The following is a 229,605-nucleotide window of genomic DNA, read 5'->3' on the forward strand; positions in this document are numbered from 1 at the left end:
AAACCAATTTCTGCTTCAGACCTGATGTTGAAGAAAGACTCATGATAACGGAGGGGAAAAAAAAAACCCAGAAGTGTAAGTGGTGCAAGAAATACCCAAAATTACTCCTAGCTGTTCATGCAACAGGCAGAAGGCAGCCACAGCTGACTTGCAAGGAAGAAAGGTGCCTAAGAGATAAGCAGGACAAGCCCCGGCAAGGTCATGGAGCAGATCCTCCTGGAAACCACGCTAAGGCACATGGAAAATAAGAAGGTGATTGGTGACAGCCAAAATGGCTTCACTAAGGGCGAATTATGCCTGACAAATTTGGTGGCCTTCTACAACAGCGTTACAGCATTGGTGGGTGAGGGAAGAGCAACTGACGTCATCTACCTGGACTCATGCAAAGCATTTGACACTGTCCTGCATGACATCCTTGCCTCTAAATGGGAGAGACACGGATTCAATAGATGCAGCACTTGGTGGATAAGGAATTGGCTGGATGGATGCACTCGAGAGAGTTGCAGTCAACAGCTCTATGTCCAAGTGGAGACCAGTGACGAGTGGTGTTCCTCACTGGGACCAGCGCTAACGTCTTCGTCAGAGACACGGACAGTGGGACTGAGCAGCAAGTTGGCAGACAACACCAAGCCGTGTGGTGCGGCCAGCGTGCTGGAGGGAAGGGACGCCATCCAGAGGGGCCTTGACAGGCTTGAGAGGTAGGCCCATGTGGACCTCATGAAGTTCAACGAGGCCAAGTGCAAGGTCCTGCACATGGGTCAGGGCAATCCCAAGCACAAATACAGGCTGGGCGGAACATGGATTAAGAGCAGCCCTGAGAGGGAAGACTTAGGGGTGTTTGACGAGAAACTTAACATGTCTCAGCAATGTGCACTTGCTGCCCAGAAAGTCAACTGTATCCTGGGCTGCATCAAAAGAAGCATGGCCAGCAGGTCGAGGGAGGTGATTCTGCTGCTCTTCTCTGCGCTCATGAGACCCCACCTGGAATACCGCGTTCAGCGCTGCAGCCCCCAACATACAAAGTACATGGACTTGTTGGAGTGAGTCCAGAGGAGGGCCACGAAGATGATCTGAGGGCTGGAGCACCTCTCCTATGAGGACAGGCTGAGAGAGTTGGGTTTGTTCAGCCTGGAGAAGAGAAGGCTGCGGGGAGACCTTATTGCAGCCTTCCAGTGCCTGAAGGGGGCCTACAGGAAAGCTGGAGAGGGACTTTTTACAAGGGCATGTAGCAACAGGACATGGGGTAACAGCTTTAAACTGAAAGAGGGTAGCTTCAGCTTAGATATAAAGAAGAAATTCTTCACTCTGAGGGTGGTGAGGCACTGGTGCAGGTTGCCCAGAGAAGTTGTGGATGCCCCATCCCTAGAAGTGTTCAAGGCCAGGTTAGATGGGGCTTTGAGCAACCTGGTCTAGTGGGAGGTGTCCCTGCCCATGGCAGGGGGTTGGAACTAGGCGATCTTTAATGTCCCTTCCAACCCAAACCATTCTATGATTCCATGACCAATGAGTGAAACCTGAGGCCACACAAAATCAAACTGGGGGAGGGGGAAAAAAAATGCATACTATCTTAACCCTGAGAGAATTGACTGGAACATACTGCAAAGGGAAATGTGGACTCAGTGTCTGCTGACATGTTCAGACCACTTTCTAGGGAATCCGTTTTATAGAGCAAATCACAAGCTCAGTAGAGAAATAACTGGGATCCTCGAGAGTCTACAGAGCTTGTTACTTGGAAGATGTTTCAAGCTGAGAATTGCAATTTACTTTTCTTTGGTAACTTTTGGGAATAAGGAGCTCTTATATTCCTGTGCTACAGTTTTCAGGAGTACACAGTGTGCGATAAGGAACATAGACCTTCAAACTACTTCCTCTGCCTATAATGGCTCAAATCCAGTCCACCTCATGTTAGGCACTTTCTGTACCACTGAAGTTAAGAACATACTTATAATTGCCAGTCTCAGGAAAAGAAAGTAGTTTCTAAATAACAGCTCAATTCTTAAAGGCATCTTAGCACATCTCTCTTCTCCAGCTGTTAAGGAGAGTTTCTGTGATGACTACATTATTAACTTAGATCCCTCAAGAACTGGTCCAGGGAACTAAAAGGGTGCTTCACCATGCCCCAGGCCACTGGGCCATGCCTGAGCCAGGCTGGTGACCTCACTAAGATTTTTGTAGCTGCAACTTTCTTCTAAACCCTTTTTTATCTGAAGTCAAATACTTCCGTTTCATTTTTAATCCTTGTGTAACAAGATTTTTTCCTCCATACTGCACCCCTCTGCATTATTAATTTCAACAAAAGACAGCGTCTGCTATTAAAAATTTCATAATAAATATTATTGCCAAGTGCTGATGAGCAGATGTTAAGCAGCATTTAAAGATTACAGGACCAAGGTAGGTCAAGTTATTTTAGTTCTCTCTGGAATCTAGAAAGCTCTTTTAAGCTGATTTTATGACGAGCCCGATTGCCTGCTTTCATTACTAGAAATTTGGCATATCTAATCCCCTTGTTTCATATAGCAGAGCGTGCTGAGGGACATGAGTGTTTCTCTTCATTCAGTTTAATCAACCAGCTGCAGTTGCATTCAATCACCTTTACTGGAGAATGAGCCTTCACTCACTATGGCTTCATCTAGAGAATAAATTGGTATGCACAAGGAGATCAGGACTGCCGGCAATTGTACCGCAATGTCGATTCAGACCTATAATAATAGTCTGTTTGCATCAGTGACCCAGTATACATGTAAACAGTCTGTGTAAGTCCAAAAATAATGGGCAACAATGCAAACTAATTCAGCTTGAAGCTGAATGGAGCAGTACACTATCTGAATGCCATTTTTTTTTGGTGGAGCATCTGATTAAAGCTAGTAAGAATTCCCTTCAGCTTTACGAGCCTGTTTCTCCCGTCAATAGTCAGCAGGCAGAGAGGGGACACCCTCTAAAGGATGACTGAGCAAAGCAGCCAGCAAACTCTGGACACAGCTCTCTGGAGGATGCCCAAAACAGACATCCATCCTGTTTGGAAGTCAACATTTGTGACATGCGCCAAAAATCTCAAGTTTCCGGGTGGACTACATGTCCTGCTCAAGGACCCTTGTTGACTTCATGCTTCCTACCATTAGTGTGTGTGTAGCTTCCTCCTAGCTCAAGTTCTTACCACCTGCTGTGGTTAAAGACTGTAATGACCCAACTAGCTTAAATAGGGAGGGAAGGACAAAGCAGCAACAGGCACCACTGTCATGACTTTTGTACCAGTAGAAAGTGTTGGGGTAACAGAGTCTTCTGGAGGCATAAAACCTTTGGACAGACAAATCCAAAGCAGCTGTTACACTGAGATTTGGAAACCTCACCCACTTGCTCTAACAGAAGCAATCAATAGCCACAATGAAGTTTCCTTTCTCCCATCCTCTGTGTGTTTTAGAGGAAGGTAAACATCAAACCCAAATTGTGCGCATTAAACGATTTGTGTGCAACAATTATGACAGAAAAATATGGAGCAAACGAAAATACTTGAATAGAGCCATTAAGCTTATCTCTTAAGGGGCAGTTTCAGAAACACAGCTGAACTCAGAGGCATGGGCTTTGATTTATTTCCCCCACCCTTCCAATTCAGAAAACAATTTAAATTCCAAGAGTGCTAAGATGACCTTGCATTCTCCTCTGCTTGCCTGCTAATTAGAGTTTAACAAGTGGTGCTTCCAGCCCTTCATAGCACATCTAGAACAGAAAGTGATGCAAATGTGAACTGATAGGATCAGAGAGCTTTACCCTACCATCAATTTCTACATAAATCCAGATGGGACATCAACAGGAATTTTGTAGACAGGAGATGGCCCAAAGCCAAGAAGAAACAGCACTAATAAATCTTACTGTGGTCATGTTGTTCTGTTACACTTCCATCCTTTTTGAGGTTTAAAATATTGCAGCAATTCCCATCTGGGGCAAGGCCCAGAATGTAATTTTATTCTCTTCTAATGCTTTCAGCTGATAAGGCTGTCAACAGGCAAGTTTCAGTCAGTGAAACCAACATAGCTTCAGTGAGCCAGGAACATTTACATCTTGAGAGATAAACTATGTGTTTGCAAATACAATATACCTTAGCATAGCTCTTAATTACATCAACTTGCAGTTTTCACTTAGGCATTGATAATGCAACATATTACAGTGATTTTTCTAGGAAGAAAGCAAGGTCTCTAAGAATCCCCCACCAGTCTTGATTTTCTGCTCCAGCTAGATTTTCAAAGTCATATTTGGAATTCACCCACCTATTATACAATACCCATATAGACTGTTCTTACAGGTGTAATTTGATTAAACAAAAGATTTATGGAATTTTGTTTTGAATCTGTATTTTTCAAGGCCAAAAAGCATGCAGAAATGTTTTAATAATGTCTGAAATGCTGCTCTGAATACAGTTAAATAACAAAGAGCTCATGTAACTAGATTTGTGCCATGCACTATTATAACAGCATTGCTAATCCAAGAAGATGCAGAGGTATCAAAGGGATGCTGAGGAAGCACCATAGCAATGCTTCAGAATCAAGTAGAGTCTGTCAGCCCTTCAAGACACACAATTTTTATACAATTGCCACCAACAGCCTTTTATACTTAGAAAGGAAAGGAGAAGGTGGTGCTTTAGAAGTTTTCTGGGAGTTTTTCCCTCCATATCAACAAGCCCTTATGGGAAGTTATAAAAAAACTGGGATGCAATATGTTGCATATTGTTTAGACTCCAAGCAACAGGGGTCCCATATCCAAAGTCCACTAAAGCTGATGGATGGTTCCCAAAGCTTTAGCAGACTCCTGATCAGCCCGTCATATAGTCAATTCCCTGTCTTTCCAAACTGTAGCATACACCTTCTGCTAGTTCCAGCTGGTTTTTTAGTAGTGAAGAATCATTTCTCAATACCACTAAAAAAATAGAAATAGCTGAAGAGCCTTTATTGCTAACATAGCCCCAGAAGTGCACAAGAACCACTTGCAAGACTGACATGGGTTTCTACAGCAACCTGTTTCCACCTTGGTGTTTAATTCAGACTGCTCTAGAGCACTCCTGTCTGCATCTGGAAAAATAAATTATTGTATTTCTGGTAATGAAAAGGGATTTGATACTCACACACCCCACAGGAGTGCAGGCTGAAAATGAGCATATCTGAAGCCAGTTGATGCAGTCCAGCCTCCCAAAATACAAACTTGACTTTTAAGCAAGGACCGAGGGGAAGATGGTTCTTTCCATAGAATGCCCTGAGCTGGAAGGGACCCACAAGGATTGTCGAGTCCAACTCCCGTCCCTGCACAGGACAACCCCAAATTCACACCGTATCTCTCTGAGGGCGTTGTCCAAGTGCCTTTTGAATATCACCAGGCTGGTGCTGTGATGCCTCCCTGGGGAGCCTGTTCCAGGGCTCCACCACCCTCTGGGGGAAGAACCTTTTCCTAATATCCATCATTTTTCCTTCATATCCACAATAATCACAACAGACAAACATTACTCCCAACTTCTGCTGCTGGATTCAGAGACAACTTTTCCCTTACCACACATATTGCAATGGTCACAGTTTCCTTCCACTTCTCTTCTCAGGTGATTTATGCTTTTCCACCCTCCTCCCTGTCCTCCTTTAAGTGAATTGCAAGAAGTCTGCTACAATGAACAGGGAAAAATAAAAACATAATGAGAACTGCCACTTCTTAGCTCAATGAATGCCACTGAAATTTGCATCCTTCAACCGGAAAACAAGTATATAAATGTCCAGCCTTTGAATTCAAGCACTGAATGAAAAACCAGGGCCCAATCCAAGAGACATTAGTAAGATTCTGCTATTACTTATTATGATGAAGCTAGACTATTTTTACTTTTAGTCCCCACCCTCAGCTGCAGAGAACTTGCCCTCAAGGACTGGTGCAGGGGGGAGAGAATGAGGAGACAAAGAAACCCTCGACACAACTCACCCACCAGGAGGTTGCCCCGAGATTTACCAAGCAAACACCAAGCATCCTCCAGTTTCCCACAGAAACAATGAAGGAAGGAATCAAAGTAAATATTTTAACTGAAACCATAAATCAACCACCTTTTCTTGTTTTCTGAAATGGCTTGATATAAATCCTCATTTGCAATATTTTTGCCATATCAGAAGAGAGAGCTGCTCGTCTGGCAGGGATATTTATTGTGCTCAGCAAATGCTAGCACATTACCCCCTTTAACACATGTAACTCATCTCTAAAGGCTCATCTTCTCACTGTGTCCTCAAAATTACTGAGCGGAAATAAAAAAAAAAAAAAAAAAAACCAAAATAAAATAAGGACTTAACAAACTCCAGTGATTCAGAGTAACCTACTCCAGCTTGTGTTTTTAAAAACAGCTTTAAAGTCACACCAGATTTTTTTGTTACTTTTTTACCAGCATGCTCAGATTTGTCTCCGTTTCTTGTTGTTCTCCCATTCAAGACTATGGAAATTTCGCCTACAGTGTAATCAGAAGAGGAAATTCAGTCATATTCATTTCTCCAGGGTAAAGTAACCAGAAAGGCATTAAAGGGCATAGCCTAGTGCAGGCATCACTACACACATCTGTAAGGTCACTTCACAATGATCCTTTTTCAAACTCTGCCCATGGTGCAGGACGGAACAGACCTCACTAAATTTCTGGGACCTAAACAATACCATGTGCCAATTGAGCTCACGGATTTGCTCAGGATCAGAAGATTAAAATCATGGCTACAGCCCCCAACAGGCCATCCTTGCAGCATCCTGTATCTTCATCACTCCAAGAATCCCACCCCAGTCTCCAGAAGTGAGCTGCTATCATCTTACCCCTGAACCCTCTGATAGCAACCTGAGGTCTAAGAATCAAGTATCGGTCCCTTCCACTTCCCAAAGGTTGTAAAAGTGGGCCCTTGAATGTTTGCACAGGTGTCCTGCTGCGGTGGAGATCTGGAGTCAGCCCCACTAACATCAGCGGAGCTATGCTTGATTTGCACTGACGCAGCTGAGGAAGCCTGTACTCTTCAATAGATTGCTCTGTTTCATACATCCTACTTCCACTTGTGCGCACAAAGCCCTGCCGGCCTTCAGGCGATTCCCAGAACAAATAGGCTGGTTTCTATTTTCAGCAGGAGCCAATGTCATTGCTTGGACTCACGTCAAGGCAATATTTTTCTTATGTTTTTTCCAAATCCCAAGCGTAGGGAAAAAAGAAAGACATTATCCTCTGTGTAACTTGTTCAAACTGATCTGCCAGGTCTTAAATTAACAAGTGAGAGCTGCATTCTGTCCCAAATACTTTGTTTAAGGCTCTTCCAAGCTGACCTGTGCAGTCCGTGGTGCCTGAGTAACCATAGCAGCATATCTGAACAATGCCAAATACTTGTGAACAGACACGCAAAAATTCAAGAGGTGGAATGCACAAAGCGTGGATCTCGGTTAAAAGCAGAACAGCCACTAGAAAAAGCACCGGAGCTGCTGATGAACATGAGAGCAGAGTTAGATCTACTGTTTACCACAACCAAAATGAGAATCACAATGGGTGAATGAGAGTGCTAGTACAGCCTCAGAATTAAGATGACAGCACAGATATATACAAGTTAAACTGGCGACCAAACCAGCTCTGGAGGCCCCCCTGAATCGCCTGGATATCTGTGGCCACCGTAATTACCCAACTAGCTAGTTCTGATCACTTCCTTGCAAAAGCCTTGTAGGTGCTGGTTTTCCACTTGACAAGAGCCCCCAACAGGCCAGAAGTCCGAAGCACATATTGACAGTTGTTTTCCCGTTTCATTAAATTATACTTGATGCAGGGAGGTATTTACCTACTGCAGTTATCCACGGAGCTGGAAGTAGCTCCAAGACTTTAGAAGCCTTGAAAAAGCTAATTAACACACTGCCATAAATAATTTGATCTCTTAGGAGGATATGTACTCTCTACACAGTAAGTAACAGCTTTCTTTAATGAAAAAAAAAATATGATTTGCCAATGCAGATCTGTATTTTATTATAGATGTTTATCAACCTTTTATAATTTGCCATAAAGAAAACAGAAAAGGAAAAAAGAGAAACCTTAGCCTAAAACACAACACATTCCTGAGAGCTACACCATCCCTGGAAAGCAAATCTGGCTCTGTCATGTTTTGTCAGACACAAATATCTCCCACAGGGGACTCTCACATCAAACGAAGACTTGGTGCGGATCGTTTCTCCCAGACCCTTTTGCAGTTGCAGAGATAGAAGGAGGCTGCACAGGACAATGTCTTCCCAGAAAGGAAGCAACTGCCTGCTTTGTGCTCTCTGAAATGGGAGGAAAACTAGTTGCTTCCTGTTGCAGAAAAAAAAAGCTGTCTGGGACCACACAGCATGATGGCAAGGCAGGCTTCCCACTGCAAATCAGCAGCAAACGCCAAGTATAATAAAAAAAGGAAAGTTATAAATCACCTGCTTAGACAGTGTTGTTATCCATGAGGTTTTAGCATATTCTTTTTAACACATGAGTTTGCCCTTTAAATAGGTTTCCTTTTGTCTGGTGAGGTCAGAAGGGCAATCTCTTGTTGTGGAGATAAGCCTAGGTGACCAACTCTGTTGCAGTAGCATAAGGATTTTAGGTTTCTCATAAGCCGGTTTAAGTGCTTGGAAAGATACAAAGTAAAAGAGCATCTAGTACTTTAAAAACCACCTAAACCCTCCTAAGAAATTAGTCATTTGGTTATATTTCCGAATCCTTATTCTTAATAAGCACTCCAGAAACGCTGGTGGGAACAGCTTAGTGACCTAAAAAACAGGGCAGAACTCTTGCAAACATCTTTTAATACAGAAGAAAAGCACGCACCATGCCACAGACGCTCAAGACCACCCTTTGCAAGGTAAGCTCTGCTCCCTGTGATCCAGTACAAGCCAACCGGTAGCAAGGGAACAAGAGGGTAACACAAAGACGACTGCTTGGCATCCTTCGCGTGGCAGGAGCGCCTGGGAACAGCACCGCTAGGAGCTAAACTGCTTGGACAAACGTGTGCTGGGATCCACCTTGGGTGAAACACCAAAGTATCTTTAATAAATAAAACAATTTCTCTCAGTGGCAAGCCATCAGGGAGCTTCTGTACTCGAAGCTTTGCCAAAACATCAGCCCAGCCCTCCTGTGGGGAAAGAAACAGACCTTTGAACTCCTTGTGCAAATTTATACTTTCCTAAGTGCAGCCTTTTAGGAACCACTGTAGCCAGGGGTGCAATTAATTCAATTCCTTCCAGAGGATTTTCAGCTCTGTAAAACTCATGTATTATTTAAGCCTCACAGCTAAACCACAAACAATATCAAGGTCCAGCTCTTTCTCGGGGCCGGGGGGGCGGGAACACGTTTTGGTGAAAGATCTCTGGAAAATATTCTGCAACACCTTCACAACCCCCAGATTCCCTGGCAACCAATAGAAAGCTTTCATTTCTGAAGCAAGTTTGATGGTACCTGACTCCCTCCATCAGATCTATTTCACCAGGCTCCTTGCTGTGCCTAGCCTCAGATTCCTACAGCAGCAGCAAGGGAACATCATCTGTGGTAAAAGCCTCAGCCAGGCCATTCTCTCCTGCATCTGTGCTCCTAGCAAGATTCAGGTCCCCCCAAGGATGATGCAGTAGAAGAAAATTGATCTTCCCTCCCAACCTAAATAACTGAAATCAGCTGGATGAAGAATCCTTATACATGGAGATAGGTGCCACCAGCAAACAAGAAATAAGTCTACTCAGTAGTTATATAAACATTTTTAAAGAACATTATCCCGATTGAGAAAGTGCCAGCTTTAAACACCTAATACAAAGCACCAGCTTTGCTACTGACCTGCGTTTTGCCTTTAGGAGAGGCCTGAGGGAAACCAGCTCTCTGGAGCAAAACAGAATTAGCTTCTACCTGGCAGTCTCACATATTTGAACACTGGGCAAAATGTATGTAAAAATGTGGGTAGAGTTTCATTGGCAAGAATTTCTGTAGTCTTCCTTGTGTTTCTGAGACCTAAACTAACAGTTTAATGAGCAAGTGCTGTCCAGCAGAAAGACACCTGCATGAGGGGGTCGGTCTCCCATGCACAGCAGGATCCCAGAGGCACAGAGGTGGTCCTCCTCCGCCCCCTCCCAGTAAGATTCAGCTCTAGTTAGACAATAAGTACATAGCTAAAGCCTTCAAGCAAATACCAAACATATGATATGATTTACATCTTCTAATGGCCAGATAGGTAGTCAAGAAACCTTAACTGTCTCTGAAAAAAATATAACCTGGATTTAAACATACCAAATGCTGGACACTTTGCTGCTCAATAGCCATTAAATGCATCAAGTACATACAGACAGGAGAGTGCAATACGGACACTGACCAAACAGCATTCACACTTGAGAATTCATCCGGAGACCTAGCCAGTTCACAGCTCCCAAGAGGCTGACTTGTTAGGATCGCCAGCACTGCTTTTAGGAGTCCTTGCTCTGCCTGTTTTTAAATAAAAGCAGATTTTCTAGAAATCTGCATTACTGCATGTTCCAAGCACTGTAGCTGTCAGTCAGCCTTCCATAAGTTATTACTTCTGTGTATTCAGAGCAGTTTGGGAACTGAAAGTTGTCTTGTCACTTCCACACTCCATAAACAGTATAGATGCTGGAATATGGTAATATTTACTCCTGTTTTGCCATCTGCTTATATATGCACATAAAACATGTGACTCCCAGAATGTAGAGCGGCAGAACAGCCGTAGCTTTTCATCACAAGATAAAGGTACAAAAATCAATACATATATTTTCTTTTTAATGAAAAAGATACTGATGCACAAAAGAAAGAATATATATAGTAAAGAAGAAAAAAAACCCCTCTTTTCAATGGAAAATATACCCCTTAGCTTTAGCTTTTACTAAAGACTCAGTGCCAAAAGAAAACCCACCCAAAACCCTCCCCCCCAAGTCCCTACCATCTTGGTTATGTAATCAGTAAAAAACAAACAAACTGAAAAACAAAGGACTAAAGTTGTTTATCTTTAGAGGAAACGGTCCATCCCAGCTCTAGGTCAGTTTGCAACAGACAAGGGTCCCCAAGCACCCTCTTACCTAAGCATCTTGACATACCTCATAAAAAAGCCAACTTTTAATCTTGATTTCCACTCCGAAGAGTTGTTCTGTAACACTCCTCCTTCACACAGCCTGAGCAGAAGCTGAGGAAGAAAGAAGCCAGCCACTCGCTAGCACCAGCCTAACAACAGCCCCCAGACCAGGTGTTCTCACTGTGCACAAAACATGGCAATTACAGCCCCCACCCACAAACACCTCCCCATGCAGGTGGGGCTTCCCACTCAGGTGCTTATTGTTAAAGTCAGCACTTTAACACTCTCACAATAAAGATCAATATGGTCAATTGATGTGTAAAGACCCTCTGCTTCCGTCAGCCGACAACTGAATCCAAACACTGAACTAGTATTTAAAATTATAGACCATGCCCGCACGCAGGCTCCTAGCCACACAGGAAAGCCTCTAACACAATTTCACCATTGCACCTTTCAAGAACAGGGTGAAAATATGCAAAAGCTATTGCCTGAAAGGGCAGACCTCAGCACAGGTAACTCCAGACTTCAGTTCCTTCTGTTTATTTTGAAAAAAAAGCTGATAAAGAAAGGTGGATTGACTGGAGGGCTGATGCCTCTGCTGGTCTCCAGCCCACAAGTGGACTCACTTCATGGATAGTGGAATTTTCAAGAAGAGTTGTGCACTTTCCCTGATCTTAGGACACAGATTTTTGGTTGTTTTGTTTTTTTTCCCTTAGGGCAGGGAAAGTACTGTTGTGGGTTGCAGGGGAAGAGATTGAATGTTTTAAGGCCAATAAGAATTAGAACATGTGAAATGGAGCTGTGTGACATTTCACAGAAACCTCCAATTCTCCATAGCCAGAGAAGGATGTCAGAGCTGGATAAACATTTCTGCCTCAGCTGGTTGTTCTCTTCCAGAGAGCACCATCAACTTCTTAGCTTACCAGCAGAGCATTTGGTTTACTGCCAGACCCCATGTACACTGTGCTTTACTACTTGCACGGGTGTAGTGCCTCTGCTGTCACATTTCAGCAAGTCATCTCATTGTTGAGCAGTTCTTTTCACACTGGTTTGGAACACTTAAGTTGCCTACAACTAGTACTTTCACCCAGAAGGGGTCGTAGCTTCAATTTCTCATGACTGTGAAAAATAAATATGAACATATGTTCTGTGTGTCATCCCACTCCAATGAAACTGCTGTATCCCAGGCCATGGTGTAGAGTAGTGCCTAAGAGAGCACCGTGGTAGGAGACAGCTCCCAGCCTGAGCTTCAGACACCCCACCACATCCCAGTGTGGAGAGCCTCTCCCCAGTCAAGGTTAGATGCACACACCTAGGACCCTTTTGGTTGAAAACTGATTTAAAAGCTCTAGGGAAAAAGGATAACTTCTTACAGGACAGTACTTCTATCAGTCTAGAGAGAGTAGGTGAACTCGGAGCAGCTACATAAGAGAACGTTCAGTGGCGTGTGTGACTATAAAGGAATTAAAAGACTCATTTTTACAGTGCATTTTAATTAAAAGTTCATTATAAGAATTTTCTTTTAAGAACAGCATACTACATATTAATGGAAATATGTAACTTTATCCTACAAATGGGACTGTCACCATATTATTCTTACAATTCAAACATATGAAAAATAAAATATGATATTTAGCTTTATAAATTCCCCCTCCCCCCCTTTAAATAATTTTTCTTTTAAATAACAAAAGTATTAACTCTTTCCCAGTACAGTGCATTTGCTATCTGCGAGCCACAAACCAAGTAGTCACATCAATGCCAAGGAAACAGCAACATTGTTTGCAAAATATTGAGAGAAAATGATTTAAAAAAATATAGTCAGCCCAGTGCTTACAGAAGAGACAGTCAACAAGAATTGAAAAAACAGCACATTTTCATATTACACAGGACCATTATAATAACATAGAAAACAGTGCAGAAGACTTATGCTGGAAAAATACATAGCAATTCTCAGCAAGCAGAAACTGAACTTTGGCACTTGCTCATAAAAAGGCCTTTCAAAGCAAAACAAAATGAAATTCTCTTAATCACAGCTCGTATATTTAAAAAAAAAAAGACATTGACTAAAGCAAGAGAAACAATAAAGTTTACAAGCCAGGTCACTATGAATCCAGTACATTCAGCCTACAGAAAATAAAAATGCCATCTTTCATCCATCCATCTACGCTGGGATCCTGGCTAGCGAAAGACAGGCTTTGGGACAGAACCTTACCTGAAGCATCTCTGTTTCAATGGAGCTATGCTGATTACACAGCCCATTCTTCAAACGGAAGAGAATAGCATGTCTCATACATTGCCTCCTTATCATAAAATAAGGATTCCTAACCTGCAAATTAAAAAGCAAGACCTTGCACTCAGACAGTGGCTTTTCTGCTCTACCCATAGTTGCACCATGACCACTGTAGTGTAAGGATTAAGTAGTTTCTTTAAAAAGGGCTAAAAAAGAATGGCTTCGATTCAAAGGGGAAACGATAGACTGGGAGGAAGGATTCACATTTAGTCTGTTAATCTTGGCGCTTTGCCAGCACTGCACATTATCCAAAGGAGGATGATAATTAACCTGTGCATGGCTGTTCCTCCTCCCTGCCAGAAGAACTGATGTACTAAAGCCAGGCCTAATCAAAAGGCTGATGAAGGCCAAAGCATATTTTTGGATCAGGCCATGGCAAGCAAGGGCTGCTCTAGCCAAGAAAAGCTTCTTTCGTTGTCAGGCTCAATGCCCCAGACTAGCAGCTATCTTTGCACTGAGGCAGTTCACTCAATTTTTTTATTTTTCTGAGGCGTTAAGATTGGGGAAGGGCAGAGAGAAAAATAAGTGCTTTAGATTGCACAGAAGATTGTCCTACTAAAAGGGGGCACTTGAATGGAAAACAATTGCAGCTATAAATCTAGCAGACGCTCTTCACATGTCTCCACAGGCCATTTAGTAGCACCTCCAAACACATCAACGTTGTTATCAACCCAGGGTATGATGTTGCCAGGCATGTTGGTAGAGCAGTTAGCAATATTCATGATGTCTTCAGCTTTTAAGACCCTGTCCCATATATTGAATTGGCTCATCTCCCCAACGAAGGCTTGAGTTGCATCAAATCTTCCTCCTACTGTGTCCTTTAGGCAGACAAGAGTTAGGATTAGGTGAGACTATTTCAGCATTTTCTTTCTCCAGCTTGAAGACCCTCCCCCCCACCCAGCCACGCTGCTAGAAGGAGGTGCAGCACTAGGTCACAAAGAAGAATAACTTCAAGTTTCTGGAAGGGCTACTTTGAACAAGACATTCTATGGAACAGTTAAAAGCTCCAATCTGAAATGCATCAAAAAAATTCAAAGCAAACAGTAGTTTGCTATACAAGGGCTATACATAACTAACCCTGCCCCCAAGCAGTACAGCATGAAAACAGCTTTAAATGTTGAGAGTAATTTAGGAGCTATTTTGCAAGCTTGGCATAGGACAGCTTCAGCAAGAACTGCATAGATGTATAAGATTATTCTAGGAGCTTCATGGCTATAGATTAAACTGTAACTGCAGCCCTTGACCAATTGTCTGCAGGGCCTAAGATGCCATCTTTGGATCTAAATACACAGGCTTCTTATGGTTTTACCAAATGACTAACTCAAACTGCTATGCATAAGCCTGAAAGTGTTTGCTTGCTCCATCCACTACTCAAGGACAGAAATCACACATTTTGTGTGATCACAGTAACATGAAATTGATAGCACAGAATAGAACCAAGCATAGTACAGGCAAATGGCACGCGAGAGTTACGAAAAGCTGCCAGCCACTTAGTGAACTGGAGCATCTGCTATGCAGAGTGTATTAGGATTCTGAATTTATCATTCTGTCATGGGTAAGTATCTACTAAAATCAATATCAAGACAAAACTAATTTTTCATTGCCCTGTTGTGAACCTGGGAATCCTGGGGAAAGGCTATTTCCTGCTACTCATTACAATAGGTTTTTTTTTTTAGTAGATGTATAATCATACAACAAACAGGTAGGGGAAAAAAAAAATTGTGAAGAGCCACACAACTCATAGGCAATAGCTTAATGACATGTTACCTAGAAGAGAAAGATTCAAAATCCTTTGGGTTTTTTTTTTCCAATATTCAAAAAGGACTTAGCATTAACCTCATGAATGTTTTCTGTTGGCAGCTTTATTAGCATCTGCATTAAGAGTTATTTACCTACATCTTTAATGAGAAACCAAATGTCTGATATAGAATTTGTCACTTAGACTTCAGACTCATCTTTAAAGTAGACATCAAATTCTGAAAGAGTGAGGCTCCACTATTCAAAACACAACATTACACACCTGAAAATCTGCAGAATTTGGTCTGCAGCAAGTTCTCCATAGCAGGCCAAATTATAAGAGATCCTGATATACCCACAAGCACTCCAGTGCCCACAGTAGTTGGTCCCCTCACCCCCATACACACACTTTCCTTGGTTTATTCCAGGGCTCAAGGACTACCATTCTTACTATTCTTGGGATGAAGAGGAAAGAAGGGGGGCAAAACCAGTAAATTGCTAAGAGGGACAGTCAATTTTGCTGCAATTAAAAAAAATTTAAAACAAATTGAAGCAATTATACTTGGTCTGCTTTCAGCAAGCTTCGTTTTGACTGCTCATACAACGGTGCTAGCCAATTCTGTCCTTTCCTGTAACTGCACTGGCCACATTGCTAGTTACCAGCAATCTAGCTCAAAGGATTTAATTTAAGGTATTATTCAGATCACTGACAAAATCGCGCACTGGAGCGTTAAGAGTGGGAATAGGAATAACTGCAACATGAGTATTCTGAATGTTTCATAAATGAAACAAAATATACCAATGTGTGATTGCATTAGGTATTTGTTGCTTTGTTTTAATCTTTCTGATACTGTGTATACAACAGGAGCATGTGTTTAACAATGAAATTTTCTTACAGCTGCTGGGAGTTTTGGTTTGGGTTTTGTTTCGTTTTTAAAAAAAAAACGAACGCTGGCACACACTCATTCACTCACCTGTTCCTGACCCAGGATCAAGACACCTCCAGGTTTAATTGGGTGCCAAGGAGCAAGATTCTCCCCAGTGCCAAGCTTCTCTCCGTCCTGAAAAGCCTCCCACATTCCATCTCTGGTTGTCCATGTTATACAGATATGATGCCATTTTCCATCACTAATGAAGAGAGGGAGCTGGGCAACCTACAAAAAACAAAGAATAATACATGTTGCAAACCAAGTCTACCAGTTCAAGCACAACATTTAGAAAGGAACAGTATTCTGTCCTCAGAATTTTTTCAAATAGAATTTGCTTCTGTCCTCAGAAGCAAACAACCTCAAAGGCAGAAGTTAGTCCACATCTTTCTACTTTGTCCCAGCTCTGTCTTCAGGAATACAGCCATGCTTTTTACTATAAATATGAGCCTTGATTTCATCTAGAATCAAGTGACACAAGTACCAGAGTCTAAGCTGCTATCAAAACCACTGATCCTGCATATTAATCTGTAGCATCTGTTGTTTAAGTCTCAGTGCTTAGTCCTAACTTTCCATCCAATGCTCACAATAAGTCTCTTAAAATCTGGGGTTTGCTTGCACCACTTGCAGTAACAACTCTGACAAATGCATCTGCCTGCTTCCAGCAAAACTTGTGGGAACTGTTACCAAGGGCTCCAAATAAGGAGGAATTACGCCCCTGTAGGAATTTGATCTGAAAACTTGATCAAGTAAACATAAAGATACAAATGCAGCAGCTATGGAACAGCTGTGATGTGGGAGAAAGAAAAGCCTCACAGAACATTAGTAGTGCTAACATAATATTGACGAGAAAAAAAGTTATTGCTAAGGATAAGCAGACTCAAGTTTCCTTCTCTTCCACAAATCATTAACAATAATTGGCTTTTCACTTTTATTTATTTGGCAGGATGATAAGGATTTTTAGCAGTCCTAACTAGGCACGTGACTGAACCACCTGTGTTGTAGATCTGTAAACACCTGATCCCTCAGAGAGCAGCAAGTTACTAGGAAACCTAACAGGCCAAAGAAAACAAGGGATGGTGCCTGAAGGCAAGTTAGGCTACATTGCAGCCTGGCCAAGTTAAGAATCTAGTTTTGCTCACATTGATTCAAATCAAGTCACTTAGCTATGAAGTGTAAATAGGTGATGGTAGCTAGCCCAAACTGAAGGCAGGGAGAAAGGAATTATTCATAATCAGTTTTAATGGGACCCGTTTTCCTCAAGCTTCATTCTGGAGGTGTCAGAAACTACCAGTGGTATGAAGTAGTGAGAGACAATTGTTGCCTTTTGTATCTAAAGTCTGAAAAACTGTATTTAAACTGATGTTCAGTACTTAAACAGAATAAAACCAGACAATTACATGCTTTTTGTTCTGTCTTCTGCCAAATTAATTTTAACACACCTGAACTTCTAGGATTAAAAAGATAGAAACACTGCAGCTGGCTTAGATCTCACAGGCTTTGCAGTAGTGTGGCTTCAAGTATTGCTTCCTTTTCATAAAGGAAGCAAGAAGCCAAGATCTGCTTGTACATTCAGAGGACAAGCATAAATGTGTGCACACCCAGATGTCATGCTGCTTTGTCTCAACATGCAAATAGATGTACCATTTGACTGTGTTTCAAGTACTTTTATGAACTTGCAACGGACAGATGGACCACAGCAGACAAGCAGAGCTGTCTTCTCTCAGAGACAATGAAAGAGTTGTTAGAGAGGTACCAAGGGTTTGGGCCTCATTCTATTAATGTAGACAGTGAACAAGAGTTAGTCAATTCTCACCTTATCATTAATTAGAAGTTCAATTGGATTATTCCCCCATTCTATGAGGACAATTTCATTAGCTTGGCCAGGAACAGCATAGGAGAATGGAGTGCCAATTCCAGGAGAAGCACTTGATCTCAGCCACAAGCATACAGTAAAAGCATACAGCTCTGGCAGAGTCTTCTTGATCTTCCCATATAAGTAGTTTGTGCGAAGAGGAAGGGAGACTTTGAATTCATCAGGTGACTTAAATGCACTGTTACCTACAATTACATTGAGGAAGAAAAACCTTTAGAAATATATTGTTTTGTTTAGTGTTAATTCAGGTTAAGAAACAATATATTTGATATTGAGAATCTTTGGAATTCTAATCACTTTGGAGAGGTACAGAAAAAATATATTTTAGTATTACTGAATGTTGATTTTGCAGCACAGAAAAATACAACTAGATTTCATATATATCATACTAATCACTTATTTTTCCTGTTCATTTAGAGCAAAAGAATAGATGGCAGATGACTAATGAGAGGCTATTAAATATTTTCTTTCTTCATTGCTTAGTTCATGGCTGGAGGCCTGCCTATTTCAAATAATTCAAACCGTTTTAAAAGATATTTACTATTACTAAACATGGATTCTCTGGTATGTTCATTATTAAAGCATCACAGTGCTTCAAAAACAGTATTTTTTTTCTTACTACTGCTACCCAGGGAACTAGCAGCAGCACCCCCATTTCACAGATAGCAGGCTGAGAAACAGGTTGATGCTCTCATTTTGGGTGGCTAGTCTGAAGTAAACTGACATATTCCAGAAAGCAGAGTTAAACTTAGTAGAACCAATTTCTGTCCTGTAGACAAATCAGGAGGAGATCTGAACAAAAATATAAAGCTGAAGTTCAAAGTGACCTGAAGAAAAATACAATATGAAGTTATGAACTACAAAAACATTAGACATTTGTTTTACTATAAAAGCAGAAATTATTATGTAGCTTTTTCTAAAAGGTAAAAACCAGTGTGATATTCCAGAGATGTTTATTAAATTGAGAACTCTTAAGACCAAAGCTTTCTAAAGGTGGAATACTCTGTATTATATAGTTTGTATATACTTCTGATGTAGTTGCTTATGAGTAATTTTCCAGAATTAAATATTAAGAAGAGAGAAATTCCACATTGTGCCACAAAATAACACCCCACAGTTCTGTAGTAGTGTTACCCTCAACCTTTTAGCAACCCATTCTGAATGCCACTCATTCCCTTTACTTACATATCTGAAAAAAGTTCAATCCCCTTGCCAAAATTCACACTGCAATCCAAATGAAGAGCTATTGCACAAAAGGTTGACACAATTTTCATATGTAATTTTTAAACCATTGGCATTCTCTCAGTTCCCATTCTCAGAAGCAACTGAAGTGTTTTGACTGCATTTTTCACAGAACAAGGGGGTGGAAGAAAAAAGCTTGTTCTTGAGGAATTTACAGACCAAAAACTGAAATATGTTAAACTTGAAGCAAAAAACCCTCCAGGGTCTTAGGGCTAATGTTGAGCAACCTGCTCTAGGCTGGTACAACCAATCCCATGTATAAAAAACCCAACACACTCCATTAAGAGAATTAGTCACCCTGAAAGAGCTTAGCAAAGCAATAACGGGTTGGAAAAGAACAAACAATATTAATCTTATTAATATTTTTCGGTTTCTTTTCATGACTTGAAAACATCCACAACTCCAAATGATAACAAGATCCTCCTGTTCTGGCCAATGGGGCACATGCACAGGATAAGGCAATCCTTTCCTAAAGGATCTGAATTATTTTTGGACAAGGCAGGGAAGAAATACTGTTATTCCCTTTTAGAGATGGAGAAAATAGATTTAGACATAGCAAGTGACCTGTTCATGTCTTCAGCAAAGCTAGGAATCACATTTAAGTCCAGGCACTATTAGTTGCAGGATTATTGCTCCACCCAGTCCTGCTTTTTAATGCATCACCTACTGCTGTCAATGGTGACAACCAGTGAAGGAATTACCAGAAGACTTTGGAAATTACAACAGTTGTATAAACTTCAAACTCCTCTGTCCCACTGGTAACTAAAGACAGCTGTCACAATAAATAAAAAAAATTCCAAAGTTCATAGTGTCACCTTAAGGTTAGTTTTTCCTCCATTTATTTAGTCTCAGGACAATGAAGAGCTTATCACACTCTAGTTTGTTGTCAGGAAGAGATGCTAAACAATATGGCATTTAAAATAAAAATCACACTAGAAATACTATTTTCAAAAGAGGTCAGACCACTTCAAATATTGTCTGCATTTAACGTACAAAATCATTAAGTTCTTAGATCATTATTACCCTCACTTTAATTTGACAGAAGAACCAAAGGCATAGAACAGCTAAGCTGCACTGTTATAGAAAGCAAATTACACAACTAAAAGAAAGCCTGTGTCTTGGTTCCTGGCCCAGTTTCTTCACTTCCGTGGAGACTTAAGACAGCTCTCTCTCCCCACACAAAAAATAAAGGTGGAAACAGGCTGTTTTTAACCTAATTAAATTTCACATTCTTGTTCTCCCACCACCTCCCTTTCTCCTTCTGATGACTTGCTGATATGAGTCACATCTTTCAGAGACAAGGACTAGCAATACTTGTCACATAAGACATTAGCAGGCCACTAATTCTCCAGAATTTCAGTTGCAGTTTAGGCTTTATCTTAGCTCTCAGGAAATACTACATGACAGAACCAGTAGAATATATCTTTGTCCTACTTCACTTTTCCCTTCCTTTACACTTTTGAAATGAAAAAAGATACAATATTACATGAATGGATCCATTAGACTGCATTTTAAAATTCGTAAGGTATGTACATTTGCACCATTTTGAAAGCATGTCCATTAAGCTGCTTTTAAGCAGAGAACCTATTGACCTTGGCAAATTATTTAAAGATTGGGCAGCAATATTTACTGGTGCTCTAGTCCTATAGTCCACTTTGTAGGTGTATATTATAGTCACTAGAGAAAGATAGTTCTGTTCTTTAGCTCATTTCCACAGACATTTGTAATTCAAATAAACAGACTCTACTCAAGCATAGAGATCTCAGTAATAATTAATCTAAGTACCTGAATAAATGACTAGGATTACGAGTGTCCCCCAGTGGCACCATGTGTAATCTACTGTAAATTCTGAAAGCTATACACCTGGGATAGGACACAACTCAAGGATCTGCAGTACGCAAAGGCACAACCAGCAAAAAAGACAAGACCACTAGCAATACTTCCACAGCAGCACAGGAAATGGTTCTGGTATGAAACGCCATTCGTTACATCAAAGGCAGTTGTGCTAATTAAATTTCGCCCATATGACTTTCAGTCCAAATAAAGGCAGGCAGCTCTGCTTAGGGGTGTGCTTGACATTACCTAGGTATTTACCTGACACCAGTGTCATACTTCTTCCCATTTCCACTTGCCTCCTTATATATCTTTCCATCCCACAAACACTAAGAGTTTCATCCTAACCACCCACATACACCAAATTAAGAGACAGGAAGCCAAAGCCATGCAGAGGCCTGTCAGGCAGGAAGCCTGTGACAAAAGGAAAAACGAAATCCATGTATTTTGCTGTCACCTACTATTTGGTCCAGCACCTTAACTGTCTTTCCCTCGAGGCCCCCCTTTTAGACTACTGCACTAGGAGGAGGGAGTAAACACAACTCAATCAGCACGGGGAAGCGTTTGGATTCTGTGTAGGTTACCTTTTTCTAATTCAGACACTCTTTCTAGCAATGCGTTCAAGGCTGTCTCTGTCCTCTGCCGGTGGGCTGATGTCTCATTATGAAGCAAGGACTTTTCATCCTCAAGCTCGGCCACTTTGCTCAGGAGTTGGCGTTCCAGGTCTCCAAGTCTCCGTTGAAGCATCTCTCGAAGGTCATTAGGCAGTGCTGCATATGACACGTTGGCTCGGAGTTGGTGCTTTAGGGGAAATGAGAAAAAAATTGTCATTTCTAAAACAGAAGCCGAAATGCTGATATGCTCCTGATTCAAAGGGAAGAAAGCAAGATCACCAAGCTCCCCAGCAAGTACAAAAGAGGTATTGCTTTTAGCACTTGTCATGTTCAGTGCTTTTATCAATACTGTAGCAAAACAGGTCCTGAAACAAAAGGACACTTTTGTTATAGGCTTCCAGAATTTCATGTGAAGGAGTCTTCATACATTCAAGGTCAATAAAATTGATGTAGGAAGCCAGGCCTGATGTACGTCCATTAGTACAGGTATGTCTGGCCCACTAGTCAATTTTTGCTTTACTTACTGCAAGTGACACTGTCAACTTAAGTAAACAGAAAAACTATTAGTTCTTTTTAAATAAAAAATTAAGCTACTTCAAAAGCAAGTTTACCAAATAAAGTTTCCTCAGTTTTTATTTACAGACTAAAGAAATCTGATACTCTTTAGATCAACTGTTAGCCAGTAAAAGTATTTAAACTGCAAGAAAACCACCCACACTCTCTCAACACTGGTATCTTTAAGGATACTACGAAACCAACGGTTCCACCTACTATATCATTCTAGTGGAGTTTCCCTTCTACAACACTAAAAAAAAAGCCTCAAAAAGACAACAACAGTAACGAAAGGATGTTACGCTATCAGATCGTTCAAACTGTACTTGCAAAGTAGTCCAGAGTGTTTAGACCTCACAGAATAACCTTTAAGAAGTTACTCGCCATCCTCACAACAGCAGTGACTGTTTGGAGAAGAGCTGGAGGACATGCATGTAGCTCTCGGCGTATGGAAAGGAAAACAGCATCCAGTGTGATTCCTGTGGGAATACCCTCTATAAAGTAATTCCATGTGTGTCACCCAACCATGGGCACCGTCCAAAGGCTCACAGAAATCACTCATCAGGGGGCCTTGGACTGAATCCCCTTTCTATTCGCAGGCATGCAGAATCAGGTCCTTTTTATTCTAGGTCTCTAAATACAATGTCTTATCTACACAATCTGCCCAACAATCTCCTCATTACTACTGGCCTGTTCAGCACCATATGCACAGGTCTTACTACCCAAGACATCCACTTTATACCTCAAACCCCATGAAGCCACGTTCCCAAAGAGATTTAGACATATTAATACAGAAACTAAGCTGGTGACAAGCAAGAAAACCATAATCTCCCCACCCATAGTGGGAGAACATATTCACAGAAGAGCCCTTCAGGTTTTCACTGTTAAAGTGAGTGGACAAATAATCAAGAAAACAAGACAAGGCAGCCAAGCCACTCGCTCCCAGGGCTCAGCCAGTTCGGATTTATCTCCATAAAGGTTAAGGAGACTGGTTGTGTCCACGCAGCCGTCCAGAGCCACTGGTACAGGTTAGGTGGTTGCAAGTTTCGACGCGGGTGGGCGAGGAGGCTGCCCCCCCGCCCCGGCCCTACCTCCAGGCTCTCCAGCCGGTCCTTCAGGGTCTGCATGGTGCGGCTCAGCTGGTCGATGACCTGCGCCGGGTCCCGCGGCAGGTCACCCATGGTGTCCTTGCCCTTGCCCAGCTCCTTCTTCCACGTCCCGGTGGTGGACTTGCTGTCGGCGCTCTCGCAGCGGCTCAGCTTGCCGGTGAGCTCTCGGATGGCCTCCCGCTGGCTCCCGATGGTCTCCTTCTGCTGCAGGACGGTCTCCCGCAGCTGCAGCACCGTGGCTTTCAGCTCCTCCTCGGGGGGCAGCGCGCCTTGCACGGGCACCGAGGGCAGCGGGCAGCCGGCGCCGGCGGCGTCCAGCGGCAGCGAGGTGCACACGAAGCGGCTCCCCGGCGGGCTCTCCTGGTCCCCCGCCGCTGCTCCCCGGCCGCTCACGGCTACGGCGAGCAAGAGCCCGGCGAACACAGGCAACATCCCGGCTGGTGAGCGGGGCGACGGCTCGGAGGGGACGCGGGGGCGGCTGACAGGAGGCCACTCCCGCCGCCCCGTCCCGCTCCACACGCCGCTCCCGCGCTCGCCGCCGGCCCGCGGCTTTTATAGGCTGGGCGGGCGCGTGGGGGGGCGGGCCCGGCGGGCGCCGGTTGGCTGCAGCCGGCGCTGACGCCGCGCGGTCCCGGGGGCCGCGGCGGTGCGGGGGCGGCGCGCTCGGGCGGGCCGGGCCGGCGGCACCCGGTGGGTCCGCGCACGGCGCAAGGCGGCGTCGGCCGGGGTCCGACCGGGTGGCTCAGGGCTTTGTGCGGCCGGGTCCTGCCAAGGCCCCTCCCCAGGCTGGCGACGGCACAGCCTCCCTGGGCAGCCGGTGCCTCGGGTTCGGCGTCCCCACGGGGAAGAAGCTCCTCCGCACGAACCTGTCTTGCTTCGGCGTGCGCCCGTTGTCCCTTGTCCTCCCACCACGTGCCGCGGTGAAGAGCCTGGCTCCGTCTCCATCATCTCCTCTGCTGAATTAGCTCCCGCTTTCTATATCTGTTGTTGGGGGATCAAAACTGGGCACAGCCTCTCGGTGTGATCCAGCCAGTGCCGAGCAGAGGGGATCATCGCTTCCCCGCCACTGGCCAGCTACGCTCCTGCTAACGCAGCTGGGGATACCGTTGGCCTGAGCCAACTAGCTGTTTGACCTGAAAGATACTGCTGTCACAAAAACACAATACAGTTCAAGTTATAGACCAGTATTTAGATTTCCAGTCGGGGGGAAGGGACGGGCATTTTAATAAGGAGCTTCAGAAATTTTTGCAGAGTACCACAGGACTATTGTTGGACCGTGAGACCATTGTGGTTTTAGCTATACTGTCCATGGTATCCAATATTTTTAATGCTGATAACGGTTACTTTACATTTACAATCTGTGAAGTCTTGTCTGTTTTTCCAAGTGCCATACAAAGCTCAGCTGAACAGCTCCTGCAACCTTCTTCTGGGTGTACAATGAAAACTGTTACCTCTCCTGGAAAAATCGAGAAACAATTTCCTTAGGCATCAGCAGAGGCTGCTCTTAGGACTCTAAAACCTTTCAGTAGAATTTCAGATTTTTAGAAAGTTTATGTACAGAAATGAAAGATATTTTACCATAGGGTGAGTACTATGAAATACATAACTTTTTAATAATAATAAATACAAACAAGGAGTAAAGAATATGTAATTGAAAAGATTTTTAGCTTTTTCTTCAGTCAACATGAGAATTGCTTTATGTTACAGAATGAACTAGCAAGTTTCAAGGAGTGTGTATCACAGCGATGGTTAAATCTGGTTGTTTCAAAAGTCCAGTTTATTTGTTCAACTCCTCCAGCAATGTCCTGTTTGAAAGTCATGTTAGTCGAAGCTGACTGCAGCCGATGTTAAGCCACCCAAGTGAGAGATGCAGCTCATATTGCTTATTCAAGGGGAGAGAACACAGAGGACGGACAGAGTTCAATAAGCAACCAGAAGCTCTGATTTCTGCCTGAACTCCTTTTGTCTGGAAACCAGTCTCAAGAGACTGTACTACTTCCTGGTTGAATGGAAAAGAAATATCTGCTCAAGTACAGACACTGACTAATTCCTGGTTAGGCATCTAACTCCCATTGAAATCAACAGGATATCATCACTTAATCATTTTGCTGATTAAAATTCTGGCTAAAATTAAAATGCTGCAATGAGGGGGACCATGCAAGTACACTAGGAACATCTTGTCTGTCAACATGGTGTCTTTCCAGGCTATAGAAGTTCAAGAAATATTAAAACCTATATGCAATAATGTACCAACGTTTTTGCTCTCCATGTAAGATTACTCAGTCACATCTGTATCATTTCTCCTGAACATCATGTGCAGCAGTAAGAAAAAACTTCATAAAATAATTGTACAATGCTGTTTTGCCTGTCCTTAGGGCCTGTTACCCCTCTGTAGGATAACAGTATTCTACTGCTTTTATACAGCTTGATTCCATGCTCTGTAATATGCATTGTGATGGTACCCTATGAAAATAACCTCACATTACTTAAAAATAAACTTCAAAACTCTGATCCCAATTTTAAAACCCACTTTACAAATCAGAGCTGTTCCCAAACATGTTTTGACTCAATGCATGACAGTGATAAGGGTGTTGCTCCTTTTCAAATTCAAGCAATGTATTGCTTCAAGGTTTGCTTAATTATAGATAGATTTTGTCATAATCTCTTCTTCAGGCAAGCTGCGAAGCAGTACAAGCAGCAGCAGGCAATAAACACCTGCCTTCCAAAGTTCTGTAAGGTATAAGGCAGTAAATAGCTTATGACAACAGAAGTATTGTCCTTTATTACTATACTGTTTCTTTTTGGCAGGGGAAGTCTGTAAAACAGGAAAGAATCCCAACAAAGACATTCAGAAATGTCAGTTACTGCACATGAGGGTATAAATGTGGAGGAAGGGTGGACAGACGTGGAGAGAGGCAGGTATTATCCATCATCCTTCTTAACATCCTTAATATTTTTCTATGGTATGTCAGTACTTTCAAAAAAAAAACCCACCAAACAACACAGATTACCTCACTTTACCCCACTTCCAGATTCTGAGACCTAAATTTAATGCATGAAATAATTTATTGAAACACTGCTTGTGACTGTAGCTGGTGTTTTTTCATGTTGAAGGCCATATCAATCTTCATTTTGACTAATGTGCAGCAGTACATTATCATAAATAATAAATCATAAGTCATTAAAAAATTGAGGAAGTCCATCATTTTTACACCAATATATCACATGTTAAAGTATAAGCAAGCTGAATACTTGATAATTTGAGATGTTTAAAAAAACAGTTGCAAGGAGGGTTTTTTTTTCCTTATGACCAAGATGAACAGTTTATAGGCACAGTGGTTATATTTCACTGTGGCATAAAAGTTGATTTGGGTAGAGGGGGAAGCACAGTGAGCGCAGATAACTTACTACTGCATTTGAGAGGTTTTTAGAACTTCCTGGTTCTGTGGCTGTCAGGCAGCCTAGCATCTCTGCAGCCACAGAATGGATTTTTAATTTTTAATTTAACTTTGACAGTTTCTAGTGCCTTCAAAAGGGCTTTATTCTCTTTGGAAACAGCATTTGCATGCCAACTGCTATCTGTCTTTATCTTTGATGCACAACTGTAATATCTAATACCAGAACTTCAATATGTATGTAAAATGCAGCTGGATTCCCCAAAACATAAAGTTTTTGTGTTTAGGATGAAGGTCTGGAGTTCAGGAGATCTGACACAGAACTTTGCTAAACAGCTCTGGCCACTATCACTAAAACAACCTTGCAAAACTTTTAAATAAATTAGGAGACTGTGCCTCATTTTTAAAGTGTAGCTTAAGCCCATGAAAGGCAGTGTACAAGGGACTTCAGATGAAAGATGGGCTTCTTATTTTTTTTATACTTTGGTTTTGTTCCACTCATTATTGTCCAGATGTTCAGTGAAAAATTGGCCTAATTATCTGAAAGGCACAACTTAGCCTAGACCTACAGATCCAGGTACAGACAATTTTTATAGGTGACTTCAAAATTCAGGTCTTACTGTAATGGAAGTTAAGCATTTCACTGCCTCCTGAAATTTTCAGAAGTGCTAACTGTCTAGCTTTGTCAGTAAGTACTTAAATTTTACTGCCTGGCCCTAGGGACATTTGAAAAAACTATATTTGATTTCTCTACACCTCCTGTCTCTGTTTATAAAATGAACATATTATTCCCTTTCCTTTCTAGCCTTTCTCAGATTATAAACTCTCACCAGGCAGAAATTTTCTATTCCTGTGTGTCTGTGCATCACAACAGGGCATAGTCTCATCTGATGCTTATTGTTTGTAGCAGCGCAGCGTTTGTATTAGCTAGGTTATACTAGCTTACTTACCCATTTGCTTCTAAGAAAACACTACTTGGGCTGCCATTTGCAACTCCCAGAAGTTAAAAAAATAATAGTTTGAGCAATTCCTTAAGAACGTATCACTCTGTCAAAAAAGACCAATGTCACTTGTATCATAACAAGTCTAGCAAAACTTTAGAAGCATTCACCAGCAACGAAGCCTGTAATTATGAACTTAGTTCAGTGTCCTTCTTAACATGTTTGCTGAAGTAATCAGATATGAAGAGATGCTCTACTTAATCTTTACTGTCTTCTTCTGACTGTATAGAAGTTTCCTGGCTACTGATTAGAGATGTGCCACAAAACTACAAAAATTTTAAGCATGTTTCAAGCAACTTGGTATCTGGCAAGTGTTAGTACTAGGAAATGTAGGGGGAAAGAGAGGCGATGAACTAGTTACAGGAGAAGAAATATGAAACTCGGGTTTGCCCACGGAAGTTAAAAGTCACAGCATCCAGGGATATTGCAGCATGAGGATTTTGCTCAACATACTTTAGATGTTCTTAATATTCCCATCTTATATAGCTTTAATGGATAAAATACAGATAGAATATTAGAAGAAACCAATCGTTAAGAGACATACTCCCTTCATCTTTCCATATCCAAGGCTGTTCTATGAAAATCATAAATGAAAAATGTATTCCCTTTTAAGTCAACTGGATTTTTGCCATTGATCTGAGTAAATTCAGGATTTCTCTAGATTATCTAAATGATACATTACTTTTCTGAGAATTGTTAATTAGGATGATCTTCCTTCTAGCAGCAGGAAAACAGAACTTACTGTAGAGATACTCACTGTAAAAACTCACTTTGTCAGAGAGATTCACTGCAGGATATGTCAAAGAACGTCAGATACTTAAAAGAGAATTTACTGCCTCCAGCATTCCCATATGCTGCTGGTGACTAAAGGACAGGAGTAGGAGACTTTACCAGGAATACACACAAGCTGCCCGTGGCCCTGATACTAATCACCAACCAGCGAAACAGTGGGTCAGCCACTGCAGGACCTGTTATCTTCCTGGTACTCTACAGATATTTAGCCCAAAATGCCAGGCTTCGAAATACATTTGAGAAGTGAAATAGGTTAGTTACATGGAGGACAAACCCTAAGACCTTTGTCTTTATTATGCAATTTTTATTAATGCATATTTCCCTGAAGTTGAAAGAATTTTGCCCAATTCCAAGTGCAATACAAAACACAGAATTTGGCTAGAGATATGCAAATAAATGTCAATATATTTTAAAGGCTGCGTATCTGTAACATATATTGCAACGCATCAAATGCTTTTACACGTTCAGAACTGGATATTTATTGCTCAAACTTCTTTTCAAAACTCCCAGTCCACTTAGATTTGGTGTTTTTTCAAAATAAGATGCTACTGTGAAAAGACCTAATATTGCCCTTCTTTCTGTAGCAAGCAAGATACGTTTCCTCTCTACTAACCCCGTTAGCATCAATTCCCGCATGGACTATAGATTTCAGTGCAGTGGTTATGGTACACAGCTTTAAACTCCATTGCAGGTGTGTCAGTGCTTTGCGCAGGAGCAGGATAAACTACCTCCTGTTACATCTCTGAATACTGCAGTATGGATAATTATTCCAGTCCACACTTGGGTCTGCTTTGGTGGGTTTCTAGATTCAATAAGCTTATGGGAACCCCTTGAAACCCTTTTAGACCTACAAACTCTAGAGGCTAGTAGCAGGTGAATAGTTTCCCTGTTGCTGGCTGAGAAATTCTGTCCTTTGACCAGATAGTTCACTGTCATTATGGTACTGGAAAGTTCTGTTTTCTTTCTACAATACAGTTACATAAACCACAAATACATGTTTGTATCAGCCATTTATATTACTGCATATGTATACTGATGCACACACACACTCACATATATATGTTAAATGAAATACATTTTTGAAGTCACCATGCCAGAAATACACACTTGGATTTAGAGCTAGAGTGCACAGAATAGAATGTAATGTACCCACCTTGTGACAAAGAAAGAAAGAAAAGAATACATGAGAGATTAGAAATCCAGGACAAAAGGCAGAACAACTTTTAGTGCCTTTCCATTAGAGAACATTACTATAGAAGAAGCTCAGTCTTTCATGTCGGTGAGTTAGTTTTTCAATTCTGTCAGAAGTGGAGTGATAACCTTGAGTTCTCCCTATAGGGATTTCCCTCCTCCTTTCACTACTTTTGTGTCTCATTCTGTGGCTGACAATTAGAAATGCTATTATGTCTTGACCCATACGACATGTGAAATGCCAAAGCACCTGCTGTTCTGAGATGATGTTAAGTCACCTCAATAGGTTTCATCTCAAGTTCTAATGAGTGTGACAAAGTAATGATCCATGGAGAGGCTCCATAGAGTTTTGGTAGGCCAAGGGAAAAAAAAAGTCATTGTGTCTAGAGATAGTTTTTGCAAGAAACTAGAATGGGCACAGATGGAAGAAGACTGACATAAGAAAATTAAAAAATAAAGGGTTACATAATTTTAGTTTAGGATTCTGTGCCATGTGTGTTTCAGGCAAAACACCTGGGGCTAGGCTGTAGATTTGCTAGCGAATCTGGAGATTAGGTTATTTACACCGGCAGTTAGATTGTGAAGTATTTTGGCTTTACTGTAATCAACAGCAGCTCCACTATTAACCTGTACAGGGTATTTCATCCCCCAGCTCTGATAAGGTTATTTGCACTAAGAGGTACTCGTGTGTGAGAAGAGTTAACCGGCCCAAATCTTTTCAGATTGTAATTGTCAAAAATGCATTTACTTGTCATTGTACTAACTCTGTTTGGCCAGGCTGCAATCGTATTTTCAGAGGGATAGACCTAAATAAACTTACTTGATTTTAATGCTTGCAACAGATTTATCTTACCCTTCCCACCACTTGCCCAGTTCCATTTTGGTTTAACCTGTTGTTATCTTTTCATCATTTAAGATAACAAGATCTTTGGAGAAGTTATTGTCCATTTTCTGTGTGTCTTATAGTACCCAGCTAACTCCCTACTAACACAAAATACAAATACTCAGTTTTGTAATAGCACTACCCCATCTCTATGTTTATTATTTAAAATCTGAATTCACTGGTAATTTCATATTCAATTGCTTTGTTTGGTATCTTTCACACAGTATGCCATCATGAAACGATGGCACAGACTAATTTCTCTCTTTGCAGATCAATAGATATTCATTGGAAAACATATACCAAAATAGCAGTAATGCAATGTAAAAATTTTCAATTTTTGCATTCAAGTGGTTAGCAACATTTTATGTATTATGAAATGAATGGCATGGATGTAATTCATTTGTGAAACAGATCCCACTTCAATGTTTTCATTGTACAATGCATGTAAAAAATTTGCTGTTGCAAATTACATAGATTGCATTTTCAAATAAAATTGAAAAGATTTTGTCAATAAGTCCTTAATATTCAGCCTCTGAAAAATATTCTGGACTATGAAAGACCATGTTCTACACCCTTGCTGTGCCTCAGCCAGTCTGAGCAAAGGTCTAATGAGTTTGTGAATAGTGTGAAAAAAATCACTGATTGTCTGACTAGCTGACTGTAGGGCAGGGAAAAAATCCTATTTGTCTAGGTTTGACTGAAACTTGAGTTAACTGTCAGTGCCCACACAAACTGGAAAAGTAGGATTAAGGGACAAAGAGATATTAACAGTAGACATGATGTACATCTGCTTTGACAGATGATTTTCACACTTCACAGGTTTAACTAAAGATCACTTTCGCAGCAGTTCTTATGAAGTTAAACCCCTTCTAAATGAAATGATTAAAAAACAACTGAGGATTAAAGCATGAAAATCTAAGCTCTCATAAAACTATCCAAAGCCTTAATAGTAATGATAAACAAAGATAAAGTAGAGCACTTAACATACAAATTCTCAAAATAATTAGATGCGTGTACATCAAAATCCAATAAATCTGTTTGTACAGTGCTAAGAGCCTTAGTCATCTATTTATTTCACTAATTCCATGAATCATTAAGCATATACCAAACAAATTTTTATCTGTGATTATGAAAGTACAATATGATTTCATAGGCTGTTAAAATTGTAAGGATGAGACTGAGAGAATCACCTTAGCTTCTTTCTGCTTGTAAAATTACTGCAACCAGATATCTTCCAAAAATTATGACTTGAAGTTATCTAGCACACACAAGCTTTTGTATGGTACTATTTTATTCTGGATCAATGGCAAATAATTCAGTACAGAGCTGTTGAGCTACCACAGTCAAATAAGTCAAGGAATTTCTTTTCTGTTGTTTGATCTGATAAAGGGCTTAGTGACAGAGCTGCTCAAGGAAACGCTCCACACACAAAAGCATAAGTTCAAATCCTGATCCTGGGTTGTGTGCCAAAGACCACACTCAGTCAGAGCGGTGGTAGAAGAGTACTTGGCTGTTTGAGCTGGGAAGTCAAAGGCACCAGGCACGGCAGTGTGCCGCAAGTTACAGATGTGCCTAGCTTGGTGTGCCATCATCGTGCTGTGAAGAGATGAGGGAAATTCTTAAAACCAGGACAAGATTCTGGAATCTCTTCCCTAATGTATGAAAAAAATGGCAAATATATATTTTTCTGTGAGAATATTTTTAAGCTTTTATAAGTGCCATGAACATTGGGCTGCAATAATATTTACTAATTTGAATTCACATTTAATTTTTAGTGTCATCCTGTCATACTCACATAAAATATTGGTTATGAATGAAAGCCCCTAAAGGGAATATTCTAAAAATAAAGGGAATAGTAAAGGGAGTATTCTTAGAATCTTGTCTGACTTACTTGCCACCATGCTACAGTTCAGAGTTGTGCTTTATAACATACTGCATCGGGCTCAATCACTAAGCCTCTTCCTCCATTTTCCAAGGTAGAGGATAGAGCTAATGCAATGGTGATGAAACTAATTGCTGGGAAAATGAAACATCTCACCTTCTGATGATTAAAGAACTCTTATTAGAGGTTGTAATATTTCTGCCTGGTCAGAAAGATAGTTCCATTGTGGAATTAGTTATTGGTAACTGCTTTATCTTCTAGATAGACCTGATATAAGGCTCTTGATGCTTAGGGTCTAAAAAGATAAAGTAAAACAGAATGAGAACAAGAGTAAGCACTGCTCCAGAGCAAGGCAAAGGGAGGGAGTTCCTGTGTATGAGGTTCATTACAAAACCAAATTGGCTTCACGGTTTGCCTCCAATTGCAGTAAAGGCAAGGTTTATAGGAGGATATCATTGCTGACTGCAGCACTGGGACTCTTGAATAAATGGCTTGATCTTTATAGTAAGTGTAACTTTGATGCAAAAATGATTGCTGAGCAGCAATCACAGGGCTCCAGATTATGACAAGTAGATTTCTCAATACCAACCACTTAAAAAGCAACTGCCACCTTCAAGACATTTTTATCTACAACACAGTTCCTTGTGGCTGCTAAGGAGGTTGGGCAAAATTTATGAGATACTTAGTAATGCAGAGGAAACATCACAACTTGAAATCCAGGGTCTTAACAGGTGTACACTCTCACTTCAATGTTATTCTCCTGAGCCATAAATCTCATTATCGCAGATGTTTATTTTCAATTCGATCCAAAATCATAAGTACTGCCAAATGGGATACTAATGTCCAGAGGAACTATGTAAAAATGGGAGGCATGTTCATCTTTTAACTATACCCATTCAAACTCAGTGAATACTCACGAGTCCCTAAATTAGCATGCCATAAATCACCACCCCACAGGATAGAGCTGCCTAGTCTAAACCCAACTCAGCAATCCTTCTACCGTAGCTGAAATCATGGCTTAGACCTTTCAAGTGAGACACATTGTTTAATAAGATGGTTTATTTACCTAGTGCTATTCATTCAGAAGCATGCCAGTATTTGAAAAACAACTCAGTATATTGTATACATTTCTCAACAGATATTGAATGAACTTAAACACACATCATAAGAAAAGCATGATAGCTCCAAGCTCAAATGGGCAAGAGAAAGAGTCCCTAATTTGTCTGAAGGTAGCCTGGTGTATCTGGAAGAATTTGTTGAGAGAGGTTTGAAAATTCAAGTACTATTTAAAAAAAATCACACATGAGAAAATTATTTTGGAATAATTTGTTTCACAGGATACAAATTGATGTATCCTAGGTGCATTACTGAACTGTCAGAAAGTACTGAACATATTGCAGTGACAGCCTCTAATTAATCCATTGAGTGCCATTAATCCAACTGCTGATGTGTGTGTATTTCTTGCATAACAAACACTTTGGAAACAGCACCTTGCGTTTGAGCATAACGATGTGACTGCATGAGATACCTGGTATAATTTCAGAAGAGCATGGTTATATTTGAAAGCCAATAAGTATCATGTTAAGGGGGCATATATTTAGCACATTAGCTTTCTGAAGGACAATTTTCCACATTTAATTGAAACCCCTTTGTATTTCTGTTAATCTGTTAACTCTTCTGTACACAAGTCTTGTTTGGAATTCATGCTCTAGTTGTGATTTCTTTCTTCCTGACCATTCACTGGTCTCATGCAGCATCATTTATCTGTCAACTCGCCTCATCCCCATTGACTTATTCATGAGTCATTTTCAGAATTTCCTTCCAAGCTTTTAGCATCATGAATTTTACTCATCTGACTTAATTCTTCAAAGACATGTTTTCTTTTTATTGTTGACAGGATGAAACTTATAACATCAAATCTTCTGTGTGGATGCTGTAGCTTATGGAGACTATTGTTGTGCTTACAAAGGCTACGCTGTGATTTTTTTTGTGAATGTTCCCACTCATAAATCCTGTTCTCTAGAATATTTCTAGAAAGTAAATGCAAGAGCCACCAACATGGCGAAAATAAATTCACCTCAAGATTCAAACAAACAGTTGCGAACCACATTTGTTTAAAGTCTGCTTAGCTGCATGTGAGATTTCTTGAAGCATGTTAAATTTCTTTATAGTGAAGTCATTACACTTCATTGTTCAAATCACTCACTATTTTTAATTATTTCCCTTATTAAAGCTGTACTTCAATAATCTAACCAGTTTGAGCATGTCCCTTGTCAAAGCTGTATCAATACTCTTCCTCTGTGTGCTATGTTTGAATAACCTGTAAGTATATTAAGACATTATTTTAGGTGGCATTTGTAATATATTATGCACATAGATGAGAGGCAAAGGTTTTAGCCTCATCAGTGAAGCCTCAAAGGAGCAGTTATGGTATAACTACATGGTCTCAACCAGATGTAATTCTTCAGGCTAAAAGACAAAAAAGCCCACAATGCATTCTAAGTATTAATTCTCAAGTCTATTGCTGTAGGGTTCGAGTGCATCCAGGAAATAATTTCCTGAACCAGAAGTAATGGGCCACAAATAAGATATATCAAGGACTCCTTGTTTTGATGCAAAAATGTCATCCTTCAGTTTTTGTTAAAATTAATCCCTTAAGAGCTCTAGCTTAAGAGGGAGATTCACGATGTCAGATACTTGTTGCTTCCAAAAACCAATTTTACAAGTAGCGAAAATTAAATGTTCGGAAAGTAAGCTTGAACAAGGAGGAATGTATGTCATTTATGGGAGACCAGAACCTTTTATCATTTACACTTGTGTCACAATAAGGAATTGTACTTTGTCACCAGTGTTACATGAGTTCAGAGGAAGCCCAAAGTGAAATCGGGAGTTGGACTCGATGATACTAAATATAACACACTAAATTTCAGTATAAAAATGTAACCTTCTGTGCCTAAAACACATCATTTGCAGGAGTTTGTAGTCGCATGAATTTAACTAGACGTAATAACTCTTGACATAGGAAAGCATTTTTACTTACTGTTTTGGTCTTCAGTAAGTATAGCTCCATTGACTTCATTTTCAGCAATCAGTTCACTAACTTTCCTCTGTAAAATGAATGCATGATTTTATTTGGGTTGGGTTGGTTTGGTCTGCAGAGCTAAATAGTCAGTTTCTTATACCCCTGTGGATAAAATCAAAGTCCTCTCTAGTCAACAAGAGGGTGATTAGGGCTTTGAGCATACAGATGAGCTTATTACAGCAGACATGGGACCTGTTCCCAGTAACAGTTGTAGAATCTGCTCATGCACTTATAACACTTGATCAGTGTTCATGTAATCTGCTGCCAGGGACTGAAGCCAAATGTAGATCAGACATTTTCCTATTATTTAAAACTTTAAGTACATATTAGTAATCTAATTACTATTGCTTAATGGCACTGGGGCAGCCTATTAATCTATGCAAAAGGTGTCTGTATGGAAGAAAATTTAGCAGTTTTCTTTTAAAAATATTTAAAGAAATTAAATTATTCAATTCCCAAACATGGCTGATCTCCAAAGGTCAGTAAGGATCCTGGTTCTGCCTCTGGCTCTCTTCTACATTAGCAATGTGTTCTGGCAGCTCTGTCTTAGGTCCCAGGGAGGCTGCTCACTAGTTATCCTTCCACAGGCTCGCTTTGATAGCTTTTGAGAACACTTACATTTTAATGTATTTAATAAAAGTATTTTTAAAATATATGAGTGGAAGCAGACAAAAGAAAATGTGCATGAAAACTCTCCTTGATGGTGCCTTTCTTTCAAAGATTGAAAAACATGTGCAATTCTAATTCCACGTGGAGCTACTAAAAGCTAATGACTGAGACACATCAAACTGTATTTTAAAAGTATGCAGAAGAAAATCCAGAAAGGTAAAGGACAAAAAATTTGGGAATGAACTATCTAGCGCACAAGCACATCTCAGAAAGCAGTCATGTAACATCTACTTTTGAATTGTCAAATGGTAGGAATTCAGAGAGTATGCAAATAATTCAGTTACCTAGAGAGGTAGTCTTAATTTAGAGAGGTATGTGCCATCCTAGAGGAGAACTGGGAGGTGACTCAGCTATACTTCTCTACTATTAGTTCTTCATTCTCTAATAGCAGGAAATACAATAAAAACTCCAATGTCCAGATTACTGACCTCACAAAAAAGAACATCCATGTAGTAGCAGCAAAAAAGCTGCCAAGGTCTATTAAGTGTGTTGAACAGAGTAGTATATTCCCTAATCCACACCCACCAATTTTCTAGATGTTTGGGCTGTGCAGGACAGCCTGTTACACATGCCCTGCACGGTCACTGTATGACTAAACAATATCTGTCTTAACACCCCTATTTTTAAGCTAAATTCCCACAGCTATAAACACTCGGTCACTAGTATATTGTACTGATATAAACCAAGATTTGCATGTCTTACTTTCCACTTCCAAATATGCCTCTGAGATATCCTTGCAGCACTTAAAAGGTGTTTTTTCACTGTACATATATTAGCATATTATGAAAGAAATAATTAGCATATCAAATGCTGGAGATCAATTAGCTGCCAAAGCACCAGTCTAGACACAAGCGCCTGACACCTGTAATAAAATCAAAGCAAAGCTGGCCAAATGCTGCTGCTAACCCAGTATGACTTCTCAGAACAGAAGCAGTAAATGTTCATTCATTACCCTCTGCACCAACAGTGCAGGAGCTGATTATCATCTGCTTCCATTTGCTGCTATTGTTAAGCCAAATCCTAAATGAGTTCACGGATTCAGTGGCTATTCTTTTATTGGCTATGTCTCTTGACTGTGGGTTTTTTATTCCACAAATGCTCTTCGTTCCAGTAACTTCTGCACTTATTCTTGAGCTCTCTTCAGATATGGCTCAGGAGCTGTCTACTTCTCCAGACCTCCCCATGCCGGAAGACAGAAAGCTCTGGCAGAGAGAGAGGGATGCACTCCTGGTGCGCAATACGGTTCAGCTGCAAAAGTTCTGGTGTGTCAAGACTCTCTGAGGTTTTGAAGGGGTCTGAAGAGGATTTAACTCTTGATGATGAAACAGGGCCAGAACGCTGCACTACACAAAGCAGAGATCAAATACATTTGCCCTCAAAAGAAGCATAAGAAATTGTGAGAGCTGCAGTGCCTTGGTGAGCTGAGAATGAACAGCCTGAGGCAACACATGTCCAGAGAGCAGCAAACAGAGCAAAACAGCAGCTAAGCACCTCATTCTGCAGTCTAAGTATGACCAATTTCTCATGAGATTTTCCTATACCTAAAAAAGAGAGAAGGAAGCCTTTTCTTTTAAAGGAAATTTAATCAAATCAGAGATCAAATCTCTGCTCTGAATTCACCATACAGTTGTATATCAAATGCCTTCTGAAAGCTAAGTTTCTTTATTCATTACTGAAGCTTTGCCTTCTTTGAATATCTTCTTGCACTCTGACCTTAATCACACTTCCAGTGATACAGATGGCTCAAATACCCATTTACTTCTGTGGGACAACAACCTTCAAGGTATCATTACCAAATTTCTATTTGCAGATACAATTTAATACGGAGTCATATTATATGACCTGCATTCAGGAAATGAACGCGACTGTCTCTGACTGGAATTTCACCCATGTGTTAAAGCAAAGACAATTCAGGAAAAAAAAAAACTGCAGAAAGTGGTTTAGCAAGAGATTTATTCACATTAAAAAGGGAAAACCATGCAAACGCTTAAGCTTGCTATGACTTGGTTACTTTATGACTCCCACAAAATATTCTCCAACACACAGCATTTTTCTCTTACCTCTATTTCATTTCATTCAAAGAATAAACAGGAGTTCAGCACAGAAACTTATCACTGGTTTTGTATGCTTTGTTCTGAACTATATCTCAACAAGATGCTGGCAGACAACAAATACTAGTTTCTAGTCCTCAGCTGGAACTCCCTTCTGAAAAGACTAGTCCTACAAATCAACTCCTTTGGGAAAATAATTCTGTTTTCACCCTTTATTAAAATGTGCAATGCCCATGTTTTTATTTTTATATGCTGCAGACCCATCATTCCATCTTATCTGAATGCCCACTGTGTATATTTAGTATTATGTACTGATACTATGAAATACAAAGATGAGCTACTTCCACCATTGACCAACTCTCAGATCTATGCAAAGGAAGTATACTACAGCAGTTGCCGGGAAAATCCAAGGTTAACCAAATCTTTGCTCCTAAGGTTTCCATTTGAGGTTTTCTGATAGGCATTACTTTTTCCACTGCTAGAAAAGTGTTTGTCTCCCAAGTGATAGCTGGAACCTTATAAAGGTTCATGCTATGATTTTCAAAGGTATTTAAGAAGGATAGCTAATTTATACTTTTGTTTGTGCCTAAGATGTACTAACATGCATCTTATACACTAAGGAAGCCAAACTGGAGGGGACAAAGGACTCCTGAAGGAATGGAAGTCAGTGCCACAACACGTTTTCAATTATTTGTATGGTTAGAAACGTTGGGGGGCAGGGGAGTGAAGGGATGCATTTTGATTTCACTTACTATTGTCACTAGTGTGGATTTAATGTAATAACTATAACTCAGGTAAGTTAAATTCACAAACATTATCCTAGTAAGAAAACACACAAATATATTAATAATTTAGAAATTTTGAACAAAATCATCTATTACTTGTCAAGAACTGAGAAACTCCTAAATATCTGTGCTGAGCTTATACAAAATACTGCAATAATTCCCTGAATATTAATTTCATTTGTGTTTAATTTGCAACATATTATGTTTTATGCTAGTAATTACATAAAATCAACAGTTATGAACACAGATAAAGACCTTCACAGAGTCTAGCAGAAAGCACAGTACTATGTAACAATGTAATGCATTTAAAAGGAAAAAAAACATACTGGCATCATTTCAAAAACAAAGTGCTCTGTACAGCTGGAAGAAGCATTTATTATTTATACTTTGAAGGCTTTTCATTCACATGAATGAAACATGTTTACCATTTGGAATGAAGATGAATTAGCAAGGCTATAGTCAAAGGCAACTCTTTTTTTTCTCCTGTAAACTTCAGATCCAGTAATATTCAGGCTAGCCATTCACATTCGTCCTCTCTAGTGACTGACAGAGACGTGAGAGGCTTATTAAGATATGCTTGGCTCAAACTGGTAGATGCTATGTCACGCTATAATTTCTAGGTTTGGATTAGGATATATATCTGAGGTTAAACGCTAGAAATATGTTTAGGCTTATCAAGGCAGGTTGGTGTCATGAATAATGTATCGCATTCTACAACAGAGAAGCCACCATAAAGCCTTTACTTCTGTCCATTTAACTACTGGTCCAACATACAGAGCATGGATTTTTCACACAAAAACCTCTCTGGGGTTTTTGGCTGTGGACACATGGCAAATGACCATTCAGAGCACCATTCTGTCTAAGTAAACGATATAAAAAATTATCAAATTTTCAGAAAACCTCACAGTTGTTAAAATCTACCAGCATAATTTGTATTATGATATACTTTTACCAGACATAGCAATAAAACACGTGCACTACAGCTATGGATGTACTCAGAGGCACAGAAGAGAATGTTTCAACAAACTGTTGAGAACAATTCAACTATCTCTCACTGGAGATAATGGCTGCTGAAAAGCACTTGTCATCTACACTAGTTAGTCTTCACCCCATTTCACATTATAAAAATGCAAATCCTCCTTTGACTCTTAAGACAGAACTGGAATACCCCAACTTCTATAAAATATGTTTATTCTATTTGGAACAATTTCTGCATCTACATCTCAAACTACAGCCAAAACAGCCTTGCCAAGTTGCTTCCCAACCAGTGATGACCCTCTGCTTCCCAGGCACTTTACTTTTGATCTTAAAGTTCCCTGAACACTTAGAGCTTTTCCTCTGTGCACAGCTCAAATTACCCACTCATAGCAGTTCTAAAATCTATTTTGCTGAGGGGTCTAATCCCAGGATATGTTCAAGACATCCTGTGGCCAGGATGATACAGAGTTGTTAAGTTTTTCTTCTAAGATACAGGTGCTTGTTTTGATATGTATATTTTAATAATAGCCTAGAGATCAGAAAACTTCTGAGTAGCCGGAGGCCTATATTCAACTTCCTCATTCGCCTGAAAGGCTGCAAACTGCATCTCCCATCATCCCAGTAAAAACTTTCAGGCGGGGACTGTTCTGGAAAGCAGGCAGCCTCCCCCTTTCCTGTACAGCAATTGCTCTGCTGCATAGAAAGGAAGCAGGATTCACATTTAAAAGCGCAAAATCAAACGTAATGCTACTATTCATATAAGTTATTGAATAGAAATCTAAAACTATTTTACCACTGGCTATTTATTGTGCACAACCAAACTATGTGCCAGTTAGTACCAGCTGGAGGAAGAAAGCAACCATCTCACAACTAATAACACTGACAGAGCCAATACTCAGTCCCAGCTTCAGCTAACGTTACATGATCAAATTCCTGTCAATAGATACTAACAAAGAGATCCGACTAATTGTGTTGAAGCTTCTAACTTGACAGCGAGCTGCCTCCACAAAACCAAAATGCATATACAAAACGTGCCGAGTGGGTATGAGAAAGCGTCTGGTTACTACTGAATAAATTAAAAAAAAGTAATTGCCTTGTCATGTCCTAGTTTGTTCTAGTTCTGATGCACTTCAGAAAAAAAATTTCAACCTTCAGGCGGGGGGGAAAAAAAAACCCAAACACTTTAATAAGGTATGGTTTCCCTGAATCCGATAAACATAATCCCAAAGCATCTCTTAAAAAAAGTCAGAGCCTGTACTTTACAGTACAGGCATCTATGCTTATCTTACATCTATGTTCCTGGCAAATTATACTTAGCTGGAAAGCAAAATCTACACGGGCCATCAGGGACTAACTTAAAGATGTAACTGAAATACTTCCTCGGGGTGGGGGAAATAAATAAAGGAAAGATGTGTTACAAAGAGAGAACACTGTCTTTGGCTTTATTAGTGCTCAGAAACAATTACCCCTCCATCACATGAACAGTGGATGAAAAAGACTGTCTCCAAATATCATATGCTATCAGAAGGTGTCTGTAGCTCATGCGGTCTACCTAAAAGGGCTCAAGATGCAGGAAAAGGGGGCTTTTTCCACAGTCATTGCTCCCTCACTGATGCAGCACCGTGCCTCAGGGCTGATTAGGCCAGCTGGTACTTGGCATGGTCTCACACGGTGCACTGATCAATACTCCCCTCCGCGCACATGGGCTTCCTTCCTCACACACTTCATTTATGTATACACAAACAGATTTTCATTCACTAGAACAGAAAAGCTAGCCTAAACAGATGGGCTGCACTTCAGACAAAAATGGTTCAGTCCAGTTAAATGAAAAAAGAGGCTCATTGTGGTTCTGTTCACTGTTCACACCGTACCAAGGTAAGGCAGCTCACAACATTAAGGTCAGGACTTTACTGAATCCAAGCTGACAGTGAACTGTCACTGAAAAGGCAGTCCTGTGCTGCCCTTGCCCCGTGCACAGTCACCCCCAGACACTGTACAGTCACCTCCTGTAACAGCAATGAACAGATGAAGACAGAAAATGGGTGAGAATGGTTTGGGAGCAGCTTGCAGTTACATCACATTAAATGTAACACTGAGCTGCGATCCTAAAGCCCTGGTGAACCCTTGGGTATACTTTACATATAGTTTTTAGCATTTGCTTTATTAGTACATACTAATTAAAAAAAATTAAAATTAGATTTGTAATAGGTGCGACTGCCTTCCAAATTGCTTATAAATACTGGCCTTAAAACCAGAAGGATCAATTCAGTAAAAATCACACAAAGTATTACTTATGATCTCACAAACTAGGCAGGATCATCCTTGAAAGTTCATAGATGTATAGTAGACCACAGAAGAAAAAAATCTCAGGGCTGTAAGAACTGGTTTGTCAATGAAGTATTGCTCTTCCCTCTGTCAGATCCACACCAGTCGCTGGCTGAACAGTTATCTTTGAAACTACACATTGAGTTCCAGTCATTATAAATACCACAGGACCTTCTACTGGACTAGAAACTAGCAAACTATGCTATGCTCATGATCTCGGTGCAGTACTTAGGTGAGTTGTTAGGAGAAAGCACATGGACACTGACATACGTATGCGCGTATGTGTGAAGACAGGCTTCTTTTACTGATAAACAAACTGAAAAAAAAAAAAATCAACTTTGGCATTGAATTGGGTTCCCTAGTGTCTAGCCCAGCAAGTATAAAGACAAAGTATTGAACATTCTTGACACCCTCGAGTATAAAAAAAGGTATATATCCACATTAGGATGTATATAAGCATTTCGACAGATGCTGAATGATTAATACACATCAATATACAGCTGGGTCCCAACGGTGGAGGTAAGGGGACAGGATCTGTTGGCTAACTGTGGGGCTGTTAGGTGTTAACTTCTAACCTGGGGAATAAATTATGAGACAAAGTTTACTAAAGTATAGACAATAGAGGGAAGCACCTGGGTTAGAAGACTAAAAACAAGTTAAAGAAAGAATGCTTAAAACTGGAAATAACTATATAAAACAGGATGACAAGTGAGAACATGGACAGCATAAATAATGTTTAAAAGAGATTAGAGCTTGAAATAGTAAACAACAAATAAGAACTATTTTAAACTCCTCTATCTGATTTAAGTATTTTACACAGGGTAAAAAAAGGAGGACATGGGAAATCCAGGGAAGCTGGATATTCTGGGGAAAGCCAGCAACGACTGACATCTGTAGGGAGGTCTGTATCTCTGCATTTTTCAAACTTTGGCTTCAACCACTGCTGACAATCCAGAAGCACAAGTATATAATTCCCCTTCTTCCCCAGATTTTGTTTCCATTGCCTGTAAAAAGGCACCCTGACAATTAAGATTATTGCAACATAAACCTCCAACATTAATATTAAAAATCTATTAAGCTATTAATATTCAAATGTATTCAAAAAGAAAATAAACAGCTCACATTGATCTGAGAGCCCAGTTGAATAGGTATGCTTTGTTGCATTTCAAAAAAGCTACAAGATTGTTTGGCACCTCTAAAGAAACAAGTTCCAAGTACTAGAGCACTATCAGCGGACCCCCACCAATAATCCTTTCCTAGTCGAACTTACTACTGTCAAGCCCAACACAATTGTCTCTACTGTTGCAGAATGCCATTAGGAGACAGAGCGCATCTTACACATGTCTCAAGAGTTTTTTTCCTGTTTATTCAATTTCAGAAACAGATACCCTTCCTTTAGAATAAATCTGTCTTGGAAAAATCCATAGGACTAAAAGAATTTCATTGTTTTGTCAATATTTCAAAAGGGTAAATAAGTGTGACTTATACTGCTATGAGTCATCCACCTCGATATTGATTTCAAGGAAAATCATGCAATATCTGATTAAAAATTATGACTTGCTCTTAAAGGATTAATTATATTTTATAGTACTCAACAGGTTTTAGGGGAAGAGAAGTCTTGTCAGATCAAATACTCCCACTAACAAATGACAAAAACTGTTAATGACATATTTCTGAACACGTTTTAAGCTTTGAACTCAATTCCACACAAGTTTCTGATTCTGAGAGACAGGAATACTCAGAAGTTATATGGCAATATGAAATTGGAAAATACTTTCTTTATATTACATTTCTTAATAATTATCAATTATTTAGGGTGAAAAGCTACCTACAGGACTGATTCTCAGCCCATGGCATAATGTATTCTTTTACTACAAATATAGAATTAAAGCTGATAATGTTTGCAAAAGGAGTAAGGATGGATAGAATGGAAAAGAGTGAGCAATAACAACTATACAGTTTGCTTGGTAAATTGCACTCAAAGTGTTCTTCTAAACAGCCAAATACAAGGCTTGCAATGTCAAAATAAACACTGTAATCCCCGACTCTTAAAAGGACCTAAAGAATTATCAACAGTATCTGAATACGAGCTACCAATTCACAGGTTGAACCAATAGCTGAGATTTCTGACCTGTGGTTTTGTAGAGAAGCATATTAGATGGTCATTATTCTAAATGTTACTACTTGTAAAATCTATATGTAGCAAGTGCTACAGAAATAATTTGTGCTGTTTTCCCCATGTAATCTTATAATATATTACATCAATCATAACGCTGCTGATACCATTACTGACAGATTTGTAAATTGGAGTCTGTTCCTTAATGTTTTTGTAATTCTGACTTTGATACCTGGAGAGCATCAGGAAAAAATCGATAGCAGACAGCTATGGGCTTGTCAAATTTCTCACATTTAAAACAAAGCTGCAGTGGGTGTGATCAATGATGTACTATGCTGATCCTGGACACAATTATTAACATCACCACTAGCATTTATATAAATAAACTTTAACAATTTTCCAAGTAAAATTACAAACCTGTAATAACAGAAACTTATAGGAGCCAAGTCAATGTCAGCTTACTTCACTGTATTTTATGGCTACACAGAGCTCATATATCACTTCTTTGTAAACACTCTGTTGGCCTTGATGCAGTGTGGTTTCTCACAGTACAAAAATAAAACCTTTTTAATTATCACAATGAGAGGCAGACGTAAGGAAAAACAATGCTAGTCATTAAACCTTCCCTAATTAATTTTTTACACGGGTTTTTTTTAGCCAGTAAAGTACAACTTAAAAGCTAAGGATAACTATTACTATCATTCAATTTCAAGATTACCAGAGAAGAAAATGTTGCAGGATTTGTATCAGATTTAAGAAAGGACGTACAGCTATTTTCTGACACATTTAGGTTATAAATAGGAAGAAACACAGATTAAGAGACCAAGCTCTGCAATTTGCAATTGTAGAACAGAGATGGATTAAAGACTTAGGAAAAAAAAGCACTTTCAAGCCCTGAAGATTGGAAGCATCTTTCTGGTAATATTTCACGTTATAGTAGATATTTGGAACAATGATACAAAGCAAGTCTGCTCTTTTTCCTGGACACAAGATATAATGTACAGTGGTAATGTTTAAAAAGCAAATCAGAGTATTCTCATCATCCATTTTAGGAAAAGGCTAAAGGGATTTGTTTCTCTGATGGCATCTCCACTTTTTCTAATTCTATTAACTGAGCTCTGCCAGAAATTATATATAACACAAGCTCAATTATGAGGGGTAAACATTTGTGTTTGTAATAATGCAGCATCCACAATGTGCCAGGTATTTTCAAAGTATTTTCCCAGGCACATCACTTCGACCCAATTCCACCTTACCCTTTTTTCTGATTCTCTATGTTTCTCAGGATCAAAGGCAAACCATGGCTATTTTCTGCATAGTACACAAAACTGTTCACTTATGAGCACTGCCAAAGGTTATGAAAGACTGTTTTCGTTAGGCAGAAAAACAAACTGTTTAGTTCCTTTCTTTTCTCTGTAACCAGATTACAATGGTTATTTTTGTTAAGAACCTATTTCTAAAATAGTGGCATTATCACTGTCACATGAGGAGCAAAGACTCTGCAAGGTAGAGTGGATGGGAGAGGATACTGTCAGTAAGGCTCAGTATACTCTGTAGACCTTGGAAACAGGAGTAATTATTGAGCAATGCTCTCTTGGACAGAGCAAAATATACTCCCCAAGAGCTGGAATCACTGAAGTTTTGCAGCATGTTTCACACACCCACTTCTGCTGAAGGATATTTAAGAAATACTTCTACTAAGTTCTAAAAATAAATAGCTTAAATTCTGAGTTTACAGCAAAAGATTTTAAGAAAAGAGTACCACAGCACACTTCACACTGATATCAATAACAAATTCCAGAAAATACTGAAGCATTTCTTTGAGTACTTGAAATCAACATATAAAAGGCATGTAAAAAGCATATAGGAGGAGACTCTTAAATTGTTTCCTGACCAAGGAAATGATCTTCAACCCAGAAATAGGAACTAAATTCCAGAATAGATATAATTATAGATTGAATGTGAAAGTTCAGCCTCAAAGAGAAACTATTTTCAATCTGTAAAAATGAAAATGGATCCAATCCAATTGCAAAGCATTAAAAAAAAAAAAATCAGACAATAAGCCATCCAAAGTTGAAAAAGACAAAATGATCACAAGAACTACTTGCCTGAGGTTATTCTTATGCAACAAGAAGCAATATTTCAAAGTAGATAAATAAGAACAGGATGACGTTTTATTAGAACAAGTCCTAGCAACAAAATTATAGAACAGCATCCTGTAACACTTGCCAGGACCAACTGGGATCTTCAAGCAGCTTTGTACTGCTACCCTTACTTTCACTTAGTAAACTAAAACACAGAAAGTGAGGTGAAATGCCAAACCACCCAGGACTAGTGACCTCTGTTTCAGTTTAGTGAAGAAATCATTAATTACACTGCCTTCCAACATTTCTTCCAAAGCAGTAACAAAGGGCTTTAAGAGACTTCTTATGTTCAGTCTCTCTGAACAGAGTTCATTACAGAATCACAGAATGGTAGGGGTTGGAAGGGACCTCTGGAGATCATCTTGTCCAACCCCCCTGCTTGAGCAGGCACACCCAGAGCAGGGGCACAGGACCGCGTCCAGGCAGGGTTTGAATGTCTCCAGGGAAGGGACCCCACAGCCTCCCTGGGCAGCCTGTGCCACTGCTCTGGCACCCACACAGGAAAGAAGTTTTTTCTCATATTCAGGTGGAACTTCCTGTGTTCCAACTTGAGCCCATTGCCCCTTGTCCTGTCATTGGGGACTGTTGAAAAGAGCCTAGTCCCATCATTCTGACACCCACCCTTTAGATATTTATAGGCATTGATGAGATCCACCCTCAGTCTTCTCTTCTCCAGGCTGAACAAACCCAAGTCTCTCAGATTTTCCTCATAAGGGAGAGGCTCCAGTCCCCTGATCATCTTCGTAGCTCTCTGCTGGACTTGCTCAAGGAGTTCCACATCCGTCTTAAACTGGGGGCCCAAAACTGGACACAGTACTCCAAATGTGGTATTACTAGGGCAGAGTAGAGGGGGAGGATAACCTCTCTCAACCTGCTGGCCACGCTCTTTTTAATGCAGCCCAGGATACCATTGGCCTTCTTGGCCACAAAGGTACGTTGCTGGCTCAGGGTCAGCTTGTTGTCCACCAGCACTCCCAGGTCCTTCTCAACAGAGCCACTTTCCTGTAGTTCAGCCCCCAGCCTGTACTGGTGCCTGGGGTTGTTCCTCCCCAGGGGCAGGACCTTGCACTTACTTTTGCTGAATTTCATCAGGTTCCCCTGGGCCCAGCTCTCCAGCCTGTCCAGGTCTCGCTGGATGGCAGCACAGCCTTCTGGTGTATCAGCTGCTCCTCCCAGCTTGGTATCATCAGCGAACTTGCTGAGGTTACACTCTATCCCATTGTCCAGGTCACTGATGAATGTGTTGAACAGGATTGACCCCAGCACAGACCCCTAGGGAACACCGCTAGTGACAGGCCTCCATCCAGACTCCGCTCCATTGATCACGACCCTCTGAGTTCTGTTGTTGAGCCAGTTCTCTATCCACCTCACTGTCCACTCATCCAACCCACGCTTCCTTAGCTTGCCTGTGAGGAGGCTGAGGGAGACAATGTCGAATGCCTGACTGAAGTCAAGACAGACAACATCCACTGCTCTCCCTTCATCAATTCAGCCAGTCATGCCATCATAGAAAGCTATCAGGTTAGTCAAGCATGACCTTCCCTTGGTGAATCCATGCTGACTGTTTCTGATAACATTCTTGTCCTCTACATGCCTGGAGATGACCTCCAGGATGAACTGCTCCATCACCTCTCTGGGGATGGAGGTGAAGCTGACTGGCCTATAGTTCCTGAGGTCCTCCTTCTTGCCCTTTTTGAAGATTGGAGTGACATTTGCTGTCCTCCAGTCCTCAGGCACCTCTCCTGTCCTCCACGACCTTTCAAAGATGATGGAGAGTGGCTCAGCAACAGCATCCATCAGCTCCCTCAGCACTCGCAGGTGCATCCCATCGGGGCCCATGGATTTGCAAGGATGCAGTTTGCACAGGTGACCTCTGACCCAGTCTTTCTCAACCGATGGTAAGTCTTCCTTTGTCCCAATTTGTCCTCTCTCTGCTGGGGGCTGGGATGCCTGAGGGCCAGCCTTAGCAGTAAAGACTGAAGCAAAGAAGGCATTCAGTAACTCTGCCTTCTCTGCGTCCTGTGTTACCAGGGCCCCTTCCTTGTTCAGCTGTGGGCCCACTGTATCCCCAGTCTTCCTTTTACTGCTGATGTATTTAAAGAAGCCCTTGCCAGATTGTCCTGGTTTCAGCTGGGGTAGAGTTAAATTTCTTCATAGTAGCCAGTATGGGACTATGTTTTGGATTTTTGCTGGAAACAGTGGTGATAATGGGGAGATGTTTTGGCTGTTGCTACGTCGCGCTTTCACTGGTCAAGGACGTTTTCAGCTCCCCGTACTCTGCCGGGTGCACAAGAAACTGGGAGGGGGCACAGCCGGGACAGCTGACCCAGACTGACCAATGGGATATTCCATACCATATGGCATCATGCTCAGTATATAAGCTGGGGAAGAAGAAGGAAGGGGGGGACATTGGGGTTGATGGTGGCTGTCTTCCCAAGTAACCACTAAGCGTGATGGAGCCCTGCTTTCCTGGAGACGGCTGAACACCTGCCTGCCCGTGGGAAGGAGTGAATGAATTCCTTGTTTTGCTTTGCATCTGTGCGCAGCTTTTGCTTTACCTGTTAAACTGTCTTTATCTCAAACCATGAGTCACCTCACTTTTACTCTTCCGATTCTCTCCTCCATCCCACCAGGGGGGAGTGAGCGAGCGGCTGCGTGGTGCTTGGTTGCTGACTGGGGCTAAACCATGACACAGATTTAATTCCAAGTGGGCCTTGGCCTTCCTCGACGCATCTCTGCATACCCTGACAACATTCTTATATTCCTCCCACATGGCCAGTACCTTTTTCCACATACTCTGGAAAGATAACATTAACACAATAGCTTTTATTTTTAGAATTATTAACATCTGGTGATAGGCTTAAAAATAGAAAATATCTCACAAAATCACTGTATTTTTACTGCATGTTGATAACCAGTGCTTACATTGATACTAGAAAACACTCCTTCTTTACATATTACTTTCTCTTCTTGTATTTCCACTTCATTATCACAATGTACCATATTTCTAGAAAGCATCAATTCCTAAACTAAAAAGAGTATCATAAAATATACCTAATAAAAAGTCCCTGACAATTGAATAAAAATTGAGTTTTAAGAGTCTACACTAAAATTATTAGGGAACAATGTTATTCCTAAAAACAATAATCCTAAAATTCCAAAATCCTCTAATTAGATTATGTTCAGTTGATTATTTTGATTGATAAGGAAACTGTAACCCATGAGAATATTCATCTCATGAACTAAAAACAAAAAAGCAAAAACCCACAACCTGTATGGCATCAATCTCATGAAGAGATTCTAAATTAAACATTTTATTATCCTATGGAGATTTATGCTTCCATTATCTCTTACACCCACGTAAGATAAAGCAAGTGTAAATCTGTCTTTCTCCAGGCAGGGAATTTCATAATGCTGTATTAGAGAGGTGATTATTCTATCCTCACATTTCATAACACTGTTTTCTTAACAATCAGAAGCACTTTCCTTTAATATCAAGACAGATATTTTGACTGAGAGTGACTATGGATATGTGCTGAAACTAAAAATGAAAAATCTATATGAATAAATATTGAAATGTACATTAATCCTTACTCTAAGCTTCTACCACCGAGTAAGATGCGTGTCCAAGATTTCCTCTAAATATTTGCAGCAGCCAAAGGGATTATATTTTTATGCAATGTTTGTAAATTACATTTACTCAAACTGCAATACATCCAATTTTTTCTTCTTCCATTAATTGTACATAGGGTAGGGCCATCACATCTATGCCAATTTACACTCATATAAATAACAGAAGTACATGCTGATTGCATCTAAATTTAGGCACAATTATTAACAATGCAAATGGCATGAGAAGAAATTTTTGTAAATATGTCAAATTTGTGTTTGATATATTTTTCTATATCATCCCACAACATGACATACATCATGAATTCAGCTGCAATGGGCTTCTGACTGAAAAGTTAGCTGCCATCCATTTGTATGTGGTAGTTACTTGCTCAAGCTATTAAAAAATTTCAGCTGTCACGATGTTCCCTGGAGAACAAGGTGGTGTCTCGGGTAGATACAGTCAAGACTTCTGGGTCATTATAGATTAAATTCATACTGTGACTTAGAGATTTAATTGGTAACTCAGTTTAACCATCAGAAAATAATATGACAAACTCCTAAAAATTCTCCATTGGTATTGGAAATAGTTGTAGGAATGTTATAATAAAACAGCAATATCGATAATTTGAAACATCCTAGGTTTCTTTCAATAGCACTAAAAGGACATTCTTTGTTCTGTAACACTTGTTAAATTCACAATTGCATAGTAACAGAAATGTAATTAATGGAGATGCAACATGGTTATACATGCCATTTTATAGAAGTACGTTACAGGTTTTTATATAAACTAACATTTTCATACAAGAGAGCAGAGCCTAATGAATTGCAAAACCATGTACTGGTAGCAGCAGTAACAGAACTTAGAGAATACTCTCATCTTGATGCTTGAGAAGGTTTGCATACAAAACAGTACTCCTCAAAACAAAAATATAAAACTCTGCCTTTTCAAGTAAAAATTATAATTCACAGAGTTAATTTTTCATTGAAGATGAGATGCACCCCATACAGCCAGGAGGAGGGAGCACATTCCCTTCTCTATCCACTAATCCCGTAGCCATCTCAGACCCAGTGCAATAAAGGACAGGTTTAGAGATGCTCCACATTATGCCAGCCCCCCAGGTCATTCTAGCAGTTTATAATCACCTGTGCCCAGCAATACTCTAGCCAAATGCTTTTCAGTACCTCTCCAATCAAGTAATCCCCTATTCTAGTTCTATGTCTCCCCAGGATAGCCTTCCACAGGGAAATCCCCAACCATCTGGTTAGCTCAGCTTTCAACTAGCTTTGATCCAACGAAGTGGCTCAAAGCAGTAAGAAAAAAAAGAAGATAGATATGCCTTTCAGTATTTTGCATATATTGAACCAGATTCTGATCCTAGTTTGATTAATGTAAAACTAGAAGAACTTCACTAAGGACAGGGATACAGGTCAGGGAACTTTATTTTGCTGTTCTGTCCAATATTATGCACAGCTGGTTTTTAAGTAAACAAAGAAAATACCACCACTGTGCAAAAAATATTCAGCTCCTATAAATCAGCATAGCTTCACTGAAGTCAACTGAGTTATGAAAATTTACATCAGCTACAGATTTGCTCCAGTATGTAATGAATAGCGTTCTGTTTGCTCCCCTGGGTCTCAGCTCAGGCTCTATATGAATACAACTGGACTTTTTCTTCCAAAATGAGTATGAACACATCTTCTTCTGAGTCACATATTCTTAGATTCTATATACTGCACATTGCAAAGATGACTAAAGCACTTTAAAAAGTAATTGTTTTTTCAATAAAATATCAGATGCGATTTTCTTACACAACTTCTTAGAAAACTCACCTCATTTTATTGCCATTTATTGTACCAAAATTCTAAAAACCCAATTTGCTGAGAAAGTAGACCTCATGATAATATACAGTACTGAATAATATGAAAAAGTAATCCCTGAGACAGAAGAAACAGCACCTCTGAAAAGTCCACACAAAATGATGTGGTATGTCTGATTTTAGCCAGGATTTATAGGGAACAAGATACCAATAAAGTTATGATGAAAAAATTAAGAGTCTGAACACATGTAACTAACTGTGATCTTGGAACAAAAGTTGTTCTTACATTAATTTTATGGATTGAAATTTATGTACAAATATTTAGATTTCAGAATAGAGAATAGACTCGGATCTCCTCCATTAATAAGAAGGACATGCTACATCACAGAATCCTGAAGTTGGAAGCCTGTTTTTCAAAGAAAGTAAAGGTCATACTCGGATGTCAAAAACCATCAGGTTATTATGTTTTCATAGAACAATTTAGCATTAATATTTTCAAAGCATACATGATAAATAATTTGCAAATTTCAGGAAAAAGTATACATTTTAACAAGTCCAGACACTTTTGTGTACGTTACTGCATTGTCTCATGAAAAAAAAATTCTAAGCAGACAAAGGAACCTCTTCAATATCAGATAACATACACACAGTCTGTCTTGAAAAGTATTATTGACTTGTAAAGTCAAGTATGCACAATGTAGAAAGCATGAGAATTAGATCTCTTTGTTTATTCAACTCAGCAAATCCTTGTGTATATGCTGTAACACTGGGTTGTTACTTTGGTTTTCACATGATGTCTTCTTTTAGCGCACACAACAGCCATTCTTCATTGTTAGGCTTGCTCCAGTAATATGAAGGGTATCTTTTTAATAGAGCAAATGTTTAATTCTAAAAGGTTTATTTCTGCTGCACTGAAGCCATTATCAAAATGTCAGTCAAATCCAGTGGGATCATGATTAGTCATATTAAGTCCTGCTTGAAAGTCTACAAATCTTTGTGGCTTACTAACACTGCTTACAACAGTCAAGTGGTCAGTGCAGACAGACAACCTTATTCCTCGTAAATTCATCTGCAAGTCCATTAATACATACTAGTCATGAGTCCCAGAGTGACATAGCGAAATAGTCTCAGTAGGCCTGGAGACTGAGAGACTAGATAAAAGAAAGGAAGTTACCAGCTCCACTAGAGAGGTGAAAATAATTTGTTAAAAGATTTTCAACCAACTTTAACTGGCAACGTTTCCATCAGAAAGTATAAAACATACACGTAGCTTTTGTTAATGTCATAGCAAGAATGGCATTGTCTTGAGGAAACAGGCCTCCTGAAGTTAAGATTTATCATGGTAGTTCTAAGAAACAAACTGAACAGTTTCATGTATAGTGAAGAATTATGAGAAAAATAATTCCATTTTCCTTTTCTTTCCTTTTTTAATAACTTGAATCTGAATAAGAACTTTACTTAATATAAAGTTAAGGCCTCTCCTCTAATTTCGCTTTTGGTACAATTTCTACTTATCTAAGCAGATTATGAGATATATTGCAGCAGGAAGCATCTCTCTCTTTAAAGACAGAACATTAGGAATTCTAATATAGAAAATGTGGGCTAAACTACCTTCATTTGTATTGGTAAAAATATACAACAAATCAATTCATTTCAAAAAACAACACTGGAAATACAGTGGTATCAACTAGTAAAAAAAATTAGGCTTAGTGTGGTTAACAGTATAATGTTGCTAGAAGCAAACAATAAAACTAGTAATTCATAGCAGAAGTTTTCTCAGAATACTTACCACATTCTGATTGGAAACTACAGTGGAGATGTTCAGTTTTTTTCAGGAAACTCGGAACAGTTGGAAGTAAAGGAGGCAGTACAACACACGGACAGAGAACTGGCCCAGACCTCTGAATTAATTAGTTTCCCTTCTAGCTGTATCATTAGCTTTCCAGGCGACCTTGGGTAATTTGCTTCTTTTCTCTCTGTCTCAGTCTTCTCATCTGCAAATAGGTACAACAATCCTTTGTAAAGCCCTTTCTCCAATCCAACAGAAAGCACTGTAAGAATTACCCTTTCCCACCACTTACAAGTAGAGTTTGTTCACAATGGAACAGAGTCAGCAAGATCTTCTAAGCAATATTTTCATCCACTTAACTTATGCTTAAGTTTCTTAATGCATTTATGAGCTATAATAATGTGTGTTATTTTAAAAGATATATCACCACAATTTATGATACTTAATGGTTAAGGAACACTAATATGGTTCTGTGAAATTACATGCAACATACCTCAGTGCCCCCTGGTACACCTGGGTCTCTATTTGATTGTAAAATAAGCAAAAAAACCCCCACCATGAAATAGCCAAAGCAGAATGGCAGTTATCAAATAAAACATTTACATAAATATTTAGAATATATACCTCAACCACAAGAGCATTTTATTTTAGCTCATCCACCATGCAATGATAAAATATACACAATTTTAACTAGTAAGCAATAAATTTTGCTAAAATTATAAGAATATACTCATAGATTTGAAAATCTACATTAAAATGGCAAATTGCAGAAAAAAACCCCAACGAAGTACAAAGTGCAGAGCCTAATTTATAAATGTGGACATTTAAATAGAATATACAAATACTGGAGATTGAGAGAAGTGTACTGATGAGTTCTTCATGCAGTCTCTAAGTAGGCTGGATTCAGAGAGGGGAATGATTGATAAGAACTGGCTGTGGGATGGCTGCATAGCAGTTCTTCTCATACACGTGTAACCTGTGGGCAGTAAGCCAAGCTAGGGCTCCCCTGAAGGTTCCATACTAGTAGAGTTGAGCATGTGCGGGTCATCCCATGTAATACCCACTGCCATCTCAACAGTGCAGAGACAAATTAATCTTTCCGTTTCCAAACCACTTTTATCATTCAGTCTGGTCTATGATGTTCTAGTTTCAGTGTTTCTGATGATAAAAATCAAATTTGGGTCATTTATGCCTAAATATTAATTTGTTTAGTCACATATTTTGAAAATTAAGTCTACAATACCATTTAAAAGGCATTTATCGTTACCATGGGTATTTCTCCCCTCTTAATTATTCTGAGAAAAAAATGGATGCAAGAAGGAATACTCTCTAAAATACTAAGTTGTAAAATGATTCTGTAAGGTGTCTTACACTGCACTGAAAACAAACTGACACAAAAGACATTACCCCCCAAAAAAGCAACACATGAAGAAGACAGAAAAGTAATTTTAAGCTGCTCAAGTTTAAACCACCCAGTAGGCTGTAGCAACAGAATTGCTTAAAGCAGTTCTATATCAGCTGAGATGCTTAAAATCTGAAAATACAAAGATTCCCCTTTCATCAGCATAGACAGGTAAAAAAAAATCCACTCTAATGATTTGGCAGTTGTTGCAAAATAATTATCAACCTGTGAGATTAGGAGATAGAATGAAGAAGCAGATTACTGTCTGATACTCAATTTTCAGTGGTTTGTTTTAAAAAATATCATGTAACGGTATTTTCTATTTTAAAACTACAAATATACTCTCATCCCATCTGAAGTAAACAAGCCCTTACCAATAATATACCCATTCTGAACTTTGGGGAAATCTTGATTCTGCTTTGAGTCACTCTAGTTATTTCATTTGTTCTACATTTCTTCAGAACTAGAATCATTAATTTCAGTTCCATGATTATAATTTCAAATACTGCATAGAGTATCGTTATGGAAAAGATAGACCTTCTAATAAAAAACTTCAAGCTTGCTGCAATTGCTTAAGACCCAGGAAATCAGGTGTGTAACTCATAATCAGAACCAAAAAGAATACTAGTTATTGTAGAAATACGGAGGAGATAAGGTCAGACACATCCCATTAGGATTTGGAAGAGATTATGGGATCATTTGCTTAGGTGAACTGGCATTACTGAGCATCTTATATCAGGACTATTTATGCTGTACTCTTTTTTGTTTGGAAGTCCAATTATAGATGCTGCTGTTGATTTGTAAAGTCTAGGCAAAAAGTTACAGACTGTTTTTGGCACAGAACCACCAAACTTGGAACACTCCCTGACCCAAATTTTTTCATTTTCTCTTCCCAGCATGAAGCCCATCTCCTCCCCAGAATTTTGTATGAAGTGGATTTAGACTGGAGGCCAAAGTCGTGATAGCTGATGGCAGTTAAGTCATCTTATTGCACTTGTTAAAAATAGGGTTGAAGGATATCTGTTCTCACATCTAACAGTTGTCATTTTGGCACAACACTTTTCATGATGTGAAAGTGCCCACAGAATTGGACGACGCTTTATTTTTTGATACGTACAGAATCAATAGATACTTTAATTTCTTCTTTAAAAGGAAGAGAAGTTTAAAGTATTTCTAAAAAACACTAAAAAGTAATTTTATTCTCTTTTAAAAGTGCTTTCAAAGAGGGTGTTAACAGCTGATTTATTTTATTCCTCCTACATTCGTCTGTTTGTCTTCATCATTACACTTTAAGGAAAAGCTGTTCCACTGTTTTAACTTGTGGGCTGTTATTTTTTTTTAGACTGACTAGCGTTGTCACATCCAGTTTCTCTGTAAATCACTCCATAAGGCTCTGCACCTTTCATGAGTTTTACTTCTTCTGCTACTGTTATCTGTAAAGTCTGTATCAGAACAATGATTCTACTCATCTCATTTGAACTGTGGTACCATATGTCAGTTATACAGTTCCAACATACTTTTTAAGCTTTGCATTCTAGATAAATGCTCTCACATGTGTTTATTCACAGCAGCGGCTGCTTCAAGAATTACTGTTGTGTCAGACACCTAGAAGTATTCAGCCTTAGACAGAAGCACCAGCGATACATATATATTTCCTACTTCTTTGATGTGAAATTTGCTGTCACTTCTACCACCCATCAGCATGTAAGCCGGCAGTTTTAAAACGTCCATTTCCACATGCCCTCCTACCTTCTGCTATACGGGATTACCTCCATGAGGAAGCATTACTAGCCTTTCTTTAGGCAAAAGAAAACAATGCAGAATTCAGGAGAGCCATTTTGCCTGGAAATGGAAGCAATTAAGTTGAATGGCAACGCCCACAGCAGCAGTTCATTTATGAAATACCTTTTCAGTGCTACACTATATGAATCAAGTTAAAGAAAAAAATCTGATTTTAGTAAGTTTTACAAGTACACTGGTATTGCTGTGAAGAGCATCCTACCTAGAAGTGCAATTTTTACTGTGTTATTTCATTTGATTCAGTTCTGCTTCTGAAATAAGACAATGTTGTCTCCATGGACAACTGTTTTCTAAGTGGGGTGGAAGACATTGTCAAAAATTAATAATTCAGATTCACCTCTTTGCTCTAACACAAAAACCATGCTATATTCAAGTAGTATGACTTCTCTTTGCCTTAGTTTTTTCAAGCTGAGAAAAAAACAAGTCGCTGCACTTACCACATAGTACTACTGTAAGGCTTTATTATTTCAGACCTTGTTTTTTTCATTCCTTACAGTATCATTTCTACAACTAGTCCCATTATTTCTAGTTGAAATTCTCAGGTGGACTTCTATTGCTCTTTGTGCAGGACATAGAAATTTTTTTTATTAAGAAATAGCAGTTGCTTTCCCCCTTCAATGCTTTTTTTAATTAAAAGTACATTAGCTACTTGAGAGCACTAGAAATAAAATTATGTTCTCCTCAAGTTGTATTTCTTACCTGCCCTTCTAAAAGGGGAAAAAAAACACCTTACAACTAAGTTGTAAGCCCTGGCAGCAGAAACAGAAATTTTCCTTTCTGCGCTATACGTACAAACATACACAAGTTCCCTTTTCTTTTTGCTTTAGCCTAAGGCTTCCAGTATGTAGAAGCCTGCTGCCTAAAATGAAACTTATACATTTAATAAGAACTCAAGGCTGTCTGAAGAGAATTGGCTCTTTTATTAACTACATAAGTCTGAAACTCAGTTAGACATTGTTCAGGGTTCTGTAAATGTAAGTCTATATTTCACCATGGACATGTTCAGAGACTTAACAGCAATATAAACAGGGTAACTCCCAAATGAACATGGCATCTTTCTCTCATTGCAGTCATATCCATCCCAGTTACTGGGTACTTTACTATATTTTATTTCTTACAATGCTGGTTACAATGGGGGGTTTTGGATTTTTTTTTAATGGGAAAAGAAACTTGCAAAGAATAAGCAGCGTGTGAATAGCAAAGTTATTGCTCATGTTTTTATACAACATCCAAAATTACAATTACTATATAGACAATGTTGGTCCAACACATTGTTTTTGTTATTAATAGAGCTACATGTGTTGCCTAAAAAAATAAACTGAAAGAGACTACAAAGGTAAAGAAATTCCTTCCCTGCCTACATTGTAGTGCTACAATAGCTCCATAGGAGGATACCACACACATGCCATATCTTTTTACAGCAGCCCTATCTTCATTTAAAACAAAATAAAAACCCCACCAAATACGAGAAACTTCTTAAGCCTAATGCTTCAGACAACTGTTGCCATTGGCAAAAACTTTTTGGGTACAAATGTCAAACAATTCTTAAATCTAGAAGACTCCTCATAAGGTTCTCCTCAGAAACTCAAGGAAAACCACGTATTTTCCCTAGACACATTGAACTGGCAATACTTCCCTACAGAAAAGCTCTGAATCTGCAAAGATACAATGCCTTGACACACAGCCAGAGACTGTGGATGTGGAGGACCAACAGTGTGGAAGCAGTGTGTTGGAAAGATGAACGTGCAACCACTGCCACAAGCACCCTACCAGGCTCTGGCTACTTCTGCAGCCTCCGTGGAGATGATCTCCTCACTGGCCAGCCTTACAAATCCATTGATGATTTCAAACTGCAATGCTGATGGAAAGAGGCAGCACCTCCCAGTCTCAAGTGCTCATTTTCATCCCTGTGCCCCTAGTCTCCGTTCAAGCTGATGCAAATCTCTGTAGTAGTAAAACATGGCCACATGACAGGTTACAACTAGTGAGCTGAATCTGCTCCCAGATCCAGTTAGTAAATTGTACCCTACCACCAGGGAGGGAGAGGTGAGAAGGTGGGACTGTACAGCCAGAACAAAAGTTAATGCAGGGCTGTAGCCTTCAGTAGTAAAGCTGGTTTAATTTGCACTGAGCTAGAGCTAGGCACTAGAGTTAGCAAGGAGAGGAATTGAGTGTAAGAGGGATTTGACACTCATGATTTGAACAGCCACAAAAATTATTTCCATAGAGTCTGAAGATAAAATGATGCAACATGAGCTCTATGCAGCAAATAAAAAGGGCATAAACATGGAAAATATTTGTGGGCCATGAGATTCACAATGTTGAATGACAAAGATTATAGAAACTAGAACTTATGTTTCCTACTGAGTATGTGCAAATAGCTGCAAAACACAGACCGCCCTAAAGCACGGTATCAAAGGATTTCAATTAAAGATAGAAAGGATTTATTGCTTCCATAATTTTACACCAGAGTTATCGAAGAACATGGATAAAGACTGAAATTGTAAAACATTTTAATGCTTCTGAAAACAAATACAGAGGAAACCTTTTTCTCCCAGATAGTATTAAAACATATAACAGAAAGCAATCTATATTAATCCTCTGTGTTGCAAAGCAAGCCGGTCATGTATTATTTGGGAGTGAATAACAGATTTAGCTGTACTGGTGAAAAAAAGTATAAAAGCAAAGAATTCCATCAAAATTATGTGAAAAGGCAACCAATGTCATTTAAGGTGGCATCAAAACCTTACTTTAAAAACTGTTCCAAATTTTTTCAAATACCCAGAGACAACCAAAAATAGAGACTGAACTTATTCATGATAAGGCTCTGGAACCATAGCCAAAATTAACGGCAGTGACTAAGCATACTTCTCTTGCCAGCAATGAAGAAAAAAAAAAAAGACATCCTTTATTCATGATGATTTGAGAATAGTTATTACTAACACAGAACTCGAGTTACCAATGTCCTTTCTAAAATACAGAATTTTTCATATTAACAGGTGATAAGCATTTGGCAAGGTGAGCAATCTCAGTGGAACCCAAGTATAAATGGATACTGAGAGGAAATTATTCACACTGAATATGAACTGCAAGGACAACACGAAGACTGCTGAAGAGTTTGAGAGAGCAGAAGTGTATGTATACAAATGCACGCAGCCTAGGTAACAAACAGGAGGAACCGGAGCTCCATGCCCACTCAGAAGGGTATGACATTATAGGAGTAACTGAAACATGGTGGGACAACTCAAGTGACTGGGGGATGGCAATGGACGGTTAGAGGCTCTTTCATAAAGACAGGCAGGGTAGAAGAGGCGGAGGAGTCGCACTCTACATAAGGAAAACCTCGAATGTATTGAAGTCAACTAAGGTGATTGCAACTGCTCTATCAAATGCCTCTGGGTTAAAGTCAAAGGCGTCAACTCCAAGCAGGACCTCACAGTGGGCATCTGCTATCGACCTCCTAACCACAAGGACAATGCTGATGAAGCGATACTTGGGGCTCTAAAGCAAGCTTCTGGCCAACAGAACCCGGTCCTGATGGGTGACTTCAGCTACCCAGACATCTGCTGGAAGAACAATACAGCAGCTCACATGTCATCCACCAAGTTCCTGGAATGCAGAGAGGACTGTTTCCTGATACAAATGTTAGAAGTGCCATCCAGGAACGGGGCACTGCTGGGCTTGCTACTCACAAACCGAGAAAGCCTGCTTTGTAATATCTCAGTTAGTGACAGCCTTGGCTGCAGTGACCACAATATTGTGGAGTTCGGGATCCTGCTGAGTGTGATGAAGGTCAGCTCTAAGACAAGGGTTCTGGATTTTAGAAAAGCAAACTTCAATTCACTCAGGGCTCAGTTGCGAAGGATTCCATGGGAAGCTTCCGTGGAAGACAAAGGAGCTAGTGAGTGCTGGGAGTTCTTCAATAACTCTCTATTGGAAGCGCAAAGCCAGTTTATCCCCTACAAAGAAAAGGGAAGTAAGCAGAGCAAGAGGCCCCCTTGGCTCAACCATGACCTCCTGGGTCTACTCAAATCCAAAAGGGAAGCATACCAGAGATGGAGAAGTGGAAGATTATCCGTCAAGAGCTACAAGGGCATTGCCAGAGCATACAGAGATGCAGTTAGAAAAGCAAAAGCCCAGCTCAAATTGAAACTGGCCATAGATGTCAAAAATAACAAGAAAGGGTTCTTCAGACATGTCAACCATAAGCAGAAAAAGAAGGAAAACATAGGCCCACTGTTAAAGAGAACAGGAGAGTCAATCACCAATAGTGCTGAAGAGGCACAGGTCCTCAACACTTTCTTCACCTCTGACTTTACCAACACTGTCGGGTCCCAGGCTTTGGGGACGAAATTGACAGTTGATCCAAACACTGACCCACCATCAGTGAAGGAAGAGTTAGTACATGAATTACTACAGGATCTTGACCCCTACAAATCGATGGGTCCCGACACCATCCACCCGAGGGTGTTGCGAGAGCTGGCTGACACCATCGCAAGGCCACTCTCCATAATCTTCAAGAAGTCATGGAGAACGGGGGATGTCCCAGAGGACTGGAGAAAGGCAAATGTTACCCCTGTCTACAAGAAAGGCTCAAGAGAGGATCCAGGGAACTATAGGCCCATCAGCCTTACTTCAGTCCCTGGCAAGGTTATGGAACAAATCCTCCTGGGGGCCATCACAAGTCAATTGAAGCACGTGATTGGGAAAAGCCAACATGGCTTCACTAAAGGCAGATTGTGCTTGACAAACCTGGTGGCCTTCTACAACAAAGTGACTTGCCTGGTTGACGTGGGGTGGGCAGTGGACATTGTCTACCTGGACTTCTCCAAGGCATTTGATATGGTCCCCCACAGTCTCCTCCTGTAGAAATGAATGCGTTATGGCCTAGACAAGTGGTCTGTGCAGTGGGTGGGGAATTGGCTGACGGGCCACACCCAAAGGGTGGTGGTAAATAGCTCCTTTTCCAAGTGGCAACCTGTCACTAGTGGGGTCCCCCAGGGATCGATATTGGGCCCAATGTTATTCAATAACTTTATAAGTGATCTGGATAACAGCATCAAGTGTAGCCTGATGAAGTTTGCTGGTGACACCAAGTTGAGTGGGGAAGTAGACACTCCAGAAGGGAGAGCTGCTCTGCAGGGAGATCTGGATAGGCTGGAAGAGTGGGCCAGCAAGAACCTTATGAAGTTCAACAAGGAGAAGTGTATGGTCTTGCACCTGGGAAAACATAATCCAGGAGTGCAGCACAGACTGGGATCCACCTGGCTGGAGAGCAGCTTTGTGGAAAGGGACCTGGGGGTCCTGGTGGACAGAAAGCTCAACATGAGTGAACAGTGTGCCGCTGCAGCCAAGGCGGCCAATATGATGCTGGGTTGCATCAGAAAGGGCATCACCAGCAGAGGTAAAGAAGTCAACACCCTGCTCTACTCAGCGCTTGTCAGGCCACACCTGGAGTACTGTGTACAGTTCTGGTCCCCTCTATATAAAAAGGATGTGGACAGGCTGGAAGGGGTCTGGAGAAGGGCCACTAAGATGATCAAAGAAGATGGAGACTCCCTTTTTACAAGAAGTCACGTGGAGAGGACAAGGGGGAATGGACACAAGTTGCTCTTGGGGAGATTCTGATTGGACACGAGAGGGAAATTTTTCACAATGAGAATGGTCAACCATTGGAATAATCTCCCCAGGGAAGTGGTTGACTCGGCCACGTTGGACACTTTTGTCGTCTGGACAGGGTGCTGGGCCATCTTGTCTAGACTGTGCTCTTCCTAGAAAGGTTGGACTAGATGATCCCTGAGGTCCCTTCCAACCTAGGATTCTGTGAAGTACTCTCCACAGCGTTTACACAGTAGGCAGGGATTGATGAAGCAACAGAGAAAATGTCAGCGTCAGAATCATCAACAAACACAAGCAGCAGACTATTGCTTCTTCAGTAGGCAGCAAAACAATGTATATACAAGGCTGAATGATGTAAGGGTCATATTATCAAAGGTGCTATTATCCTTGCTTAAAGGATTGGGCGTTTCAGAATAGATTTTTGATGACAGAATTACATGAACATACAGGGACTTCCCCAACATTTGTTCATAACTATGTTTTGGCCTTCCTTTTTGAACCCATCATCTAACTGGGATTTTTCCCTCCTCAGTTTGATTAATTTATGTATAGATGAAATATATTCTGTTGCTTGAAATGTATAAAAAAATCACAGCTACTAAATAAAATGTCAACAGATAAAATCCATTAAAAGTTTCTACAGAAGTTGTGACATATTCCATATTACATTTATCATTTCAACTATATATGCCCCCACAGCATACATACTCTTAAGACTTCGAAAAATATATGCCATGTCTATGGATTAGCCTGAACCTGGTACTGATTCTGAAAAACCTTCCACCTGGATTTAAATCCAAACTCTGCAACTTCTGAAGTAAACTAGACCAAAATTCTTAGCCTTTACATAAGATTCCATCTTAGCATTGTTACTAATCTCTCATGAAAATCAGTTTTAAATACTAAAATAAGAATAACCCCAAACAATTTTAAAATCTCATGTTTTGTTGTATTTTAATTTAATCTTATGAGTTTTTGGGAAGTCTGTCTTGCTTCAGAATGCCTGAGACTGGCAGTACTACACTTGGACCTTGCATTAGTGTTTTGATGATAAACACTACCAGCATAAGCACTATGCATTATCCAACAAAATGCATCAGACAGAAAACTGAGCTGGCAGTTAAATTCTTTGCTTAATGCCAGAAGAGACTTATAGCTCCTGTCCTAGATTTCGCAAACATAAGACTATAATTTCTCCTCAGCCAAATTTCTATAAATGTTTAGAAATTTCTTTCTGAATGTATGATTTTGCATGAGTATTTTTTTAAAACAGTCATTATTCCTTTCATTGTAGAAACATCAAAATCTGTTCCTCCTCCCTTTTGGAGCTGTTGCTTTTGCAAGGTAATGTTTAAAAGTACTGTTGTTATTTCTGTTAATTATCTCTGCTCCCTTATGTTATCTATTGATGAATCAGGTTAGCAGCATAGCTTCTTCCCATTCTACTTATAAATTGGAAAGCTCCTCTTCCCCTGAGTTTTGGATTTGAAGGTTCTACCAAAAGAAAATACTTTTCAAAATGACGCAGTTTTTCATTGACAGTATAATATACAGAGTTTGTTGGATAGAAATATCTTCAAAGACTTGAAGACAATCAGAAATTGATTCTTCTGCTGTGTAAATCACTGTAGGTTTAACAACATTCATTCCCAAAGTAATGATCTTCTAACTTCCCTTATCATGGCTTGTTTCCCTATTGTCACCATGATATCAGCTGCTTTATTTCTACAGACTGTGTTTGATATTAGTAGATTAAATATATTAAATATGAAAGACTGTAAAAGAACATGAGCAAAAATATCAAATCTCTACACTTTGCACTTTTTAGGTTTACCATTAATTATGTTTATATACATAAGCAATAGGTAGGGAAAAACCTAGAAAAGATCTATATCCTACAACTGCAAACAAGACATCAAAGGGAATACATGAGTAGCTGAGATTTTTTTCTAAAACAAGATTATATCATTTCATTATTGATGTTTGGCTGTGGTAATTTTTCAATTCTGCAACTTTTGCTCCTTTTTAAGGATATTTTTAAAAGCTAGAAAGAGCCAAATGGCAGATAACCATATATATAATGCCTACACATATGTGTATGTAATACCAAAATTTGCTTTTGAAACCTGAAGGAGTGTTATAGTCCAGTCAAATTTGTGTTTTGGTTCACTTAAAAATACTTCTCTCATTATAGAAATATCTAACGTAGCAAGCAACAACAGGCATCATAAATGAGTAAGCACAAGGCTAAGTACTATCTAAATCTCTTTATATTTTTTTTTAAGATAAGATCATTCCACAGACAAGATTTTAAATTGCATCTGCCTTTGCTGTCCAGAGTAGCTACACTATATACTGGTAGAGAACTTAGAAAAGACTTAGGGTCAAATCTGCAACTATTTAGTTGTAAGCACTCTTACTGCAGATACTTGAGAGCAGACACAATATGTAGATTACAACAGAATTTTCATTATAACACACAGGTCTCTGAATCTTGCAAGTGATATCCGGTGCTTACCACATGCAGCAGAGTTTCCAGTGGTTTCAGGAAAGAAGCAGAATTAAACAAGGCTGAAAAATACTGATTTTCATCAGATGGGCTGAAATTTCCCAGTCTTGGTTTCAGTTTAGAGCTGTTATTTTTAAGCATTCAGAGATATGAATTCAGCCATCTGAATGCAAAGTGAAAAATGATACTTACAGCATTACCATGTACTTGTAAGGCTATACCCTGCTCATGCAGCTTGACATTTTGGAATTTGCACATCTTTACAGAAATAGCCTCCCCAAGCTTAGTTAAATTCAATACAACTCAGAAATCAGTTCTCCAGCAATACTTAAAAAATATAATTAGCTAAATTTGATCAACCCCCATGTTTTGCACACTAAAACTCAGATAGGTTCAGAAGCATTTCAGTGCCTATTCCTAGCTAATTACAATTCAGAAATTATATGAATGCTGCCACTCTGCCTACATCTCTGCAGAAGCCAAATACAGCAGGAGTCCCCTTCATACTGAAACTCAGCTGGGAAGGGAAAGATGTTGGTTGCACTCCCAGATCTCTGGATTATTTGTACTTCCTGACCCGTGAATTCCCTGCACATTCAACTTCCAAATAAATAGATTGCAGAATCAAATGTTTCTATTCATCCTTTCCTTCTGGGCTCATTTTCCATCATGGTCCAGCTTTAGTAGACTGACAAGGATAACCCTCTGGCTGCTCACCATATTGCCAGCAGCCTGCGACTGCAACATCCCTCATCTGGATCTAAATTTTGCTGATGGGGGGGGCTGTGAAACAGCCTATTATTGTAACTATTTAGCATAATTGAAAACCATAAATATCATTTGCAGAACAGACCTATTTTTCTGGTTCAAAGATTATGACAATCTCTGCATTTAAAGCTTTTACCAGTGAGGTGATATATTTTCTGTTTAGCTTTGAAAGTCTACAGACTTAAAGGTCTAATGTCTCTCTGTCCACCCAGAAGCCAAGAGCTGAGTCCCTGTCCAAAATACAGTCTCAATAGAGTTGAGATTTTTTTTTTTCGTTTCTGGGGGAAAAAAGACCAAAATTTACATGAACATCTGAACTTTCACTTTTAAATCTATGAGCTTGACAAGCTGTCCATTGTGAATGGGATTTCTGTTTGTACCAAGCCACTCAAATCTGGCACAGCCTCATGCACCTGGAACGCTTCCTAGAATCACTATAATCAATGATCAATAATCATGAAGTGCAAGAATACAGTCCATACAATCTTAAAATATCTATGCCTTTATTGCACTTTTTACTATAATTTTACTTACATAATCAAAACATTTTTTCTCAAATAATCCAATATAATATCATGCATTTTTCTTAAGGACTAATTTAGAACTGCTTACGATGAAGTGATTTATATTTTAATTCCCGTGCACTCGTCTAAATTGAATTTAATCTGACATCTTATTACCAAGTTCTATTACATTCTCCTGGAGCTCTTAACAATCTTTTCTAATATGGCCTAATTTAAATACATTTATTATATTTCCATGTATTGACATCCTGCTTTTCACCATTACTCTAGGCAGGTAACAGATAACACAGTAATATATCAGTTGGTGTACAAAGCCCCAGATAATGCCAATGTTTGACTTCTTTCTAGTCCTTCCCAGTCAGAGATCTTGCTCTTCATGTTTCCTACCTCTCCATGCATTTTGCATGACTGGCAAAACCCTCCCCCTGCCTTAGTTCCTCCAATTTTCCTCAATAATTTTATATGAGTTACTTCAGCAAAAACCTTTCAAATGTCTAAATATATTATACCTCTCAGTTCTCTTATACGGTGTTTCATTAAATCCTTCAAGAATTTGTAGCAGCTGAAAAGACATCATTTAACTTTATAGAGGCTATGCAGATTTATCCTTTGAATGACTTTATATAATATCACTCATAAATACATATATAATGGATTTTTGTTATCTTTTATTATCTTCTCAACTGCTTTCCTTGCTCTGAACAACAATTCATCATATTCTTCTAAGATGAACTTCTATCTTTTAAAAGGATTACTACAAACCTGAGTATCCATCAATCTCTGGCACAGACGCAACTGGTAATAGGAAATTATAGTCTTGCTATAATAGTTACTCTGAAAAGTCCTGTAAGATTTCCACCAAAACTTCCACTAGAGATTTATCATAATATAGATTTGAAGCCTAATTTCTTCACTTATTCCCCACCCTTCTCTTTTCTCAGTTTCACTCCCAGTAGAGTAAGTACTATCCTTGTCCTGAGTCAAACCAAATGAATGACATCAGCTAACATTTCCATGTCTTGAAGAACATCTTTATTCTCTTGAACACGTTGCTGTCATATTTGCTATGGCTTGATGAGCAGAGAGTCTTCATATCATGACTGAGCTCAGTCTGACTACTCTTGAAACAGATACAAACTTAAATATGCCTATTGGGCCCATTTTTGAAACAAGTGTATCTCTGGTATAGTTACTGCTGTGGTTATTGGTTAACACTTTAATGAACAGAATAATGCTGCTACAGGACTTTAAAGATGAACAATACTTCATTTGCAGAGTTTTGAGGCAATAAATGTTTTATCTGGGAAAAAAACCTTATTTAAAGATTACCTGTTTGAGAAGGATAAAAATACTAGCAATTCAGAGACAAACTGTAGGTAACACCATATGCAAAATGCTGGTTTATTCTGCTATACATTAGATGGCTTGATGAAAGCCAAAGTTATTGCAGGTTCACAAAGGAAAACATCATGTTAGAACAGAAGGATAGTAATCCAAAACACGCAGCTTCTTCTAATATACACATGACAAAATAATTCTCTTTTGAATTAACTGAGAAGGTTTTAACGTTACTAAACACAAGAGACAATCCCACATAAACACAATAAATTATAAAAGACCAAGAACTTAGAAGTTCCTTTTCTTGTTCTTGACTTTGCAGTAAACTTTGTACAAGTTGTGTAAGTTGCTTACAATAAGCTTTAAGTTTCCTGTGTACCCAAAGGCCTTGAGAGGCCTAAAAACCATTTTGATTGAAGACATCTGCATTTGTAGTTAAGAGATACTACAGGAGTATAAAGAATCACTTTACTGCTTCCATCAGTGATAATGGAGTGTTTCTGACTTCATACAAATAAATGGATAAGGAACAAAGCTATCCTACAAATTCCAGTGAAAGAGGACAACAATTTCTTACCTAAAATATGGACTTTTAGCAAATTATAGTATACTCTCACCAGCAGTTATAACAGTTTTGGCCCAAAGAATGGCTATATTACCTGCCTCAAAAGGTCTCCGATGATGTGGCAACACATTGTCATTAACTGAAACACAAAACTACTGCCAAATAAATCCAACACTACAATAACAGATCATGCTGTTTTTAAAAAACTTTTAAATGAAACTGCAAATAAATATGGAATGGTAAAAGACTATCTTCCTAGAAAACAGTGTGCCTGCAGCACAGATAAGTTTCTTCCAAAATACAAGACAGATGTCTACACATGCTGGTGAGGACTGGAAAACACATTTACTTGGCTTTAGACACTATAAAAGCCTGTTAGAGGAATGATTCCTCAGAACAACAAATATGACAGATGCTATACTCATTATTCTAACATTGATTAAGTAAAAAATAGAAAAGGATGCTGTTACACAAAACAGGCTACAATAAAGGAGAAAGGATGCAATAAAGGACTCAGGAACATAAAACCTAAGCATAGCTGGCTTTTAGGGTGACCTACCTCCTGTATAAAAAATAGAGGGAAAGTTAGACCCCTCAAAATATCATGCAGAACAGCAATATGCTAAGCACAGAGATGCCTAAAGTCAACACTTAAAGCGGTCGCCTCGAACAAAACATTGGGATCCATGAGGATAGGTGCAATGCCTGTATAAATAAGGGGGATGCAAAACACTACAGCTGCCACCATATTTATAATAGAAATATGACATTACATGGTATTAATGAAAAACAGGTATAGAGGTTATCAATACTCAGGTACTTCTCTCATACTTTCAAAGAACTGCCATCACTTAAATCCTGCTGGTTTTCTTTCAAAAACAAAACAAAACAAAAAATAGAAAAAAGGGCTATCTACACTCTTCAAAAAAAAGTTGGAAACACTGTGCTCATTCCATTTTCAGTTTTACAGCTCTTACCCAGCATACAACTGAGCCAGGTTCAAGTCCTGCCTCAAGGTAAAGTAACTCAAAGCTATAGTTGGCATCTCTCAAGAAAATTATTATGCCCAGTATTGACTGTTTCTGTATTTCATGTAAAATAGTTACTGGATAAGCATCAAGTCCCTAGACAAAATATAGAAACAGCTCCGGTAATAAGGTCTAGATTCAAAGGCTCTCCACTCACAGCTGACTTCATGAATCACAAGAATATTACAATCTAGTTCATACCATCCTTATGTTCAGTAATAATGAATCTCAAATATTTTTCATGGATAGTGACACGCTTCTGACCAAAAGAACTGCAACTTCAGGTGTCCTAAAGTTGAGGCCTTGGGAAGTTTTAAGATCACGATTTTAGACAGGAGGGCCTACACTATAGCTAAATTTACTCAGCTTAGAATCTTTTTTGGCTCTGACATTATATTCCTGAATAACTCAAATGCATTAACTGTCATTTTATAACACATTCAAAATAAATGTCACATCTAGACTTCATATTATATGAAGACTAGAGTGCTTCAAAGTTAGTGGAAGTTGTGACATTTGGCACACTAAAAGACGGCTGGTATATGGGGGCTAAAATTGCACTTATTTGCCTCCCCTGCTCTCATCTCTTGAAAATACTCAGGTCAATGGCAATGCTAGGGCTTATTGTAAAGATGACAGATATCTGTAGAGAAATGTTCTCCTTGGAGTTCTTAGAATTCTGTAATAAAGAAAATAACAACAAACATTATTTGAATATAAATTGAAAAATGTATTTCAGTTCTGTACATTAATGAGACTTAAATCTCCATGGGAAACTTGCAACACTGTTCTCAGTTTAAATGCTTCCCAACAATTTACAGCTTCATTTTGCAAACTTCTCCCCAAACCAAACTCCCCTGAATTTACACCACCTAGAAGGCTATTCATACAACAGCTGCACAAAGCATGCGAATAAGTTCAATATGTTGATGAGAAATAGGGCAGGAAAAAGCAGCAGCAGTTCCTAAAGAAATAAAAGATAATATATTATTACAGTAAGTATATTCAGGTAGATTAAGTGACACCTAAGTTCCATTGCCTAGTTCCTTCCAAAAATCAATGCAGAGCCCAGGTAAAGCTCTGAGCAGGAAGCCACCTTCAGCAAACCGGTGGGAGAGACTATGGCACCGAGACTCAGGTGGGCTCAGACCATCTCAATACAATATCTTCTAGAAATAAACCACACAGTAGATATTTACTATGTTATTTTCTTGCACTGTAGAAGATGCTATCTCACCCTCAGATGCCACCTACACTTTTTAATCTACATCATGCCAATACTTATGCATGTGTTTATACTTACACAAATCTTTATACTTAACTTTATAATAAAGAGATTGAAAAATAAGAACAAGAGATGTAGGCAGGGTACAGTGAATGTGATCTTCTAACCAGGTGTAGGCCTGGGCCCTTTCCTCCTGCTTTCCTGTCACAACACTGGGAATGTGTAAATTAGGGCCGCCGATTGAGAGTACAGCAGACAAATTCCATATCCTGGACAAAACTGCAAGACAAAACAGCATCCTGAAGAAAGGCCCCAGGCAACCATGAACAGGGGCTCTATCTCACACCTATCTTTGCCAAAGCAGAACAATCTGCCTCTAACTTTAGACTTGATTCCATGCAAAGGGACTTCACTACATATACAGACAACCACAGAAGGAAGCATTGCAAAAAAGTAAGCGGGTTCAGAGATTAAGGACCTCCCAGTTAAACAACGAATTGTCAGCTTTGGCAAACAACAGGAAATAATGTATTATCACAATGTATTTTGTTATACTGCAATATTTTTCAATGTTTTCAATTTATAGTCCAAACATACCAGCACACCTCTTATCTTGCACAAATAACATTCATATTTTACAGAAATATCCAAGTTGCATACTACTTTTAAACCAAAATTCCAGGTGCCTGAAGGCCTATCCATTTCATTGCTAGATAAAATCAAAGGTCCTCCTTTTTATTCAGATGAAAGATACCTCAGTAACGCATCACTACTTTCTATATTTTAGATCAACACTGGCATATCAATTTTCTTCTTACATTTGCACATCTCTCTACGACCAGAAATGTTAATTAGCATTAGGTTTCTCTGACCTAAAGCCCATGGTTTTTATCAAGGTGAGAAAAGTATTGGGGGGGGGGGACAGACAGAATGACGCAAAAGCTACTTAAAAGATGAACAAAACTTACTAGCTTCTCGCACTTTGTGTAGATCTGCTAAATTGATTCGAGCTGTGAAACTGTCGTAGCATAGAATCTGTTCCAAATCTCTGTTATATGGAGACTAGGTAAAGAGGAAGTGTGAATCAACAATACGGCATAGCTTAATCTATTTTTCATTTTCCTCTCTGAGACGAAGTATAAAAATGTATGATGTTGGAGTAAATGCCAACACTGTTAGCTTCAATACATTTTACTTATAAAGCACATAGGGCTTTATGAGCACTATAGGAAGGCAATGCTGTCAATAGATCAGCAAGCTTTGATGATCTATGTTCCTTCCCAGCAAGCTGAAACAGAGCCAGTATATGTTGCATTTTCTTACCAGGCCCCAAAGGAAATTTAATTCTAAAAGATGAGTTTTGCGCTTAGATACTGTTTCAGTTCATGAAATTAGCAAAATATTAATGAAGTTCTTAATTGTAAATGAATGCGGCGCACCTGCACCATGAAATCTACACATAAACCAGTCTGATGGAAAAAATTTTTCTCCTCCTCTCTCTCTCATACACAGTGTTCAATTTTTAGTACGATATAGTTGTTAAATAAATGTCTAAGTACAGAGAAAAAGCGATATAGCAGGAATCATGAAGATGGGTGAATATTAGCATGTGGTCCTTGAAGTGGATTTTTTGTTCAGTGATGGCTTATTTGAATATAATCAGAATACACAAACATACATGTTTTGCAAGAAAAAGGAGAATTTCAGCTGTATTTTCACTACAGATTTTGCGGGTTAAAATGCCTGTTTCCACAGTGAAACAAGACAAAAAGACAAAAATTAAGGAAAAAAAAAATCAGGAACTGATAGTTCTGTTCCCAGACAAACAGAACTGTATCCAGCAAAAAATTTTGTATGTAATATAAAATGTTTCAAAATATTTATTTCATATTTTTATCTTATATTAAACAATATGGAGAAATCCAAACACAAAACGATTTCTTTTTCACTGTAATAAATGACATCAAACAAGTTCAGGACTGAAAGTGATTTTTTTTCCCAAAAATTAAACCATTTCTCATGTAGAAGTTCAACTTAACTTAATTAGCCTTTCTAACAAGAAAAAATAAAATCACAATCAGAAAAAGAATTAACTGTTCCAGCTATCAGTAGCTTATACACAATCGGCAGTTATTTGATGGCTTTCTTGGCCAAGATAGTGGGAACTTCATGTGCATCCACTAGTTGCCAAATGTTAAATGCAGCTCTTCTGGAACTGCATTTTCATGCTAGCTCCTTCAACAAAAGACTGAATCCTATTGCCTGCTTCATCACTAGTTGTATTTGGTTATTATTCTCATTTTCTTTGCTATAACTATACTTAAGCTGAACTATCTTGTGTTCCCCAGGAGCAACTTCGGCTACAACTCAGTCAATAGATTTAAGCTCCTGTCTCATTTTAGAAACCCTGCGTGACAGCACAGCATAGCTGCAATCCAAAAGTCTGCATTTATATACAGTAATAGCATATTGCATTGACGTCTGATGATTACTTTTAATTTATATACAGGTTAGTCCTTTTTCACCCTTCTGGTCTTGTTTAAGAATATAACAACACTGCAACCTTGACAAGATTGGAATCAACTGTTAATTAGTATTCCATTTAATGGAGATGAAAGCCAAAGCATTCTGACTAAGAGGATACCGCACAAGGCATTCTGACTAAGAGGATACTGCACTTATTACATTAAGCTATATATAACTGCATCAAATGGAATATTTAAGCATTTTAACTTGAGCATTTTATGCGTTAGTAATTCACTTAATTATTTTCTCTAGAGAACAAGTGGTATAATATGCTGATGGATGGGGAGTTATATGAATAATCTTCAGGCATCAGGATAGGATCAGATACCCAAGAGCCTCACTTAAATCAATAAAAGCAGGAGGAAGTAGTGGGAAGGATGCCGCTTCCAGCTTATTTCACATCACTGAATGTATACCAGGTACACAAATCATGCTGGAGACCTAGTTGCCTTAACTGAATAAGAATGTAACTCCAATTTTCACATTTTCATAAAAGACAAAGAACCACCCATCTATGTTACATTCTCATTTAAAATGCATCTGCTAGCCCTCTTGCTTCATGATAATGATGCTCTAACAAACTTGAGCTATTTAGGTCACATTCTATTTCTACACGGTCACTACGGTCTCAGAAAACAGGTGACAATAAATCAGTAGAAAGAATGAAAGGGCATAAACAAGAAGCTTCACTAATGATTCCCTACAGATAAATAAATGTGTCACTATGCTCCAACACATAACCTCACTAACTCAACTAAACCAGCCCGTCTCTAAAATATTTTCTGCACTGTGGCCTATTTTTATAGCTCTGAATTTGATATGGGAAATATTACATCTGTGATCAACCAGTGCAGAGAGAAATTGAGATGGGAAAGAACCATAAAACAAGCAGAAAAGACAAGGAGAAAGGGAACATAATGTTAGAGACCTGAAAAGGGGGAACAGGACTTCTGTGCGTAAGTGGTTTATTTTATACAATATTTTCATTTTATTATATTGGTAAATAGTACATGTAGGTGGGGCAGGAGAAATAAAAAATTAAAGAAATAGAATAAGAGAGCGACTCAAAGTTAGCAAAGAAAAAGGAGCGCAGAATTTGAAGTGTACCTGATCCCAACTGCATCTGTTACTACAGACTGGGTGGCAGCCAGGGAGCTCCACCTTCAGACCTAAAACTCCACGGCAGCTGTGGTAAAATCTAGATCACAGTCTGAGTCAGACCAGCGTTAACATCAAACGGAATTCAAGCTACAGGGTTGCCCTAATTCTTATGCTGCCACCCACTTTCTTGGTGGACTGTGCTGATAGCCGAGACTAACTCAGAAGCAGAAACAAATTTCCAACTCATGTTTTGCTCAGGAATTTCAACAGATTGGACACTGGAGAAAAGTTTACATTAAGCTGCTATGGCAGTTGTCTGTTATCGAGGGATTCCCCCTATGTAAGTGGAATTCCTACATAGCCACTTTGTCTGCCTTTTCAACTGCTTTGTGCTGCTGATGAAGATGATATGTGATTTTGGCCCACATTGTCTAGAAACTAAGAGCTAACAAAATATTACACATTTTTACATGAACCTATTAACATTACCCAAACAGCACAAACTGTTGGCTGCACTTAGCAAACTGAATATTTCTGAATATTTGGGGAAAAATATCCAGCTGCTAGCTGGTGAATCACCATAACAAAATGTTCATTTCTCTAAAAAGTTATCCATCAATGTAAGCAACGCATAGTTTTAAATTTCCAATTACACAGCCCATTTGACTTGGTCATTTTGACGTCATTCCTGACGTAATGCTAGGCAGTTGCCATAGTTCTCCTGAAGTCCTGGAAAATTTCCCACAATGGAAGAAAATCAAAGGAACTAACTAACCTTTTTTCCTCCTCCTTGCACGCAGTTATTTCAGTAATCAGTTTTACTCTTGCTACTAACAAATGTGTTCAAGATCTCCTTGTCCATTTGCTACAATGCTGTCTGTCTCTCACCTTCTTGTTTTCCCTGAGTACAGATTTTGGTCTTTGACTGTCAAGGATGCTTTTATTCTTTTTATGAGAATTATTCCATGATGAATACATAGCCAACCATAATAAACTCAGATTTCAGCCCTCCCCTTAGCAGTCCTTGTAGGATTGTCATTGTTACACTGTTACAGCTCTTTATCTTACCTTTATAATTTGCATTATCCTTTTTTGCCTAAAGAGCCATCCACGGGATATAGACAGACCTAGACTGGTCACACTCCCCAGAACACAGCTCTCACAGTAACATAGTTCTGCTGCTGAAAGGCTACAGACTTATATAAGAGAATTTGTGAAAAAGAGGTTGTAGATACTCTCCCCGTACATTTCCCCCACAGTGCTGAAGAAGTACTACTTGCATGGATATTTTCATCAGCAGTATTAATTCTACACACCATCTCATCCCCCAGAAATTTCCAGAAAAATCAACAAAACAGGTTAATACTTGAAGCGTTACTTGAGGCATTAGCCATGAAGTTGAGAACTAAAATGGACTAAAGGTATAGGACTTCTTGAAAGAAAGACCTATCCCCAGTTCCTCAGAGTGTGTATTTTGAAGGATTCAGAAATTGTAGGAGATAGATGAGCCATCTGTTCTGTCAACTGGGGGAGGAAGGAGATTTAGTATACTGATCTGGAATAAGCTCCCAGTAAAATATTACATCCTTTCTGGGTATTCCAAAAAAGGGGAAAATCATAATTGTCTTTTTTTAATTCATTACTATGTATGGTAATACTTATGTTTCATTTTTGTGTCTTGGTCTGTAAATGGTATATACAGAACCAGGTCACTCTGATGACCTTTCACACTTAAAAGTGTAAAACCAATGTCAGATCCCTGGACTTCTGGAAATTCCAGGTCTAAACTGATATCTGAATTTTGCAGCTTAGGCCCTTCTCTCTTTTGTAAAGAGGGGGTTTGAGTGTTTTTTTGTTGTTGTTCTTTTTATTTAGTTGCTAAGCAGTATTACAATAGTAACAATGTGGGCAGAGAGATAAAACTTTTATATAAGGCCTTAGCTGCAAAGTATGTGTATTCCCTGATACTAATGAAAAACAGCTTTACAAAGAAATTCCTTCTCCATACACAGCACAACCAACTGATTGAGGAAGAGCAGGCAATAAAAATGTGGCACGTACAATGGCTATCTCCTGATATTTTAAGAGTCAAAGAAGGAGGAAATAGTATCAAATTCCTCTGTTTCTGACAAACTGGTTTCTCTCTTAAAAGTTCACATTACTCAAAGTTTAACACCAATCATGGGAATAAAAATGAAAGCTGGGCTTCACTGAAATAAATTGCAAACTCCCATTGACTCTAGTTCAACCAAAATTTTGTCCTAAATTTAAAAGAAACACATGAATCCCATAGACAAGATTGGTCAAAAGAAGACCTTTTTCCTAGTTTAGGCAGGCAGTATTGTACAGGCTTTCTATATGACAAAGAGCTTCAAAATTTAACATACCAGTTTAGAAATCCATGGAGTTAATGGGAATATCAATATTCAATCCAGTGAATTCTAGTGCAGAGCAGCCATAATAAGCAGCATAGAAGCAACCCCATTTATCTCCTGCACCCAGACACTAGGTTCTCTGGTTCCAGGACAGAGTTAGCTCTAAAAGATCCCCAGAAATCTCTGAAACTGAAGCTATAAGTGAAAAGGACAAAAAAAATAGTAAAATGCATCTTCCTCAGAAGCCACGAACAGCTGCAACGTCTATATTGTAGCACAACACATACAGTTCTTCCCTAATAAGTTATCTATAACTCTAATAATTCACTGGCTTAATATTATGGAAGAATTATGCCTTAGAACCCCACTGAAAGTCAGCGGCCCACCATGCAGTTATCAGAAGCCAAGCGCTTTCTTCTCCTTGTGTGTCAGGTGAGGATGACAAGCTGCTTAGCTCACTCCTAGATCCCAGTCCCCTGATGATCTACATAACACGTTACTCTACATGCATGCAGGATCTCTTTTGCTGCTAACTTACCTTTAAAATGAAATTTGAGCTACACCCTGAGAAAAGCTCACTGGAAGGACCCAACCTAAAGGCCAAACATGTACAGCCACACCGGATTTAGCTGCCTCCACTTAGAAGCTCACTCCGCCCTCACTCTCACACCCCTCGTGCCAAGCCCCAGGGCATGTACCACGTACCTGCAGTATCATTCCATTCAAATGCTACTCAGGCAAGCTACAACACAGCCCTCAGATTAGTTCAGATGCTTTGAACTTAAAAACACAAAAACAAAGTAATGGTTATGGGTTTACAGCCCAGAGGTGACCCAAACCAAGTGTGGGCCAGCATGGATGCAGTAAGTATGCCCTAGAGCAAACCCACCACCAAGAACCAGGTGGATTTGAGCCATCCCACACCACTTTGCCTTCAGGCTAGGAATCACTCCTTGTGATATAGCCCACATTTTTATTTTCAAATGAGAAAGCTGAGCAGAAATTATGAACGTCAGGCCCAACTCTTTCAGCAGATCCATAGGAACTGTACTGACTTCAGTGGACAGTTAATCAGGAGCTGAAAAGCCATCCGTAATCTCTCTAACTTCCTTAACCATGCTATTTTCCCAATCTCTATGTCATTGGATGTGAGGTAGTTTGACCCTGGAGCTACCACCTTTCAGACAACCAGATTAATCATCGCCTCCATGAAACTCTCCAAGACTGCCTTTGCCAGTCTAATCTAATCACCACCATCCCATCTTTGTGGAACAGCCCACTGCCTCCAACAACCTGCCTTCTCAGGCCATTTGCAAACCACATGCAAGACCTCAAGTGGAGACAGTAACTGTCAGCATCTGCTTTGGAGTCTGCTATGGAGAGGCACTCAGAGCACACCATCAGGCTGCGTGAATGCTTGTGATAGGCATGATTATGAATACCCATCACAGGCTGCACGGATTGCTCCCAAGATTTGCGTTGTTGAGCATCAACCATCACTGCCCATACGTTTTCTAGGAAGCATTGCTAATATGTCCACTAGCCAGTGGGTCTCTAGAAACAAGGAGTCGGCAGGCACAGCAGTGTTATATTCTACTTCAGCAGCTTCCTGGAACAGCAACTAAACATCAGAGGAGGCAGCAGGCTCATAAGAAGTCCATACACAGAAACTTCAGTATGGTTCAATCAAAAAATATCCATGTATGGCTTTGGAATAAACATATTTTTATTAACAAAAAATAAAAATTGATTACTTTTTTGGTATCAGTACAGCTTCTAAAAATATTCACAACTAAATGATAAGTTACAGGAAGAATGTAATGGTATTTTCTTTGAAATTATTATTATTAATACAACCTTCCTGGACATTTTTCTAGTAATTCCCCATTACAGTAAGGCTGCATAGAAGAGAGGGGTTAATGAGCTACAAGTTTCTTTTCAATATGAAAATGCAGTTCTAGGATTTTTGCCATTTTTTAAGTACAATCAAATTACCAGTATTATGTACTTGTTCTATCTTTTTCTAGCTGTGAAAAGGAAGAGGTAAGGATAACATCAAAATTTATGTTTGTGTTCTTTGAAAATACTCACAAGAATGATACTTCACACCCAGTGCATGTTTAATTCCCAGCCCAGCAACAGCATCTCATCCCAGCTGAGGTCCTTATGTTCTGCCTCGTAACAAGCACTGATAATTCTTACTCCAGTTATAATATGCAATCTACCGATATTACTAAGATCAGCAATGTGCAGATGCTATGTTTAGCTGCAGTACTCTACACTCAGCCTCAGGCAAAACCAGTTTATCCATTTGGAACAGAGTACACTTGTTGTTAGTTAATCCCCACTTGACAAATTACAAAAGGGAGGATAACAAATACATAGTTATTTAAAATACTGTGTTTTGGGGCATGAGTCACGTCATAAAACACTGGAGCCTAAATGGATTAGAAGTTTAACAAGAGTTTCACCAGGATGTTGGCTTGCTACTAGTGCTGACTTCCAAAATAGTTACAGATCCCAAGGCATATTTAGATTTTAATAATGTGAACATCCTAACAGCACTTATACTCTTGAGAAAAAATTCCAAGGCTGTGTATGAGCAATATAGAGGCTGTTCCATTTGCTTACCACAAATATCCATCTTGTTACATTATAAAGCGCTTTGAGAAAGCCTTGAGCACAAAGACTATGCAAGTTTATTTTGTTCCATCGTGCATAGCTTGCTTGCCATCTAGTGGACACAGCATATGAACTAAAGCAAGCATATCTACTTTCCGAAAGAAATGAGCAGTCACAAAATGTGTGGGTATAACAGTTTTGAATTAAATATTTCAATTAGCAGCAGAAAAAGATTGGGATTGCTAACAGTACTGCCTATTAGATTCCCCTGAATGCTAAATTTAGTCTAAATCCTTGGCATTCTCCAAAAACAACTTAAAAATTGCATGCTTCTATGCCATACATTCTTTCCAGTCTCAAAAAAATAAACAATGAAGACATCAGATTTTACCTGGCCTTATAATATTGCCAAAATAATTTGCCACATGAGACAACTGAGACACAAAATACAAATATCCAAAGCATTTGTCTTCAAGGCAAAACAATTATCCCAGTTTTATTCTGGAGAAAAAAAAGAGTTCATAAACAGTGTTTTGCACCTCCTTGATTGCCTCCCCTCCAAAGTACAGTGGATTAATTACACGTTTAAATTAAGCATTTGATTAAGTGTCCTCCTTAATCAGAGAGCTCAGTACCTTATTGAACTGACCTGCGGGTCTGAGTTACAGCTCATTTGCTTTGAAACCAGCTCAGGACAATGAACATCAGGGAACAAAATTATTTGGTGCTTGCTTGCATCAGTTTAAAAATGGAGTAACTCCATTTAACACACAGAGCTGAATCGGACCAAAAGGTTCGGTAAACTTTCAAAAGTTTTGTATACTTCTTTCCAAAGACACTTTGTAGCAGTTTTAGTGTGCTTTTGCATTGTCAGCAGCTTGAAGGGGATTAAAATACTTGAAAAATTCCTTATAAGTGTCAACAGAGGATGAAAAATGTGTATCAATCAGACGAACAAGCTGGTAGAATCACTTTAATTTCCTGTTCAGAAAATTTTAATCTGACTCTGAATGTTGTTTGATATCACTAAATAACATGCTGTGTACATATTTTATTTTCTTAATTGAGTTAAATGTCTGCTAATGACCACAGGGAATGAAATAGGCCACAGCTGGCTGTATCATGCATATACAATTGCTGCTTAGCCACAATCTATGTAATTAGTTACAGTCATATTAAGCTATTTAAAACACATGTTAAAGATCTAATGATGAGCTGAAATTAATGGGTCATTACAGCATACTTAAATCATTTCCAAAGAATATTTGAATATGCTGCTGACACGCAAACAGGACACTTACAGAAAACAAACATTAAAAATTATTGATTTTAAAGAAATACATGTATTTACTCAAAGGACTATTTCTGAGTGTGCTTTTGCAAAGGATATATCAATGATACCATTTTCTCATTACAATTTCAATTCTATAAAGCTGACAATGCTTGGGGAAATTTTTATTGTTGCTACTCATGTTCCAAAGCTCAAACGCTACAAAAGAGAATTGGCCTTCTGCATGGGATAAATATAAGCCATTATTTTGAGTTAGTCCCTCAACAGCAGTTTTGCTAGCAAATCTATGCGATTCTGCCTTTGGCCAACATGGAATCAACCGCTGGATTCGGGCCCAGAGCACACACTTCACAGAAATACATGCAGGCCAGTCCCTGTGCCTGGCTGCTCCTGTTAGCTAAGGACCTGTGAAAGGCCAGAAGCCTCTTAACTGGTTGTTGCAAGGACTACATCAGGAGACGCTGAAGTCCAAGCCACCTCTTTTAAACTTCCAGTATCAAGGGAGTCTGTTGGAGATTATGCATAATTACAGACCTACAAATATTTCTGTTTGCCATCAGGACAGCATCACGTGAGGTAGAATGACGGGTAGCGAGGAAGGAAAGCAGTTTTGTTTTCTCAATAGGCAACAATTTACAGGCTAATATCAAAGCTCTAGTTACAACGTGGAGCATGTCTGTTCAGGACAGCAATTCGGTTGGATAGGTAACATACCTCAGGGGATAGCCCCACAAAAAGTGCAACAAATATGGTTTCCTGTAACAGTGTATAGGATGTTCTTCACTTCCTGAGTTACTTGTTTCAAATAGAACTGTTCTAGTTCTGTTCCTCAACTTCTGCTTCTTGGAGACTCAAAATTCAAGTGGATGAAGCCCTGAACAACCTGAGGATGAAATTAGCCCTACTCTGATGGGGGGCTGGACCAGGTAAGCTATTAACCTGCCAGCTTCCCTCTAACCTGAATTATTCTTGAGACGCAGTTATTGCTTGAGATACGGTACAAAGATAGAGTCAACAGATATAATTATACCATCGGATGGGTTCACCGTCAAAGTAAGAACATTCTTCTTTGTCTTTTCTGGCTATCGAAACAATATACATTAAAAGTAAGCATCAAAAAAAGTAATCAGATTAATTTTAGTTCCAATCAGTTCAGCGAGCGTATATGATTAGTGATCACAGCTCTGAACTCCTCCCCAGAGCAAAGTTAGCAAGTACTCTCCAGGGGCTCTAAGAAACAATTCCAAAATGCACAACCCCGAGTACTCAAACACTGCTGCACCCAAAATTCAGTGCTATTGATGAATTCAAAAGAGAAACTTCTAAATAAAAATAATATATCTCATATTAGTATGTTTATTATAAATGCTTACAGTAGTATGTAGGCAACAGAGCATAAAGATGTAGTCATTAAGGTCACAATTTAGCAAGCTATTAAAAATACTGTCCTGATCAGACAAAACACTTCAGTATGTTACTAGAGACTGTACACTGCTTTAAATGTAAGCGCATCCTTAAGGAACTCACAAAAATGAGATCTCATTCAACCGTTCTAAATTCGTGTTGTTTGCACATATCAGAATTAATTCCAGGTAAGTCAGTAATGTAACTAATCTTAACACAATGCAAGATCAAAAATCCCCTATTAAGAGAACAAAATATTTGCATTTGTATTACAAGCTCAAGCAGAGATTTCTGAGTTAATTTGAAAATTTATCATTTATAGCAAAGGTCTAGATACTTGTAAATTAAGAATTGGATTTGCCTGTCAAGTTTCAAGTTTTTCAGCCACACAGTAGAACACAATACTAACCAAGAACAGAGCAATACTACTAATTATTATGATTGACACACAAAATATTTCTAACAGCACAACAGAAAGAAAATACAGAAAATGCTTCCAAATGCTGTGTACATGTGTAATATTCTCAAGATTTGGGAAAAACAATACAAAACTATGGTGACAAAGGAAAACATGAATAAAGATATAAAAATTATTTTCCACACTATTTTTTTATACTAGCATCTAATTTTAAAAAGAAAACAGATTGTTGCTTTTTCCCCTCATTAAACACAACCTAATCTCATAATGGTTCCATAAATTATTACTTCTAATGCTCATTTCAGAAATTTGAGGAAAGCAGTATTAATTCTTTTACTTTAAAAGAAATATCAGGGCTATTTTCCATCTATTAACATTATCTCCTATGTTAATTGTCTTAACCATTTCTGGTCATTTTTATTTTAATCTGTACATAGATGAATTAATAGAAGCAATCATTAACCCAGGCTAAGGATTCCTTCTTGCTAGCTTCATTTCCCATTTAGGTATTCTTTAAAAACTGCTGCTGCTTGTTTTCTTTTTTTTCCTCCACTACTTCACAATTGTATTGTTAATGTCAATCTTTATTTTCCGGGTTTTTTTACTAGTCTATAGCACTAAAAGATTAGAAAAGATTATGTAAAAACTCTAAAAATTGTAGATATGTGAAGACCACAGAAACAAATACGGAAGGTCAAGAACACAAGAAAATATTGAGTTCAGTAGACCTTTAAACTATTTACATCTGCTTACAAGTAAAAGGACCTTTAGAAATGTATATTTTGAAATGTTGAGCATCGCCACATGTTAAGTATCATAACTTTTTTAAACAATTCTGCCTACATTAATTATCCATATCGCTTCTTTCTGATGTGCATATTTCATTAATACTTACATTGCTATTTACTATGACTGAACTCAGCGTGCCAGCTGGAAACAAACACACTGAATCCCAGGTGAGCTCCCAGAGCTCCATAAAGTTCAGAGCGAATAAGACAAATGCTTTACCCCTAATGGGAATAACACACTCCCTGCTATAAAATATACTCCCAGCTCTTCAGCAGGAGTCAGGGAGGGAAAAGTCCTTTTCTACATCTTCCTTTGGGTACCTGCTTTCTCAAATTTGAATGCCAGCCTGTCAGGGAGGAACATCCTTTTCATGCATTGGCATACGGTAACACAAGAACAGTAGTACCCAGGCACAGTCTGTTTCTGGAGCTGTAAAAAAACTCTTCAGACAAAGGACTTGGGAATATACAGTGCAGTTCTTCATCCCATGCTCAGGCAAGCAGCCACATCACATTTGAGAGGGCTTGTGTGTATGAGCAAACACTGCTTAGTGGGAACATAAATTGTAGACTCGGGCCCAAAATAATTCACTATACCTAAAGGATAACATTATAAATTGGACTATTACAGAAAGGCAATTCATACCATAAATATCAGAAGTCTGCGAAGACTTTACCTAGGAGTACTAAGTCTCATAAAACTCCCTCTCTACCCAGTATTTCAGCTGTATTCAAGATAACGCTCTAAGTGCCCACTCTTTTCCCGGAAGGTAAATTGTAGTTCTAAAGGTATAAACACCTCCATGTGCTTGAATGAAAACATTTTTACAGCTCTCAAAACCTGATAACGTCCTCCCACACCACAGTCCAAAATCTAGGCTTCTGTTCCAAGTCCAGTTTTTGTTGCATGCCGGCCATGCTTTTATTGCTGCAGTAAAGTGGGGGAAACAGAGGGAGACAGCGACTGAGACACGGATGTGCGATGTGTAAGGATGTTGATTAAGCCTCATGCACTCGCTACCTAGCACTGCGTCCAAGTTCTAAATACCCAAGATTATGAAAGTCCCACAAAGTCCTTCAAGATAGTGCTGGTATTACATTATCAGAAAGATATTCCAACTAGCATACTTTAAATTAATCTCACAATCTGTGGACAATTTATGGTCCACAAAAATTTATAGCTTATCCCAGCCTGCCTGCCTGCCTTCCCCACCGCCCATGGAGGACTCACGAGTCATTTCACAGAGGAAAGATGACACGGGGTGCTGTTTTATTGGTGTATATGCAAAAGAAATAGAAAACTTAAGCGCATAGCATGAAGCTCAGGTGGTGCACTAGAGCAGGACTCAGGAGAAAGACATTTTCGTCCTTGTGGGAGAGGCCCTGAAGAAACCCCCACGCCCCTCCCTCACAGAGGGCTGCTGGGGAAAGGGGACCATCCCCAGCCTCTCTAGCACTGCTCGGGCTACGCTAATTAATTCTGACAAGACTAATTAATTAATTCTTACAGAACACTCACTTAATTGCTGGGAGGAAGGGTTTACCTCCGACTTTGTTGGGCGCCCACAGCAGAGCTACCTCCTTAAAAGGCCTCCACACGGTGCTTCGCCACCCGAGCCCCGAGCCGCGGAGGAGAGGCTCGGCAGGGGCTCCCCGAGAGGGCGGCGGGGAGGCAGCAGGCGGAAGCGGCTCAGGTAGAGGCGGCGCGGGCGGCCCGCCCTCTCCCGTGCTGAGGCGAGGCGAGGTGAGGCGAGGCGGTCCCTGCCGAGCCAGTCCTGCCGCGTCAGGCAGCCGCGGCCCCGCAGGCCCCGCCCCGGCGGCGCTGCCCGGCTGGTTCCACAAGTTTTTGACAGTTTCTTAGCGGCGGAGGGACGGGACGAGGCGAGCCGAGCCTGCCGCGGCGGCGCGGGGCTGGGGCCGAGGCGCTCTGCGGAGGACGAAGCTTTTCCCACCGGCCGCCTCTCCGCCGGCACCATGTCTCGGGACCCCGAGGAGGTGAACAAGCTGACGGAGAGCACTTACAAAGTGAGTACGGGCCGGGAGGGGGCTGCCCGCCGGCCGCTTCGCCTGAGGGGGCGGCGGCCACCTTTGCCCCCGCTGGCCGCCACCGGAGGCGGCTGAGGCGGGTGGCCGCGTCTCCACAGGCGAGGGCCGGCGGGAGGGCTCGGGGCAGCCTCGGCTCCCTGCGCAGAAAGGCAGCAAACTTTTTGCCCCCCCCCCCCCCCCCCCTCGTTCCCTCCCTTGTGGGTGATCTCGCCCATCCCAGTGTGTCGGACCGCGACCGCTCGGCGCTCGCGTGTGAAGAGCCCCAAGGGGCTGCGGGTGGCGGCAGCGGGGAGGCTGGGCTGGGCTCCCCTCGCTCGCCGCACCGCGGCTGCCCCGGCCCGCGGCCGGAGCGGGGCCAGGCGGCGGCGGGGCGTTGCGGGGGGCAGGCGGTGGGGCTTTGCCGCAGCCCCCCCGGCGGGCACGACGGCGGTCCCGACCGCAGGGGTTGGGCCGCTTTACAGCCGCCAGCGACAGCTCCCGGACAAGGCAGGCTTTAAGACTGATTTCTCCATCTGTGGCAGGCTCAGCTCTCTAGCGAGCCGTAATTCCCTCGGCGTGTTTTGATGACAAGGTGGTTTGGAGATTTTGGTGCTTGTGGTCCTCTGCTTAAACCGTTTCTTCATACGGGACGGAGCCTAGAAGTGGCTTAACGCTGAATTAAGTTGCTTGCCTGCATCCCGAGCTGAGAATCGGGTTTATAAGGGTACCCCCCAGCACTGCCTCAAAGCACTGACTGGTGAAGGTAGCCTAGTTTATGTCAGACTTCTAAACTTTCCCAAATACCTTGTTATTTGTAGAATTTAAAATATTTTGTATATGGGCACTAGGCACTTGTTTTGAACTTTTTCTCTCTCTAAACCCGACCCTTCCAAAACACATCAGTTCCCAGTGGGCAAAGTTCCCTTAAGAATCATACTTCTGCTTGAGTAGTAATGGCAGTGTTGGGTCCATAATCTTCATTCTGTGCAGTGCGTTGAACTAGAGAAAGCACTTAAATTTGCAAATGCATTTAATCATGCAAATGAGTTTACAGCTGCAGTGCATTTCCAGCTTTGAGTCCAAAAGAAAGCTTTCTGGGGGATTGTTCTATTGGCTTACTATTGAATATTTTCATATTTCTGAAGATGATGTTGTTATCACTTAAAGGCCTCTAGAACATCTACTGGTGTATTTTGCTGTTAGTTTTGTTGTTCTCCAACACACGTAAGTCAACTTTGCTCCTTCACGTAGTCAAGTTATGTTGTGTTGTATTTGCTGTTACTTTCTTTGGACTTAGATATCAAATTCATGCAAAACTCCTGAAAAATGAGATTACTTGGCTATAAAATCTGTTCTCTAGAATCGGCGCAGGTCATCTTAAACAGTCTGGTGCTTTTTGATATCAGTAACATTCATGGCAAGGCTATAAGCAAACATAAATTCCTTCCTCTTAGAAGAGCAGCCTGTACATACAGGCTCACAGAAGAGAAACCTGGGAAGTTGACTGTTCAGGGCTGCGCCAGCAAAGGAATGTCCTACCCTGCCTATTGACTTCCACAACATAGCTGAATCAGTGTTACAGAAGAGAGGGAAGAAAACCTCTTGTGTGTTTTAATGGATATAGTATAAAAGAGGTTTTAAAGGAATGACAGACCTCTAAATAAACAAAACCTTCCCTGTTACTCAGTACTTATTTCCTGGGAAAGTTTACACTTTTGGTTTTTTTAATACTAATTCAAAGGGATACTTAAGACTGAAACAACCAGCAAAAACATAGTAATACGAAGTTAATGTTGCTGGTGTGATGAAATGTCTTCTGTGTGAGTATTTTGAGAGGTCTGGTATGTTGCATCACATAGCTAGTACTCACAGGCCTGGAAACCCTCCTGCCCTGCCCTCACTAAAAATCAAAACTTCATCCAGATATAGCTATAAAGGCTGCTTCAGATAAAAAATGGATTCTAGGCCTACTTTAAAGCAGTTATTTCTATATCAAAGTTACAATCTTGAAAATAGTCCTTTTACTTCTTAAGGGCAGAGAGCACTGGCCTGTGTATTCAGCATTTGCAGTGACTGTAATCACAGCTCCCGTATCTAAAACAAACGAACACCTCTGTGCCGTGCTTTAGCCTGCACGGTGAGCATGTTCTCCTCTGTTTAATAATGCTCATGTAACTCCTCTTGCTGTGTATCCTTAGATATCCTATCCTTAGCTATACAGCGCTTAAAACACCACACTGGTATTGATAAAACCAGGAGCAGTGTTTGTGTTTCTCCTACCAATAAAAAGAAAGGCTTGGTCTGGGAAAACCAATTCAGTGTAGTGTAGTGATGGCATCTGCGTGCTGCAGGAGCAAACACAGGCTTTCCACTTTTGAGTGACCTGGAAAAATAATGGAAAATGGAATTTAATGCCTCGCTAGTCTGTCTTCCGCTTTTAAAAATTTTCTTACAGTACTAATCCATTGGATTTATGAAATACATACAACCTGTATTATACAAAGCTTCAGAATGTACTTAGAGAAGTCATCGGGTGGCTAAGTAATGCCCTTGTATTTTTATCTTATTCATCCTTTTTGTTGGCAACAACATCGGAAAGTGAATACATCAATATTTTTCAGCTATCCTGACTAAATAAACAACATAATCCACAAATACGTGCATGTGTGCACACAAACATCAAGGCTGACGTTTATTCTTTTATAATACACGAAGAATCACTTTAATGCATGATAGGAATGGCACGTGCAAAATGAAGCCCAAGGGCGTGTGAGCCTATGACTAAAGAGGGCCACAGCCTCCCTTTTGCCAAGGAACTGCAGAGAGGTTTGCTGGTATGACAGTGCCCTGCCCTTGTCACTCACTGCAGTGATGTGGTATGCTGTGAGGAGACACTGCATGACCCCCCCTCACACACAGGCTACATCAGTTGGTAAGCCCTGGAAAGTTATGTGTTGGTCTGTCAGCAGAGCTCACTTTATCCCTTGTAAATGGGGGGGAGCTATTTGGCATCCAGCTACAATACACACAATGCAGGGGAAAGGGGACAAAACAGGGAAGTACTGAGTTACAGACCCGTCATTCTGTCTGTATGGTCTAAGGGCTGGGCAGGCAGCTCACATATTGCTCCTGTGGTTTGAGGTTTCTGGAGCTCTTTATTATAAATAGTGTGATAGCAGTAGTTCATCGGTGTTCATAATCTTGGATTTTAAAGATACATTTGTCTGTATTCAAGTAAATATTACCTGGAAATTTTTATTATCAACTAAAGTGTAATTAAAAAAAAGATCAGCTACACCCTTACTCCCCACCCCAAAGAACAAAAAGCACCCCAACTTCTTGTTCAGTGGAATGCTGTGTTCTCCTGAGGGGCACATGCTCTCTACAGAGGCATGTAGAATTATTTTGATAGGCTATATTGTTTTATCATGGAAATATATGATAAATTAATTTAAAGCCCTCAATTCCATGTTTCTATATCTTAAAAAGACTTGTAATGAGATGAAACTATTCACCTATGGTCCTAGCGCATGCTGAAGTAAGGTTGTTTTGCATCACTGAAATATACACCTAATCTGGGAGAAGAGGAGCCCTGGGAATTTGTGTATGCATAAAGTCCAGCTCTATCTTAGTGCAAATTACCTATTTTGACCTTACTTAGAGTTGTGCCTACTTAGAATCTATCCTGGATCGTGTGTTCATAACCTGAAAAAGTTTGTATCTGAAATACTGATGGATGATGTATTAATGTTTCTCTTAAACAAGAAATGTTCCATCAAGCTGACTAATAGTCATAAGAATTAGTCTTTTTGAATAAACACTGGCATCCTGGGGTTTTTCTATTCTGTTAAACCTGTTTTAAAACAATATTAAGCTAACTTAAAAGTAAGATGTGTTGAGGACTTAATCATGTCTTTCTGAAAACTGTGTTGTGGATTCCAAAAGCAAAAGGAGGAGATGAAATGAGATATTGTACAAATGCTTCAAGTACAATAGACCCCAGTAGGATTTATGTTCTATAGAGCTTTTCAAATCTTCTCAAGTGGGTTCTCAGACATAGTGTAGCAATGCGAAAAGCTTTTTCCAAAAACTTCATTTTATGGTTTCCCAAACTGAGGACTAACAATTTAAAATAAATTATTAGTAGCTATACAAGGGTTAGCTATGAATCGCTATCTATAGTGGTGGTAATCTGAGCAATGTTGGACATCAAGATCTACTTTTCTGTGCTAGTTTTATAATTTCAGATTTCTACCCAAATAGTGAATTGTTACTCACTCTTGCAAAAGTGCCTGCAGGATGTAAACTTGAAACTACAGGGAGTCTATGCATTGTTTAGTTATATTCATACCTGCTGAGCTATTGTTCTGCGAGGTGTGTCTTTAAGTAAAAAGCAAAGCTGCACATTTACAGGAAGGCACTTTTACAATGGCTGTCATTTGTTTTGAAGATTAACGTTGTTTATATGACTATCAGGAACTGCGGAAGCTATAATACCTATATACAACAAGTGGAAATACAAGGCTTGTTCCTCTTCAGTCAGCTCCTTGCTACCAGGCTGGTTAACTCCCATTGGTTTTACGTGGTGAAAGGCACATAGCAACCTTCATACCAGATTATATGAGGATTTAATTATTTGAATGACCAGAATAGGTTTCTCTTGTGCTTCTTTTTTGGAAGGTCACTTTTGCCAACTCTGAAATTCTCTGCATAAAAAGGTGTTCCCAGTTGCCTATCTTGAAAGTGTTTCCATTCATCCTAAATAATAGAAAGCTGTAGGATCTGATCATGTGCCTCTTCTTATCTTCTAGTTAATTATTCTGTTCATGAGAGGTAGTGTGTCACTAGAATATAGGACACTAGGTTGACAATTAGGAAGCCTTGTTTGTGTTCCTCACAGTACAAGCAAAGGATGTGTTGGGAACTACTTTGTGTCTCCCAGCTTTTTTCTTATTTTTGTGATGTCTATTTAGATTAAGACAAAAGCTTTATTCCTGTGTCTTTGTACAGCAGATAACAAGATTGTGATATTTTCTAAGACCTTTGACAATTTTAAATTGGTGGTTCTTTTGATCAGAAATTCTTTTTTAGAATTTTTGAGATCTGGCTTTAATGTATGACTTGCAATTTTGCACTGGTGTTCAGTCTCACTCATTATTTAATGACCTTTTCCTTAGACTGCAAGTGAGAGAATCTATAAAACCGTAAGACATCCTCTGAAAATAAATAGCTATACAAATTGATTTCTGAGCCCCTCTTTAATGTATAACTTCTGAAGCTGGACAAAACATTACAATCATTTTAACTGATCTGAAATGCTTTGGCAATATCAAATTTATACCTGATTCTGAAGAGGGAGTTGCCAGTGTCAGTTTCCCTTTTTGAAAAAGTGCTCTAGATATTTCTTCCTGGACAGTACTTCAAAGACAGCAACAGTGGTTAACTATAAAAAGAGTTCTAGAAGCACAGCCAGGTTTTTGTTTGCTTTGAGAATCTAGCCTTCAGTAGAAAGAAAGAAAGTACATATTATGGTTCTCTCTAGTGTTGAAGAGAAGAAAATCAGCTAAGAATTATTTAATTAGATCATCTTCCAGTCCCAGCATGGGGGAGCTAAGTCTTCCTATCAAACACAAACCCTTAGTAGGAAAGTAGATGAGCCTTGCAGAGTGCTGTGAGGATCAGCTAACCGTACCCTGTGTTACACCAAGCAAATTCCAAAGGGGAATTTGAATTGCAAAGGTTTTTGCTGCTTCTCGGGCGTTCACATCTAGAGACTGGTGCGGATGCTTCTGCTAACAGTCAACCACTGTGGCAGCGCAAAGACTGAAAAATTTCCAGAGACTGCTTGGTCTAATGGAGAAAAGGTCCAGTAGTTGTATGCCTTCCACCTACTGAAGGCACTGAGCAATAAGTTGTTACTTCATCTTTCCCAGCAGTTTTACATATATCTTGAGCAGATATGACACACTGGAGCTCTTCCTCAGAGTTCTCTGTGTTTCAGTGGACCTGTTATGTTTCCACAGCATGGTCTCTATCTGCTGTATGTTAATACTCCATACATACCAAGTCGGCTAGTGAAAATAAGGAGTTACAGAGTCTGGCTGCAGAGAGGGGAGCTGTTGAGGGCATTTTTGCTGGGTTTTGTTCACTTCCTCCTAAATGAAAACGGCTGATAACACAGGTGCAATCACTGTTTTCGGTTTGAAATCTGAACTAGAAGATGTCAAAGAAAACTGGAATCTTAACCCCTGAATCCCTAAGACAGTCTTTCTAAAAATCAGTATTTCAAGACCCATAATTATCATGTTACTGTTAGAATTTGTAGGTTTTACTGTGTAAGTACTTGTTGCGAGGAACAGGGTAAGCAGGGACAGGATCTGTCTTTCAAGAAAATTATTTTCAGTATAGGGTGGCAATTCAAGGTGGTGTTGGGATTCTTACCTGCCATGCATACATGAGGTTTTTACGTCATGTACACCTTTCTTCTCCCCCATCTCCTTGGAATACTGGACTCTATCATAACACAGTCCCCTAATTCACCCTTTTCTTTTTTTTTTTTCTTGTGATCCACTGACTCCATATGTGCCAACAGACATCATATTTAGTACACTGCTGGGAAGTAATGGGAAAAAGTTGGAACAGGAAGAGACAGCTTACCCCTTTGAATAAAAGCCTCCCAGTTGCACTGCATCAGCTACAGGGAGGGCAACAGAGACACAGCAGTAACATTTACAGTAGTAAATTAAAGAGTTGGGGCAGGAGGAGGGATGTTCCCAGACACTAGAGCCTGAAAATCCATCCTGTTAAGTCGTTAGAATAGCCCTTGGCATTGTTGGCCCAACCTGAAACACACTTTCCCAAATGATTTCTGGATGTGGTTTGTGAGTTAACACAAATCAAGGGCCTGGGGACAAGAGGGAGTGATAGTGTTTGGGTGGGTAAGAGTTTAATGATATAGACTAGAAAGCAATCCCAGTTGCAATTTGTTTGTACAAATAAAGCTCAGCATTACTGTTCTGTGTCTGCTTTTCATGTTGTATCAGAACCTAATAGTTTTATATCTTTCTAATATCTGTATTTTTTTACTCAGTGTGACTATTAAAGTATTATTGGTGAAATCTGGAGTTAATTCTTTTCTTCACTGTTTAAATTGACTGGAGCTCAGGAATAGCACTATAATTGAAAAATAATAAAGTTCTATCTGAATGACCTTGCCTGAAAAGGAGACAAATGGGATGGTATTCCTGTTCTTTCCAGGTCCATGTATACACTAAATATAAATATTTTCATTCTATTAGTAGTATAACAGACAAAAGCTTGATATTATTTCACTTGTCATGTGTCTTGTATTTCTTGTAAACAGAAAGTGTCTGTTTTGAATTCCTTGAATTCATAAGTTCTGGTATGTGGACAATATCTAGAAAGATGTGAGTTGTCACAAAAAATATTGTCATAAAAATAGTAAGAATAACAACAGAATGGTGTCTCCAGGTATCTCATGGTCTTCCTTTCATGATGATAAAACTACACAGAGTAATACCTTAGCTGTGGTTTTGTTAGGAAGATTCTGGGAAAAGAAGGTCTAGAATCTGCAAAGACTTTAAGGTTCTCCTCTATGGAAATATAGGGCTTGTATTAAATTTATTTTTAAAAGAAAATATTCGTTACCACATTTTTGCTGAGACTTAGCAGCTGGTGTTATATGAAATCGTATTTTGTAGGGAGGAGAGAAAAGAAGGGTTTAGAATGCTGGTTACTTGACTGTTAAATGACCAGGCACATACAGCAAATCCTAGAATACTTGTTCAGATGTAATTATTTACATACATCCAAAGGGGTTTTTGTTAAACAAATATGCTGTGTCTTTAATTCAGATAGCAATTCTACCTGAAAAAACCAAGAAGCCACCAAATAAGTGAAGCTCAGAGGGCTCTCTTTCAAACTTACTTAGCATTGTTCAGAAGTTAATTGCAACCGCCAATATTTTGGAATATCGCTATTTATGCTACAGGTGTTTGGTACATCTTAAAGGGCATGATTCTGAGGAGTAAATAACTACTGCATTTATAGCAGCATGTCATCTTTTTTTTCAGTGCTTGTAACAAGATAAATGTAACTTTGAAACATTGATTTAGGGGGAGTGGGGACAGTTATTGTCTTTGACCAGAAAGAAGGAAACTGAAGCTTTTCTGTGAGTAGGGATAACTCACGCTTTGTGGGTGATTCTCCTCTTTGGAGTGGGCAAAAGCTGCTTCTCCTTTTTTTTTTTTACCCCCCCCAAATTTGGGAAAATTCAGATTTGGATTCAAACTTCATGGCTTAACTTATTTTCTACTTTTTGCAAAGACTGAAACTTCTCTATTTAATGGTATAGCTACTTTCTTGCACTATGAAACTGCCAGTCACAATTTCTACCACTTCATCTGTTTATAGAATTTTCTAGGTATGACAGTAGTGATGCTTGGAGCTGCTGGATTTCAGATTCTGGTTGTTTCAGCCAGTAACTGTATGTAACGGCCAAAGCAGCTGCAGTGGATTCCCCCCCCCCCCACATTTAAATAAGGTCAATTCTCACTATGGCTTCACACAATAAAATGCAGCCTTGTCAAACTGAAAAAAAAAAAAAAAACAACCAACCCCACCCTAATTTCCCTACGTACTATCTGTAACTTAGAAAAGATGAATGAAGTGCTTAGTCTTCCCCTAATTAGATTTTTCATTAATTTCCTTTTCCAGATACAATTTTTTCTTTTTTTGGGGGGGGGGGGGGGGGGGGGGGGGGGGGCTGGAGGCGGCAGGGATTCAACAAATGGTTCAAATCTTGAACCACTGTCAGAAAGTTATTTATATTGTCTGTTTTTATAGAACAATGGATAAAGGTTTTTCTCTCATTCTTATTTTACCATCACCTACCATGAAAGAAGGATCTGTGCAAACTTTGATCACATACTTGGCATCCTTTTGTATTATAAACAGCCAGATGCCTTTTTACACTTAGAAATAGTTTACCTTTTTTTCCTGTTTGTTCATCTCAAATGCTCAGTTTCTTTTCTCTTCCACCCTTTGCTTTCCTCTTAAGTCTTCTATTTTTCATCCATCCACAGACTTTTCAGATGTACCCTATACGTATGAAGCATGAAACTAGACCTCAGTCACACTGAGATAAATGCTTTCATTCACTGTTGCATTGCCTTGGCTATAACACAAATTTTATTTTCTGTTCACTAGAATGTTATGGAACAGTTCAATCCAGGACTGAGGAATTTAATAAATCTGGGGAAGAATTATGAAAAAGCCGTTAATGGTAAGTCTTTTAGGTGCTAACTTTAGAAAGAATGTTCAATTTTTATTTAAATATACATATTGGATATGAGGGTTGTGTATAAGCTTACTTTCCAAGTTGAGCGTTGGATGTGTTCAATTAGGGGAAAAACAAAGTGCAAACACCCAAACATATGTACCTTCTTCCCTCTTTTTTTAACTGTCCTGCAGAAGTTGCATCCCAAACACCTAGGCACAGAGCTACTGCAATGAACATAAAGTGTAAATAACCCACATTAGAGTAATATAAATGGAAAAAAACCAAAATTACAGAAATTAGATTATCTTTTTTCCCCCCCTAGAAATATCTTCCAAAGATATTTCCCAGTCTTAGATCTGTTCCTACTCACCTATACGCGTTGCTACCTAAGTAACCCTGTGAACAGAACTTGAATAAGAGTTGCAGGAGTGGATTAACATTTTTTCTTATCTGTACTAAACCTGATGGTATCTTTTTAGTGAAGTCAAAATTGGAATGAATAAACCTGAATCTAAGGACTGAGTCTGTTAAACTTTTTTTATAATGTGGCTGTTTATTTTCATTATTGTCTTAACAGAAACTAAGAACGGGTTTCCAAGACTGGGCTCTGGATTCCCAAAGCTTATATTGTAGGTCCTGTTAGAGCTTGCCCCATTTCACCTATGCAGACCTGCTGAGCTGCTTGATAGCATATTAAAGCAATGTAAAAACTCTCTCATTTTGCCTCACTCAAGTCTGTGGCATATCTTCCCCTGCATGTAATCTAGTACTCTGAGAAATGTGATAGTGCAGAAGTAGTGCATAGCCAAATAGACTTTGAAATCTCTTTGTGCAAATTTTAGATCAGGCTTGAGAAAAAGAGGAAACCAAGGCCTGCTGGAGATTAAAACAGGGAAACGTTGACTTATTTGCAGTAATGCCTAACCTGATGGGTTAACACCATGGTTACCTAATACCTGACCTTAGGGATTATACGTACTACCAGAAGTAATAAAAAGTGCTTTCATGTTTGGCTGAAAGATTTTTATAGCAGTTTCTGAGGGTTCTGCTTTTCATACTGTACTGTTGATATGTTACACAGTCCCTTTTTCTTTTTAATTCGATTTGTCATCAGTAATTCACAAAATAACTGCACAGCAACACTGGAGAGGCTGATAGGTGTTGTGTTCTAGCAAGCTTGCCTTTTAGGACTGGCTGATAAAGCATATCTAACATGAATGCTTAATTTCAGATGAATAAATCCTTGCAGTGTTGCAACAACTGTTGAGAAACTACGTTAAAGTAATCTTTGGGCTCTCATAAATTGTTAATCTTTTCTCTGTAAGTTCTGAGTGGTATAAATAGATCTGTAACAAGGATTAAATATTCTGTTGCTAAACAAACACTTTGCAGCTTTCCAAACAAGTCAGAGTAGGCTGACAAAGAACATAAAACTTACAAGAACTTCTGATAGGCTTATAATGTATTTTTCTACATTTTGAGGATGAAAGGTCAAAACTCCTTTTCTGCAGTAGTAGTTTACTAGCCATAGTACTGGAGAAAAACTATGAAAGTGCGTTCTTGGTTTAGCTTGATTAGCATGGGAGAAATCACACATTTTCTGTTTTGTTTTTTTTTAGTGCCTGTATTAGGACAAAAGATTGACTTGCGGCTATCTTGACAAAACGTTAGGTAGAGTTGGAATGGCATAAATTGTTTGTGGATGGGTGGCATACTCTCCATCAGTAGCACCAGTATAGTTCTTCTGTTCAGAAAGCTTGAATACAGAGCACCTATGAAATACAGCTTAGACAGGTACTATTCTTGTCTAACGCAACAGGGCCTCAAAGAACCTGTTTCATTTGGGAGAGTTGCAGGCTTCTCAGTGAGCATACTGTCAGGTAACCAAAGTTGTCACCTTTGCTAGTGAAAACTACAAAGTACAGACCTAAAAGACTGTAACTGGCAATTGCCGTCTCCCCCCAGAAAAAAGTATTCTGAAGTCGACAGTGAGAGTCTGCTCGGCTTCCACTTAAGGTTAAAAATGTACTGCTACAAAAAAATTATAAAGACTTATTTCAATATGTATTTTTCACTGCCTTTTACAGTAAAACCTTGCCAATTTGTCCTTGGTATTTCTTTTCTTTATGGTGTATAGAGTGGTTCTAGATACTGTGAAGATGCAAGGCAACCATTGCGAGGTGTAAATCTACTACATATGTAATCTGTTTCTTACTGCTGGCCTTGCTGCAGTTTGAATCTTGATGTTTCTGTGTTCATTCTAGCAAAACTGGCTTTGGTGTTTAAATCAGCTCTAACCAGGAAATGATTAACTGAGAATAAGTGAAACCTCAGTGATACATATGAAGAGCTGATTGGTTCCTGCAAAGCTGGTATTGAACTATAAACAATAAAAGGGGGGAACTGTCCTGCGGGAGAAAAGATGAGCATCCAAGTGTTAATTAGGGTCTACCTTTTTGGTCAGGAACATGAAACCTTGAGGTTTCTTAAGCTGTATATAAACTGTTGCCTGAGGTTTTTATTGCTTAAAGAAGCTGGAATACAGATTTCTCTGCCATTCTGAGTTCAGTGATGAAGACAAAAGGAGGCACTTTCCTGAAGTGTCAAAATAACTCTGTGCAGAAGTTGTATATATCATTGCTAATTTTCCATGTCTGTCCAAGAAATGAAAGATCCTCCGACATTTAAGCTCACTAAGTTGCTGAGCAATGCAATTTATAATAACGTCAGGAACATTGATGGTATGTTGAACATTGAGAAAAGAATGCCAAATATGTTATCTCCATAACCTGAACATCATCTTTCAGAGACTTGATTTTTTTAAGTTTTAGCTTTTAAGGCCTAAAATTTCCTTGAAGTGGAAAAGTTGGTGTTTGTATGTAGGATAGTTAGATTTCAATGTATTGTTTTGACAAGAAATCATATTTGTCACTGCAGTATATGATGACTGTACAGTGTTAACCATAATGGTAGTTTTTAGGAGTGGCTGTATCGGATGTATCAAACCTGTCACATTTCAGTTTTTTTAAATATATTGCAGCTGGTGAACTGTATTTCATCATAGCTGTTTTGAAGTGAGTTACTCTTTCAGCTAACTTAAACAGTAAATGATGATTTGCTTTTGAAATCATGTCTCCATGTCTCCTTGTTGCAACTATAGGTCCATTGTCTCATGGCCAGTAGCCACTTCTCAGATCAGTGGTCTGGCTGGCCAGTACAGGGCAGACACATTATCACTTCTACTAAGTCTGGGATTGTATTTTGCTTTTTTCTAGCAGTTTTATCCATACCAAGGAATTTTGTTATGTCCTGATCAATGGCTTACAGCTAAACCTACCCACTGGACGCTGATTGCTCCTGGATATGCATGAAAGTGGGAACTAAATCACAGGTTGAAACTTCATTAATATATTCTGGTGTTCTCTCTGTCGCCTGGTTTCACAAATTAGCAGGTAGCACAGGGACTTGAGTAACTTGCTCTGATAGCAGGATATCCATATTGCCATATACCCCTCTCTTACTATGTGCCGTGGATGACAAAATTGCATAGGATCGTAGCTTAATGGAAATAGAAAATACTTGATTTTTTTTAATGCTTTTTAATTTTTTTTCCCTGCCCCCCTCCCAAGCTATGGTGGTGGCTGGAAGAGCATATTATGATAGCCTCGCAAAGATTGGGGATATATCAGCTGATTCTCCAGTTTCTAAAGAATTAGGTAAGTGAAATCTCACTTTAAAAAAAATTACTTCAAAATATAAACTTTATCTCTGTTCTCCTGCTGGCAGTTCACAGAACTAATGTGAAGTAGAGAAGGATCAGAAAAAGTGTGTTTTAATCTTAAATAATGCATAGATGGAAGGGATTAGATTCTTTTAAGACATATTATTTATCAAGAAACCTATATATTCACAAAAGTTAAAAATAAAAGTGATTTTGTCAAAATATTATTTCTGTCCGTGCATTCAAAAGCATGTGGTTTTTAAGTTCACATAATTCTGTAACAAGTAAATATGGAAAAATATGTAGCTTGATTTTTAGTACAGAGATGGATGTTGAAATATTTCTGCAACAGAACAGTGGTATGAGGAGTCCTAGTGTATGACAGCAGTTTCAAACTAAAACAGTTTTCTGGATGAGTTCCACTGTGAAGAGTTTAGTTCTATTTCACTATATGTGATCAAGTATATCACTAGAAGTTCTCAGATGTGTTGTGTTTATTTTCTAGTTGAGCTTTTGAAAGAGAAACCGTATAGTCAAAGACATAATACATTTACATTAATGTAATATTAATCCAAGTTCTGTACTTTCCTGAAAATATTTTTCTGAATTTTTGAAAGATCATTACCAGCACTTAGTTTTGCACTCCGCTGGCTAGCACTGAAATGATACTGCTCAATCTACCAGAGTGAGGTTGTCATCAAGGCATTTATAATATTTCTGACAAGAGATTCTAACATCACTAAAGAACAAAGAAAGAGGAACTATACTGTAAAGAGGAAAGACTTATTTAAAGCCTTTGTTTGGTTTATGACAAAAATAACTTTATCAAGTGTCTTGTCTCTGAACTTTTGATTATGGGCAACGTAGAACTCTTTCAATGATGTGACATGGATCTGCTCCTGTAATTCACAATGGGATGTTAATTCAGCTGATTAGAAAGGATGTTTTTAGTAAATGGGTTTTTAATGATTCTGCTGAAGCAGAATTGAGGGGAAAGATTCTCCTTGAACAGTGGCCACTGGTTTCTATGTGCCTGCATACATCTTTATGATTTGTTCTGAAACCACTCTTGTGTGAGTGTTAACATTCTGTGTTGAAAGCTGGGAGCGGCAGAACAGCAAACAGTACAAAGCAAACAGTCCTAATGTAGTTGCTTTCTGTATTTGCTTTGCAGGTTGTTTACAGGAAGGAGAGTTGCTAGTTTCAAATTATAGAACAATAGTATGAGAAAATTAAGTAATAACCATGCAGAGTCTTGCAAAAACATCAACAAATACATAATTAAAATTCTTGCAATCAAGCAGTTGGTCACATGCATGGAAGTAATCTATTTATTGAACTTCATGTGATGGTGGAACACTATCTGCTCGTTTGAAAATATCATTGGATTGTCTCAGGCTAAATTCTGAAAATAACTGTTGTCCCCTATTAACACGGACAATACGGAATTGTGATTGAAAATGTATTTTTGTTTAACTATGAATTCTTCCCTGTAATTATAAACCTTTTTCTAGATATAATGTATTGAGAAAGCATGGCCTTCTTCAGGGTCAGGCCTCTAACACTGCTTTCTGTTCATCTTCTACTTACAATGTCACTGCAGAAAAATCTTTTCTTAAGGAAAACAGCAACTTTGGATTTCTTCCAGCATACTCTGATAGAATTCTTACTTCAGACATAAGGAAAGTCAATGAACACTGGAAAAGGCAGGACAATGTGGTTAGGAGTCTGTGAGAGATTATTTGCATTTTCCTGAAAAAGTCTTAATAGTTCTGAAGCTGGGCTACAATACTGACCTGTTTGGCAAAGAAATACAGTATACCCCAGATGTCTCTAAACATATCTTTGCTTAAAAAGAAAAAAAAAATATTTATTGCACCTTTTAGTATTTTAAAGATGTTAAGATGCATGCTGAGCAGTATCGGATGCGGAAAGACTAGATCAAACTTTGCTGTGACTTGCTCATTTGTGGAACCTATTAACCCTAGTGGAGTTACTGTGGGCCCAGCCCGCTGTGGAATTGTCTCTTCTGTGCGTTCCTTTAGACTTGTCAAAACACATGTTATTGGCCACTAACAGCTCTATCATGCATAATACTTCTGTTATATTTGCCAAAAACGAGGTCAGTAGTCGTCAGTTAAGTTTTGTGATATGCCTGTGAACTGCTTTTCTGGACTGTATTCTCTTGAGTGTCAAATGAGCTTACACACTAGCTTGTTTTATAAGAGCAACAGCCTAAGGTGACTGGCAAAGAAGCAGAGAGGAGCAATTTCCATAATTTTATGTGTGTGTTATCTGTATCCAAGTCTGATGTTCAGAATATTTCTTTAACTTTCTACATTTCCATTGTTTAAAATTATAATATAATGCCTCTTCCTGTATCCTGTATTAACTGAAATCAATAGCAACATCCCCACAGATGTCAGTAGGAGATAATTGTTGTTTTAATATTTAAGGCATTATCCTGGCTCTTCACAAGGAATTAGATAAACCTACAATGACCAAATTCTCAAGTGTTTTGGAATACTTTATTCTTTGAGCACAGGTTGAGGTACTGTGGTCTGGATTTCCAGTGTTTAGGTCTTTAGACAACCAGAAAATGTAAATGATTTTCATCTGAGTAATAAAAATGGAAACACCCAAGTAAATATTTAAACTGATGTTTGAAACTAATCTGTATTTAAAAAAAAAAACAAACAACCAAAGAAAACCACCAAGCCCCTCCCCGCTATGGCTTACCAATTTAACAATAATCAGGACAATTGGCTTATGGATGGCAACACTTCATAGTAGTCAGAAATCTACAGTCCTGGGTTTTTTTACCTCATTGAATCATCTACAGTAGAAATGAAGGGAGAGCATATCTGCCAATTAATACTTTGACTCATCATAAATGAACATGCCTCCTCCCTTAGCTTTGTGTTTCACCCATCAGCTACTAGGTACTTTCTGGCTGTAAAAGATGATGTTAGAACAAGATCCCTCCCTTTCCCGTTTCTCCAGTAGTTAAAAAATGAAGCTGTAATTCTTGCACATACAGTTCATCAGTTTTCTGAACAATGAACAGCAGGATGAGGCAGAAACCAAGGTTTCAGGGCTTTCCAGTAGCAACTTCACCTTTAGTAGCAACAGACAAAAAAATAATATTATTCTAAATTCATTCATGTTGCATTAAACTACTTATACTTAATTACGAAAGGACTGCAAGGCTCAGATGGCTAAAACACAATATTCTTTAGAATTTATGGAGAATCCTTACTGGAATATTGCACTGAGTCATTTTACAGTTGAAACCCAAACCTGTTGGGTGACCTAGAGCATATTTACTGCTAAGTGTAATGTAAAGATTTGTATCAAAAATACAGTCAATCTTTTCCTCTCATAAGGAAATGCAGAACACGGCCTTCCTGTAAGGAGACAGTAAAATGGATACCAACCCCATGGGCAGGGTAGAAACAGAAATGGAAAAGAGATAGGGCAGAAAACTTTTGAAGTAGAGGGTAAAATGCATAGAGGGCAAAGAAGTAGGGCAAAAAATCAAGTAAAAATGTCAAGAAGTGCTTTTTCTGTTGAATGAGATTGGAGCAGAAGAGGGAAACAAGAATAAAATGAAAATCCATATATTCCAGCTGATTCAGAGCTTTTTATACTAAGTATCTTTATCTTTCAATTCTGGTTGAAGTTCTCTGAATTATTTTAATACCAAATAACTTAATATGACTAAGTTGAGGAAGTAGAAGAATATACTGCATTCAGAATACAATCCTTATGAATAAGCAATAAGTTGATTTAGGTCAACATTCTTTCTAATCCTGTATTTCCCTAAATTGCTAAACTTGTAGTCCCTCAGACTTGGTTATGACCACTTGGGAACATAACTTGAATTTATGCAGTTCAGGATATTCCGCAATATGGAATGTGCATATCTTTCTTTCCTAGGCACCTTTTGGAAATCCCACTAGGAAGAGAAGATAGGAAACAAGAAACCACATGTTTAAAAATGTTAAGATTTCATACTATTCAAATTTCAGCGTACCACATGAGCACAATAAAATTTAGTGCATTTTTGATAATTCACTAAAAATTTAACGCAGATGCTGTACCACTGGTAGAGTGTTAAAATAGCAGCTTCCATGATGTGTTGCTAACCTTTTTGTCTTGCCCAAAATATGGGCATATGGGGCCTTGTCTTAGTGATATTTTTTTTGTGCATATAATTTTAATAAACTCTCTCTTCTAGTAACTTTGTAGCTCTCACCTGCTCAAGGAATCAGGAAGTTATTTCCTGCTCACTCATTGAATACTACTACTCATATCTTTCCAGCTATCCTCTTTAGCACCTGCCAGTTATTGTAGCCACAACTCATTATATTGTGGGTGTAAAGTCCCAGTTTGCTGCTTGTTGTGGCAACGGTATCTCTAGCAGTCACCCACAACTATGTTATGGGTCTGTACCTAGAGCTTATTGCTCAAGAGCTAAGTGTAAACAATTCCTTGCTTGTCAAACTATAAAAAGCCAAACTGTAAGAAAAATATTACATTGCATGGTCTTGACCAATGGAACTAAATTGCAGTTCGGCATGTTAAAAGGAAAATCAGAGGAGACAATCTCTTCCCTAATCTAGCCAAGACTGATTATTTAAAGATTACTCTGTGTTATAGACTTATTTTTTTCATAGCCTCAGACTGTTAAACCTTATCTGGAAACACCAGGTATGCAACACCTTATGCTTATCTATTATCTGAAATGTAAGAATTTGGAAAAATTGGGGTTCCTTTCAGGAGAAATTTTCTAGTTAAAATCCACTACAGATAATCTAGAAAAGCAAGTATTGAACTAAAAGCTGGCTCTGTGTTGTGGTAGTCACAAGACAAGAAGAGGTAGGGAGAAAAAACCCAAAAACTTCTAAAAGTGGAATTCTTGCCTGACAGAGGGGCAAGTGGCAACGGGCACAAACTGGAACACAGGAAGTTCCACCTGAATATGAGAAAAAACTCCTTTCCTGTGCGGGTGCCAGAGCAGGGGCACAGGCTGCCCAGGGAGGCTGTGGGGTCCCTTCCCTGGAGACATTCACACCCTGCCTGGATGTGTTCCTGTGCCCCCTGCTCTGGGTGTGCCTACTCAAGCAGGGGGGTTGGATACGATTATCTCCAGAGGTCCCTTCCAACCCCCACCATTCTGTGGTACACATGGTTCCTTTTGTGAGAAACCCTTATACTTCTCTGCAGTTAGCCAGATGTCTATAGTTATTGGGGTAACTGCATATTAGTTTGAGAGTCAAAGTCAATAAAGCATCAGTCAGTTAAGAGAATACACTAATAATTTAGTGAATAGGCCTAGAATTTATCCAATAATTAGCATTTCTTATGAATCTGAGTAAGCTAGTAAGTTAATAGCTCTTGAGTAACATCTAACTGGATCAGAGAGATCCTTTGGTAACTGTTTTCTAGCTTTTTTAAAGCAAATTAACAATTTGATAATAATGTAAAACTAATATTAATATAATTAGTAGTGTGAAGTTCAATCTATAGAAAGTTCTATCTGATCTCTTTTTTTCAGTGATAACCACTCCATTTTACACTTGCAACTAAGAGAAACCCTGTGGATACTTCCTTCTTTCTCTCCTCATTTCTATTTGCAGAAATGAGAGATTTTTCTATATCAGACACTGTGAGCTTTAAGTGGCCAACTCATATAGAAAAATTTTTTGAACTGAATTGGAAAAGCCTTATTTTGCTAAAAAGAACATACCTTCTTGCTGAAAAACTTCTAATCAGACTGTAATGCAAGGTAATACCATCTTTTAAAACACTTACCCTGCAAGTATTTGTCATTCAAAACTGTCTATTTCCTTCCTGGTTTAATAAGAAAAATTGCCACTTGAGTGGGTACTTTTCAAAGCTATAGCTACTACTTCTGTGATATAGCACAGACAGAAGATACAGTGAGACAGAAGTCTCACTATTGAGAAAGCCAAGCAGAAAAAGAAGACTCCATCCTTTAGGATGAATGTAGCTAGTTGCAGCTCGATTTTTTTTTTTTTTTTTAAAAAAAAAGGGGGTGGGGGGAGTTGTTGGCTGACTTCAGCATATAAATTGACCCTTTCAGCTGGAATTCTGTTTCACTGTCCTAGGAAGATGACACTAGCTCATTTAAACTAGAGAGATCTGTCATATTCTCCCATCTTACTGCATCAGTGTAATCTCTTCTGTAGTATAAATGTTCTGCTTTTGGAGTACATTATGTTGGAGAGAAAGGCAAGTGAAGCGTGCCAGCAACTACAGAGCCCCTTTAGCACCTCATCTGGTGGAAACTTCTGGGAATCTAGCTTAGAGGCTGCAGTTTAAGTAGTTAGTACATCAGGCCAGCTTTTCCTACGGAGCATTAATAAAACCACCTTCTACTATATTTATAATGAAATTGCATTGGAAGAAGCTGCTTCATATTCTTTTTTAATAAAAGGAAAGTACACAGAGCTATCTTGAAAAGGAAATACTAAGTAGTCGTGGGGTTTTTTCAGGAGTGAGGTTTTGTATCTTCTAATTTTATAACAACATTCTAAGTTTGTGCTATACAGACCTCTATATACAGCCTGCTATAAGAAAGCTAGAAGGAGATGAGCCAGCTTTTCTAGATACATTTCTACTGATGAAAACAGTAACTGGATTAGTGGAAACTTCCTGCTATTCATAGTTCTACTTTTCAAGGTCATGTATAAAGTTAAAGCGAGCCAAAAAATTATACTGACAAACCCTTTTGGTTTTTTCCCCGTAGAATCAGTACTGTGGCTTTCAATGTTCAGTATTCCGCATGTAAACTTTTATCAAAAGTCTGCCAGAAGAAAGAAAAATGTCAGTCTCAGATACTTAAATATGAACAACTTAACTCCACATCTAATAATTTGCCTGACCATCTATTGCAGAGGCTTGGAAGCTGTACATATTCACTGATTTTTAAATCAGTTTAACTATTCAGATATTTGTAAGTGTGTGCCCTGCCAACGGCCTGGCAAAAGCTCCTGCAAGTCAGTGTTCATCAACAGTGGAGAATACTTGGCACTGTGTTATTAATAAACCAAAAAGAAGGGCAAAAGAAACCTGTTACCATGTTGATATCCAGAACCATTATTAACAAACAAACAAAAATCACAAAGTAGTAAATGATCAGTGAGGAAGGTTGCCACAAAACATGTATGATGCCACCTGATCACTCATTGTCCAGGACAATGAAGCTAAACAAACAGTCGTTAGCTTAAGATTTTTTGGTGGTGGTTGTTTAAGTTCCCTAATCTTTCCTTGCTAAAATATAAAACAGAAATGATCCTACCAAGAAACAAAGTGAACAAGAGGTGGGTTTGTTATTAAAGATAAAGAATGTAAATGCTTAAAAATTGATATCGCAGCTTGTTCTATAAGACTACCCAGAAAAGTTTGTTCTGTGTACAGTCACGTTGTTGTAACTTCTGTTATGAAGACTTTCAGATAAGGTGCAGATTTTCTGGTTCTAGAAAGGAACGGAGGAAGGAATAGAGTATGAAAATACACAAGGCTCTTTGGGGACAACTGCAGGGCACTGGTGTTGCAGAATACTGGCACTAGGGGAAGAAAGAAGACAGATATTCATAGAACTTCAGTGATATTTTTCCAGTTACTTTTTCATATTAAATTCTAGATAATTGGTCATATTTCTGAGTCAATTTCAGTATTGTATTCCTTTTTTTTTTTCCTATGGCAACCTGTAAACAAAGCTGATTCTCCTGATCTTAGTCAGTAATAAGGCATGGGTATAACACTCTTACAGGATATAGCCCTGGATTTCTCAGGGTGGTTATCTTAACAGTTCATGGGTAGCACTGGCAGTAGTGTTCCTTGTGATGCATTGTTATAGTGTTATAGCTGTGACGCCAGCGTGTGTTTCTTTGTACCTGCTACTGTAAGCACACCTCCTTGTGTATGATGACTCGAGTTCAGCACAGAACATCCATAATGATACATGTGACCACACACCCTTGGGGAAAATCAGATATTCAAAACACCTGTGGTGAGTGTGTACTTAACTGGTATCCTCATGCTATGCCTCAGAGGCCTGAGAAAATAGCAAAAATACCATGAAGGGCATCCTTAAAGATTTTTCTGTCAATATTACAACTGTTAGATTTCACAGGAGCTTCATAGGTATCAAAGACATCTTTTGTCTTGCAGTGAAAACTGTGGAAAGGATGCCCTGAACCTCACCTGTGTGTACATGCACTGTTTCGTAGATTGTGGCTAATGTCTGTCTAGAAAAGAGTGACTTGGAAGTGCGAGAACTGGCATTCTGCTGCACGGCAGGTGTGTGTTCCCCAGCAGCTTTTGAACTTACCCAGACACAGTACGATCACACAGGGCTGGGGCTAGTGCAGCAGGCAGGAGGCAGTTCTCTCTCAGCTAATGCTTGGCAATCATAGTTTTTCTTCACCACCACCCCCAGGTGTGTCTGTTGGCAAAGAAATAAGCCTGAAAGCCTATGTAAAGAAAATATACTCAGTTGTCCTCTAGATGAGAGGAAAGATGGAAAATGGAAAGTGAATAACAATATTGCAAAGAAAATTACATCATATATGTAATTAGCTTGTAAATTCTGTAACTGAAGGTCTAACTATATGTGTGTACAGCCAGCTCTTACTGATAAATTATTTCTAAATATTTCTATTTGTTTGGACACTGCTAATACTGGGAAACTCAATGGCAGTTCCAAAGCGCTGTAATAAAAATTGCAGTGATTTCTTGAATTTTACTGAGTATCATGTAACATTTGTAATGATAACTTAAATATTTACGCTCTCTAGTACTGGAAACCTGTCAACAACTTCAGTTTTTGCTGTTTAGCATGATTTGTTCCAGTGCTGCTGAAAAACAGATTAGCTCTATTGTATGATCTTCCCCAACTACTCTGCCTAAAAACAGCAGGGCTTCATACAGGCAAGCTCAGGCTTGTGGCTGTATTGTAACTTTTCTTTGCACCTGACTTGTGTAAGGATTACAAGTCACTTGTTTAACACCATTGCAGCTCAAGTATGAAAAGCTATTGTATATAAGGCTTTCAAGGCCCTATGGAAGATCAGTCTCTGACAAACATACCTTAATATATTGTGGGTTTGTATGTTTGTGTAAAAAAATAAATGCTCGCAGCAGTCTTCGTATACGTTAGTAGTGGAGTAACAGGTAGAAAAAGAAGTTTGCCATTTTTCATGCATTATTTATGTGGCATATGCTTTTCCTTTCCTTTTTTAACGTTAAAATTTAGTTACTATGTTTATCAATCATCTGAAACAAGATGAATATTTCATGTTAATTAACATCTGTTCAATGATATAGTAAGTTTAGAAAATTCATCTCTGAATTTTTTTTTACTAAGATCAAAACAGCTTGGGAGAGAAAGGAAAATTAGACTAGCAAACTGAACTGTAATAAAGTCACGTTCCTCTCTAAAATATAATGTAAGCTAATATTTTCTGTTTAAAATTGTAAAATAGGAGGATCACACCAAGAACAAAGTAAATGGGGATTACTGGGCATTGTATTGGTCTTGATAATCTGTCAAGTATTCACTCTTGTGAAGTCTTATGTGGGAATGGTACTTTATGAACACCTCATTGCCCACTTTATAGCATGTAGCCCATAGTATGAATTTTGCAGTACTTCTTAAAATCACTTGTGTCAAGCCGAAAGCATTTGGCATTTTTCCAGCCAGTTCCACAACATAATAAGCAGGTGACTGGAAGACTGAAGTCCTTGAGAAGATGGTGGCCACGGTTGAGCCATCACCACCAGTGCAATTTATCCAATCAGCTCTATGCTCTTGGCTGGGGCCAAGGTGCTCCCTGGGAGAGAGGATGGCCAAGAGAAAATAGCAGCGGCAACCTGCTACTAGCCACCTTTATTTTCCATTTTTCCCCCGATGCTATTTGGCTCTGTTGCAGAGGGAGCAGGCTGTCAGTGAGATTCAGGTATTTGTATGTATATGCTATATATGTACATACAAATATGTACATATAAAAATAAATACTTGGGGAAGTGTAGAACTTGGTGTACAACATTTGCTGTAAACGTGAAGCGATAGAAGGTCCTTTTCTTCCAATAGAAGAAAGTATATTCTACCTAGAAAGTTGCCTCTGCTGATTAAAACGCCTATGGACTCCTGTTAAAGTATGTTGGCTATGATGTAGCTGGGAATAGATTATTTGACTGGGCAAAAACAGAATCCGTAGTAGCTCTTTTTTACCCCCCGCTTGATTTTTTAAGTTCAAGCAACAGTGACTTGTACAATGCTATTTATTGCTTACTGGCTTTGTCTGGACATGGAGGTAGATACTTAAGAGTTAGGCATCTTCCAGGGTCTTAAGAAGTTGGGAAGTCTGTTTATCTCCTCTGTATCAATGAGACTGTAAAATGCATAAAAAGGTTTAAAAAGTTTAGAAGTAATGGAACATCTGAAAAACTAGTAATAATTTTGAACTATGGAGAAATTGAAACTTCTTCACTCTGAGCATTAAATCAGTTTTAGGTAATTACCTGAAATATTGTGAGCTAACTTTAGATGAGAAATGCTTTGAAAGCAACTTCATGTAAAATGCTTACATAGTTAAAGGGGAGCTGAAAGCAGAAGACCATTTGCATGGTAAATTAACAATTGCTGCAGTTTTTGTGTGGGAGCCTGATATAAACAACTTTGACAACACATGCTGTTAATAGGACTACATTTTTTTACATCTTATCTATCTCTAACTGTATAGTACTTAAGATTTTATTTTTACATGTCTAATAATATCATAATGTTCAGTTTCATTCCTCATGGTTCATAATCAATATCACTTTTGGATTTCATTTTACTGGACTAGTATGTGACTACACAGATTTCAGCCATTGTGTCATGGCAGGTTTTTTCAATTCCTTTAACCCATGTTTAATCTGCTTTCAATCAACTTATCTGCTTGTTACATCACAAAAACATATCTGTTGTTCACAGCCTTAGTGAAAACTCTGCATATTTTAAAACTGATCTGAGAATGCCATTTAGAATGTAAAGTTCTCTTTGCTTCTATTTTTGTTTTATTTACAGATTTTATTTCTTTATTTTGCTGTTCTAGCAAAACATAACTATCCATTTGGAGGTGCTGCTTCAGGGCACAACATCTAGCATCTATAGTGGACTTAAAATTCTTCATACTCTGAAATGTCTTCCCCTTTTCTCTGTTGTAGGTTTTATTCTTTTTTATTCTTCACCTTCTGCAGTCACCTTCATAAAATGGCATTGAATGGTCATGTGTCAATGCCACTTTATAAAATGAACTACAGAGAGATTTACTTCCTATTTTGTGTTCGTTCATGCAGTAAGGAAAGGCAGACTCGACCTAGTCCTATCGATTTATGTACATATTATTAATAATTCTACAGATTGTGGGTTGGTGGTGGGTTTTTTTAAGCATTCTGCACAAATTGGATTAGAAGCAAAGTAAGTTAGAGCTTGGGAAGTTTTACTTTACTTGTCCTTCTTTATGATTTTATTCTTTCCCATTAAATTCCATTAAGGCTTTTTGCCTTTTTTAAAGCATCTGTTGCGCAATTAAATCCTTCTGCAATAAATCCTTTGTATGACAGAATGATAGATGTAACACATTTGAGGCGTAACAGTTCAATCATATGTATTTATTATACTGTATTCCTTTGAAACGGTCTATTTTACTACCTTTCAGGGGCTGCTGGCTTCAAAGGACTTTGTTTCTAACTTTCCCTTGTCATAAATGCCTTTCTTCTGGGCAAAGGGTTACTTGGAAGAAAGAGAGCATCTTGACAGGAATGGTATCTAATAATACACTTGAACTATATTGTCTCCATGTGTAGCTTTGACTCAGCCTTTCATTCTCTTGTTTAATGTAAATAATTACGTGGTTTCATCTCTAAGACATGAAGTTACTAGACCTGACCTGAATGCAAAATAGGACAACAGGAGATAAATAAGTGGTATAATTAAAGCACTTTGTCCATTCGCAGACATCTAAGAAAGTCTCCCTGTTAAGAGACTTGAATTTTTTTAGAGTGGCCTCCTCTAAATAAAACAAAATTGCAGTATGTTTCAAGTAAGGTGATGCAATTAAGACATTTATTGATTCTAATATTGCTATTCAGTATTTTTAAAGTTTCAGTGATTCTGTTGGTAGCTGTTAATATTTGTTTCTGTGACAGAACTCTCCTCATAGAGTTCCATTTTTGTTTTGAACTTGAAACAATTCTTTTACTCTTCTATTCCTAAGAACAGTCAACATAAGCTAAAAAGGTAAATAACCAGTACAATCACCCAGTACAAACAGTGAGGTTGAAGTTTAACTGCTGCAGAAGTTCTGTATTCTGGCCTTAGAGTATTTCTGTTAGAGATTGCTTCCCTTGTTTTTCATCTACTGTGAAGACAGTCTTCTACAGAGATCTTCTTGCTCAGGGGATGCCATGTACGGAAAAATAACTGTTACATGTTTTGGGTTAGTGATTTTTTTTCTTCTTTTTTTTGGTAATAAAACCAACAGCATTAATGGAAGTTTAGTCTGTCTTATTTTCTCAATACAACCAAAAGCCTTTGTTAAGCCTAAAAATATTCCACAAATTCCTGAAGTTTCAGCTTAGAAGATCTTTCTACCTGTGCATTGAACCTATTTGAAACTAAAATAAATTTACCATGGAACTTGGCATGACTGTTCATGGTCATATTTCAGATTACAGTTGTATTATGCAGCCTGGTTTCAAGAACCATACATGAGAAATGTGGGGGTTTCTTATCATTACGTTATTTAAGGTATTTGAGATCTTCCCCCAAAATCCCTTTCTGAAAGAGATTTTCTTCTCTTCCCTGTAGAGCACTTAGAGTAATAGCAAAATAGCAGAACAAATATCTATAAACATTTACAACTAATTTTTGTTTTCTAAAACAAATGTGGGAATATTTAATGTACCTCTTTTATGCACAAATATTTCATGTTCAGGGTGTGGGAGAATGGAAAGCAGAAAAATATATTTGAAAGGCAAGTATTTTAATAGGTATGTTTATGATCAAGACTGGTGGTTTTGGTTTATTAATTTGTTGCATAATATGACGCCCAAAACTGGTTCAAGTTTACAGTATGTCTGCCACAAATGAGACTTAAGTGGTCTGTTATCATGCACTCTAGTCGTGTCATTATGTTTGATAGGTTTGGGGTTTGCCAGTAAATGATGACAAAGTTCATATTTGGTTATTATGTATTATGAGCTCTCATGTATAAAACCTGATCGCGAACAGTTTTAATGCATACCAAAATATTTTCAGTTGACGTGAGAAATACATGTTTGTCTTTACCTTTAGTCTTCTGTACCCTTTTACAAGATGAATAAGTACTGAACATTAGAGTCTGGCCTTAGGTTATGCTGTTATTAATCCAGAGTAACCCGCTGTTTTATTAGATATATCCTATAATTTACCATTGTAATGAAAATCCAAATGTTATACTGAAGTTGTTCAATTTCTACTCAGCTTGGACACTGTTACATGCAGGTTAGGGGTTGTTTTGCCTTTCCTGAATTAGTCATCTAGAAAAACTTGTTTCCTTATGTAAATCTTATTTGGGAGGGCCATGAAAATGCAGCTAACCATTATCTTAAGCTGGCAATAAAAAAACATGATATATGTTCATGGTAAAAATGTTCTCTATACGAAGTGCAGAATCCGACCTATAATTTCAACTATAATTTGAATCTTAATAGGTCAGAGTGTGCTTGCTATGCGTTCTTTTCAAGATGTTGATTCAAAACATTAAAGAGGAAATTAAATGGGTGAGCCAGTACATACAGTGTCTGTGGATTACCGGTGGCAGTAAGGGGATTCCAGCATAAAATGGCTTTTGCCAGATGCACAGCATACAGGGAGTCTTTGGCTGAGAGAGAAAGAAAATACATTTAGAGATACAGTCACTGATGCCTAAAAATACTATTTAAAAGTGTTCTAGAACACTCTAAAATAAACTCGTAAAATAATCCAGCACAAACCATTTAGAAGGAAGTTTAGTTTTTGAAGTTCTCTTCATTTCAGGGCATGTTTTGGCAGTATTCTTTGTAATAAAGATGAGAAAACCTGTTTCTAACCAAGCATTCAAAGCTGAAAGACTGGAAGGCTGCAGTCAGTTCAAGTGGTGTGTGAGACAAAAATAACAACCTCCGAGCGTCAGGTTTTCCATTCTTGACGCACCAGGTGAATGGGTTGTTTTATTGAGCGTTTACACTGTGGTGGCAGGGCAGGCCAGAGGAAGGGAGTGTGAAAGAGGGACGCGAGAGCTGAGTCAATACCCGACGTTGTTGGATGTCTGTCAGTACTTGGAACGCTAGGGTTGGCTGTGTTAGCATTGCCAAGTATTAGCTAAGTGTGCTGCTTTGGCAGCAGATTCTCAGAACATACTTTTTACAAAGAAGGAGAATAAGTTCATTTTAAAAAGAACAAAAATCTATATGGGCAATTATTCTCAGGGCCATTTCAACACTCACCCTGAGTTTCTATAACTTCCCAAACACCCTTCTAGTCTGCCTATTTAAAGTCAAACAAACTTTGTAATTTTTTGTACTTTTTTTCCAAATCTCTTTTAATGCTATTTTCAAGTTGCAGATAAGTGTTTACAAAACTCTTCTGATTTTAAAAGCCCGTTAGTCTAAAATGTATCTTTTCAGTTGAGTTCAGTGAAACAAACACTGTAGGCTAAAGTGCGTTCTCTTCTACAGCCTTAAAATAACTAGGTGGCTTACTCATGTCCGCTACTTCAAGTGTTTATGTAACTACATTGTATTTACTTTTCTATTGCATATGAGCAATTAATTACTATAGCACCTCTCGCTTCCCATGTATTTGTATTTCGGTAGTCACCAGCAATTCTAAATAAGAACAATAAAAGCATCGCACTCTGTAGGCTGTACGGAAGGACTCCGGGGGGGGGCGGGGAATACAGCACCCCTGTCTCTCCCTCCCATCTACTGCCCGGAGTTCGAATTCCTTCTTCTTGCTAATCAAGGGGTTGACTGTTCTCATTGTGCTCTGATTCCTTCTTCCAAGTCTTCTGTAGCCTGTTGTGCAAAGTGACCGTAGAGGTCAGGACTGGCGCATGCAGAGGGACTCCTGAAAAGTCGGGAGACACGCATGTTTTTCTTCTTGAACCACCTCATGTTCCCCCTTAAACAATAATGCAGATCCACGTTTTACATTTTGTTAAAGCCTGCTGTGGCATACCGCTTCACGGGATGGGAGATACGGTCCTCATTTCAAAGAAGCTAAAATTTTGAGATGTTGTAACTTGAAAGTGACAGGTAAGAAGGGAGAAAGGTGATAATACATACGCAGGCACTGTGGGGATGTATCTATGTTCCATGGGCAGGTTACCAAATCACTAGCACGTGCTTTGGGGAGACAGGTTTTGATGTCTGGGGAGATGTTGAAAAAGATGATGATAAGGTTCTCATGGAAAGTTCTGACATTCATTTTATTTAGACAATTGTTGTAATTATCTGTACTTTTTGGGAGCTTTCATGTGCACTTGAATGATCTGAAGAATTACAGAATTATAAGTTTAACTCAGGAAGAGTTCTCAAAGAATATGGATGGTAGAAAACATGATTTGTAAAGCAGCGTGTCAAACAGTGTATCTTTTTTTTTCCCTCCTTTGAAAACCAGAAACTGAGAATCATGTAAGGTAACAAACAGAAGGGGGCACACAGAGCAGTCCTATGCAGTGACTCTGCCAGTGATAAGTAATAAGGATTACAGAACCGTGTGTAGCTTTGTAAGGCCTGCCCATACATTAGGACAGCACTATTGCAGGTTTCATACTGCAAGCACCTGTATGGCTACTCCTTCACAGTGGGATAACTGCAAGGTTGAGCAATAGGTAGATTACTGGAGGAGGGATGTGAACCAGCTGTGGAACTCAGCCTGCTGTTCTTGCCATGGAAATGGAATGACAGTGAAACACATCTCTAGACAAGACTTCCAGATGCTACACAGTATGGGAACCTGATTGTGGCCCCAGCACTTCCAGTTTTTTGTAATGGCTCCTGGTTGAGACCCAGTAACTGTCTACAAGTCTAAGTGGGTGAAGTCAAACTGGGTGCTTCAGGACACTTCCAAGTACTCTCCTCAGCAGTATGCTGCAGTCTCCCAGACGAGACTGGCACACACTCAGTGTGTCGGTGCCAGTGCAAAGAAGGGAGTGGGGATGATGTGGCCATCTGTATCCAGAGCAGGATGATGTGGCTGTCTGCCTACAGGGCAGGGCCGCAGTAGACACAGTTTACATTGGTTTGCACATAGAACCGCACCCAAAGGACTGAGGTATTTTTCTTCTATGCCCTCCTAAAGCAAAATGAAACAGTCCAGCTTTTAACTGCTCGCAGTGAAGAGTAAGCTGTGTAACCCTGTGCTGGAAGACAGCGGAGTATAATAGGCATATTTAGGAACTGTTGAGAGGATGCTGAGAAATATACTTCTTGGCTCTTAGTAAATGCCGTACAGTCAGGCTGTAATCGCCGATAAAACACTCACTGGGTAATTTCCAGAGCTGTTCTGGCAGGTGTGCTGTGAATGAATTTGAAAGGTTACTGTGTTAATTCTGAGGGTGCAGTTAGTTAAAAAACATTAATTTTCAGGCTAAAAAGTGGATAGCAGCTATTCGGATAGTAACAACTATCTCTAGTTCTTATGTACTTTTCTCTGACTTGGCAAGAAAAGAGGCTGTTACTAAATCAATATGAGCTATTCTGGAGAGAAGGAAGTATTTCTTTTATCTGGCACTCCACGTCTCTTTTGCATAATAATGCATGATTAATTATTCTTATATCACTTCTGAGCTGCTTGGTTTGTCTGTGGCCAGATGTAGTTATTTAAACTGCTGAGATGAACAACAGCAAGAAATTTCCTATCCCTCTTAAATACATTCTAGTTAATAAATACATTAGTCAAATGTATTTTATTACTGCTCTTTGTTAACAAACTTAAGAACACTATGAAAGAAACAAATATGGTTGTATGTTTGTCAACAGGCCAAGTTCTTGTAGAAATTTCAAGAACACACAAGAAACTTAATGACAGTCTAGAGGAGAGTGTAAGTTAATATCTTTTCTTAATTTATTTTTTCTTTTGAAATTATAAATTAATTTTGCCAATTTTAATAACCCTTTGTTCATTTGCTTTTAAAGTTCAAAAAATTTCACAAGGAAATTATATCTGAACTGGAGAAGAAAACAGACCTGGATGTAAAATATATGAATGTAAGTACGTTCAATTCTAGAAGTCCTAATTTATTTATCTGCTGCCAGTCAAAGAATATTTCAGAAATTGTTTTCCTAACAGTTAAGCTGAATTCTAATGTATTGCTTAATTTAGATAGCTAAACATGGCAAAAATTTTCATGCTTATTTTGAGTTAAAAAGGGAACCGATGTATGACCTAATGGCATTTTTAAACTGAAGTTGAGAAAGGCAATTGCCTAACTCATTTGATGTGTATTAGTGATATCTCACAGATTATGGTAATGCTTTTTAGTCACTTACCCAGTTACATTGCTGAGTGCATGATGAGTTGTTTTAAATGCTTTGATTGCAGGCAACTTTAAAGAGATACCAAACTGAACACAGAAGCAAATTAGATTCTCTAGAGAAGTCTCAGGCTGAGCTGAAAAAAATCAGAAGGAAAAGCCAAGGAGCACGAAATGTAATGAAATATGAGCATAAAGAAATGGAGGTAAGCGGATTGTCTCTGAAGTTATTTGTTTCTTTCTTTGGTAGGAGAACTGGTCAAGAGAAAATGTTAAGCTATTACAGGTCACATCTGAGCATGGTTTAAAACTTGACTTCTGAAGCTCACCACAATTTTTGTATATGCAGTGTTATTAGTTAATACACTTAACTCCTCTGTAGGTTGTTTGAACAGTTAAACTCTACAATTTCAAAGAACATGCATTTTTAGTTCCTCAGAGTTGGCTTATATTAAAGGCACTCCTAGAGTATGTATTCCCGTTGAAATTAAGCTCTGGACTGCTCAGCTCTACATGTTCAGAGACTTCTGCTTCAGTTTCTAGGTTTCAGCTCTTGACTACTACTTGGCTTTGTTTTTTTTTTTTTAAAGTACCTTTGTAAATACACCTTTATGCAGAGGTTTACACAGGGAGTCAGCTATGCTATGCAAAGTCAGTAGTAATTTGCTGTAAATTAATTTCACAAAGTAGGCAAAAGCCAACTTCTGTTATCACTTATTAGTCCCTTTCCTACTGATCTTAAAACAGCATTGCCATCTTGAGGCGAAATAAGAAATAGCAAGGCAATGAAGAGAAACTTTATTTTAAATAGTAAGTCATATGCTGGTGGTTATGTACCTCTCAGAAAATACTTGCCATTGATATTTTTATTTGCATGATACTTTTATTTTATGCTAGCTTATGTGGGGTTTTTCTCCATCTTTTTCTATTTCAATTTTCTTTTAAAAGAAATCTTTGTTTATAACATGGTACAGTAAACATAAATAGCACTAGCTCCTATCTCTTACTACCTGTCTTTTAACCTGTATTCATAACAGGTTTTATTTTTTTAAGGTATTTTTAAGGTAAGAATTCAAGGATTAGCCTTTAATCACAGTTTAGCCATGAAACCTCATAACCTCAGATATATATAGTTTAGTCTTTTTAGTGACTCATCTTCCCCTCTCTAAAATGAAGTAGAGATTTGTCATAGCTTTGTGAGAGTAAATATAACTGCTATGGAGCAGATGAAGGTAAATAGTCTAATCAGAACACCTGTGGCCTTAAAATTGCTCAGCACAATTGCTGCTTTGATGTCATATTCTTATTTCCTGCAGCATTTAGAGGCTAAAAAACTGCTTCTTGTTTTGCCTTGCTTCGCTCCCCCCCCCACCCCATAAGATTATTGATTGCCTGTAATAAGAATATACATTTACCTGATGAGGGAAGTTGGGTGTGTGCATGAAAAGAGAAAGACTTGGAAGCAGAGCCACCCTACCCCACCCTCCTTTCCAAAAGCTCTTCTAAGGCTTTTGGAGTTTGCTTCAGTAGTTGGATGCAGTTATCAAATAAAACTCAGATACTGTATGTGTCTTTTTTTGTTTTCTTTTTTTCCTTAGTATTTGGAAACCGTGAGCTCTCGACAGAGTGATATTCAGAGATTTATTGCAGAAGGCTGCAGAGAAGCTCTCCTTGAAGAAAAAAGAAGATTCTGTTTTCTGGTTGACAAGCACTGCAGCTTTACCCAGCATATGCACTTCTATCATGTTCAGGTCAGTAGCGTGAGTGTGAACAGAAATGGAACTCCTGAAATCTATTCATACAGGAGATCAGACTGCCATAAGTAACTAAGATGGCACTTAGGAACACTGCAGTGCCAACAAGTGTTGTGATCAGTGTTTGCAATGCAATATTCTCTTAAATGTATTGTAGCAACAATAAAGGGTTACTGTGACTTTTTAAAAAAATCATATCTAAAGAGAAAAACATATGGACTGATCAGGTATTTCCACTATCTGACCCTGAAAAAGGACAGTCTCTTTCTACAACATATTATTTGCTTCAAAGAAGTATTACTTAAAAAAAAAAAAAATCTCTGAAGAGACTTCCATTTTGCTGGTGTTACAATTTTTGGTATAACAAAAATTAACAAGTAGGTCTGTGCAATTTTATGAAAAACCATGTGTTTTGACAAGTACCTTTTAAACTTGATGCAGTGTGCGGACTTCCTAAAATCCAAGTTGCCTGGGTGGCAGGAAACCTGTAGCGATGCCACCAAAGTGCCTGAAAAAGTCAAAATAATGATAGACGAAATAAGGACACCTGGTTCCACACCAATATCAGGAACTCCACAACCTTCACCAATGATAGAGAGAAATACCACGGTATGTTTTCCTTTGATGGTTCAACTTTCTCTCTCTTAAATGGGAGCAGAGTGGCTTCACTAGCCTCCTTTGTACCTAAGCGTTTGGGGTGGAGTCTATGCTGTACCTCAGCTGGAATATGCTGGGCTTGGGTATGAAAGCAAAATCATTAAGCTGAAGCTCTGCTACTGCAAAAACACACAGTAGAGTAGGCAGAAGCACATATCCAGGCAAGGCTCAGTTTTCACCTGGGTGCCTAGGACTTCTGCAGAGCCCAGCCTCAGGACTACTTCTGTTCTAACCATTTTATTTCCTACGTTCTTATCTGTAAATAACAGTAATTACATATAATAAAATGTCATTTTTAAATTTTCTTTCAGTCTTCCCTCCATGATTCTTATAAAGTATTACAGCACGTTAAATTCTAAATCCTCCCTGTTTGTACATTGTGTCATCATTAGTTGGTGAATGATATTAGACTTCTTTAATAAAATGATATCAGTAAACTTCTAAAAAAAATCTGGAGATTATCTAGGTGTAACTGCTATTTTGGAAAAAAAAAAAAAAAAAGGCTATCACCATGTTCCCACTAACAAATGTCTATCAAGGGACAGAAGCTTCTTACTAACTATTCTATCAGCAATTTCATAGGAACATAAGGACTTTCTGACAGGCCTGAACATGTATCATTTGGGAATATTTAAGCATTGCTTTTTAGAATTTAATGTTGCAAGTAAGTTGTCACGGTCTCCTCAGTGTTGTGATACTGTTGTTTCTGTGACTCTAGATTGGAAATGATTTTTATCCTCATAATGAAAATGCATCCAAGGTGCCCCCTGCTCCTACAGGCAGGGCCTACACTAGTCCACTAGTGGATATGTTTAACAATCCTGCAACAGTTCCAAAGACATCTTCTGAAAAACTAAGTAGTTCAGCAGGTGAGTGTCACTTTGTTGCAAACTGTGTAAGTAGAAATGACATACTATAGTGTTTGAAATTATCTTATGACTTCTTGACTACTGCGATGTGAATTCCAGGATGTATGGAGAAGTAGAAAATGGTCTTTACAAAGCAACCTAACAGGAGAAATCTGTGTTAAAAGAGAAGAATTGTTTGCAGTAAAACACAGGTCAAGATCAGTAGATGCTATTTTAATCACTTTCAGTGTATCCCTGAATTAACCCAGCTTAACTGCTCTTACGACTTCCAGTCTTAACAGAATACATTCTATAATTTTGAACAAGATACCTCTGATCATTTCAGTACACACAAATAAACATAAACTACTCTTACAGTCTTGCTTTGCTTTCCTTTAAGGGGACGTAGCAGTTAGGGAAGCATGCGCATGCGACAAAATGAGCATAGGCTTGTATTTTTTCTGAAATGTAAAATCCTATTAAGATTTCCTTTCTAAATTTCTAATATATTGATTTTTTTACTGTCTCTGCTATAGGGAGGAAGGGGAAGAACTAAGCCTAGATCACAACATAAGAAATGCAGAATTCTTCAATGTGATAATAGCAATTCCAACATTTCTTCCTTAAAAATGCATTTACAATATATTGTACTGGTCAAATAACATACAATTTTGAGACCTCTTTTATGTTGTCTTCTGGTAAACATCTGGTGTCTGCAAAGAGCAGTATGAGTGCTAGGCACATTTGAAACGGAAATCTTGGATTTCGTATACGCTCCATGTTCTTTTAGAATGGAAAATTTTCAAAGGTCTTTTATGGCTGTGAATGTTTAGCATTTTTCATGCCAAAAGAGGAAAGTAGCAAGTTAAAAATTACATAACTTTTAATATCTGTTGGTTCAAGTTTATTGGGGGTGGGGATGCATGTAAACACATGTGCTATTAAGAAGCTCATGGTGATAAACATTGGCAGATAATTGAGGCTTGTCTAAGTGGAAACAAAGCAGTACAAAGTCTCAGAACTTGATTTGCACTTGAGTGTTCCTTTATTTACCTTTTTTCCTGTCAGACTATTAATTGTACTTAATTTCGTTAGTGTGGGGCTAATGTTGCCTCTTTTTTTTGACAGAGAATTCAGACGATGCCAGTTTATTGCGTTCAACTTCTGTTGCCACAGGACTAAATATAATGAAAAGGCAAAAAGTAAAGACAATCTTCCCACATACTGCTGGAAGTAACAAGACGTTGCTTAGCTTTGCACAGGGGGATATCATCACGCTTCTTGTAGCTGAAGAAAAGGACGGCTGGCTTTACGGGGAACATGACACAACTAAAGTGTAAGATAATCACTGTATTACCCAATTTGAACATGAAGGAAAAACGTGTCTCATCAGACTTTGTTAGCAGATATTAGTACATGGGTTTCCACCTTTTTTTCTGGCTGTCATTGACTGGGGACTTGGAGCCTTTCTGTAAGGTACTAATCACTACTCTTATTTTAGGGAGATTTTGGACACTAATTTGGTATCATCAGAAATCAGGTCTTTAAAAGTTAAATCTCAGTTCATTGAGTCTACTGTTTTGTCCACTGCTGTCTTTTGAAAGATAGTTCCGATTTTATGTAATATGAAATTTTAAAACTTTCCCATTACAGAAAAGGATGGTTTCCATCATCGTATACTAGGCCACTAGAAGAACCAGTGGAAGAAAAAGCATTTGTCCCAGTGCCAAGGTACTGCTTTGGGTGGGGCTTGCAGAAATGCCCACATATTTTCTAAAACTTATTAAAAATGTTATTTTTCTGCTCATGTTCTTTGTTCAGTAACATATATGGTAAATACTTTCTAACAGTCTGTAGTATGATGCCTTGATTACATTAACATGTTTTAATGGTTAGACAAAGACCCAAGAATTACTTCACCCTAACTTTAGAGTCCCACTGACTTCAATGGGATTGTACGCCTTTATTCACTTTCAGCTTGTGCACTTTTGTGCTTTCCTAGGGCTAAAGATAAGTGAGAGAGATGATTTACAGGAACTGAAAATGTTTGTTGGGTCTGTCTTGCAGCTCTGCACCAATCAGAAGTATTAGTTCTGTAAATCTTGTGGAAAAAGGTGATGTTGTCCTCCCACCACCAGACTACCTGGGGTCTTTGCAAACAGATAAAAAAATGGAGTCTTCCAAAGGTACTACTATTAAAACACCAACCGACAGACCAGAAAACGCAGGTCTGGTAAGTAATCAATACCGTGAATCCAAATGTTCTGCCCTACTTTCTTTTGACCTGCTCAGCTGAGCACTTAAATGAGGCCCTGGAATATTCTACCTTAGCTACGTGTACTTGACTTCAGCAGCCCTTCGATGCAGCTGTCTTCAGGAGTATCATGGGGTTTTGGTATTAATCCATCTGTGGCAATAGGAAGGGGGAAGAATTGTTCAGGGACAGAACTAAGAGTACTAGGAAACTTACTCTGCATAGCAAACTTCTTGAGTGAAATATGTGAAACATGAAAGTAGTACAAATCCATCATCCTAAGTGATATTAGAGCTATTGTGGGACAGGGGATTTAAAACAGCATAAACTCTGTATTCAGGAATGCTTTACGCAACCCCATGAAAGTTAGTGGTGTTTTTGTGGATGTGCAGGCAGATATACATGCTAACTAATGTCTATATTCAGCAAAACCACGTCTGAGTGGAAACACATTTTTATGAATAGATAATGCTGTATAAAGCTAGTATTTCTGCTATTAAGTCAGCATTCAAGCAGTGATCCAAATGAATTGCTTAATCAAGTTAAGCAATTGCTAGTCTTTCTTGCTGCTTGTTTAAATATTTTGCTGATGTGTACCTAATGGTGATAAATGTTTTTGAGACTTTCTTCAAAAAGCCTCTTGAAGCAGAAATGACATTTTGATGACAAAAAAAAAAATTTCTGTGATTTTATATATGCATATAAAACATAGTTGTCACTGCTAAAAATGAGACTCTACCAGAGCAAGATGCAAAGTTCCATTAATAGGTACCACAGCAAACTTCTCAGAAGTCAGGAACCCTATAGTTTGCTGCCAGTAGCTAAAAAATTCACATTTTATTATTTATTGGTACAACTAAAAAATTTTGTATAACAATATAACATCTAAACAAATTTTGGGTTGTCCTGGCAGTTTTTGCTATATAATCTGTTGAATCATACAGTAGAAAATGAAGTGGCCTTTGTAGATTTGTGCTTTATGGAAGTAAAATTAACTAAAGAAATTTAAAAGAAAAATAAAAGTAGAAAACTTAAAGAAGCTGGAAGTTGTTTGCATCACATTTTAATTAATGGTGAAAGAGTCCGTTTAAGTTCAAAGGATGACAGAATATTTATAATGGTACTCCTGTATAATGGAATGGCATCAGGAAACAATGGTCCTCTAAAATGAAATGGGAGGAAAGGAGGCTTCTTTGAAGTCTACTTTTAGGGTGTCATGTATATCTCTACTTCAGCAAGGCTTCTGACACTGTCTCCCATAACATCCTCATAGGTAAGCTTAGGAAGTGTGGGTCAGATGAGTGGACAGTGAGGTGGATAGAGAACTGGCTGAATGGCAGAGCTCAAAGGGTCATGATCAATGGCACAAAGTCTGGTTGGAGGCCCGTAACCAGCGGTGTTCCCCAGGGGTCTGTGCTGGGTCCAGCCCTGTTCAACGTATTCATCAATGACCTGGATGTAGGGACAGAGTGTCCCCTCAGCAAGTTTGCTGATGTTACAAAATGGGGAGGAGTGGCTGATATGCTGAAAGGCTGTGCTGCCATTCAGCAGGACCTGGACAGGCTGGAGAGCTGGGCCCAGGGGAACCTCATGAAATTCAGCAAAAGCAGGTGTAAGGTCCTGCCCCTGGGGGGGAACAACCCCATGTACCAGTACAGGCTGGGGGCTGACCTGCTGGAAAGCAGCTCTGTTGAGAAGGACCTGGCAGTGCTGAGATGCAGTACTCCAAATATGGTCTTACCAGGGCAGAGTAGAGGGGGAGGATAACCTCTCTCGACCTGCTGGCCACACTCCTTTTAATGCACCCCAGGATACCATTGGCCTTCTTGGCCACAAGGGCACGTTGCTGGCTCATGGGCTCCCCAGTTCATGAAAGAAAGGGAATTACTGGAGAGAGCCCAGCAAAGCACTATGAAGATGATCAGGGGACTGGAGCATCTCTCGTATGAGGAAAGGCTTGAGAGGTCTGGGTTTGTTCAGCCTGGAGAAGAGAAGACTGAGGGGGGATCTTATTGATGCTTATAAATAGCTGCAGGGTAGGTGTCAAGAGGATGGGGCCAGACTCTTTTTCAGTGGTGCCCAACAACAGGACAAGGGGCAATGGGCACAAGTTGGAACACAGAAATTTCCGCCTGAATAGGAGGAAAAACTCTTTCCCTGTGCGGGTGCCAGAGCAGTGGAACAGGCTGCCCAGAGAGGCTGCAGAGTCTCCTTCCCTGGAGACGTTCAAACCCCGCCCGGACACGGTCCTGTGCCCCCTGCTCTGGGTGTGCCTGCTCAAGCAGGGGGGTTGGACGAGATGCTCTCCAGAGGTCCCTTCCAGCCCCCACCATTCTGTGATGTCTACAGCATCTTTTCCTTAGAGGTATTAAGCATTGGAGGGGAAAACAGGTCTTTGTTATATTGACACGCAAAGAGAATGAACTGTGTTTAAATAAGTAAAAACAGACACATTTTCTTAATAATAACAAAAACATAACTAGCTTCCAATACATCACTCTAGAACAAATAACCATTGAAAAGTCATAAGCATGACACAAATTACATCAATTGTCAGTAACATCTGAATTTTAAAATGTTATCTGCATTTCAGAAGCATAGAGACACACAGAATTTTAACAAATGGGAGGAAAGGAAACTTTTATTAATTACCTTGAGTAAATAGTGTGTCTTCAAAGAAATCCCTTTTGTGATCACATCTCGCTCTTTAAAAGAACAGGTTACCTCAACTTTACAAATATTAAAAAATGTGAAAAATTTCTGGCGGTTCAGCTATATGGGCCTTTCAGAAACATCCCCTCCAGCTGTACTTGGCTTCATAAAGTCACTCCACAGCTATTTCAGAAGAGCAGCAGTACAGAAACATGCTTCTAACTACTACTGCCAAAATATCTCTTGCAGATGCAGAAGTTGAAACAAAAAGTATCTTTTCTTTGGCAGGGAGGGGAAAAAAGGCTAGTGCTTCCCATTATAGAAAAATCTGTGATCCTTAACGTGCATGAAGTAGAAGCAGAGCTATGAGTCTTTCATGACAAAAAGGATGGAAGTTGCTTGACAGGGACCTGTGAAGCTCTGCTCTCAGTTAGAGATCTTACCCCATTTCGACTAGACTAGTCACGTTTTGGGTTTTTTATCTAAATGTTCCTATTAAAAGATTAGCTGACTCTTTCTCAGAACAGTCTAATATTAGCATCTATAAGTTTGAATACAGCACATTTGAATCCACATTCAAGTGGTTTTATTTATCAGTAATGAACCTTGTGTAGAAAGTCTAATTTGTGCAATGCTGTGTTTCTAGGACAATGTTTTTCTGTCAGGAATAAAGCTTTTCCAACACATGAAATTAATATCAAGGCATAAGATCTAAATTTTAGTGTTGAGTCACTTTCAAATCAAGTATCTGGGAACTTATAAAATTCTTATGAAGAGAAGCATCTATACACTTGTGGTTTTCATTTTTGGACAAAGAAGCAATGAGCCCTAACAATTCTGTAATGGTAGGTTTATACATTGGTCCATTTATTCTGTGCCTAGCTGCTGAGATGTATGGGATCAACATGTCCTTCAAATGTAATGATGTTCGCAATAGTTAAAAAAAGATGTATCAGCCCATGGAAGCTGCCAAGCAGGCAGTACAGTGAGTTCTCTTCCCTGTGACAAGGAAAGGTGACTTACTATAGAGCTTCGAAATTACTGAATCTGTTAAATTGTCTCAGCATCACTGTACTGGGCTGCAGTCCTTAGCGTGGCTAACTGTCCTCAGTCAGTTCTCAAGAGTAGTCGCCCTAAGGGTTGTTTTTTCTGTGGCATTAGTTCAGGGGTTTAGGAATAAACTTAAGGCTTGTGGACTAACATTCCTGTTGAACTGAAAAACCAAGAGGTGTGGCGGATTGTTTAGTTTACAGACTAAGACAGAATTCTAATTAGAACAGTACATTCTCTTCGGAGGCCAGAATGGGCTTATGGTTTCTTAGGAGCGGAAAACAGATAATACATCTTTTTTGAGATTCTAAATTTCCACAGGGAGAGCAAGAATTTTAAGAGATTTAAAAAATAAAAAGGAATTCTAGAGTATAAAATAATGACTACTTTTGTTGAGGCACCCATAACTCATAGCAGCTACCTTTTTACTGTAACCCCATGATTCTTCTTACCTGTTACCATACAAAACAAGGAAGAGAAGCGTAGAGGAGAGCTGCTGCACTTGAACCTGAGTGTTTTGCTCCGAAGTCACTATCTACTTTCATTCTTTTGGAAAGTTGCAGAGCTTCCTTGTCTTTCCTGCTTCTGTGCAAGTGACCAACCCCCACACCACCATAAGGCTTTGGAAGTAAGCTCAACGTTATACCAGGCCAGTTTGTAGGCTTGTACAGAATTTACACACACGTGGACAGTATGCTCATAGTGTCTTTTATGCAGAAGCAGGAAATGATTCACTGAGGCACTTTTCTTTTGTTTCAGAATACACAGGAAAAAATAGCTCAGAATTTCAAGGAGGAAAGATGAGGAGTGGTTCTTGCAACTTAAGTTGTTCATGCTGGGTTATGTAGGGCAGTGCTATGCAGAACAGTATCAACTAGAAAAGACTTAGTTGATGAAGCTTTGATTGGGTTGGCATTCAGGAAGAAGTAGCATGTAATTCAGCCATTCATTCATTCTAATTGATTTTAAGGGCTAATTAGGCCTAATTCTAAGGTCTAATTCTATTTATGACTGATGTTCACAAGCAATTTCATTGGAATCACAAGTCAGGCACAAGCTTAAGAACACTGCTGAATTCAATCCTGAATAAATAGAGATTTCTTTACCTGTGTCATGGTACCGTGACTACAGTAGCTAGGAACTCCTGGTACAATAAATGGTGTACCTGAAAAGAAAAGGCTTACTTACAGGCCTTTGTTCAGCAGTGAAATTAAGTATTGAAAACAAAATGGCCACATAGACTAAATGAATGGTACAAGTCAAGCTGCTACTTAAATGGTGACTGCGTGTTCCTGCTTCTACATGCATGAATGTATATTCCAATTTTCACTTAGTACTTTATCTGACACCTATTAGAAGCAATGCAATTAGTTTGCAGTTTGGAATATGTAATTTTTAAGTATGATTACTACTAAAAGTTAGAGGGGGGAAAAGAAGTAGAAATTATCTGTTTGCCAAAACTTCCGTGTAACAGGCTTGTGAAGGGTAATACTTTGCAACAGTTTTCCATTTTATCACTCCTGAAACACTTGATCCTGCAGGAGCACTGTGACAGAGCGACACTGCCATCTTTTGGGTTAGCTTAACTTCACAAGGACAAAATACATCATAGAAGTACGGTGCAAACCGTAGCTATAAAAATGAGTCTTTTCAGATCGTACACTTAACATGACAGTTTCATTACAAGGAAGTATTAGCAATAGCTACACAAAACTACTCCTTCTTTTGTATCACTCCCATACAAACAATGCAAATTATATAAGTACATGCCATCAGCTGTTTTCTTGGTTTTTTTTTTTCCCCACTCACCACCACTACTTGCAAAAGTCGCAGGAGATACCTGAAATTGTGCTTTGTAAATCAACAATAGCTGAACACAGTAGGTTTTACAAAAACTCTACATAACTGATCAGAAATCTGCCTTTGCTTTTAATATTCAAATATGTCATTATGCTGGCTGCTGCCTTTTGTACCTTCATGATTTTAGTTATATGAAGATACACTGACTGTGTTCACGCTGTAAGATCTGCTCCCACCCTAGCTTTGGCGTTTTGCTGTGACAACTAGCGGTTTATAAATTATGCTATAGAAATAACATGGCTTATTTATGCTGCAAGTAGTTCTGCCCTTCTTCTTTTGGTTGATGGCTGTTGCAGTGACATTTCATTTGCCATTTTAACCTATAAACTGCCCAGCTAGACCTCAGGTGATCACTGATCTCACACCTGGGGGGGATGGACACCACATATACGTACACACACCAAAAGAAAAGGGGGGGGGGCGGTGGTGTTCAACTGAACTACAGAATTACTACTCTAATTGGCTAAATATTTTAGCCTACTTGAATGACAGACCTCTTTTTCCTTAGCAGGCTAGTGAGATCAGCTCTAGCGTGTTTTTGTAAATCTATGTAAATATCTTCTTTTTCTCTTACAGAAACCAGATATGAATGGCATTATAAAACCACCTTTTCTAAGGTATATTTTTTAAAGCTTTTACACTAACTTAGTTGTATTGATTTTTATATCAGCATACATTATTGTATTGGTTGTGAGGGGAAATAAGCATGTTACCCCGCAAATTACTGTGACCTTTCCTGAGCATTGGTAAAACATTATGACTAAAACTGGTTGCACTTTTCTCAAGAGCGGCATCAAGTGAAATACATAGGCCCTTCTTGGAAAAATGTTTCTCCAGTAGTTGACAGGGAGCAGGACTTAAACTTTGTCTTTGAGAGTTGAAAACAAAAATCTTTGAAGACTGGGAGCTGTTTAAAAAAAAATGTCCAGATATAACTGGGCATTAACTTCCCAAATTTTGTATCACTGCAAAGTGACTCTTCCATTGTAAGCTTGGTTTAAAATTTGAAGTTAAAATTGAGTTACACAGAATCCTTTAGTCTAAAACCATCCAAGTTGTTTGAGGACTAAGTAATGAAGTAACTGGCTTAAATTTGGTTTTGTATTGCAGCAAGCCTTCTGGTAACTTTGTGCATTTCTTTTCAGTGGAGAAAACCCTTTTGCAACTGTGAAACTCAGACCAACAGTAACAAATGACAGATCAGCACCAATTATTCGATGAATATGTGGTCCATAAACATGTACTTCTTCCTTACAGACACCATTTTCAGTTATGACAATTACTCTCTAAACGTGTTCTAAAAAGTTATTTAAATGTAATTACTGTACAATAGAAGCATACTGGAATGGATCTGATTTTTTTTTTTTAAAAACCTACACTTTCTAATGAGGTAATTGCTTTGGGCTAATGTTTGAGCACTTTGGCTTGATTTTACAGTATGCCTTTTTTGTAGTAGGAATTGTGGAAGTGTGGAGATAGTTCAGATATGCTAGGAAACCAGTGTAACTAATAGATCACAAATATGAATCTCTGGCATCTGTTATTTGGAAACTGTAATGGTAAGTTCTCGACTATAAGCCTGCATATGCCACATACTACATAAGAAAAAGATTTTTTTTCCAGAAAGAACAATATAACAACTGCCTTATTCAAGAATAGAGAGTTGCCTGTAAAAAGTGATTATACATTATTTTAAGACACACACTCTAGGTTATAAATAAATATTTATCCTTTAAGAGTAGAATTTGTAATGCTTTGCTTAATGTTCAGATAAAAGTTTTCAAGTGTTAACATAAACCCATTTTAAATGTTGTACTGTCAACACATTCTTCAATGATATTTTTTTCGTTAAAGCACATTGTTAAACACTAGTCTTATAAAAAAGTCATAATAAAACAGTGCCATGATTTTTTTTTCTCAGATGCTAATATAAAAAACTGCCTTTGAAGTTACTCCATTACTGCACTCTTCCACAAAAGAAAAAGAGATTAAGTTTAAAAGGTTTGGTTAAGGAGCCTAGCAATGGCATAAATGCTGCCATAGTACAGTATCTGAGTTAAAAGCTGTATTTCACTTAACTTTTGTCACAAGCAGAATTGTAGTTTGTTACCTTAGGCCCAGATTTTTTAAATCCAGTGGAGCCAACTTGTCAGACTTTTCTTACAGTAGTAATCATCTTGGAAATTAGCCTAGAATGTTAGAAACTGACTCTTCACTCTGTATCAGCATGGGGTGCTTTATCAGTGTACAGTTCAGGTGATATTTCCCACCTGCTGTATGAACTGTCTCATGACTACAGCCAGTGAATAGTACTTATGTCCATATGTACATGCTTCCCACAGCATCCCAGGGATATACTTCTACTATAAACAGTGGATTCAAGTCATGTGAAATGCCTTTCACTTACTTAATATACTATTTTTTGATATGAGCATGTGATGGCTGCAGAGGGAGAGTCCATTCATTCCACCCCCTCCTCTCACGCTGCCTTTCAGGTTCAAGGCTGAAGATACTTCATTTGCTATGGAACCTTGTATAAATATCCATTATTCCATTCTGAAACACCAACTTTTCAGAAGTATAACTTATACCTGAACCCATTTTCTAAAGCATATCATTAGAGGCAAGCCAATGTAGACTTCATAAGCTTTTAACAATTCAGTACCAAGGACTAAATAATCTGAAATGCAAAAATCTTTACACCAGGTTGCTCATACCTGGCAGTGCCACAGCCTCTCTTTCTAGAGAAGAATGCCCTGCTGCAGTCAGGAGTTAGTCTTGTCTGTGAACTAATACCAGCTCCAGCAGATAGAACACAGCCACAGCAGCCATTGGAGGTCATGTTTGTCCCTACAAGCAAAACCTTCACTAATTAAAATAGGGCTTTTACTGTTTGTTATTACTAGTGCCATTAGCAGTGGAGTAGCACACACAGCACTTGCACCACTTTCCTCAAAAGCATCTGATGTACTAAAACCATGTGTGTGTTTTTATTTAATCATAGGATTGTGGCAAATATTTATCCTTCTGAGTAATCCTAGCTACAAACACCACTTTCAGACCACATGTTATGAGACACATTAGTCACATACTTAATAATCCAGCCACAAGTTGAGGATTGCAAAAGGTAAAGCAGTTTTATTTAGTTTTCAACTGGTGCCACTAAACATGGAAAACAAGTTGGGTTTTCATGTTTTGCAATGCACATGCTCATAAAAGGTTAAGTTTAAATTACATGCAAGAGACTGAGTTTCTTCACACTTTACAAAACAGGTCCGAAGCAAATAAAATGATTGTACATGACATTTACATTAGAAAGAGTATGCTAACAGTTGTAGCTTCCATAAGCACGTCCACGTTCAGCCCCTTAGCCAAAAGCTGCCCCACAATTAGGGCATCTTCTCTGCCTCAGTGCAAGACAGAACAGAATCCCAATTGGAAAGAATACAATGGCACACAAAACACCAAGACAGGTGAAGGTATCTTCCAACACGCCAACCCTGTAAAAATGGAAAATAGACTCAGTCAAGGACACCCACCAAGTTTGCCCCAAAGTTACCACTTTGTGACCTGGCAGTCACTAAAAACCACACCATTTTATATAACATGCTAAAGTACAAAAAGGTTTTTGGGTTCAGCTTGTTTGTGTTTTTTGGGGGGTTTTTCCCCCCTTAGAAGGCCTTGATTTTCATAGCTTGCAGAAGGTTTTGAATTACATCACTTAAAGAAAAACAGGGAAGTTGCAGGTGATTAGAGTATAGCTTAGCAGTCTAAAAGGTTTAAGTTACACTAGCTGTTCAGTTCCAGACAGCAACCATTCCTCTATCACTGCAATCCAGGACTGTTACTTGGATCAAAACACAATAACCACAGCTCTGACCAATTGTATCAACTCAGTTTCTCAGCTCTTCTACAACAGACAGCAGTCACACTTTTGTCATATGCTTTGCCTACTTAGTTTTCAGCATTACCTTGGGGTGAACTCTGAGCTCCTTCACCCTCAAGTCTTCCACAGTATGTGCACACTACAGCTATTTCAAAAAAAATAATCCATGTTTTCTGAACGTTTTGATCTGATGATTTGGTGCTTTTTCTCTGCTTCTTCCTAAGAGAAAGGTCTGGATGGGCAGAGAGTTGTATAACGCTGGTTAAGGGCTTCTGGTGAAGCATCCAGCCCATGCTTTCTCTAAGCAAGTTAAGACCATTGCAGGCAGAGATATGCAAATAAGTTTGTTTCAGTCTGTTACTTCAAATTAATACACAACTTGGTCATGTCCAGTTCCTGCAGTTGCCAGCACATTCTCTCGGATATTTTTCTTCCATATTTTTCTTCAGAGAGCACAAGTCAATATAATTAACATGTAAAGGGTTAGATGCGCTGGGCATTTAGGGCTCTGACCCATTTAGCAGGATCAGGAGGACTTAAAAAAATCATAACTGTCAATTTACAGTGAAAGAGTATGTCAAGTGTCAGCACTTCACTGCAGAAGGGGCCAAATAAGTAAGTGTGTAGAGGGCTATGCTAACAACTCACATTTAGACTTCCTAAGTCACCAGAACAGCTCAGAAGTGCAGCACTACTGTCAAACTGTTTAACAAGTTTATTTCCAGTAGTTAGAAAAGGCCAAAGGCCAAAGACCCATCACTTTTAAAATAACCCTCAGTAGCTGTTCCTGGTTTCTACTAGCAAAAACAGGTGTCCCTTTAGAACTGTAGGAGAACCTACTATTGAGCTCATCTGGCTCCAGCTGAGTCCCAACGGAATGACCACCCTACATGAGAAATTCTGTTTCAGCTTAGTTCTGTGACAGCAGAAATTTACCTGAACAGACTTCTGATTTCAATCCCTGACTTTCTGAAGTGCTGTATCTAAACATCCCCCAAAATGAAAACAGACAGTAAAGCCTCACTATTCTGACTTAAGAAATCTGAGCAGCTACACTAAATAGTCAAAATTTGGAGTTTAGCAAAACACTTGAACACAATGTGTCCTCCTGGATTCCCTGGTACAGTGAAAGTCAACAGAAATGGAGCCAAGTGACCTTGAAACACGTGCTACAAGCAAGGTGCCAAGGCCAACAAGTTGTTTCCCCACATAGCAGTCCTTGACAACCTACTGTGCACATAAATAGTGAAGGAAGAAAGATGCAGACTCAGAGACCGTTTCCTTACTGCAGTTGGCTAAAACATTATAATTCGATTAAACTTAACAACACTTCTCCTTCCCCTCAACCACCATAAGAGGTCAAAGGCTTTTCAACATGTTTTTGATATTCTGCTGCTTATCCAAGTTTGTGTTCAGCTTAAGCTTTGAACATTAGTCCCCTCCTTTTGATGACCTTACTTTACTTCATTTCTGTGTACAGAGTTCTAGTGATGGCAATCAACTTTGTATTTGGTATAAAAGTATTGTCAGGGTACAGTTGATCCTAGCAGTAGCTTTATAGTTTCATATCCTCAAATAACACTCCTATAAGGCAACAAGTTAAAAGATGTAGGCTAATGTTCAAATCACCATACAGATTCTAGGCTCAGCACACAAGTGTCCCAAAGCTCAGACTTTTGTAGCCTGTGCTGTTCATTGCTGCTCCTACAAACTCAGCGTAACATCACCCCCTCTGTTCCTTATAAGTCAGGCACACGCACTACCAGAGCTCCATCTATCAGTGCAAGAACTTTATTTTGCCACAACGATGTAAGATTACTCTTGAACACAGACATCTGCGTGTCCAGAGAGATAAGACCAATGAGAGATCAGATCAGGTCTGCAGAAGTGTTCTGCTTTTATGACAAACTCTCCAGGAATTCAGATCCTACCATTTTTCCCAGAGCTAGAACACATCTTGCAGAATTAGTTTCAGTGGTGTAGGTACCACCTTTTTCTCCCCATGGTTCTAAAGTACTTCAGGAAAGCCTCCTCAAACATGGAAAAACACTCACCTCTCTCTCCAGTCTCTTTTACCTGCTGTTCCCATACCTCTATCATCAAATCACAAATCCAGAGATAAACACTGGCTTAAAATAAAACTTTAGAAGTATCCAAAAGTGCCCAAATTAGTAAAACCACCTTTCTCAGGATGGAATCGCCATATTCAGCACACTGATACAGTCAGTGCATGTTGTGAAGGACAATGCTTCTGACTCTTGCGAATACTAGAAGTACTAAAAAACCTAATAGTTACTCAGTACTTCATAAAATAGTTGCTGTATCAGTAGTATGTTATTCAGCTGAAGCAAAAGCTATGTTTAAGGAATAGAGCATAACCTAACAGTAGAACTTTTTTCTTTATAAATAGATTTCTTTACATCTTCTCCAAAAGCATATGGCAGTCTCCACCAATGAGACCTAAACAGACAGACTGCGATACAGACAGTAGGTCCAGCTTACCTCCTGGGGTTTTGTGTTTGATTCAGATTACTGATTCTTGCCACAACGAGTTGCTGACTTACAGAATGTATGGACTTAACACAGAGAATCCCACCTTCATTGCTGGTATTCCTACTACAGGTTTTCATACTGACCATTGACTACAGACACGCTCAGCAGCAGCAAGAGCAAGTTTCCCGGAAATAGCACTACTGATTGTCTCCGTGATAGTTTACCAGAGCTTTCTTCTGTAGGTCAGGTTTGGCAACACCTACATCTGTCCAGCTGATACTGCAAGCGTTTCCTGTGGGAATCCTGAACAGAGCTTTGTGTGCCATCAACTAGCCCTTACGTTTCTGCTGGCTTGATGACAAGTGCGTCCAGTGGGTTTATGAGGGTCAGAAAGAAAGGCATCGTGTACCCCCCACCTGGCATGCAACCACTTCTACCTCTACAGTGAAAGCGCTGACAGATCACGCTATAAGCCAGCAGACAAGAAGGAGCCAGGCCATTTCTGCTGCAAAGCAGAAACTCACCCTTGTCTTGGCACATTAGGCATTGACTCACAGCACTTGCCCTGCACCACCTCAGCAAACAGCACTCAGGGAAACTACAGGCGCTAGATTTGCTCAGCTTGGTTAATATTTCTTTGTAGTCTGTGTCTACTGATCTGCTACAAAGAACTTTAGCCCAGGTTTCCCACCAGCCCATGAAAACTGTGCCTGTTTCCTGTCCCCTCTCACCACAGAGCATTTCCCAGCAAAGTGAAATACTAATGGGGGAAACAGTCAGAGGAGGTAGTACTGCTGAGGAAAGAAATATGGCAGGAATTATTGAAAAAATATGAACAGAACTGCAGTCACTGCCACTACTAGAAAAAGGCAAATATCCTACAGGGCATATCATGAAGTAAACTTTTCCCATATACTCTGGATTATTAATGCTTCATCCAGACCACCATATACAGCTTTAGTCCTCATTTAAAAAAAAAGAAAAAGAAAAAAGATAGATATGTGGATTAATTAGAATCAAAAGCAAAGAAAAATAGTAAAGAAAATGTAGCTGCCGTCAACTTACCCTTGCTATCCCACTTTCAAGTCCTAATCCCAAACCAGTTATTACACCATTAGCCTGTGCCAGGAAACATCAAAATCTGCTTGCTGGGTCGAGCTCAGAGCATACTAACCCAAGCAGAGATGCTTTTATTAGACTGACTTTTAAAGCAGAGTTGAAGAGCCTCCTATTAACACTTCCCTCCAGAGATTTCCAACTAGCTGTCCTACCTGAGCATATTATTGCGGGGTGGGGTGGGGGAGGAGGTTACGTAGCATGGCTTAAGGCTTACAGGAAAGCTTTAGCATAATTTCTTTTCTGTACAACCTCTTTGCCTAGGGCATATCTGGACACCATAACTGTAAAATTACATTGCAAGTGACCCTCAAAATTAGACTGCAATTAAAGAATGGAGCCAGTAAACAAAGCTCTCATACTGTTGATTTCATTTACTAGGGAAAAAGATGTGCTATCAGAAGTGCCATCTCCTGGGAAGAATCTGCTAATCTGTTCCTTTTTTCCAGGCATTTCAATGACACCAAAAGTAACATTACTTCAGACAATGCATACTAAGTGCAGTACACTGCACGTTAAGGCTATTGTATTTCTGGACTTGCTTTGCTATTACCCTAATGCCATCTTTTTCATCCACACACATTGAGCATCCCCTTCTGCAGGGATTCAACTGTTGCTTTGTTAGTGTTCTTAAATCTTCTCCTTGTCTCTTAATAATTCCATATTCCGTTCCTGCCCTGAAGTCTACCTTTGTGACAAGTAAGCCAGTGTACTTAATTAAGAGTATAAGCAGCCTAATTTTGATCTGACCTTAGAGAATAAACACTAATTAAACATTAGAGAGGGATCAATCAGGGTACTTCTGGTCAGCCCCGAGTAGCTGCAAAGACAAGCATAGATCACTGCTGTCTAACCCATTACAATCAACCCTCTTAATCAGCTTGCAAGGCCCAAGTCTACTGGTCAGCAAATGTCCCTGACACTTTAAATAAAATTTATTTTAAACTCCCTTCCACCTAAAACAGAGTTATCCAGGAAGTGTTTTGTGGTAATGCAAAATGCCAATTGCAAAAAAAAGGTGGGCGGCCCAGGAGTCACCATCAATATTCAACACCAGACCCAGGGAAAAGAGCCAGCGAGGGACAAAGCAAGCCACAGGAAGCACTGCTGGGTCTGCGACAGAGGAAGGCCAGGGACGGTCGGCTGCTTGGCTGTACTAAGTCGGCTGCTTGGAAAGTTTACCAGAACTGCGTCTGCATGACCTCCACCGTAACATAGCTGTTATTTCAGGGCCAGTTCCTATCACATCTATAGCAGTGTGATTACTACTACGGCATAAGCTACACAAACACTTTTTGGCTTCTGTTGATTTGTGTCACCACCTAATTTTAGATTAACACTTACCCAATCAGTGCTTAGCCAGTTACTAAATTTAGAAGGAGGAAAAAAAAATATTTTTAACAGAGAATTAATATTTTAGGTTTTGCTTGTGTATCTTACCTGAGCTGCAGAGTAATCAGAGACTCCGTATTCAAACTGTACATTCACTAATGTAACCAAACAAATTTTGTTCTACAGCATAAACCACATAAAACTGACTATAACTGCACCACACCCAATCTAAAAATAAAGTAGAAAGGTTTATTTATACTGCAAGCAGCATCTTGGGTTTAAGCTATAACTGCAGCTACCAGCTCCATAAAGTAAGGTCGGTTATTCCCACTGACAAGTATTTAAAATCAAATTACTTTTCAGACAACCCTCTTCTTGAAAGTAAGTTGCAAAACATTACTATCTTAAGTCAGATGCTCAGGACCAGAGGGCCAATAGTGAGATCTGCAGACACAGCAGCAGTACAATTTAACACGTGCATTTTTAGACTTAACACTACACCACAGTATTTAAATGTGTGCTTATCAGCATTTGTCTTCCCTTACAAATGAAGTCAAGGGGTTGTCCCAGGTAATCAAAGGCAGTCTGGTTGTATGGCAAGCCCTGCAAGACCTGTAAAGAAACTGCACTTAAGACGACCACTGTCTTCTGCACAGATACTCCCTCACTGATCAAGCAAGTGGAATTTTCACATCAGTATCCCATCTCACCTGCCACTGAGGTTGGTGGGGACTCTAACTTTAGATTTCAGTGGAAATATCAGACCAGTGACAAGCACAGACTTTGGAAGCTGCACACTAAATCTGTAATTTTGAACATGGAAACAGTAACATAGATAGCTGTTTTTGTTGCATTAGCTGGGACAGACAAAGAAAAGCTAGGTTAAGCATGTTTAAATTTCACCTGCAAGCAGCAGGATTAAAAGAATTGACAATTATAGATGCAACTACTACGCATGGGATGTTTACAGTTTTCATTTCCATGCAGAGAGGTGCCAGCTCCTCTAGCCTCAGCTTGAAGGCACGCTGAAGGGTAGTTGATCCGTAGTCACAGAAAGGCACCCAAATCTATACGTAGCCACTGGCTTACCCTCCTCAACACAAGATGTACATATATGTTAACGCAATTATCCTTAAAAGTCACCTTCAAGTATTTACAAATTTATCTGAACTTCCTTATGGTTTAGGCCTCACTTCCATACAGAGGGCTAGCTGCAGAGCCAAAGACATTCCAACAATGGGAACAGCCTGTATCTAGCTGTTGTTGATCTTGAAATGGCTACAAATCACCAGCCTTCTCTAATGCAGTAGCACCACTGCCTTAATTCCAGTTCTGAGAAGACACTAAGAGACAAGCTTTGTGGCTTCATACCAACAGCCTAGCCACACAAGTAAGGCTAAGCACACCAGCTCTCTGTAGATGGTGGATACCTCTCCATGATGAACTAGGCTGAGATCTGGTGTGGTTTTTCCTCATTCATCTGCAAATATAGCCAAATCAGTACTGGTAACCCCTGGTTACCAACAAACAAGACCCGTTTTCTCCTCTCACCCAGAACAGCTCATTGCCACACAGAAATCCTCATTACCAGAATACAGACACCGGGACAAATAGTGACACTAATTTAAAAAAAAAAAAGCTATCAACTCACACCCAGGGACAGGCTGGGCATTAGGGACCAGATTATCATTTTTATATGGTCCCATTAGGAAAAACATTCCTGCTGTATCTTATTAATTGCATAAAGCCTTATTTATAAGAAAAATGTGTTTTGATTATTTTCCACAAATCAGTTCAGAGCAGTAGAACAAAAATCCTCAGAAACAGCAAGAGCTATGGCTGCTCTCACTTGGGACCCTATTAACAGGCTTACCATCTCCTCTCTTCTTGGGCTTAGGTAACAGACTTCCTGCAAAGCAGCTGCATGCCTCTGCTGTTAGGCTGGGAAAAGAAAAGTTACAGCTACCCTAGTCAGTAATTCCAAATGGCAGACTCATGGCATCTGCTCAAGCCTGCTGTATCAAGCCTTTCTTCTCCGCAGTCACATGCGTAAGTCACTGCTGAATTTCATGCCCTAACTGCTCCAGCCACCAAATTACAGCACAGCAGGAATGAACACCCCACTCTGCCTGAACAGCAGACATTTACAAAAAGCTGCAAACTGTAGTATGAGACCGCTACACCAATTCCTAGCACAGGCTGATCATCTTTGTGACAAAAACCAGTGTCAGGAGCTGCTGCACTATGATAGCTATTCCCCTTTATAGCACTCTTAAAAAGGTATTTCAAAGTTGGCTTCACTCACAGGACTCAAAAGGACCTCTAGCATCTCAGCCTGCTGTTACAAACCAAAAATCCACAGGTTTTCCTCAGAATACCAGACATGCTCTCTAAATAGCTATGTTTTGGGGTTTTTTCGTTGGTTTTTTTTTTCAATTCCTTGTATATTTAACCAGTACATATTATGAAATTCTATTTAAAATATTTTCATAAGGTTTAAATATGGTTGTGGTAAGTAACTATCAAAAACCTATCCCCTGAATGGCCTTCTATCAAACTGCACACAGTTTGTGATTGAAAGAATTGAAGAAAAAACAAGACTGAATTTTTTTTTAAGGACTTTATCACCTAAGTGCAATTTTCCCAGAGCCTGTTCTCTCAGGAGAGATGCACTTAATTGAAGAAAACAAAACTCCAGCCAAAAGCAGAGAACTTACTATGTCAAGTTAAAAAAAACAGCCCCAAAGCAAAACACCAAACGCTGTGGCAGGGAGAAGTCTGTGAGACATCTTAGAATAAATAGAGTTTTAATCAAACTTGTCACACCCTCCAATCCCGGAAGAAGCTTCAGTGTTATTATAATTTGGGACCTACTACAATATTCCTCAAGCAGATATTTTATAATTGTCGGAAGCAAAAGCCACCACAATGCAGAGTGTTATGTCCTTTCTCTCACCCCTTCTTCCAAACAACTGAATACTTGTTAAAACAGGAAAAGAAAACTGAACAGGGCCCACCACAGGTTCTGTCCCAGATCTTGAAAGAACCAGCTTTTGCAAACATCACATCAAGAGAATGCTTTCACAATTTTTAAAGGGATCTTTCTTCTGTTAAGTAATAGGAAAGCAAACATTCCTTTGCAGTTTGTTCTGCCCAGGAACGCAAAATGGAGAAAAAGAAAATGAAAGTGACCACAAGAGAAGCGGCCAGACTGCATTCTCCAAGCTAAAAAGATAATTACATGGCTGGATCTCTAAAGTTAGTGGCTGTAATGACTCAATCTGTACTTGGGAACATAAAACAGTTTAAAAGCAGGGCTTGGCCAATCCTTAGATGTCAACTACAAACAATAAAGCTGACAATATTCTGCAACTCAGTTTAATTCTCTGTACGTCAGGGCTGGGAGAACTCACGCTAAGACAACAGACTACAACCACCCGAGATATTTTAATAATGCAAGGAATGATGGAACAGACATGAATATTGAAGTCTGTAATTAGAAAGCAACACTGACCAATGATGAATGAGTATGAGCTGGCTAATGAATAACTCTAAGCAAGAGGTACAGCTTGCAAGACAGAGGAGTCATCCCTCAGATGCAGCAAAGCTTCAGATATATGAGAAAAAAAATGCAATTACATAGCAACCAAGGGCATACTACCTACTTGTAGACAGGCTGCTTTTGGAGATACTTTGTACTTTTCATTACTTCACACCATAAATCGACCCTAAAGATCAACTGTACTGTAGCTAGTGTATTAATCCCAAGGTCACTCATGACTGCAATTAAATAGACTCCTACCCAAATAACAGACCAGCATATTTCTCCACAACACCATATATTTTAAGCTGGAAATGGTCTTGATTTCCATTAGCAACATTCATACATGCCATAGTGCAAAAGACTGGTTTGTATTTCTGATGGCAGAAACCCTCTCGGTGGGCTTTAGTCTGCTCTGTCAGTTACATTATTCCACAGCCACAAGCAAGACTCTTTCTTCATGGTCTAAAGCAGATGACTTCTCTAACAATCATGCACAGCATTAAATCAGAGGAGCAACAGGACAACTGACTTGGCAGTTTAATAACAAAGTTTTTTATGCAGCATCAATAGCTTTTTATGTTTATCACCAACTCTGCTGTTCAGCGTTGCATTCAAAGTGTAGCCGCAGGTTGCATTCTTCATCAAATAGGTTTCCAGGCTGAGGAGTAAACTATAACTATGTTTAAGGTCTTGAGAAGTCAAAAAGGATTATGAGCTCTTCCTCTAGGAGAAGCAGCCAGTGCAACTTTCCAGCACGTGAACCCTGACCCTTCAGGTTGCCATGAACATTTCTAATATTATGCTTCCCACCCAGCCTCCCTGTGCTTTCTCTTGACATACCAGACCATTAATTCCTTAACTAGTTAGAAGACATTCAACTTGCAATTTTTCCCTCCTACTCTGACACTTTGACTCTTCCTCTAAAGACAATTAGGAAAAAAAAAAGTGATACTGCAAGGGAGACTATGACACACCATTACTAGATCCAGTTACTCATCCTTGGGTTCCCCTGACCAAGAGTACTTCTGAAGTGCTGAGAAAAGTCCCACAGTTTAAGCAGTGCAGTATTACGCCTCACTGTAATCAACGCGTCATAGTTCTCACAACGTTTTTTCTTCCTACAGCCTAAACGAAAACTTGAGGATCCAAGAGTAAACAAGTTTTTTTGTGGAGGGTATTTTACTTTAGGGAAGAGTCCAATGGTGTAAATTTGGGGTTGTCCTGTGCAGGGAGGGACAGGAGTTGGACTTGAAGATTCTTGTGGGTCCCTTCCAACTCAGGACATTCTATGAGCACTGGGTACCCCCAGCAGAGCAAGTCCGTTGACTTAAGAAAACTATTCAAGTGAGGTCACTTCAAAGCACCTCACAAGAGATTGCTCATTTTCCCCAATATGGCAAAAGTTAGATATTATACTTGCAAATGATTGTTTCAAAGGTGTCTCCTAGAGCATTCCAGGATAACTTGCAGGAAAAAAGGAAAAAAAAAAATCTGAAGAATAGCAGCAAGAGTCTACAAATCTTAAGTTATTGCAAAGACCACTTCCATAGCAAAACTTTGAGATTTATTGGGTTTAGGGCCAGGAGGTCTGTAAAAACACCCTGTCTGCCTTTTACCAAGCAACAGATAACATCTGTCTTCTGGTTGAGCTAAAGGATAAGCATTTTAATGTAACTACTCGGGTAGCCGGGTCTACCGCATCCTCTGAACAGCTCAGTGGTTACTTTCACTCACCGTTTAAAACACACAACTTTAGATCAATAGCTCTGGCTGGTACAGGTTTTTCAGCCTTAACTAGTGGCATTTCAGCAAGCGCCTGTTTTTACATAGCACTACACAATACTTATTTAAATCCACCTTTGAAAGCAGGTACTTACTCTCAGACAAATGCCAATTCAAACAAAACCAAAAGGCATCTGGGGGACAGCCTCTGCTACTATGACAAGCTCCATCCCATTCATCACCCTGAACCTGGTATCATTTCAGCTATTCTAGCAAGGCTGTTTCCTACACGTTTTGAAACAGATAAGCAAGGGCACAGACTTACAGAATATTAAGCGTCTCCTCACAAGATGCCACAAGGGTAACTCCCATACATTTTAACAGAAGGCAAATGATTCTGCATTTGAGTCAGAGCTGGCCAGGCACACCAGCATCTGAGCTGCACCAGCAGCAATCTGGCTGCCCTCACACGTTAGTTAATATCCTGGGACAAGAAGAACTAAGAAGTATAAGGGGTGACTTTGCTGACTTACAGCACTAATGTGCCTCCTTCCCTTTTTTTATGGCTGTTCATCTTGGAGGGGGAAGTTGTTCTTTTGTTCCAACGCCAACTAATAGCTGACCACTTTTTCTGGTTTTCACCACTTCATCAGATTACACTTGAATATACTCCGTTAACCTCCCTGTTCTTCTACAGTAAAAGGACTTTTAAAGTAAGAGATCTTTTAAAGCCCTAAGGCACTGATGTTTTCAACCAATACCAGCAATCACCCTGCCCAGTTTTGCACAGTCTGGATGCTGGGAATGGGGGGACACACACCACAGCAGCCGAAGCCCTTCCACAGGACTGCCAGATAACCAGAAGTGACTATGGTCAAAGATTACAGAAAGTTTCACAATAAAATCATGTTACTATCACTGGGCATAAACACATCAGAAGGGACCTCCCATCATCCTCTCCCCCAAGAACTGACCTTTTACATCTGTGACTGAACTGCCTTTTCATTAAAAATACCACTTACAGATCTTCCTCCATCATAAAGAACAGATTCATGTTAATACACTAAGTCAACTGCATTAATTTTAGCAGTTGGCAAGAGTCTATTAGGACAAGCACAAACTACATAAATGAAAGTGCTCCACAGCTAAATTGTAGTGCTATTCACTTAATTCAATTCTAATACACACACAAAGAGAATCTATTGAAAACCAAGGAACTATAGGGGTACCTGTAATTTAAAGACTAAAACTCAAGACTGAGTTTACTGCTCAAGCAGAGAGCTATTATTTTACCTGCAGGCAGGACAGCCACCAACTACTACTACAGAAGTGGTGGTAGCGGGCTGTTGAATAATGGTGTATGTGCTTGAATAGTTTGGCTGTGATGTCGGCGGAGGAACAGCATACCCTAAAATAAGAAAAAAACCTCAATCACCACACGCAAAGCACAAAGAACAATTATTTTAATTAAAAAATATGGAAACAAAACATGGAGAAACATAAATAGAAATGTAGTCTTGACTGAACACTTTAAGAAGCTCTTATCAAAATCAGAGTTGGAACATACTGCACAGCACATCCAATACCAAAGCCACTACACAAACCCAAGTATCTAGCACAACTTAACCATCTGAAAAGGACGCTGAGCTAATAATTAACTTCGAGAATTTGTTTCAATGCTGTTTGAGCACCAGGGAAAAAAAGAGTTTAAACAAACAATGATCACAGCTTTCGCTTCTGAACATTATGTATCACGTTATGTCCTGCTCCCACATACAAACTAGTTGAAACAAGGAATCTTCTGCTGGTTTGCAGCTTAAATTCCACATATTAAGTGTATAACTGGAGAGAAAGGTAGGAGTGATAAGGTGCAAGTGGAAAGGAAGCACTTGTGTAGCACAGAAGAAAAAAACCTTTCAGAAAATGTGTCATTGGCCAGTGAATGTATCATTTTAACAGCTGTAGTTAGAAAACACAAGCCCTTAACTACTGCATTAACATTAAAAATTAAACAAAAGTAAAAATGCTTTTTAAAGGGACTATTAGATGTTAGCAGTGTAATCATACAGTTGAGGTACTCTTTGCCCAGGTATACTCCATTTTGAGTTTCTCTCCGAGGGCGCAGTTCTCAGATTTTCTTGAAGCAAGTTATGCATCTGCAAAGTCCACCAACCTCTGGACTTAAAATTAAACTATAAATAATCAGTAATATTTGTACTGTAGGAAAATAGGCTCCAAGTCAGCAGCAGCAAATGGGTCTATGGCCACAGGTCTCAACACAGTGCCTGATGACTGAGGTCTGTGTCTGCTGTATTAAGTGTATTTTTTTTTTTTTTGCAACTTTTGAAGCATTCTCTTAACTCTTCAGAGCCTTTCCCGAGACGCTACTTCTTTCTTTGACAGAGGTTAGTATTAATTCAGTGAACAAAAGTACTGCACCTACTCACCTCCTTAAGTCTCTCCAAGACTACTGAAGTGTATCAGAAAAAAACAAACATTAACCAGAGTACAGCGAAGCGCACGCAAAGAAAAGTGCGAGTTCGGAGTCCGTGTCAGTGGAAGCGCAGCCGTGCCTCTTTGCCGCTGTTCGGAGGCGGAAAACCCACCCCCCAGGAGAGGCACGCAACCTCGGCCAGGGCATAACACGAACGCGACGTTACTCCCCGGAGACGCCCGGGGAAGGAGGGGATAGGGAGGTAGCGCTTTCCAACACCTGGATCCCCGCACGCCCTCCTCCTCCTCCCTGCGCTGGTTTTAAGCGTGAGAACTGCAACGCCCCAACCGCCCCGCTCCCGAGAGGGAAGCCCCACGCCGGATCGGCTCCAGAGCCTCTCCGTGTCGCCGGACATGGTCCTTCTCCGGGACTCACGGCCCCCGCTCCAGCCCAGCCCCGGGGGGGGGGGGGGTGGGGGGGGGTGGGCGAGGGAGCCCCTCCGGAGCCGCCCCCCGTCCCGGCGAAGGGGTAGCGGGCCGCAAGCCCCTCTCCGCCCGCCGGGGGCCGCCCGCCGCCTCAGACCCACCTGCGGCCGCCGCGGCGCCCGGGTAAGGGTAGGGCGGAGGCGGCTGGAAGCCGGGCTGCGGGGCGGGGATGGCGCCGTAGTTGCTCTGCCCGTAGTCGTAGCCCGCGCCCTGGGCGGCGGGGCTGTAGGCGGGGGGCCGCTCCTGCAGCAGGGGCTTGTTGTCCATGCCGGGGGGCGGCGGCGGCGCTGCCCGCCCGCGGAGCCAAGCCCAGCCGAGCGGCGCAGAGCGGAGACCGCGGGGAGGGCGAAGAGGAAGCGGCGCCCTCGCCTCAGCGCCCCACGCGGCGGGCGCCGCCCTCCGCCCCGCCCGGGGCCGCACGGGCCTCAGCAGCGGCGCGAGCGGGCGGGCGGCGCCCCGCGCGCGCGGTGCCGGCGCGGTGCGGTGCCGGGCAGGCGCGAGGGAGCGGCGGAGCGGCCCCTGCGCGCGCGGGCGGGCCCGGTGCTGTGCTCGCCGCCGGTCACAAGACTGAGCCCCACGTGACGCCGCTCCCCGGCGGCGCGGGGTGACTCGCCGGGAGGCGCAGGAAACCCTCGGCCTTAAAGGGGCCGCGGCCGCCGCCGCACCCCAGCGGGCGCTGCTCCGTCCCTCCTCGCTCCCCTCCGGCACGGCTGCAGCAGGGCCCCGGCTCCTCCTGCCGCCCGCTACCTCAAGTCACTGGGCCTGCAGACTGATTTTTAATTAAGCCGGTGATGGATTTTTAACACGCTCGCTGAAGCCCTTTCTAGCATCGCTTTCCTTCAGGTGCTCCTCTTCCCAAATGAGGTCCCTGCTGGAAACCGGCGGCCTGAACCGGACGGGGACGAGGCTCATTCTTGGCTTGGTCCCAGCTAACATCGCAGCCGGCAGTAGCTGGAGGGTCTGCTCAACGCGGGGAGACCCTTTGACCAAAGAAGGGATGTGCAAGGCTATGGATTCTGCACCCACAATAACGCCAAGAGCCACTTTGAATCATGTAGTGGCCAAATTACTTCAGCTCAGCTCTGGAAAGAGGGAACGTTTGAAGGAGTGTGTCACTGTGTATCTCTCTGTATGTGTGTATATATATATGACTATATATAGTCATGGTTTAATGCCAGCCGGCAACCAAGCACCACGCAGCCACTCGTTCACTCCCCCCTGGTGGGATGGGGGAGAGAAACAGAAGAGTAAAAGTGAGGAAACTCATAGGTTGAGGTAAAGACAGTTTAACAGGTAAAGCAAAAGCTGCACACACAAGCAAACCAAAGAATTCATTCACTCCTTCCCACAGGCAGACAGGTGTCCACCCGTCTCCAGGAAAGCAGGGCTCCATCACGCCTAACAGTGATTTGGGAAGACAAACGCCTCTGAATGTCCCCCTTTCCTTCTTCCCCCAGCTCTATATGCTCAGCATGATGTCATATAGTGTGGAACATCCCTTGGGTCAGTTGGGGTCAGCTGTCCCAGCCGTGTCCCCCCAGCCCACTCTCTGGTGGGGTGGGGTGAGGAGCAGAAAAGGCCTTGACTCTGTGTAAGCCCTGCTCAGCAATAAGGAAAACATCCCTGTGTTATCAACACTATTTCTAGCACAAACCCAAAGCAGAGCCCCATACTAGCTACTATGGAGAAAATTAACACTATCCCAGCCAAAACCAGCCCAATATATATATTCTGTGTGCGTGTCTGCATTTACACTGAACCCCCAGTCTGAGGAAAAAGCAAAAACCCGCAGGAAATAGTGCTGTGTTCTGCAGTGACTTCTGCAAACTCTTACATCCCCGCTGGGAAGAGCCACACTTGAGTGATAAAGTACAAAAAACAAGAGCTCTGGGGGTGGTGGCACAGAATGGGAATGTTGTAAAAAGAGTAAAAGTTTTTAAAAAGAGATTGAGGAAGAGGCAGAAGAAAACTTGCATTGTTCAAAGAAATACTAAAGTTAAAGAAACACTAAAGGATGGAAGAGCAAGGGGGATGCTGCTTTCTCATGTACAGCAAGCTAAAAGAACGAGTTCAACAGCACTTTCACTGGGCTCAGCTGCTTCTGAAATCCAAGTTGTCGACATTTGGACAGCCAAGGCCAGATGCTGAAAGGATCTTAAATGTCTTTTATCACCATTAAAGCTCTGGCCTCATCCCTCCACACCTTAAACCATTGCGCTGATTCACCAAATCTTTTGGTTTTGAAATATGCCCAGGTTTGTCCCTCACTACAGGTACCAACACGGCCCCTATCACCACAGCAAACACTAAGCGTCTCCCACGACAGCACTCCTGTGCAGTAGGGAAGCTTTAGCCCTATTTCATAGGAAGATGGGGGAAAGCCATAAAAAAAGGAAGGAGATTACACAATTTGCCCCAAAGTCAAACAAATTCTTGAAACAGACAGGGACACAGATTACACAACCCCAAATCCAAGAGGGTGCCGGCATCGCATGATGCTAAGAGGATCCCTACCCTCCTGCTTCCCGCCTCCTCGCCCCAGTTTGCAATGCCCGACACATCTGGAAGGGGCACCACTCATGGTTTGCAGCAACATTGAAAGGCTGCTCCTACTCTGAGGAAAGCTTTTGCTTACTGTAACTGTAGCAGTATAAATATTACATGAGGTTTTGAAAGAAAAATCTAAAAGCGCAAATACAATACAGTACTTCCTCATTAGGGGAAAGATACTTCCCTAAAATGAATGTCAAGTGACAAGGAAAAATGCCCCTTGTAAAGAAGTGAGATTTGGGAAAGCATGGAAGAGCTGGCAGTAGGGAAGGTACCCCTATGACCCGTCTCTGACTGTTAGCACAACGGCCGCAAAACAGTGAAATGTGATTTAAAATATCTTGACTATGCTTTGGACAAAGCAGAGTCTTTCATAATAACACGAGATTTAAAAACTTGCAAAGTTAATTTTGGAGCACTTTAGCCTTACCTAGGCCAGGGACGTGTCCCAGTCACAGGGGCAGACCTGGCCTCCCCTAACTGCATTTTCAGTACAAACCGTGGCTGTGTCGCAGTACACTGCAGGCTGTTTTTAGACAGCCGTAATTATAGGCAAAACTGAGGGAAATCTCCACAGCCAACAAGGGCTAGCAACCTTAACTGAGTGAGACCGGGTTCACTGAAGATAACTCCTTCCTCCTGAGTCACGCAGTAACCACAAGACTGAAGGCCAGAAATAGGAAAGGATATCTGGATGTTTTATCTCTCTTTTACAAGGCCTCGGAGCCCCGTGCAGGGAAGACACCGGGCACACCCTTCACAGGCCGCAGACTGGAAGTGAGGTTCACGCTAACCCAGTGCTCCGGGGTTACACAACAAATCCACTACTCAAACTGACAGCAAAATGAAAATCTGTTTAAATTTAGATGTTCATTTTTGCAAAACCTTTCTTTTGGTAGCCCCTTACAGAACAGAAGCCTCTACTGCAACAATAGCAACTGAATAAAGCGGTGGTCAGCATTGGATACCCAAAGCAAGCGAGAGTTTTCATAAGGCGTCAATTCATTACTAACTTATACATCAAATTACAGACATAGCAGAGCCAGCATACTCGTTAGCTGGGTACACACCACAAAAAAGTTACATGCTGCCAGTGTTACGGGGAGCATTCATTTGGTTTCACATGCAAGCCCCTCCTTAAAATGTGCATAAGAAAACTGTACTGGTTGTAAATGACTTATCATGTGAACTCCTTGCATAATCAGTCATTCATGCTGCCATCCTGTAGGATTACAGGACCACATTTCAAAATCCAAAGTGTGAGAAAATCCCAGAAAACACTCCTTAAATTCTTCCACAATTCAGTTCCCGTGGAAAACAACACAAGTCTTGTTTCCATCTGCTAAAATGGCAACTGGATCAAATACATGTCAAATGTTAGAGTCACAACTGCTACAAATCTTGCAAAATTAATTTCCTAGGATCTAAACAGTATTTGGTCTTTATAAACATGTGTCCTGGTTTCAGCTGGGATAGAATTAAATTTCTTCATAGTAGTTATTATGGGCTGTGTTTTGGATTTGTGCTGGAAACAGTGGTGATAATGGGGAGATGTTTTAGTTGTTGCTAAGTAGCGCTTACACTGGTCAAGGACTTTTTCAGCTCCCCATGCTCTGCCGGGTGCACAAGAAACTGGGAGGGGGCACAGCCAGGACAGCTGACCCAAACTGACCACAGGGATATTCCACACCATATGACATCATGCTCAGTATATAAAGCCGGGGAAGAAGAAGGAAGGGGGGATGTTCAGAGTTATGGCGTTTGTTTTCCCAAGTAACCATGAGGCGTGATGGAGCCCTGCTTTCCTGGAGACGGGTGAACACCTGCCTGCCCATGGGAAGCAGCGAATGAATTATTTGTTTTGCTTTGCTTGTGTGTGCAGCTTTTGCTTTACCTGTTAAACTGTCTTTACCTCAACCTATGAGTTGCCTCACTTTTACTCTTCCGATTCTCTCCCTGTCCCACCAGGGGGGAATGAGTGAGCGGCTGCGTGGTGCTTGGTTGCTGACTGGGGCTAAACGACAACAAGATATTTTACTGCAATGATCAAATCATCAAAACACTACTAGGGAGTAAAAATTCTGTGTTGAGGTAGGCACCAGCCTGCGCAAGGGACCAGACTACAGCAGCGTGAGACAAGCATCCCCAGGGCTCAGAAGGAAACAACCCAGACGGGATGGTTTTGCCTTACACAGGTATCACTCTAGAGAATTCAATGTGTACATCAACCCTCTGAACCACAGCCTTCTGCACAACAAAACCATCTGAACCTACAGGCCACAGAATGGGAGCAAGGCAGATGTATTATTGACCAGCAAGTAGAAACTTCTCAGGCTGGATTCACAATGGATCTGCCAGTTCCCTTTGAAAAAGGCCTGAAATGAAAGACTGCTTTTGCACTGTCCTTTATTGCACCTTTGAGATACACAAAGATCTGAGATACTTTTGGTTTGCAGATCTCTTTCCTGTTTGATTATTTGAGTAGACAGGCAGGGAAGTACTTGCCTATCTTGCTAGATTTGCTGACTCACTTCAGAATGAACTGGAGCATGATGGCAAAACGTGAGATTCATAAGCCAGTGCTTTCAAAAGGAGGGCATGATTTTGTGGCAGGGCAAGTCACAGCAGTGACCTGCAATAAATGTCGAACAGCACCTCTGGTGGCGTCCTGGGAAGGACTGCTACTGCACTACTACTACACAGCTACAAGTTGTGACAGTAAAGGCTGTCTTAGAATCATTAAGGTTGCAAAAGACCTCTAAGATCAAGTCCAGCCATCAACCCAACACCACCAGGCCTCCTAAACCATGTCCTGAAATACCGCATCCACACATTTTTTTGAACACCTCCATGGATGGTGACTCCCCCACCTCTCTGGGCAGCCTGTTCCAATGCCTGACCACTCTTTTTCAGTGAAGACATTTTTCCTAATATCGAATCTAAACCTCCCCTGATGCAGCTTGAGGCCATTTCCTCTTGTCCTATTGCTGGTTACTAGGGAGAAGAGACCAACCCCCACCTCACCACAACCTCTTTTCAGGTAGTTGTAGAGAGCGATAAGGTCTCCCCTCAGCCTCCTCTTTGGGCTAAACAACCCCAGTTCCCTCAGCTGCTCCTCATAAGACCTGATCTCCAGACCCTGAGAGAGGTCTTCCTCCTTGTACCTCAGGCAAGCCATTTACTGATACATCAGGGGTAGACGTCATTTCAGGCAAACGCTGTTTTCCTAACTCTGACAGCAGTCCCTGCGCTCCCTGCGCCGCAGGCTGACCGGAGGGATGGGCTCTGCCTGCAAGAGCCCCCCTTTCCAAGTCAGGCCCCTCCCGCGCCCGGGCCAGCGCCGCGCCGCTCCCGCACCCGCTCCCCCGCACGCCGTGACGCGCTGTGACGCGCTGTGACGCACCCGCCGCAGCACCTCCCCGCCCAATGGCGGCGGCGTTCGGGGCCGCCGCGCGGCGGCGCAGCCAGTAGGGGCGCGGCGCTCTCCGCCGGCCTCTGCCTCCGCGCCGCTGGCGGGGCGGCCCTGGCGGGGCGCGGTGCGGCGAGACGAGACGAGGCGAGGCGAGTCCTTCCGCCGGGAGGCAGGTGACGGGCAAGCCCCGAGGGGCCGGGCTGGGGCTGGGCAGCTGGGAGCGGGGCGGAGGGGGCAGTGGGCGCCATGGCGGCCTAGGCAGGCCCGCGGGCCGGCCCCGCCGCCGAGCGGCCCCGCCCGCGCTGTTAAGCCGATCTGTCCTTAATGCCCGCCTGAAGGAGCAGCGTGCGCCGCCGCTGCCCGCGCCCCGGCTTGCTCCCGGCGTCGTGGGGCGCTTTGGGCTCCCCGCGGGTGCGCGGCAGCGCCTGGGGGGCTCTGTACGGGTAGCGGGTGAGCTTGCCAGGGGCGGTGGTTTGAACGGGGGGTGAAGCTTGCCTGCGCGTGCCGCCTCGAACAAGCCGCGTCCTGCGGGGCCGCGCCCCCGCCCGCGCCGGGGCGAGATGCCGCCGCGGGCTGGAGGCGGGGGCGCGGCCCCTCCCTGCTCGGGAACTTCGTTACTTCTACAAAACGCACGGAGTTGGGATATCTTTCGTGAATTCTGTAGCAATCAGTGTTATGCCAGGCAGCTGGAAATTTTAGTTAACGACGTATCATCTCAATTTAAGTAGTTGTCGTTCTGTCAGAAATTACCTGGCTGAGCGGGGGGATGACGGAGATTTTAGCAAGTGTGGGTGTGATTTTTTGCCAGTCCCCTGACAATATTGGGCAACTTCTGCATTTGCTGAAATGCACGTGAGCCACAAGCTCTGAGCATCCTTCAAAATCAAGCAGTATTTGTCTTCATTTTATGCAGCATAATGGGTGTGAAAGGGCCTACACGGAAGTCCTCGAAGTCGTTTGTAATCCCAAATGCATTTGGGATTTTCCCAGGATTCTCTAAACACCCTGTCCCAAAAGTTCAGAAGAAAAAAGGGGCAGAAACTCTCACTTATCTTGGCTGCCTTGAGTATTTTAATCCAGTTGCATCTGCCTGGATTATCTTAATTCTGTCCCAACTGTGCTTTTCCTAACTTCTTCATCTTTGGAACTTTCACTACCTTTTTCTGCCTATTCCAGGTACTTTTCTGCCTGCCTGGACCATCATTCCAGGTACAGGCCCTCGCCTTTAACAGACCCAAGCATCACTTTATTATCTGACAGGGCAGAGATCCTCATTGCATTATCCATAATACTTCCCTTACCCCAGACCTGCTGGCATTCTGGTTGCTTAAGATTAAATGAATAATATTTTCCTCTGTTCTAAAGACTGCTTTGCAGAATTTCAGGTGCTAATACTGTAAGGCTCATTTTCGTGGCCTTTATTTTCCCAGTGATACACACATTGTAATTTTTACCCCATCTTCTCTTTGCTCCATTCCATTTTTTCCGTACTTTGTCCTTCTGTACTATCCTACTTTTACTAACACTGAAAGGCAGGATATAAAGAGGAGAAATGCTGGTCCAAGTGCAGACAAAGGCAGTAATACATACCTTCATATTCAGCAACAACAGGAAAAAAAACCTCAAAACTAGAGGATTCATCATAGTTATGCTGCCACAACCAATTTTGCTTGTGACCTTCCCCTGGCCTTGCTTGTTCTCTGCTGCTATAAATTTTCTTCTCCCTGTTACCTGTTATTTATCTGGTGGATGCAGGTTTTTCAGTACTGACCAGCAGCATTTCTAAGAATCAAAGAATTCTGAAACATCCTCCCTGGGATCACAGGTGAACTTACGGGCTGTTCTTTGACACTGGCCTAGCTGTTTCCAGATTCTCTGCAGTTTCACCTCTGCTGCTCAAATACACGGTACAAGTTAAACCCTCTGTACCACCACTTGTTATCAGTCAGAAAGCAGGCAGGCAAGTCTCTTTAGGCTCTTGTGTTGAAAGCACAGTTGCCCTTTGACAACAAACAAGCAGTGTTTCATGCTGGCTCCAAGCAAGGATTCCTCTTTTCTTTTATTGGGTTGGATCTGAGTCCTCTTTTCTACCTTTCCCTTCCTCATCCCCCATGGTATAGTTAATAGAACTGGAAGCAGAGTTAAAAATACTCATCAGCAGTTCTGGCTGTCAGACGTACAGAACAACTGAGACTTGTTTAATGGTGCCTAGAAGGCCAAGTGACAGAAATACACTGGCCTTTCTTGCCTTCTAAAAGGACCTGACATAAAATGCTGACCCCTTGATGAAGGGTAGGACAGCAGTGCCCAGAAAATGGCAGGTTATTAAGTGATAAAACTGAAATGGAACTCAACCAGGTCTCTGCTGTCAAACCACGCTCTATGTATACTTAAATAAATATCACACCTATGTTTATTAAATAAAGATCAGATCCCAAAGTGGTCACCAGAATGCTTTGGAAATAGGTTTGCTGGCAGCAGTAGGTAATATGTCCGTGGATTAAAACTAGATGGGTTCTTATGGAGGAGCTCCCTTTCACATCTTCTCCATTGTACCTGTGTCACTATGTTGGCGTACACCAAGACGGGGCTGAGAAGGAGGTATTGTAAGATATGGCTTTGTGGAACTGAGATGAGTGGTGTGTGTAGCACCACCAGCATTACCAGCTCTTGAGGGCAAAGCCTTCTGCTGTAAAATGGTCCATGCTACTTCATCTCAGTTCAGTGCTGACGTCTGTCCTCAGCCTGCCAAAGCTGTCCTGTTCATGTTGTGAGCTCTTGTGGGATAGACAACATTGTGCCTGTAGCTGGGTCTTTCGCATGGATTTCAGAGCCATCTAAGAGGTGTAATTGCACTGCTCTGACTGAGAGAGATCTGGCTGCCAGCTTTGCATAGGCTCTTTTTAAAAGATCATTCTTTACATCTTTATTTTGACCAACAATGGCTTAGAGCAGAACTGATCTGCAGCAGCTTCAAGATCCATTTTTTAAAGCTGTCATTTTCATTAACGCCTCCTTTTTGCCTTTCAGACATGGCCATGCCCAGTTCCCTTCTGTGGGCTGTTGACATTTTTGGGAGGGTTTACACCCTGTCTACTGTTGGCCAGTACTGGGAGCTCTGTAAGGACACACAGCTGGAATTCAAACGGGTCTCTGCCGTCAAACAGTGCTGCTGGGGGATAGCCTGTGATCATCAAGTATACACCTATGTGTTCTCGGGTGACGTCCCTATTAGATACCAGGAAGAAACCTATGAGAATCAGGTATGAAGTGTTATGGGGTCCTCTATCATGCTGCCACATACTCATCAGAAAGGAATGATAGCAAAGCTGTATGTCAGCTGTCTGTATGTGTTTTTCTCACAGGAAGATTGTTTGGTTGTATTTGTTTTCATTTTCTGAAGAGTATATATGTGCCAAATAGCAGGTTATTCTTTTAGTATTTTAAATCCAAAAGGAAGGTGACACTTCCCTGCTTTTACTAAAAGCAACACCAGCGTGCATTACAGCCTGTTTTACACGAGCCATTTCAGACTGGAACATTCACCCTTTTCACCTGATGTTTTCCTTTCCTTAGGGACAAATAGACAATCCCCTTAAGAAAATGTCCAGTGTAACATCTAGGCAACCAAGATACATTATCAAAAATGTATTATGCTTAAGAAAATACTATTTTTTAATGTTTCAAAGAATTCTCTAATAAAGGCATAACTCTCCATTAAAGTACAATGTTTCCAGGTTTTTGCATACAAACGTTAATACGATCCTTATGTGATGTACTTCAAAAGGTTGTCTTTAAAATAGTAATTTAAAGGAAATTTTATCTATTTTGGTTTTAAGTTAACCAAAAGTTATATGAGAAAGAAAATGGAATTATTTTCTTGAGCATATTTCTCTAATTTCTAATAGGCAATGGAATAAATATAAGTTGAGAAAAGACATTAAATTATCTGTATGGGTAGAAAGACAACAAATTGATTTTATGCATTATTTAACATTGATACAACTTTCCAGCCATTTAAGAATGTTCCTTTTGTTATGTAAACATGTTCTTTAAAATGCAAAGCTTTAAATTTTATTTAATTTGTTATTTTAAAACTTTTGTGTTGTTTGTTCTAGGCTATGAAAAAATGGAAAACAAAATACTAGAAAGCACAAAAGGAAATATTCTGCAAGAGCTAACAACGACAAAATTAAACTCAAATAATTTACAGATGATATGCAAAGCAATTTAGGCAGTTCCTAGTAAAAGTGAATAATATTTTGCATAAAAAATTATAGAAGGATTTTGAACCACTTGTTTTCCATGTGCCCTAAAATGTAAGACGTCACATGACAAATTTTGCCACTGTTTCGGGGGGGGAAGAAAAATCACAGCTGCATTGGTGAAAACCCTAGAAGTTATTTGTTCTGTAACTGATTAAAGCCAGATTTGAAAAAAAACCCCTCTTGGTATAACATAAGATGCAGGGAAGATCTACTGAGGTAGTTCTCTTGACATAGTTTCCAGAACAGAAGCTATGCTGTTTCTCTAGTGCAGGCAGGATACTAATCATCTTTCTAATGGGGAGTAGACTAAAGATCCCAAGGCCACCTATACAGCATTATCTTAATGGTGCTGTATCATGGTGCCATACATCACCACAGAAAATAGCACTGATAGTAGTAAAATTTATCATCAGATGTTCCTATTTATGTAGCTGAAGATGACTTGGTCGGGACTCATTCTGCAGTCAGCCCTTCTTTGATACTTAGAAAAGCTTCCTCCAAATATGTTAGGTAGGGGCTTACAGTGTGAACATTTTCTCATTCACCCCAGGAATTTACTCCTCTTCTACTGCAGAAAATAAGAAATGTATCATTTATGACTCCCTGCAGATGTCTAATGAGATGATGTGATCTCAAATAAAGTATTTTATTTATTATTTCTGGCAGCGCTGGAACCCAGTTGGTGGCTTTTGTGAGAAATTACTGCCCAGCGACCGCTGGCAGTGGAGTGATGTGAGCGGGCTAAAGCATCAGCAGCTTGATAGTTTCACACTGCCTTCACCACACTGGGAGTGGGAGTCTGACTGGTATGTGGATGAAAATATTGGAGGGGAACCAACAGAGAAAGGGGTAGGTGAACATAACCAAAAAGAGATCTATTCTGGGAATCCTTAGTCTGTAAAATAAAAGGCACTTTTATAGAAGTGTAAAGGGTCTGTAAAAATAAAAGGCACTTACCTTCCCATAGCTGCTTCTTTCTGGGAAATAGCTCAACTATAATACAACACAAGGAAGGATCTTACTTGAAGGCTTTTGAAGTCTACAGGAGCTTCTATAGAAGCTTTTTTCTTTTGATCAGGCCACGAAATGCTGGCAACTGGCTCCCATTGTTATTTAAGATCTTTACTATGAAGAAAGTAAAACGGTTTACTGTGTCTTTGTTTTGTGTGTATCGTGCAGAGGAATCTGGACATGATTCATAAATCATTCGTGGAATTAGCTGATCTGTTAGTCAGGGCTGTTAAGATGTGCACAGTAACTTGTACTGTATTTGTAGGAGTGACTCTTGGGCAGAATTGCTCCGAGTTACAATTTCAAGCTTTCCCTTGGTCCTGAATTTCATAAAAGAAAACCTCTGTTTGCAGGGCTGGACTTATGCCATAGACTTCCCCAGCACCTACACAAAGGATAAGAAATGGAATTCTTGTGTCAGACGCAGGAGGTGGATCAGATACAGGAGATACAAATCACGGGACGTTTGGGCGAAGGTTCTGGATATCTTTTAAATATTAAATAAACTGATTTTCTGAAATAATCAATTATAAGTGCAGTGAAATTAATTTTTTATCACTGCTCTATAGGCTGGACGTGGATTCCTTGACTTCCAACTTGTAATACTTGCAAGCATAAATGGAAGTCTTGGCTTTTTCATAGAAACTTGTGGTAATGCAGTTGGAGATAGATGCTCAACTGCTTTGCAAATTTCAAACCAACTTTTTAACTTTCATTGGTTGTTTGACAAAGCACTCTCCTTCAAGGTGGCACGCGGCTCACATCATTCACCAGCTGTGTCCTTTACCTGTATGAATAACTGCTCTTTAATAATTGTTGTTCCATTCTAAGACCGTACAAAAATCATAACTTTTGATGTTCCAGCTTTCCAATTCAAAGAACATGTCTGTGCACTGTTCTGTGAGTAAAAATTTCCCTTAGTTAGGGGATGAAACACAGACTTCTTCGTGCTGCTTTGGCAGCGTTTCCCCTCACTCTGCATATAGCAGCCTTGAATGAGGGGAAGAATCTCCATGCTCAGCCACTTTAGTAAGTGATATATAAAGCAATCTGCAAGAAACAAGTTAGGCTACCAGCCAAATCACCTATCTGTTTGCAGTGTATTTTCTCCTCTTCTCGATCTTCCTTCTCTTTGTTTCAGATTGTATCACATGATGATCCGGACCAGCTGCCAGACCCTTTCAATGACATCTCCATTGGAGGATGGGAAATCACTGATGAGCCTCTTGGCCATTTATCAGTATGGGCGGTTTCTTTACAAGGAAGGGTATGTGCATGTTCCCTAAGTTTTCGAATATAAATTACTACTGAAATGGAGTTAAATGCTTTTAAAGCAAGGCAGGTTTGTTATTGTCTTATGCCTGTAAGGAAATACACTGTTTGTGCATCTGGCAGAGGCTGCTTTGGGACTACATTGTGCAACGACTTGTGCTGTAAATGGAGAGGCTTGGTATCTCATAGGATTGCTGTTTTATGGAAGCCTTAAACCTCTACAAACAGGTTAAAAACTTGGGTTGAGTAGTGTCTTATATCCTGAAAAATGCCCAGAATGCAGACTATGGCACTGGTAACAAAGAGAATGAGCCTTAAAACCTGATAAAGGTTCTCACAAAGCGTTGTGCCATGTCTCTGTGGTGGAGAGTCAGGAATGATTCAATAAAGAGTTTACAAAATAGTTTTCTAAGACTTACTGATCAGAAAACGGTAACCTCCTGACTTGGCAACGTGGAATCCAGCTCTGGAATGTTTTCACATTATTTTCTATTGAAACTATACATCTTTGTTTTTGTTGTTTTTAGGCCTACCATAAGGTCTCTCTTGTTCTGCTCAGTGCTGCAAAGATTTGATCCTTGCTTTCCTTCCTTCCTTCATCCTTACAGCATGTGTCTGACATTCCTTTGTCTCTGGAAAATTTCTAACTTGTGGTCTCACAGGGAAGAACATAATACTTTTAACAGATAGCCTGAGATTTGAGTCACACTTGGCACTGCCTGAAAAGGCAAGCAATATTGGTCGAATTGTTTAAATAAAATTCCCTGTGCCTCATACTTCCTAGTAATAAGTGACAAGCATCCCACTCTACAGGCTTATTTATTGACATTGTAAAATGCTTTCATTTCCCAAGTAAAAGTCCTCAGAGAAATCAAGTATTTCTAAAAATTAGGATTTAACACTCAGCAGTCATGCTTCGGAGCATTCATACGACTACTGCAAGATCCTTTCTATGTTTGACCTTCCTGTTTTGACTGTGATCTATAGAAAAGCGCACAGACAGTAGGACGAAGACTAGCAAATGGACTGGTTGTCACTGAAGGCTGCACAGAGAATGGAATTTTTTGCACATATTGTGGCAAGCTCTTCTCAGTGAAAGTGAGGTTGGGCTGTCATCTAACAGTAACAGTTTTGTTTTATGTATTTGTTTATGCTTGGTTTATATGACATGTCCTGAAATATACAGAAATGTTTTTTAAACATTGAAACATACACAGAACTTGTAGCAATAGGTTACTGCACACAGTCCAGATTTGCTTCCATGATGAAAGCTAGTCTGTAGCTAGCCTCCTCCCTTAGTACATAAGGGAATAGTCTTCAACTGCATAATCAACATTAAAAAAAAAACACCTTTAAAGGTCAAAGTACATACACTGTGTAAAAAAAATCCTGTTGTTAAAGGAAGACTGTTCTTTCCAGTTTGTCTTCATGCTTGTCTCAATGGTTTCATTGTTGTAGTGATACTTTTCTAAGTTTTATTTGTTTTTTTTTAAACTTGTCTAGGTATGGTACAGAGAAAATGTCTGCCATCACAATCCAGAAGGTTCCATGTGGTCCTTAATCACCACTCCTGGTGAAGTTGTACAGATCAGCTGTGGACCTTATGACCTCCTTTGGGCAACTCTTTGGGAAGGGCAAGCCATTGTGAGAGAAGGGATTGACAGGAATAACCCTCAAGGTGAAGTTTCTTAAATTTAGCTGAAACCCCTTTGATGTCTGTAGTGTTGAATAAGAAACTAACCTACAATGCCTTCTGGTTTTTGTTTCTTGCAGGAATTTCCTGGACTATCGTGGAGTCTCCAAACTCTGAAAATGGGATTATGCATGTCTCTGTGGGTGTTGATGTGGTGTGGTGTGTTACAAAGGATAGAAAAGTAAGAGGGGTCATGCTCTTGGTTCTGTTTTTTCCTGCTCTTTTTCTATCTGCTTTCTCAAACAGACACGTTACTCTCAGGAAACATTGGTGATTTGGACTCACTAGCCCCATGGTTTGGGGATTCGAGTTGCCCTTGCTGTTACAGGAATGTCCTGTGGTGGTTTGTGATATACATAGTTGCGTTTAATTTAAGGAAGAATTTCTGCTTTTCTCTTGGAAGGAATTTTCTAAACCCAAGTCAGACCGATGTGGTAGTGGGGTGGGGATGTAATAAGGGGCCTACTTCTAAGGGATATTAAGCTTTGAAATTGAAGGGATTCCAAGCTACTCAGTCTTGTTTCCACATGGTCTGAAGGTTACGTCTAAAGTGGCACAGGGGAATATTTTCATCTACACTTTTCTGTATGATCCTTTTTTTTTAATCTTCCTACTGTAACTGTTCCCTCTTCATCAGACTTTTGATGTAGTTCTTTTGTATTTATTAAGTGACATATCTGTTATGCATATGTGTGATGACTTTCTTACTGGGGTTTTAACTTAGAATCATAGAATATCTCAGGTTGGAAGGGACCCATAAGGACCATCGAGTCTAACTCCCTACTCCTCACAGGGAGTCTTGAAAGTCTTGAAGAATATACTAGAGTGCTGTTGTGCTGGTTGCAATCAAACCCCTTCATATTAAATTCAAAGACACAGATGAATTCTGTGCATGTATTGTAGTTTAAAGTAATTGAGTTACTCTGGTTTAATGAGTTACTGCTTGTCAGCTGAGCCGTGGCAACAGACTGTGTCCAGGCTGCTCCATCTGCCAGATAAAACCACTATAATAAATGTAGATAAGCTAACATGTTTTTCTTCAGATCTGCCACAGGATAGTCAAATACAGTCTATTATGTGATTCAACCAACAACTTCTAAAGTAGCTGCTTACCACTATATGACTATGCGCTAAATACACATGGAAATTTTGCCAGGTACCTGGTCCACCGAACCTTTTGGATAGGTAAAAACTAATCTAAGGGAAAACAATTTAAAGAGCTGTACCACTGAAAAGATCGCTCCGACAGTTCCCTCCGTGAGCTCTGCTTCTGAGGTTTGAATACAAGAACACTATTTAGAAGCCCATTCAGGGTGACCAAAAATAGCCTACGGTTGACATGTAATAGAAGGTATTTTTCCAATGTGAGAGAAACAACTCTGTCACAGAAAGTCATAACAGAAAGTCTCCTTGTGGGCTATTCTGCCTGTAGTTGGTCACGAGGACATGCAGTGTGGGTACTATTAAGAGAACTATTTCATCTTTACCTGGTCGCAAAAAAGAACCAAGGAGGTAAGAGACTTCTTAAGGCACTGCGGCAAGTCAGTATTAGAGATTAAGACTAACCCACTAAAGAAGCCAAATTCCAGCTGTCTGTTTGCTAATGCAGAAGGAGCAAAATTTAGACTTTTTACTGTTGCTATTGTAGGTGTGGTTTAGAAGAGGAGTGAACTCACATAATCCTTGTGGAACAAGCTGGATTGAAATGGTTGGAGAAATGATGATGGTAACTGTAGGCTTAAATAACCAGGTAAGACAGCTGTGTAGCAATTGTAAGGCTATTTATGTGCCCCGTCGTACAGGCAGTATTCATACGTGGTGAGGACTGTCACCAGTGCCAGTATGGACAGCTGAACAAGAAGTCCGTGCACTTGAACTGCTAGGAAGGAATGCGTGGCTGAATTCCTCACCAGAAGATGAACAGTCAGCATGTCTCTTGTACGGCACATTCAGGTGCAAACAGTTTTCTCTTGATGGTACAGAACTTTATACTGCACCTACAGCATCAGCATGAAGGAAGAACACAAAGGGAAAATGCTGTATCCAGCAGATTTTTGTGCTGTATTTTCCACTACTGAGCCTTTTTGGTAGCTGGTATCTACCTGTGTTCCATGGCATTTACTTCACCAAACTCTCTCCTTCCCTAGGTCTGGGGAATCGGCTGCGATGACAGAGCAATTTATTTTCGGCAAGGTGTCACACCAAGTGAGCTCAGTGGGAAGACATGGAAGGCAATTGTATCTGGCCGAGAGAGTGACAGATCTCAGACCGGGAGCTCAACAAGTCTGCTCAGGTACTCAGTGAAAATACATGCTTGGGACTTCATATGCCAAGTTTCAATACTAGGAGATATTTCTTTACATTCAAATGGAACAGGCAGGGAGGAGCGGGGAAGGCATCTCTAATCATTATGTATGCCAAAAAGCATTTGCGGGTTTTACCATTAAAATGAACAGTAAGGAGCAATAGTCGCACTTGGAGTAGAAACTGAAGCTCCCACTTTGGAATTCACTGCATGGTTGCAGTGGAGCGTGTTTCTTTGGGCTTTACTACCATTCTCTGGAACTAGTTTCTAATAAGAGAAAACATTACCTGTGAAGTATCAGTGACAACTCTGCTTGGGAGTTATCCTTCTCCTGAGTGTCACTGTATGTTTCCTTTCCTAGAGAGATAAATCAGTAATTCCCCACTGGCTGCTGGCCTCTTGGCTTTGCAAGACATGCCAGTGAAGCTGGGGGTGCTGCAGAAGCTGCTTCTTTGAGTCAGAGTGTGCACTGAGTAGAATCCCTCTTTAGCTAAAACAAAAATCATGAAGTTGTTAATGGGCTTTAAAAAATCCTATTCATTATTTCATATCTGAAAAATGTGATGTTGCTTCAGTGTTTTCCTGAGAGTTGTAGACAGCCAACACCACCAATTGTTTGAAAAGATCAATGAAATGCCTTCCTATGTTTCAGGTTTACTAGAGTGGTCTGCCAGATTTGTGTTGGACACTTTTCTCTTGATGACAGTGTTTGACCTTCAGAAAATAAGTCTGCTGTTTCTCTCCTAAAGCAGAAACACTGGGATGATTTCTGTATGTCGCTGGTCTCAGGCCTGTGCTAATTTATAATGCTTTGAGTTATAGTTAATTAATTATCTATTTGTCCTTCAGTGCTGGCTGTTTCTTTACTGATGATATTCAGAATCAAACACACGCAATCATTCAGGGTGATGCAGATACTTCCTCTGATACAGAGCTTCCAAGCATACCTGTGAATCTTGCCAACACTCCCCCGATGGGAGCTGCAGCCAGCAGAAATGGTGATGGCACAGGCAACCAGACAACAGAAATACATGCAAGTTTGACTGTGGATCCTCTGGACTCTGATCAAGGAGAAGCCACCGATACTACAACTAATAATGAGAAAGCTGATCTTGAAATGCATAAATCATCTACAAACCCAAATACTTCTGCAGAACTGCAGTGGACAAACATTGACTTGAAGGAGGCGCAAAAGCATCCAGTCCTTTCTGTCAGCAGCTTTGCAGACACATCCAGCCTGTCTTCCCTTGGCATATTCTCAGTGGGAGCTGAAGAGCAGTATGGAGGCGATGAGCACCCACTGTGGGCCTGGGTGTCTGGGGGAGGCTGTCTTGTAGATTTGCACAGCCCATTGAAGTGGTTCACTGTTCCATCAGGTACTACCCAGTCACCACAACAGACCCCAGTTTCCACTGCTCTTTAAGAAAAATGTTGGTTTGGGTTTGTTGTTTTTTTTTTTTAACAAAACCATGGCACAAAACTTCTGATAACCCATTTACTCTTACTGCAGTTTGTTAATATGCAGGCTCCCTGTCTGAGGATAGCGCTGCATGTATTTAGCTGTACAGCACTTTGAGATTGAGGTATATAAATGTAAAGGTGATATTCTCTCTAAGTTTCTGTAAGAGTTTTGTAAAATAATCTGTGCTGGATCTGCATCTCATTTTTAATGGCACTGAAACTGCAACTTCAGGCAAAACTCCTAATATCACTGAATACTAACTAAAAGCAGGGAAAAGGGCTCTTGTGAGAGATGCAGATGCCACAAGTAACTGCCTTGCTCCTACCATTCCTACTGAGACAAGGGTAAGAGACAGAAATTGCTCAGAGGCATTGTGACTGTGAGCCAAGCTGATAACTGCATGGTGTTAGAATTTAGATTCTTGAAAGACAGCTGAATATAACCGTATTTTCTAAATAAGCTATGAACTGTGGCATCTCAGTATTTAATAACAGTGTAACTCTTAATGCATTGTATTGTCTAATTATCTTGCAGTTCAGTGACAAAACTCCCATTTTTACAGGGTTATGGCTTTGAAAGATTCTATATAATCATCTAGTGATCCCATTTCTATGCATCATTTACAAAGTTTGGCTGTAATACATTGATTCCAAAGTATAATAATTAGAAAAATTATGTTAGACTGAGTTGATTCAGTCCAGTGTTCAAAGCAACATCATGTTTTACCTTTCACAGAACTGTATTCAAAGCTCACTGGAGTTTATTGGTTTTGGTTCTGTTCTAGGTTTGTCATCCTCTGTGCAATCTCTATCTCTGTCTATCACTCCTGCACAGACAGCAGCGTGGCGAAAGCAGATTTTTCAGCAGCTCAGTGAAAGGACAAAGCGGGAACTGGAGAATTTTAGGCATTATGAACAGGCTATTGAGCAGGTAAGCAGTGAGGACTTGTGTCTCTTCTCTGCTAAACACTGATACTGGGCATCAATAATATATTTCTCATGTACTGATCTGAACTTACTGTCAGCTTTATATTCCTGTCCTTATTTCTGTCTGTGACAACTTTCCTGGATTATCATGTCTGAGCTCCCTGCAGGGAAGTAGCAGCTTATCAAATGTGGCGCAGCAATCTTCATCTAAAAACATTAGCTGATAGTTTTGTGTAGGAGCAGATGAAGCACTAGTCAGCATTATCTGAGTACGTTGAAACCTCAAATCCACAGAGAAATATTTGCAACAGTGGAACATTGTATCAATTATTCCACCACAAGATGAGGCTTCATAACTGAACCTGTGACTCGAGTAGGTGAACTTTCCCTCCCTGTAACCATTAAGGGATTAATGTAACTTGCGTAAATAAAGCAATGGTGCAAACATCAATAGCAGAACTTAAATAGCAGCACTTTTGTTTGATGTTCCCTTTGTTATGACTCCTTGGCTCTTTTCAGATTCATTTACATTGTTGATCCCTTTATTGCTAATTGCCAAATGACATCTGGAATTCATTTGATTAAAAACACTTGGAGTCCAGGGGTTTAATCAAGTTTTAAAAGATTACGTCAAAAGCCTTTAAAGTCTGGACAGAAATTGCATTATAACAAGGAGCACTCTAGAGTCAATTAGTGTCTGTGTGCTGTTGTATTCTTGCAGAAGTAAAACTTAATACTGATGTACACATGTTATTTCAGCACCTTTCTATCCACTTTTGTCACTTTTCATTTTGTCTTCAGCTTCCTGAACACTCTGGTTTACTCTGTGTCAGAATTAACTGATACGATACAGGCTAACCTGCAGCAGGTTAGTCCTGCTAATGAGACCATTTCTTGTGGTCACAAAAAATAGTATTTGGGAGAAAGGAGTCATGCAGTTTCCTTACTCCTGTAAATTTGTGTTTGCATTGCAGTCGGTTTGGGTTAAAACTGGGACCTTGCAATGGTGGAGGAATTGGAAGCCTCATAAATGGATGGATGTTCGAGTTGCACTTGAGCAGTTCACTGGGAGCGATGGAATGCGCGACAGCATCCTGTTCATCTATTACATGTATCATGAGGAGAAAAAGGTGTGTTCAGCTTGAGATCCTTGAGAGAGTTGCATTTGGCAAAGGAAAACCTTTGAAGGGAAAACAGTTTTCTTATGGGAGGCCAATTATGGTACGCTGTTGTTCTAAATTTTAGGAACCAGTTCAAAGGTAGCCCAGGGTACTAGCAAATTGCAAGCTTTTCTAAGCTGTATCTGTGTGGACGCTATGTCAGAAATACTGAGTCAGCAGCCATCCACATTGCTTAAGCCATTGGCTTTGCACCAATTAGGAATTCTTTTGGAAGTTCAAAACGTTCTTGATTGTGAAGAAAGAGCCAAGCTTGGCTGGCCAGGGCCTTCATAAATAGGGTTAATGCAGTATGAATCAGAGGTAGTCCCAGGACTGGAAATTGAGCCCTGTTCCTTCTGCACCAGGCCATCCTCAGCAGGAATGCCCTGTTCATAGTCCTGAAGTGCAAAAATGCTGACACTAAGGAAGGTATATCTGAGTTTGCCTTAGTCACAGTTTTTTTTTTCCCTCTTGTCTTAGTATATCCACGTGTTCCTGAATGAAGTCACTATTATAGTTGAAGTTCTGAATGAAGCCAAGCATTCCTTTGCACTGTATACACCTGAAAGAACGAAGCAGCGGTGGCCGATCCGCCTAGCAGCCACAACAGAGCAAGAAATGCATGACTGGGTAATTCTGGGAATTTTTCATTTCAAACTGGCCATATCTGAAATAAAACATAGAAGCTAGTCTCTGAAATCTCAGCGTCACATTTATGGTATCTAGGCTATTTGTCTATTTTCACAATTTAGGTATTGAAACAGTCTGTTTGGCACCTGAGGCTTCCTACCTTCTCTGGAGTTCACATGCTTTCTGATGCTGCAGTTATCCACAGTAAAACCAATATTGTTTTTCCTTCCCTTCCTATCTCTGGATAACGATTAGGCTACAAATGAGTTAGGAGTTTAATTCTGTTAGTCTATTCTTCTGCATTGGTAGAAGAACTGTTAGCCTGTTGTCACTGTTGCAGAGAGTCTTATAGACAGGCAGGCATAGATATACTGAAGCAATAGAAAACCTGAAAGACACTTCGTAACAATGAGATACTGCAAACCATATTGATTCCAGTGATTGCGTTAATTTCTAAAACACTGAATTCCAGTGCCTTTGAGAAAAAGCTGCTAATTCACTTTGCTGATTTGCAAGAACCTGCAAAGGTAAAGCTTTGTTTTGTAATCCCGAAGCATCTGTGGAAATCTTTGTTCGCATGTAAACAGAAGCTTTTGGTCCTCTGCTTCTTGTTTTGTAGCTGTCTTTGCTGAACATGTCCTGTTGTGAAAGCAGACGGATTCAAGGCCCTCCTTCTCACCATGCCATTTGGTCAGTTACTTGTAAAGGAGACATCTTTGTTAGTGAGCCAAGTCCTGAACTGGAGGCTGGACCACACCTGATGCCGTGTGATCAAATGTAAGAGGTTTCAGAAGCTGTTCTTTCTGCATGGGATGCCATCCAGCAAAGACTCTCTTTCCTGTCAAGTCAGTGGCTTTGATGGGCTGTTGGAGTGTCTAGTACACTGCAGGTGTCTGTCAATTACAAGGCTGCCTTCATATTCAGAAATACATCTGAAGAAATTCACCAAATCATGTTTTAATTCTTAGATGCTGGAGCTATTCATGTGATTTCAAAAGCCTTTCTCATTGAGATCCCATTTCTTTGTGATTGCATCTTTAATGCCATAATTATTTAATTTAAGAGATGGCCTAGACTAAAAGTAAACCTGATCACTGTAATTGTAATGTAATTTGAGCTTTCAGTTTTATCTGAGTCAGGAAATCCAAAATTCTCAGTCCTCCATAGTCACTACAGTCCAGGAGCAGCTCCTTTACAGTTTGTGTTACAACTGTGACGATGTAGTACTGCAAACTCTTCAAGAAAAAAATACCAGCCTCTGAACGGGTTAAAGGCCAATTTAAAAAATATCCTCAGTTTCAAGTCACTTGCACAAAATGTCTTTGAATAATACCTCAGAGATCCTTTAGTCCTTTTCCTTCAGGGTAGAGCACCTTCAACATCTGGCAAATCACAAAGCTGATGTGCTCTTGCATCTTAGTTTGAGGGATCCGTGACCTAGATGATCTCCTCTCATTCTGACGAATAAAATACTCCTCTGCAATCTCTTTATTTGCCCCATTCTTCCCCAGAAAAGTACCACGGCCAGCTGGCTGTTTAAAGCCCCAGAAAAGGATTAACCTGCAAAGATTAGGAGAATAGGAAGAACTAAAGCTGTTGTTTTTACCAAGCTCCACAGCAAACATACAAGTCATTTGTTTTCTTGTTAGATAAAAGCAGTTCCTAGATTTTTAAAAAAAGAGAATAAAGTTAAAGCCGAGGCAGTTGACAGCTACTGAGTCATAAAGATTCTAGCAAGATCATCCTAACTAGTGTTTGAAAAAAAAATATCTAAAACAAGCCATAAAATAAAAGGAAAGTAAAATACTTCAAAGCCTGAAAATTCCAAGTGGAGGCAGACAGGTCCCTGCCAGCTGACTCTTCAGTAGTTGTTCAGAGGGAAATGCTTTCAACTGGCAACTGCCTTCACTTACAGATCGCACAGAGGTTGAACAAATGAGCATATAAAGTTGCCTGTCCTTAAGATTGTTGAGTTGTAGGAGGGGAAGGTGTACATTCCTGATGGATGTGGTGCAGAATAAGTGTAAAATATTTTCCCTTTCTGGCAGGTTTTGGCGTCAAGTTGGAGGTCATCTTCGACTGATAGAGTGCAATAACCGAGGCATAGTGTGGGGCATAGGGTACGATCACACAGCCTGGGTTTATACTGGTGGATATGGAGGTGGCTTCATTCAAGGTATGGACAGTTGGTCTACTGCGGTGTGCACATTTCTTACTAATCTTCCTGACTGGGTCAGCTATTCAGGCTATTTCAGCTGTCCTTCCTTGAGCCTAACGTGTAGGGTTACAGAGTGAACAGGCCACGCATTAGGAAGGAATTGGTATTGCAGTTTTATATTTATATTTTCAGTTTAAGAGTGAGAAATAGGATAATCAGTGATAGTACTGTGACTATTGGAATTTAAACTGTAGTGTGTTTAAGGTTTAGCTTTACTATAATCCAAATAATTTATCCCTCACAGGACTGGCCAGTAGTGCTGATAACATTTATACGCAGTCAGATGTGAAGTGTGTTTACATTTATGAGAACCAACGGTGGAACCCAGTCACTGGATATAGCAGCAGGTTATTTACTCAATTTATTGTATTTATTTATTGTAATTTTTTACTACTGTCAGATGAAACAAGGGGTTTGTTCTAGCTTTTCAGAGTAGTTATAGTTATTCTGTCTTCAGTCTCCTTCCATTTATTGTTAACCTGAGATGGAAGGAGCAGTGTTTCTCAATTTTCTAGATTTGTGATTATCCATTCAAAATGCATTTGTAGCAAAACATAGCAGATTTGTGCTTTGTGAGTGCACAAAGTGTGCCTGCTTGCAACATTTTTCATTATTAAGGCCATACAGCAAAGTTCTTATTATGATCTATATATTCATATACATATTGTGCTAAATACATTGGGTCCTTGAATAGTATATTTGAACAGAAGTATTGAAAAAGCATCCACATATATGGGTATCTATGCCAGAGAAATTCAGGATTCTCATTCCAGTTTTAATTAGTAGTGAGGAATATCACTCTACAGAGGAAAGTTTACATGGTCCTCAGGTTTGGTGCAATTGGAAGCAATTGTACAGATTCTTTCCCACTACCCTCATCATTCACAGGATATTTATAAATACAGAGATTTGTGATGGAAGACTCTTTCATGTATGAAAGTAGGAAGTGCTACAAACAGGCTTTTCATCCTTCGCATTTTAAATTCTCGATTGTAAATGACCTTGCATTCTTTATACGCTGTTTCACCACAGAGGTCTGCCCACAGACAGATACATGTGGAGCGATGCATCTGGCTTGCAGGAATGTACAAAAATCAATACCAAGCCTCCTTCCCCGCAGTGGTCTTGGGTAAATTTTGTCTTAAAAGTCTTTTTGCTAAGAGGGCAAAGCTTAGCAAGTAGGATACAAGACTTGGGCTCAAGTGACCCAGACTTTCTTCCTGGATTTGTTGTAACATTTAACCTTGGTTTCCCCATAGTGATAATCTTCTGTAGTCAAAAGAATGTTAAGCACGGAGTGGGATTTTTTTGTTTAGTGGGACTTAGATTTCTCTTCTGATCCTTTTCTCTTCAGCTGAATTAAAAAGACTTGGGAACCTCTGTATGAATTTATATTGCAAGTATTAGAAGGTTTCTAGCAAGTTTTTACGCTCCAAAAGCTGGGGGGAAATATCAGAGGAGGTTATTTTTATTACACATTAGGTGTTGATTGTGCTTGTTATTCTTACTGTCTCCTTTTGACAATAGGTATCCGATTGGTATATTGATTTCAATGCTTCAGGCGGAACTGATCGGGAAGGCTGGCAGTATGCAGCAGACTTTCCAGCGTAAGGAGATACCTTCTACCTAAAATACTGGCAACCAAATGCCATATTTAAGCCCTCGTTTCTTCTTGTTTGCTGTTTTGCACATTAACTGTGCTTTAACAGGGACAATTGTGCCTTGATTTCTCCCTTTTTACGGGGACACTAACACTGAAATTTGCTGGGAGGTTGGGCAGCAAGATGAGCTTAGCAAACTATAGTTTAATGTATTTTAAAGTCAGCAGGAATGTCTGGTGGGCAGGTAGGTAGTGCTGTCAGGCTGGCACTGATGTTGCAGATGCTCTAACATCCTCATGAACACCTATTTAAATCTGTTTTGGTAGGTCCTACCATGGTCACAAGACAATGAAAGACTTTGTCCGACGGAGGCGCTGGGCAAGGTGAGCAGCTGAGACACAAATAAGAGTTTTGAACATCAATAACTTTTGATGTTTTTGTTATATATAACATATGTATATATATAACATAACAGTTATGTTATAACTGTTCCTTAGAACTCTCCTTTAGTTATGAGGGAAGAGTCTCATCGTCCAATCAACAAAAGCAGTAGTAAAGCAACCTGCAGTAAATAACCAATCTCCAGTAGAGACGCTGATGATCTTTAGCATTATGGCTTTAATTTTAAGCCATTACAGGTAGACACTCTATTTGATTTTGTGGGATCTGTAGATAAAAGTCAGCTAGTTATTCTCGATATCTAATTTTCCTTACGGTAAATGATTAAGGAATAGTAGAGACTAGGTATATTAGTACATACTAGGTCACTTGCAACACTGGTAATGTGTCCTGTATAATAATAGTTTTAACACAGGAATTCCACGTACTGCTTACTAGGCCACAGACAGTCCAACCCCATTTAAGTCCCAGTACATTATATTCAGGTAAAACCTGGAAAATAGCAAACTGCTGCTATATTCTATTCTATTAAACAGGGAAAGTCTGTGCATTCGCTGTTTTTCCAGCTTTTCTGTGCTTTCTATACTAGAGCAGCTAATAGCTATGCTAATAAATTGCTGTGAACTTAGTTCCACATTGTTCTGTTTGTTTTTGAGGCTACAAAGCTAGTGGCCCTTTTACCAAAATCTTTGAAGTAAGGTCCTGAAGCATCAAACTGTTGTTGTTATTGCAGGATGTGCAACAAAACAAATGACATCCAGTCACCAAAACGGTGACTTGAAATAAAATAAGCAACTTGAGAAATACCCTCAAGCCTAAACATTTCCTCTTGTTTTAACTATCAATTGAAAATTGAAAACAAATAGGGAACAGCTCAGGACTGGAACCAGTTTTCCAGAACTGGAGAACAGAGGAATGTCCTGAGTTTTTTAGGGCATTCTTCATACACAGACATTACTGTTGTGATGATAGAATCTAATGTAGTTTCCCCAATAGACAGCACTACTTGGTTGCAGTTTCCACAGACAAAATACACCTAAAGATGCTGCGTAACTTTTTAACAGGCTCCACCAAAAAACTAATTGTAAAATGCTTCCCTTAACCAAGACAGAGGAAAGAGTGAACCAGGTGTGTTCTCTCTGCAATGGGATTCTCAGCTGGGGTAAAATATTCATTATCCAGCTCTTGCCCAGTGAGATTTGGAGAGCTGGGGAGCATTGTAACACAAGCTGCAGACTTCTTGGGTGGCCTTGGTTTTATAAAGTCACATTTGTTTTAAAAAAGAGCAGTTCTGAGAAATCAGTAATATGTCAACATTGAAAACCTGATGTAAAACATGATTGATTGTTGTAAACGCCTTTCAAATTAAAAATACTAATACTTATTTTACCTACTTAATGAAAAGATTTCAGGATTGTTTGCACTAAAGTCAACAGTAGACTGGGACACAAAACTCAGTTATAGTAAGTACATACTTCTGACGGGTTTGGGGTCTTTTTGCTTCAGAAAATGTAAGATAGTCACCAACGGGCCATGGCTGGAAGTGCCTCCTGTTACCCTGTGGGACATCTCCATAATTCCCAGTTCAGATGCAGATGATGAAGAAGCAGTAGCACTGTGGGCAATCAGTGACAAAGGAGACGTGCTCTGCAGGCTTGGAGTGACACAGCAAAATCCAGCTGTAAGGCTCCCCATTTATTTTTACAGCCTTATTGATGTGTTTAATGTAATGATGCAAGTACGTACACACAATCATGCAGTGCCTTCTCTTATAGCACCTTGTTATTTTTTTTCCCTTTTATGTCCCAGATTTGAAAGTTCTTGCCCGTCAACCATAACACAGTTTGCTGCCAGCATTCCTTACAATAGCGCTTCTCTTGCATAATCTGTCTTGGCTTGTGCCACGTCACCTGCAGGAGTCTCTTTCAGCCCCTATATAACTTCTCATGAAGCATTTTACTTCCACTTTCTGCACTGATAGCTTAGTTCCTCTTTTTTTTAAAATCGTTGACAATGTGCCTATCCCATTTAAATAAAGTGCCCAGGGATAGAGTTTCTCTCAAGTATGATCCCAGTTTAATGCCTGTTAACATCAGTAGGAGTTTGTCCATTGACTTTTCTGGCCTGGAAATGACTGTGCTAACTTAAAAGGCAGGTGGGCCTGGACGTACCTACAGATTTTTCTGTGAACTGGGACAGATTTATTGAGCCAACATCCACTAAAGTATGCAGAAAGGAACAAATAGTGCCAGTAACTTCAATAGGAATACTGCTTTCCTAATAAGAGACGTGCTGAAACACCAAATTAGGGTTGATATGCTAATTGTAAGCCATATTTATAACGGGGGGGAAAACCCACTAATGATATACTTTAATGGAATTTGGAGAAAACCTGCAAGAAGTTGAAAATTTGTAGGATTTTTTTTTCTTCCTGTTCAGTCAGCTACAGTAGCATGGATCTGTATGGCACTGCAACACCAAGAACTGGAATTCTGTGTCTGGAATCTGAAGCCCCATATCAGTCAATTTTTGTGAGACTGTTTTTCTGTGTAATAAAAAAAGGGGCTATTGAAAAAATCAAAACAAACCCGAAAGGGCTGTAGCTCAGAGACATGTAGGTGCCTACATTCCAGCAATTTCAACAGAAAAGGCCCAGTTACAGTTCAACACAGCTACTGATTTCAGAGAGTTAAATGTCCAAGTATCTTTGAGGATCAGAGAACCTGTTTTTGTTCAGTCACAAGGTACAGAAATTATTCTCCAGAGTACTTTTCACTATCTAGGGTTTTTCCCATTTGGCAATAATCAGTGATATTTTGTTGGGGAGTTTTTAACTGTTACTTCATAATTCATCTTCCATGATTTGCTAGGGAACATCCTGGCTTCATGTGGGAACAGATCAGCCCTTCATTTCCATCTCAATTGGAGCATTTTACCAAGTGTGGGCTATTGCCAGAGATGGTTCTGCCTTCTATCGGGGTTCAGTGTCTCCAAAGAAACCTGCAGGTGAGTGCTTGCACTTCTTCGGTACAGTCTTCATCTTGTACATTGTGTAAGCTCTACTACACTGCCATGTCTGAAAAAGACAAATCTGTTTAGCAGAGGCCTTTCCCATAGCTGTGCAAAACGGTGCATATGAACAATACTGATGATAATTATAGCAGTTAATTTGCTCTTCACTGTGTGATTTAAAGTGTTTGTTTCTAAAAACAAGCTAGTAAAAATATATTGTGTCAGTCACAGCTTTCTTGCACAGCTATGTATTGCAATGGCAGACATCTCCAAGATTTCTCATACAGAATTCTGTTTTCTCAATGTTTTACTCAAGTATTTCTGACCTTTAGGTGACTGTTGGTACCATATTCCTTCACCTCAAAAACAAAAGTTAAAACAAGTCTCAGTAGGACGAACGTCCGTGTTTGTGTTGGATAAAAATGGTAAGGAGTTTCAAATATCATTTTTCAGTGTTACCAAAAAAAAAATATCAATATACATCAGCTTGATTTAAAAAGGAGGGGCTAAGTTAGAGCTTCTGCTTGGACAGATGATTACTATTGCTCCAAGAGGTGTAATATTTCATATTGAAAGAGATGGAGTAGTTGAGGCAGCCCACATAATTACTGATTTTGAAGACTTGTTTTTTGTTATGTCTGATAGTGCCTTAGATAGCAACAATCCAGCATCTGTGCAATTCTTGGGGGGAGGAGATAGGTGAATCTCAGAGAATTGCTTGGCAAGATTTTGTCTGAAACCCCATAACGTACAAAACTGAAGAGGAATATCTTCCTGTTGAAAAACCTAGAAGTAGCACCATCATTGCAAGATAAATTATGAACCTTCCTTTTGTAAAAGAAACATTAACACCAGCCTCCTTTGCTTTACTTCTCTAGTGCATAGCTCCTTATATGAACATTTTTCTCTAAGAAATTTTACAAAACAGAGTATTTGCTGTTTTCTAGAAAAGTTATAAAGAATGACTATAGAAATACAAATTCCAAAGTAGGAACTTCTTTGTCTTTCACACAGTAGTCAAAACCATAACGCATTTCCACAGAACACAGAAAGTATTAACTGCTGATCTGTTTCGTTGTTTATTAGCACTTCATACAAAGCCGACATCCTGAGCTGTAACCAGGACTATTTACTTTACAGGCAATCTTTGGTACCGGCAAGGTATCACACCAAGCTACCCTCAAGGATCTACTTGGGATCCTGTTTCAAATAATATCCGTAAAATGTCTGTAGGGCCCCTGGACCAGGTGTGTATTAAGCTTCCTTGTATCTCATTAGTTTATTAAAAATTACACTTAACATACTTTTGTAATTAAATGACATGTTCTTCAGAATTGTTTTTGTTTAACTAACATTATTCTACAAGGTGATTTTCTAAATGCTGGAATCCTGATGGCAAGACAAAAATCATGCCAATGAAATCATGATACAGCTGGCCCTTTGCTGTAAAAAGCCTCATAAATTTATTTTTAAATTTTTTTAACGAGGTTATTTTATATATTTAATCTCTTTCCTGCCAAGTCTTACTATCTGGCAATGTTTTAATTATAACACTGGTATCTGGTTGGTTGGTTGGCTGTCTCTCTGGCTAAATTAGAGCAGTTTTGGTCTGTGCAATATCAAGACTAGTTTCTGAAAGTGGCCAGACCTACATTTTCATGTTAGGGGAAAAGCAGCACAAAGAGCACGTTTATCGCCTGTCTTTGCTTTCTTGAGGTCTGGGTGATAGCTGACAAGGTGCAAGGAAGTCACAGTTTGAGCTGTGGGACCGTCTGCCATCGGACTGGTGTTCAGCCAATGGAACCTAAAGGCCTCTCATGGGATTATGGTATTGGGGTAAGTGCTGGTGGCATCATACTGCCTAAAAGCTACGTATCCAAATACCCACAGGCCGGCTTAGAAAGGAAAGTGCCATCCTGCTCCAGCTGGCAAGCTTCCTAAAGCTTGCATATACCTGCAGGAAATTGACCTTTTGTTCTTCAGTTTTAGGTTTCTTTTTTAAGTAAATGTAATGGGTTATGCAATTAGAGCTGGGAAGTCATTTGTTTGCATTTGATAAGTATTCATTTTAAAGAGGTAATTTCAAAGTTATAACAGAAAAATTAGTAAAGTAAGTACTATTTTTAAAAAATTGTTTCCTCCCAAGTCTGCACATGATTGTTCCTCGTTGTTCCCTGCGTTACCAGCAATGTTTTGGGAAAGGCTGTTTCAAGGTTTTGACCCCTTTTAAGTTGATGGAAAACCTGCCGTAGCTCTGTTATGAACACCTGACCCTACTAACCTCAGTCCCCTGTAATAAAAATAATGCTCAAGCTTACTACCTCTATACCTCACTGTCAGGGCGGCGTGTTGTGTTGTGTATTGTTTTACAAGGAGCCTTTTTTCTGATTCAGCCCAGAGCAGGATTACTTTCCTCACGAAAAAATAGTATAAAACTGGTAGTGTATGAAAAGCATCACATCAGATAGTGTAATTGCAGGGTGGTGTTTCTCCTTTTATATTTCTTTATTGATACTTCACAGGGTGGATGGGAGCACATTACAGTCAGAGGAAATGCAACTGAAGCAGCCAGGGTCGCTGTACCTGACGCTTCTGAGGAAAACCCTGCAGTATCAAAGGATTTAGAAGATGAGGAGAGTAAAGGGAAAACAGAACATTCTAAAACCCCTCTGATGGTCAGTGAAAGTCAAGAACTGGACAGAAATGCTGTTACTTGTTAAGTTGTTGCCATCTACATGTTGCAAACAAACAGTAGTCAGTATAATTTCAAAAGTAACTAAATGTCTCTTGCCTGGAGAGAAAAACATGACCTTTTTGTGCTACTAATATATTTTACTGAACTGGAATTTACAATGGGGTATTTTAAATACTGATTTCTTCTACTACATCAGGTGTAAAATGTGACTTGATAGAGCTAATAGTTTTGTCGAAGCAGGCAAGCTTTTTAGCCACAACATATTTCTGACCCTTTACCATAGCTGCTACACAACCATAGAAATGTGAACATTTTTGCAGATGGTCACTGAATTTACTTTTTTTTTAATGAACATTACATTTCTTTCCTTCCCTACATTTCTCTCACAGTCACACCCCTTGCACACTATTCTTTAGATTCATATTTGAGCAGAGGTGAAGATGTCATATGAATTTAAATGAATTACAGGCAAACATAACTGGTCCTGGTTGTACAAGCATTTATACATGCACATAACTCTGCTTACAGGAGTCCCGCTTATATAAGCATATAGCGTGGCTCATGCTGTTCTTGCTTCCATCAGTAAAATTAAATGCTGTGTTTGCTCACAATGAGCAATATCTTAATCAAGAAGCAGAACCACTGGTTTCAGCGAGGCTATGTAGAGAGCATGCTCCTACTCAGTCTAAGTGACAAAGTCTCATTCCAAATTGCTAGTCCAAACGGTGGTAAATGATGTTTTGTCTCCATCTTAACCAGAACCATAAGTGAGGTATACAGATGCCTACCTGATGAGGTTGGAAGGCACCAGACACTTGAGGAGTTAGGCTGTGTGCCAGATCACTGCAAATAAGGCTTTCATAGTGTAAAAGACAAGAGGAGGTCTTAAATAAGAGTCTGACTTTACAGTGGTAGGAATGCAAACCAACTTTACTGATATCAGCGGAGGTTGCCAACGCATACTAATACAGGTTCAGAATGAAGCTCTGCGCTTTGTTTTCAGTAAGTGATTAATTCATCCTGTCTTTTAAAAGAAACTACTTCTTATTCTCAAAATAAGCTTTTTTCCCCTGTCTTACTGTAATTTGGCTGTGATGTGAAATTGTTGTTTGAAATTCTGTCCTTGAGAAGTGCTGAAAAAGCCTCTCCTGATAGCTTCAGGAAGGTACCACGTTTTTCCCCTTGCAGCAGTTTACAATCATTTTTCCTCTCTGTGTGTGACTGTGTATGGAATTATTTTTATATGATGAGCAGTGTGGTGTGGTCTCAGTACTGTGTTTGTAGAAGTAAAGATTATGTTTGCACGTATTTAAAGAATATATTTGGTATTTTAATGCCAAGGAAAGCACTGTTTCCAAGTCCAAATGTGAACGAAGATTTAAGATGCTTTACTGTTTAAAAAAAAGTTGGTCTTTCCAGTATGTGATTAGAGATTTCTGGTTTCTACATACATTGTGGGAGTACCATAAATAACATGTTTGCATTAATTACTGTAATAGGTTTTGCATAACTTGCACAGTATCTTGTCCAAATAAAATAACTTTATTACATATATTTTTAGAGAACTATTAGGATTGTATTTTCTGTGCTTCATCTCAAAAGATGTTTTGTTTTAATAGTCAGTGTTTACATATCCAACAATCAAACTGATTTCATACAATAAGCTTTATAATGTACCTTTGCATTTTCCCCTGCATTGCCAAGCTTCACTTACTTTACTGTAAAAAGCTGGATTTAAGTAAACAGAAAACTTATAATTTATCTTTTGTTCGAGTACTAAATATTTGCCTTCTGAAACTATTATTTAGAAAATTATTTAATTTTAAAAAATGTCACTGTTATGACTAGTTAAAATAAGGAAAAGTTACTTTTATTTTTTCAAAATCGTTTCAATTTAAAGTAATTTATCCCTTTTGACATGTCCAATAAAGCAGCACTTTGTAGCAAAGAACCATTTTGGAACTAGAAGTTGTCATTCCATTAAAATGTGTATGTCCTGTGCCTGACCATTCATCGGGGATGGCTGTGTTCGGAGAAGGGGTAACTTTCACCGCTGCTACTGTATTTATAGATATTACATGCCATTTGGGGCTTAATATTTGAAATAACGCGCTTTGTTTGCAGGAAGTCCTGTCAGAAATACACTGCCAGAAGCATTTAAACTCTGTATTTGTAACATTAGTATCAGTAATTGGGTCTTAAAGCAATGTACAGTTCTTCAGCAATGGCAATGTTAAAATACTGTTTTTCCAACTCTCTGGTTTCCTTCCTCTGCCAAAGTAACGAAATAGCAATTCAGATAGAGCTATCCCACAGAAACATTTCAGGGACAAGATTTAATGTATGGAAGCTCTCAGGTTTCCTTTATAATGCACTAGTCTAGCAGACTAACGACCTTTAAACAATCCTGCAAAAAACAAGACACACTACAAGTGCTTAGTCGTCAGTCACTGTGAATGATGAACCGCAGGATTTAGGCTGCAAGGGCCCGCAGGAAGTCATCCCGTCCAACCCCCCGCGGGGCTGGTGCAGTCAGGTTGCTCCCAGCCACGTCCAGTCTCTGAACACCTCCAAGGACGAAGTTCCATAACCAGCTGCCACTAGAAGCCACCACTGCTGGGCCCAAGCCCTCCCTGCAGCCTACACCCGGACAGCAGCGTCCTCCCCCCGGGGCAGCGGGCCCTGCCGCGACACCGTGCCAGGTCTCCCGCCCCGCAGCCCTTCACGGGGCCTCCGAGCGCTCCTCGGCAGCGCTGCCGCGCCCTGCGGCCCCGGGAGTCTGTGTCTGACCCGCCCTCCTCAGGCACCGCCTCTCGCAGCAGCCCCGCCCGCGCGAGGAGGAGCGCGCCAAAACGCCTCACGGCACTGGCCCGCAGCGCTGCTCCCGCAGCCGAGCAGCGCCCACCGCTCCGGGCCAGGCTGTCGCCCCCCCCCGCCGCGCCCCTTCCCGGCTACCGCCTCGCTAACGGGGACTCCCGACGGCTTGCTGGTAGGCCCCGCCACAGGAGCTGCCCGCAGCCCCTCGCCGGGGGCTCGGAGGGACCCCTGGGTGCTGCGCCGGGCTCCGGGGCGCCTCGGCAACCTCCGGCGGCTCCCAACAGGGCGGGGGGGGTCATTTGTAAAACTGCACGTATCCGATTGATGCCTTTTGACACCCACCTCCATTTACCTGACACAGCCTGCAACCAGCCCCAGCGCTCAGCTCCGCGCACCGACGGCACGGGTGCTGTGGGCGGCTGTGCACACCAGCGTCCCCCCCCCCGCCCCGCGGCTGGCAGGGGCTTACGGCCAGACACCGTCACGGGCACAGGCGGACGAGCCTGTTGTGCTGCGCTACGCCTCTCCCGCATACAGGTCTGGCTGGTGCTACCAACACCCACCAGGTCGTGTTGGCACTGACCTATACGGCGAGAAATAACCAAATACCATCCAACATGCTCTCTTACCAGAAGAGATTCTAAGTAGAACAACTGAAAGACAAGGCCTTGGTGGCACTGATTTCCCCCATTATAATCAGACAACATATAAATAGATACATCGGGGCTTTACCAATAAGGACCAGCTGTTGAAGTCAATAAGATACAACACTGTTACAGCAAGTCAAATCTATAAGAGACTAAGTAATACTTTAATTAACACTTGAGTACTAGAAGGGCTAATCACAACTATTTCAGTGGGAAAACAGTTTGGAAACTAAGAATATCCCAAGCTGAGTCAGGCTCCAAATAATTTCTCTCTCAGTAAGGCACCCACACGTATAAAACATTACGTTGTTCTACATCATATATGTAGATCACTATGGTGGAGAGAAATAATTCACATCCCATACCAGTCCATCTGGGAAACCTTACCTTTTAGCCCAAATGAAATCATTACACACTCAGCCCTGCTGAAGCAAAATCAATAGCACATTACAAACCATGCAGTGCAGCATAACCCTTCTGTGATGGATCCGATAAATCCTTCCTCAGCCACTGCTCCTCCTTGGATAACCCTACTTTGCAGGGAGAAGGACCACGCCACATCCTGTTATCGATCCCACTGGTGCATGAGGTGCCAGCTTCTACCTTTGCTGTCCATGCCGCAGAGCAACAGCCATCCTGCTAGCACAGGGCCTCGGGGATGCGCAGAGCAGAGCTGTAACAAGGGGGCTCCACATGCAACACAGACGCAGCTGAGGGCACCTCAGCTTGTTCTTCAGGTATGAGAATACAAGAGGAGATGAGTTTGCTCAGATGACATAAAACTTTTTGCAATAACATAGAGGGTGAGAAAAGAGAGTCCCATTTTTCCATTTTTTTTAAAGAGCTCCTGCTTCATTTATTATGCTTTATAATACCAGAATCTAGCACTAACGCAGAAAGAATCCTGATCACATTACAGGCTTCATTAGCAAATAATTTCTAATTCTAATTTATGACAATATTAAAGCGTTTTTATAATAGTTTTGGCAAAAGTAAGTAATTTGTCCCTTATTTAACATTGGTATCACAATGGCACAGAGACCCACTAAAGAAAAAGTCCATGAGGCTGGATGCTCTGGAAATAGAGCAAAAAATACCCTTACTCTAGAGAGCTTACAATCTGAGAAAGCTGTGTAGATGTTTATGTTAACAAGTACTTGGAAAGTTTTTATGCTTTGTAATGTTTAAAATTATCAGAGCAGATCCAAAACACTCGAGAGAAATGGGAGAAGTGGTGGCAAATTTTCCATAAGTGCCACTTCACTCAAATTAGTCAAATGTTGTCATCAATCTGAAGTTTCTCCACAGCAGCATAGATAAGAAAAGTCACCAAAAGGTTGGTGAACACCGCTACAGCCAAGCTTCTCCACAAGCTCTAGTGAAATCAGCTGACGTGGGCTCAACTCAACCCTTCTAGAGAGGGTAATTTTCAGAAGTTACTAAATCTTCACTTTGAAGTCAACCACAGTGTTGCATGATAAGGTTTCCAGACCCTGATGCACCACACAAATATAACCATTAAGCTCAAAGATTCTTATAATTTCAGGTAATTTTTTATGTGCCGTATAAGCTATAGCCATGAGTGTTACCTGTTTGTCTTTTTATGAAAAGGTAGGGGATAGCTGGAGGTGCAAACAATTTCTTAAAACCTCTATGTACTGACATGTATTATGCAAGAACGAAAAACATTATGGCAGTAGCTAACTGTAGGTGTGTTGGGTGAAGCTGTGAATCTATGTGGAATATTTCTGTAGATGTTCCTCATGATCATCATCCCCATGTTGTTGTTGGTAATGCTGGTAAAATTTGGACACCCAGGCTCCCCCCATCCCTTCTGCTGCTGGAAAGTGTCCATTGGACATATTGAGTATAATGGAGGTCAAGGATTTAATGTAATTTTTGGCCAGTGTAAGAGTCTCTATTTTGGAAAGTTTATTCTCAGCTCTCACATGAGGGATCACCTCCCGCAAAGCTTGGAATGCATTGTTGAGCTTATGCATTCTCTGCCTCTCCCGCTCGTTGCTTTCCAGTCTCCTCAAATGCTTGTCTTTATTGCTCCAAGGATGCTTGGCTCTGGCTGTAGTGATCTTGCTGCTCTCCTTGTCTCCCCCCTTCCTCCTTCCTTTGTGTTGCAAACATTTCACCTGTTCTGTTTTTCTTATTGCTGACTCCTCAGAAAATGCTTCTTTGTCAACAGCATGCCTTTGCTTCTTTCCTTTGGTTTTAGTCTTCATGTTTTGGTAGATGTACTGGTATTAAGCTTCAATGTGCTGTAAAAATACGACAGCAATATCTTTAATTGTTGCACAGTTCCATGCTGAACAAATGATCTGATGCAGGTTGGTTTGATGTTTGTTTACTTGTTCACTGCCGGAAAACCATCATTGGATCTCTTTAGTGATGGTCAGTTTAGAAGTTGCGAATGCCATTAGTCAGGATGACAGAGAACAACAAACAGATCCCCCTTCAGCTAGAAGGAAGAGGTTACAGAGGGAGCAGAGGCCAAGTGAACAGAACCATGGAAACAAGGAGGTAGTGAATCACCTAATGGTGTCCTCACCTATGGGAAGCCAAGTGAAAAAATAGATACCTCTCTACTTTCTTATAAGTAAGCCTCAAACTGGAGAGATTTCTCTTCTCTCACTGCACGTAAGAACATCGTCTCCAAGCTGATCCAGTCTTCCGCTGGAAAGAGTGAACAGCTACTCAAAAAATATCAGGAGTACAATGGTCAATTACATTTGATAACACATTGCCTCTGGTTTTTGATCTCACATACTTCTGTTTTCTCCCAGCTCTCCTTACCACAAGTTACAATGAAACTAGACACTGCCTCATGGTATGTATGCAGGCTTATGTGTGGGCTATTAGACAGAACCCTCAGGCTCTTACTCAGACAGTAACTTCTCCTTGAACTCCTGGTAATTGCTTTTTGGAGGAATAGGTTTTCACTGTATTTATGAGCAGTCCACTAGAGGGAAACATGACACACTAATTCATAGAGGGGCTCAGAAACTCTTAGCCAGCAACCCGTTCTCACCCTCAGCATCTCTGCATTCGGGGCTAGTCCCCACCACACACACAAAAGCACAATCAAATAATGGTGGGCCTTAATTGCCATTTCTGCCCCAGTCCAACAGCAGCAGAGCAGCATTTATTCTCCAGGTTATCAAAAAAGACACAGCAATGTTCCTTCCTCACAAGTTAGCAAGGCAGATGACAGCATTGAAGTTTTACCCTCCCTCAGCCCAGATTCTGTGCCAACACTACATCTGAAGACAGCAGCCTCACAGCAACCCTTACTCTAACACCAATGATCAATGTTACTGAGACACTATTTCCAAAATGCTTCCTTCCACTTTCTTCCAGTTCATGTAGTGATAGAACAGTTCAGTCTTAAAAAAAAACAAACAAAACATTTTTATACTGATGCTATTACATAGGAGCAGTTAGAGAGTTGGTAAGCCAATTTAAAAAAAAACAACCCAAACCAAAAACCCACCACCAGCCACAGGTGCTTGACTGTCCCAGTATAAGATATCAGCCTTTGCTGGAGCAGGTGGTGAGCAATTCCCAGGTGTGCTGCAGTAAATATCACTTCCTCTCTCATTTCTTTAGAGACACCTTCAGCTGCTTGGCATTCACAGTGACTCAGTCTCTGCCTGTGGGGCCATCCTGGCCATCCCCAGGTTCCTTCCTACCAGGGAGGCAACTTTGCCAGAAAGGACAGGAATTCACAAAGCAGCCAGTCTGGTTAGGGTAGCACTCAGGCAACAAATGCTGAGAGAACAACAGCACCAAATAGCTTGTGTTGTGGGAGCCTAGAAGAAGTGCTAGAGACACACATGTATCTTAAGCAAGAAAAATAGGACAAAAGGCAAGTACTGGGTTTGTTCTGGACTCTTAGGCTAACTCACATAGCAGAAAAGACATAACTGCAGGACAGACAAGTAAAGGCAGGCACAAAAATGACCAGTCAACTTCCCCTTGCCAGCACAAAAAGCACTGTTGGGGAGAGCAGAGAAAGGAGCAGCTGTCATTTGAAAGGCAAACAGCCTGCAGGACCTGGTGAGGAGGAGGCTCATGGAGGCAGCCAGAAGAGAAAGCTGGAAGAAAATCCAAGAGAAAGTAAGCTTCAACAGACTGTGGGAGCAAAGTAGTCTTCAAAATTGCACACTGGGGGAAAGCAAATGGAATGACTTGGGATAAGAGGGTGCTTAGCTGGCCAAGTTTTGCTTTCAGACTGCTGCACACTGCTGTTACCCTGAGAAACTACCTCACAGAGCCACAGCCAAGCTGCTGGGACCCCCAAAGAGAGCCTGAGTGTGCAAGGAGGAAGTGGAGATGGAGAGGGGATCAGGAGCAACAGACTGAGGTGGTCAAGAGAATCGAAAGAGAGCGAGCAGCCAAATGCCAACAAATTGTCCACCCTCTGCACCCATTCTCAGGGCTGGTGTCCCTCCTCTGTGACTTACCACTGCCACCAGTTGTGGAGGAGGTGCCTAGGGCCTGAGAGGTGACATAGCAGAGACCTGTGGGAAGCCAGGAGCAGCAGGAGGGTCTGGGGGGCAGCAGGGACACTGCCGTTCCTCTGGGCTGGGCCAGGGTCCCTCTGCAGGAGCCTGTGGGTGAACCAGGGCCTGCCTCGGGCTGAGGCGAGCCCCAGGGACAAGGTGGGGAAGCGCTGACAGGAGGGAGGGTGGACGCTGCTGCAGCTGCCGCCAGGGCTCGGAGCTCTGCGTGGAGCAGCAGCCGGGCCCCGAGCCCCGTCAGGCAGAGGCGGCCCCGCCGCCCGGGCAGGTGGCTGCGCTGCCGCCCGGCCGCCCATCGCGACACGTCGCTTTAGCGGCGGGGGCGGGCCGGGCCCGGCGGACGGGAGGGCGGGCCGGGGCTCCCGCCTCAGCCGCCGGCCTGCAAATAACGGTCCTCACGGTAAAGGAGCGCCCCCGTACCGCGGGACGGGCGTGCAGAGGCGAAGCACCAGGCCCAGGCAGAGCCGCCACGGCGGGGCGCGTCCCCCCAGCCGTCGCCGATACCCGTCCCGCTCCCAGCACAAGGCTGCTGGCGTTCGGATGGAGACGGCGCTCTGAGTGACAGCGAAATGGCGGGGGGGGCGGTGGCGCGCTCAGCCGGCACTGCAGCAGCGTGTGTATCGAGTAAGCTACACCAGGCAGGTCAGCGTCACCACGGGAGGGGGCACAGCCTAGTACTTACTTCAGCAGATGGAGTGTCCTCGGGTGGAGGAGGAAGCCACCTGTTTTTATTCTGCCAAGAGCTGTGCAAGTTATTATACCACCTATGTGGAAAAGGCCCACAGACAAAACCCTTCCAATCCTTGCAAGAAGGCTGATGATGATAAAGACTGCAAGTGCTCGAATTCTTCGATAATAGGTTTTATATAAGATGACCAGTGTAGTGCCATGGGATCTTTTACATCTGTTCTCGGTTATGACCACTGTCTTGGTCAGATTTCAGCCCAGTAGTTACATTTTACCTAATGAAGTTAAGTCACCTTGATACCAGTTTCTCATTCCCAGGTCTCAACAGCTGCGATACCACTCAGGGGCTGCCACAACAGCCTCCATTAGCTACTGACATTGCTGCCATGTGTCATCACAACCTTAATGGTTAACAGGTTAAGAAGGAAAACAAGAACTCTCCTCCTGCCTCACAGAGTGCCCAGGCTGAAACAGTCTCAATTTCATGTGAAAGAAGATACCAATACACAGAAATATTACACTCACCTGGCAATCTTAGGTCCATTCAGCACATGTGCTTAGAATAAAAAAACCAAAACACACAACGAAACAGTAAAATCTTCTAGAAATAAATGCAATTAATACTGAGAAAACACTAACTTGTTTTCTGAAGGGTAGTTAAAAATTCTGAAATTTTCATTCTTCCTACAGATGCTTAATTCTACGATTAAAAGCAATATTCAGTTTTCAGAATTACACTGTATTTTGCTTCTCTACTGACTGCATATACACATTACCTGCAGTTCACACAGGGTGACATTAGAAGAAATTAAAAGGCAGCTACACTATTTAGTGTAGACTCATCTGCCAGGACTGTAGCTTTGAGCTTTTGGTACTTTCTCAACCTCTGGACCCTAACAAACGTATCTTACAGCAGAACTATACTGTGGACCTGATCCATTGCTGGCATCTGTTTAAGAATGAACAAACATAGACAAAGAGATTATAAATATATAACTGTATTTTATTTTTAATATTAAATATTTTTAAATTACAAGCAGTTTCTTGAATCACACTATGCATGATAATCAATATACAGTAGAAATTACAATTTAAAAATGTACACAATTTAAAGACATTGTGACCTGAAATTTCATTAACTATGATATATTGCCATAAACCTCATACCTGTATTAAATTACAATAGGAAAACCTCATACCTATGATTTTGTTACATAGTTTCTCATTTACAAATAGAATTAAACATTATATATACACACACATCAGTACCATTTATCATTTAAGTTACACCTACATCTGTGCAAGTTCAAACAATTTCATAAACAAAACTAACTGTAAGTCATATTCAAGTTTCTGAAAAACAGGCTGCTGGTATTACAAATACTTATTTTCAATAAGTTTATATGATGTTTGACTCTCCTCTAGATTTTTTTCCAGTCTTGTACCAAAACCATTAACATACAAGGATATTTCTCTATGACTTAAAGCTGAAGTGATTTCGTACACTCTTATTTAAGGCTATTTCTTATAAGGCTAATATACTTGGATTCCACCTTTCACCAACTCCAACAAAAATAGCCATGTCACTAACACCTGACAATGCTGACATTTTAGCATAGTACTTAATCATAAAAAAAGTCTTTCTACCAACCAGCCTCCTCATGAATAAGATTGAGTACTACATAAAAATCTGCTAAAAATACTGATAAAAAGAATGAGGCTTAAATGGCTTTCATTAGTGCATCAATTGGGATATGAAAAAAATGTTTAATCCACTCATTTCCATGAAAATGGCAGTTTCCACAAATGCAGTTATACATGCAACATACCTGCAGCTTGGGGATTTGGGAGAGTACAGGTGTTCCCATTAAAACTGGACACTTCTTGCTCTGTTGGCTTCTCACTACAGACCCTCATTGTTAAATAACTTCCATAGGTGGGGAAAACCAGATCTTTTAAATAACTTTACTAGCCAAATTGAGACAATGCCTTCAGATTTGGACAATCAAGGTATTCTACTAGAGAAGGAATTAAAATGTAACCAGTCCTCATAATAAACCATTGAAAATAGATACATGTACTTCTAAAACGGAAACCATGCTTAAGTAGCTAGTGCAAGAAATTACATATATTTTAATGAATGATTTGTAACAAATCCCCTTATTATAGTGTAACATGTTGGAATTACTGATTCCTCTTCATTGTGCCACTGACTGCTAGGCAGATATTTAAATATTGCTAGTAGTTGATCAGATTTTTAACTAGAAATTTTTCCAAAAAGAACCTTTTATATTATTGCAATCCAGCCTACTGGATTACTGAAATTAAAATTCATCTCATTTAAGTAATGTGAGTTAACTTTAAATATTTCTTTCTCTTCATGCTACAGCTAAAAGAGACATTACCTTGCTTTAGTACCATACACATCCCAGCTCATTTTGGAAAAGATGCTCCTTTGGCAATTCATTAGCGATTAGTCCATTTGGACAAAGGAGTAAACTTTCACTTCCTACGTAAGATTTTCTTTAAACCCAGGTAAAGAATAAAAATCTTAGATTTCTGTCAAGCAAAGGAAATTCCTGATGCGCAAGATAAACACCTGATTTTCCAGAATGATAAGAAAGAAAATGAAAAACCAAATTGTAACATTCTGCAGCATAAGCTTTTATTTAACCTTGGACTATATTTTAAAATCAAATGATTCAAAATTAAGGCTGAACTCCAGGTCTGATATAGTAGATTTTTCACCATGCAAGGCGAATAAGCCCACACGTTCTTTACAGACCATTTATGGAGTTTCATTCTTAGTTTTCATTTTCCATACTTAAAGTATGGTGAGAATTACGGAAGACAGATGAGATACCTTAATCTAGCTGTATCAGAGAGTTTAATGTTGGAATTATGGAATTTCTAAGCAATAATTTGTGCACCAAGTCTATTACCTATATTTTAAAAGACTGAGTAGCGCACAGCTTCCTTAAGCCCTCTACAGTATATACTATAAGCCTGTATTAAGAACTACTTGGCTTTGCCTCTTAAATAATGTTCTGGGAAAAGTCCATGAAAAATTCAGTTCCTTACTTCGTACTGAAGAACAGTTCTGACTAATTCTGAACCTGAGTGCCTCATCAGAAAAAAATATGTCAACAATACATTGGCAATAAACAGCATTATAACTAAATAATTCCCTTTTGATCAGTATAGAAACCATTCTGGTTAAGGGCTAAATAATGCTGGGGAAAAAAGCAACTAACATATTTCTGTAATTTTAAAATATACTTTAAAAAATCAAAATGCAACAGAGGTATACAAAAACAAATTTTACACATCTGAAAATATCTAGTCCTCCCATATTTCACATGATGAAAATTCTCTGGTGACTGGATCTGAACAAAGAGCACTTGGACCACCATTATGCTGAAGCCCTGCCAAAATAGCCACTAAAATACAAAGTACTTCATAATTTAGTACATTTATATTTTAGTACACTAAAATGCAAAACAGAAAGCCAGGTAACCTACAGATCTGCAGCTGCAATAAGGCATTCCAAGACATCAGGGATTTGTTTCTCAACTGAAATCACTTCGGAGTAATAATTAAGGATTCCACCCCCCCAAGCAGTTTAAGAGATTAAACTGGCTAAATGCATAGTAGAGTGTGAAGGTTAAAAAACCCCATGTTGTATTCCCTTCCCTACAAACAGCTTCAGAGCAAACTTTACTATACTGCATCTTCGGGTCAGTATGCATTTCAAGATGTACCATGGAGCCTCGCAGACATCTTAAAATAGGTCTGGCCTTATGAAGGGTGCAAAATTGGACGTGAACCATTAATCTAATTCTTAATTGTCAAAACATCACCAAGAGGTAGATTTACCACAGGCCTCTGAATGGCAGCCCCAATGTGCAGTCAGCAGAAGAGCGAGCTTCAAAACTCAGAGTGTACAACTGACAGGCCAAGCATGCCCAAATCCAGTCTATTGAAATTAATCTTTTTATAAGATTCATAAATTCCATAGTTTTGTACAACCGATTTTTCCTCTTCTCTCTCCAAGGCAGAAATTGTAGTAAAAACTGGAAGGCCCTTAATTCTGATATAGTCAGATGTTATTACAGTTAAAGCAGTCAGTAGGATCATATTCAGGAATTAAGAGACATTATCTCTTTCATCTAAAAATTCCAGAGTATATCATATATTCTTTTCCAGTTTCCTATAAAACATGAACACTAACAATCAATCTATAATCATTATCATTTAGAAATGGTACTGAATATAAGATTTCAGCAAGTCTAACATAACACTCAGAAGTTATGTACATTTTACAAGTACCGTGCATAGCAAAGGCTACAAAAAGGACAAATTAAACTGGGTAACTGGGCCAATTCAACTTGTCTTATTTTCCTTGAAAGATTTAAGATTTTGATTCTGTACACCATCAGGAAATAAAGGAAGAATAATCCATAGTGCAATTGTAATAAGCAAAGTAATATGTAGTGATATCTTTTTGAATAAATATGGCTCACTACTGATCAACTATCATTCATACAGTTTCAGCAACACAACCACCTGTTGCACAGGACAGTTATACACAATTCTACAACAGGTGTATGTTCAAATAGATAATGAACTACATGGAAAAATATAAAAAGAATATGATACAATCTCATACATAAACCAGACTGTAGTGTAATTGCTTTACTTGTTTCTTAAGTTATCTGAAAAATACTTCAAGTACTTGAAAACAGCGGCAGAATCATCTTTCAATGAAAAGCAAAATTGCACTGATTTAAAAATACATTACAAAGTTAAATACACATTCAAATTAATGTCCTGATTTAACATTGCTTTCAGTGTTTACTTTCATTCTTCAGTACTTCTTGATTACCTGCGTCACTCCAGGAGGATCCAGAGCTCAGATAAAGAAGTTTCAGACAAAATCTGTGTGTTTTATATATGTAGTCTGAGGAAGTTTTAGTTCTTTTAATCTTTTTCTCCATCTTCACTGCTTCCTATTAGTAGAAGAAAAGTCATAAAGTACAGTGAGATTCTTCTGCACAACCTTCACTTCTTTATGATTCTTCCTAGAACTTGGCATTCTGCTGTTTCGCACTTCCAAGTTCTGGTTAATCTTTCCCTAGAGCTTTCAACTACTGTAAACATTCGGTACATTTATACACAGACATCTGCTTAAATCACACAGTTCAATGTCACTTTTTAGGACACGCAAGGCAATGTAGGATCTCCAAAATAATATCTCTTATCTGTAAGTTACTAAGCAGCAAACATTATCTAATCAATAAGCACAATACAAGAATAATACAACTCTATATAAACACCGATTACATTTTTACAGACATTATCCATTAGCAAGGCTCAGCAATAATATTTTTAATAATTCAACATTTTATCAAGATAATACGATGAACTGATTCAAGTCTGCTTACTTTTGATTCTCTTAACCCTCAAAAATGTATCAAAGCTTAAAGCTTTTTGTTACAGACAAGAAAGCTGCTGTTAATAAATACTGCCAGCACTCAATATTACTATGAACAGATTGTTTGGCTCTTCTAAAAGAGATTATCCTCATCACAGCTCTAGAAAACATGCTGCAATTCTTGAGGGAATGTCAAGAATGCACTTTCTAAAAAGCAATATGGAAAGGAACTGTAAAATAAGCTTAGACAACAATGGCAGAAACACATTCCTAGCATACTCACCCCATGCAATGACAATAAAATTGTGACTTTGACAGTGCAGTAATGAGAATTATTCAACTGCCATAGTGTGGCAGCTATACAGAAGTGCTTAAGAACCACACAGATTTCATTTATATAAATATAGCACTAGGGTTTTTTGAACTCAAAACCAGTGAGCTTGTTTTGTAAGTGTTCCTTAGAATATCAAACTGCAAGTTTGTAGCAGCTTGGATGCAAATATTCTCAATCTAAATGGAAAGCTATGTCTGAACTGAACTACAAGACCAGATATAACTTCTATAGTGTTAAAAATGCATTTCTAAATTACATATTTAAAATAGAACAAGGTTTGTCATATCTATTATTTATCTCTTGGCATAAAGTTTTTTGGTTTTAGTTTTAAAATCATTATTGTAGCTAAATCACTTACCTCCTTGCTCTATATCTGAATCTGTAAGATGTGTAAGAGAAAAGCTTGCCATGTTTGCAGGAGAGATAGAGAATCTGGAATAAGGGGATGAATGGGACCAGTTCTGATCAAGAGTGCGGGAAGGTGGCGGCGGAGAGAAGTACTTTGATGACTGAAGAGGTGGTTTGGAACTAAAAAGACTATTAGCTGCCTTTGATATAAAGGATGGCTCTGGAGAAGAGAAGTCATCATCCCATTCAAAACCCCCACCTTGCAGAAGAAAAACCCAGAAAAAAGAAAAGAGACAATTTACAATAATGTAAAGTCATATACAGTTTTAAACTCAAGCCCCTGGAAGACTGCATTAACCCAAAACAAAACCTGTAGGTTTTCTATTCTAGCCCTGGGGTGTCACAAGGATTTGTCATCCATAGTTTGGTTGCCTCTCAAAATACCCTAGCCACAGCAATATATGAACAACCAGTATTACACCACAAGCTTTGATAATCAGTAACACCATTGTCTAAGCCTAGCTGAAGTGTATGCTTAGGATGCAAAACTGAAGCCAGTATGGTATGGTAAATTTACAAATCACAATTTAAATTACATTTCATTAAAAAACTATGCATAAAACAGTGTCAGCCCCTGCTGCATATAAATATATTCAAGTACCTTCTTCATCTGTTGAGCTTTCTGAATTTGCAAATCTGTTTAAATAACTAAAACTCGAAGATGGAACAGGAGTGCTGCGAGAGCCTTCGCCATTCAAGTCTGCTGCACGGTTTCCCAGCTCCTTAGTTGGCATTTCCTAAGGCAAATAAAATAACTTAACTCTCTTGTACACACAACGTACCCATGCCTACAGATACAAGCATTCAAAAAAATACACTTCCCCACCCCCCATATGAAATCTACTATGGAATTAAATGGTCTGTAAACTTTAAGTTATTACCACACAACAAAACTTTGGGTTATAGATTAAGCATATGCACTAACTTCTATTTCTGAAGGAAGTTGTATCAAGTCTACACTAAGACGCATGCAGGAAATGACTATTTGAATATTATTTATGATATAAAAAGGTTTCATGTGTCTAGGAACAATTAAAAACAGTTCCCTTATCAGCATGACACAGGTAGGTTTTTCTTCTATTTAATAAAGCCTTATCCCATCCCCCAACATTTTTTTTTTTAACCTTTAATTATGCTTCAGGATAAAAAGACAGACTTTGTATGACCGGTATTTGAAGTAGCCAACACTATCAGTTACTGTAATAATAAGTAAAGAGTTCAACAACTAAGAGCAGTTTAAACACAGCTAATTTTTTCCTTCCCCTCTGACAAAAGGATTACTATTCTACAGACTGCCTGAACACAAATATATCACCTATGTTTTCTATTCCAAAACACAATTATCTCTAATATTAATGTGCGTCATCATAACGTTTCCAAAGCTTGACAATGTGACTGTTCTTTTAAACTCACTGTACTAGTTTAGTTGCCATAATGTTAAAATATAATCCCCTCTGTATCAAGTTACAGAAGTTAAAAATTGATAAAGCAGGTCGGGAAGCAAAGGTAACCTTGAATTTTATAAGCAGATCAGTATTTTACTGAACTTGAATCACACTGGATTAATAAAAAGTAGCATTACCATCTAAATACTGTTCTCATCTCTCATTATGGTTTACGGTAAATTTACCTTAATGCTAACTAACACAAGTTTCAGAGTTTGGCTCTGGTTTGGTTTTTCAGATTTTTCCCCTTTTTTTTTTATAAAGGCATTTGAACTTAAACTCGAAGTATTCAAACTCATTAAACAGATAAACTGCTTCTATAAAGTTATAACAACATTCTGGTAAAATAAATTGATCTGGCCCATAATGATGCTGTCTCACATATTCAAATTAAATACAGCTTGTAAACATCATAGAGGCATCATTAAAAATGGTATTTCATTCAGCACATGCAGTCAAGGGTCCAAAAGAAATGGAGATTCAGAATGTGGCAACCAGTCCTGCCCAAAGCAAAACTCTCCTTCACTTCAAATTAGGGCTGCTATTCTACCAGCAGCACACAACTGTATCTAGCCAAGAAAAGTTTTTTTTCCCTTGTATATAAAGAAAAAAAAATTACCCACATCACAAACAAGATCTAACCCTGCCAAGACAAGTGATCTTTTAACAATGTGTCCACAAATATTAAGCTATACTACATCTTGTTTTAAAAAACCCAAACCAACAAAAGCTTTACTTAGTAATTGGGGGAAAAAAGCAATACCTGATCAAACAAATAGACTGTCACATCATCAAAGAATGTTACAGCCTTTTTCTCATTTTTCCAATGCTCATGTTGGCTCTCATTAAGAGGTTTTGGAAGTTTCAACAAGCTTCTCAGATGTTTTCCATCATCCTTGTCAGTAAGTATCTCAGGTACTTGATGAACAGTTTCATCTTCACTGTCAGAACTCAGACTATGCATATGAAAAGTCCTCATGTCATCCTCAGAATCACTGTTTTCATCTTCCTCATCTGCATCATCACCATCTTCTAAATCAAGCATTCCAGAAACATCGAGTTTGCCGAGGTATTTTCCTTCAATATCTGGCTCTTTCAGTTTTTGTCCTTCAATGTGATAGAAGGACTTCTCACTGTTACTCAAATCTAAAGGACTGTGTATGTTATGCACAGACTTTAAGTCTCTGTGTGAAAGAAGTTCTGAAGTATTAGTGCCAACACAAGAGACTGTCTTACGGGAAGTCTCAGACAGTTTTATTTCATCCCGGAGGTTACTTCCTATTGATATTTCCAGGGAATTCAGAGTTGCGTCAGCCCACTCATCAGAACACCCCTGCATTCTTACATCCATCTCTTGCATCTCTAAGTTGTGATTTAGTTCTAGTTTTGCATTTTGATTATTGGCATCCTGGTAATTCCTTACATCACGCTTCTGCTGTCTCTCTTCAAAGTTGTAATCCTCTTCGGTATTGTTCTCTCCTCTGTTTGAGGAAACAGCACACGTAGTCTCTCTTGACAGATTTACAGTCTCTTCTGTCTTTTTATCTGGCTCAGAATCATTATCAGAGAAATAGGCAGAGTCTCTATACGAGTTTTGATTTCCACCCAGAAAAACCTTTGGGGTTATTTCAAAATTGCTGTTCACTGCATCTAAACAAGCTGCTGCTTCTGAAACAATTATGACTGGATTAGAAGGTAAAGCACTGGTGTTGCTCTCGCTGACAACACAGAGAGCAGTATCTACACTAGAAGCATCCTCAACAGTGATATGGGAAGTCCATTCTGGAGATTCCAGGTTCTCTGTTTCATAGCCACTGTCAGCAGGTTTATCAGGTGGCAAAAGTTTCTGAGGACTTTGAGCCTGTAAAGACTCTAAAGCCTCATTTACATCTAAAGAATCCAAAGAATCAGGTGTCTCTAAGGTTTGTTCTACAGTTTGTATAGGAGGTGGGCTGTCTTCCAAAAGACTATCTTGACTTGTGCAATCTGAAGTAGCAACAGAAATTAAGGTGACCTCTTCTGGAACATCCTTACAGTTCTCAAAGTGATTTGATGCTTCTTGTTTTTCCCCCAATAAACATTCATCTTTTTTTAATATGGCAGACTTATTTTGCAAGTTTCTTTTCATATCTTCCTGACCACTACCTTTTTCTCTACTAACAGCTATTTCAGCAGACTTGAAAAGCATTCCCTGGTTTATTTGTGCATCACACTCATCTGTTTCAACAGCAACATCATAATATGGACTGTTTCCAACATTATTATTTTTGGCATTATTGGATAGCTCTTCTTGACAGAGGATAATGTTACAGGACATGACTTCATTGACTTCCACGTTTAAGTGTTTTCCCTCATCCTTCAAATAAGAAAGATTTGCATGCTTCTCACATGACTTATGTGCTGCAGATGGACTAGAGAATGCCTGCATCTCTACAGTAGTCTCAGACTGAGAATTTGGATCCTTATTCATTGTCACTGGGTTAAAATTTTCATCTTTCACTGTTCTAAGACTTTCATGTATTAAAGAAAAGACCTGTGCATTTTCAGCCACTACAGGCTCAGGCTCTACAGAGTTTTTATTTGAGGTTTCTAATATACTTTTTAGAACATCCTCTGGTTTTTGCCCAAAACCACTGCTGGTTTTGTTAGACAATAACCCCGTTAATAAGTTTTTCTCTTGAAGAAATATGAAGTTATCAGAAAGTTCTTCTAAAGTTACCAAGCCAGACTGGTTAGAGCTGTTTTCACATAAGGAAACTGTTTCGTTTTCAGAAGCATGACTAGAATGCTCCTTCTCAGAAAGGCCTACTGCCTTTCTCGCATCCATGTCCGAGTTTAAAACAGCTGGTTTGAAGTCTGTAGGAATATCATTTGTTTCAGCAAACCCAAGTATTTTTCTGTTTGTCAATTCTTCTGATCTGTCAATGTCATTAAAGATATTCTGGAAAGGACTTTCTGGACTGCCAGTAGCAGGCACAAACTCCTCTTTAGAATCTGTATTGTAGTGGAAGAAGTCCCCATCAGTGCTAGATTCTTCAACATCAAGATCCCTGAGAACCATGAAATGAGAACTTTTTTCTTGTACAGCTTCTGGATGATCAACTTCTGTAGTTAGTACAACTGACTGGTTATCAAAATTCATGCTGCAGCCACTTCCTTTTTCCTCTAACTGGATATAGTAGTCATTTCCAACAGAAAGCTTGTGTGCATCAAACACAGGTAACACCCCAGGGACAGCAAGTGATGCTTCTTGACTAGCTCCATCCTGTGCTCCTGACCCTTGCTCTGAGATTGACCTCTCAAAAACCTCCACTGGAAAGAAAATACTTGTGTATGTCATTGCTTCGTCAGGATTCGCATGACCACATTCATCAAAATGATCATGTTTAGCTGCCTCCCAGATATATTCAAAGCTCAGACCCTGGCTTGTTTCAGTTACAGTAAGAACTTCCTCCATCTCATGGCCAAGTCTATCTCCTGTGAAGTGATCCAAGATTGGAAATGCAGAATGATTTGTTTCTCTATTTGAGGTGTTTGGTTTAAGAGCATTCCACTGCTGTTCAAAATCAATTTCTGAGTCCCTTTGGCTTTGCATGCGAAGGTAAGTTAAAAGTCTGTGCACTTCTTCTGCTGTTGGTCTCTTTTCTGGAGGTAGCCAACAGAATTGCAGAACTTCATACCTATACAAATAAGAAACATGTTTCAAAAGGTTTCACACTGAAAATGAATTTATAAAATTCAGGTATCTAACAAGCTAGGGAGTAACAATTAACATCACTGGCAGGAATTTCCACCTATAGCAACTCCTTTTACTTTTATGTAGGGTTTCTTTGCCAGGAGCATGATTCCATGTAGCAATTTCAATATATTCAAGAGAACTGAGTAATTTAGGAGAACTTTTTCAACAGCTTTAAGAATAAATAAAAACATTTAAAGTTTACCATCTATCAGAGTATGGCTGCTCCAGACGTGGCTTGAAGGGTTTAACCTGCTTCTCCTTTATGACATGGGTTAGGACTTCCCTGTCAGAAAAGTCTGAGTAAGGCTGAGCAGCATTCTCAAACAACTCCCATAATGTGATACCCAGGGACCTGAAAAAGAGCAGCAAATGACTGTGCATTCTAAGAACTACTTTAAAGCTGTTGTCTAAGAAAGTAAGGATTATGCATAACTGGCAAAAAGAAACAAGCACCACTCTCATTGGTTCTAATTCAAAACCTGTTAACTCATTTTATCTGACAATGCTAGAAACCTCAAGAATAAAGTTGCTTGGAGGGAATGACAAGGAAGGCAACACCAATCGATGAAGGCAACAAAGGACAAGAGGCCTCAAATGATTCAACTATGGAAGAAACCCCCACATACTAAAGAAGTAGAAAATGCCTATTTAGAGAAGCAAGATGAATAAACCTTTTGGTTAGTCCAACGGTAGGAAAAGCTGTCATCAGAAATTGCAGTTATGGATCAAACTGCTAGAAAACCAGTCTTTGTTTCAGTTTTCATAAAATTACTTATTTTCAAGCTGCAGTAATCAGAAGCCACCTCTTCTGCTCAGTGCTGTATACATACAGTATACAACACTAATCACATTTTCAGTTATTAGAGTTGACGCTGATCTCTGGGCAACCTTTTCTTGCTCAAAATACAAAGTAACTGGCTCTGCATGCATTACAGTAGAATTACTTAGATTGGAAGGGGTCTCTGGAAGTCATCTAGTCCAAACACATTCAAAGCAGCTCTGTATAAAAGGCACTAAAATTCAAGTCGGAAATCTTAAAGACAGTGGCTGCTTGTAGTGTAGATGAGCAGTATTATCTGAGGAAGCCTGCTTGAAAGATGCAAGGCAGTCAGAATTTGGATAATTTCTATCCCACTTGCTTTCTGCAGCCCTACCTTTACATCAGCAAATAAAACCTAGTTTACGACTTACTATCCTTAGAATATAAAAGCAGCAATTTAACAATGTTTTCAGAAATGTTAGCCCAAGCCCCAATTTCCATTATCCAAATTTCTTAGGGCTTGAGAATTGAAGTGGAACTCTGATTTCAAAGCAATTGATCTTCAAGATTTCACTAGCCTTTTTCTATAAGTTCTTTGGTAGCAGGGATAGTTAACTGCAGGCCTCAAGTGCTGCAGCAAGAAATTAAGATGCTACAGTCCTACCAATGGAACTTAATCAGGCTATAGTGGGATCAACTTTTTATGTCATCATCACTGCTATTATATTACTGGAAAAATTATTTACCATTTCCATCCTTTATAAACATTTGAAGGCATTTGGCAAATTTACAGTAATTACTGTTATTAGTATAAACACCTATTCTTCTGCTGAACATTTTTTTCTTAATCTAACTGCTCTCTCAACAGATTTCTAAGCATCTTTACAAAGCAAGATTGGTTTCAGGTCTGCCGAGACTAACCTACTGTACATTTGATAAAATAAAAAGATCAGTGCATCAGGCCAATATTAATTTTAACTCTAAATATTTACTCCTTTGTGCAACACTTGAAAACTTGTTCACAAATCTCATTAAAATTATTTTAAAGCCTACTACATACCATATGTTACTGTATTTATTTTGCTCTGCTGATAACAGTCTGTCTTGAAAACTTGTTACTAACTCAGGTGCAGTCCATCGGAGAGGAACAAATTTCTTCTCATCTGTCTCAATATAATCTTCCTAAATTATTGATGAAAACACAGAAAAAGACTGAACAAACATTGGATCAACTTCCAGAAGTTGACAGTCCTTTCCTTAATATGGTTTTATGTGATCCCTATGCAGAAAATTAGAATTTAAAAAGTAATCCCATTCGTGTTTAAGGTTTGGTACTCAGAAAACATTATTAACGCCTTGAATTTTTCACTCTCTTGATACATTTAAATACTTTGAACATGTTCATTAAGAAATTTAATTGAAATTTTCCTTCTTTTGGTGCATATTTTAGGACTACTGTAAATAGGAACTAAAAAAATATAGATTTAACCATAAGCTTACATCTACAAGCATAAACTCCACTCATCTCTAGAAAGATCATCTATTCTGTTACGTGAGCTTGCTATGGTTATTTGCCAGTTAGACTTTGAAAGTCCATTATTCAAATAAAGGACAATCTAGTATCAGTTTGTAACTTTGAAGTATGCTTGTCATAACCTTAGGCCCCAAATCCTCTAAATAAAGTGGCACATGACTAGATTAACTTACCTTATATCTACTGAATCCTATACCATAATCTCCTACTTTGACATTTAAGTCGGATGTAAGAAAGCAATTCCGTAAGGCCAAGTCACTGAAAAAGGAAACAAATAAAAAAATGAGACCAAACCAAGAAGCCTTCCATGCAGACACCATAGTTCTATATAAACGCTCATCACTTTCAGACAAAAAACACAACCAAACACTGATAGGGTCTCTCCTTTCAGTAGACTTACTGGACAAGATTTGTTCTGTGGCCACAAGGCTACGATTTGCCTTAGGCCCTCCCACATTTTCGAAAGAGAATCATTTTAGAGCCACTCAGTCGAGCAGAATGTGTGTTCTGGAATCCAAGTAAAACTAAACATAGTGACAAGGCAATTGCGTTTAAAGATGTTATACAACAAGCCCTAGCCTATTATGCTGTCTTTATAAAAAAAGTTCAAAATGTTGTCACTTCTCTAGAGTGGTGAAGTATACTCTTAAGCATTCAAACTACACACAATTTATATGCAACTATTTCATTCTACTAATAATCCTATGATGTAGATTACTTAGGCTGTTCACATGCTAGAGTGATGTAGGTCCCTCTTTACCTTTCATTACGTCTTGCATTTTAATTGTCATAAGCAAAATCTATCAACAATTCACAATAGGTTTAAATACTTCACAATTTACGACATGATACTAAGCAACTCGTAATATCTTACACCTTCAGTTAAGTTCCTCTAAATAACAAAACCATGCATTACACATTAACTAGAATGACAGATAGTATTCCAAAAAAGCCAAAGTTATGTATTTGCTAAGTTTCCACCATAAATCAGACCACAAGTACTTATAACCAGTAGTGCTGCTGTAACAATACCTTCTTGCTTCTTGCTGTTTCAGAAAACCCATCATGCAAACTCGGAAATTTATGCACGTTTAATGAAGCTGCATGCTTAGTACAGAACAGTAGGTGTAACAGCAAAGAGCTCCACAGACTAATTGCTCAAATATTTTGCTTCTCAGTTTCATGGAAGTGTACCAGGCAATTAAATGCACTGGAAGAATTCTACTATTGCTTCTGTGTGGCTTAAAAGTCTCTGAAATACAAACGGTCTGAAAGCCAGCCTCCCTACTTCAAAGAAAGAAGAAAAATTTTTCCTTTCCAGAGTCATTGAACTACAAAGGTCAGAAATACATTTGTAGCCCTCAAGTATGCCCAAAAGCTTTCCAACTTGTTTTATACTATTTAAATAAATATCCTGGAAGAGAAAATGAAATTTCAGCTGCTTGAATTTACCACTAACAACAAAATCACTGATGCTGGAGCTTTACCACTTACTCTGACAGCATCAGGATAGTGTTGCTAGAAGTAAACATTTACAATGAGAATCCTGCAGATCCACAGAATCATTATTTATCAAGTTTAACTGTATTTCACTGAAAAAATTCTGTTAAATGTAATACCTCCAAAGCCATGCTGCTGCAATACAAGTAACAGTGATCACTTGGTTTGACAGGGACAATTGTTACCACCACCTTCAAGCATTTGAAATTATTAAACAGGTTAAAAGAATAGCTCTGCCCATCAGCCACCAGATGAGTCCAGGCTTGGGGCTTTTCTCAGGGTTTTGCTGTTGTTTTACACCTGCACCATTCTAAGACTTCAGTTTAATAGTCCAGCTTCTCCCTGAACACAAAGTCTCTGTTTTCTCCAAGTAGCAAGATGGGCATTGATAAGCTCTAGCACAAGTTCCTAACTTGCTGAAAGGGATTATGCAAATGCTCTTTCAACAGCAAAGAGACTAACCCAATATAAAACCAAAATAAAGTAAACTATCTTGTGATAGCCAAGGTTTCATCAGGTAAGCCATGTTTGGGGAGCAAGTACTGTTTAATATTTATATTAATGCAGCAGTATCAGCTGCATTAACTTTTATTTTTTAATTAAATCTAGCATTTTCCCACACATCCCCCCCCAATTAAAACAAAATTGTTCTCCCATTGCAATTTCTTCTAAATCTGACTACCTCGATTACTGAAGATTAAAAGGTTACATGAGCAATAATTCAGTGAGAGGACACTTGCTTCAGTGAGATTTTTTCATCTAAAGTCAGCTTCTGCCTTACTGCATTAGAAAGGAAGCATGTTTGTTCGTTTCCCATTTTTAGTAGTAAAGATAACCAATTAGCAAACAGAGGTTGTAAACTGCTATAATCTATAACAAATACATAGCAGGTAAGATTCATTCTAACAAAATTCTAACATTCCCCACCCCCCCAAATAAAAACAAATTTAACTTGGCCAAGAATTAATCTAACAACTACATCTTCTGGACTGGCTTAGCAGTAGGTTGTGTTCTGTGAGCTGCACAGAACCCAAGTAGGTGATCAGCTTTCAGCCAGGTGGGAGCTGTAACATCACACCACTGCAGTGAAATTAGCATCTTCATAAGCATCACACCTTCATGAGATAGGATATGCAATAGTTAGATGGAAGTTTGTTAAAACACAATCTTCAATACACACGGATTTTAATAAAAACATCTGCATGAATTTTAAAGTGCGTCATAACTAGAAGTAATTTATCTGGAAAGCATACCTATGCACAAAATTATGTTTATGCATTACAGCGAGTCCAGCAGCAATCTCACACGCCATTCTCTGTAGCAGCATTATTTGTGAATCTCCTTTAATGTGGTCCTGCTCGTTGCAGATATATGTTTTTAGGTCACCCTGTAAAAGAAGTTAAAAATACTTATCAGCCTTGTATGTTGATTGAATCTGAAAAATATTTAGCGAAGAACCAACTAACCACATTACTTATTAACCACATTTGTGCTTAATAAAAAAAAATCTCTTCAAGCTTCCAGTCTCTGTAAGAATTCTTACAGAAGTCATCTAAGGCATGTTGTATTGTCCTTTTAAGGGTTTTTAATCAAATCATTTAGTAATTAACATTCTAGATCAGACTGCCATGTAAAATCCAACTGTTGTACAATAATACTTTTCATTAAAAAACAGTTTTATAAGTTTCTGCTTTTAAATGAGATGAGTTTTCAAGTGCTCCAAATCAGCAAAGCTGACTGTCTGGAATTTGCAACAGGATGGAAGGGAGAGACTAGAAAAAGGGTTTCAGACATCGCCAGCTCACCAGAGCTTTAGATATATATATAAAGCAGCACTTTAATACACCCCACTCCAGTCAAAGAATTCAGAGGATGGCAGCAGTTTTACTGAACCTAAGCAATGCTGGACAACAGCCACAAAATTAATGAGCCCATAGAAGCACTCCATAAATTACTTAAAAAAGGAACAGCTTTGAAATAGAGGGGAAATAACTGGAAGTTGTCAAGCATTTAGGAAAAGCAAGGCTATAGTAAGTGAATCCAAGCAAGGGAAAAGAACAAGTTTCTCATGCCATTACTGTTCCTACTTTCACAGTTGGACTTTTAATCCAGAATTCCTATATTTGTTATTTAAAATATAGACTTTCTGTACATTTAGCAAATTATTTCAGAGGGTATTTTTATATTGAGACTGCACAACATATGACATCACAGCATGTTTCACCAGCATAACATTCTGGGCTTTAACTGTCCAGGTCCATTATTTGCCTAAATCTTGGGCCAGAAAGAAGACTGGAGGGAATTCTTGAGATTGGCCAGAGAATAAGTCTTTATACTGCCTAAAAAGCACTCTGATGTTCAGAAAAGACTGAAGATCACTAAACTTCCTGTTCCTTTGGTGCTCACGTACATTACAGAGCAATAACTGAAGCATCTTATTCCTCCTTAACATGGTTAATTGAGGATAACAATTTACAGTTCTAGTAGTTCAAGCAGTAGCTGTCTGTCGATGCATTAAAATCTACCAGTGCAGTGATAGCTGAGATGACTGGCTGGACAGTCACAAACCTGGGTTACATTTAATAAGATAAGAAGCAATGGGACTTAAAAGCAGACACTTACTCCTACGTAAAACAACTTCACTATTTTTTTTAAAACATGCACAGATTCTACAGTACATACAAGCACCTATTCCATCTTCATCTGCTTTGTACATACTACTTACGCTGCAGGCAGCTGTACCACCTTGTGAGAAAGCATGCATAACTTCTAATACTGTTTAATGTCGTAGAAGCCTTCATTACATTCTCTTTATCCTGTTTTTAGCTACTGATTAGGTAACATTCAAGTATTTGCATCCTACAGAATTACATTTTTAAAAATGTTTCCTGAAAGATTATTCTGACTTACAATTACAGCTTTAATATCGTACTGGCTCATGTACATATGCATAAACATTACATAAACACACCCCCTCCTTTCTACCTTGCCAGAGCAGATTTACTAGAGCAGAGTTCCAAAGAACTATAAAATGAACAGCGTGCATTATGGACAGATTCCCAATAGCGTAGCTGAATATACGCAAGCACAAAATACCAAGCTTAACTGACTCTAGGTGGCAGCAAACACCTGAAGAAAGTCAAACTGTCCAAAACTCATTCATTAAAACAGCAACTGGTTAATTAGGGTTTGTCCCAGGTGGATTAAGTTCCTAGGTTGCCTGAAACACACCAAGGAATTACTTTTTTAATTTTTAAATGCATTAGTAACAGCAGTGCTGTGTGGCACCCCTTGTTTACTAAATAATTCATGTAGACACATTTTTGTAGGAAACCAAACTTGTATTAGATCCAGGACCATGAAACATACTGGTTCTGTTTTCCTACTGTATTCTAATTAAGGCTACAATAAAGGTTAAAAATGTAAACGAGGAGGTTTTTTGGTATTGCTTTCGAAGGACATTGCTTATACCAAACTGAACGAACCAATGAATACACTCAAGTGCTGGACTGCCATCCAGAGGGACCTGGACAGGCTGGAAGAAGAGTCCCACAGGAACATAATGAAACTCCAGAAGGACAAATACAAAATCTTGCACCTAGAAAGGAAAAAACCCTTGCAACAATACAGCCTGAGGACTGGGCAGTTCCTCTGCAGGAAAGGACCTGGGGATCTTGGTAGACAGCAAACTCAACATCAACCACCTGTGTGCCCTGCCAAAGACTGCAAGCAGCATCCTGGGCTGCGTAAACAGGACCAAAGGAAGGTATTATCTCCCTCTACCCAGCACTTGTTAGACTACATTTAGATCCCGTGTCCAGTATTGGCTGCCCCAAAGACAGACAACAAACTGGAAAAAGTCCAGTGGAGGGCCACCAAGATAGTCAGGGGACCACAGCATTTCACCACGAGGAGAGACTGAAAGAACCGGGCTCATTCAGCCTGGAGAAAGGAAGACTGGGAGTACTTGATAGCAGCTGTCCAGTACATATGGAGTTATTAAAGACTGATCCAGGCTCTTCACTGTGGAGCATGGAGGGACAATACGAGACAACAGGCAAGAGTTGAAACACAAGAAGTTCAGAGTGAGTATAAGGAAAACTGTTCTCCACATGAGGACACTGGAGCAGAAGTGCAGGCTGCCCAGAAAGACTGCCAGTTTCCATCCTTGGATGTTTTCAGCTGGACAAAGCCCTGAGAGATCTGTTCTGACCTCAAGCTGACACTGCCTTGAGCAGGAAGCTCCTTGCTAGCCTGAATTATCCTATGATGCTTCCCTGCCTACAAGCAGACAGTAGCAATATATCAGTACTATTCCCATACTATTTTATAAGCCATAAAATGGCCATTTATCAGACTTTTTAACACAGTAACTAGCAAAGGTTATACATATCTGAATAAGTACAGTTCTGTAAAATTCACTGCTCAGACACCTAAATATAAAAGCTTGATAATCATGCTTGAGGAAGGCTCCACTTCCTCTCCAAGTTCCTCTGGCACTCTGCCTCTTCCCTCCTCTTCTAGGACTCCATGAAGAACTAGATTTTGCCTTTCTTTCCCATCCTTCTCAGTTATAGTCAGGATCAGTTCAGCTGCCTTTGTAGGTCAGTCTCAATACGCTTTTCCTCTGTAGCAGCCAGAAGCTGGGGGCACATTTACATGTAATACTCTTCAGTTGTTTTCTTGTTTGTGCAAATTCCACATTTGGTTCATATGAACACCCAAACAAATAGCTGACAACAGGTTTTTAAAAGCGTAAAGGGGTTACCAAATTATATCTACTGAACACTTTCTACCAAGTCGGAGAGCTACCCACCAAGTCACACAATACCACATAACTGCTCCTTTTGAAGTTCTTAGTTGTTCAAGAATGCTTCCCATGCTTTCCCTCTATCAATGTTGCTTCACAGTAGAAGTACCTGCAGTCACTACCACTAAAACGCCTGGAAGTAGTGTATGGTCTAGAGCACCTATACCATCAGAAAGTTGTTTAGGCATATGTAAGTTTAAGAAACATTAAACAGTTCTGAGAGCACAAGAGTCTTTGAACCCAACAGACAGGCTTTCTGAAGTTGTCATCATTTGTCAACCCCCCCCTTCATTTTTTTAAATCACACACCACTACTATATCTACTATTTGCCTCATATTGATATTGACTGTGATTATTAAACAGATTTGTTGAACTCTTTGGTTAAGAAGTTTTCATTGCAAAAATTCGTTTTTGATTTCAAGATAATGTTTTCAAGTGCCACTAATTAGAAAAACCCCAAACAAAAGAACGAACCAACCACAGCAGGCAGGCACCTTCCACTAACAACAACATCCCTAAAGCAAGCTACAGAGCATTCTAGGCAAATACTGCATCCTGCTGATCTCATCTGCTCAGGGAATTGCAAGACTTGAACTTCTGTAAGAATTGGATAGGCAAATCAGCCTTACAACATACATGCTACTTCCACATTTGAATAACTCTCCTTTACTCATAAATTATGTCAATCCACTAGAGGATTTGGTGTGCCGACAGAATGCTGGCCACACAGGGCTGAATAATATATTAAAGTTAATAAGCCAGCTACGACTATTTTTAACCTGGCATCATTCTACAATGTTTAACAGTGAACAGTTAACTATTCATAGAAGACTCTACCAACATACTGAGCAAACTAATATGGTGGGGTGTGGGGGGAGGGGTTGGGTTTACTTATCGAAAATTATTGACTGTTTCTTTCTGTTTACCATTTTAAAACCAATTTTAACACCAGCAAAGGAAAAGTAGGATTTAAAAGCTTTAAATCACTGAACTGCTACTGACCTCTCTTGCTCCTTGCCCAGCTCTGCAAAGCAAGGGACATAGAGCAACTTGGATTACATTATAAAACAGGCTAAATGCTAGCAAATACAGTTACTGCATATACAACCAAGGAATCTCGAGTAACAGAAATGTAAAAATACTTTATATGGCCAAGAAAACAAGTAAGGTAGCCTGCATGACATTCAACGTTGCTACTGTGGCAGTTAGCATGGTATCTCCGCACTACAGTTTCCAGTGCCTGTGACTGAGACCTTTCAGTGCCAAGGATCCTGGGAACTGATAACCCAACAAGGCTGCCTGAGAAGCCAAGATGAGGTCGTGGCCCTGAAGAGGCTATGAATCCTAGTAAGAGAAGTTGCAAGAGGGGGGCATGCTGTGACAGGCTATGAATTTGAAGGAGTGCGAAGACAACAGTCACTGTATCCTCTAGACTGTGTTGGTCACTCAAATAGCCACGTTTTTCATTACTTAATATACCAAACTTGCAAAATGAAGTCTATACTGCCGAAAGAGCCTCAAAAGAACTTGCCATCTGAAGACATTTAAAATTCCTATCCAATCCAGTTGACACATTTGCCACCTTTTTTCTTAACCATCAAATTCTTAATCACGTAAGTACAAGGGATCAAAACAAGTTTATTCTTTGTTGTATATACAAATACACCACCAGTAATACAAGGTAAAGAGCTTTAGCATAGCATCATACCACTGCTAGCAAAACAGGAAGGATGAGAAATGTGTTGCCATTTCAACAATATCTAGTCACCACAGACACTAGAAACTTTGGTCAACAACTCCAACTGCATCTGCCCCTATGGTCTGCATCTATGGTCTTTCTGCTGAAGAATCAGAAGCTTGTGTGTTTTGGAAGCACCTCCATACCCCAATTTACCCAATTTCAGAAAAAAAGTACAAAAGAAGCTACCAGCTTTCAAGATCACTTACTAAAAGCCTGAAAAATCCAAGAAACTGCAATCCCAGCCACAGTGATAAAAACGGCTTCTAGAATATCAGCCTGCTGACACTCCACTAAAAACCTGTCTACTAAAAAAAAAAAGCTATCTAGCCATACCTTCTATTCCAAATGGTGCCGTCTGGCTTCCTTCACATTCCTTCCCTCACTCCAATATTGCTACCTCCCACACTAGGCCCTGGGACTACAACAAGAATTAGTGACATACAGCGATACTCAGCTAACTTACTGCACTTGTCTCAATCTCTGCAGAAAACTACTCAAGTTAACACTGTTTTGTCTGCCTAGCCCCTGTATATTTGTGTGCACAGTGAATAAAATACTACGATGTCTAGGAGATACTCAGCTCTACCAATTAAGAACTCTTCAAGTGAGCCAGACTTCCAGCATGGAAGTCATGTTTAACTCACTATAATGTATAATTTTCTAAAAACAAGTTCTAGTTCATGTAAAATATAAATCAGCACAGACATTTATTTTCCATTCCAAAGAAATTACCTAACTAGATTTGAATTTATAAAAGTACCACTTTGGCTGTCAAGCTTACTGCCCCCAGTTAAAGCAAAAATCTATTTTATCCCCTTAAGTAAAATCCTTTCCAGATTACTCTGTAGGATCATGACAGTTTCTGGCATTAATCATCAGGCATCAAACATGGATATTATTTTTCCTGTATACTTAAACTAGGGCAATTTTTATAACTTACTCCATCTTCAAAGTTGGCTTAAATAGCTTAACTATTTAAAAAACATGGCAGCAATTAAATCTGATTAGATATTTGGATGTCTATCTGTTAGACTCTATAAAATGCAATGTTCTTTCAAGGGTCCTTTTGAAGAACCTCCAATTTGAGTAGCAGGTTTAAAATCAGTAAGGAGTATTCCATTTCTACATACTGAAGAACTATAAAAAAACATTATCTGGTTAACCTTAGGCACCCAGTTTTCAATTCTTAGCAAAACTGGAACATTTCACTTTGATCAGTCACTTAAAAAGTTCAGGCGTTTCTTCCGTTCAGAAAAGAATGATTTTATCAGCATTTCTGCTTATTAATTTACCACAGCTAACAAATTTTAGCAAAAGAGCAGTCATGAAAAATATAGTTATTTAAGGTCACAGATTAACCGATGTTTCTCAAGAAAACACAAAAGCTCATGTTGACTCTTTAAATTGCTTGAGGCAACTGGTGCAACTAGAACCATATTTGTACTCCGGAGTTTGAAGGAATATTCTGTAGTAGTAAAGCTGATAAAGGACCCTGCCAAATTTTATGAACGCAAACTATCTTACTTCTGAAAGACTTATTTCTTAATAACATATACATGTACTTTTGAGTTCATTTCTTGACATTTTTCAAGAAACTGATTTAAGTGATACCTAGACCACAAACTTTAAAAGCAGGTATTAAGCCAATGTTTAGATAGCCACCTGGAGTTCCGAGTTTGGTTTTAATGATGTGTCAAGCCACAATAAAGCAATTCAAGTCCTTCCAGACCATGGATCCATCACCAGATACAAATTTTAATCTCTGAAGACTCTGTGTACACAGGGCACAGTTCGAAGTTTCTATACATGCATACCACTCCCTCTCTCCTTACATTCATTACCTATTCTGGAAGTGAGCCCACCATTGCATTTTAGCCCAGAGCTGCACAGCATGGGCAAAATTTGGGTGCTCGAGGGGGGGAGACAGAAGAGAGGAAATTCTGTTTCCTCAATTAACATTTTCATAGAAATGGTAATAAAAGCACATTAAGGCTGCACAGACAGCAAACAGAACTTAGGATGTGATTTTGGGCATGTACATGTGATACTGGACTGCAAAAACAAGCTTCCTTCTATGTCCTCCTTTGCCCTCCAAGCTCCCTGTTACATGATGTAGGCAGACTGAAAGAGACCAGTAATTCTATTATCAAAGACAGAACAGCTATTTTCCTCTTCAGAACATTCCACAAGAACCCTGAATTTACAGAATTAATTGAAAAAAATAAGAAACAAAAAATTACACTTGTGGTCTGTCTCTAAATCAAGAAAGTCTGTCTTCTGAAATTCTGGTTATTCAAAAATTTTCCCAGAAAGACCAAATCACTTGATGAGTGAAGGGCAGTAAATACACTACAAGCAGTTTACACCAATGGAAAAACAACTGCAGCCTTTTGTATAAGCACACTTACCAAATCACAGAACTCAAAAACTAGGAGATAAGGAATGGCTTCCACACATTGTCCAATACACTGGAGAACATTTGGATGCTGAAGAATGCTGGAGTGAAAAAATACAGTTAAAGCCAGAAAGATCATAGTATACATTACTCGCAGTGAACACCACAGCGAAATCCTGACCAGAATTTCAACAGATAACATAGGTGGGGGCGGCATGAACAGAAGGTGCAAGTATCCAAAGCCACAGATTCCATTTCCAGCTTTATATCTTCTTTGTATTGCTGCAGCATATCACTGACAGCAGCTGAAACGGGGGATCTCAAAACCACAAAAGCCAGCACTGCCAGAGGAAAGTCACACCCATCCCCCCACCATCCCTTATACCAAAAATGAGTGCATGCAACTGGTTCATGAACTACACCGAGGAACTGATCTGGCTAAAAAGCTAAACTTTTTTTTTAGCCAGGTTAGTTCCCAGCCAGATCAGTTACTACTACTAAATTGCTTTGAAAACCCCTGTGCCAATGCAGCAGAAGGCAAGAGATTTCTTCTTCTGACAACTGCCAACATTTTAAGTCTAAATGCAAATATAACGAGGACATTAAAAAGCATTAAGAATAGAAAGCTCTCTATGACCACTCAATTGCAGCATATTCAGGCAAGGTAAACCACGCTATGAGGTATGCCTAGTGAACTAGAATATGCCTCTCTCTCCAGTCATCTACAAAAGCCATTAACTTGTGGCAGTTAGCTCTTCAGAGAACTCTCACTATTCCCAAAACACTGGAAGACAAATTACTCCCTTTAATATCCCAAATTCCTTTAACACACAAAGGCTCTACCCCTAGAAGCAAGTATCCTCCAAGTGTTACCCAAGAGGAAGAGAACACCAAACACCACTGTTTTATTGGCATTTCCAGACAGATCAATGATTTCTCAATTGTAAAGTACTAATGGACTGAAGTTAGTGTAATGCCAGGGTTTTTGTGTGCACAAGCCTCCTCGCAACCCCCCTGAACAAGATCAGTTTTTATCACCATGCTGTATTTAATTTCTTTGAAGAAAGGAACTTTAAAGAAATTAACATGTATCTGATAGCAGACACAGTGTTGCCAGTTCCCCTGTTTAACAGGAAAGCCAAGTACAGGACTTAAACCTCAATTCTCAGGGGTGAGTAATTAGGCACAAGGTTTGTTTGCAACATCAGTTTGTTCCAAACAGCTGTAGAAGAAAATCTGATAAACCAAACCAAGTGTGTTTTCCAATCATGAACAATAACTACAAAACACATTTAAGCAAAGAGCTTATTTTTATTTCTAAGCAAACTCAACTTTGCTTACTCTGGATTGACTGTATTTTCACTTTTTAAAAAGAAGCCTTTCAGTTATAAGGGAGGGCAAGTACAGACAATACTACTGAACAAAAGAAATGTCCGTAATTCATATGCAGTAGTATGAAGTGTTTAAGCTGACCAAGCTGTGAAACATTACTTACTAGTATGGTTCTCCACTTCTTAGAAACTGTTCTTGCTCCTTGGGACCTGCACTCGCCTTCAACTCCTTCACTATTACCCTTGCTACACTAGTGCCTGTGTAGATCTCTCCAAGCAGAACCTGAAAAAAGATAAAAATATTTTTCCCTCTGATTAAAGATGCACTGGTTGAGTTTTCCTGCAAAGAAAAGCAAGAGCTAAAAACATGCTGTAAGAAAGATTTTTTCTGACTTTTTTGTCAATGCATCCAGAGCTTTGATAACTGAACACCCGTACTTAATAAATCTTGACAACTGATCTACACATCAACTTTAAGAAAACACATTTTCATGTGAAGACCACCTATTTACTTAAGATTTTTTCCAGGAAAGAATTGTTAGTAACAGGAGTGTATTAATTCAAATCCTTAGAAGCAAAGTGTCTTCCTAGTAAGCAACTCTGGTAAGAAACTACACATAAATTAAAGAACTGATTAGTGCTGTGATAACAGATAAAAAGTGCGTGCAAGGAAACATCTAATTTCAACTTCAGTTTTTCTTATGCTATTACTTTTTTTTTTTTTGAGTACCATTTTAAAGGAAATACAGCAGCCTAGTCAGTTAGGAGTAAGACTCAAACTGCAGTACAATATTAAAAGATAACTTCTCACCTTTCCAAACCAGCCATTTCCAATTTCCTGGATGTAGTTCAGATTCTGACGTGCAACTTGAGATTTCGATCCATCTGTCACACACAATGAAACAAACGTAACACATAACCAAACCACTCAAAGTTACCTAACTGTTGAGGAAATAACGCAAGCTCCTACAATATTTATTTCCAATTACATGCATACCTTCAGACTAAGCAACAAAACCTACTTAGACATACATAAAGTACAAAGGTAACATTGTGACAACTGCGCTCAAGGGAAACTTTTCTCAGCTCCAGCTTCTAAACCATACCAGAACACACCTCCTAAAAAAGCACACTGATTCTCCTTACCAATGTAAACTTTTAATCTTTTAATACATTCACGAAGAAAGCAAAAAGGCCAAGTTCTAATTCTAATATGAAAGCATCCCATACCCTAGTTGGGTAGAGCAAATAACCTACTTACAAAGGTTTCCTATAAATAAAAGTAGAAAACTCAAGACACCACTCATACCTTGTACATCTTAACATTTGTAGTTACACAGAGACTCACCATTTTAAGAGAAAATGTTCGACTGCTTTACTCTTCAGCCCAATTGCCCTACCTATCTGGAAGGAGGACATTTTCCGACTAAAAATACTTCATGTGAAAAGCCCAGAGAGGGAAAGGATAGAGAAAACAAGACCCAGATCTTGGTAGAGGATGGACAGTAACAATGGCAGACTCTACACTATACAAGAGATTCAGCAGCATTTATCCCTCCGCTGCCTAATAGATTAGGAACACTAATAACAAATGTACACAAAAACTTTCCATCATTACTGATGGAATAAGAATTCCAGCCCACATTTTTATTTCCATAAACCATGTTTACATCAGCATTATTTTACTGGAACAGCTGTAACTGTAGAATATACTGTCAACACACTCCTAAGCCCAGAGAATGCTGTATCAGTATAGCTACATTTTTACCAGTGTACCTTACTCAAGTGCACTGCCTTACTTACAGCAAAATAGCTTCTAGTGACAGGAAGTACAGTTTTAACAATTATGACAACGTAGAAGACCTGACAAAATTATTCACAGATAATTTTCCCTCACTCACTAAAACACTGAGTAACATTCCTTTTATATTAAAGGCACATTAACAGTGTCTTGAAATTTGTAGGTACAGAAAATTTACTAGAAGCTTCCCTGAACATCTAACGATTAAGCAACACAAGCAATATATGTAAAATTTATGTGAAGTAGTATAATATGAGAACTACTTTATGACAACCTATACTTGTAATATTTAAGATGTTAAAGTCTCCTTTTACAAGAATTGTATTTTAAAAAATACATTCAAAAAAACCCTTTCACACAGGGGAGAAAATTTAATGCTATGTCTTACATATCATGTTTACAGCATGAAAAGTCTACAGTGACATTAAGAAAGTGATGTAGCACTGCTGTCAAGCAAGAGATTCACTCTCGTTTCCATTTAAGGCTAATGGCTAAAATCCAATGACCACTTAGCCATGAAGAAAACCACTAAAGAGCAGAAGTCACTAACATCCTAGAGTACCTCAAACACTTTATGTATATTGAGGCATAATTAAAGTACTCTGGAGAGGTTTATTTAAGGTCATTGCATTGTCTTAAGCTACCTTACAGGGCACCCTGCCATAAATTAACATTTTTGAAGTAATATTTCACATTTTATCCTATACCCTACAAAATATATTTACACTGTTTATGTAAGTTTGTAACAATTAATTTGTTACAGTGAAGTCAAACACAATCAGCCACACTCCACTTTCGACACTGAAATTGGCTACTTTTGGTTTTTAATTAAAAACCAGTATTTTACCTATACGAGATGGAAACTGGGAGGGAGTTGGTAAAGCAATATTGGGAACTGAAAGAGTAAACACTTCTGCTGGAGACTGAGCAGATGGAGTATCTTCTGCTGGAGGTGTAAAATCTATTTCATCATCAAAGTTATCTTCAAATTCCTGCAAAAAAAATATCTTAGTAAGCAAGCTGATCCTTGCCCTAAAATTAGCACTAATACATTCCTTTTAGTTTGAATGAGAAATGATAAGGAGGCTTAGCTTTTTTCCAAGGACAGTGATAGATTTTTAGTTTTCTATTCCTTATTTTCAATTTATTACTGATTTAAAGATATTAAAGAATGAATTATTACTTTTAACAAAAAGGGGGGCGTTCTGGTGGTTTTTTTGGAGTTTTTTTGGGTTGTACTTCAAATGCTACCCCTGGCTTTGAATGAATTACCACAAACTGCTGAGGTCAAATATTCTCCATTTAGAAATTAGATCAAAACTCAATTTGAGGAACACCGATAACCAATGTTCCAAAAGTAACTGTTCTTTCATGATAACAATTTCTCCTGAGGAGTTTTGCTCCAGTATATGGATACATAACTTCAGTATTCTTATTCAACAGGAGCATCTTAAACCCTCTCAGCAAACTAAGACAAAAAAAATTAAAAGATTACACAGAAAAACAACAAAAAGGTTCTTTATAGCAAAGTTATCTCAAAGGTATACTTTATTACTGATTCTGATAGCTAGTAATGATCTTGAAAAGCCATTAAAGATCCTTACTGCAGCATGGACCAAGTATTTAAAATAAATGGCTGCAGCAAGATTTCACAGCATGTAGAAATACAGTTGCTGGCTATTTCAGAAGAGACAATTACAGTGACACTGAAGTGTCAATAACTGCAGAGTATTAGCACAAATAATCCAGCAAGTATTCTGGATATTAGAATGCAGCTAAGAATACCACTTGTATATACATTTGTAACTTCAGATGCTTACCTTGAAATCTATCTCGGGGTCTTTACAGCAGGAAACACAGTTTGCGAGCAGTATTACCAGTACTACTAGAGTACATACAGACAGACCCACAAAGGATGAGGAAACTTCAGCTGCAGCTCCTTCTCCTACAAATAAACATGTATGTAGCATTATATAAATAAGTTTATAATTTTAAGAAGTTCCTTCAAAACATATTATCCATCTGCATTTACTTAAAAGATGGAGCTTGAACATTTAGCTCTGTGGATGTGATCAAAATAAGAGGAAACTGAACAGAAAGAACATACTGGTAAAATATACCTATGCTCTACCACCTGCCTGCACTGGTCTGGACTTACTTGATTCAAGCTGAGGCCACAGCCAACCTGATTAACCAGAGGAGGTGATGAACAGTGATAGTCCCAAGCCTCTGGATCCTTTTTAAGTTGACAAATCTATATAGATATCTAAACACATATATTAGAAATCTGGTCTTTTTGAAGACATTTCCCATAAGCCAAAACACCTGCCCCATAAGAAAAGGCAGCTCGAAGAAATGCTCACTTAAATTGTGTACGAATTTAAAATACATTACTATAAGGCAGCACTGTCTCTTTCAATAAATGCATTCATGACAGCCTGCCAGATACATAAGTTGCTTTCCTAAGTGCAATGAATCTAATCAGCTCCACCCCAATTTCTGTTTCTTGTGATTCACTAGGTGATTCGTCACCACTTCAAGAATTTTAGACATGATCCCTAACTACCCTGTAAACAAACTTCCAAATAATTTTCAACAATTTTATATCTAAATATTCTACAACCCATTTTGTATTAGTCAGTCAGTTTATTATTATTCAGAGGTCAAAACCTTCAAATGGCATTTTATAAAAATCTTATGTCTTTGCCAGGGGAATTAAACCTGTTTTTATCCCTGTTTTCATCTTAAGTTGAGAACAAAGATATGCAGTTCCTTGGGAGACCACAGCACATGTCTTGAGGGCTTGTTTTTATTGTTTAAAAAGAAACAGGTACTGCTACAGGACTGGAAGAGTAGGTGGACCATATCCGATTAAAATATATTTAGATATTACATCAGCCTTAAGATTAAATAATGTCAGGTGAATTGGACTGGCTGGATTTTTTTGGAGTACCTGAGTATCAATGGGAACTTCTGGCAGCCGATTACAATATAAACAAAGCCTCAAAAATAAATTAAAATCAGAAATTGATCACTAGTTAAGGGACATATAAGAGGTAGGTGGACAAGTTTGTATCTTCAAAAAACTACAAAAAGCAACTAAGTTTCCCAGAAAAACTACAGCTTTTCATCATTTTCCACAGAACACTTACAGAATATTTACTTCTTTTAATTACATCTCAAGAGTAAGTTGACATAATCAAAATACGGCTTTAGAAAGTGTTAGCATACTTTCAAAAGATCACATTTTCTGTACAATAAATTAGGAATATTATCTATACAATAATATATGTTAACAAAAAAAAGGTTTTCAAACCAGTGATACTGTTTCTAGTTTCCCAATAGCTCTGGCATTCTAACTTCATTAGAGAACATGAATACTCCATTTCAAAATAATATGTATTGTTCAAACACAGATCAACCATGATGCAAGGCTGCTCACCACCTTTTAGTCAAAATTCTGAAGAGAAAATACATCTCTGAAGAGGGCTCTCAACAGAACAATTTACATTCATTTAAATAAAGTCCTCTGTACAACACCCATGTGTTTTTCCATTTGTAGGCATCAACAAGGAAAAAGGGGAAGACAGCAGCTGATTTATGTTTACTTCCTTCAGATGTTCAGTAACCTTACTAAGTAGGCTGAAAATTAGCTAAACCACAAATAAGCATTTTGTGAAGTCATTAGCTAAATTACTTAAACACACACACAAGTAATACAGCTTTAGCTAGAATTTAAGAGATTCCTTTGAACTTCTAGCTGAAGCCAAATAATAAAAGGCAGCTCTACTACAAAAAAGTAAACACATTTACGTTACCAGCTATTACTAATTATTATTTAAAAGAAAATTTTCCAAAACCATCCCACCTAATTTCCAAACAGCTTCCTCACCTTCACCACCAACTTCACTGAAATGAGAAGTCAACTCACCGCAGACCATCTACTGAACAGATGCAGATTTTCCCTGACTAACAAACACCCATGAGCACATCACCACAATTACATTATCTACTCCTCCCAGCAGAAGATCAAGACTCCTGAACCCCCTAGAATGTTTCACCCAGTGTCCCAGGTGCGTTTGGGAAAGTTTGCCAAGCAAAAGTAAATCACTACACGATAACTTGGACACCAAGAGCATGTGTTATTATTCACAGAATGCATTGTTAGCATGTCTTTAAAGATTGCTATTTGAAGCTTAAATTCAGACCAGATCCTTAAGAGGGAGGTACAAAGCACCTCAGCATCAAGTGTATGAAACACTAAAAAGAAGGCAAGCTATTTTGGTTTATGGTACGTTATAATGTCTCCTTTTTGATGCCTACATGGCTAACAAGTTTTATAGTGTCTTCCTGTTCCCCACAGGAGATGAGCATTATCAATGCTCATTAGCATCCTCCTCTGCTCCAAATACCGCAATTGCTTCTAGACAGTCCTTTTGACCAGCCTCTACTGAAACCTGGAGCAATTCTTCAAAATTTGCTTTACTGCTTTCAATCTTACCGCTTCCTTTCAAGATTTGACATGGGGCTTGTGCACCCAGCAGTTCACATATCGTAATTACATTAGCTGGTCTAGTACAAGATGTTATCTCTGCCTACAAACTTCTCACCCAAGCCCTTGAACCATCACAACTACAGCAGCATGACCACAACGTATATCTCCATAAACATTACCATGCTCACTTCAACTTAGGATCGTACTTTTGACTCCCCAGAAGTAACAAGTTATCACAGCAAATCCAACTAGGAGTATTCAAGCTCCTGGTGGTCTTACGCCAGTCTTCTGGTTTATTTAACTCAAAATGAGAAAAAATGTACATGTTAGATACACTGCACATGTATTCAGCTATTTTATATTAGAAAGACAACATATTTTGGTTGGAATTCCTTCTGTAAAGAAAACTGCACATTTATGAAGCCTAAAATCTAAGTGTTTTATGCAAGTTACACTCTTCCCCATAACACAACCATCTCTTTTCAGTGTCCTGGAATGAATACAGAAAAAAAAATTGCTGCTGTTCATTATGTTACTTCCTAACCTTACAGACCTTTTATAATTCCCAAGAAATGAAAGTGTGTGAACTAACAGCAATTAATTGGAGAAAGTAATGAAGTTACAAAAAAAAAAAAGGAAAGCAAAGATGACCTTTGAAAAGGCAGCTAACCATTAACAGTTCATTAAGAAGATGGAAGTAATCTAAACTTCCAAAAGAACAAGACAAACTTCACATACAAAGTTATAAAAAGATGCTTTAATACGAGAAAAATGCTAGTTATCATGGGCAAGTTTCCACAACACTTAAAGAACAGCATTTCAGATGGCTCTTACAAGTAAGAGCTACTTACTAAGAATTGTAGAATCCATCTCTGGATAAACTTTGAAGTCTCTCACATAGCCACTAATAAGAGATATTCTTTTAATTCGCACTTTAAAAAAAATGAATGTAAAATTAAGTATAAAATGATGGCAACCTATAATTGGGCTAAGTTATTTTAATAGCTTGCATAAATACATATTCAGTGATGGAAGTCACTGATTAAATATTGGAACTGGTGTTTGACAAAGTGCTAAAAAATATGCTGCAGTATAACCTCTTTTGCATTTTTCAACTATTTCCATCCAATGATTAATCCACTGGAGCTTAGTAAAACGACTGGGAACTGAAAAGGTAGTAGATGTTTAATGCCTCCTTTTTCTTTGTAAATTGTGAAAGTATGAAGGAATGACAGCTATCTAGTGTAAGATCCTGACCAAAAAAGCAATCAGAAAGAAATCCAATTAGTTAAATACAGAGAACAATTTTATATAGTTAGTACAAGAAACAGATTTCTTTAATAAAAAGGTTAAAATATATTGTAAATTTAATTAATTTTAATCGAAACCTATCTTAAAAAATCCAATAAATATCAGTTTCATAATGAATGCAGAAGTTAAGAATCTTAACATAATAGATTCTAGAAGTAGAGAATTTAATAAATTTACTCAGCATACCATCTCAGTTTAAAAACCTACTATATGTAACGCAACCCTAAGCAGTAACAACCTACTACATCTTAATATCTATCCGGAAGTCAGAATCAGTTCTTTAGGAAAGGAACTGCAAAAGAGATCAAAAAAATATTATATATAAAATACCAACAATATAAGGCTTCCTGTCAGTTAATACAAGCAGTCTAGACTACTTTGGTCTGGTATATCCAGACTTCTTAAGCAGGAAGAAGAGGCCTGGATTATTTCACTACTATATTAAAATAAGCAGGAGATGCAGTATGTCTGTGTTACTATGTGTTACTGCAAGGTTAACACGACATAATGCTTTACAAAGAACTCCATGCTAGTAAATGTTCCATCTCAAAACAGCATCTAGATGATCCTAAATTATCAACACAGAAAATAAGGTCTTTTTTCAAAGCCTCACAGTATTAAATACTGATCCTATGCTATTATTTACCCACTTTTAAAAAGTATATAAACAATTCAAAGCCCTGGCTGAGGTAGGTATTTAATTAGCAGCTACTGAAGCAGATTTTTTGGTACGTCTGAAGACTGCCATTTCATAAGCAAGTTTTACACTAAAGTCTACTTTGAGCACAGCACATCTGAAGTCAAAGCCTGTAAACAGGCAAGTACATGAACATGCTCACTGAAAAAACAATGATAAATTATGCCAGCGTTCTCAGGATCAAGTATAGACACAAGAACATACACTTCTGCATGTATTAGCATGCTTCAAGTTGTGGAAAAATGTTTTTTCCTATTTCAAAGCAATTTATATAGGTCAGGATTCTCTATACCTTCCCAAGTTTCTTTCAAGTCTACTTTCTTCATAAGATAGTTCACTGACTACCAAATTCAACAACTAAGCAAATAGAAGTTTGTTTCTCACTAGAGCTGGTTTCCTTCTCTACCCAATCTCCCAGTCCGCCCACAATACTCTTAAATACTCACATACGTCATCCACCTGTGGCTTCCTTTACTACCATTAGTTAGGAGCAACAGGCATGCCAGCTAGCCAAACGGTCCATCCGCATTCACTTGCCAACCAACAGCCACCACTCAGAACGACACAGGATCAGATGTAACTGCCTGTCCAGACAAGGGATGGTACGTTTGCCTTTATTCTACCACCAGATTATGAAAGGCCATGATATTTGAAATCTGACTCTCTCAAATTTGGCTCAGTGTGATAAAATATGTTATTAAGTCTCAACCTTCAGGAAATTGGGCTAAAAAACACATGACACTGCAGTTCTAAGCTTGGGGGAAAAAAGAAAATTAAGTGTACATGACAGACATTACTGAGTACACTAATAAAAGACATTCACTACTGTGATAAAGGCAGTGCAAGGCGCAGATAAATTAAGCATTATTAGGGAAAGCGAACTTCAAGGGAGCATCTGATTTTAAGCTTTCAGCACAGTAGTTGCTATGCGACAACAGTCCCACTGCATAAGCAAGAGCTTTTCTTTCAAGAGTAGCTACATAAATGGCAGTTCTGCACTAATAGCTATAACTATTTCCAGCACAAATCTGGCATGACAGCAGTCACTTAAACTGTCTCTCGGACACCCTCAAATTATATGATCATGAACTGAGATGTTAGTTTACAACACCAAGGTGGAGCAAAGCAGCCCTTGAAATACTAATGAATGACCAAATCTATCTTTGCTCCCTAGCTACTTCCAGGGTATCCTTCATAAACTTGATCAGTTTACTTACTCTGCATTTAATGGATATTAATGTAACCAGATCAAAAAGTGTAATATGACCCTGAATTATAGTGGTTTTGATCAATATGATTTTAAGAGCTATCCCGCCTTTCCTAAATAATGCTGTCATTCTCTTCTATGCCAGCAATTAAGTGGGAAAGTGTTCTCGACTCCTACCCAGTTCTTTACAAGTCAGATTCAGATCATTATCTTTCCCTCACAAAGGGTTTCTCCTGTATTTATTTACTCCCTGAAACATTCATAAGTTTGCTACTAATAGGCACAAAGCCAACACAGATATAACCAGGCCTATAAATTCTGAAGGCCTCCAGGTAACAAGCAGAATACTAAACCAAACACTTTTTCAAAACAATTTTAGACACATTTATTGCAGTCCTGGTCAACCAGGGAGCTCCCAGATGACTGGAAACTAGTGAATTTGATGCCCCTCTACAAGAAGGGTCAGAAGGAGGATCTGGGGAGCTACAGGCCTGTCAGCCTGACCTCAGTGCCGGGAAAGGTCATGGAGCAGATCATCTTGAATGCCATTACGCAGCACATGCGGGACAACCAGAGGATCGGGCTCAGCCAGCACGGGTTTATGAAAGGGAGGGCCTGCCTCACTAACCTGGTCTCCTTCTATGATAAGGTAACACACTTAGTGGATGAAGGGAAGGCTGTGGACATTGTCTACTTGGACTTTAGTAAGGCCTTTGACACTGTCTCCCACAGCATTCTCCTGGAGAAGGTGGCTGCTCACAGCTTGGACAAGTACACTCTGTGCTGGCTTAAAAACTGGCTGGATGGCCGAGCCCAGAGAGTGGTAGTGAATGGAGTCAAATCCAGTTGGCGGCCAGTCACGAGTGGTGTTCCCCAGGGCTCAGTGTTGGGGCTGGTCCTGTTTAATATCTTCATCGATGATCTGGATGAGGGGATTGAGTGCGCCCTCAGTAAGTTTGCAGATGACACCAAGCTGGGTAGAAGTGTCGATCTGCTGGAGGGCGGGGAGGCCCTACAGAGGGACCTGGACAAGCTGGATCCTTGGGCCGGAGCCAACGGTAGGAGATTCAACAAGGCCAAGTGCCAGGTCCTGCACTTTGGTCACAACAACCCCATGCAGTGCTACAGGCTTAGGGAGGAGTGGCTGGAAAGCTGCCTGGAGGAAAAGGACGTACGCGTGTTGGCTGACAGCCGGCTAAACATGAGCCAGCAGTGTGCTCACGCGGCCAAGAAGGCCAATGGCATCCTGGCTTGTGTGAGGAATAGTGTGGCCAGCAGGAGCAGGGAGGTGATTGTGCCCCTGTACTCAGCACCAGTGAGGCCGCACCTCTAATCCTGTGTTCAGTTTTGGGCTCCTCACTACAAGGAGGACATGGAGGTGCTGAAACATGTCCAAAGAAGGGTAACGAAGCTGGTGAAGGGTCTGGAGAACAAGTCTTATGAGGAGTGGCTGATGGAGCTGGGTTTGTTTAGTCTGGAGAAGAGGAGGCTGAGGGGAGACCTTATTGCTCTCTATGACTACCTGAAAGGAGGTTGTAGCGAGGCGGGGGTTGGTCTCTTCTCCCTAGTAACAAGCGACAGGACAGGAGGAAATGGCCTCAAGCTGCGCCAGGGGAAGTTTAGGTTGGATATTAGGAAAAACTTCTTCACCGAAAGGGATGTCAAACATTGGAACAGGCTGCCCAGGGAGGTGGTTGAGTCTCCATCCTGAAGGTATTCAAAAGAAGGGTAGATGTGGTGCTTGAGGATATGGTTCAGTGGTGGACTTGGCAGTGATGGGTTAGCAGTTGGACTCGATCTTAAGGGTCTTTTCCAACCTTAACGATTCTATGATTGTGTAATGTCTGATTTGTATGACAAAATAAAGCACACCATGCATTGCAACTCCTGTATTTCACACAAAAACGACACACAAAGAGCACATTCTATTAGTTACCGCATTCCCGTCATCTCATTTTTTCCTGCTATGCTCCATTTAACAACTGAGCCAAAAAAAGAGCATCATTTTTGAGAATAAGTTTCAGCAGAAATGAGTGCAGTTCCATCACTTCATTATGCAATGCTAGATTACAGTAGGCTTTAGAATACTATATTAGAACTGCATTCAAATCACCATCAACCTTCAGCTGAGACACAAGCAAACAAAAACTTAACACAAGTTTTGAAGGAGTGCTATTTGCACCTCAGACATTCTTCTGGAAAAAAAAATTTAAAAAAGATAATTTTAGGATGAGAGAGGCACTCCAAATTCCAGCCAGCCCTTTGATTTGAATGACCATTACCAGTATAACAAGAAGAAACATTCCCAAGATCTCAGATGACTTTCACAAACTTGATGTCCTCAACACGATGCCAGCACCTTAACAAAACCTAAAACTGTTTCCAAATGCCCGAAGTACTTCAAGCAGACTCTGGAAATGTTTCTTCACTGAGCAAATCCCACACATATATAACACTCCTTAAGGGTCTTCAATGAGGTTCTCAGTTTATACCTGAACTTTTCAGCTTTCAGGTTTTCAGTACTTATTGCCGTTCAAAGAAAACAGAAATGTTTGATGTTTTAAAACAATAAAAAGAATCTGGAACAAACTATTGAAAATTATATTATAGAAAGTTATTTCAAAAGCCTGTCTTCATGACTTTTTGACTATTGGATAACACGAAGTTTGCATAATTAACAGCAGTGGCCTTCAGTATGGATATTACGAATGTATCTTTATGCAAAAACACTATCACCTGATTTTAATTTCCCCTCTTCAACTCTGGAAAATCCTACTTACTAGATATAGTATCAAGAAAAAACCTCCAAGGGACTTAAAACTACAGCTGACCAAGTTACTTGTGCACACTTGTATTGAATCTTTCTGAATACAAGAAGCAGTAATTAACAGTTTGTCAATAAAACTATTTCCTGCCTAAATCTGAATTGTGTTACACAGCCTAAAATCAAACTCACATGCTTAGAAAGATGCAAGTAAGATGACAAGTCTTTCAGAGGTAGTAGAACAAAAAAATTTCACATACTGGTTACTCTGTTACCATATTCTTCTCGATAGAAATGCAAACATTTCATCCCCTCTACTCAACTTGTCCGTTACAATCCCTATCTTATCCTAGAACCCTATTATTTAAGTCCCTCATGAGAGAGGTGCATAGGATAAAAGGCCAATACATGTGCACAGACAATTCTTTTGGAAAACCACCAGCTTTTCTTCTTTACAACCGTTAATCATCAGAAGTAAGGGTAATGAAGACAGCAAGTGACAATTTCCTATAGAGCTTTGCCCCATGAAGCAATAAACAACCTTCGAGACTCCTCCAACCCACCTTGTGTTCCGGATGTAGTTCTACAGTGACAAAAGCCACTTTCAGATAAACGCATCTTGTGGGCATGTGACCCCGAAATCATTACTGTCCTATGCAACACATTACAATACCTTCAAGAATAACCGTTAGCTACTTCACATCACAACTGGATGTGTAACTCTGTGTCAACAATTCTTGACAAATCATCTCAGTCCTCCCATTTGCCCTTATGAAGAATACAAGACATCTGTCCTGCAACCTAAGCCAACACTTCAAACTATTTTATCCCATGCTCCCCCTAAATACTTTTACAGTGTGCTTCAAACAAGCTTATACAGCTGCTTAAATCCCCTTTGTACGTAAGGGTGGCACAGGTTACATACCCTTAGGCAAAAATATCTGGGGCAATGCTGGATCCTCATGTAGTACACAGCACCCACAGAACAACACAGCTCCGGCCCTCATTATTTCTGAACACTTGTCCCAAACAGAGTCTTGTCCGAACAGTCAGTAACTAGTACAGCCATGAATTGGGCTTAGTTTTACATTTCTGTCTTTATTCTATTACCCTACAAGTCTTCCCAGTAATGTCAAAGAATTACTCACACGAGAGCATACTGCTCAATTTTAATAAGGACTAAATATAGGCTAGTACTTTAAGTCTTTGCAGAGCAAGATCTCTTTGAAGTTTCAGTGTCAGAATCTCATGTTTGCACAAAGGCATCTTAAGACAAGGTAAAAAATATACACGTTAAATAATTATGTATCCTATGCCTTCATAGCAGTGTTTCTGGAAAATCTGGGCAGCATTATTATCTTGTAAAGGTACCATGTGATTCTTAAATATGTGTCTCCGTGTGTGTATATATATCTCTCAAAAAATTCTGCAGAGCACACTTTATACTGCTAGATGTTGGTTTTGACAATTAATTCCCACTTAAATGTAGTATGTTTCCATCTGATACTGCTTCTCCAACAGCAAGCCACAGAAGTTGTAGACTATTTTGTTTTAAACCGGGTAGACCACAACCATTTAAAGAAGCATGAGAAGATTACACATCATGGTACCTCAAGCCATCAAAAGTACCTGCTGCATGGAAATCAAACCATCAATATCTCTTTCTCCCACCATTCGACAGGAATACAACCTATTAAGATATACTGGTTTTGAAGAGACTAATTTCTGTCTGCTCATGTGAAAGGAATCCATAGACGCGAGCTTCACATGATGGGATTTTCTAGAATCTTGATTTTTCAGTAGATGCATTTCCAACTCCAATGTACAAATGGGTTAAGAAATGTGGGAAAGAAAGAAGCAGCATTTTGCCAAAAGAGGTTATTCAGCTCTATTTCTCATTCCTATTCATAGCTGAAGGATCCCTAGGAAAAAGAATGGGCCATAGGACAAATGACTGATTTTCGAGAACTGGACCTGGTCTACAGGCTGAAAGCTTAAAAGCCAGCACTCAAAAGTCTACTGACAGACCTTTCTGCACCTCTTTCATACCAAAGGAGTCTCAGGATGCAAAAGCAGTCCTAAAAAAGTCAACATCACTTAAGTCACTGCAGTGATGTTTCCTTACCACCAAGGAAATTTTCATAAGGGTAGTAGTGTTGGACAAGGTATTACTTTGTACCAGCATTTCATATGAAAATCCCTCACAAGACAACTCACTGACATAATTTGCTTCACACCATCACCTTGCCTAAGCTATATGTGGCACAACACCTTGCTACAGGTTGTGCTTGAACTATGCATGTAGACTGAGAACAGCTATCCTGACACACTTCATACATTTCTGATTATAAAAGTGTCTAGAAAATGTTTCTAGTATCACTGACATTGCTCAAGACCTTTGGTAACAGCAGTACAATAAAAACAGAGTTTACACAGAGCAAGAAAAGCACTGAGGCAATTGCAAATTGCATCTAGAACCATACCAAGCTCCAGATACTACATGAACACACCAAAACAAAAGGCAGACCCAAAATAAAATCTAAGGCAGGCACCAGTTCTCCATGTGTTGTCCTTCTGCTGCAGAATTGGGGCATTAGGCCTGAAACAGAGAACCATGATTTTTGCAGCCTCTGGCATTATACTGAGGGCCCCTTTATCCTGTGCAGGTAAACCACGCGTGGATGGTGACTGAAACCAGCCTACAACAAATGTTCAGAAAGTTACTTTTATTCAAATTTACCTGACAGCTGTTCAGTAGCCCCCAAAACATAACTTTGTCTTCTGTGCTTTTCAAATAGAATGCCAGATCTCGCTATGTAACACAAAGCCCTTTTTTTATACAGGATCTGGGGCAAAAATCAGCACTAACTAATGGGCCCTGCCAAACCACTGACCTGCACCTGATGCTATGACAACACACCTTTAGACTGCCTCTGATCAGTGCTATGTTAATATGCGGCAGTGATACCTAAGGAATTATCAAATACACCCAAGCATTCAAGATGTGAGAAAACATCTCGGAAAGCAACCTCCTCCTATAAGGACTGCTTTAGTTGTAGCAAAGTCCAGACACTTCACAGCCAGAGGCAGAGAAAGTAGTCCAAGCCTGTGAACAAAGCCTCACACAGAACACCCCTGCAGGCCAAAGAGTCAGGGTTGGCTTCTTACCTCAGAGTCAAACTCACAGATAGAAACAAAAGATAAAAGACAACTTAGCAGCAATAGCTCTACAATTATTAGGCGTCTGGGACAGAAGCTAGAAAAAGAAACATAGGTATAAGTAAACTAGTTCAGTGCTTGGAAGGGGGAGGAAAGACAGACCACTCCCAAGGAAAGTATATACTGCTAATTAAAATCATGACTTTACAAGCAAGATTTTTCTTACCTTCAAATGATCAGAGTCGCTAACTTGCGTATGCTTAGAAAATTGCTTTTCTTAATATGTGCAAGTGTCACACATATTCTACATTCTACCAGACCACAGGCCATGACCACAACTGGGCCCCGGTCCGACAGCACTCCAAGTGAAACATCAAGCCAAAGCAACTCAAAAACAACAATTTTCCCAAAAGTATATACATCCTACAGACCTCTTCTTAACCAATAAGAAAATGTAACTTAATCTCAAAGTTTTAACTTGTCATCTATGGCCAGCTGATTATAGGAGATACAGCTGCATGAACATCTAGATACTCTAGATGGATGTCTCTGGATACTATACACCAATTTCTAAGCATCTTTTCCTGGATTGCACATGACCAAGCTCATCAGCAAGGACTCACTGCCATGGCATTCAACCGGTCCAGGAGGGAAGTCCCAGGACTGAGGTTCTCAGCACAAACCAAGAAGGCATGTAGGCACCAGTCCAACTGCCTCAATTCAACTGAGCAGACTACATAATTCACCACAACTGTAAAACTGAACACACCTGCTAACAAGGCTACCACCTAATCAAGTTTTATGGGAAAATAAGAATATTTGAGTCCCTGTTACTTTGTATTTGCAAAGACTTCACATAGCACAGAGATGATAGAAATACTTTGTCTGACATTACACACATACTCTTGATTCAGATTCTCAGCCGTCTTGGAGAGGCAGCTGAATTAAGGTCAGGTATGGAAATCCAAGTCAGAAGAACAGAAAGAGAGCCTGATGGTAAATGTTAAGTTTCAGCACAGTAAAGCAGATGTGGCAGATTATAATGCACTATATTTGGCTGCAAAATACTGCTGCTAAGGAGTAGTACCCAAATGCCCTTACTTCAGCCACACAGTACTAAAAAGGCAGAGTCATCTCAGCCTGATGCATTCAGGCAAAATACTCCACAGGCTCAAAACAACTATAGAACTTCACTCTGTGAACTCCTTTCCAGCAGAGCCGCCCCCAGCTCTCACCTCCAGCATAAAGTGAAACATTAAATTCAGAACTATCATAGTACATATAAGTATCTTCCTTTTCCATTCACAGAACAAATTAAATCTAAGTTGGCCAAAGTATTTTTAGCTAGTAGTATCTTCAACATCTTGTTTTTTCCTATTTTCTACAATAACTGCTATGAACCCTACCAGGTGAACAGTTAAAGCCTTATTTCCTTTACCTCTTCTCCTTATGGTTGAAAAGAAAAAAATTAAATTAGTTTAGAAATACAACCTCAAAAATGCAAGACAAATATAGAACACATCATCAATGCACACCTTCATCTGCAAACACTATGAAGCCATACTTAAAAAGAGCAGCATCCTTCATCTTGATCAAGGCCCTGGGAACTTGACAGGTCCCCAGCCATACAGTCTGGCATACTTCCAATCTAGTCTTGCTAGAACCTGCCCATCACTGTTTCCTGCTTTCCAGCTTCCTCCCCAAAAGAGAAGTTAATTTATTATGGGTATATTCCGTGAACTATTCTGCAAAGTTCACTACAACAACTACAGACACTTCCCTCCTTTTGCTATGGATTCCCACCTGTCCTGTAACAAGCTCAGGGTAACACACATCAAAGTGTTTCTCTGCTGTCAAAGAAGCAACCCTTCTTGCTAGGTGAAGAATTGTGGGATCCTGAAATAATTCTGAAACCAGATACTAATTGTTTTATGAAAAGCCCATTAAATTCTTCACAAGTTTACAACTCGTATGTATCAGACTGAGGATTATGATGAACTGCAAGCAAGAACTGCCAGGGCCCAGAACGGAGTCCATCAGCAGTTCCCAGTCCCAATACAGGAAATCAAAGCAACCTGTCATGGGATATATGAGACAGAAATTCACAATACAGCTGAGGTTGGTTTTAAACACAACTCATAATTCTTAACCCAGCAAAATAACGTCACAGGTTTGTCTTCCAAACAGGTTATAAATTTGCCTAGTATGACAGAGAAGGTTCAAGACAAAACAGTCTCATTTCCATCTACTAGTAAGCTATTCAAAGGAAGGAAAAAAGTCCTTGTAGCTTTCTAACTGGTTACTGCTGCAGTGATGATACAGGGCATGTTGCAGACTAAGAATCTGCTGCATGCAAACCCATTTGCACACATTTCATTCAGGAGGAAGCCTTCCCTGCAAAAGTGATGCCAGTGAAACAGGAAAAGTTCCTCTTGAGGCCTTAAAGGTTTAAATACTAAATATCTGTCAATAAAATAATCCAAATACATTGCTGCTTTCCACTGTATCTTTGCCCATATAGTAAGAAGCAGTTTCATTTTCTAGAGTTCACTGGGTTTTCCAAGACAGGATTTGGCAGCGTTTGCTAAACTTCAGATAACATCCCATGCATAGACACTGTGGGCTAAAATTATAACCAAGACAACATAAAATTAGAATGTCTTATTAATTTTGTACTAGCCCAATATTACAACCTCATAAGTACTTCTGTTAGCAGTACTGCACTTAACATACCTGATTCAGCATTTACAAAAAAAATTTGAAACCCCAACACTTTAATACTGCCTCTTGCATCTTGTCCAATCAACTTTTCATTCTGAGGATGAAGCCTTTCACCAGCATCATGAAAGTTATGTTTTGATCTCTGAGTTTTATAAGGTAGATAGCATAGTCCTGATACCAAAGAGGTATTTTTATTTAAAAAAAAAGGAACACTTGATGCAGATACTCTTACATCTACCTTTAAATAGAGAAATTAACTGTATTTCAGGAAAAGAAAGACACAAAAGGCAGAAAAGAGCTCCACACAGCACTGATTCTGCTGTCTTACCTTACAGCTTGATGACACGTGAATAGTATTTGGACAAACTTCAAATATTTCATAAATGAGAAAACTATCATGTAGTCTCAAAGAAAATACAAATTTGATAGACAGTTTTCTCTTTTTCAGAAGTTTACTTTTATGGAAAGTAAGAGAGACCTTAAAGAAGGCTGATGGAGGGAGTAACCTATGAGCAATTCAGAAGTGCCCTTGGGAAGACAAAAAAAATAATCCATAGAAAGGCATAGGTCTAAAAATACAGGAAATATAGCTTCCACTCCCACTTTTGATACTTTCTGTGGAACAACAGCCAAATTACCTAATCTCTGTGCTTCAAGTCTCTCCCTCCCCACTGCTCATCCTCTTCCTCTCTGAACATATTGTCTATTTCAGTTGTTCAACTCTTCATGGCTAGAAATGAATCTCAGTACACATTCAAAACAAACCAAATAAAATTCAGTCCCAATACAACGTTATGTTTGTAAGCCCCAATGAAACACCAAAAAAACCCTTAACTCCAAATCAAAGAGATGGTTGTTACCTATCAGCACTAGCAAACCTCATGCTGTTGAGGGAGACTATTTTTTAGTTTGTGTTTTAAGATAAAGGAAAATCCGCAAGAAAATTGAAGTTAGCATTACCTAACATAAGGAGACAAATAAATGTGAACTACATGACTATTTAGGGAGACTGGGACGGGGGGGCTGGGGGGATCCGACTAATCTGACCGGAAAGGAGGGAAGCACCGCGTGCCCTGAAGAGCCTCCACCCAGGAGCGGGAGTCCCGGTGATTCACAGCCAAAATAAGAAGCAGAAAAATCACGCTGAGGTCCGTGTATGCTAGAACGGTAGCCACTACAGAAAGAACCGATGTGGGTGAGGACGAAGAAAGAACAAGCACGTCGTTCGGTCTCAGGAGACAGAGATGTCACCCAACGCCGCCGGAGGAGACCCCGAGCCCACCCCGCCCGCCGTGCCCTTCCCGACGCTTCGGCGCAGGGGGAGCGCCGAGCGCGGCGCGGAGCCCTGTCCGCAGCACGGGGGAGGGACGGGGCTTTGCAAACCCGCAGTGGCCCCCGCTCCACCACCGCAGAGCCCCGGCCCCCGCCGCTGCCCCTGCTCCCGGGCTCCCTCGCAGGCCCCGCCACGGAGCCCCAGCTCCGCTTCGCCCCGCCGCCTCCCGCGCCTCACCTGCACCTGCTCGCGGAAGCGGAGCCGCCCCGCCACTCCCCGAGAGAAGCGACAGCAGGAGGACGAGGCCGAGGCCGAGCGGGCGCCGGGGCCCGAGGGGCAGCGGGCCGTCGCCCCTCCGCCGCCCGGCGTCCCCGCCGAGCCCCCCGCGCTTCGGCATGCTCTCTGCTCCCTGGCCGAGGCTCGGCGCTGAACGAGGGGCCCGAGGTTCTCAGCGTCTCCGGCGAACCCCCACGACAGCCGCTGCCCCCCGCCTCCGCGGCGCGGCCGCCCGCGGCATTGGACCCCGCCGCCCCGCTCCCCTCACGGAACCCCGCCGGCCCCTGCGGCCGCCCCCGCCGCCATCTTCCGGGCTACCTGACCGGGAGCGGGTGGAGCGCGCTGCAGATTGATAACCCAGTGCGCCAATCAACCCGCGCCTTACGCCCAGGAGGGGGGATCACTGGCTGGGACGGGGCTAATCCGTGACTGACAGCCAGATCAGCCAGTCGCTCCGCACAGGGCGAGAGAAGGGTGCGACGTGAGAACGGCGGCGCGCATTTGCCGATCAAGCCGCAATCCGGGTGAGGAGAGGAGGGCGGGGCTTTACTCGGATTGAAGGCGCGCTCCGCCAACCGGCTGGCGAGGCGGTTCTCGGGGGCGGGAGCGGGAGGAGCGGGAACAGCGCCGCCTAGAGGCGCGGCGCCTCCTCGCAGTGCCCGCGCTACCGCACCCTCCGCCCCCGCAGGGCCGGGTCACGGCGGGCCCTTCCCCGGGGACGGGCCCCATGGGGGACCCCCGCACAGGGGAGCGCGAGCCCGAGCTTCTGCCCCCTGTGGCCGAGACCACGTCGGCGTCCTGCCCTTCCAGGCCAGCCTGGGCCTGGGGCTGCCCCCTGTGCGCGCCCGTAGCTCGGCGCTGTGCCGGGTCCAGGTGGGGAGACCCGGGAGGAGCAGGAAGAGGCAGAGCCGGTTCCCTCGGCAGCCGGAGCCCTCCTCCGGCACTGCGTCCCCCGAGGCGCCGCCGTGCCTCTCCCCCCACCGCCACCGCCGCCTGGGCCGGGGCGGGCTCGGGGCCCCTCCGGGCTCGCTCCGGGGCCTCCCTCGGAGCCGGTGCCGGGGTCATTCGTGCTCCTCTGCAGAGGTGCCTTTCGAGTTGGAGTCAGAGCTGGGCGTAAACTGCCCTCTGCAGCCTGTGCGCTTCAGAGGCTGGGAATGACCTCCGTAAATTAACGATACAACCAGGATTCAGAAATAAAGATTATTCTGGTTTAGGTTTGTAGTTCCGCTGAATTTAGAGTAGGTGAAAACGAGGTGACAGTTCCAAGTAGCATAAATGGAACTGATAATCCTAAGGAACCGGGGGCTGTATGTGGTGAGGAGTTAGGGAAACACCAGACAACTAACAAACTGGATTTCCATTTTCTAAATAATTTAGCAAAAAAGCTAATTATGCTAAGATTCTATAATGACTTTGTGAG

At 39.9% G+C, this 229,605-nt stretch overlaps 6 protein-coding genes and 1 long non-coding RNA gene across 8 annotated transcripts; 2 read left to right on the forward strand and 5 right to left on the reverse strand.

Annotated features, from left to right (window-relative positions):
* Window positions 1-12,521: 12,521 nt before the first annotated feature.
* Window positions 12,522-23,750, reverse strand: NPTX2 (neuronal pentraxin 2). Its single transcript, XM_075105019.1, has 5 exons — window positions 23,210-23,750; window positions 21,537-21,753; window positions 17,818-18,062; window positions 16,050-16,229; window positions 12,522-14,156 (listed from the first exon to the last, which is right to left on the reverse strand). The coding sequence occupies exons 1-5, from the start codon at window positions 23,657-23,659 to the stop codon at window positions 13,929-13,931; spliced, it is 1,320 nt and encodes a 439-aa protein (XP_074961120.1). The 5' UTR covers window positions 23,660-23,750; the 3' UTR covers window positions 12,522-13,928.
* An 8,826-nt stretch (window positions 23,751-32,576) lies between these two features.
* LOC142062521 (uncharacterized) lies at window positions 32,577-53,829 on the reverse strand. Its single transcript, XR_012662469.1, has 3 exons — window positions 53,740-53,829; window positions 35,412-35,478; window positions 32,577-32,666 (listed from the first exon to the last, which is right to left on the reverse strand). It is a non-coding gene; the product is annotated as an uncharacterized LOC142062521 (long non-coding RNA).
* A 31,033-nt stretch (window positions 53,830-84,862) lies between these two features.
* On the forward strand, window positions 84,863-128,647 carry BAIAP2L1 (BAR/IMD domain containing adaptor protein 2 like 1). Its single transcript, XM_075105021.1, has 14 exons — window positions 84,863-85,067; window positions 94,296-94,371; window positions 97,998-98,084; window positions 115,172-115,233; window positions 115,328-115,399; window positions 115,734-115,871; window positions 117,264-117,416; window positions 117,861-118,028; window positions 118,795-118,945; window positions 120,053-120,260; window positions 120,578-120,655; window positions 120,992-121,157; window positions 127,317-127,357; window positions 127,886-128,647. The coding sequence occupies exons 1-14, from the start codon at window positions 85,017-85,019 to the stop codon at window positions 127,959-127,961; spliced, it is 1,527 nt and encodes a 508-aa protein (XP_074961122.1). The 5' UTR covers window positions 84,863-85,016; the 3' UTR covers window positions 127,962-128,647.
* Window positions 128,648-129,851: 1,204 nt separating this feature from the next.
* BRI3 (brain protein I3) lies at window positions 129,852-144,299 on the reverse strand. The gene is made up of 3 exons (XM_075105023.1): window positions 143,854-144,299; window positions 142,127-142,241; window positions 129,852-130,240 (listed from the first exon to the last, which is right to left on the reverse strand). Exons 1-3 carry the CDS (start codon window positions 144,017-144,019, stop codon window positions 130,108-130,110), a joined length of 414 nt encoding a protein of 137 aa, XP_074961124.1. The 5' UTR covers window positions 144,020-144,299; the 3' UTR covers window positions 129,852-130,107.
* Window positions 144,300-149,724: 5,425 nt separating this feature from the next.
* TECPR1 (tectonin beta-propeller repeat containing 1) lies at window positions 149,725-175,918 on the forward strand. Of its 2 annotated transcripts, XM_075105024.1 has the most exons (25): window positions 149,725-149,887; window positions 152,745-152,977; window positions 154,649-154,831; window positions 155,347-155,469; window positions 156,135-156,260; window positions 157,769-157,943; window positions 158,039-158,139; window positions 159,607-159,708; window positions 160,106-160,251; window positions 161,113-161,639; window positions 162,510-162,655; window positions 163,626-163,781; window positions 164,292-164,441; window positions 165,061-165,218; window positions 166,490-166,617; window positions 166,904-167,006; window positions 167,692-167,788; window positions 168,187-168,266; window positions 168,587-168,643; window positions 170,166-170,340; window positions 171,530-171,665; window positions 172,004-172,096; window positions 172,812-172,918; window positions 173,388-173,507; window positions 174,194-175,918. In XM_075105024.1, the coding sequence occupies exons 2-25, from the start codon at window positions 152,747-152,749 to the stop codon at window positions 174,389-174,391; spliced, it is 3,618 nt and encodes a 1,205-aa protein (XP_074961125.1). In that variant the 5' UTR covers window positions 149,725-149,887; window positions 152,745-152,746; the 3' UTR covers window positions 174,392-175,918. The 2 variants fall into 2 exon arrangements, 1 of the variants encoding a protein (XP_074961125.1); XR_012662470.1 differs by lacking the exon at window positions 170,166-170,340 and having other exon boundaries at window positions 149,758-149,887.
* A 2,742-nt stretch (window positions 175,919-178,660) lies between these two features.
* Window positions 178,661-182,427, reverse strand: BHLHA15 (basic helix-loop-helix family member a15). Its single transcript, XM_075105025.1, has 2 exons — window positions 182,306-182,427; window positions 178,661-180,100 (listed from the first exon to the last, which is right to left on the reverse strand). Exon 2 carries the CDS (start codon window positions 180,062-180,064, stop codon window positions 179,564-179,566), a length of 501 nt encoding a protein of 166 aa, XP_074961126.1. The 5' UTR covers window positions 180,065-180,100; window positions 182,306-182,427; the 3' UTR covers window positions 178,661-179,563.
* Window positions 182,428-185,693: 3,266 nt separating this feature from the next.
* On the reverse strand, window positions 185,694-228,436 carry LMTK2 (lemur tyrosine kinase 2). The gene is made up of 14 exons (XM_075105027.1): window positions 228,147-228,436; window positions 212,103-212,227; window positions 211,130-211,274; window positions 209,293-209,366; window positions 208,646-208,764; window positions 207,164-207,251; window positions 199,457-199,590; window positions 196,877-196,961; window positions 196,230-196,351; window positions 194,612-194,761; window positions 191,434-194,350; window positions 189,827-189,962; window positions 189,176-189,424; window positions 185,694-188,058 (listed from the first exon to the last, which is right to left on the reverse strand). The coding sequence occupies exons 1-14, from the start codon at window positions 228,304-228,306 to the stop codon at window positions 188,030-188,032; spliced, it is 4,533 nt and encodes a 1,510-aa protein (XP_074961128.1). The 5' UTR covers window positions 228,307-228,436; the 3' UTR covers window positions 185,694-188,029.
* Between the last annotated feature and the right edge of the window lie 1,169 nt (window positions 228,437-229,605).

This window comes from Phalacrocorax aristotelis, chromosome 10 (genome assembly GCF_949628215.1).
Source record: "Phalacrocorax aristotelis chromosome 10, bGulAri2.1, whole genome shotgun sequence".
Lineage (NCBI taxonomy): Eukaryota > Metazoa > Chordata > Aves > Suliformes > Phalacrocoracidae > Phalacrocorax > Phalacrocorax aristotelis.

Bases quoted from the DNA above. Each gene is read 5' to 3' on its own strand.
- NPTX2 (XM_075105019.1), bottom strand. From the start codon at position 23,659: ATGTTGCCTGTGTTCGCCGGGCTCTTGCTCGCCGTAGCCGTGAGCGGC. The intron at 21,754-23,209 runs GTAGGGCCGGGG...TTTCCCCTAAAG, and splicing joins ACCGGCTGGAGAGCCTGGAG to CACCAACTCCGAGCCAACGT. The intron at 16,230-17,817 runs GTGAGAATTGAC...TGTTTTTTGTAG, and splicing joins AACTTCTAATTAATGATAAG to GTTGCCCAGCTCCCTCTCTT.
- BAIAP2L1 (XM_075105021.1), top strand. From the start codon at position 85,017: ATGTCTCGGGACCCCGAGGAGGTGAACAAGCTGACGGAGAGCACTTAC. The intron at 94,372-97,997 runs GTAAGTCTTTTA...CCCCCTCCCAAG, and splicing joins TTATGAAAAAGCCGTTAATG to CTATGGTGGTGGCTGGAAGA. The intron at 118,946-120,052 runs GTGAGTGTCACT...TTTTTTTGACAG, and splicing joins AAAACTAAGTAGTTCAGCAG to AGAATTCAGACGATGCCAGT.
- BRI3 (XM_075105023.1), bottom strand. From the start codon at position 144,019: ATGGACAACAAGCCCCTGCTGCAGGAGCGGCCCCCCGCCTACAGCCCC. The intron at 142,242-143,853 runs GTGGGTCTGAGG...TTCTTATTTTAG, and splicing joins GGGCGCCGCGGCGGCCGCAG to GGTATGCTGTTCCTCCGCCG. The intron at 130,241-142,126 runs GTAAAATAATAG...CCATTTTTACAG, and splicing joins GGTGGCTGTCCTGCCTGCAG to GGTTGGCGTGTTGGAAGATA.
- TECPR1 (XM_075105024.1), top strand. From the start codon at position 152,747: ATGGCCATGCCCAGTTCCCTTCTGTGGGCTGTTGACATTTTTGGGAGG. The intron at 164,442-165,060 runs GTAATTCTGGGA...CTTGTTTTGTAG, and splicing joins AGCAAGAAATGCATGACTGG to CTGTCTTTGCTGAACATGTC. The intron at 173,508-174,193 runs GTAAGTGCTGGT...GATACTTCACAG, and splicing joins CATGGGATTATGGTATTGGG to GGTGGATGGGAGCACATTAC.
- BHLHA15 (XM_075105025.1), bottom strand. From the start codon at position 180,064: ATGAAGACTAAAACCAAAGGAAAGAAGCAAAGGCATGCTGTTGACAAA.
- LMTK2 (XM_075105027.1), bottom strand. From the start codon at position 228,306: ATGCCGAAGCGCGGGGGGCTCGGCGGGGACGCCGGGCGGCGGAGGGGC. The intron at 212,228-228,146 runs GTGAGGCGCGGG...GTTTATTTGTAG, and splicing joins GCTTCCGCGAGCAGGTGCAG to GAGAAGGAGCTGCAGCTGAA. The intron at 188,059-189,175 runs GTAAGTGATTTA...TTCTACTAATAG, and splicing joins TTCAGATATAGAGCAAGGAG to GAAGCAGTGAAGATGGAGAA.